Source organism: Pelmatolapia mariae, linkage group LG12 (assembly GCF_036321145.2).
Source record: "Pelmatolapia mariae isolate MD_Pm_ZW linkage group LG12, Pm_UMD_F_2, whole genome shotgun sequence".
In the NCBI taxonomy this organism is placed as follows: Eukaryota; Metazoa; Chordata; class Actinopteri; order Cichliformes; family Cichlidae; genus Pelmatolapia; species Pelmatolapia mariae.
In genome coordinates, this window is record NC_086237.1 from 25,909,275 (window position 1) to 26,197,632 (window position 288,358).

The following is a 288,358-nucleotide window of genomic DNA, read 5'->3' on the forward strand; positions in this document are numbered from 1 at the left end:
GCAATCATGTCGCTCCATTAAAGCCACCTGTGCTGCTTCCTGTTGTTGCATCATATTCTGTTCTTGGGTTTTCTTTGATTGAGAGCATAATGTGTGTACTTACGGCTGTTACCTCAGGTTTGCACAAGATGAGGAAGAATGTCTTGTCATTTTCAAGTCCAAACATTTACCAGAACTTGTTACGGTTTATTTATTTGGGACCAGAAAGGGGCTGATATGCTGCTTTAGCCCAAAGCTGAGAGTAACAGAACCAGGGTCATGACTGGAACAGCAGACCAGTGAGTAGATGGGAGTATGTAATGAAAACATCGCTGAGCTGAATGTCTTTCTTCTTTCAGTAAATGTGGGTCGGTTTGGCACACAACACACAACCTGTGGAGAGACAAACCTCAGTCGGTCCAGACTATTTCCCTCCCCTCTTCTCATTCTAATGTGCTTTCTGGCTACATCAAAGTATGAGGAGATAGTAGTCTTCAGTGGAACCCACAAGTCTTTATTAAAAGGAAATATATTTTTTCATTAAAAATTGTCTGAATGTCACTTTCTGAACGGAATTATTACCGCAGAGCTGTGACTAAAAGGAACAAATGCATGACATGATGAGCAATTTTCATATGAAAGGAAGTAAAATTTGGAAATTATTCTTAATTTTCTTTTAACTTTAAGAAAGTCAAGTTAAAAGTTTTCTTTATTTTTCTTTTTTTTTGTCAGTGGTTCAACATCCCTCCAGTTATGCTCTGCTGTTATCGATTTTCCTACATATAAATGTTTTGTTTTGATGTTTCTTTACTACTATGGTTTTGTACAGCATGTCATGGGGGTTGAACTTATTTCAACCTCTACAAGTTATTTGAATTCTACTGACAGATTATACACCAGTGCTCTCTAGTGGCAGACGGGATACTTAAAAAGCCAATTTTCAGAAGGTACAACACAATGTTTCCAGTGAGCTGGGAGTTTAATCTAATAAGTGATGAACTTCTGCTTTGTTTCATTTTAGAAAGCCTGCACATATACAGAGTGTCCTCTCAGGCTGCTAAAGGACCAAAGGAAATGACTGAAGCTTTTAGAAAGTAATGCACCAATAACCATCCCTGTCAGCAAAAGAACAATGAAGTATCCCGTCTGTGACTTTTTAACTACATAATCTGATCATCCAAGCAGACAGCAGTCCAAAAAAGAAGAAGCCATTTAGTAGCCATGCATTAGTAACAAATAGTGGACACTATTCGAGAGGGGAGAGAAGTCAGTTGAAAGGAGGAAGGGAGGGAAAAAGGTTGGGACAGGTGGGGTTAAAGTCTTCCAGTGAGTGCCTGACATACAGTCAATGAACAGCAAGGAAATGGAGCTGGATATAATAGAAAATAAGGATGGAAAACAAGGAAATGACAATGAGGCCTTTGAATCAGAGGTAAGTAAGGCATAAAACAATCTTAAAAGAACTGGAACTCTTTCGATCATTTCGATTACAAGATGGTTTGAGCTACGTTTGTTTGTTTGTTTTATATTTAATAATTAAAATAACATCTATCTTCTGACTTTTACTGAAGTTGACAATTAACTTTGAGGCTTCTGAGGATGATTAAACCAACTCAAATGTTTTTTTCACTAGAGTGGCATATTTACACCTGCAGCCAACACGTGGAGATTCAACCTTGGCACGGTGATTGCAGTTAACTAAAAAACCTAAATAAAACAAAATAAATATACAGGAATGTCTTCATTTTCAGTCATTAAAATCAACCAAATTTCTCAAAAACAAACACTGAGGTGGCACTGGTGTGTTTGTGTTGGGCAAACAAATGGGAAGTTCACTCTGTTTTGAACTTCTTAAATCTTATAACTGGAAAAATGCCCCATCTAAATAAATTTTTAAAACTAAAACGAAGAAACTAATAATATCGAAATCCTTTTAATCAGTAATAAAAACAAACTAAAATGACCTGACAAATAATACAGAAAGAATGAAAAAATCCGGCATTATAATAACCCCAATGGTCATTGTGCAAAAGGAAAAATAAATCTTTGTCTAGGGTTTGAAGAAGAATGTCATTGTGCAAGCGCTGTGTAAACAATCCCATACAAGCACTTCAGTCACTGCAGTCTCAAAGTGGGCTTTCCTGCCAGTTCTGTGCACCAGTGTGTCACCAGTCAGCTTTCTCTGACTGACTGCCCCCCCCCCCGCCCATCCTTTTCTTGATCTTTTTTTGCCTCACTGACCAAACATCCATGTAAGACAAGTTTGTTGACTGCTTCTGGGTCCTCTCTGCCAAATTTGAACAATTTCTAATATGAATGATCCTCAATACATGTGTGACAGGAACAGCAGCACATATGCACTGATGTGGAAATCTCCTCCGAAGGTATAGACGATGCATCGGCAAAGACGGGACAACACAACAAGAGGTTTTTCCTTTCTCATTTTAACCAAAAACACAGTGTTTCTTCATTTCTTCTGAATCACCAGCTTTTCTTTCGTGTGCCTTTTGATCTAACATTTATGACCTCTCTCCTTACTCCTCTTATCTTTTCTGTGTGTCAACAGCTTGCTGGAAAAGAAAGTGGAGGCACTCCAGGGCTATATGGCAAAGCACAAAGACCAGATTCACCTGATTATCCAGCTAGTTTTAGCTGCTGGTAAATTATCTGTGTTTGTATCTGTTAAAGTGTAACTCAGATCCCTAAGTAGGTTATAGTTGTGCCACATAGGGCTAAAATACAAAGGCATAAAAGGACAATCTATTTCTAATTTTGTACAGAGTTGTAAAGGGCTGTTAAATTTACAAATTAGCCTGACAGGTGAGTGGACCTGCATGTTCTTTGCCTTTAGAGCAGATTGATGTGAGCATGTTTTTGTGAAACAGACTGAAAAAATAAAAGTTTAATTTACTATAAATCGCTTTCATTGTCAGTGGAAAAATCAAGACTTGGTTTATCCCAATGGTATGTGCTCTGGCATGTGCGGTGTGTACTAAAAGGACTTGTCGAGGTCTGTCCAGGCAGACACAAAATGACATTTCGCATCCCACGAATGGTACCGTGACACCTTATTGAGTCAAAGATAACAACACACCAAAAGTTAGGCAATTATTTATTCCATTATCTGAGTCCCTTTGTAGGATATCTGATTTTCAAAACACCTGCCTTGATAACCTTTGACTGTATCAAAGGTTAAAAGTTTAGTTAATGTTTTAGCACTAATGATGACCCCAAACCTGCTTTTCTGCCAGGTGGTGAGTACTGAATATATCTAGTGGTGAGTGCCAACATTCAAAAATTCAGGGTAGGAGTGTATGGAGTACATGTAGATAATATGAGCTTTAATGTAACACGTTTTTTCATCTCAATTAATCTTTAGTAGATAAGAGATTCCAGCTCAAAACACCTTGTCATGAGTCCATAATACAAAAATAACCAGAGGAGAAGGGAATTGAAATGTAAAATGAACTTTTTAGCGTGCCCAGGCTTTAAAGTACATTCCATGGTTTCCAGCCTTTTTCACGTGAACCCCCACAGCCGTGACAGACTGACTCGAAAACCCGTTCTCAACAATTTTCAAGTTCAAATGTCTTCAACTAAACACATGTTAAAATGCATTTTTTTTCCAATTATATTTAGCTCACAGTCTTGCTTCTAGCCTCAGCTAACGTTTACTATTAGCTAACTGCTTGCTAGCTAAAAGTTAAACTGCTCCTATACCTGATTAAAAATTAGTGGGCAGTAACAAAATACAAACACCATGCTATTATACTTTGCAGTACTTTACTTTGCAATTTTTCTGACATCCTTTTACTTTCACTGTCTACATCTTAAAAACAAATATCTTTACTTAATGCTTTGTTCTTCCACTTTTAGAACAGGCTTGCTACTGATTACTTCACACACATTCTTGATATCAAACTGATTTGAATCTAAATGGAGGGACCAATAACATATAAAAGATGATCTTATGGTGTTTCAATCTGTTGTGGTTATTACACTTGATTGAAGTAAATTGATGTAGACCTAAAAGGAAAAAAAAAAACCCATACCATCATGTTAAAAAAATGATTTTTTTTAGAGTGGTGCTGAAAATTTATTATACCCTTGATGCTTCTTTAGCAATTAAGAGGGTAGTTAGCAGGCAGGTGCTGCTAATCAGATGTACTTGATTAACTGATGATCAGCAAGCCTGAGCACCTCTGCAGTTTTTGGCAGTTTGCTGGTCTGTAGCATTCAGGCGTGTGTTAACACAAAGGCACAATCTTCCCAGGAATGGACATCCCCATCAGTTCACCCCAAGGTCAAACCAGACAGTACTCAGAAAAACATTTATTGAAAAAAAAAAAAAAGTAAAGTGTTAAAATTCATGACATTACAATTAGAGGAAAAAACTGAACAAGTGACTTGTTTAGAAGGGCTGCCAGGAGAGAGCTTTTTCCCTCGACAAAGAACACTGCAGCACAGCTTAGGTTTCTAAAGCTGCATCTGAATAAACCAAAAAACCTCTTGAACGCTGTCCTTTGGTAGATGAGACCAAAGTGGAAATGTCTAACCATAATGCACAGCATCACTTCAGGCAAAAACCAAGCACCAGCTTTCAAGCATGGTGGTGGAGTCATGATATGGGCTTGTTCTGACACCACAGAACCGGTGCACCTTGCTAAGGGGCGCTGTTTGTAAACTGAATATATATATTTAAAATACAATTTTAAATATTAAATCTAAATATTATATTTCAATCTAAATGTGAAATCTAAATGTGAAATTTAAATGTTAGGGAAACTAAATATTTAGCTAACATGCAAATTTATTGTATCGTCAACGGAAATACCAAAATAAAAGTGTGCAGGTTGTGTGTCTGCTCTCCCCTGATGGTCACATCTCACCGCCATGAGCCATTTTGTCGGCCATCCAAAGGTTCAGCAGTAGTGCACCCTCAGCAGCTAAATCGCTGGACATCGATGACATACTGTCAGGGGAGAGCAAACACACAACCTGATCACTATCGGCACACCTTAGCGCTGGAGTTTTTAGCAAAGCTTTTATTTTGGTATTTGCGTTGACCCGTACAATAAATTTGCATGTTAGGTAAATATTTAGTTTCCCGTAACATTTAGATTTAACATTTAGATTTAAATATAATACTAAGATTTAACTTTCAACATTTAGTTTTAAATATAATATTTAGATTTAACATTTAAAATTGTATTTTAGATATAAAAAGTTACAAATATTTTAGTAAATGTTGTAAAAAATGACTCGAAAAAACATGTTTTTGTAAGCTTTTGAGATAAACGTGGAAAAATGCTGCTGTTAATTGCAGCATGTTTCAGTTTACAAAAGGTGCCCTATACCTTGCAGCTGAACATAAACTCCTCTGTATACCATACAACCAAATATGAGGTCATCTATCCAACACTTAAAGCTTGGCCCAAATTGTATCAAACAGCAAATATACAGAAGTCTGGCTGAAAAAGAAAAGAATTAATGTGTTGGTGGCAGTGGCCAGACCTATGGCTGGACCTTTAAAAAGCTGTGCATAAATAAATAGCTGTAAGTACTTTTAGCAGCGTCATAACAGGAAATGAAAACGTTTGTCTGTTAGCTTAACACATAAATAGCTGCCTTAAAAGTCCTTCAAAGGATTACATTTATATGCTGAATACATTTCAGAACATGTACTTTTTTACTTTTATTTGAGTAAAGAAGTTTAATCATGAATTCCATTTGTAAACAGTTATCATACTCTGAGTGAAAAAAAAATCTTGCACCACCTTTGATAAAATACATGAATTCATTCTTCTTTACCTATATATTTTAGCTATTTATAGTATAGTTTGCATTTTAATGTTCAGGTAACAATTTAATTTGTTTATTCATGTTACTAGCTAAGCTAATTAGCAAAGCTAGCTAACAGTGAGCTAGCTATTTCAGCTGTTTCTTCTGTGTGTTTTTTTTCCACCACTAATTCTCTATATATTGCTTTTGCGTACTAGATTTTCAACTGCAACTAGACTACTTTTAGTTAACCTCTCAGCTCAGACCTGTTCAGTCGAGGAATCTAGTAAGACTTTGAGTCCTGAATCCTACATATGAACCTTTAAGTAGCGTTTGCCTACTGGAAGATGTGTCATCTGTGCACTCCATTTTCACTTCAACTACACCCCCTCATGTCTCGCTGGTAGATACAAAACAGATAATACAGTAGTCTAAATAAAAACATTTCATTAACATGTCAGTAGTCTGAGGGTCATGCGAGGATGTAACTCACATTGATTCTATATTTGTTTCAGGCTTTGTTGCCATGGTGATAGCGGCATGTGTTGTGAACTTCCATCGGGCTGTGGGGCTGCTGGTCATCTCCTTGGTAACCATTTTTTTCCTGGTCTGGGATTGGATGATGGAACGATATGGTGAGCAAGTGTGGGAGGCTCTTGCTCCTATCAGAGACCTTCTCAGCAGGAACTGGTGTGGGATCAGATGGTGAGAAATGAGACAAATCATATTTCAGCCTTTCTACTCCCATGTGCACCTTCTACGACAAAGGAACTGGGCACCTAGGGGTTGGCCAGGTGGGCTGAGAGAACTGGTCTTTTCACCATAATGACACAGGAAGAAAAAATGTGAGGGACTGTAAAGATAGCATATCAAAAATCCCTCGTTGATGTGAATGATGTGCGAGAGAGTTCAGCATGTGGAGGGTTTCTTAGTTTTCTAAAAAATCACAACATCCTCAGACTGATAAAATTTCTGATTAGTGAGACTGACATGAGTATTCCATTAAACACAATAAAATGATTTGCTGAAATGCACCCTACCTGGGTAACTTTAATTTTCTTTATCTTGTAGATGGTAAGCGATGATTTAAATATATATACTGCTTTATTATTCATAACATCAATGCTTGACCTACAGTACAGCCTTTGGCTAATGTCTACAAACCATATTACATTCTTTTAAAATCCTGTTCTGTCTAGCAGCTTTTGCGATCAGAATTATGATCTGAATGCACTGTCATGTTAAAAACAAAAATTCTCTGCATGCTCCTCTAGTTCAAGGTTTATCTCTTTATGTCTTCATTTCTATTTGTGTCATTTCAGTTATTACATTATATGTGGTATACTTTATGACAATGTCTAAGGCAGGACAAGATGAAAAAAAGGGGGCAGGCGAAATAAAGAAATGTACAACGTATTGCCAACTGCCACTCTTGTAAGAAAAAGAAACATACCACACCAGGTGTGTGAGTGTGAGGGAGAGAAAGACAGTGTGTTTTTGTCACGAAATGTACTTGATAATGAGGGTGAGAAGCTGCAATAATGCCCCCCAGGAGCCAGAGGCAGACAGAGATGGATCCAGGAAAACCGGGCCATTTGCAGCCCCAAGAACGCTGAAGTCCTGGGGCCAAACTTGTTAGCGATATCTGAGCACCTATCTCAGCAAGAGTGGGAAGGAGACCCTAGATGGTGCACCATTGGCCAATGGCTGGGAGTCCCAGGGGTGATGGGTAGCCAATGCCGCTAGAGGCCGGCCAACCCGGGGAAAGTCAAGATCAGGGTACCCCGACCACCACCACCCACCAACCCACCCCCGCTTTTCTTTATTAAACCATGTAACACTGACCTATGAATCTTTCAAGCACCTAAAAAAACCACTTAACTTCAACGTAGATTGTAAATTGCATCTAAACTGTATGCTTTCTTACTAGCAGCTTGTCACAAGAACACATCATTTGTTCTCAATGTCAATATGTGCGGAAGAGTTTAGAAGAGAGATACAACTGTGAGTGTCTACAGCCATCTGTAAAATATGGGTTTGGGCCACATTTCAGCTGGTGGTGTTGAGGATCCTGTCAAAATGACATTATGAAGTCAGAAAAGTATGACCAGATTCTGATTAACCAATCAACACCATCTGGAAAGTATCTGATTGGCAACAGCTTCATTTTTCAGCATGATAATGATCACAAACACACTGCTAATGCAGTAAAAGCATACCTGGATAGAAAAACACACAGTGGAACATAATCAGCTATGGATTAGCCTCCCTAGAGCCTGGACATTAACATTATTGAAGCAGTGTGGGATCATCTTGACAGAGAACAGAACAAAAGGCACCCAACATCCAAAGATTAGCTTTGAACGTCCTTCGGGAGGCCTGGAGAACTATTCCTTAAGAGTACTTAAAAGAAATGACAAGAAAGCCTGCCAAAGAGTTCAGGTTGAAGAATACAGGTGGTCAGACCAAATATTGACCATTAACTCTGGTTTTGATTTATGTACAGTATTTTTATTTATGTTTGCACATTCCAGTAAATCACTGCACCCATTTCCAGATTTCCTAGCAAAACGTAAAGAAATGAGAGTTGGTTCAAGATTTTGCACAATAGTGTATATGTTCTGTTTCTAAGCTGACACAAATTTAGGTATATAACAGTATTATACACATAACGTGGAATACACACTGCATACTATAGTGTTTGTACAGAGTCTCTGTGTTCTTCTCTCTGAATTCCTCCACTTCCCCTCTTTCTTTCTCTTTCAGGATAATATATATGTCAGTGCTCGTAGCCGCGGTGTGCTGGCTTGCTCTGGACACGGCCCAGCGGGGGACTAGACAGCTGGTATCTTTCTTCGGCTTGCTGCTGTTCGTCTTCTTAACACTCCTGTTCTCCAAACACCCCTTCAGGGTAAAAGATGGACACACATGCTTACAAATGCATAAATGCACAAATTCACACACCCATGTTTGCACATAGACAAATGTATTTTTCATGTGTGTTGCAGTGGTCTTGGCAAACGCTGGTTTTTGGGACTGGGCTGCAGTTTATCTTTGGTCTTCTCATTCTCAGGACCACATTTGGTTTAGGTGCATTGCGGTGGCTTGGAAACAAAGCAGAGGTGTACACACACATATATTCAAACACACACACACATCCTTTTTTTAGTGGCTTGTATGGTTGCTTTTGGTAAATTTGCAGATGTAGCAATCGCTGCTGTTCTAAAACAAATGTTCCTGCTGCATATATTTGACATTTAATGTTAAGATGATGGAAAGGCTACATTTAAAATGAAAAAAAAAAAACATCTGTTACAATTTTTTTTTCTGTTGCTGAAAACTGAAAATCTCTATGCAGGTGTTTATGTCCTTCGCAGATACTGGATCAAAGTTTGTGTTTGGTGAAAGTTACACGGACCACTTCTTTGCCTTTAGGGTATGATGATCCAGTGAAAGTGCACATGTGACTAAATGTGTTTAAAGGACAATCTAGTTTTTAATATCAAGGTATAAACATAACTAAATATTTTGCTGATTGTGGACTCTCTGCAGGTGATGCCAATACTTGTATTTTTAAGCTCTGTCATCGCCATGCTCTACCACATTGGCTTCATGGCCTGGCTCATTTGTAAGGTGAGAATGGAGGAGGATACAGCACAGACACAAAAAGACATGCTGTATAAGGAGTCAGATGAATTGTTTGAAAGTATTATTTTAGAAATAAGACATAAAAAATAGGAAATGAAAGACTGTTGACTGTTATAGTAACAGACAGCACGGAATGAGAATGTATAATAATAATAATAATAATAATAATAATAATAATGTTATATTTATCACATTATTATTATTATTATTATTACAGTTTTCCCCTTTTTTTTACATTCCGTCACTGATTTTTCCCCAGATTGGATTCATAATGCAGGTTACCATGGGAACATCTCCAGCAGAATCAATGGCTGCAGCTGGAAATATATTCCTTGGACACGTAAGCAACTGTAACCATTTATAATAGTACACTAATGTCAACTGTATTAATCAACTAATCTCAGTTGACTCCATTTTCTGTCCTCATCATCATCTCTCTCATCAGACCGACTCACCTCTCCTGATTCGTCCATATATCAGTGAGCTAACTCTTTCAGAGATCCATGCTGTGATGACAGGAGGTTTTGCCAGCATCTCTGGTACCATTTTGGGAGCCTACATCTCCTTTGGGGTGAGGAAGAGGATGTGCTGAAAGGATGGGGGTGCGGATTTGAAGAAATGTTGAGGTTTTCAGAGTAAGGCCCATTTGTGAAAGTGTTTAGGCACCCAAACTTGTCCTGTGTGTGCTTGATTAAAATTTTATTCTCGTGAATAAACAAACAAACAAAAAATTAGAAATAAAACAGAAAACTCAAATCAAGACACAATTTCTATCTTCTTATCCTTTTCTATTGACCTGGGCAGCTTAAATTTTGCAACACAGTGGGCGGAGTTTACTCCAACATCAAAAAACATCCAAAGTTATGCTTTCTATCTTTACCAGTTCTCTCTCTCAAAAGAGATTCATCTTCATGGCTGAATAAAGGTCAAATTTATTGTAATTATCAATGCTCAATTTCAAAGAGCAGGATACAAAAAATAGCATGTATAGGAGTAATTTCAAACTTCATTTAAGGCTTGTGACTGAATTTGACAATTTGATAAAAAGAAAATGAAAAATTAATCTGTGCCATTTGTTGCCTTTCCTTTGAGGTTGATGCAACGCACTTGTTGACAGCAACAGTAATGTCTGCTCCAGCTTCCCTGGCCATTGCCAAGATGTTCTGGCCTGAAACTTCAGTTTTAAGGTCGAATCGACCAGTCAAAATGGACAAGGGGTGGGTAAGAGTGATCTCAATAAACACACAGATACCTACACCATATAACATCTATTATCTACTTGATTCAAATGGTTACAATGTTTTTCTGCAGTTCAATCTTTAAATTCACTCTGTTTACATAATTTCGCTGTTGCTTCATCCTGTCACTTCTTTCTGACTTTGTTTATAAAGCCTTAATGTATTGACCAATGGCTTACAGTGCCAATCAAGTTCTACCTTTTTCGTCAGTGAAAGCAAGAATTTGTTGGAGGCGGCATCCCTTGGTGCATCTCGTGCAATCGCACTAGTGGCCAGCGTTTTAGCCAACATCATTGCCTTCATGGCCCTGCTGGCCTTTTTTGATGCTGTCCTCTCCTGGCTGGGAGGGATGTTCGACTGTCCACAGCTCAGCTTCTCAGTGAATATACACAAACACACACACCAACCCTCCAAAATAAACTTTATATAAATATAATAAAACACAGTTTGATGTGACTATTTTTCTATTGTTTCTGCTTCTTTTTGTCCCTTGTTTAGCTCATCTGCTCCTACGTGTTCATGCCTCTCTCCTTCATGATGGGTGTTTCCTTTGAGGACAGTTTCATTGTTGCTGAACTGATGGGCATTAAGACATTCCTTAATGAGTTTGTGGCCTATCAGAAGCTGTCAGAGTTGATAAACCGGAGGAAGGCAGGGGGGCCAGAATATGTGAACAATGTGAAGCAATACATTTCTGTAAGTTTTATTCATGTTCTCACTATTTCTCTTCTAATTTTAGTTCTTTCCCCATCTGGTTTGCTCAGTATGATTATTCACTGTTCACAAAACAGTGAATCAGTCAGCAGTCATCATGGTACCACACAAAGTCAGCTGAACTTCACCAATATCAGTCTATCCAGTTATGAAGGATAAACAACTGTGGATTCATTTCACCTGCTTTGGTGGAAATTAAAGTGACAACAGGTACACTGAAGAGGCAGCTCCAAAAAGGGAACGATTTTGCAGGTAGTGGCCTCGGGCTATTGCTCTCTCCTCATCCTCCCTTTATGGTTTTTGTGTTTTGTTAGTTTCCTTGTGACAGAGGTGACACTGAGGTTACCATTTTTTGGTAGCTAAAGTGACCAAAGTCAGAATTAATTTTGACAGTGTTATGGTCTAAATAGATAGCTTATTTTCTCTAATGGATATCAGTGACAGTTATGTCATGGTCCTGAGTCTGTGATGGAGCATTTTGAGTTGTGGTTTTTCTACTAATTATTTAATATTTTCTGCTTGATTGTTACTGTGTCTATTTGTCTTGGTGCTTTGAGTTTTGTTTTCCAGGTTGGAATTTCTCTGTCTACATTCTCAGGCTTTCTCAATTTTCAGTCTAGGTTTTGTTCATGGTTATAGTTTGTTTGTATTTAATTCCTTCTTTCAGTTCAATTCCCTTTTTCCATCATAGGTTTAGTGCAGCTGTGTCACATTGCTTTGATTTAGTTTAGGTGTGTTTAGTTCCCCAGCTGTGTCTTATTCCCTATTAGCTCTCAGTTTTTGTGTGTGATGAGACAGACTGAGTGAACAAAATGCAAGTTGTTTATTCAGGCTGCTCTACAAAAAGTTCATTCAAAAAAAGCAAGTTTATAAATAAACTGTCAAAAATCCGAAGAGGGTGCAGGCAAGCAAACACACAGAATCATGCAAGGGAGACTGAGGGGAAGACAGCACTATTTATACACGAAAGGGTAGTAAGTAGAGTAACAAGACAGACGTGATGATAATCAAAGGAAATGAGACAGGAGGGGAAAGTAAAACTACGTGCAAAAGACACATAACTACCATTAAAAAAAAAAAAAAAAACAGGAAGTGAGCGCTATAACTAAACAGGGAAATGAAAAAACTGTTTTGTCCTTGTCCTCGAGGACAAAGACGGCATCGCATTGAGAGCAAAAATAATTACACTCCACATTAATTTATGTGGTTTTATTGTGTTTATGATTAAAATTAGAGACTTGTAACTTCTGGTTACAGTAACTACACTGATTAATATTGATCACATCCCTCTTGACAGCCAGCGAACCTCTGTGTGGAGTAATAAAGTCTCATGCTCGCTGCCCATCTCATTGCACAACGCAGCAAATAAGCGGGAGTTCAGCGGCCTGGCATTCACAAAGTTAACCATTTTTACAGTGGTGTTCAAAACATGTTTCAGATGGGCAGGTATGACCTTTGTAGCAAGAGCCTCTCGATGGATGCTCCGTGTCTCCCAGTCACAGCGCCATCAGTGCAGATGCCAACATATCTGTCCCACACGAGTCCATGTGTGTTCATGAATGTGTCCAGCTTTGAAAAATATCTACTGCAGTTGTCCTTTCTTCCAGCAGTTTACAGAACAGTATCAGAGCATTCATCACTTTCCACATGTCTGTCTCCAGCTTTTCTAGCCACTTGGCTAGTATCCACAGATACATCCGTTCTAGCATCCCAGTCTGACGAACACGTTGTTGTTGAACAATCACCTGTGCAGTCACTGGCAAATGCATCTTTAGATATGAGCTGATTGGTGGTAGTGGCCGGTGTATCGGTGGTAGGACGTTTTTGGTTTTGGTTTTTTTCCATGTTATCATTTGTCCATTTCGGTGCTGCACTGAATGCTTGGAGACAACTTCGACAGTCAGGTGTCAGTCAATTGGGCAAGTCACACCTGTGAAGTTTCCTAGTGCAATTTTTTTGCTGAACACCAGAGGGTGGTATATACACATTTATTTACATCAAACTTTATTAGTGCAAATGTAGGCTTTTGGAATTCATGACCCTACAACTTCATGCGTTTTCTTTACTAGATTTATTTGCTCTGTTCCAGGTCCATTCTGAAGCCATTGCAACGTACGCTTTGTGTGGATTTTCCAACTTTGCTTCACTGGGAATGTCGATTGGAGCACTGTGTGAGTGACACCTGTTAAGAAAGCTGAGCAGAAAAAAATAGAAAAACATTAAACTTCATGATGTTGGAAAAATTCTGAACTATATTGTAGCACGCAATTTTTTTGATAGTATCTCCACCACATGAACAGACTGGGGGGTGGAATGGAGGGGGTGTCCTTGATGTTTTTGGTTGGGACAACAAGGAACCCATCTGTCACATTTAAGGCAAGTTACAGTGTGTAGGCTGAATGGGCTTGTAGCTGCCAAATTCCCCTAATTCTCAAACAGACAGAAAATTTTCAAAAGTTTAAACAAACACATTTATAACTATTATTATATAAAGCAATGGGATGAGTCTAATTTGTGTGCTTCTTTTCAGTCAAAGAACAGACCGTGACTATGAAAAAATGATTACTTTAAATTGAGAAAAAACTCCACACTCATCATTTTGATGAAGTGTAGCAAAGAAGTTAGAAAGATGAACAATCATGCATTTCAACGGTCCTGACATTTCCAATGACAAGGCCAAACCTGATAAATGCACTTTTAAAAACATCTTCACAATTTCTTCTCCAGACACAGCTCAGGGATTCTTCAAGTATTAAAGGACTGAAAATAAGCAAAAATTCTTGATTATAGAAGGGTAAGAAGAAAAAACTGTCAATTTTAACTTTTCATGTCATTCTGCCGTTGTGCTCAAATGTAACAGGACAGTCTAATATAATAGTAACTTGTCCTTGTTCTACAAAGGACAAGTCTGAGGTTTGGAAGCCATGGGCATCACCAGAGAATAGATTTTCTGATGCTTTGGTGGTCCTGTCTTCAGCTGTTTGTTTGCGGGTCTTCCAGTCTGTAGTTTGATCAGGTGACTGTCTCGGTGCCTGTAGCACTCCTGAAGCTCCTGGTTTGCTTTCACAATATGTCTGGACTACTTGAAAAGTCAATTTTACTGTATTCATCTGAATCTGACCGCTGAGTTTAGCTCTGTATGTGTCAGAATTCAGAATTGCTTCTTTCTCCTATCAAATCCTCAATAAACACTGGTGAAACTCAGCTGCTGGGGAAATATGTATACCTGTGCATCAATCTGCTACCATTTGCTTCTCAATAACCTCCCACTGCCATCCTTCAGGTAAAAGTTGCCCACCACCTGTAAGGTTGGCTGGGTGATGTTGAGGGGGTTTTCTTTACAAAAGGATCATGTGATTCACCACTGTTGTCTTACCTGAATGTCCTTATCTTTTTATGTTGCATAGCTCACCTGTGTGATCCTTTTCCCAGAATGCTCAGACTATCTGTCTTATGGAAATAGCTGTTTTGTTGCCTATTTCACCCCCACTGAGAGCTCCTTCCCTCACACCTGTCCATGGAACAGCTTTTTAGGGAATAGTCCAATTACGTTTGCACCTTGTATAAAACTGCCTTTAATTCCTCTAATCGTTTTAACCCGCTGAACTACAGCTGAAGGTCTGAATTTCCATTTCGCACTGATTGCTGGTTCAAACATACTGTAGGAGCACAGAGCCAAAGTTATAAACAAAATGTCACTATGAAATTTAAACACCTAACTGTATGGCATAATTGTTCTTTCCCCAGCTGCCATGGCTCCAGACAGACGATCTGATATCTCCAGCTGTGGCCTCAGAGCTCTGATTGCAGGCAGCATCTCTTGTTTCATGACAGCTTGTATCGCAGGTAACATCTGTTCTTCAGCCAGGCTTGATGTTCTCGGTAATAAAGTATTATGTTTGATATATTTCCTCATCAAGTACAAATATCCTTATTGGATCAAACAACCACTTCTACAGAAAGTGTGCATTAAATTTTCAGCAACTGTATATTAACCTTGTATACTGACATTGTTCTTAGTTCAAAAACATTTATTTTAGCTTTTACAACTGCAGAGTTTTAAGCACATTTTTAAATTTTAACATTTAAAAATCAGTTCAAATCCAGCTTTTTAGTAAGTACCTGAGAGTTTGAGGGTTAAATAATACAATTAAGCATTATACTAACACTATATTTACTTACTTGTCATCTAATAATTTATCTTTATCTGTAAAATATTCCTTAATTAAGATTTAGTCATTATTCATTGCTAACTACTCAGGAATCAGTCACCTTAGTGTCGAGTGTTTCTTTATATCCTACATGAAAATAGGCTATAGTTCAATGGGTGAAATATGCCATTACATACGACATAATACTGACAATACACAACAAGAAACATTTATTGATGTTACACTAAAATATACACTTTGCAAAAATGTACATTTTAAAGTACTTTTGATCAATCTTCAACATTTCTGCGTACAATTTAATAAGTACTTTCAATTTATCTTTATCTGCATCTTTATGTGCATTTTTATGCAGTGATCTGGCATAACAGAAATATTTTTAAAATGTAACATTTTGAGCTACATTGAATTGATTCCTAAATCTTTAAATCTTCCAAATGTATCTGTTTGGCATATTTTATAAAACAAATAATAAACCTACATGCATAACATTTAAAACCATAACTCGGATTTTTGTTGTTTTGTTTTAGGTATGTTGTACATCCCTGATTTTGAGTGCCCACATTTGCTGAGTGTAGAGTTCAACAACACCGGCATGACCAACAGCTCACAGCTGCACGCCTGCTGCACAGAACTGTATAACAGGTGTGTGTTTATTACTGTTGCCCAGTTAAAACGATATTACAACTCACTCATCTGACCAAGTGGACATTTTCTCGTGCATGTGTGTGTGTTTTATTTGCAGTGTGACAGTGTACGAGCCATGGAACGTGACAACAGGGGATGGATTCAGTCAGAGCAGCCTGCTCGGCTGCTGCACACTCATGCCGTCTGAACGTTTCAACTGCAGCCTCATGCTGTAAATCACACACTCCAGTGCTACAGAGATGTACTGTTTACAGGTTAAATCCTTTTTAGGGTGTTTTCCTTTTTTTAAGTTAAGTTTTCTTTCACAAAAAAAACTTAAAAATGAAACATGCCAAAAACGTCCTTTTACCCACACTTTTTGCATTGTTTTATAATGATAATTTAAAATATAGTGGCTTTTTTGTCATAAATCCTTTTCTTACTTCTATTACTATATAGTTTGAAAATAATACATTTGCACTTTAATATTTCATTTTTTTTTTACTTTTATTTTGTTTCTACGTTGTAGCAATCATTATGTAAACAATCATTTCAAACTGCTATGATGTGATTGATATTTTCTATGTGTAATGTGTCGTACATGTGTTTTTAAAGCTTGTCAGTTTCTAAATAGTGCAAAAATCTCATGGTACATAAAACTATATCAGAGTAATTTCCAGCACAAAAATGAGAAAAACTTGCAAAACCTGCTTAATTACACGCTTGACAGAGAGGATCTAACCTCTAACAACTTGTTCCCGCCTTGCCTGGAGTGGTGAACTTTTCAGTAATGCCACACTGATTAGCCACTAGATGTCACTGGTGTCTTTTGGTTCCTGTTTAGCAACCTAAATGCTGGATATATCAGGTCATTATGGAGGCACACTGGTTTGACTGGCAGATTGTCCAAGAATCTGGCTCATTACAGCTTTACTGAATTGCTAAAGCACTAAATCCCACTCTGAGAGCCACATGGTCATATTTATTTTCCTAATGCTCTCTTAATAAAACCTATTTTCACAGTGAGAGACTTCCAATGCCTTCCAATTAAACACAAGTAAAGCAACCATCTCAGTACTTACACTCAGTTCCTCAAAACTGTTAAAACCAATATATGCCCATTCAGGTCAGATGCATACAATACATATATGCACCCATTTTCAACAGATTCTCTGTGGCTTCTATAACCAGGACATTGAGAGCAGGAGACTCTTCTGTTCTCAACAGCAACAGGTTCTCATTATTGACAAAGTCCTTTAAAAACACATTTCTTGAACACATAAATGTAGATGCAAAATTTGAAGGAATCAGCGGGAGTTGGCATGTTCCCAAGCAACACTTTGTCCTATTTGAGCAGGAAACATGTCAAAGCCTGTTGTCTGGTCTCAATGTGCACAAAGACTTGTAACTTTGGTTATCCAGGAATGTTTTAAGTCACTGTAACTGGATTTTCATTCATTAACTCTCTGGATCTTTTTTGCTGTAATGTACTTTTTCACTCCGTGCGTTCAAGATTGCCTCTAGCATTTGCATACTGTAAGCATGTTTGCCTATATCTTTGTAATAAAATGCTTTTTATTCATTCATTCACAGTTAGCTGGAAAATCTGTATGTCAAATCTGTTTTTGATCTAGCTGGTAGTCATATCCCAGTAGAGTTTTTACCCTCTCTAGACAGAGAGGGTAAAATGTATGATCAGAAAACAATGTTGGATTTTTTTTAGCAAAGATAAAAAATGTTGAGGAGTATGATCTTGCCAGAAGTCGCATTCGAAGTGAGTGTAATCTGAAAATGTGATTCTGAACTTTACGGTTTTGAGAAAAATGATGGGGGATTTCAGGAAATGTGAAACAGAACAAAGAGGAAGGTATCATGGCTGTACATTTACAACATCTGCATGTGTGAGATGAGCATGCAATCATGGAGATCACAAATGACAGTCTCTTCATTAATTCCAGCACAAGCAAAAGGTCAGATGGCTCCCTTCTCGGTGGGCAGGAGGTGTGTTCACATGTGTGAATTTCACACACCCACAAAGAGGGAACATTGAACTCAGCCATGAGACACTGACACATGGGGCATGTTTAGGCTCCATCTTACCATATGCCCCTCTAAAAAAAAGAAAACATGCATCGCTCATTTTGTCTTCATTTTCAGGGAAATCGGTGTGTTTAAAACAACGAGCCGTTTAGTTTAGACGACTTCTCTGCATCTGTAATATATAACAAAAGGAAACAATTTACATTTTTCCTTGTTAACTAATTATAGGAATAATCTCACCAATTTAATAACATTTTTCTTTGGCGCACCATGACCAGCTATATTTAGCTATGTTTACTGTCACTGGTAAAAGAAATGCATGTTAAAAAAAATATTCTGGTTTTATCCAGGTAGTGAAAAACAGCTTTGTGGCTAATACTGGCACATTAAAAAAATATTATGGCACATTATTTTTTTTTATGAGCTAGTTTAAAGATATTCAAATAGAAGGGAAATTAGTAAATATCTTTGGCTGATCTAAAAGACACACACACACACACACACACACACACACACACACACACACACACACACACACAAACCATCAAATGGAGAGAATAAACTCACCCTACAAGTTTCTTCTCCTTGAATCCTCTGAGATTTAAATCATTTTCATTTTCAAAACACGTTAATCAAACTTATCGTACAACAAAGAAAGAAAGATCTGATCTAAAAATGAGGCTGGTGTATATTTACTGTATATAGCAGACATTCAGCAGCCCTCTTTGTACAGCCAAGTTCTCCCTCTGACTTAATCAATTCTTAAAAATTGTTTTGTATCACTATGCATGGTTTGCTGGAAGGCTGTGTGGAAATTATATCATATATATCCAGTTGTATAGATATATATTTAACAACCTAACTATGGGTTTTTAATCTGACTTACTTACCGAACTTACTTTGTGTTTGAGAGCTTTATCATCAAATCTGTAACAAATTTCACTCTTTAACTTGTATGTTTAGTTGATTTGATTGTGAGGTTTTTCTCAATGTATTTTTTATTATTATTTCTTTTATAAAATGTAATAATTAAAACAGAATCACAGATATATTCTACTCTTAAATCAGGATTGGCATCAAAGCATATCAACTGAACAGGCAACTAACTTTGACCAGGGGGGCAAATTTAGCTTATTATGTCATTAAGAAACATTTTTTAAAAAGTGAAATTCATCTTTTCGTTTATTTGCAGTCACACACTATGTGCAGAGGCACAAAAGGTAAATGTACATTTAAACCAGTGCCATAAAAGTTAGTCCCACATAATCATACACTGGGCCACCTTTACAGACGTGCACAAAATTCAAACATGCACAACTTGCTTTAAATCACATTATGAACAAGTATCCACACACGTGTGGTGTGTTCACAGAGAAACAAAGAGCCATAGTTATGAAAGCTATAAAAGTGCAAACGTATGTGTCATTGACTGCATAGCGTGCAAAGCAGGAGAGACATTTTCTCTAGGTGCAGATTTGGATTGATGATCTCACCACACGCTGGGATGGTTGGGGGTCACTAACTGTAAGTTCAGAACATCCTCAACACGTTTCCATTTATTTAGCAATTTTCATGTGAGACCGTGCATGAATTGATGAATGACCTCCTCTGAGTTTCAAAGAAACTTGAGTACTAACAAGAGTCTCACTTTCAAAGGCCCACAGGATCCAAAGTCCTCCTCAAACATGCTCCAGAACTGCTGCACATTCACGAAGCTACTATTAACTGAATAGTAAACTTGAGCTGTTAATTGTTAAAAATCTTAGATTTTACTTTGGGTTAGGGTTCTTTTAGCACTATGAATCTAGCATTTAAGTTAGCTATTGGAAACCTAATGCTAGCTATCCGTTATCAAGCTAAGGTTAGCTAAAACGTTTCCAAACACAGCACTACTTTTAACTTTGAATATTATAAAAGCCTAAAATTTATGTTTAGATATTTGACTTATTAGTGAACATCTACTTCATGTAAATGTAACCATAGTGAACATAAGGATCCCACAGCTTACCTGTTCTTACTGCTGCATGTCTTATCATTAGCTTTCACTTTTGAATCTTGCCAGGCTCCATTTCTCACTTTGGCAGCTTATAGAAAATATTTTTGTGTCCTTTACTTTGATTTTTTTGTTAAAGTCAGAGCTACAAATTGTTTTCCCCTCTTTGGGATGCTTAGAACTAACTGTCTTTTGCCTCTATGGTGGACATTGATGTCACACAATGCTTTAAGATCAGCTTGGTCACAGAAATCCAACAGCACCATGTTGTTTAAAAACTAGAAACATGTTTTTCTGATTTCAAGTTACTTCAATAGATGACCTCCAATATTTGCCATACTGGTGAAACTGAATTGAAGATAAGGCGACTGTCCTATGATTTAAGGAGCGAGCATAGCCTCCAAAAGCAGAAGAAGAAGAGGAAGAAGAAAAAGAAGAAGAAGATAAATGGGAGAATGTAGAAAAACTATGGGTGTCTAGAAAGCTTTGCAGCCTGGCCCCCAAATGGTTTCACTAAAATGCTTTTGATGCAATGTGCATTTTACAGTGTAACCTTGTGGGAAGTAACAGCTGGTCAATTTCGAAAACCAAAAGAGAAGGGAAAGCAAACTCTACTGAGAACATTTCTGTAAGTACGAGGTACCTCCAATCCAAAAAAAGAAAAGAAAAGATATTTCCTGCAGCAGCAGAGAGGACATTCAAGGATTAATGGAAAGATAAAGATGGATAGATGAAAAGGCCAAGTATTTAGGAGACTAAGGTTGGTAGATATTGGATTGTCATGTAGCACCACTCAAGAAGAAGAGGGAAGTGAAAAGGACCAGAGATGCACTGAATAATGGAGATGAAGCTGCATCAGCCAATACTCTAAAAAAGCATACAAAGGAAGAGGAACAGACTGAGGAAGGCTGCTGGGATGACTGAAGCGCGTGGAGTTGGATTCAGGGTCGGCCGAAAACAGAAAATAAAGTTTGGCATGATTCACAGAGGCACTTAAAAGCAAGATAAGAAAAGAGAGAAATAGTAAAAGCATGGAAAGAGGAGTAGATAGATAGATAGATAGATAGATAGATAGATAGATACTAATCACTGTTCCTGGTGATATGCTCTCAGCCTAATAAACCTTAATTGATGCTTAATTGCTCATTGACACATAATTACACGGATGTGTCTTGGCACAGAGTGAGAAATTAAACAGGAGAATCCCTGACAAACGTGTGCAGACAAACAGTTGATCTGCTGCATTAATTATAGTAGAAAGTGGAGAAGCATGTTTCTCGTTAGAATATTACACACAACAGCAGTAATCGTGTTAGTATGGTCCGAGCATCATTTATATCCAAACAAGCGTAGAGGTGTTTTGGTTTATTTTTTTTGTTATGGGAAATCTCCAGCATCATATCACTTTAAATGGTGGATTATTATTAGCGATACATGTAGATAGTATATGTGCAAGTGCAGTAAGTAGTATCCCACTTTTTTAGTAATTAATAAGGCAAGAAATACATTTTAAAAACTGTTACTTATTTGTATCTTTATTAACACAATGACATCACAGTCCCGCTTTTAGAGAGAGGAGTTACAGGGGACTATTTCTAGACCAGGACTGAAGGTTGGGTCTAATATAGGTGGACAAGCTCAAGGTCACAACAGTCACACTATCAGAATTTTGTCCCAGGGTATTCTGGGTTGTGAAGTACTTACAACAGACAACCTTAAGCTTATTTGACTTTGTCGGAGCAGTGTGGAGCGACCACGAAAGATATCCTCCTAATTCTTTCACAGTGGTCATCTTTTGTCGCACCGGGCTTGCACAAAGAACACAAATGTGTTTGACAGTTCAGGAGTCACTCCTTTATTGACGGAAGCGCAATCCGTCTTTTTGCAAACTTACAAGTTTTTCTGACAAAAAGTAGAGTCTGTGAAACACTATCTCAGCATGGCCCCATGAAATGTTAGTTTTTTCTGTGGATCAGCAAAAACTTTGGAGGGGAACTTTTCCAGCTTTGGTGAGGAGTGAAAATGGTGCCCATTAAACCGTTCACATCGAGCCGGATTCAGCAGCAAACGCTTTTTCCCATTTCCATTTGTTCTCAGAAATGATGTCTGTCTCTCTCTTTCTCTCCCCTTCAACAACACATAGGCTGTTTGAGGCAGGTTCTGGGAAAAACCTCTCTCCGACGAGCGACTGTTTTATGACTAAACTCGTGTTTAGCCGCATGTGCCCTTCATCCCATGTGCTTTCGCTCCTGCTGGGAGAGCTCACACAGACGCACAATTGCACGGAAGCGTGAACACATCAACGCGTGTGCGCTTCTTGACCAATACACGCGCTCATTTTCTGTCAGTCTCTTTCTCGCGCACACACACACACACACACACACACACACACACACTCCCTGTAGGCCAGGCGGGTGGTCTGGCTAGGACAGGGATGGACACATGCTGGGATCAGAGCAGCAGCATGTGATTCACATTTCTCTCTCTCTCGCTCTCTCTTTCTGTCTCTGTCTTCCTTCCAATCTCTTGCTTCCTTCTTTCTCTTATCGCTGGAGCCCCTCTCCCAGCTCTCCCAGCTCTCTGTGCCCCCCGGTGCCTTTGAAAACCTGAGTGTTTCAAATGTATTCTGCACACAAACTCATCAGTGAACTGCTCCAGAACCTATAGGGCCAATTAGATACTTGTGATTGAAATGTGGTGATTTTTGCACTCTCTCACTTTCTCCCCTTCCCCCCCAAAAAATCATGTGTTTTCTGTCTTAATCCTACACTCCCTCCTTTCTCCTGCCTGTTTTTCATGTAGCTAGCTGGGTACCAAACTCCTCATTACTCTAATAACTAATTACTCTAATTTGGAGAGAACGGCATTCTCCTAATGGGCTCAGAGGCCCGAAGAATATCAAGTGCTGTTTAATTCTTTAATTCTATTCAGGCTTTACATTTGTGCCTTCCCTCCAGCAGCTCTTCTGCCCATCTTTCCATCAATTTGGATCCCATTTAGGGTCCCTCCACAAACAGCTAAAGATGGCTCCATGGCGGGGGGAGACAGATGCGAGTTCTAAAAGCATATCAAAGCATTGCATCGAGTCCCTCCATTCGATGCTGCCCGTTGTTCCAGGCATGCAACAAGTGTTTACATGTTGTTGCTGCTACTCGTGCTTCACTGAACGCGTACTTATTTAACCCTATCGTTTGCTGAAATACACAAATCTCCATGGTGACCAGAGCAGCAGAGCACATAGAGGGCTCTTGAGGATGCATTAGGACCTTCTTGCGAGGAAGGGGAGGCATCTTCGCTGTAAGCTAAACGGAGTACTGAGCCTGCTTCAAGGGCCCAAACACGGGTCATTGTCTCTACCTGGAAATCCTAACTATGAGCTGCACTCAGCGCAGTCTGAATGGGCAGGTAATTACTATGCATGTGGAAACTTAGATGGAAAAATTGGAAACAAAAATAATTCCATGAACTAGAACGCTAGTTTGAAAAATTAGAGAATTTTAAATTGGTAACAATATATAAACGAAGACTTCAAATTGCATATATAATAAATAAATGTCAGTAAAATATAAAAATATACCACTCACCAATCAACCAACTAAAGCCAAATACTGTGTAAGTGCTGTCCTGACCGGTTGAGGTCTTGGCAGGCGATTTCTGAGATTTGCAGGATATCTATAAGAACTTCTAAGGACCAGACTCGTCCCAGTTCATCTCACAGATGCTCGATCTATGGAGTTTCAATGAAAAGTGACATTTATAGGTCTCTCTGCAATTCTAATGCATGTCTTTCAGGTGATGTTCAGGTGGGTGTCCGAATATTTTTCACCAGAATATTTCATTGTAACAAAATGATCAATGTTATTCTTCTGTATCTGTTATTGGACTGAATTCTGTGTCTGATTGGTGGAAGTTGAATGCATGAAAACTATGGTGGTTACTTAAGATAAAGAACAAGAGAAAATCAGAACAAGAGGAATTTCAGCTGCGATAACAACAAAGAAAATCAGGACAATCAGTAGTCAGGGCTGCTTGTTGAAAAGAAAAAAAAAGAAAGAATAAATGCGTAATTGCTGCTTTTATTTTTCTATAGGTAGAAATGCATTAAATCAAGCACTTTCTATCGTTTCAGAGGAGTAATCATTTGCAGCCCTGATCATTAACAGCAGTGAAATAACCTGTTTTTTCCGAGACAGTTTCTCTGAAACTATTGTCTATGTATATTTCTGGAAAAACATCTTGTGTTTTTCAGCAACCTTTGAAAAATTATTGAAAAAGACAGAACAGGAAAAACAAACTAAATAAGAAACAACCAAAAAAAGACTTTAAAAACAAGATTAGCTTTAGACAAGATGTAGCACGGCAACAAAAACAAAAAGCAAAGCTCAGAGAATAAGATAAGCTCAATTAAATGAAACAGCCTGAATGATATCAGTAAATTAGAGCCTGCTGAGGTGTGTGTATGTATTAGGATATAAAATCTACACACTGTGATATTTATAGATACATTTTAACTAGTTTTTAAAGGTATTCATTAGAAAATGGCACCAATAACAACATTAGGGAGTAAACTGTTGCATTCCTATATGTTGTTGACTACCATCTGACTGTAAATATAAACCTACAGAATAAATGCATAAGCTAAAGCAAAATTAACTGAAATTAACTGGAAAAAAGATGCTTGTGAAAGTAGAAAGATAAGTTAATCACATGGTCAGAACATGGACTTCTTATACAAGTAAAGCAGGCAGACAATAACCCTCTTTAAAATGATATTTTTAACACTGCCAATTAAATTTTTTTTTTTTTTATTTATTTAGTTCAGTAAACTCAGGAGTACAATGAGGTTTGACCCAACTACTGCTAAAACTAATAATATAATAAGTGGTATAAAAATTATTATATAAACATTTAATAACTTTTATACATGTTTAAATTGAATTAATAATATTATTTTTAAATAGGGGCATTTATTTGCTTAAACAGCCTTTTTTAGTTTGTTGTCTCAAATTAACATTGTGGTGTTCATTTATCTGAGGACTGCTTGTTTTAGGTTTTTAGACACTTTCCTACTCCAAACACTTATTTCAAATCAACTTATTATCATTTGAATCAGGTATGTTGAAGTTAATGCTTTGGTGGGATGTATAAGCTATCTAACCATGCATTAACACAAATCTGTACCAACCTAAGTGAATGGTCACAAGATGTTTCCCTGGAAGAAAGAGTGTGATTGGACTGTTAGGGTCGTTCCCACAGTTAGGACGGGAACTGGAGAAGAGTGAGTGCGACTAAGAGTAGAACGCAGAATCAGGTCTGAGGAGCAGGAGGTCAGGATTCAGTTAAGAGCCATATGTGATTTGTGAGTGTGTGTTTCTGTGTGTCTGAGAGAGATCTAAGGATGCAATGGTACTCCAATAGGCAAATTACTGAAAAGTGATATTAACCTTTGTTTTATGAAGTTCCACACAGAATAATTCAGACACACAGTAACACGAATGCCGGCAACGCACAGAGTAACCAATACATGCATGAGAACAGACACAAACAAACAGTAAGCTCTTATATGAAAATTAACTTGATATTTGTTCAACTAAAGAAAAGATGTTTGAATAAATTGCCTGTTTTCTCTTAAATCTATGAGATGAGTATATGAAGACAACTGTGACATATTAGTACTGTTATAGCACACTGTTGCCATGACAGGGTCTCAAACCGTAAGGTGAAATTTTTTTTTTTCTCTTTAAAATAAAATTCATGGAATAGAATATGAAGTTCATAAAGACTACAGTAAGATGTTGGAAAAATAGAAAGTGTATGCCTGAGGAGGATTATCTTTATAAAAAGGAATTGCTAATATAAAAGTGATTCCTTGACACAGACAGGAAAATATATTTAAACAAAAATAAATAAATAAATAATATAAATGTGGACACCCTGCCTAAAAATGTCCTGAGTTGACACTGAAAGCCAAAAGTATCTCAGTGTGTCTCCAGATCTAAAGCTGGATTTTGTCCTGGGAGTCTACATTTAATAAAAAATCTTGACAAATCAGTCCTGCTTCAAAAACCAAGAGCTAGACAGCTTACTGCAATTTAAATATGCATCTATCTAACAGCGTTAAATTCTCCACAAGCTGATGAAACTGCTAATTAAATGAAGAGAAACAGACAACAGTGTCATCATCTGCTAGATGCATTTACATGAATTCACTCAGATGCTTTCCCTCAATGTCTCCATAAACACATGCAATTCAAACCCATTCTTCTCTTTGCCTTCCTGTTGCTTTGTCACACGCCCTCACTCCCTCTTCATCTACACCAAACACCTCTCCCTCAACCTCTTCTCAGCTTTTTCTACTTCCTCTTTCCATCCTTATTATAGTTCCTTCAAATCCCCCCTCTCCCCATTCTCCTCCACACTGCCTCTGGGCTCATCAAATCGGATTTCAGAGTGAGAGGCATCTGAGTTTTCTTAACAGATGATTGAATTGAATAGATGGAAGCAGGATGGAAGGCTGTAGGAATATAAAAGACTACAAATAAATATGGGGACTACATAGTTACATCTTTTTTGAATAGCCAACTGTAAGTTAGAGTTTTGAAGCCGTTTCACTTTTGTTCCAACTTGAGCAAACTAAGAATGAACACGTCCTCAAAATCTAGAGAAAATCCCTTATCAGCCACCCCCCAAAAATAAATATTTACCTGCGGCCTGTGTTAAAATGCTGAAAAACACAAGCAGAAAATAATACCTAATGACTACTACTAATGGTAAAATAAATGATCCATTAGATGGTAGATTTAAATTTTAGGCAGCACTGCAGTCAATAGAAAAACTAACATGATGATGGGGCAAGACATTTGCAAGAGTGTGATAATGCATGATAATGGGTGAGCAATACATAGCAGCCAGCTGGGTCATTTCCGATCAGCTCCATTAATAAGACTTGAAAATGTCCCCGTCCAAATCCAAGACTTGTCTCTAATGTGTGTGAATGTGCATAAATTAATTACTATTTTTCACTGTTGGAATAATTTTTCCCTGAGCAGCAACATAAACCTGCTGTTCCCTACTTGCAGTAGTTTAGTGCAGATGTATGTGTGAGTGAGTGTAACTTCCACTTGCAGTCTAGCTGAAACACAAACATTATATATCCAACAGCATGCAAGTTTGTTAAAACTTAAGTAGAAACTAGAAGGAATAAACTGAAAGGAATCGGCATTAGTTAAAAGGTTAGTGATTATTTTTTCTTGTGTAAAGTCGTGATGTAGCTATGGCAACTGTTGACTACTAACAGAAGATATTACAATTAAAGACAGACCTCGAACAACAAGGTGCTTCTTAGGATGTCAGAGCGAAACTGACACAGCCATCAGCACCATCCTCCATGATCTCCAAGCGTAGGTAGTCCCTGCTTCTTTCAATCTGTCATTCATCGCTCTTTCGTGGTAACAACTCACCATGAAAGTTGTGACTCACCATAGAAACACATACTAAAAAAATCCCAACAGGGGACGCTGATCATTGGTACCTTACAGGTGCTGAAGCATGAGCCTGCAGTCTGAGACAAACATGTGACAGCAAAGTAGAAGTTTTTAAATCATTTAAATAAAAGGAAACATTTTGAATTAAAACACTGAAAATAACAACGACTGTATGTTCCAGTATGTTACTGTGAGAAAAGGTGGCATTGCACGGAACACTGAGCATAGAGTCGGGGAAATAATTATTTATTACAAAGAAATGAACAGAATTTTTTTTAATGACAGAGACAAAATATCAACAAAAGAGCCAGAAAACAGACATGAGGTTAAAGTTATAAAATGATTTGCATGCCAGTGAGTGAAATAAGTATTTAATCCTAAAGGAAAACAAGAGTGAGTGTTAGGTAGGAAAACCCTTGTTGGCGAGCTCAGCAGTGAGATGTTTCTCATAGTTGGTCACCAGGTTTGCACACATCTCAGGAGGGTTTTAGCCCACTCCTCTTTACAGAAACTCCACTTGCTACTTGGCAACTCAAAGCCTTTGCTCCTTCCACAGATTTTGTACAGGACTGCGATGTTAGTTAGTGTTAGTCACTCATTTGTTACCTTGTGGATATGTTCTGGGTCATTATCATTCAGTGTTCTCGCTGAGAGAAGAAGGCTTTTGTCCAAGATTTTACAGTACATGACCTAAATGTGATGGAGTTGACCTGTACCCTTAACAGAAAACAACCTTTAAATGCAATGTGTTTCCCCCTCTGTGCTTGACTGCCAGGATGGTGTTCTTTGGGTCATACTCAGCATTTCTCTTCCTCCAAACACAGCAGGTCTAGTTGATGCCAAAGAGTTTGATTTTCCACTTTCGCCCAAGCCTTCTCTGAATCATTTAGATCAGGGGTCTCCAATCCCAGTCCACGAGGGCCGGTGTCCCTGCAGGTTTTAGATGTGTTCTTGATCCATCACAGCTGATTTAAAGGGATAAATTACCTTCTCAACATGTCTTGAAGTTCTCCAGAGGCCTGGTAATGAACTAATCATGTGATTCAGGTGTGTTGAGCCAGGGTGAGATCTAAAACCTGCAGGGACACCGGCCCTCGTGGACTGGGATTGGAGACCCCTGATTTAGATGTTCACTGGCAAGCTTAAGATGGGCCTGTACATGTGCCGTCTTGAGCAGGGTGATCTCGCGGGCACTGTAAAAGATCAGTCTATTACAGGGTTTGTTATCATTGGTGTTCTTGTTGACTATGGTGCAACTACTTTCAGATCATTAACAAGCACCTTTCTCATGATCATCCTCTCCCCATAATACAAGATCTTTCATGAAGCTCCAGCATGTGGGCGATTAACGGTCATTTTATTTTTCTTCCATTTCCAAATAATGTTGTCACCTTCTCATTAAGCTTCTTGCTCATGGTCTTGTAACTCATTCCAGTCCTGTGTACGTCTACAATCTTGCCCCTTACATCCTTTGACAGCTTTTTGGTCTTGCCCGTGGTGCAGAGGTTGGAAATGATCCTGTGGAGAGGTGTGCTTTATAATAATGCGTCGAAATTAGGAGTATATGCAATTCATTGGTTCATTGATTTTGGATCAAGTATTTATCACTCAGTGACATGCAAATCAATGGCTTTCAGGATGGCTGTGGCTCAGGTGGTAGAGCAGGTCAGCTACTGATTGGAAGGTTGGTGTTTCGATCCTTGGCTTCTCCAGTCTGCATGCCAAATATCCTTGGGCAAGATACTAACCCCAAGTTGCCCTCCGATGCGTTCATCTGAGTGTGAATGTTGGTTAGTTTGCACTTGAGTTTAGAAGTGCTTGTATGAGTGGGTGTGAATGAGGCATGTGGTATACAGCGCTTTGAGTACTCCGGGAGAGTAGAAAAGCGCTATATAAGAATCAGTCCATTTACCAATGTAAAACTTTAATGCTGTGTGGGGGGTTTTCTGGATCTTTTGTTGATATTCTGTCTCTCTCCAATAAAATGAAACTGCCATAAAAATCAGAGACTGCTTGTTTCATTATCAGTGAGCAAACTTACAAATTCAGCAGGGGAGGATCAAATAATTATTTTCTCCCACTGCTGTCAACAAAGGTGTGAGACTAAATTATTGCACAAATTGAGTTCTTTACTTGACGATGGGCATTAGATAAAATTTTAAGGAATCAGCAAAGTTGAACATAGTAAATGTTTTAGATTTTATTTGAAGGAGATTTACTCCCATAGTTGTTTATGTGTGGGAGGAAGTCTCATGTTTAAAACAACACACAAACTATCAATATATATACCTGTAATTTAGGCATTCTGTCTGTCTGTCTGTCCTGGAAAAAGGGTCCTTCTGCTGCTGAGGTTCCTTCTGTTTCTTTCCTATTTAAAAGTTCTGCTTTATCTACAGCAACGGCCTCATTTTTTAAAATGCATACATCACACAGAAAAAAGCTGCATGTCAGCATGTCAGAGCAACATTCTCATTCCTGTAGAGTTGTGGTGCTGTTCCCCTGAAATTACAGCAATAACTAAGAAATAATAAGAACAAAAAAACACAGTATAATCAACTTTAGAGGTTTTGGCTTTGCAATTTTTGCAACACTTAATAGGTCAACGATTGCAGCTTAATCAGAGTTTTTAATTCACTTTTCCAAATAGGGCTTTCCGAGGAAACATTAAATCAATATGAGGCCAATAAACAACATTACAGAAATAAGCAGGGGGAAAAAATGCGCTGAAAATATGATATTTTTTGTTTGATAACATCAGAATGTATGAATATGAATCAGTCACTCCTTGAATAGATAATAATGGCAAGGTGCAATTTTTTTTCACAATATCCGATCGTTTATAACAATTTTGTTGCAGCTACAGTACAAAGTCTCTATTTTATTATTGAAACTTTTGTATTATAGTTGCAATACAAAAGGCTACTTTTTGGAAAGAAAAAGGAATGCAGCGTTGCCTAAAGCAAGCTTTAAATTGTGTTGCAGTGTGGTCCAAAAACATAATAAGCTGTTGCTAAATTATTCCCTGTCACTGAAAATTGCCCAGAATACACACAGCACCAGTTTTAATAGTCTGAGAGGGGAATGTAATGGCAAGAAAGAAAAAGGAGCAGAAAGAAGAAAAAGAAGAAAGGGAAAGAACGAGCTGGATAAAGAGATGATGGAGGATGAAGAGAATATAAAAGCACAAAATAACACGTCAATAATATAAAGTAAAGGCTGGGTGGTGGGTTGCAGTTGGGATATTTTTCAAGAGGTTCATGCCTGTATGCTAACCACAACAACATCTCCTCACTCTCACTCCCGTGGTTTGTTGTTTTGAAATGAAAATTAATGTAAATTTAAGTAAAATCCCAGCAGCTTTAATATGCCTTGGCAGTGATTCAGAATATTATTAGTTTTAGGCCAGGGTTTGGATAAGGAAGGGTTAGTCATTTATGTCTAAGGCTGATAGATAGCAAAACCAGGCTCACATAAAAAAATTTTAGCAGTTATGTTATCAGCAGCAGAAAACATATTTGTTTCCCTGTAAAGGTTTTAAAATACAGACATGTCTTTGAGTTTTCTTCTTTCCCGTTTGGTTGCATTAACATCAAATGAATGTCATGTTTAAGTTCTTGTGAATCACAACACTGAAAACTACAGTTTCAATCCCAAGTGGGAACTTTGTTTTTTAGCTGTTTTTGGTTTGGTTTGGGTTAAAGCACATGGTTAGTTTAAAAAACAAAACTTTAAAAATATGCATTGACAAGATTAATGCTCCACTGTGTAAAACAGCACTGAATGGTATTCAGTGCTTGACAGTGGACTGCTGAGAGGTTTTAACTAAATTTGTGACAGCTTGAGACTGAGGCATGTCAGTGAGCATCTACACAGGCACATATAAAGGCTACCTTTTTACCTATGGATACTCTTTGGAGGTATATGGTTTTGAAGACTTTGTAATTTGAACTAAAATGTTTGTGTGCTTGTATTACACAGTCTGATTGCATGGGCACGCCACTCAGTTTGGGAGAAGATGTAAGTCATCATTGTATAAATTTAAGGCAGAAATCTTGATTTAAGGGTACAGTTAGTCTCTAGAAAATTAATGTAAGTCAGAGTAATGTGTGTCTGTGTGTGGGGGGGTCTGTGTGTGTTTTGGATTCACACTCACAAAAGGTCATTCGTGTTGAGCTCTAATTCTCTGCCAGCCCTGTCTGAAAACGTCCACAAAATATACAAAAATATCCTCTAAGATGAGAGCTACATTAACCATTTCATGTTTTTTTTCTGTATTTTCTTTCTGTCTGTCTCTATGCAATCTCCATACCATGTAATTCTCCTGTGATGGACTTCATTTCCTCTTATTTCCTTCTCGTCCCAGTGGTTTCCTGATGGTGACCTTTCATTTCGTACTCTGCCTCATGAATTAAAGCCATTAAGTCAGCCAATAAACACACGCGCACACACACATAAAGGCATGCGCAAACAGGTGTTCGTATCTATAAATTAACATCCCGATGACATGCATGACTCCACTGTTTTCACCTGAAATGCAACCAAATCACATCAAGATCAAGTGCAGTAATCTCCTTCATGAATAAACCATAACACTAACTCAGAGGCAGTGCACAAACCCTCAACAGCTGGTTGACAACTGACTGACTCACTGGCGTGAGAGTCACTGATTTCAAAGATCTGTGTTGATCTGAGCAGGACATATGCTTGATACATTGGCTGTCATTTGTCATCATCTGTAGTCTTTTCCAGGATGTGTATTTTCTTAATATTATCTGGGGGTACAGAAAAAGGCTTGATGATGTTCAAGAGGTGTAAGGGAGCCGCAAAAGCACTCTACTCAGCTTGTTAAATTACCTTCCTAATGGCCAGCTTGTCAGACCGACTCGTTTCTGAGGACAAGTGGGGGGAGAGAACAATTCTCTTTCTTGTCACAGCAAAATCATTCATTCAGCTCTTTATATGGTACCCTTGCTTTCTTTTTTTTTAAGTCCTGCTTCTCAAGTACATCCAGCTCTATTTAAATGTTAGTAATGGCTTGGTAGTAAAGGACAGGATGTAGAGAAAGGCCAGCTGTATTGTGGGCCTGTCAATCGTTTGTCTGCACTCTTTCAGACTTGCCTCTTAAGTATGCTCCCCCATTAAGTCTGGTTAACCATCATTTACCTAAGTCATCAGAATGAGGTCAAAGACTGGGTTCGTTGTTTCTGCTTAATTGCGACATCTCCAGATTTAGTACGGTCTTTTCACACCGTTTTATAACTTCGCTGTGAGATATAATGTAGAAATTGTGTGAAATTAATTAATATGTGCTCATCAAATTAACATAAATATTTATGTTGTTTTAATTATTATCTAGTTTAATTGCATGGCTTATTTTAAAACCACTACACACATGCTCGACTTTTTATATTATTATCGGTAACGTCTATTATCTTTTCAAAAACAAATTTTTGTGCATGCGGCAACTTTCACTTAAATACAACCACAACAAATCTTACATCACATTTACAGACATGATATATATTAACAAATAAAGGCTCGAAGCATCACAACATATAAGCTAGATTTGGTTAAATTGGTTAAATTAGCTAAAAAGTAGGTACAAAAGATGTCAGTGCAATCAGAAATTTGCAAAGGTTGTAGCCTACGTCCTGATGGTAGTAACTCATATTCAGCATAGACAGGGTGCTGCTGGAGATGCTTACAAAATCAACTGAATTCATTCTTAATCACTACAAACAAAGACACATACCAGCCCATGAAAAAGAACCAAAAGTGATCTCTAGAAGTGGACAATAGCAAATAACTATTGTGTGTAAAACTGTCCCAGGTTCTGCATGAAATATAGTGATTGTAATACTTTTCACTTAATTTTAATCCCATTACATTTTTCATCAATTTATTTACAACCTCAACACAGACACCATTACTTGCTACTTATTAATTTATCTCGAAAGAAAGAAAAAAACACTCTAAAGATGGACTAAAACTGTGATGGAATAAACAAAAAGTGAACTGTTGAAAATCCAGAGGACAAGATAACAAAGTCCTAAAAAACAGACGAAAACACCACAGGAACATAGACTGAGAGCAAACAAGGCTTAAAAACAGTGTGACGTTACACAGAACACAAACTGAGGCTTTAAATACACACGGGAGGCAATCAGAGAGATAGGAAATATGAGGGTAACAAGACACAAGGAAATTAAACTATAGCAAAAGCACAAGAGACAAACAACTCAAAAAATAAAACAGGAAGTAAATAACTAGACAGAGATGAGACGCTAGCACTCAGCTAAACACAGGAAAACACACTGGATGCTACAGTAAACTACAACACAAAGAATCAGAGAGTCAAACTCTGAGACTGCTTAATAATTATAATACTAAAACAGAAAAGTGAAATAATCAAAACAAAATAATGAAACTATGAATCAACCTATAATCAAAACTACTGCTCAAGAAATAAAAAGAAAAATAAACTTAAAAACTTTAAAGTAATAATAATACTAATGATATGAGAAAAGCCCAGAATTATCCCATTAAAACTTATTAATAATGACATATACTGACAATTATTGTTCCAACCAATTTCTCGTTTATCTTTAGGAAATTTAAAAAAAAAAAAACCAGATGAATTATTTACATAATTTAATTAAAACCTAATCCCCAGAGTTTGTAGTAGTCGATGACACTGCAGCGTTTACTCTAATGCGCTACGATTTCCTCTTCTTTGGAGTTTTTTCTTCCACAGCAAAAACTACAGACTGTATCTAAAAGATGGACATAGATCAGAGACCGTGTCAATGTGAAAGCGTTTAAAATTTGTTTTATAATTACCAGGAGGGGAGTGAATTTAGTCAAACACCATCACGACATGTTTGGACAAAGCATTTTGAAGCTTTGTGATTAGCGTTTTGGTTGTCACCATATTGTTTGTTTTAAAAAAAAATAAAAGTTATGTTTTACAGAAAAAAGGGTTGAGTGCTCAGTTATCAGCCAATGCTAGCAAACTTGGTTAGAAAGCAGCATTCATAAATTGTACAGGTGCAAAACATACACATGCATATCAGCTTATTAGTCCTAATAAAGTAACAGACTAGTAAAACATTTGTAATAAAATAAAAACATTCCTGTTTTATTATGCCAGCTCAAGAGGTACTTACACTGTAAAAAAATAAAATAAAAAAATAACTAAAATAAATGCCAAATGTTTTCTGCTACTTCATTATCTGTTTTTAAAGGAGGTTTCTGTAAATGGTAAAATTTTATGTGTGGTTAAAAATATGAAGAAAATTATTATTAATGCTGAATATAGAAAATTCCTTCATTTCAAAATCATACATGATGCAATATTTTTACAGTGTTTTTTTAATCCTTCAATAATTATCTTTCCATAAAAAGTTAAAGAGTTTAACATTTTTAGCACTATATAAGAAGTGCCTTTACCATATTTGACATCAATTCTAAAAGTTTTTATGCATTAAATAGTGAATTTATAACATTCAGTTACAAATATTTCTACACTGCTGTACTTTGAGCGTGTGGTTTTACAATAAAAAAAATCCTCATTAGAGATGTATGATTTTTTTTTAAAGGTTCATTTTCCTTTCTTTAAATTTCATGTGTGTATTGGAGACAAATTTAGAGTGGCATGGTTTGTGCATGTGCAGAGGAGGGACAGTAGATATGCTGCACAAAAAGATGTTGAAGATGGAGCTGCCAGGCAGGAGGAAAGTAAAGGAGGACATGCAGAGGGTTGGTGTGACAGAGCAGGATGGTAGAGAGAGGGTGGTATGAAGGCAGGTGAGGCAGACAACGAAGAAGCAAAGATGTGCATATGGGATGTATCACTGTAATTATTGTTGGAAAATAAATATCTGACATTCTCTTATTTCACAGATTCAAAATACAATATTTTTTATTGTGTATTACAAATTGTATATACAGCATAAAACACCTTGATATAACTGCTAATGTGAACTTGTGCTGTACAAATAAAGCAGAACTGAATTGAAAAATACAATACATTTCATCACAGCTAAGTGCATATACATAGTACATGGAAAACTTTTATACGTGAACCTAAAGCCCTTGAAAACTTTGATTTGAGCATGAAATGGGTCCTTTCTTGGTTCCTTTTAAAAGCACAATAATCATCTTCTCCATCCACCCAGATGAGGCAAATCAAAGTGGAAAGGTACTTTATTGTTTCCCATGTCCAATTTCCTCATAATTTTCTATTCCTTTAATGATTCACATTCTCGAGTCACAGCAGGCACGCACACACACACACACACACACACACACACACACACACACACACACACACACACACACATAGGTATTTAGAGGTATGTTTTTGCCATAAAGAGAAACCATTTGCTCATTTTGATGGAGGCCTAACAGAGAGGTTGAGCTGTCTAAGTGGATTTTTCATTACTGAATGTAATAGGGCAAAGAAAATTACAGCTGCTACAGCAGGAGGGGCATTAGAATTGTTCATGTACTTTTTACACGGATATTTGTAATGACCGGAAAGGTTCAGTGCAGCTGTACATGAACATTAGAAAATTAACACGGTGCTCTCTCTGTCGCCTGCGTGTGCTCCGTCCCTTCACGACTTGCCCGCTATTTGCAATTTGGAAAGGTACATCCAAACTCGCAGGGGAATGAAAAAGCTTATTTTGTCCCCCTGCTACCGCTCCGGACTGAGACAAAAGTGGAAAACCAACATAATCGAGGAAATAATTTTCAAAATGAAAGGCTAGGGCATTCGAGTACTTTCTCATGCTGCTTCTAAATGTATTTTTTATCATGTGCTACTGAAAAACTTTTAAAAGGTAAAAAGAATATATATATATATATATTTATTTCCCCACAAAACTTTCAACCTGCTTTCAAAAGAACCCCCGACCCATAGTGCATGAGCCATACGTTTTAGAGGAATTAGTCATAAGGTCATAGTAATGGCAAAAATGCTGAAATGCTTGGCTTGTCTCCTCTTTATTTGTTCCCTGACCTCGTACATTGTAGTAATTGACTGTCTGCACTAAAATGCTTCATATACAGCAGTGGGGAAGGAGTACTCAAACCCTTCACTTCAGTAAAATGTTTTCAACAACAACAAAGAAGAGAAAAAAAATTAAATAAATAAATAATATAGCGAGCCACACATTCCTGTCACAACCGCTCCAGATGTCCTGCCTTTCCCTCTGGGTTCATACTTTATCGCTCCAATTTCAAACCATCGCTGAATACAGTTTGGAAGAAGATTACTTTGTGTGTTGTACATTATCACTGCAGTGTTAAGATTCTAAAATTTGATGTTGTACAGTTTAATGAATAATCCATTGGCTGCCAATGATTTTTTACAGCTTATTCTGTAGGATATAAACTGGGTTAGTGTCTGTTTGGAATGTGTTTCCTCCACACAGATGGTCAAGTATGGAGCTATTATGTAGTATCTATAAGGATTTCTGAATTAAGATATGTTTGGTTTTATAGGATATTGAAACAGTTTTGCACTTTTTAAAATTGGTTATGAGACTCCCAACATAAATGATGGTTAGTTATCAAATTTAATTTCACACTTCTACTTTCGGCTGGTCACCACAGTCCATAGCATCCTTCTCTGTCAAACCAACCATCTGCATGTCCTCCTTCACTATATCCACAAATCTTCTCTAAGGTTTCCTCTTTTACTCTTGCCTGGCAGCTCCAGATCTAAGATCTTTTGCCCTGTGTATAGACAGTGTCCGTCCTCTGCACATGCCCAAACCACCTTGCCTCTCTAACTTTGTCTTTAAACCGCTCAATCTGAAGCATCCTGCTAATGACCACACCACTGTGCTGCATCTTACTGCCATCTTTTTGTCAAAAATCTAGTTTCATACAATCTTCCCATTTCAACATTTCATCATAAACCTGACTTTATTTTGCATTCCTCCAACCCAAGATTGAAAAACCCGAAAAAAAAAGGCGTTGGAATTTTTATTATCCCTGCTACTAAACATCATACAAGTTTTGCTAGAATTTAATAATAACCTCAGTTTCTTTTCCACTACATTCAGAGGCTCTTCTCAACTTTTTTCCAGAGCATTATATATATATATATATATATATATATATATATATATATATATATATATATATATATATATATATATATATATATGTATATATATATATATATATATATATATATATATATATATATATATATACACAAACCGGATTCCAATAAAGTTGGGACACTAAACAAATTGTGAATAAAAACTGAATGCAATGATGTGGAGATGGCAAATGTCAACATTTTATTCGGAATAGAACATAAACCACGGAACAAAAGTTGAAACTGAGAAAATTTATCATTTGAAGGGAAAAATATGGTGATTCAAAATGTCATGGTGTCAACAAATCCCAAAAAAGTTGGGACAAGGCCATTTTCACCACTGTGTGGCATCTCCCCTTCTTCTTACAACACTCAACAGACGTCTGGGGACCGAGGAGACCAGTTTCTCAAGTTTAGCAATAGGAATGCTCTCCCATTCGTGTCTAATACAGGCCTCTAACTGTTCAATCGTCTTGGGCCTTCTTTGTCGCACCTTCCTCTTTATGATGCGCCAAATGTTCTCTATAGGTGAAAGATCTGGACTGCAGACTGGCCATTTCAGTACCCGGATCCTTCTCCTACGCAGCCATGATGTTGTGATTGATGCAGAATGTGGTCTGGCATTATCTTGTTGGAAAATGCAGGGTCTTCCCTGAAAGAGATGACGTCTGGATGGGAGCATATGTTGTTCTAGAACCTGAATATATTTTTCTGCATTGATGGTGCCTTTCCAGACATGCAAGCTGCCCATGCCACACGCACTCATGCAACCCCATACCATCAGAGACGCAGGCTTCTGAACTGAGCGTTGATAACAACTTGGGTTGTCCTTGTCCTCTTTGGTCCAGATGACATGGCATCCCACATTTCCAAAAAGAACTTGGAATCGTGACTCGTCTGACCACAGAACAGTCTTCCATTTTGCCACACTCCATTTTACATGATCCCTGGCCCAGTGAAAACGCCTGAGCTTGTGGATCTTGCTTAGAAATGGCTTCTTCTTTGCACTGTAGTTTCAGCTGGCAACGGCGGATGGCACGGTGGATTGTGTTCACTGACAATGGTTTCTGGAAGTATTCCTGAGCCCATTCTGTGATTTCCTTTACAGTAGCATTCCTGTTTGTGGTGCAGTGTCATTTAAGGGCCCGGAGATCACGGGCGTCCAGTACGGGTTTACGCCCTTGACCCTTACGCACAGAGATTGTTCCAGATTCTCGGAATCTTCGGATGATGTTATGCACAGTTGATGATGATAACTGCAAAGTCTTTGCAATTTTTCGCTGGGTAACACCTTTCTTTGGTCCACTATCTTTCTGCGCAACATTGTGGGAATTGGTGATCCTCTACCCATCTTGGCTTCTGAGAGACACTGCCACTCTGAGAAGCTCTTTTTATACCCAATCATGTTGCCAATTAACCTAATTAGAGTTAATTGGTCTTCCAGCTCTTCGTTATGCTCAAATTTACTTTTTCCAGCCTCTTATTGCTACTTGTCCCAACTTTTTTGGGATTTGTTGACACCGTGAAATTTTGAATCAACATATTTTTCCTTTAAAATGATACATTTTCTCGGATTAAACTTTTGATCTGTCACCTACGTTCTATTCTGAATGGAATATTGACATTTGCCATCTCCACATCATTGCATTCAGTTTTTATTCACAATTTGTTTAGTGTCCCAACTTTTTTGGAATCCGGTTTGTATATATATATATATATATATATATATATATATAATAGTTTCATTAGAAAATAAAGTGAGTTTTAATCATTTACTTACAATATAAACAGTAGGGCTGAAGTCCACATGTAACCTTTATTAAATTGGAGTGAAATTTATTTTATTTGTACATACTGATATCTATCATCAAGGTAACTGTGTACAATCTCTCCCTTTGTCTTTAGTAATCTGTGACTCTCTAGGGTCAATGAAGTCAATAAATGAGATGAACCTATTTGCTCTACACCCATATGAAATAAACTGTATTTTTCATTTAGTAAATAAATCAAAACCTTAAAACTTTGTGTTTAAAAGTGAACCTTTTTTTTAATTGATCGTTCTCTTTAGACTCTTATAGCTCTGGGTAATTAACAGCTCCGAGTGAACAACCATTGTGTGCTGATGGAGCTAAATCAGTGACAGCTCTTTAAACTTGATGGTACTCCTAAAGTGCACTCATGGTTTCTGTAGCATGACTGCATACAAACAGGAAATAAATGTACTGTGTACTCCTTGTTACTCACCATACAGCCACCCAATAATATGGGGAGCAGACTGCTGGTTTGCTTTCATACCCAGTGAACAAGCACTCCCCTCTCAGTTCATTTACTCTATCACCCAATAGTTATTCCACTTGTATCTCCCTATGGGTTGCTGCTTTACCCCTTCCTCACCCAGCCCTCCACCAAATTCAGCTTCATTAGCACATAACAGGCTATCAACATGCATAGCAGGGTCCTGATTTAGATGTTCAAGCTGATTAGCTCTTAATGAACCAAGACTGGCTACCTGAATGGAAGTGCACACAGTGGCATAAGACTACAATATACATGCAGGTGCGCTCCCACCACAGAAACACAATTCTAAGCATATAACATACATTTTAATAGCCTGTGTTTTGCTCATTATCACACCTAAGAGAAAATGTAGACAAGGCAGAAGAGACACTGTGTAATTTATGTAGCAAAAATTCTTAAAATGTTTCATCTGAAAGCGAGATCTCTGACTCCTCTAAAGAAGCCCAGGCAGTAATTAGAGATACTTTTAAATACTGTGTGCTTAAACAGTGCATATCCAACAGCTGCGTTTGATACAGACCAAATGAAACACGGTGTATCTGTGAGGCAGTCTGCTTTATAACGTTGTTCAGCTAAACTGGAAAAAACACAACGCTCAGAAAGGAAAGATAAGCATAGCAACAAGGACGTGCACATTTTTATTAGTCACAGAGCGCAAGACAAAAAAAAATGTATATATAAAAACGTTCAAGATACAGTAAATGCAGACAATGCATTAAATTTGTGGTATGTGTGTTCTTAAAAGACAAAAACAGACGAGACTGTAATGAACAGAAATAATCGAAGCTCATGGCCTCTCCTTTATATTTCTTTCCTCTCATTCTTCTCTGAAGGAGTTTATTAAAGACCCGCATTGCCCTTGGCTATTCAATCACTTTTCAGTAAGAAGTAATGGTTGTACTGAATGAATGCAAAGGCTGGCAATTCATTACCACAATCAGACGATGAACACCCCACCCCCAACTTCCCTCCTCTCCTCTCGTATATTTCGCCCTGCTCTTCGGGTAGTTTTCAGCATTAAGCAGAATTCGGGGCCTTGAAAACCGGGATGTCTGACCTGATTTGCACATAACCACCTTTGTTTGTTGAATCTGTTTAGTGTGCTTGTGAGCAATGCAGCGCATTCTAAGCGGAAAACAACAAAATGAATAGATGAATGAAATTCTCCAACGACAAATGGCAGAACGTCACATTCACATGGAGCAGATGGGATGCTGATCATCATTTCACACCTTCTGCTCTCCAAATCTGAAGCAGAAGGGCAGGTTGATCACCAATTAAAATAACTACCTTAGTCTGAAACTAGCGTGATTTTTTTCCTTCCACGCAACGCAACTATTAGTTTCATTACATGAAAAGAAAACTTTCAAGGCCACTGAGTGATGTTACATCTGCCACAGTTTTGTTGGCAATTTTTTATCTCTGCTTAAGGGCAATATACTTTTCCGCTGCCTGCAATTTTCTCATTATCGCCCACTTCCCCTCAACCACTATGTTTATTTTCTCCCGTAGCTCACCCTCTGCTCGAGCTCCTGGAGTATTTTCTCGCTGACGGGGTCCACTTTGGTCACCACTTTGGTCACCACCGCTTTCCTGCCCTCCGGTTGAACAATAACAGTCATAATGCAGCACATGTCCACAAGCTCTTCCTGGCATCTCCTCATCCCCGCATCCAGCTCACCTCTCCGGGACGGGTCACGCTTCAGGGCTCCCTTCTCTGCTACCGAGAAGCCCAGCAGGCCTGTCAAAACTTCATTGGACAGCTCCACGTCCAGGTAACCGGTCCCGTCAGATATTGTAGCAGAAACACTCCAAACGCCATTACTGCTGCTCAGTTTTCCCAAAAGAGTCACAATGAAAGCTTTGACATGGATCTCCATGGTGTGGAGAAGTGGTTTGGACATTAAATTTTCCAGCAAGCACAAGTATGTAAAGGGTGGAGAGGTCAGAGTGACAGGAGGGAGTGTGCTGCCACTCCGAGCATTTTGTTTGGACAATCTTGAAGCTTCTGTTTCATAGCTAGTGCTCTCGGTGTCTCTACTAGACCTATGCTGAACAGGGATCTCATTTGGTTCTCTAGTCTTCCCACTGGTTTCTGCCTCTTCCAAAATGCAGTCCATATCTTCATCCACAAAATCAATCTCGTCATTAGCAGCCAAATCTAATTCACGTGCTGCCTCTGAAGCTGCTGGAGAAAGAAATAGCTCGGGAGTTGTCTTGGTTAATTGCTCAGAAGCTTCTCTAGTGTCCCTTTTCTGTGCGCTGGATCTGGAGTTGATAGACCCAAGTCGTGACCCAGAGCCACTCAAAGTGCATGATTCAAACAGAGCAGCTTGGGGTTTTGTTGCTCTGTTGGGATTTCCTGTTATTCTGCTGTTCTGTGGTGTGTTTCTGTAACTGCTGTCAGATGGTGTGGGGACACTTTCATTTTCCTGGAAAATCACACTGTCCAACTCCTCCAGGGGAAGGTCGTCAAAGTCTTCATCAGGAAAGTCTTCGTCTGCCATGCTGTGATCTTGGATCTGTTGATGAACTGCATCGGGGGGGATTGAGTCAAAGAGGTCAGCTTCCGCGTGTTCGTCATCATTTAGGTAACCCTGGTCTAAACCATTTCTGCTGCTTCGGGTCGAGCCACCTCTGTCAGAGCGGGTGGAGAGTTCACTTCTGAAAGACAACAGCAAATTATGTTGGACTGAGTTAACAGGGCTTTTAAATCATCGGGGTTAATCAGTTAATTGTTCAAAGCATACAAAGAAGACTGGACAAAGAAGTTCACACAGACATAAATTTAAAAAAAACTGTAGCGACAACACTTTGCATCATCCTATCCTTGAATATTCATCATCACAACATTGAAACGATATAACAGATAAAAATGAGACTATTTTATTTGTGTGTGTAAGTCAATGAGGCCAGTGTAAACTAGTGACTGTGCAGTTCATTCCTCCTGGAAATAATTGTACCCTGGACAACTCGCTTAGCATTTTATATCATGACATATGAACTGCCTTTTTTCTCCATCTCAAAATGACCGGTGTACGTTCCACTTTATTCTCAGCAGCTTCTGTCTCTTCAGGAAATTGATGAACTTTAAATAAAACGGAAATTGTTGTGACATTTGAATCTACCCTGTGATTTCTCCTCCTGCTGTAGGTATACTGCCTTCAGTACGTATTTGTTAAGAATGTTGTTCTCGTCACCGGCCGCAGCGACGTAAAGACATTTTATTAGAAAACTTTGTGAAGACGCTGTAAGACGAATGCATTAAAACCATCTTAAAGTGTTTTTTTTTCCTGAAGATAAAAGTGATTAGAAATGCCATGATATATTTCCACGACAGTGCAGAGTGAGGCTTTGCAGCATCGAAATGTCAAGACATCACATTGTTTACCACCCACCTGGACGAAGCGGCTGAGACAAGGCTCCTGATGGACGAGCTTCTCGAAGACTGAGTGGAAGCCTCACGCAGCGTGCTGTAGCCGCTGTCTCGGGCAGGTTCAACCTGAAGCATTTCAACTTCCTCTTGGGCCTCGAGACTGGCTAACAGCTCTGCATCATCAACATCCAGATCGTCCACTTCCTGGTTACCTTAAAACAAAGAAAAAGGAAAAAAACAACAACATATATGTTAGTATAATTTCAAAAAACGGGCAGGTTAGATTAAAGAAAAAAGCAAAGCCATATAAGACAGAATGTCTAAATTTCTAATAAAGTGTATGTAGTGTCACATTGTGCCGATGATGGATGATCTTTGAAGATACACAGATTCTAATACATATACTTTGTTGTTGTGCTGGAGCCTCCTCTCCTTCCTGTTCCTGCTCAGGAAGTCCCAGTGTCCGACACAGCACCCTGCCCTATCACAACAGTATCAAAATAAGCCACTGAATGTGTATGGTGTACTCATACAAGAAAAGAGAAATCAGAAGAAACATATTTATTTTAAATGAGACAAAACGTACAAGAAATCGTTAGAGGTTACCTGGTTATTTCTGTCCACCAGGTCTTCGACCTCACCACCGAGGATTTTGATGTTGGACGGCCCCAAAAGCAAAACACCAAGTCTGCAAACTATCTTTCCTTGCAGCTGCAGCTTTGCACCGGGCCTGCAAGAGTCAGCAACATTTCAGGAAAATGTCTAGTTCTTATTTTTAATTAACAATAACAACAACATTTCATCCATTTCTCGTTGTGCTTGGATACTTGTGTTTCTATAAAACTCGAGGCAATATTGTTAGGAGGAGAAGATTTTTACTTCATTTTAGGCAGACATGTGCCCTTGAATTTTTTCAAATAACTAGCAGTAAAAAGACACGATATTGCAGTAACATGTTTTACAGATCAATCCTTAACCTGAGTGCCGCGCTGAGAGCAGGGATCGGCTGATACTCCATGGCCTCCAGGCTCTGAACTCCATCTGTCACCTGTGCAATCAAAGATGTTTGATCAGAAAACACGTAAATGATAAAAAGATTATGATGACATTTATGCAAATCTATAATAAAAGTGTGTTTCTCTTTTTGTGTGAATTAAACAGATTAAAAGACAGTTGTGTGAATTTTTCAGTTCGTTTTCTGCAGTAATCTGAGACCCTGTGGGCTGTTGTCTGGAGGCTTTCATAAATATGTGAGGGTTTGGGATTTAGACAGAAATATCTGGGCCAAAACTTAACAGCTCTGTAACTGCTCTTTACTTATGAATGTAGACGTATTAAGGCATAAAGGAAAATTTGAAAAACAAAAAAACATAGTAGATGATTTGTGCATTTGTGTAAATTAGTAAATTTAATTTAATTTACGATTTCACTAAATAAGGGAAAAAGACTATCCAAAAATTTTAAAAATAAGCTGAGTTCAACTAGACTGGCCACAACCAGGTTTACTGCCAAACCTGCTGAATCAAGCAATGATTTAAATTAACACAATCTAAAGAAACTCAGAACAGCTGAGAAACAAATCACTGACATCAGTCTGGAAATGATTACAAAACCATTTCTAAAGTTTATCCACAAATGGAGAAAACATGGAACAGTGGTGAACCTTCCCAGAAGTGGACGGTCTGCTAAAATTACTCTAAGAGCTCACCGACAGCTCATCCAGGAGAACACAAAAGACTCCAGAACAACATCTATTTTGGGATGTATGTACATATACATTTGGGGGGGGGGGGTCTGTGGACTGATGAGAGAAAAGTTGAACTTTGTGGAAGGTTTGAGTCTCGTTACATCTGGTGTAAAACTAACACTGCATTTCATAAGAACAACATCATACCAGCAGTCAAACATGGTGGTGGTAGTGTAATGGTCTGGGGCTGTTTTGCTGCTTCAGGATGATTTGCAGTAAATGATTGAACCATGAATTCTGATCTCTACCAGAAAATCCTGAAGGAGAATGTCCTTCCATCAGTTTGATCATAAACACGTGAGCCAATCCTCCTCTGAATGGCTCCAAAAAAAAAAAAAGAAAAAAGAAAGGAGGAGGTTTTGGAGTGTCCGTGGTCAAAGTCTGGACTTATAATAACTCTGGATACTGTAGCATAACTTTAAACAGGTCATTGATACTCAAAAACCCTCCAGTGTGGCTGAATGATAATAATTCTGAAAAGATGAGGGGGCCAAAATTCCTCCACAGTGATGTGAACAACTCACTCAGTTATCACAAACACTTGATTGCAGTTCTTGGTGACAAAGGTGTCACAGCCAGCTATGACATTTAGGGGCAATTATTTTTTCACACACAGTTCTAAAACAGTAATTTATATTTACTAAGTTTATGTTTGTCTATTATTGTTTAAAAATGCAAAATTGTTTGATGATCTGAAACATGCCAGCGTGACAAATATGCAAAAAAAAGAAAAGAAAAAGAAATCGGGAATAATAATAATTTTTCACAGCACTGTAGGTTGTTTAGACTCTAAAACCCATGTAGACTGATTCAGTATGGAAATAACTGTTATTTCTATTTCTTTTAATATGATTATACACGCTGGCTGTCCTGTCCTGGTTAAAGCTAATCTGCTTGATAACCCTGCTTTATGCAGCGATGCCAGCATCATTTATAACTGTCGTTAAGTTTTCCATCCCACGACTCTTTGCTCAAAAATGGTCTGAGAAACAGTTAAAATAATATTAAAAGCCACAGCAACGTTTCTAAGCAACACCTGCACTGTTCTTGAAGAAAAGAAAAAACAACACTGAAAAGTATATTACTTATGGTGGAAATTAGAGTCTGCCTCATATATTCCTGTAATTTACTCTTTCATATGCTCTCACTGATGGTACCGTCCGCTCTGATTCAGTCAGGAAGAGAAGCAGAATTATTCCACTCAACCAAACATACAAAGATAAAGTCTGGTCACAGATAAGTGCTGGACACACTGCGTGCCACTGCAGTCAAGACGAGTCCAGACAATATTTTCTATTAACAACACAGTTTAAAGCTCTGTCTCTACAGGAAGTGCATGAATGTTTTTCTGTTTGTCTGTGAGACGCTGAAAAGCTACTAAGACACAGACAAACGCAGGATGCTGGATGATGCAAAAAGCCAAAGCTTTAAAATGAAATTTTAAGTTTTAAATCTGCAATTTTTGATCTCCCTTTTGTGACCCAAACTTGTGTCTTAGTTAGAAAGAAGACAACTAGCATCATCACATATTCAACGCCTGCTTTTTAAGCTTAACGCTGCTGTTATTTACATAAAGGCATTCATTCAAAAAGGCTTTTACTGTAACTCAATTGAGATTTTTTTTTTATGGCAACTATGATTCACATATGACTCTGACCTGCAGTAGTAGCATACGGGTGGGTTTGGCCTCCCAGGGCCTCTGGGTGGTCTGTGTGACTGCAGACACCTCGTCATTGGCACAATCTGTGCCCCTCCACTTCTGCAGCTGACCATACGCCGGCTGACTGATGTCCAGTAATGAGTCAACCTAAAACAGAGTTGGACCTCTTGTCATGTTTCCATTTCCGTGCACGATGATCAACCGAGCGTTGGTGTCACCAGCAAGGTGAGTTATCTGCATGCACAGCCCAAATTAATCATCACCATTAACTCAAGCGCTATATTTCCTCAAGAGCTTGCTTTGCAATTTTTTTCCCTCTCCGATGCACGCAAAAAAGCCACAAAAGCAAAAATAACAACAATAACAAATGTACACACAATACACACAAAAACTCCAATTTTAGACTACTTTCAAAAATTATGCGTCAGTTAAATAAATGCAGCAGGAACGCCTAAATACTCCCTTCCAATGTGAAAAGCTGAGTGACTTGCCTTTATGTGATTTAGCTTAGGTTTTATGCTGTTGGTACACATATTGTTCTCAGCCTATTGTTTGCTGTTTTTACACGCTTTTTTTAATTTGATTTTTGTTGAAAATATGACCAGAACTGTCCCCAACAACAACAAGAATAAATAAAGAAACTGGATGAACTATGTAACATGAAAGTTTGTACCTGGACGCAGAAGGTGCCACTGAGCTCAGTCTTCTGGGCTTCAGCGAGCCCTTCAGGCAGGACAGGAAAGTCCAGGTCTCTGAGGTCTGTTAACAGCCATTGGTCCAGCGCCTGAAAAACCACATCAAGCAGTGCGATTCATTTTTGGTTCACTTACTGTCATTCAGCAGCAGTTAGACATAGAGTGGACTTTATTATGTTCACTTCCAGTCCCATAATTTATTCTTTTGTTACATGTATATGTATTTTAAATGGCGCACAGTTAAAATAACCCTTTATTTTAAAGGAAGCTTTGGTCTAAAGCTACCTGCAGATACCGGTGACTCAGATCCAGAAAAAAAGTAGAAACTCTACAGAAAAATGATTTAACAGAGTAAGAGAGAAATGTCACAGGGATTTGGATGAATTCAGTGCTTCAGTAGTGTTAGCAATGCCTGCAGATATTTTATTTCTTGTTTATAATATGAACGCGCTCTACAGAGTTGAGATCTCAGGACCACTTGAATGAACCGGCATGCTCCTGAAACCATGAGGTGATTATTTGTGCCTTGAAAAAAAACAAAACAAAACAAAAAAACAAGAAACTTTGTCCTCTTCCAAGCATGTAGTGGAAAAAAACAACAAAAAAAGACAACTTTGGCCAAAAAAGAGCACAGCTGTTCGACAACAATATTTTGGTACACTGTGTCATACAAATGATGCGTCAATACAGGGAAATATTCCCCACATGACGCCACTGCAAGCTGTGACAGCTGACGCCGAGTAGGATGGATTCATGCTGCCATCAGCTTGTTGTAACAGAAACCAGGATTTGTCAGACCAGAATGTGTCCTTTCACTCTTCAGTCACCCACATTTGCTCATTATTACCTACTCTAGCATGAGCTCCTTGTTCTCAGCTAACAGTGACAGAAATGTGTATGGTCTTGGGCTTCCGTTTCTTGATTATAAGCCCCAGGGTTGTTTGAGTTTTGCCTTCTGCTAGCTGCATATTTGTGCAGGATTTTGCAAATATGAGGCTCACATGAATGCAAAAAAGGAAGAGACACAAACTAACTGCTGTGTCACAGATGTTATTCAGCTCAAACTGGGTTATTCTACCAAGAGTGATAAAATGTGCATGAACCACATCAAATCCACATGTTCACATCAAAGTCAGTAACCATCTTTGAGGAAAAAGTGGGGTAACCATCCACCCCCTGACCACCTTCTATCATGTGACCCATACTTAACCCATGTCATAATAAGTGAGCGAACATCTTATAAGACAATAAGTGAAAACAAGACCTCTTAATCTATACTGGCGTTTCTGGAGCTCTGGAGAAATATCCAGAAACAGGTAGGAAAGGAATCCTGAGACTTTTGTTGACAAAAACAAAGCATTTGATTTCTGTCTATCGAGTTGTACACTGAGACAGTCGCACATCCTGCCTACCTGCTGGTTGATTTGCTGCTGTGACAGATGAGCTTCTCCTCCTGCCTCTCCTTGTAGCCACTCCACACAGGCTTCTAGCCAGGCAAAGGGCACCTGGACATGCCAGGAGGACTGCAGCCATGCTTGGGTAGCACGTACCACTGCCTGAATCCCTGGAGTCATCTCTTCTTCTAAGTGTATTTGGCTCTCTTCTGCTTTCCCAGCTGCTTTCTGTCAGAATATACAGACTGCTTTAGCCACATTCTTATTCTGAAGCTGCTTTAGCCAAATTATTTCAATTCAGGTATTCATATCATAGTCGCACTTCTCATTAATTACTCAATAACACATTTAGAGTTTTAATCATTCACATTTTTATTGTCATTCAGTCAATGATTCACTGATGCACTGGCTGAACAAAATTACATGTGCAGAAAAAAAAAACACACAAAATCACAACAAAAGGTTAAAAAGACTGTAGTGTAACTGTCTATTACACAGTAAACACTAAAAAAAAGATTAAATAAATAAAAACTGTATTTGCAAAAATATGTAAGTGTATAGCTGAGGTGTCTGGTGGTGGTCAGGTAAAAAAATGCAACACAGTAGTTATCTGTAGTGCACCGTTTGTTTGTTTGTTTGTTTGTTTGTTTGACTTAATGTAGTTTTAACTTGACTGTATTGTACGTGCAAAATATGAGAAGAGATAAAATTCTACATTGAATTTACAACGATCCCTGAGCTGAGTCCCCAGTGACCCATGACGGATTAATAGTTAAGCTGTGTTTTAACGTGTTAGTTTTTAAATGAAGCCTCTTAGATTAAATTTGGCCTTGCAGTTTATCTTATTTTCTTTTCTAAGTGAGTACTCCAAATAGGCAAAAAATTCATAATAATTCAAGGTAAAGGGTTGAATGTTAACCCTCACTAGATTGCAGGATGAGCTTTTTTTGTACACTAGTCTCTTTGTAAAGCCCTCAAACCACTGGAGCCATTTAGAAAAGACTGTTTTATACCAAGAACATAATATTATTGTATCTGATTGTTTTCTTGGGTTATTTGAACAAGGTAACCACACTGTCCCTGCAGATGATCTTAAGCAGACGTAAACAGATGTTGCAGGACTGAACAGTTTATTAATTTTAAATTGACATCGCCAATCCTTACCTTACAAAATTATGTTTATGTTTTGCAGGTATTTCATGCAGTTGTGCTTTTAAAAGTAAAGTATGAAAAACAACATGAAATTCAGCTTTGAGAATATGCATTTCAAATCAAATCGGGACTGCGAAAATATCAGAAAAATTATATATTTTTCCCAACATTGTCCAGCCCTGCTGTTGAGGAGCGTGAAAGGGATATCGGGTAAGAAAAACTTTACCAAATAGAAGTGTTTATAACCATTTAGCTGGTGTGTATATGTTACCTGAGAAGCACGGGGGCAGACTCGTCCATCAAGTATTGCACAAGTAGATAGAAAGGCGCCAAAGTTGATTAACCCAGCCTAGTTATATAACAAACCTGAACACAAGCATCCAGCGCCAGAGGTCCCTACTCACAACAGAAGGCCTTAAACCAAACACTCGTGTCGGAAAAACGTGACCATTAGCCTTGCAAATCGCATCTTTCTAAACTGGAATAACTAGAAGGGCCACTGTTAGCAGTCGATCGGTGTCCGGAAACAGACTGGTACGTACCGCCTCGGTTCTCGTGATTGGCGTTCGTTGTAGCCAATCGGATTTATCGCCTGCTTGAGTCGCTCTCCGTTCAGCCAATCAGCACACGGTGAGTCGTCTTATCATTTTATTTCCAGGTTCGGTGGAGAAGGAAGAGGCAACGAGCGAGGTGTTGCGCTGCAGGTTTGTGTTTTGAAGATATATTTTTGTGCTTTCTGTGTTGTTGAACTGCACGGCTACTGTAATGAGAACTACGCCTTTAATGTTTATTTGTTCACTGTGTTGCTTGTTTGGTGCAGCCCGCTCTGCTCGGCTGCGTTTGTGCTCAACCGAAATTAAGGCAACATGGCGAAAGTAGCTAGCTGCTAGCGTGCGCGACTTAGTGTACTCTTTGTATTGATCGATTGGTTATGTTTTAGCAACTCGTTCACGTTAGATCCGTGTCGCGTTACGGTTCGCATTTGAAGAGCTAAGTGGTGCAGAGTAGTAGTGAAGTTTTAAATTTCAATGTGAGCGCAAGAACTCGAAGCGTTTCACTGCGGGCTGGTTAGCTCCGCCGGCGGCTAACCGCAGCTTAGGCAACGGTCCCTATGTTAGCTTTAACCGGACCAGCTTACTTTCGATTTGGTCACCAGTTCACTATCTATTGGCTGCTGTTGGTTAATATAGTATATATTACTTATATTTAAAAAAAAACAACACTCGCCTTGTTGTTTTTAGCAATAAGTTATTTTTTTGGGTCTGCCATTATATGTTAGTGTTAACTATTTAACTCCTGATTATAAAGCTGTGGCGGTTTCTCCTATCTTCAGCCAAACAAACCCCGTGTGTGATCACATTACAGCTGATAACATTTAGCAACGGTGTTCATTCTGATAACAGTGGTCTTAGTTGATTATCGGTCACTTCGGATAAAATATAAGAATTTAAACCCATCATTGGTGCTTACCGAACTGTCTTCTCGCGCTCTCTATTTATTTGCCATCATTTCAGTATTTTAAATTAGCCTCTCCCTCTCTTTCAGGTCGCAGGAGTTGTTTGGTTCTTGCTCCGGTAGTTCCGCCTCTCAACACGCCCTTGCTCTCGTAATAAATATCGGTGAGTCTCTGGGATCGGCCAGTTTCTTCCATGTCAGTCCTGCGATCTACTTTACTCAGATGATTTGTCTAATTTCTTCATTTTTTTTTCTTGCTCTTACAATGATAACAAAAAACCTCAGCTCACAGGGGCCAGTTTTCTGCTTCTCCCTCCCAATTGCTACCATCTCTATCCCTGATCGAGGTGTTCGGCTCTTCTATTCTTCTGTTAGAAGACCATGGAGACAGATATTGATCAGCAAGAAGAGGCTTCATTCAGCAACACAGAGACTAATGGTAAAAACCTTATTTTAAAGTTTTGCATGTTGTTTAAATACATCAGATTTTGGACACGGTTGGCAAATCTGTGTATTTGGAGATTAAAGTAATTACTTTTTTATGTTACAGTAAGGGATCTAAATATTCACTGGTCTATGTTTAAAATTGTGTTTGTGTATTCAAAGAAGTCTTTTCTTTCTTAGATGTGCAGAGGGAGATTTGTATATGTTTAGCTTATAATGGGAGAACAGTTTGAAATCACTTTTCTCTTTCGACTGAATATTTAATTTATCTTGTTGAAGCGTGTGTGTGCACGTGCACGCTGGCGCAGCGTTGTCATGCTGTGTTTTTATCTCCTTTTGCCAGGTAAGCGCCCCGCTGAGGATGCAGATGAGCAGAAATCATTCAAGCGCTCCAGGAACTCGGATGAGATGGTTGAGCTTCGCATCCTCCTGCAGAGCAAAGTAAATCAGCTCCCCTTTCATTTCACATTTCATGTTGAACCCTTATGTGATTATTTATATTTTTGTCTCATTCTTGTGGGTAGCCCTTCAGTAAGACTGACAATGTCTCCTACTCAGACCGTTTTGTTTTTTGTTTTTTTACATTTATTTTTTCATGGTTTTCTTTCTGTTCTCCTCATTACATTTATGCCTTTTGAATAATTAATTTCCAGGCTTCATTATATTCATACAGTACTTCTCCTCACATTTAATTGTAATGTCTGTTAATTGCAGCACCATAATTAATATTTACTCTTCTTATCTGTTCTTTGTGTTTTTAGAATGCAGGAGCTGTAATTGGGAAGGGTGGCAAAAACATCAAAGCCCTGCGTACAGACGTGAGTACATCTATTCTATGCAGCCTGAATTTTAATTTTGTTTAGGATTTTAATTTTTTATTCTATAGTTTTTCTATCTCTATCTCCTTCTCTCTTTCCACTGGCCTCTAAAACCTGACTAGCCTCTCTTATGGGACAGCAGTTTTTGTTTTGTAAATTTTTTTTTACAGTAATAGCGATTCAAATATATTTAAATATTTAGCTTTGGTATTTTCTTCCATGTAAACAAGGCAGTGGATAGCTGGAGCAAAGTTTATAAGCCTCCTGTTCATTAGGTCCTCTGACAAACCATTTGGGGTTGTGTTTATCTTTGTTTTTTGTTTTGTTTTTCTTCTCACATAAACATTATGTAATAATCTAAGCTAAACTATCCCTAGGCACAAAGGCCTAATTTCATGTCCATTTGTTTCTTCACAATGATAATTTATTGTCACACTGCTGTTGTGGAAACACTGGTGCTCCTGTTAATTTAAATTTATGAGCACAGTGCTGAGTTTGTAAGGTCACCTGCTGCTCAAGCTAACGTTTTTTTTTTTCCTTCTTTTTTGTGTTTAGACAAACAGGCCAGTTGTTAATTCATTCAGTTTCATTGACTCTTTCTCTAGCCCTCAACAATTTGTTGTCCCCCTCTTTTCTCACTGTCTCTGGTTTATTCCCCAACATTGAACTCTTCATGATAATGATATGCCATTACCCATTTTCCAATGTCACTTTTCCTCCTTTTCTCTCTTTGACAAACCAATCTCTGAGAGAATCAAATTAAAGTAACATTTGAACAGTGTAGAGCCTGTATATTAAAAATGTATTCCTCTTCCCTCTTCCCTCTCCCCTTGTTTATTATTTTACTGTTTACTTTTTTGCCCACTTCCTCCTCTGTTGCCCATGTTCTGGATGGCCCCTCCTGCGCCCGCCCACCTGACACCCTGGTTGGCCCTGCCCATAATCGTGCCCTGTCCTTAAATGGGCGCCTTACTTGATTGACATCTGTGCTCGAATGGCCCTGGCCCCTGCCCATGCCACGCCCAGTACAAAGCCAGTGTGTCAGTCCCAGACAGCAGTGGGCCTGAGCGGTATGTCCCTAAGCTCCTCCCTCTCACTGCCTGACTACAGGTCAAATAAACAAGAAGAGATGAATAGTCATCCTGCCTCTGTCCAGTCACTGTATTTTTAAACTACCTGTTCACACAATATATTAGCCTGAGTCAAAATGCCTAAATACCTTCATGTCCAAATCTGCCTGTTGATCCAGTAAAAGCCATGTGAACAACCTTTTATATGCCATTTTTAAAGTCACGTCAGCATTTAAACTTAGGCTGGTGTTGTCAGGGTTTTTCTGCCACTATCTTTTTAAATCTTTGCTATAATCTGTGCAATATGTCCGTGTGTTTTTTGTGGTTTCTTTTTTGTTTGTTTGTTTTAAATTGATCATCTATCCTCTTTATCTTTCGTGTTTTCACTTCCCTCCCCCTTTCAGAGTGGATATACTGGTGTTATTTTTAATTTTTGTTAGTTTCATGTGCTCACTTGCTTCATCATCCCATTCCTTCCTTGTGAAGCCCTTCTTTTATATTGATAAACTACAGTAGTCCATCCATTCTGAAACGCAAAAGGCAAGCTGAGATTCAAGTGTTGTGTTTTTTTTTTTTTTGTTTTGTTTTGTTTTCCTTTCCTGTCTTCTGCTTTATCTGAACTTGGTTGACTGCTGAAGCCATTGAAAATACAGGATATCTCTGTCCTACTCATTTTTGCATTCTTTGGTTTTATATTTATTGCTTCTCCCATCCCCTTAAAAAGCAACCAAAGCAAACTCGAGTGGTGGCAGACTTCATTTACCATGGTGTAATCTGCTCTTTTACTCTTCAACTGCCAACATTCTGCTCCCATGTAAAAACTGTGCTTAAGTTTTCCTCCTCAGTAACTAGTGTTTATTGTACTGTCACTAGGTGGGTGCAGACACCAACATTTTAACTACAAATTGACTGTCCAAACTATTTATTTATTTTTATTTATTTTTAAAGAAAAAAGGTTGCGTGTAATTTAAAAAAAAAAAAAAAAAAAAGCGATGGGTTTATTTATTTGATTTTCCTCTGCGCTTTTAAACATACTGTTTTGCGAATTTTGGGGTCTTTGTGGTCAAAATGTTTGTGGTTTGCATCCACCAAACTCTGCTTTAAGATTTTAGAGTTCTCTTTGGCACCATTGGTGCTCATTCCTGCCAGTTCCTCCTCAAACCTCCCTTGTCTCCCCTCTTCAGTGGTCACCAAATGCAGTCACTTTTCTTTGGGTCCTTTTAATTTTGTCTCTTTGCTTTCCTTCTCTGGACAAAGACTTTCCTTTTCATTGCATTGTTTGGGTGCCAGCTTTTTGCCAGTTACAGAGGTTACAAAAACAACCTTGACCTAACATGTAAAGTTTAGAAAAAAAAAAAAAAACTGGACGTAAATATTTAATTTAGCTGTGTTAGTCTCATTGAATCATTATTTGGTGTTTGACAGTTTTTTTCTATGGCAAAAAGGGGGATGGTATGAATTCTATAATCTAAAATGTTGTTCCCTTCCTCCTGGGATGCCTTGCCGGCACCCCAACCCCACCCTCTAATTGTTACGCATGGATGAATTCCAAAGCATCCTGAGCATCAGTGCAGACATTGAAACTGTTGGAGAAATCCTGCTGAAGATTATCCCAACATTGGAAGAGGTGAGCACTTTAATACCCCTGTTTCATTTAATTATTTATTTTTCCCCCTCTGAATTTTAAGTTATTGCAAAACTAGTTGCAAATGTGAGTTCCTTTGCAGAGATACTTTGAAAATTTCATATGCTTGTTGTAGGTGTGAGTGTGTTTGCCAGTATGTAGTTTTTAAGGTCAAACTTCACTGGTTTAAAGGCTTTCTGATTGCATGTGTCGGCAGTCTGATGTGGCTATGTATAGCACTGTTTCTATGTGCCTCTATCTACCATTAATTGTTTTTTGTTTTTGTTTTTTAAAGGAATAAATATTAAAAATTTTCCCTCTAAGAGTGTAAGCTACATTTTAGGTTGAGTATGCTCATGTGTTCCCATTGGCAATCAGGAGATGTATAAAATTTGTATTATGGTTTGAATACGTTAAATGTCCCGTGCAGTACCAGCAGTACAATGGGATGGATTTTGACTGTGAGCTCCGTCTGCTGATCCACCAAAGCCTGGCCGGTTCTATCATTGGAGTGAAGGGAGCCAAGATCAAGGAGCTGCGTGAGGTATCTTCAAAAAATGAAGATTTGTTTTTCTTATGTTTGTAAATTTTATATTATTCATAGACTTGATTTAACTGCCATCTTCTGTTCATCTGTCTTTCCCCAATAAATGGACGGCCTTGGGATTTTGTTAAATGAGCATCTGTTTTCTTTGTCCGCTCGTGTGTGTGTGTGTGTCTCCAGAACACAAAGACCAGCATCAAGCTGTTTCAGGAGTGTTGTCCCCAGTCGACAGACCGTGTAGTTCTGGTTGGTGGTAAAACGGAGAGAGTGGTGGAGTGTATCAAGACTATGCTGGAGCTCATATCTGAAGTAAGGTTATCTATTCTGGAGTAGTTTATTTAAGCCCCCCCCCCCTTTTTTTTTTTTTTTTTTTTTTTTTTAAATCTTTGCGGCTATTTATATATTGAAAATTGCTGTTATATGGGAATCTTTTTTTCTTTTTTCTTTTTTTAAGTTGCCTTAGGTTTGGTTGGGAGTTTTAATTCAATATGAAATCCATGATAATTTCACAGAACTTAAACCATATAATAGTAATAATAATAATACTAATAATAACATTGTTGCACATGATCCCTCTGTTTTCTTGTAAATTAATTTGACACTCTGGGCAGGCCTGAATGTTCTGTTTCCCCGTTTCAGGCTCCCATAAAGGGCCGTACACAGCCCTATGACCCCAACTTCTACGACGAAACGTATGAATACGGTGGTTTTACCATGATGTTTGAGGAGAGAGGGGGTGGACGCAGACCAATGGGAGGTTTCCCAATGCGCGGTAGCCGGTCCAGCCATGGAGAGCGCAGCTTTGACCGAATGCCCTCAAGTAGAGGGGGACGGGGACCCATGCCTCCCTCACGTCGAGATTACGATGAAATGAGCCCCCGCCGAGGTCCTCCCCCACCACATCCGAGTAGGGTTGGTAGAGGGAGTAGCCGTGGACGCAACATGCCAATGGGACACCCACACAGAGGGTAAGAGATGAGCACAGATAACATACAGTTTGCTCTCCTGCTTTGCTTTTTCTTGTGCACAAATCAGTCTTGTCCCAAGGCTTGCCCACTTAAGTGAGTTTGTTATAATACGAATACATTGCCCATCTTGTAAGCATTCACTGATTTGCTGAATACTATAGAGCTTAATGACTATATAAACATTTGAGTTCGAAGTTGAGTCCTTTTACTCCTGTTTAGCGCTTCTTGAGTTCGACATGTTAAAAAAACAGCAACTCTATATTCGAGAGCACTTGCTCATTTTCCTCCTACATGTCCATATACAGAGCTTAATCTCTTCAGGTGCCTTCTTTCCATTCAGATGCATTCTGTTTAGGGTCAACTTGGTTCAGTTGTCTTGTGTAAGACGAACTAAGTCCAGTATTCTGTATGTTATTGAGTGGTTATCATTTCATTAAGTGTATGTGCTCATCATTGTCTGGGTGTGTTTGTATCTTTTTTTTGTGCGTTTATTTGTTTTTGCCGACCCCCATCTCCATCTTGCCCACAGAGATGATCGTTACTATGACTCGTACCGCGGCTCAGATGAGAGGTCAAAGTAAGTTTCTGCCCCTAAACCTTTGACTAAACCTCCTAACTAATCTCAACAGGGATACTTTGACATTCTGATTTTCAGTTGGTTTGTATTATCTGCATTTGTCGCATTATAAGTAGATGTTCTGTAATTCACTTCATGTTAACGCCAATGGGATTTTGCCCATCGGTCTGTGTTTGGAGTGATTCGCTACTGCTGAAAGCCTAAATTTACATTCACAAATGAAATGGACAATTTGTCTGGAGTTTATGAAAATTAATTGTTAAGGTATCCCCACATGTTTCCTCTGCTCTACACATTTTTCTGCTCATTTTTGAGAAACTAAAAGATTTACTCTTTTTTCGTATTGCTAACTACTAAATACTACATCCACTACGGTTTGTTTTGTAGTACCCTAACCTAGATTCACATGTTCAGCCCATTTATTTGGAGTGCTTTGTAGGACACTACAGCAACGCTGTATGACAAGCTCTTTCTTGTGTTGGTAACCCATTCATTGTGCTACTCATTAGATGGTTATTTTGTGGTGGTGTGTGAGGGTCATGTGCTGATGTGATGCTTGTCACTTACAGCCCCTGCTAAGGGGTATGCTTTCACATGCCAGCTTTTGATTTAAAAATATTTTTAATATATAGAGATGTATAATTTTGCTTCAGTTTGGACTCTTAAATCCAACCTGAAATTATTCCAATTTAAGAAAATTATGTTGGGTGTCAAACTATGGGCGGGGCTATTAAAAATTCTAAAATGTAAGCTCTGCGATGACAAAACAAGAACAAAGCTATTATGATACCCTGACAGTAGACTTGTTGATGATATCTCTAAGACTTTTTTTCTAGTGTCAAGATAGCTTTGATATTATTAACAAAATGTGGGGAAAGAGTGTAGCAAAAGCACTACATGATATTAAGTTATGCTGAGACTTTTATCACAATATTAACATCTGTGCATGTATGTTCTTAAGAAAAGCAAAAGTACAAAGTACATCCAAATGTGTTTCTTCAGTCTTCTTTATTTTAGCTCAGTTGTGGGGGGGGAATTCAGCAGCCCTTGGCTCTGATCATCATCACCACCACCTGTCACTCCTCTCACCATAACACTGTCAGAGCTGTTCCTGTTACTGTGTGGGAAGATGGCTGAGAGGAAATGTGTTTATACTGTAATCTTGCTCAGCGTGTGTGTGCAGTTTGACCTGGACCAGAAATTTTCTTTGGAATGTTGTCAAGCATTTTTCTAAGCTTTTTCTATTTCTTTCCACCCCAACCCACATCTCCCTCTCTCTGTGTTTCTGCCCACCCCTCCCTTCCATCACCAGTGACAGAAGAGGCAGACCGGATCGCTACAGCGATAGCATGGTTAGTGACCCTTTGCTAAATGCATGCGGCTCTGGTACTAGCATCTCATTGGGTGCCAGCGTCCACAACCTAGCATACTTGTTGGTCCTATCGCCACACAATATGCTGTGATTGTCCCATTATCCTGTCATGACAATAATGGTTTATCAAGTCAGCATGTGATCAACTGGCATAACCAGAGGGATGTGTTTCTAGGTTTTCTTTCTGCACATCTGTCTGATTGAGGTGAATTTCTTAAAATTTGGCCCAAGTTTGTTTGAACTAGAGTATGAACTGGTTCCATTTTGGCAGCAAAAGATCAAAAACAGTTTGAAACAGTTCATTATATATTGTGTAACTGTGTAACCATGAAACTGACCATAAATGCCAAAGAGGATAAAATGGTTAAGTGATAACTTTTTACATACAGAAGGGCAGGGCTGGGCAGGCATGGATGTAAATTGAAATTTGATTGGTTGGCGGAAGTATAAAATAACAAGGTGGTAATTCTAGTTGACATTACGTCGTCACTCGTGCAAATGAATGTGCATACACTCAAATGAGCCATGGATCCAAGCTAGCTTTGGCATGGTGTAAACCATCCCACCAAATGACCGTAATCACCACAGCCGGAGACACCCCATAATAATCAACTATAATTGCCCTCTTACTGTGTACTTTTCACGGCCAGCCTGTTTTTCCTGTAAAGTGAGGGAGGGTGTTGGAAGGGTAGGGAGGTAGGGGGTGGCCGTGGTTGGTTGCTAAGCACTAATAATGCTTTGTTGACAGACTGGAAGGTCTCGCTCCCTCGTTCTCCCTCTCCCTCTCTGAGAGCTGGCAGGATACTGCCTGCCGTTGCTCAGCAACAGCTATTTGAATTGCTTGTTGCCCTGGTGACAGCAGCAGCTGAATAGCAGCTGAAAATGGGGGCTGATGGAGATGCAAGGAGAGATGGGGAGGGGGGATGGAGGGAGAGAAGGAGGAGGAGTCTGTATTATGGATGAAATACTGGGTGGCTTTTAGTTTAGTCTACTCCATGGATGCTGCAGCTTCAGCATCCGTGCATTTTTGCGTACGATCTGTGGGATGTAAAGATGAAAGGATTTCATTGTGCTGTATGTAACCGGTCTGTGTTTCTGTGTGTTTCTTACAGAGTGGCGGAGGATATGGTAAGTGCTAAACATCCTGTATTGTGTGACAAGGATGTGGTTAAAATGCTGTTAACGTCTTAATCAACAGTGCAGGTTGGAGAATTCTTAATAATTTAGTGTGGTGACAATAATTTTCTCATATGTTATAAATATAAATGGGCTAAAAGGATATTGCAGCTAATGAATTTGGGATGTTAATTTAAATCTGTATTGTGAATTTTAAAGAAATTTGTTTGCAATGACATTTGATTTTAAACATGTTTCCAGCAAATGTTAAGGATTAGGTAGAGATTTAAATATGATTTAACACATTTCTTGATTTCTTTGCCATGTGTAACCACTTATGGGTTTAAGTTTAGTATCAACGGGGATCATTTGAACAACTGTTGGCCTGTCTTGGTGGTGATCACTGAGTGTTCTTTTTGTTTCCTCTTCTGCTCAGATAACAGTTCCTCATGGGATAGCTACCAGTCAGGTGAGCCTCTACACTTCATCAGTCAACGTGATTAGAAAAGATTGCTTTTTTTTTTTTTTCCCCCTTTTCTTACCTTTCCTCTTCTTCTTGCCATCAGGTGGTCGTGGCTCCTATAACGACATGGGTGGCCCTGTCATTACCACACAAGTGACGATCCCTAAAGATGTGAGTGAATGACAATATAGAACTGTAAACTTACACCTAGGGAAGATCTGTTTTATTTGTCTACTGTGCCCCATATTATAAAGATTGGAACTGTACATTGCAATCCAAGCATGTTATCTGCACTCTGTCATTATCATTATGACATTTAAGTGGCATTTAATTTTGTGTGTGTGAGAGTTGCTGTTAGGTGTGCAGCAGCTAAAATTTGCCCACAGAATATCCACAGTAGACAAGTCATTTAATGTCTAATTATTGGTTTTATTAAAAAACTAAACACTACCTAAAAATAATTTCAAGCTGTATTTTCATTTTTTTTTTTCCTGAGTAAAGCTTTTCTGTGTTTTGCGTCTCCAATTTGGATTTGTCAACCTACATGCACCTTTAGTCCCAGAACCTAAAGTAATTTACCATTTTGCCCCCCCCCCCCCCCCCCCCCCCCGTTCACCACCCCTCTTTTTTTACTCGGTACAGTTGGCTGGCTCTATCATTGGTAAGGGAGGCCAGCGGATCAAACAGATCCGCCATGAGTCTGGGGCCTCCATCAAGATTGATGAACCTCTGGAAGGTTCTGAGGACCGAATCATTACCATTTCTGGCACCCAGGATCAGATCCAGAATGCCCAATACCTCCTACAGAACAGGCAAGTCCTGACATGGGCTCCGTATATGCCAGTGACTTTTATCCTGTTTTCGATTTAGAAATTCTTGGTCTAGCATGCTAGTGGTAGTTATATCTTCAAGTTGTGTTTATAAGGCTCAGTAACTTGTAATGTTAGTTTTGAACTTTTAGAAAACCTCAGTCAAAACTGTTCAGTGGTCAACTGACCTCTCATGAGTGAGGGTTGCATCATTAAAAGTATAATGCAACCCTCTCAGAAAGTGCATTCTTGTTTACTGAGAAGAGCTGCTCATGTGTGAAAGATTAATTTTCCCTCAATTCGTTGAACCTCACATTAATAGGGGAAAGGTTTGGTTGAGGTTGTTAATATGTTATATTGAAATTACATCCTGTTAGTCCACTTTTCGTTGGGTTTCTGAAATTCTGTTGCCTGCTGTCTTTTCTTCACTAACCCCCTTCCTTTCTTCCCATGCAACGTGCAACTAGTACAAACCTTCCTCTTACATGAAATGGCTGTGACGGAACAGACAAGCTTAACAGTTGTTGTACATATCACGTAACATGTTTATTTTTTTTGTTTTGTTTTTTTTAAGGGTTGATGTGATAGGCATATTTCGTTGACTGTCACATCTGTCCCCTGAAATATGATTGTTAAATTATTATGAAAAAAAAAAAAAGCAGAAAAAAGAAAACAGTCCGTTTGCCATCAGAGCCGTTTCACTGTGAAGCAGGGAGTGGATTGATTCTTCCCCTGGCTGCTGCTGTGTGGAAGACTAGTGATTTTGTTGTTTTTAGTTAGAGCAACCGACAACAAATCACAGTCTGCCAAATAGCACAGGCTCCTCCTCTTCTGTCTCCCTTGGCAACCAGTAGGCACGTATAATACACACTACTTCCTTGTTGATGCTACTGCCCGAATGCTAATACAGCTGTAGACCTGCCGCCCTTTCTCTTGAGTAGGGTAGTGTTGCCATGCTAACTAACCCTTCCTCCCTCTTCCTTTCTCTCCTTCCTCCCTTTCAGTGTGCTGCACCTGTTTAGACACAAGGGCTAACCACACCCTGCTATTTTCCTCGTCTTCCTCATTCTCTTTCAGGCACTTCAGTCACATCTTCATCCTCTCTTTCCTCTGCCTCTCTCCTATTCGCTGTCTCTTTCCACTCCACATTCATGCTCCCACTCATATTTACAATACCATTGGCTTGCAATGTGCAACGTTTTTTTTTTTTTTTTTTTTTTTTTTTTTTTTTTGTTTGTTTTTGTTTGTTTTTTCCCCCGCCCTTGTGTGTGTTGTTTATTTTCTCACTCTTTTTATTTCAGTGTGAAGCAGTACTCTGGTCATTTGCTGTAGACCAAGGAGGCTCAAAGTGAAGAAGAATGAGATTGCCCCTCCTTCCTCAACCTCTCTGCCCTTCCCAGCACATCCCCTTCAGACTATTCTGGATTGTGGGTGTCTTTTGGTTTTTTCTTAATTTTATTTTTGTATTTTTTAATGAAATAAATGTCCAACATTCCTGTGCATAAGAGAAAATGTAGATGTTCTGCATTTTTAAGAGTGTAATCCATTAGTTTATCAGATACACACTTGCTTTTTTCTAACACAGATAACAAATTATCCTTCAGACTTTTCACAGAAATAAACATAACCTTTATTTTTTGGATGGCTTTGTGTTTTTTTGTTTTTTTTTTTTTCTTTTTTAAATGACGCGTGTGTGTTTGTGACTTGGTGGAAATCTGTCTTTTGTGCGTACATGTAAGCACATGTCGGCGTGTGTGGGTTTGGTGTGCTTTCTGTAGTCTATATTGGTTCCTTCGCACCCAGTTGTACTACATTACCACTCTGTGCAACATGCAGAACGTAAGCTTATTCTTTTTATTTTATTTTCGAGAACTGTGGGGGACTTAACCCTTTCAGACTGGATTTTTGGGATGTTTATGTTGGGATTTGTGTGAATATAGCAGTTGTCTGATGAAACAGCTGAAATCTTTGATTTATTCCTCACAAATGGGAAAAATGTAGCTAGAAATTTGTTGGCATTTTATTAGAACGTTGGAAGGAGAAGAGAAAAAAAAAGGATATTGAACCTCATTGTCCCTGCAGTTTCCTGCTCTCCATGTGCCCATGCTGTAGACTCCCCATTTTCAAATTATAAGATGAATAAAGATGATGCCACTTTTTACTAAATCTTTAATGACTGTGTTCTTTGAACTTCTGTTTTTATTTATTTATTTTTTAATTCACATTTCTGGTCTATATCAGTTTCTAAGTGTCTTCAGTTCAATGCTGTTTTATTAATATACTGCCAAACACAACAACAGTTGCTTAAAGGCACTTTATATTGTATGATAAAGACCCAACAATACTGCAGGCATGTGATTGAAGAGTGAGTATGTGAGTACAACCTCAGATGAACAACATGACATATCACACTGTCATTATTTAACAAAACATTCAAATTGTAGACCCTGTGCTTCTGTAGAACCATTTTCTGTACAACTGTCAGTCTGATGATGTTGTGGAGGAATTTTGGCCCGATCTTCCTTACACATCGGGTTCATTTTATTGAGATTTCTGTGTATTCGTTTATACACAGTTCGCTTGGACGGTGCTCCAGAAGTCTTGGATGTGGTTTGTTCAGATAAAACTTTGCAAACTGAAACCACGCTGTCATGTTTTTAGAGAGAAGAGGCTTTCTTCAAACCTGGCAACTGTTCCAAACAAGTCATATTTGTTCAGTCTTTTTCTAATTGTGTTGTCATGAACGTCAACACTGATGGAGGACTGTAATGTCTGAGATGTAGCTCTTGGGGTTTTTTGAGCATTTCACAGGAACTTGTATTCCTGGGAATATGGGTAACTATAATGTTTGGAAATTACCTTTTAACCCTTGTCAGACTGATCTTAGAGAAGCAACGGTTGCTTCTCTAAGATCATTGCAGATGTCTTTCTTCTTTGGCAGTTTGTTAACGCACACCTGAATGCTCCAGACAAATACACTACTGTAACTTGTGCTTTTGTAGAGGCGCTCGCACCTGCTGATGATAAATACATTTGCTCACCATCACCTGGCCACAACTTACCCTCATAATTCATACAGAAGCAGTAAGAGTGTGCTTAGTTTTTCCACACACTGACTACATTTTGGGTTAGTTTCCATTAGATAACACCACAATGTAATATGGCATGTGTTGTTATTTATCTGAGGCTGTATTTACCTAATTTTAACACCCAGCAAGAACCACATTTTTATATTTTTTTCTTTCCTTTTCTTAAAAAGCAAATAGAGAAGTTAAATCTTATTGGCTCACCAGATCGTCCTCATGTGGTGTTATTACAATCATTTACCTCAAATCCCCACCACATTTGAGACATTTTTACACTAGCTTAGACGTCCGTTGTAACGGACGTTGCTTTGCTGTTTCCTCTCTTAGTTTCTTGTGATTGGTTCACTGACCAGCTGAGGCTCTGATTGGTCAATAGCTGGAAACCAGGTAGTGGGAACAGTAGAGCGCGGGTGTCGTGCTTTCGTCGGTGAGTAGCAATAGTTTGCACAGGAATAAGAAAAAGTACTGCTGCCCACTGCGTTTATATTAGAACACAGTTTTTCTTATTTAATGACGATGACTGTATACGCTCAGAAATGTCCTTAATGGTCGTGAAACTCCAGAGACCGCGTGAGTGCTCCGGTAGTTGCACTTTGCACCTACAGGTTTCTCAAATAAACGTGAAATTGGCCTGCATAACAAATAAGACTGTTGCAAAAAGCAAAATAATTAAGCCTTAAAAATGAATGAAACATATAAGTGAGAGGCAAATCATGTTCACTGAGGAGAGGAGTAGAAAATGGGGTTCATTCAGCAGGCAACCGGAGCTGTGCGTCACTGGGAACATTAACGCACAGTCATCAGATACTTGAGAACTACTGGAGGGGTGTAATTGTCTTCTTTTAGGGAAAAGGAATAGGAGTGACGTCGGTCAGACATGCGTCGCTTTTATGTTTGAAGTGCTTACACAGGATGAATACCTGAACCTTCAAAATAAATCCACGTTTCTTTTAAATGTTGGCCCAAAGCACTTCATTGTGGAGAATGTTATTAGACGATTTTTGTTCTTTTTTTTTATAATCTGCATCCATTTTTTGGTCATTATTTTTATTATTTCAAATAATGAGTCTTTAGTTTGTAAAGGACTTACTCAATCCATACATGTTTCATCAACTCTAGTCTTTGCATATATTAAAGATAGATGTGTTTATTCCCACACTTACATTCTTGGACTCTTCTTATTTCCACAGAGGAGTGCATTCAAACTGCTTGTTTTAATTTCTGCTCCTTACAGTCTCCATCATGGAGAAGCCTCTGTTACCACGAGAGTCTGGCCAGTTCATAGCGGAGCAGAGTCGGGATGTGTTTGTCGAGGATGAAGGAGTGCAGAAGGTGGCGGAGATGCTTTACGGTCTCCGACACAGTGACGAGCTGACAGCCAGTGGCTGGAAGAAAGCAAATCCATTGGCCCCAGCACCCACATCTGACCAGGGGAGTGTACTAGTACCCAGGCTATGAAAAGATTCTTCATAGTATACAGTATTGTGCAAAAGTGTTGAGCCATCCTTCATTTCTTTATGTTTTGCTTCCAAGGAGCCAGAGTTTCTTGCAATGTTTTAAAATGGTTTTAAGCAATAGTTCTTCAGTCGTTCTGAAGACCTTTCAGAAGATTTCTTTCCATCATTTTCATCATTTTTTCCACCAGTTTCTGGTTTTCTATCAGTCTTCAGTGCATATCGCTATCTGTCTCTGTCTTTGGCGGTTCATCAGTTTTCCCTCCAGATGTCGACCTCCGTGTGTTCCCTAGTTTTTCCCTTGGTTATACATATAAATATAAGTTAGACCAAGTATTATATCTACTATAGTCAGGGGTGCACCTAAGTGGTCCGCAGGTGCGCATTCACTGTCGCAATAAAAGACGCGCACCAGATAAGAAGTTGCAACGCGCGTTTGCGTACATATAAAAGGCACTGTTTTTGTCCGCTAGAGTGGGATTTTCACGGCATATTCTGCATCACATCTCTGTGTGTTCATCATTTGTTTGAAGCCAGCTCACCTCCTGCAACCACTTTTCCGAGAATGCTTGCTTCTTTTGCGGTTCTGACTCCTGACATTTCGTTGGAGGTGGAGGAACACCAAAGTAATTGCTTAAAGGAGCTTGCTTCTTCGACATTTTTAAGAGTTCTAAACAAACGTCTGTCCTCCTCCAGAAAATCTTATGTATGCAAACGCGCGTTGCAACTTCTTATCTGGTGCACGTCTTTTATTTTGACAGCGAATGCGCACCTGCGGACCACTTATGTGCACCCCTGATGTGCTATGCCGAAGTCTTGAGTCACCCCTCATTTCTTTATATTTTGCTTCCAGAGAGCCATATTTTCTTATAATTTTTGAAGTGCTCTTGAGCAATTCCCTTTTAAGCTGTCTTTGGGCATTGGCTGCTTTTTCACTTCATTTAAGTCCGGTCCTTGTACCTATCCATTTTCAAAGAAATATTTTGGTTTGGGGATCTCATTAAGATGCCTCCTTGATGGGCTCCCAGGGCAGACCCTGGACTTGCTGGTAGGATTACATATCTTGGCTGGCTTGGGAGTGACTCAGTGTCGCCCCTCCAGATGAGCTCAAAGAGTGAGGGAAATGTGAGCTTCTCTGCTCAGACTGCTGCCCCCACGATCTGAACCTGGATAAGCAGTAGAAAATGGAAAGATGGATGTGATTTTTTTTATTTATTTATTTTTTTTTGTGGTTAAGCCAATTAACACTGACCTATGAATAATTCAAGCAGAAAAGGGGTACCTAATATAAGAAATAAACTGTACTGTATCTGGTGCTTTGGTACTACCACCATGATGCTCCCATTTGTTTAATTGAATCTATAACATAAAATTGTATTTTTGCGTCAACAAGATGATTCCCAAAGAGATCTTAGCCAAAACCAGACTGAAAATCAGTGGCAACAGTTGTGAAGAATCTAAATTTGACATTTTTGTTCAAATAATCTTCAATATAGGTCAGAAGAAAGGCACAGCCATGAGTCTGCAACCATCTGTAAAACAAGGTGGAGTCTCTGTCATGGTTTGGGGCTGCGTTTTGGCCACTGATATTGGGGATCTTATCAAAATTTTGCTTCCAGAGAGCCATTTAGAAGTGCACCATCAGATTTTGATCCACGGTGCAATACCATCTGGATAGCATCTGATTAGCAGCAGCTTCATTTTTTAAACACACTGCCAACGCAGTAAAATTGTACCTGGATAGAAAAACATACAGTGGAACACAAACAGTCATGGATTGGCCTCCCCAGAGCCTGGACCTCAACATTATTGAAACCGTGTGGGATCATCTTGACGGAGAATCAAACAAAAGCAGCCAATATCCAAAGATGAGCTTTGAATGTCCTTCAAGAAACCTGGAGAACTATTCCTGAAGACTATTTAAGGAAATTACAAGAAAGCTTGTCTAAGAGAGTTAATAAGAATAAAGGTGGTCAGACCTGACCTTCAAAATTGTTAGACTTATACAAACAGGGTGTCAAACTGTTTTTACATCATGGACTACATAATCAATTTTTTTAACATTGTAAAGAAATTCTGCTGTAGTAGAAACTCATCAGCACCTCACTGGGCTTGTAAAAATAAAGAAATAAAGGACTTAAACTTACACAGAACCATCTGTGAAGTCACAGAAAGCATCCAGTTTTTGCTGTGTAACAAATTGAAAATTATATTGTAAATAGCAAAAAAAGAAACTTTTATTTATATTAATTTGACTAATGTTTAAAACAAAACAATTTTTCTTTTCCGTTTTTGTAGGCCATGGCTTATCAGTAGGAAGACTGGAATGATTCTTTTATTGCTTTTTTGAAATTTCCAAGCCTGACTGGACCCTGTGAAGGCCGTATGTTTAGACCCCTGATGTAGTTTAATTTTGGAGAACTTAGTGGTTATTATTGTGAAATTTAAAAAAGAAAAGAAAAAAGGTTTTAAGGGGGGCTTATTTAATAGTTGCAGCTAATCAGGTGGTGAGATTGTAAATATGTGTTGCTTTACTCTGTTTTATATTACTATAAATATAAAGTATTAAGGTTTTCAACTGTTGTCTGGACACAATGAAGGATTTATGAAATGATTGTATCTACTGACATCCAGAATTAATCAAAAAGACAGTAGTTGCAGTGGTCTTTGATTGTATTTTGTATGGGTACAGGTTTTTAAAATACTGACTAAAACACTAATTTAATACAAATTTTTAAAACCTCAGTGGTGGAAACCCTGTCTCTTTTGGACAGTGTGTTACAGTATATTCACTTTTCTTTCCTTTTTTTGTATACTTTCTTAATAATTTGTGCAATTTACCACTGCAGGCATTGAACTGGGTATTTGTAGTAGACACCGTGAACTTTTCCTTTTGGCCAGAGGAAGAAACCCAGCAGTGTGAGGTGACTTATAAAGGCACCACATACACAGGCTACATGACCCTGTGTGCTGCCATCACCAGAGCCATGGAAGAAGGTAAGAGTACATACCTGTACATCCACTTAGTTACTATATTATACAGACTTATAGAAAATAGCAGTAGTCAACTCACAGCACTTTTTATTTTAAGGTAAAGACTCTTCAGCATTATACATAGAAAGCCAGAAATGTAACAATCCTTGATGAGCATAAACATGAAGGATGGAAATGTCAGATTTATAAATCGTTTGCTGCTGTGACTGTTTGCAGCAAAGTTACAACCATGCTCTTACCTTTACTTCATACATAATTTTAGATTTTTTTACTCCTAGTCTCTGGAGACCAAATGTATATTTTGATTGTCTCTCTATTCTGTGCAGTTTTGTTATTACCCATTATCGTGTTTGTGCCCTTTATTTGAACTACGACTGCTGGGAAATTGCTTGTAGCTCTGCATGTGCCTGTGCATCATTTATAATTAGCATGAATGACTCCGGATATGAATCAATTATGTCTCATATGGAATAGCTCTCAGTGTGTGGTCGCCATGGCCTTTATAATTACAAGAGATTTTCTCAGAAAAGCACAGGTAGTTTGCCTCCAGTGTGAATCTCAGGGTGGGGGGTTGACAACGTGAGATCAGAGCAAATTATGTATTTTGAGTCTATTGTGAGCAATGGCCACTGTGAAGTTATATTCTTATTATTGCACACTGAGGGTAGCTCCTGTTTTAAGATTAATCCACCTAGCACCTTCTCTTGTTCACACTCCACAGGTGTACCTATTACTGATCCAAAGTACTTCTCTCAGATGAACATGGAGGAGTTGGGACGTGTCCTTCGGTCAGACAATGAAACACCCATGCCGATGCTGCGGGAGCGTCACCAGGTTCTGATATTAATACGATATTCAAATAATGATTCAATTGGTCAATATATTGATTTCAGTAATGCTTCAGTTTTGATTTTACTTTGCTTTTTTACTTTCTTTAAATCTAAAAGCTGTCTTTTCACTCAGGGCAGTCTCAGCATTTACAAAATGAAAGGAGTGCTTTTTAAAGCAACAGTGATTTTTTATTTTAGAAATAAACAAGGTTTTACATTCCTCTATTCAACAGACTGAATAAGGATGGCGTGTTTTTATATACAACACGGTACATATATTCATATTTGGCACATTTTTCTGCCTTTCTTTATATGAAACGTCAAATTTTATTTTGATATTAAGCAAGAAAAGTGATTTTATAGTTCAATTAATTATTGAGTCTGTTAGTTTTGTTACATTTATAAACACAAATTTAAATTGTGGCGCTTTCTGCCTGTTACATTTAAAGAAGCCACATGCTGAATCTTTTTAACAAGGTGCTGACAGAAGGCGGCCGTGTGCTGCTGGAACATGGTGGAAGCTTCCGCAGTTTTATCAGCCAAGCCGGAAACGACGCCCAGAAGATGGTGGAGCTCATTGTGGAGAAGATCCCCTCGTACAGGGATGAGGCTACATATGAGGTGAGAGTTTAGCAGGATCATTGTACAAATTAGGAACCTTTTCTAATTGGGAATGTGCACAAAATAGAAGAGACGCCCTCTATTTGCTGCACTTGTTTGGCTTTTCAGAAATGTCTCGTTGGTACAAGAGGAAAGAGTTGGAATGATTAACTTATTTACAGGTTTTTAGATACTAAAACAATCACTTATGGTTGAATAGGTCACAGTGAGCAAGCATAAAACTGTAATTTCCCCAAATATTTGGAAAACGGATCTTTTTTTAGATTATGCACAATGCATAATACATATTAAATGCATATATGAAATATATGTGATCAAATATATGCATTTGGAGAATTTAAAATAAATTGTGATGTGAGAGTTCCACCTCCTGGTCAAATACAGTGCAGCAACACTGATGCTGTCAGTTTATTATACAGTCAGAGGAGAGCATTATACTCTTTGCACAGACATTATTTCTTTAGTTTTATATTTGTGTAAGAACACCTGCCAAATTATAAATATTTATGGCTTAAGGACAAATACGATGTTGATATTTTGTCACCTTCTTGGTTGTGTAAGGGTAAAAGGATCTCATTCTACAAGCGAGCCCAGATTCTTGTGGCAGATTACTGGGGCATCATGGCAGCCAGAGGACAGGGTGACATCATTAACATGGACTGGCTCACCATGTTTGCTGACTACAGGGTTCCTCAGGCGCTTGTCTACTTAGGAGCTTTACGATACTCTGATACACTGATGCAGGCGTTGAAGAATGGTGAGACAGTAGTGTGTCTATGCACTTGTTTCTCTTACTGAAGATAATATTTCAAATCACAAGATATAATTGCTTTCAGGTGAGCGTCTGTCTTCAGGAGACTGGAGAGAAGTAGAGATCCGAGGTTGTTCCATTTGGTGCGTGGAGCTGATCAAAGACCGTCTCCACAAGCTGGTGCAGGAGAGAGATGGACAGCCCTGCAGTGTGAACTCAGTTATCATTGACTTTTACCTGTGGCCTTACGCCAAGCAGCACCACAAAGAGATGGCCCACATTCCCATACACCACACACGCTGTATTTACTATTGATGAGCTGGCTGGCAGCCGTACATACAGGAGGCTGCACTTCTCAGTCTGCCGCTCGCTGGGCTGAAGCCAAGCACATCTCTGTGCCAGGTATACATACAAACAGACTTCTCTTTGGCTGCAGTGGAAACAGCTGTGAAGTGTTAATGCAGCGTGTCTTTCTGAGTGGGCACTGCTGTTCATTTCCGGTCTCAAATATGTTGGTCATATTTTCTCACAAACCTCTCGATGTAGAGAAAATTATCATATTATGCCAATCTGCGTATGCTCTGCAAGTATATAACAGCCTAACAATAAATGATATTCATCAAACTGGAGGAGGATTAGAGTACTTTGGTTTTTGATACTGTCTTTCTTTTTTAAAAGGAGTGTAATCAGTAGAGTGTTTTTTAAATTCAGTGTAGTCAGTATTATGCATTTCATGAGTGCAAATGGATAAGCCCGATGTTAACATGCAGCTCTTTTTACTTCTCTTTTTTTTCCTTGGTAACATAAAGCCTTTGGTCATTTCTCTTTTCAGTGAAATATTATTTAATACAAGTTATATAGAGGCATCTTGCTTTCTGCTCCTCTTTGAAAAGGGAACAGAAAAAAGTGACAGCCTGCACTGAAATGTGATGAAAGATGGAAACCTTTCTCAGATGAGAGATTTCTGCAGTCTGCATAATGAAGGAGTACAGATATTGTGTTAAGCTGAATATTGAGAGGATTAAGCTAAAATTTGAAATAATAATAATAATAATAATAATAAATTATCTAGCAGATGCAGTCTGCCTGACAGGTATACTGATTATTAGGATGATAGCGTGTGGTATTATAGATTTCATGTATTTTCTTCGTGCCAGCTGAGTTTGTTAGATGGGGTGCTCTGCTGCCTGTCCAGTAAGTGATGCAGAGGGTGGTCAGGATTACCCATGACCCATGGCACAGTTTGTGCAGTGATCTCCTCTCCACCACAGCTAGAATAGTGTCCATCTTGCAGCCAATCACAGAGCCTGCCTTCGTGATCAGTTTATCCAGTCTGTTGGTGTCACCAACCCCGATGCTGCTCCTCCAGCAGACCACAGTGAGGTAAGCTGCGCTCAGCACAACAAACTGTAGGAAAAGCTCCAACATTTTGCTGCACACATTGAAGGATCTCAGCTTCCTTAGGAAACGAGTCTGCTCGTTCCCCTCTTGTAAACAGCTTCTGTGCACTCCTCCACTTTATCCAGGACAGACATGGCCTGTTTCACCACACTATACCTTTGAACATGGAAACATTTCTGTTTCAGAATTCTTGTACATCTAAAAGAATACGTACATATCCAGAATGACCAGACAAAAAAATTAAACTATACACTCATACTAACCACTAAGCAAATGCCTGTGTAAATAAAACCGCTCTATACCTTTGTAAAATAGAAACTGATTTTTATTAAAAAAACAACTGAAATCTTTAGAATTTGAGAAGGCTCTTAAGTAAGAGCCGAAACCTCTTCGCAAACTTAAAGAAGTCCGGTTGTCTTAAAAATAGAGTTAAATAACAATTGGTTGGTTGTCTCATATGATCGGTTTCGCTGTATGGCAAATGAAAGTCATGTCTTAAAAAAGACCTAACAAATCTATAAATCAAGTAAATCTCAGACTCCTGATGGCGCTGTCGCCTTCACGGCACCGACTTCCACGAGTACTCTTGAACATCCCCACTTCCGGTTTCATGACGGCGGCGGCAGCGGTTTCCCGGGCAACCGAGGACCGACAACAAACGAGATGTTACAAAGTTTAACAAGAGGGCGACAAGCGATTGCCCGAAAAAAAGTGACTAGGTGTTACGGTGAATTCGTGTTTATTAATTCTTGTTAATATCGAGATAAACAAGTTAAAGAGCTTATTTAAAGACATAAGGACGTCATGAGCGAAGGGTGTGTGCGGGTGGCGGTCCGTATCCGGCCTCTGCTCCCTAAAGAAGTCCTCCACTGCCACAGGGTGTGTGTGCGTGTAGTGCCGGGGACCGGACAGGTGATGGTGGGTGAGGACCGACTCTTCTACTTTGACAACGCGTTTGGACCATCAGTCAGCCAGGATGAGGTGTACGAGTCCTGCGTCCAAAGCCTGGTGGAGCGTTTGGTCGACGGTGAAAATGCAACCGTTTTTTGTTACGGGCAGACTGGATCAGGCAAGACGTACACGCTGGGTAGAAGGAGCCAAGGTAATGTGAAGTTTAACCAAAAAATGTGGTTAAGCTCCAACACAGAGCTTAACCACTCTGTGACTGATGAGTTCAAGGATTGTAGGAAAAAGGGAACTAAGGGGTTCAGGGGGTTGTTTATTTAGTGTGGAAAAACCAACATCTATGGGCTTGAGTCTTTAAACACAGGAGTTTTAGGAGTTTTGTTTGTGCTCTCTAAGGCCCATTAATCATCTGAACTTTCTAACTTCATAACTGTAATTCTCTTTTTCCAAAACCTTCCACAGATGAAGAGGGGGGAATTATTGACCGTGCAGCCCAGGATCTGTTCCTATACCTGGCGGAGAAGAGGAAGGAAAGTAATGTTGCGGATGTCACAGTGAAGGTGTCCTACATGGAGGTCTACAGGGAGGAACTAAGAGACCTGTTGCAGCTGCAGACCACCCACAAAGAGCTTCATATCAGGGAAGATGAGAGGGGAAACACGGGTAATCAACTTTTTCTACCTTTACTTTACATATATTTTAATATTCAGAGTGGAAATAAAAAAGTAGAAACCATACACTTTCAGAGATGACAAACTGCATCCTATATTTTCGACCATCCATCTGAGTATCATCCTATTGATAGACCGTTGTGATGTTATTAACACGTATGTATTTCAGGATAAAAAGTTTGAGAGAGTGCACTGGAGAAATCACAAGTACTGCAAAAGATATTATATACTGTGTAATCATTTACAGTCAGCGGCTCTGTGGTGCACCTACTTGTAATAATATGTAAAATTGTTTTCAGCACATTTAATGAGTGAATGATAAATGATCCAGTGAGATTAGCATTTTGTGTGAATGTCTGCCTAAAGGGGAAGCAACAGTCTTGTTTCATTGACTAAAAAGTCTCTTTCTGTGATTCCAGTGGTGGTGGGAGCCAACGAGGTTGTTATCACCTCAGCAGAGGAGCTGATCAGGAATGTAGAGATGGGAAATACTTTCCGGCACACCAGCACCACAGGAATGAACGAGCGCTCCAGTCGCTCTCATACCATCCTCACCCTTCAGGTCATGTTATCCAGCCACAACAGCAAGAACTCTTCCTTTAAGTCTGTCCGCTCCTCTAAGCTCTGTCTGGTTGACCTGGCAGGCTTGGAACGTGCTGGAAAAACTGGGAACACCGGGACACAACTGAAAGAGTCTGCTCATATCAACACAGGCCTGTTTGCGCTGGGCAACGTTATCCGTGCACTTGCAGAGCAAAGTCGAAATCGGCACACTAACAACTCCTGCAGTGCACACGTACCATACCGTGATGCCAAGATAACTCGACTCCTTCGTGACTCATTAGGAGGCAGCGCCCACACGCTAATGGTGGCATGTGTAAGCCCCTCCCACGACTTTGTAGCTGACACCCTGGGCGTCCTGCAGTTTGCATCCACTGCCCGATACGTTCAGAACCGTCCAGGAGAAACACCTGATCAAACAGAGGTTAAATCATGCCCTACTACAACCTGGCACCCCAGTGATGCTCGACTAGGGGAGCTGGAGTATGAAGTAGAGACACTGAGAGAGCTGTTGAAAGGGAAGGAGAGAGAGGTGGAAACAGAAAGAGCAAAGACTGGTCAGAGATATGAAGAGGGAAGTGACATCAATGCATACTGTCAGACTGGAGTATCTGAACCAGATAGGACAGCAAGCCGAGAGGAAACGTCACAGTACCGTCTGTTGGCAGAGGAAGCTGCTGCTCTGCTTGAGAATATCTCTGGCCCCTCTCCAAGTCCTTCTTTCAGGGAGCGGCTGCAGGATTGGCAAGAGAGACTCAGAGCTGTCAGTCACTCACCTCCAACTCGTATGGAGTGTTCAAAGGAGGAGGGAGACCATTTTGCTCCATTAAACCTCAGAGAAGAGCCAAAAAAATGCCAGGTAACTATAAAAGATTTTAAAAGGGATGTTGCCATTAAGAGATTGCAAAAACTTTGATTACAAGCAATTGATAAAAAGTAACGCAAAAAACCTCCGAGATTTTTATTTGCTTACCTTGAAGCGTAAAAGATGGCTAGTGTATCCAACATGTGGACATGCCTGTCACATTAAACAACAACAAAGGCATGTAAATGAGCTTGGTGTTTTATTTATATATTACTGTACCCTCTTAGATACCTGTTATTCAGAATAGGAGAAGCATATTCAGACTAAAAGCATTCAAACTGCTGATGAACTTGCCGTTAAAGAACTGAAGTCTAGTATGGATTTTTTTTAAAAAACCACAGGCATAGCTAATGTAAACTAAGAATGACTGCATCCCGTTTAGATTTGAGGCTGTAGAAAGAAGTGAAGCCATTGGTATATCATTGGTTATTCCTTTGTTTCCGTTACAAGTTGTCAACATTTCGTCTGGAACATCTTATCCTCTGAGAGCTTTTGATAAGATGATGTGAACAAACGCAGCATGGCTCAAATGAAACTGTTTACACAGACAAAACCCAAGCTGTACAATTTTATAGGCTTGCTATCCTATCCAGTTTCTCTTTTGTATGCTTAGGAAGCTCTCCACATAGACGAGCAACTGTTGGAGCAGAAAGATGCAGAACTGAGACGGGTAAAGGAGGAACTCGAGAAACTCCTTCAAGAGAGGAAAACTCACCTTATGTCGTTAGAGGAAGAAAAGCAGCGATTACGTATACAGGTGAGGAGGAGAACAGTGCAATAAAGAGCTGCTCTGTGATGCAGAAATCAGTATATTTTATTTATGGGAAAAAAAATTAAAAGATGAATTTAAGGCATGTCTGCTGTGTTATCGTTTGTTCTTTAAATGTGCGCCTCTGTGCAAATGTTTAGACAGAACAACTGGTGAACCAGCAGATAATGATTGATCGCCTTCGTGGCGAACTCATGATCTTTCGGGGGACAGCCTCAGGGGCAACAGTGGAAGTGGGGGGGTCTGAGTACTCAGGCAAGAGACCCCACAGTGTCCCTCTGATCACACACAGCTGCATGTGGAGGCCTCCCAGGAAGGTAGGTAGCGGTGGGTAGTGTGTGGGTTAGGTTGGTGTCCATAAGTGAGGGGGTTTTTTTTGTTTTTGTTTTTTTTGTTTGGTCTGTTATAATGTTTTTTTTGTGACTTTTATTATCTGTGCCTGTGCCTTCTAGATTCACTCCAGTCCACCAGCCTATACACTGGAGAGGGTAATGGCAGCTTTTAAGATGCATGGCCAACTCTTGCTGGCTGAAATCGAGGAAAAAGATGACGTGTACTGCCCGCTCTTAAAACAGCAGGCAGAGAGCAAAGATGGCAGACCAGAGATGGAGGAAGAGGATGAGAATGACACATTTATGTGCAGACCGAGATTTAGGTGAGAGCATCGTTCTTTGTTGTGCAAAAATAAGTAGTAAGTTTCAAGTAACTTACACTCCAAATGCTGACTTAACTAATTTAACTACATGTAAACTTTCTCTGTAATTCTGTTACATAAATACAGTGCAATATGCTAAATTTATTGGTCAAATGAAATTTACATGATTGGTATAGAATCCCTAACGATTAATTATTTGAATAAATAAACATTTGATTTTATATATTTAAGCTGCATTTTATTCACAACTATTGCTTCATGTTTATTGAGGCTGAAGAATCTTTTTTAGTGTATTCTGCTAAACAAGCAATCCAAAAAATCTGAGGCATTAAATCATTTATTCATGTCTAAGGCAATTTAAGCTAAATGTGTAGTGCAAGGATGGACTTTGAAGAAGTAAAAAGTTGTTTTCTTCAGATGCTGCTGCATTTATTCCACGCCGCTTTTGCACTTTGCAGAGCAGTTTCGGAAGAAAGGCTGGATAGTGTGTTGTGTGTACTTGAAAATCCAGCGACACGCTGCAATTTTGCTGTCAAGGATGACTGCATATTGTGCTGCTAGGCAGCGACCTGTTCAGACAACAAACCACTCTTCACTTGGTTTGTGCAGCCAAGCAAACGTCTCACAAAGGCAAAAACATCTAATGTCAAGTTTTTCAGTTTCTCTTTTTATTCTTTTAGATTTTTTTTCGATTTCTCTGCAGGTTTGAACCGGCAGCTAAAGCAAGTTTTGCACTTTTTAAAGTAACCCTCTTGGTTTGATCATCGTCCTCTGCATCTGGCACATATAATGAAATAAGGAGTCACCGCGTGATCCTGAATTGGATGAATGAATCTGTTTGCTTCATCAATTGTCAGTGAAGGACATTAAACTGTACGGAAAGTGTTTATTTGAAGAGTGTGAGAGGATTTTAATTGAAGCAAATCTCTATATAATTCTGGGATGTCAAACTCATTTTACATCGAGGGCCACATCCAGACCCACTTTGATCTTAAGTGGGTCTGGATGAGTGAAGCTTTCTGTGTAAAGCTGTTTAATGATATATTTAATACCTGAGATATCTTATATAGCATGTCTCTGTTTTTCTACATGAAAAAATGTATAAAATACAGAAAAGGTTCTGGTAGATCACTATGAGGTGCCATAAGGGACATTATTACTAAAACGCTCTCACACACACTACTGAAATTTTATCTCTCACAAACACTACTGAAACGCTCTCACACACACTACTGAAATTTTATCTCTCACACACACTACTGAAACGCTCTCACACACACTACTGAAATTTTATCTCTCACACACACTACTGAAACGCTCTCACACACACTACTGAAATTTTATCTCTCACAAACACTACTGAAACGCTCTCACAAACACTACTGAAATATTATCTCTCAAACACACTACTGAAATTTTATCTCTCACAAACACTACTGAAACGCTCTCACACACTACTGAAATTTTATCTCTCACAAACACTACTGAAACGCTCTCACACACACTACTGAAATTTTATCTCTCACAAACACTACTGAAACGCTCTCACACACACTACTGAAACGCTCTCACACACACTACTGAAACGCTCTCACACACACTACTGAAACGCTCTCACACACACTACTGAAACGCTCTCACAAACACTACTGAAACGCTCTCACACACACTACTGAAACGCTCTCACAAACACTACTGAAACGCTCTCACACACACTACTGAAACGCTCTCACACACACTACTGAAATTTTATCTCTCAAACACACTACTGAAATGTTATCTCTCACACACACTACTGAAATTTTATCTCTCACACACACACTACTGAAACGCTCTCACATACTCCACTGAAAAACCAAGGCGTTTCAGTTGAACAGGAAGGCGTTTCAGTTGAACAGGAAGGCGTTTCCTGACAAGGAAACTGAAGGAAAAAGTGGTAGATTTCAAACAAACCGCTACACAGATGTCTACTCAGCAACCTGCTAGTAGCCTAAGTGAAGCAGCTGCATTACTTAACAATATATTAGCCTCAGCATAAGTCAAAATTTAGAATAGAAGGAGACGGGCATTATCCTGGTTAATTTTTTTTGTCATATTTGCTTTTTGTCTTTTATAGCAAAGAAAAAAATATCTTAAAATCATTAATAAAACCAGGGAGAGAAGGCTTAGAGTTCCTCCATTTAGCACAATGGGGATATGATATTTACTCAAAAGTATGATGATGTTAATAATGTCTGAGACACCCAATGCTAGATGATCCATATAAAAAATTATATGATGTAATTCAAATGGTGGCACATCATTAATTTTTAGGGAAATCCAATTTTTTAAGTCACACCAAAAGCATTGTGCGATAGGGCATAGAAAAAAAAAAGATGTTCTAGGGTTTCATTTTCATCAGTACAAAAAGAACACTGATCCACCTCAAAGCCAAATCTCTCTTTTAGAAATTCTGCCACAGGATTAATTTACTTTAAAGTGTGTTTCTTTAACTTTAGGTAGAATAGGCCATTTCATAAATTTCGAGTATGCTTTATCCAGTGTATCTGAAATAACTATATTAGAACCATGTCATGTAACCATTCTGTCGTAACTATGAAATATTTTGTCTTTGAAGAAACTACTAATAAATTTATTATTGCATTTTTATCAAACAGCTGACATTGTCCTAGCAATAAATTTGGGAGCACCGATGACAAATTATCGTATATCATAAAGTTTTTAATCAAATGAAGCAGAGGCAGTGGGACTAGTTTACCAAATTTGTTATATTCTCTTTGAGAACAGTTTAGACAATATTTTTCTGAAAAGTCTGTGTAACTTAGAATGACACCGTTATCATCCAACAAATCTGTTATGAATATAATCTTTTTGTTTAAACCAGTCGCTCTTGAAAATTGATTTTTGATTAAGTGTTATTACTCTATTATTCCATAAGGTTGAATTATGGAGAGAAGTTGTGGGTAAATATCATTTTCCAAAAATGCAAAGTCTGTTTGGGAAAGTTCGATATCTTGATTGGGATTTTATTTACCTCAAAATCACATTTCAAAATGAAGTCTAATCCTCCTATTTTATTAAACAAGGATCGTGGGATGTGGAACTAAATAGAGTCTGGCTGTGACAGACAAGATTTTAACCATTTAATTCTAATAACTGTGTTAGCCGTATTAATGTTTTTAGAGGAGATATATAAAGAGTGACAAGGATAAATCAATTTGGAGATGCCTTCAGCTTTAGATAGGATGTTTCTGCCAAAAATACGGTTAGAAATATTAGTGTCTTCTCTGCTAATTAGGTTTTTAGATATTATCAGCCCTATATATTTAACTTTAGATTCAACTCTAACCAAAGCTATTGAGGAGTCAGAGCTTGTATGAATCGGGAGTAGTTCACACTTTTTGATACTGAGAGATAAACCAGAAGCTTTAGAGAAAATTTAGTTTTCTCTACCACGTATTTATCTTTCAAAAAAATAAATGTATCATCTGTGAATTGACTTATTTTGAAGTCTTATTAAAAATTTATCTTCCTTGTATGTTGTTAGAATTCTTGATTAGTGTTAACAGTTGAGTTGCCAATATAAAAAGCTTAGGGGAAACAGGACATACTTGCCGAATTCTGTGTTGCAACTTGAATCCATTCCTGGATTCAAGGAAGCTAATATATTCTTAAGTAATGCGGCTGCTTCACTTAGGCTACTAGCACAACCGTCCCCAACCCCCAGGTCCTGGACCAGTACCGGTCTGTGAGTCGTTTGGTACTGGGTCGCAAGAGTTGAGGCTCGAGTTTGAAATTTATGGTTTTCAGAGTATTTATCGTTTTTTTATTTTTATATCATTTATATTGTTAACTCGGTTTCCCTGGGTCTTTTCCCGTGTGTTATGAATAAATCTTCTTTTTTTTGGTACCGGTACTGGTTTTATTTTATTGTATTTATCCACAACACCTTAAAGGCCGGTCCGTGAAAATATTGTCGGCCATAAATGGTCCGTGGTGCAAAAAAGGTTAGGGACCGCTGTACTAGCAGGTTGCTGAGTAGACATCCTTGTAGTGTTTTGGAATTTACCACTTTTTCCATTAGTTTCCTTGTCAGGAAACAACTTCCTGTTCAGCGGAAATACCTCTGGTTTCAGTGGAGTGTGTGAGTGCATTTCAGTAGTGTGTGTGAGAGTGTTTCAGTAGTGTGTGTGTGAGAGCGTTTCACTAGTGTGTGTGAGAGATAAAATTTCACTAGTGTGTGTGAGAGCGTTTCACTAGTGTGTGTGAGAGATAAAATTTCACTAGTGTGTGTGTGAGCGCGTTTCAGTAATAATGTCCCTTATGGCACCTCATAGATCACTGCCCAGACTGTCCTGATTGATGGTCTGGCCCCCAGACCATATGTTTGACACCTCTGATATATGGTATCATATTGTATGTATTGTAAATATTCATAATTTTCCCTTCTGTGTGTATTATAGGCCTGATTGGTGTTTTGGAAATGTTTCAGGTGTTTGATTTACTAAGTCAAGCTTTGATTCAGAAAACCTCAGTATAAAGTTAATGTCAAACGATGTCCGTGGACTAATATAATGACATTTCTGCAGGCGTTTTTTAAACCAAACATGGACCAATCAGCAGAAAAAATCAGCTCTGAAAGAGAAAAACGCAGAAGCAAATCACACATGTGGTGGAAAACCAGGACTACAGCAGCCTCAGAGAGCCACAGGTACACTTTACATGCACTCTGTTTTGCACTTGTCTGTAGGCTTATCTTTTTTTATAGTGATGGCTTTCTGCCTTAGAACCTTTCTGTGACATTCTCAGCTATTTTTTTCTAGCCATCAAGGAAAACCAGCTCAAGCAAAGATCTACGAGGAAAGCAAGAATAAGAGCAAGCGCTACTGAGAGAAGGATCCGAGATCTGTCAATCAACATGCGCATGAAGGAGGAGCTCATCAAAGAGCTTGAGCAAACTGGTGTGTTTAGATAACGTCATACTTTGCATTCTGCTCTCTGCTAAGTGAGGAACTATTGAAGCCTCTGGATTTATTGGTGTATCGAAGGAGGTATGAAAAGCTTTATAACCAGAATGTCCTGCAGCTTCCAGAAGCATCATAAGAAATTCAAAGATGACAATGACAAGAAGATTGTAATGATTAACTTACTATACACAAGCTTATCCACGACCTGCCTACACTGATCATCTCAGAGTCATGTTTTGAAGTAATGACAGTATATTTCTCTCATGCTCAGGCTGATTCTTGTCTACCCTAGATTAATTTGGCTTTTGAACTGAAAACCTGACAAATTTATTCATGTTATCTATTATTTTAAACAGTACATGCATCTCTAAGTGTGTGCTTTTGTGTGGTAGACAAGGAAACTCAGTCTTTGGAAACACGTGACAGGCAAACTCAGGACGACAGAGAAGCCGGCATTTTTGCAAGACTTTCCCTGCAGAGCCGGGAGTTGCGAGCAGAGATGTATCAGAGCCTGCAGCACATGAGAGCGCAGAGAGCACAGCTTCAGAGCAGCCTGAGAGAGACCAGTGAGAATAACAAAGAAGTCCAACAAAATGAAAATGAGGTTAGCTGTACAGATTATTTTAAACTACAATAAAAAAAAAAGAGATGAACTTATTAAACTTGTTTTTGTGTGAGCATTTTTGCCTTGTTGGTCCAAATACTTGATGGGGCAAAATGAGCAATACCAAGGGAAAATAGTTAATAATTAGAAAAAAAAAATCAACTTTACAAAGAAACAATAGTTTTTTCACAGTTTTACAAACTGGTAAAAACATCCATACGCCTAACTTTTTCTCACTTTCATATTTATCTTTGCTTAACGAAAGTTTAAATATGAGTCAGCTTTTATAATCTTCACATAAAAGCAGTTTGACCTTTATCTTATAAAACCTTAATGTATTTAAACTAATCAGAAAATGGAGGAATAATATAATAATGTGATCACCTGAAAACTGTTTTATCATTAAGAGAAATATCAGATTTGAACAATATATGACATATATGGGGGGGGGGGGGTTGTTTATTGTTTGTTTGTTTTTGTTTGTTTTTACAGGAGCAAAGTGCTGGAGTTTCAACTGTATATAAACTGTATAAGTTAGAGGACACAAATGAACAGGTAAAACATTGTTCTTGTTCCCCTGAAATAGTCATTTGGACAGTGCGTTTAGTTTAGTTTAGTTTAGTTTAGTTTAGTTTAGGAAACTGCAGGTATTAATCTTCTTACAGTGTTTTAGGGTCTACCTTTGTCGTGTCTTCATCAATCTCCTTTTTTGGCCCTTGTGCCCCTTCCTTTCCTCTTTTCCTTCCTTCCTCTCCCTCCCTCACCTTCTCACTGTAGCTGTGTTGCTGCAGTTGGCTGGAGGAGGAAGAGGAGCATGTTCTTCAGAAGAGAGCAGAGCTGAATGAGCTGGAGGAGGAGCTAAAGAGGAGAGAGGAGGTTCTCATTCACAGGGAGGCGTGTGTGCGACAGAAAACCAAATTAGAGACCAAGAAGCTGTGCTCCAGTCAGGTCAGACTGTGTTTGCTATGGTTTAATTTAAATACTATCACAAGTGACTTTGTTAATTACAGTAAAAGATTAGGTGGACACGTATAAATGGTAGAATTAGGAGGTTTATTATCAATTGTTTTTCAGGCTCTGAGTCAGGACCTGCTGCACGTGTCGATGCAGTTGGAGTCGCTGGAGAAGCAGCTACAGAGGAGGAAGGCAGGAGTTACCATGGAGGAACTGGAGAAAGAGAGAGACATGCTTAAAGAGAGAAGAGACGCTCTGGACGCCCAGCTGAATGACAACCAAGTGCTCACTGTGGAGGTCAGAACAAAGGGAGTGTTGTGTGTATGGTGTAGATTTGTCCACGATGTATTTCTGGTACAGGTTTAGGTGAAGTGATGTGTGTGTGTGTCGTCATGTAGGAGACGCATTCCCTTCTCCAGCTGGAAGAAGCTATCGAAGCTCTGGATGCAGCACTTGAGTTTAAAAACCGCTCGATCCAGGACAAACAGAAGAAGTTGTCGGCCACAAACTTTTCTTTGCATCAGTCACAAAACGCTGAACCCGCCCAACTCTGTGATGTCACCAGAAAACTTATGGGCCTGTCGCTGCCTGAGGCGCTGGAGCTGCTTGTGAAATATTTCAACAAGGTAACGTAAAATACTTGCATACATATGTATATATACGGAATATTCTGCTTTACATATAATCCATATACATTCTCCTTTCTAGTATCTTGTTCCGTCTTCAAATCCTCTATTAATTTTCTTCCTTTTCTTTCACATCATCTCAGATTTTGATAAAAACTTGTTAATTTACCTGTAAAAAGTGATTTTACAGTGCTCATACGGAATCTGAAAGCTCTTTTTCTCTTTCTGTTTCAGTCCATCATTTTTATGTTTCACATTATCTCCTTCTCTATCTTCAACCCATCTTCAATCCATCTTTCTCCACCCCCCCCCCCGCAGTTGGACCATTTCTGCTGAGAAATACAGCTGCAGGATTTCCTTTTTTCTAATAAGTTTACTCACCTCTTTTTCACTTCACATGTGGTTCAGTGGTGTACCACTATTGCACCACTACTGCCCACTTCTGCCAAGTGCTTTCTCATAATAGGTTGTGTGATTGTTGCCATTTTCCCTCTGACATTGTTGTGTATTGTAGCGTAGTGTCCCTAAAATATAAAGAGATCAAAAGGAGGCGATTAGGGTGGTTCGGGTGTCTGACTAGGATGCCTCCTGCGTGCCTCCAAGATAAGGTTTTTTTGGGCATGTCCTACTGGGAGGAGGGCAGATCCAGGACATGCTGGAGAAATTACATCTCTCACCTTGCTTGGGAATGCACTGGAGAGAGAAGTTTGGGAGCCTGCTGCTCCTGCAGCCCAGATTTGAAAAAGAAGCATAGGACAGTCAGACAGATGAATGTATGGATGAATGGATAGTCTTGCTTACTTCAGTACTTTGTCATCACTTTATCAGAAAGTTTATCATCCTTTTAGGTTGTTTGTCTTCGAGAGACAGAGCACCATCTACATTTGCACTGTGAAGAGCTGGAACTTCAGGCAGAAGAGCAAAAGATGTTGTTGAGAGAGATGGAGGCTGCCATGCAGCGTCTGGCCTTGGATACAGATCGCAGGCTCACCCAGCAACACAGAGATCACCAGTACAACATCCAGCTGCTGCTGCAGAAACTTAAAGGTGAGGAAATTTGCGGAGCCTGGATTTGAACTTGAATTTGTTTTATGACACTTGGTTTCACAGTATGTCTGCATATGTGTTCAGAGGGTGCTCCAGGAGAGGCAGAACAGGCAACGCAAGACAGACTGCAGCATCTGGAGAAAGAGCTTTACTTTTACAAAAGCAGCAGCCGGCAGCTCAAAAAGAAACTCAGAGTGATCCTCGGCGATTCATTGCAGCCTAATGATCAGCCTTCTTGCCCACAGGAGCACAAACCTATGCAAAAGATGCAGATTTCTTCAAGTTCAAATGAAGCCCAAACTCATCCCGAGGAGGTTCAAACACGGACGCATATTGTAACAACATACAAAAAAATACATGCAGAGAAAATGGACAAAAAGATACACAACAATTTCTGTATGAACAGAAATGAAAACCAAACCAAGTGCCCTTCTTCTTCTTCTGACCGCCAAACCCTCAAAAAGACAAAAATGCCAGAATACACCCAAATGCTCACACCGTCCCTGGGGAGGAGAGTAGGAGATGAGTCTGGGGAAGGTTTGGAGATGACACCAGTCCGTTTGTGTCGCAGGGATCTGAAGCAGATCACTCCAGCTGACCTGCAGCTCTCTGGTTCTACCACTGGGAGGCGACCGTCTGCTGTGGGTACGAGCACTGAGTCAATCCTGGAGGACTCTATAGAAGTCCTCAGAAACAGTGACAGGTGATGTATTTATGTAGATGTCAGGAACAGTTTCTGTAGTAGATACCAGGTGGTAAACAAAGCTGTTTGATGTTGTAAGGCACTCAATACAATGACTTAATGGGGTTTTAGAGTTCAGGCCCGAAGAACTTAAATTTCTTGCAACAATAATTATTTTTGTTTTGCCTTTTTTTCCTGTTTTATTTCACCTTTCTACAACAGCACCATCATAAAAAATAACTGCAAACGGTTGACCTGGAGAAATGATGCAGTAAAATCTCATTACTCTTTGCTCAGTCCTTTTATTTGTCTTCCACTGTGGTTGTAAATTTTTATCCTACAAGTTTTTGTTCCTCCCACATATTTTTGGGGGAGGTTCTAAACCTTTCAAGTTTTCAAATGTCTTAAATCATAAATGTGCCATAAATATGTTGGCGCTTTTCTTGTATTTCTATATATCATCTTATACTTATCATTATCCATATCCACTACATTGATGCAAAGTCAGTCAGCAAGCTGGAACATTCTCGTAAACCGTAGATGGTTTTCATTAATTAATTAAAGCAATTTTGTTCATGGAGCACTATCTTTCATCCTTCATTGTGAATGCTTAAGGTTTAATATGCTCCACTGTTGCAGGATTATAAAGCTTTTTGATGCAAACTTTGTGTGCACTTTATATATGTAGTTTTATGTTGATTGCTGTGTAAATTATTATTTTTTTATATTGGTTTACTCTTTTCACAATCTAATTTATTAAACACACTAAAATGCTCACCTCACTGTAATGTCTTGATTATCTGGGCTTATTCAAACCTAATTTTGGTGTGAGGGTGCTGTGATCTTTCTCTTCTTGTACATTTTATACACTAGTAATTAAAAAAAACTTGCAAATGCTGTCACTATTTTTTAGCATGCAATAAAACCAACATACTTGACAATGAAATGTGTAAATCAAGAGCATTAGAATTAAGGGGCAATTACTTTTGCAGTTAGGTTTGGATAGTTCTTTTCTTAATAAATTAAATCAACCTTTAAATTTACATTTTATATTTACTTGGGTTATCTTTGTCTTATATTTCAATTTGTTTTACGCCAATGCGTATTTCCGTTCGGTTGTCATGGTGATATGATAGTTGTTGTAATATGACGAACACGGCAGGTCGTGATTGGACATCCGACAACTAAGGTGTAACCATGACAACAGGCTAAACTAGCTAGTTATTGTGCGATAATCGCTTAGTATTGTGCGATTGGCCTTAAAAAGCGATTCGGTCGACAAACTGCGCACATGCTGCACACAATAACCGAATATCTGCACATATCGTAAACACTTCTTTTTCTGCACCCGCAGCGCAAAGGATAAGGGTGAATAGGAATCCCAGCCTTTTTCCTTTTTGACACCGCCGGGCTTCTGTACTCTTTTGAGACAATCGCTGGTAGCAAACCAACGATAACCCTCAGCCCCTTTGCGAACAGGTGAAAGTATCCTCAGGCAGTTTTCATGTGAGTAATCCTTCTTTAACACAAGTCAGTGAGCGCATTAAAAAAAGGAGATCAACGTGAGTTCACGCGTGTGCTTTTAACTGACATGGAGCGGCACTTTTGCACTTGTTTAGAAGCTAACAACACCGGCTAAGCCTTAGCTGTTACGCTGCTGCTATGCGATGCTAATCTAGCTGTGTCCACTGACTGTTTGTAACGGAGCTCTTTAAATGGTTTACATTTATCTGTACTACTGTCTGTTGTCATAAGATCACAGTGCTGACTCGGTGTTGGCTGAAATACTGTGGTACTAAAAAAAAACCCAACAACAAACAAACAAACAGGTTGTGAATATGCGCTAACTCGTCATTTTATGACCTGCTCCAAGTTATTCTGAATAAATTGTTGTACATTTATCTGCTTTCATCGTTCAGTTTGCCTTCTCGCGATGGCATCGTCTGCAATGATCACAGTCCCCACCACAGCATCCCGCTTTGCCCTGCTACAGATAGATTCAGATTCGGATTCGGACACCTCCGAGTCGGGGAAGGCTACCACCAAAACTGGACGGGACTCCTCTGGGAAGCCCCGACAAGGAAAAGCAGGTGCAGCCGGAGGGAAAGCTGCTCAGGGCAATGACAAGAAGAAAGACAAGAAGAAGAAGAAGAAAGAGCAGCAGCAGAGTGAGGCAAATGAGGTGAATGAGTGAGATGAACAGCCTGCAGCTCTCTGCCTCTTACATATGTGTTATTTTGCAGTGACATGAAGAAAGATCAGGCTCTTCAGTCGTTTCACTTCTCCTGAAGCGAAACTGCAGAGGGCAGGGAGAGGTAAACAGGTTGTGGTTTGTTTTTGGTGTGCTCGCTACTAAAGAAGTGAAACAAATGCTGTTCTTCAGACGGTAAATACGTAAGTTGTATTTCGTTGAGGTCATTAAAATTTTATATTGTAAAGTGCAATATTACAGAGAAAACCTCAACATTCAGAAAAACCCCTATGAGTTTTAACATCATTTGGTGATGGTTGCGAAACTAGTCTGTGGTTATCAGCGCTGAACTTATCTAAAGCTTTTACATTGCAGAAGCCTACATACCAAGTCCTCATAAACGAGCATGCAGGTATGCTTTCTGCCTTCTTGGTGACACTCATATCTGGCCAGATTTTTAATCAAAGCTGCCAGTGTGATAGCTTTCATCTTTAATAAATCAAATAACATAGGAGTAGACAGCATCCAGTGGAAATTCTTATATGGAATTGATCCAATCCCAGGAAAAAATACTAAATAACAGCAAATTGGCTTCAGCACAGTTAATCAGTTCAAAGTGCAAGTTTTCTGTTTTAGCCTTATATAAGCAGGGAGTTAAATGTGATCTTGATTCAGAATCTGTAATGTGAAGATTTGAAGACTGTGTCCCTGGACTCTGTAAATATTAATATATATATATATATATATATTATATTATTGACCGGTTCATTAAAAAACAGAATGGGGAAATTAAAAATGTTCAGCTCTGAGAATAACAGTGTTGCAGCACAATTAAAAGGAATGTGTCCAGGCCCAACAGGCCCAACACCCACTTAAACACATTAACAAATCCTCCTCCACTCCACAGACACAAACCACAGGCAGCATACATCCTGAGAAAACAGAACGTTTTTTGTTGTTGCTGCGCGCACATAGACAAGTTGATGGTTTCTACAGCTAACAATAGAATTTGTGTTAGTGTCAATAATGATGACATCATGTTGTTTTATCTTTCTTTCTATTAGTTGCGTAATCTGGCCTTCAAAAAGATTCCTCAGAAATCTTCTGCCCCTTCTCCCTGTATGACGCTGTCAGGAATAGCCAGTGAACTTCTCAATCCTACGTCGGTGGACCATGATACACCGTCGGAGGGTTGGCAGCAGTGGAAGCAGAGAGACGAGCAGGTTTAGAAATGACAACTACTCACATTACAGATGAGTGAGATAGTAAAACTTGTATGACTGTCCGTCATAGAGCAGCACAGGCCACACCTGACCTTACACACAACACGAAAAGTCCCTAAAATTCAATGTTCTCCCTTTTCTTTTAGATAACCACAGAACTATATGAGGCAGACTTGGAAAAGGCCTTGATTTTAAGTAAACTGGAGTATGAACAACAGAAGCAGGTACGCTGCAGAAAAACACTAATATTCTCATTTTGAAAGCCACATTTGGGGGCACAGATGTCAGAGCTGTATGTTCACTTTTACGTTAGTCGTACATCCCTCTGACACACCTGTGACATGTTCACTTAAATTATAAGTCAGCATATTACCTTATTCCTTCTTCATGTTGGTGATTAAAGGATCTTGTTTTAAATGACTCTGCTGGAGTTTCTGTGGGTTAAAAACAAAACAGAATTCATTTCTGGTATGCAAAGCAAGAACTTGAGCCAACTGAAGTCAAAGCATCTGCTTTCATTCATCAGAGCAACACAAACACGTCCTCGCCAAAGTCACGGGCAGGAAAAGAAGGTGGAGGCAAGAAGGACAAAAAGAAGAATCAGCAGGCAAAAGACAAAAAGACAGTTTCTCTGCAAGACTTCCAGGCTGAAAGCAGTGCAGGTGAGACCAGCTTACAGATTACTTTAAAGTCTTATATATGGACCTCATATATATGATTTACTACATTGTATATATTGTTATTTTCTTGTAACTACTTATTGCATTGTGTTTTCTCTTTGCAGAAAATTTAAGTAGAAAACAAGAGAAAGAGGTGAGCAGGCTCCACTCTGTGTTTACTTTATATTTTATAGATTGCACAGAAATGTGAATGAACAAGTGAGGGACGAATTAAAGCTAAAATTAATTTTTTAATGTTTTGTTTGTAACTTTAAAAAAATGTGTAAAACATCAACCAAATTACCTTCCAGGACTCCAGAACGGCTAATTTAGCATTGGGAGTCGGGCAGGATGACCGTTTTTTTAATAAGTTGGAAGATGATGTCAGTCGGATAATCCAACGGGAGAAAAGACGCGAGCAGTATACGAACAGCCAGGGACAAGAAGTCAGCACATCAACAGAACATGAACCAGTGAGTGGACACAAGTACCACAAAATACTCACGTAGCTCTCTCATTAACTCGGGTATGAAAGTGAACAAAGTTAGCTTTTCCTTTGAGTTTTGGTTAGTGATTAACTGCCTCAAGGTACATCTGAAAAGCTGTTTGTGAAACTGTATACATGCACCATTACCAAAGTGAAGTTTCTTTTTCTTTACTTGCTGATTTCATTTCATGTTTTTCTTCCTGTTAGGACCCCAGAGCGGAGCAGCTGAAGTATGAGCTGGAGAAGAAAGATCAGGAAATTGATAAGCTGAAAAAAAACATTTCACAGTGGGAGGTCAGCAGCCATAAACAGTTATCTGATCTATTCATCTTTCAGTTTCAGAAGGACAGTGATTTTTTTTTCTTTTCCTGTATGATGAGTCACAAAAAGGAAATTTGATTTTCACAGCTGTAGAAACAGTAAAGTTAACCAGAAAAATCTCTGCCATGTTTAAAGCCAAACAGGTTGGGTTTAGTGTTGGTTTGTCATCATCATTAAGATGCTCTTACTCAACTCACGTAGGCTGTGGGCTGCTATGGCACTGTTAGTTAGTGTGGACTTCTTCTGTAAAAAAAAAAATGTCTACATATTTAATTTTCAACTTCATATTTTTATCACTGAACTCTACTAGAGTAGCTTTGGATGATTCATAATTCAAAAATACTATTTTTCTCATTCTTGCCTTTGTTCAGCCGTTTGACTGTGTGAAACAAGCAGTTTTAGTTCCTCTCCCTGCGAGCCACTTTCCGCTGATTTGCTGCCCTTTAAACAGCACAGAGCCAAAGCTGTGAGTCTGAGATAACCACGTTAGTGAATCCACTCTCAGTAACACCATACAGAGACAAGAGTTGAAAGAAAATGTCAGAACGTGAGCACGTTGATCAGTCTGAAGCCTGAGCTTTTGACTTATTTCACTCGTCGTTGAAACTATATGCATGATTAATATGAGCGTTCACCACTGTAACACTGTGACAGAAAAAAAGGAAAGGTAACCACACCTGCAGTCAACACTTATTGCCTCACTGTTGTGTCCAGTGCTACAAAAAGAATCTTTCTTTTCGTCTCTGCAGGTAAAATACAAAGAGGTGAAAGCAAGAAATGCTCAGCTGCTGAAGATGCTGCAGCAGGGAGAGAGTGAGTTTAATAACACAGTAGATACAGTTTGGTTCAAAAGTATTTGAACAATGACACTTTTTTGTTGTTGTTGTAATTTTTCTTCTGTACAACAAGACAACACTTCTGGATTTTAAATCAAACAATCGAGATGTGAGTGAGGTGCAGACTTCTGCATTAAATGTTTCCAAATTATGAATATATTTATGCACAGTCCTCCATTTTCAGTGGTTCAAAAGTAATGGCAGAATTGACTGACTAGCATTTTCATAGACAGCTAAGGCCTGTTCCCTTCTTATTTCATGACAAATGAAGTAGATGAAAGCTGCTGTTCTAAGTGAACTTGCATTTCTTAACTTTTCCCTCCAACTCCTAATAAGAGATCCAAAGAGAAGTCATTGTAAGTAAGAGTGACCTGCAAACAAAGGTAGGATTGACTCTGAATATATTGTTGTCTGCAATTCCTAAACAACGAATGTAATGTGTTTGTCTGCGATTGAGTCACATCTCAATTGTCTTGATTTAAAACCCACTGTGGGGGTGAATCATTGTCCAAAAAGTGATTGTTTTGACTTTCCTTTCATTTCATTTCCTATTGAAGATATCATGTGTGATGTTTCTGTTCTCTCTCTTATTCAGTGAAAGACAAAGCAGAAATTCTTCTACAGGTAGAGGAGCTACTGCATATTAAAGAAGAGCTGTCTTCACAGGTCTGTAACTGTGTAACCAAGTGTGTGTGTGTGTGTGGGGGGGGGGGGGGTGGATTCTAAATATTTATATTTGTAAATCTGTGTTTTTCATTTTAATTAGGTAACATTATTGCACGCTGCCCTCGAACAAGAGAGATCTAAAGTAAAAGGACTGCAGTCAGAACAACCAAAGCACCAGGTGAGAGTACAAATACTCTTCTGTGTGGTATCTTCATTATAGGAGAGAAGAACTGGTGTTAAAGTGTTGTCTCCATCTTCATTTACGCTGAACTGACTGCATACTAGTTTATGATCATGCATGCAGCTCATTGCTTTCGTGGATTTCTGTAGAAACTGTGGAAACCTAACAGAAAAACTTCAGCCTGTAAGGCAGGTAAAGTCAGAAAGTGTCAGCGTAAGTAAGCCAAAGGACAGAAACATAAAGAGTTTACTCGGCCCAGTCAGGGGAGAGGTGAGCTTAGATTCAGGTCAGAGCATTTGAACACTTTTTTCTTTGTTTTTAAGTTAATATGGTTTCTTTTTTTTCTTTTTCCCCCAGTTGATAAAGACTGTGTTTGCCTCATTTATGTTCTGTTTCTACATCCATCTTTTGACTTGAATTAATAAAAGCACACACACAGACCTCCATAAATAATTGTGTCCTTCCTGCAATTTTCTGTTTCACAGGGAAACAAGAAAGGGAAGAAAGGCTCAGAGGCAGATCTATGAAGGTTTCAGAAGGAAAATGCCTGAAAACAAAATGAAATAAACAAATGAAGAAACCCCTGAAGAATATTCCCACTATTGATCGAAATCAGGGTTCTTTTTTTTTTTTTTTTTAAATCTTAGACTCCTGGTCAGCCTGTAATGCATGCCCTCCCCAAACACACACACACACACTAACAGAAAAAGCTAGATTTGGCACGATATGTTACACAATTAAATAAGATTTACAAGAGGCTTTCTGAAATATCGACAAACGTTCTAAGCTTGTGTTAAAGTAGCTGCTTGGCACATCGTGCTGCCCTCTTCAGGCCTTAGAGTGCCTCTGGATCTCCTGTACTGTTGAAGGCTCTGTGCCTGATCTTTAAAGGTTTTGTTGCCAAAATGAGACGTGTGTAATGCAAAGTTGTTTTGTTTCTTTATTTTCCCACTGTTAAGTAAATAAATTACTTTTTCAGTGAAAATGTGGTTTTACTTTTTGTGTGTGAAAGCATCGAAGAGCCTGGGAGAAATTAAAACAAACAAAAAAAAAGTGTAAAAGTGCCTCAAACAAGCCAAAAAAAATTGCATTTGAGTCATTAGATGTTAACATAAGCCAGATGAAAATAAGATACTTTAAAACTTCTTGGGTCAAATCTCAAAAGGAATTTAAAAATTTTTAGACTATTGCCATCAACTACCACTTATCACCTGTGCGTCACCTTTGGAGGCTGTTAAAATTATAATGATTCATTATTGTTCCTGGAATGAGAGTTTAAAAGTGAACTGAGAGCATCTAGGATTTGAACTGCTGTCTGATTTTTATGGTGCACTATATCTTTAAGTTAAGTCCGGTTACATAACTGGCTTATTATTAAGTATTTTTATTTAATTTTTGTCAGTCGAGGTGCACTCAAAAACTGTTATAACCGGCAGCAGGGGCATCAGATCTGTGCATAGCAGCAGCTAGGTGTGGGCTTTGCGTGTCCACCTCAGTGACCGGTGTGGCCTCAGCTGGCACACATCCGCACAACTTATTGCCGAGTCATTGGGACAGACACGCAGTCCGCGTCGGGACCGTGCGCTCCTGCTCTGCACCGTGTTTAAAGCCCCGCGGGCCGGACAAGTGATGTCGGCAGCAGTGAAAGACGAAACTACAACATCGCGACACCGCCGCAGGGCTGAAAGGATCCACGTTACCGTCACAAGTGTCACGGAGAGCAGAGACTTCATCGTTAGAGGAGACTGCACCGTCAGACAGGTCAGGGATGCACGATCAGCCAGCTGGCCTCAGAGCCTTGTAATAATAGTAATAACAGGCTGACAACGTCACTGAGACTTTTATTTGCATGCCATAATAGACTGAAATTAATGTTTTTGTTAATTTACGTGGCTAAAGAACTAAGGGGGCGGATCACTAAAGGTACTAATGTGGTATAGAAATTGGAATTGGACTCATGTGCAGCCCAGAGTGCTAATACAGATTTATTATGTGAAAAGTGACTCTGCACGTGGGAAGATTGTTTTGAATGGAATAACTGTGTGAAAAGAGGCAAAAAATTGTTTTAAAGTATTTAGCACGAAGTTGAGGACTAGCTAAAGAGTGGCCCTGAATCCAGTAACAAAATATAATTCAAAGGCCACTTCATTAGTTACATCTGGACGCCCTTTAAGTTCGTGGTATAGATTCAACAAGGTGCTGGAAGCAGTTATAAGCATCTTCACATGGCATGAGAGCATCACACAGTTGTTGTTGTTGTACATCACAGGGGGTGGCTGTAGCTCATTAGCTAGAGCACGCCATCTACTAATCAGAAGGTCGGTTCAGTCCCTTTATATCTGCGTGCTAAATATCCTGGAGATACTAACCCCAAGTTGGTTTCTGATGCATTTATCAGAGTGTAAATGTATGTGTGTGTGTATGTTTGATAGAAACCAATTAAGTACAGTGCTGCTGGATGAATGAGGTGTGTTTTACATAGGAACCAGTCCATTTATCATTTACATCCATGTTTGACATCCCAAAGGTGCTCCACTAGATTGAGGTCTGGTGACTGTGGAAGTCATTTGAGTACAGTGAACTCATTGTCATGTTCAGGACACCAGTGTGAGAGGATTTGAGTTTTGTGGCATGGCTCCTTATTGTGCTGTAAACAGCCATCAGAAGATGGATAAAGGGTCACCTTCGGTCACAGTGACCACCAACTGTACTCAGGTAGGCTGTGGTGTTTACGTGAAGCTCAGTTGTACTAAGGAACCCAAAGTGTGCCAGTGAAATATCCCCCAAACCATTACTACACCACCACTAGCGAAACCTCTGATACAAGACAGGATGAATCAATAATTTCCTGTTTTTTACCCCAAATTCTGACTGTGTACCATTTGAATTTCACAGCAGAAACTGAGACTCTTCAGACCAGGCAATGTTTTTCCAATCTCATACTGTCCAGAATGGGAAACTAAAAGTATGATTCAGCAAGAATCATACTTTTAGTTTCCCTTTCTTAACTGACAGGACTGGAACCTGCTGTGGTCTCCTGCTGCTGTAGCCCATCTTCTTCAAAGTGTGACATGTTGTGTGTTCAGAGACGCTCTTCTGCATGCCTTGGTTGTAAAGAGTGGTTATTTGAGTTGTTGCGTTCCTTTCAGCTTGAAGAAGTCTTGCCATGCTCCTTTGACGTCTGACATCAAAAAGACATTGTCACCCAGATAATGACCACTCCTTGGGTATTTTCTCTTTTTCAGATCATTCTCTGTAAACCCTAGAGACAATTATGTGCTAAAATCATAGGAAATCAGCAGTTTGTAAAGTGCTCAGATCACCATGTCTTTCTCAATCACCATCGCCAGAGTCTACCTTCTACCTTTCTTTCCTATTCTGATGCTCTCAACATCAGCAGCATGTTTGAACTTCAGCTGGTCATTTTGATCATGTTTTCTACTCTAAATGTTTGTGACTGGCTGATTAGATATTTGTGTTTAACTAGCAGCTGAATAGTTGTACCTAATGAAGTGGCCACTGATTGTATGTTATTATATGTATATGGGTTCATTCAGTGGGTTTACTGTTGTCACACCATTCAAAATCATATATTGGATTGTAGTTACTGGTTTGTTAATGTGTATATCAGTTAAATCTTTCCGCCGGAGATGATTATATTACACGTACGCTTTATTTATAGTCAAACCCGTAATGTACCATGTATGGAATGCCAGGACTGCCAAAATGAATTAATTAAATACACCATTAAATAATTAATTAAATGTGTCAATAATTAATTGTGTCAATAATTAATTAAATGTGTCAATAATCAATTAAATACATATTTATGACATATTTAATTAATTAATTATTGACACATTTAATTAATTATTTAATGGTGTATTTAATTAATTCATTTTGGCAGTCCTGGCATTCCATAACTATGTAGATTCCTATTTTAAAATCTTCAAAATAATAATTCACTGTTTCCTAAAATAAATGGTGTGATGTGCAGAGTACAGTATTTGCTTCCAAAATATAGTAAATTTAAGTAGAAAACAGCATAACATGAATCACTTAAAGTAGAAGTACACTGGAACTGTACTTAAGTAAAGTCTTGAATAGTCATACTCTGCTACATTGAATTACTGGTTCTTTCACTGCCCTCATCTAATGGTTTTGGTGGAGAGACCCCAGGATGGAAGTTATATTGGCTGGTGCCACCCGAGGCCCCTGTCTGGATATGCCCCTGGTGTCTTTGCTGCTGATTTTTGAGCTGGTACAATGGGGGTTGTGTGTTTCTGTGTGTGCAGTTTAAATGGGGTCTGTCAGAGCACCTGGGAACCTCAGCAGAGGAGCTGGTCCTGATCCACTCCAGTCAAGTCCTCAAAGACTCTGAACCCTTGAGTCACCTTAAAGGACAGAATGGGTCGGTACGCCTCAGCATGATCCAAAGGTATGGACAACCTGCTCTGTTTATGGCATGGGTTCATGCCGTCGCTAGTAATAAGCCAACATTTGGTATTAATAAAGATAAAGAAAATAAAGATATAGGTCCAGATTTACTAAAAGGGGCAAAATTGTATGTGAGTCCAATCACCCAAATAGTGCTCATAGGCGTGGTGAGTATATTGGGAATTTACAAAAAATTGTGCTGTTTTCTAAACACAGTGTAGTCAGTTCATTTCAGTATCAAGAAAAAAAATAAGACAGGTCTTACTTTCTTTTTTAAATTACATGTCACATATGTCAGTAAATCAGTGTGTGCGCTTGTTTTAAATATTGTTCCTCCTGTGTTTTGCGCCTTACTTATGCAACAGGGTCAGCTGCAAACAACTTTTGTGACCTCTTAAGAAAAAATTGCAGACAAATCTGGCACTAATAAAATGCAACTGCTGATTCATTAGCTGTAGTTATATTTATTATTTGTTTTTAAATCATAGTAAATATTAAAAACACTGCCTTACATTGGATACCACATGTACCACATTGGGACTACACAGCATTTTTATTCTTTGCTGTTTATTGTACATATTCAGAGAATATTCCACATTTTTATTGGCTGTAGTTGTAGTGCAACAATACAGAACTTTCACTTTTCTGTTTGGCTTTTATAAAATGTCTGTGCAGAGTGCAGGGAATATATAAAAATATATATATTATAAATATATAAAAATATATAGCCTCATGAAAAACTACAATAAAACCCAATAAAATAAAATATTAAAATAGAGCAAATAAAATATTAAATTTGTCAGAATTTAATGAGTGTCTTCCCAAAGCAAATCAAATAAATCTATGAAAAAGCCGGGGAAACTACTTATTACTTTGGAAGCCTGTGGAAGGTGAGATTCTAGAGTACAGGGAGAACATTACATATAAGTCACATTTTAGGTCGTATATATAAAGCTCTGGTAGTGTCTCCCACTTTGTCCCACATCAACGTACATTTTGCTCCACATTTAATTTGATAGAATCTGATCACCCCACCATCACATGAAGTATTAAACAAAATATTATGTCTGCAAAGATTCTCAGTCAGAGATCTGCACACTCCGTCTGCTCTTTAAAATTAAAATTGTAGAAGTAATTTTAAGTAATAAGTAACTTCTGCCTTCAGGTTCCTTTGATATACAATCTATTTATACCAAACTTATGTTAAAAAAAACAACTGGGTATCTGTCTTAGGCCTCAGCATTCATCTGCTCCACCTCCCACTGACCCAGACCTCGACCCTGAACCGGATAACATCACACCTTCCCCTACTTCTCCTCTCTGCCTGGGTAAGATGTGCAGAACACGGGAACTCTTCTCGCCTTTAACTATTTTCATAAGTCTAGTTTGTGGTTCTCATTTCTCCAGACTTCTCTGTTTGAGCTTCAGCTGCTGCTCTGTACTCAGCTCCTCAGTGAACTTATAATCTGTCATTCTGTTGATTCCACCTTGTTTCTGTAGTAGAAGGTCTGGACAGCCTTGTCCTTGAAGACAGCGGGACTAGCTTCTTCCCGGAGCTCCAGCGCCAGATGGAGAACAGATTGCTGGCTGACCCAGAAATGATGCACCGTCTCCTGGGCAGCCCCTTTGTGCAGAGCACCCTCTCCACCTCTAGCCCTCAATTTATCAGACAGCTCATTCTGTCTAATCCTCAAATTCAGCAGCTCCTGCAAACAAACCCAGAAGTGGAAGATATGCTTAACGACAAAGATGTCATAACACAGGTGGGTATAGTGGGTGTCAGAGCATTGTAACATCTGTACTAACATTAGACTAGACACTTGCAAAAATGTTGTTATTTTAACCTTTCTAATTTCACTGCAGTATGAATACAGTTGCTTCCTCCTTGCCTGATTTCTCCCTCCGATATTTTGAGTATGTTTTTGCACTTATCTCTCTCTCTTTCCAGTTGCTGGAGCTCATCAAGAACCCTGACATGATAGAAGAAATGATGAAAAATGAGGACAAAGCTTTAGAAAATTTGCAGTCAGAGCAGGAAAATCCTGAAGTCATTACTGGCAATTCTGACCCAGAAGCAAAATTACAGGTGTAATGATGATGAAAATGATGATTATTATTAGGTCAGGTTAAACTTATCTTGTATGCTTAACCTGTTTTCTTTTTAATATCTGCTTTGCCTTTTACCAGAAGGTAGAAGCATCTGCATCAGTGACTACGTCACCCAGAAATCACCACATACTGGAGGGTGAATCCAATCAGACGTTCTCTGGTCACTCGACAGATCCTCTCCGTGAACTGACTGCCACATCCAGAGCTGGTTCAAACTCTCAAAGCAGCATCACAGCAGGCATGAGCTTTATGCTTGAGGCATTCTTAGGTTATATGTTTTTTAATGTGTTAAATATTTTAAAGATATTATTGAACTGCTTTTTAAAATATTCTATTAATGGCTTCCTGCTTCAGGCATGCAGTCACTGCTGGAAGAGATCACTGCCAGTCCAGGTCTACTGGAGAGCCTGCTGTCTGGGCCATACGTCAGCAGTCTTTTAAACTGCCTTAGCCAGAACCCTGACCTGGCTGCACAGGTGATGCATGGACACTTTAATTCTTAAATGTGCAGTATTTTCACTAGGTAACTGCAGGACAGCATTTCCTTCTCCCTAAACAGCAGAGATGTCTTATATAGTCCATCCTGCTTTCATTTTTATATTGTTGCAGATGCTTCTGAGCCACCCTTTGTTGGCTGGAAATCCTCAGCTGCAGCAGCAAATGAGAAAGGAGATCCCCGTCTTTCTGCAGCAGGTCTGCTTATTCCTCTCACTGTTAACCTGCTGTCTTTCAGCTGGATTAGATGTCTGCAATACATTAGGAACACTAATAATTTTCTTGTTCCTGGACAGATGCCATGGTTTTTTATAAAATCCATGTAGATATAATCATCTTTAGCAATGCAGGAAAATGATTCTACTCTGACTCCGTTGCTCAGTGGGTATGATTAATAACTTTGCCATTATCAATAATGTGCAGATGCAGGCTCCAGAGCTGCTCTCGGCCATGTTGAACCCCAGAGCCATGGAGGCTCTGTTGCAGATCCAACAGGGCTTGCATACTCTGGCTGCAGAGGCTCCAGCTCTCATACCTGCGTGAGTAAAAACAACCTAAGGAGATCTATTGTGGTGGAAGAACTGTGTTTCAAAGACAGAGAAACCTTATTGCCAGTCTTGCCCGTCATGCAGGAATGCTCTTGGAAACACTGGAACAGGTATCGGTGCCGCTTCTGAGCATCCATCTGACTCCATTCCGAACAGTCAATCAGGAAGCGGTCAACAGGCTGCTTCAGCGACAGAGCAGCAGCAGCAGCAGTTTGTACAGCAGATGCTACAGGCCCTGGCTAACACTAATAACGAGGTACTACCTTATAAACCTTTTGTCTATCTCCAACGTTGAGCCTCAATTTAAAATATAAGTAGTAAATAGCATTTTGACAGTAAATGAGAATTTCCCTTAGGCAGGCAAATGATACATGCCTTTGATATTTAGTGATTCAGTATTTTTTAAAAACTATGCAGTATAAAGAGTGACTGACTGTTTGATATCAGCTTGCATTAACAGCTGCTGGTATGAATGTGGATAAATTAGAGTACCACACTACATCTTATGGAGCCAAATGATGTCTAATTTGTTCAGTGGTTTAAAGTAAACTATTATACATTTTAACCTCCAGCTGGGTCCAGCTGGGCCTCAGTGACTCAAATTCTAGTTAATCGTTAAAGTTTCAGAGTCAGTGCTTCTGCTTGTGGATCCAACATTTGTTTAGTGGGTTACAGCCCCGGTAGAGTCGCTGATTTCTGGTGGGAAGGAAGGTGGCATTAGTCTTTCCCTTTCTTAGATACTGACACTTTTTTCCTGCAGAACCACTAAACTCGGCTGAGTGCTCCCAGCCTTCAGCTCTGGTGGTTATTGCCACAGAGCTTTTTGCTGCTTACTCCAGTGGGTGAAGGAGTGTGGTTCTGACAAACTTATTGACTTATTTCTCTTTTTTGCTTTAGATTTTATTGCAGTGCTCCTTTTTTATCCCCCCGCAGCAGCGACTTGGCCATCTCTTTGAGTTCAATTATTCATAAAAAACTTTTTTTCATGCCGCCTCCTCTCCTTTTCCTCCCCAAAACATTTATTTTTGTTTTCCACATCGCCTGGAATTTCTTCTGATTCATATCCAGAAGTTTTTGCACCTGAAGGGAGACTCATACCCAAATACCCAGATACAAAACTGGGTGTCTGGGTTAACAAAATCACTAAATCTGGGAAGGTTTATTAATTTTTTCCCATTTGTTTAAAAGGATTCACAATTAAATCGCTAATTATGATCTCATTTTGAATTCTTTCACACATTATTTTAATAAGTAAGACTTTAAATAACTCTCATGTCATGTTGTGTCAGGTCCATCACACAGAGAGCGAGTTCAAGGAGGAGCTGGAGCAGCTGAGCTCAATGGGCTTCAGAGACAGGAAGGCGAACCTTCAGGCCCTCATCAGGACAGGAGGAGACCTCACCACTGCTATACAACACCTGCTCAGTCTCTGACACACATTCATCCGTGCACATATACACAAATACAGACATCGACAATAAACATAAGCACCTACACAACAGAACGTTATGATAAGAAATGATTCACCCGTACTGATTAAAAAGTGCTCTGCAAAAGATAAAAACATAAGAGAATAAAAAGCCATACTTACTTGATGCACTTTCAAAAACTAACTTATACCACACACATAATGTTAAACTCTGTTTGTTGTCCTACACTTACACTTTAAACTTCACTCAAACAAATAAAAGGTCTGATGATGGTGAGCGCTGTATGCATTTATGATATTGAGGTATACAGGTACATGTAAAACTAACTGAGAAGTGAGACAACAGTAGGAGGATTTTTACATCCTTATTGTCCTTGAAGTGTGAGTGTTTGGGTTAATATTAGAAACAAGAGAATACAATGCCTTTCACTGTCTTATATGCACCAGTCGTGGTCTGTGTAGACTCAAAATTCCCCAAAAGTTGAGACACAATGTAAAATATAAATAACACCAGAATACAATCATTTGCAAATCTATTAAACCCATATATTAATTTTAAAAAATGAAAAAAAAAATAAGTTCATTTTATATTTGATGGTATCATCCTTCCCAAAAAAGTTGGGTCAGGGCCGTGTTTACCACTGTGTAACATCCCCCTCTTCTTTAATCAGTCTGTAAAAATCTGGGAGAGGAATGTTGTGTTTCTTTGTTGTATTTTTCACAATCCTCCAAATGTTTCCAGTTGGTGAAACATCTGAATGGCAGGCCAGTTCAGTACCCAGACTCTTCTACTGAGTCATGCTGTTGTAATAGATACAGTCTGCATTAGCACTGTGTTGCTGAAATAGAAAAGCTGTCATCTGGATGGAGCATACGCGTCTCTAGAACCTGTACATACCTTTCAGTGTTGATGGTGAATTTTTAGATTTGCAAACTTCCAATTCTTACGCACTGATGCACTCTAGTATCATCAGTCATTACTGAACTGAACGGCAATAACAAGCCAGATAGTTTTAGACAGTTTTGAGTGTCCGTATTTTCCAGAATTTAAAAATAAAATTTTTGTGACCACAGAAAAAATTTCCACGTTGTCCATTTTAAACGAGTTTTGAGAAAATGGCATGGATCTGGATCACTGTTTACATGCAGCTTCTTTGTTGCATGTAACCTGCACGGTGAACTGTGTTCACAGACAATAATTACTGGAAGTGTTCCTGATCACATGCAGGGATTTCCAAGACAGAATCATGTCTGTTTTTAATGCAGTCCAGATTTTTTAGAATTTTTTTTTGATAATATGACAAAATATTCAAAGTCTTCACATTTTTGCATTGTGGGAAAGTATCAGAATTATTCCACAAATTGTAAACTCACTTTTTTGGTGAATCACAGGCCACTTTTACTTCTGACAAACTCTGCCTCTCGAAGATGCTCTTTTTATACTCCATCACGTTACTGACCTGTTGCAGATTAAAAAAAAATCAGATGTAAAATGGGCATTCAATGTTTTGTTTTTCTTTACTAAAATGTACTTTTCTGGTCTTCCGTTGCCCCGTCCCAACTCTTTTAAGATGTGTTGCTGCCATCAAATTCAAAATGAGCTCATATTTTTCCAGAAATAGTGTGGGTTTATGAGATTTGCATATTATTACATTCTGTTGTTATCTACATTTTACACAACAGCCCAACTTTTTTGGAACCATAGACTGTAGACATAAAACAATGCAAGTTTGCAGAAATATTCATATTATATTGTTATTATTATCAGAATCAGAATACTTTATACTTTATTGATCCCTAGGGGAAGTTATTTAATCTCTCTGCTGCCACACTTTAAAGCTCAGGCCTCTTCAATGTTGCCACCTGGACAGAGTCTAATGAAAGCTTTTAGCACCCTGAGACAGTCAGATGTCCTGGATGCACGCAGAAAATTCGCACTCTCATTCTCAGCCAACAGACTGAGCCAGGAGTGCAATATGTTACGTGATGTTCCCACTCTGTCTAGCTGCTACTGCGGCTTCTGCACCACAGGCTTTAAAAACCCTAAATAATTACAAAGTTTGTCTTCGAACGTAGACTCAGTTTCAAAAGACATTCAAAGAAAGAAGATGACTTCATGCAAAGTCCAAACCTGCTTGGAGGTCAGTGTTTATCTTGAGGTTAGACGGGTACAGAAAGTGAGGTTTGCACAGCCAAGAGAAAAACACATCAGCCATGAAATGCCTGATGTGATGCTCTCCCTTAAGCTTGAGCTCTATGCTGCAGTATTTTTGCACCATAAGGAGCAGGCTCATTTATCTCCTTGTGGATTTCATGAGCAAACAACAGACTGAGCAACATCCTTTAGATGACTCGTGGCTCTGTTGTAAACAGAACTATTAAATGCTGTTATTTACTTTGAATTCAATTCTGTTGTTTCTCATTTATGTAAATACATGCTATTTGTTGCTGAATTTATGAGGACGAATTTATGTAAACGATGCATTTCCTCCACGCACCTGTGTTCAAATATAATGTTCTGCAGTTGTTCTGCAGTAGGGTCAAACAGCAGCATTAGTTTAGCAGGATTTTCTGTGTTTACAAATTGTTCTTTTTGGGTAATAATGCATTAAGAATAAGTATGATTAAGTATTTAATCCACAAAATTGCAGAAATTACACTCCTCAAAGCTTTTCTTTCTAATATCTAAACTTGCACTACCCCACTAGAAACACTAGGTGGCATTTAGAGTCTTTTAGTATATCTTGTATGAAAATCAATTTGAATCTGAGATGTAGCAAAGTAGGTTGAAGTTAACTCATTGTTATTCTCATGTTATCGCCTACAGTGTTAAAATGTAAGCCAGAAATCCACATCTGCATGCTCACCTCTGCAAGATATACAAACTGGGGCAAATGTGTTATTCCACTTACTGAAACTGTACAGACCCGAGCACTGAACAACATTAAAAGATGTTCTTAAACTCAGAGCGTTCCTCTGCTTTCCATTCCTGCCTTTTGGGGGCTTACAGCTACCTGACACACGGGACACGCACTCTGTCATCAGATGGATGCGCTCTGCTTGACAACCTGCATGTGTTTGTCTGTTGCCGCCAGACTGGGGGGGGGGGTGGTTTAATCTCCAGCAAAGTGTGTGTGCGGCTGAATGTGTGAGATACGAGAGTAGCCGGGAGGGGGGGTTTCTGGATTAGAAGCTCCAAAAATATTCGGGTTGAGGTTTGTAGATGAGTCACAACACTAAAACAGCTCCACAAGACCGAGCGCAGGTGTGAGAGAGTGTGTCTGAGTGTTTGGTCTGAACCTCACAGAGTGGAGCAGTGAAGTGTTCAGGTTAAATCTCTTTAATGATTCGACTTTGTCGGTGTGAAGATTTCAATCTCAGAAGAAACTTGTTATCCTGAAAATGATAAAGAAACATTCTTAGCAGAGAAGACACTGTGCAGAATTTTCCAGGGCTCTAAAACAAAGATGTAGATCAGCTTTTATTAGGAATAACATTTATTTTCCTGTAAAGCTGAAACCAATTATAAGCTAAATTAATTTAGTTAGACATCATTTCTCTGTTCTAGTTTTGTAGGGTTTTATTTCTTGAGCTTATGTGACCTGACTATCTTTGGGTTTGTTGTGGACAATCATCAGGACAAATAAAGAGCTTCCATGTGTTTATTCCAACTATTAAAAAGATCAGCATCACATCATTTATGATCAAACACTCAAAAAGTCCAGAAGTCCAGGGTATGTGGAGAAGTAACAAAAAATGTCCAGATTGAAAAAGAAGGCAAAATTAGTAATGAAATACATGTTTGTTTGATTTTTTAGTTAAAGGATTAAACTAAAGGAGATTCGTCACATGTTGTCACTATGAAAAGAAGAGAAACACAGAAAAACCTAGAAGCTGGTCAAAAAACAATTAGCACCATCTTCCACTCCACACAAATCTATCTGGCCTTAATTAAGCACTCTGGTCTTAGCAGTACAGAAGGGCGGTACCTAAGGCAGGACACATCCCCACAGGCAGAAATCACAGCAGGCTGTAAAAACTTTTTATCTTCACCATGCAAATGTGATTAATGTAGACCTAAAACCGACCATCTCTTTAACTTCTAATCCCTTATTTGTGGCATATTCTTAAAAGATACCATCCTTAAATATGCACAAACTGGTTCAGTTTCAAAGCTTACACACATACACACAATGCATTTATTAGAATGGTACCTAAATATTTAAATGTTTTAAATGTTTGCAGCCAGCTAGAACTCTCGAGAATCACACATACTGTGTATTCCACTCTTTACTAAATAACTAATGAGCTCGTCAAGCCTGCCACACTCTGTGGCTTTACATCAACACTGAATCAGTGATTTATTTCTCATCCTCACTACAAACGAGACATTGATTAGGTATTCAAAAGGGACTAGAACAACAGTAAAGGCCACACACTCTGTGTTGTTCTACTTAGGCAAACTGCTGCTATGAGCTAGTTGCTAAAATGTCACATGACAGTGTGACTACACTGATGTTCATCATCTTAGTCTGTCATGTTGACATGTTAATCATTTCTACCACAGCTTTGTAGATATTTCATTTTCAAGTATCTAAAAATATTAATTTTGTCCTGATAAAGGCATTAATCATACTTTTTATTACTCCCGAGGCCTTTAAATCTATTACAAAATTTACAGAGATGTTATATTTCTGTAAAATTATATAGATTTAAGTTTATAGTTCTCAAAAATGGGCTCCATGTTGTATTTAACTTATTCACCTTACATGCTAAAGATGCCCACAGGGACCCCAGAAGGAGACAACACACAAGCCTCGTGGAGTCACAACTTTCCAGTCTTTGTCCAATCCTGGGTAACTAGGAGGGGAACATCAGGAAGTGCATCTGTGACAATATAATAATCGAACATGCGGATTCATCTACTGTGCAACTGTTTTCAAGATATTCAAGGGAAAGAGGGAAAAAAAACAAACATCTGATGTCCACTGTCAAGCTCGTGTGCCAATCCATCGAGTAGATGCTGGATGTTTTCAAATAAGTGGAAACTGTGACTTCCTGGTTGCTGTGGAGAGCCACACAGGGAATCACCAAAGTCATTCAAATGTAATCCTGCAGGATCCTGAATATTTGCTGGAAAATCAATGTTAGAGCTGCTAAGGATCACAGATGTCCACCTCTTGGGGGTGATATATATATATATGCATATATATATATAGTTATGAGCACCATGAAATCTGATGGCAGCTGCTGAGTTATTTCACTTTATTATTTCAACTACCATAAAGCATGGTTAAAACACGGCAATGGCTCCCATGTGGTCTGTTGTGGTGGTGTGGTTGATTAAGTGCCTTTCAACCTCCACAGCCATATCATCGATGCCCCTCTGGATGTCCAGTGTCAACACATTCTCCTCATCAGACGGAGTCTCTAAAGTATCAAACTGGGAACGCAGCATGTCGGCTTTCATATAGTGACCCCTCCGGGCCACCATCCTCTGGTAAATGAATTCATAGTCACCACGAAGGAAAAGAAAAAAGACATCAGGAGAAGCTGCAGGGAAGATTTCTTGGTCTGTCTCCGAAGGGGAAGTGAGGGCTTTGGAGCCATGGAGGAGGATCCGTCTGTACTGGTGCTTCAGTGCAGAGCACACCAGGAGAGCATCAGAGCCTGAACTCCTCTCTCTGTGACGGGAAGACATGCACATATGTACAAAGTTGCTGAGGGCAGGAATGAATAACTACTGAAGTTCAGACTGAAAAAAATAAGCTTAAAGTAAACTTTAGTCACAAACAACTAAAGAGAAAAAGATTGACGCAAGGACGAGCGGATGGAGAAAAATAAGTGCATGTGAGTGTGGAAGAGTTAAGCAGAAGGACTCTTTGATGTTGCCGCTGACGTTTTTAGAAAAAGATGACACACTTTTTACTTCTCCCTCACCTCTTTTCCTCACTTAATCTGTCTTTACTCCCCAAACTGTTTTTCCTGGCTCTCTGGTTTTCATCTCAATTTTCACGACCATCGTTGACATTTTTCTCTCGACAATTTCATGCCTGCACATTCTCACCTCGCTCCTCTGCTCTTCAGCTCCACCTCTAAACCCATCATCTTCTCCTTTATGTCATAAAAAATACCTCATGTTTTCATGAAACATGAGTGTGTGTGTGTGTGTGTGTGCAGTTGTACTACCTAGGTTTAGCATGAAGCTTAGAGCAGATATTAGGGTAAATTGCCACAAAACACTGGTGGCCATCAGTTTTACCCCCTCAGTCACAAGATTTTTAGAAAACTTGACCTCTGACCTTGACTGTGAGGTCGACATCAAAATCCTGCCGCCTCGCCCTCCCATTTATAACCTTTGATGTGATGACAACACCCCCCACATCAACCTTTAAAAGGCTGATGGGTTAAAAAAAAGCCAATGTTGTGTCCTTTGAAATGATAGAACTTGTATGTATTTGTAGAGATTGGTTAGCGCTCACCTCTGAATTACTTCATGTAGTTTGAGAAGCCACGGCAATCTGTCCTGCAGAGACAAAGAAATGCAAACACTAAACACAAAAACTGATTTTTGTTGTGCACAGCTTAGTTTAAGATTGTGTATTTAACTCCTTTAAATAGTTTTCCAATATGGAAATGGTATGCTACTTTAGAAAAAATAAAAAATAAATATATATAATAATATATATATATATATATATATATATATATATATATATATATATATATATAGTTATTTATTTATTTATATGGCTAAAAGAAAAGTCACCACATGGATTTAACTACACAAACAACTAAGAGCCTTCCACTGGGTAATTACTGTGGTGATTAACGTGTTTCGGCTGGCAACAAATGATTTAACACAAACTAACGACGTGAGCAGCTCCTCATTTGTTAAAGAAACATTTTGAAAGACGTCATGGGAAAGAAGGGTCAAATTATTGACTTGTATCAAGCAAATTGTAAAAAACTGCAGTACTCGTGGCCTTAAGAAAACCACATATCAGCGACGCTAATCGGGGAAAAAGAGCTCTGATATTCCTGGAAGCAATACAAAAAGGTCATGTGGTCTGAGGAGTCCAGATCTACTCTGTAATGAGTGGAAAGAAAACGGTAAAGGGTAAGAAGAGAAGAGGATGAAGTGCTGCAGTCATTAACCCCAGTCCCTACCACACGAGCCTGTTATGAAGTGGGGTTGCTACAGCTGGTCAGGTCTAAGGTTCAGCAACATTATGTGGCCAAAAATGAGGTCAGCTGACTACCTGAACCTACTTAACGATCAGGTTTTTCCATCAATTAATATTTTCATCCCTATTGGCAGGGGCATATTCCAAGATGACAATGCCAGGATTCATCGGGCTCAAATTATGAAAGTGACTAGGGAAGCGTCAGACATCTTTTTAACTCTGTGACTGGACACCACAGGGTCCACCTCTAAAGCCCACTGAGAATCTTTGAATTATGCTGGAAAAGACTTGAAATCTTGTCTGTTTCCTTCAAGACATTTGATGACCTTCCCTGTACTCTCATTTACAAGTTATAACACTTTGGTATCCGTCAATAAAGATGTGATATAATGACTATTACAATAACTTCTGGGTAACAGCTTTCAGCAGATTAAACCCAGAGAAGGTACTTCCCTCACTTTTGATAATCAAACATATGATTCAACCTATGCAAGCTCCTCAGAAACACAGAGGCTGCACAGACCTGACTGCAGTGAGCGTAATGTGGTAGAAACTGTTTACAGTGGGTCTAATCAGAGTAACGACCCACATTTACAACTCGCACGGTTAAAAAAATAAAAAAACCCCAAAACAATCAGGGATCAAACGGAGATCAGGCCGACAGACGTGGCAACACAAACGCATCTTTGATTACGCTGCAATTAGAAACAGAATTAGTCCAACTTTGGCTGCATGTTCAGCTCTAGTTGAACTAGAGCCACGTTTCTGTGAGGAATCTCACTCCCTTGCATGAAGGTTTCTGAGCGTGCTCATGTCCTGTTTGGTCACGCCAACCTCAACCTGCCAAGTCTAATAGTAGCATGAAAGACACATTTTGCCACAGCCTGACAGTAATCCTGTATTTACATTTCTGCTCCACTCCTCACATATCATTTATTCTCAAACTGCCAACTGTTGACAATTTTTAAAATATGCCAAAGCGTTGGACGGAGCACGTCCCTAGGTAATTCTCCTCGCTGTTCAAAGCAGACCTCTGAGTGGGAGGTTATCATCTGCCACCAAACACCGCTACCGGTGAACTGCTGCCAAATGCTGGCGGGGGCTCCTCTGCCTGTAAGCCTGTATACTCGACGTTGGCAGGAAGCCAGACAATTGTTTGGAGGGCTCCCTTTATTTAAAAAGTCAGCATGGACGGGGAGGAGATGAGCCCTGAACAAACAGATAATAAATGGCTGAACTGAATTTCAGGACTGACGGTTGTTATGAAAAGTTCAGCATTGCTCCCTGCTGCTTTCACTGTCTGCACGACTGAAGCTCCCTCCGGCTACTTGTTGAGTTTCTGCAAGTCCACCAGAGTTATTTAGTCCTGACAGAAGAGAGACTGAATGCCATAAATGATTGACATGTAAGTGAAGCAGACAGAATGCACACACACACACAAACACACACACACCTGGGCTGACCTGATCTGTAAGCGCTTCACCGTGAGACATCTTCTCGATGTTCTCCCGTGGGTGGAAGTCATCCCCTTCGTACAGGGGCCAACCCAGCTGATGGGCAAACACACATGGACAGAAGAGTATTAGACACACAAGGAACCAAGAGGGAGGTGTGTGTGTGTGTGTGTGTGTGTGTAGGGAGGTTGTTGGTTAGAGTTGAGGCTACTTACCTTTTCAGATAGGAAGATCCCAAAGGTGCTTCTACATTTAAAATAAATAAATAAAGAGTATCAAGGACAAAACTGGTGGAGCAACATTTGAGAAATGTTACAATAAAACAACTGTCAGCATCCTTTAATATCATAAAAATATGATATTGTTATTAACTAATTTTGAAAATATTTACTTTTTTTTAACTGGGTTAAAAACCAGACTTTACATGGACCTCTTTCAGCTGTGAGAATTTTCTACTTATTTTTGTGCTGTTTTCACTGCCTTAAGACATTGGTTTTATGTCTTTACTTTGTGTGTTAACTACATTGAGTTTACAAGTAATAAAATGTGTAATATAAGTAAAATTGCCATTGTCTGTCAATATAATCTCTATTAGACAGGAGATAAATATATACTGATGGTTATAACAGTACAGAAATAACTCATTTATTTTTGTTTCACAAAGCATTATGCATGATTTTTTCCTTGTGTTAATCAATAAGCATGAAAATGTTTTTCATATGTGATATGCCGCCTTGTGAATATGTCTCCAATACATATGAACATATTGTATACATACTTTCCACAACCCGAGACTCCCATTATGATGTAGATCATCCTGGCTGTTCTTCATGGACTTTAAAGCAGGTTTTTCCTGAAAAGGATTAAACAAGAAAAAGGAAATAAATATATATGACTGTAAGAGTTTAGATCTTTAAAGTTTAAATCAATACTAATAAATTACTGTAAAAATACTTCATTAGAAGTGAAAAGCACCCACTGAACATTTTACTTAAGTCAAAGTAATTAACGACAATCATGAAAACTAACTGGCCATTTTATTAGGCACATGTGTTCAACTGCGTGTTTACACAAATATCTAACTAGCCGATAATACGGCAGCAACTAAGTACATCAGATGTGTTCAACCTCCTGAAGTTCAAACAGAGCATCACAATGGGAGATGAAGGTGATTTGAATGATTTTGAATGTGGAATGCTAGTTGGTATCACGTGGGCTGGTCTGAGTTTTTCAGAAACTGCTGATCTGCTGGGATTTTCTCACACAGGCATCTCAAAGGTTTACAGAGACTGGTCTAAAAAAGAGAAAATATCTCATGAGCATCAGTTCTTTGGGATGGTACACAGTCAAAAATCTGAAGGTAAACAACATGAAATTCTTGATCCATCCTGTCTTGTATCAGAGCTTTAGCTAGAGATGGAGTGGAAATGGTGTGGGGGATATTTCACTGGCACACTTTGGGCCCCTTAGTACCAACTGAGCTTCAAGTAAACACCACAGCCTACCAGAGAACTGTTGGTGACCACATCCATCCCTTTATAACCACAGTTTAACCATCTTCTGATGGCTGTTTTCAGCAGGATAAGGAGCCATACCACAAAGCTCACAACAAGTCCTGCCTTGCATCAGCAGTACAGGCTGTTGCTAGTGGTGTAATGGTGTGGGGAATGGTTTTTTGGCACACTTTGGGCCCTTTAAAACTGAACTGACCATCATTTAAGCCCTTTATAACGACAGTGTTGCTATCATCTGATGGCTGCTTCCAGTAGGATGTCAAGCCATGTCACAAAGCTCAAATCATCTCACACTGGTTTCCTAAACATGACAATAAGTTCACAGTGGCCAGATCTGAATCCAGTAGAGCATCTTTGGGATCTGCACCTGATGCTATCACGTCAATGTGGAGCAAAAACATCTGAGGAATGTTTCCAGCACTTTATTAAATTCATGCCAGGAAGAATTAAGGTAGTTTTGAAGGTAAAAGGTGGTCCAACGTGATACCTCATAAAGTGGCCGATGAGTGTATGCATAAATGTTTTCTACAGCTAATGATGGTTTCTTTAAGGACTAATCTGCTGGGTTGTTTTTTTTTTGCTCTGTCCAGTTAACTGTAGTGATGTGTCGGTCACGAACGAAATGGCTCTTAGAGCCGGATCTTTGACGTGAACGACCCAAGCCGGCTCCTTATCGCGGCTTTTTTTCCCCCTTTCTCCCACCCTCTCTCTCGCACTTTTTTTCTGCTTCACTCCGCATGCGAGCCTTGTGCTTTGCGCTGGGAAGAGGGGGGAGGGTCGGTAGTTACACTCGCAGGAGCACAGGAACAGAGCGGGAGGGAGAGACAGAGAAAGAGAGCCAGGGACAACAACGTCACATTAGAAAGGTAGAGTAATCATCCACAACTATTTTCAGTTGCGGATGATAAAGGATTCAGAAAGTTTATTCATGCAGGCCCATATGACAGAGAATATGCATGTTCTTTTTGTTTTCATATTTTAATTTATATTTAATTGTGTTGTGGTTTGCAGTGTTTTGTGTTGTTTCACTTTAAATATGTTTAAAAGGAAAAAGCTGAAATTTTAAATAGTTAAAAGTTGAACTGTGAATAGTTGGTTTTTGTATTATATGATTTATTTATTACATTTTATGTGGAGTGAATAAATAAAAGTATATTTACGGTGGCCCCTAGAGACAAAGCACGTACAAACCCCAAAGCACGTAAAAATTCCAAAACACGTAAAAACTCCATAGCACGTACAAACTCCGAAGCACTTACAAACTCCAAAACACATAAAAACTCAGAAGCACGTAAAAACTCCAAAACACGTACAAAACACAACAGAAGTGCTCCAGGATGCTAGGCGCAATGTTGAGCTTTTGTTACCTAGTGGCTACACAAGCCAGCAAGTACCAACGACCGGATTTGGTGTGTGGTAGTAACAGGTAAATGAACATTTTTTTTTAAATTATTTGAATATATATGAGTGCTTGTGTATAAATACACAAACCATACACATATGCTTTGAATTGTGTAATTTAAGTGATCTAGGTAGCTCTGTTTTGGAAGTTCAGTTAACGCTAGAAATGTGTTTTGGAATTTGTACGTGCTTTTTGGAGTTTGTACGTGCTTTGTCTCTAGGGGCCACCGCATATATTTATATATAAACATATATAAATAAAACCACTTTTTTTTAACATTAGTAATTCCTTTTGAGCATAATTTTATATTATTGTTAATAATAAATTAATTAAAGCAACAAAACAACCTGAAGAGCCTGTTCGGAGCCGAAAGAGCCGGCTCTTTTTAGTGAGCCGAGCCGAAAGAGCCAGTTCTCTAAAAAGAGTCGGAAATCCCATCACTAGAACTGGACGTTTAAACTGTAACCGATGCCGCCGTTATGATGAACGGGTGAAGCTTCCGTAGCTATAAAAAGCGCTCATGCCTTAAACGCGGAAGTCCAGCTGAAGTGCAACCTCCCACTAAAACATAATTAACAAGTTCTAACATATAAACCTTTTAGGACGTTTAAAGCTGCTGTAACGAACGTTCGTTAAAGAAAAAACAGCCTCAGTTTTACGTCATTTAAAAAAAATCAAGCCTTCCTGAAAAGCTGAAACAAACAGTAACAAAAATGTGAGACCTGCCTGCTGAACGTGACTCCGGCGCATGAAAGAGGCCATAACATCCCATGAACTCGCACGATTTGGACCATGGCCTCTGGTTGTTTTGCTAAGGGACGTGATGACGCACAAAGCACGTCGCTTACGTTAACAATTAAAGGGACCGCGGTGTTGCGTTACAACGAAATAGTCTCTGACGTCATTACCGATGGAATTAATTATTTAATCTCAGTTTGAGGAACACAATGAGGAAATATCAGTAACAATACATATATATTATATGAGTTTTATTATTTATGGCTAACGCAAACATTTAAATACATATGGAAGGTAAAGATGCCGTTTTTGCAGCATCAGCAGCCTCTGAAATAATAACACTTGTTATAACTGTTAACTAGTTATAATCAAAGGGTATCCACAGGGCAGGGCAATCTACACTCGCCAGGTCTCCCGTGTCATTTGGACGTGATTGCAATGAGGAGCAATGAGAAGGGTTACAAGACACTTGTGAAGTGGGGTTGAGCCAGAGGGAGAGAGAGAGAGGGGGAGGAGGAGGAGTAGAGGGAAAACCATCCTCCGTCCTGTAGATCCATCAGTGGGCAGGCTGGAGACGGATGAAAGCTCTCCTCCCATCCTTCTCTGCTGCATCCATCCGCTCTCTTATCCATCCATCTATCCATCCACCACCCCATCCACCCATTCATCTCCAAGGGCGTCTCAAGGGGTGACAAGACCCGACTGAACGGCAATGTATACGCGGACGCGTGCGTGTGCGTGAGTCATCCGTGTGCGTGAGCCTCTGTGCGCGTCTGGTCTTGTCTGTGGAACCTCCGACATGAGGGGCTGAAACAGAACCGACAGAAGGATGAAAATGCTCCGGTTTCGCAGCCCCAGCCTCCGCTCCTTGGACCAGGAGATCCTCTGTACGATCCGGTTACTGGACGACTCCGAGATCTCCTGCAGCATTCAGGTAGATTAAAGCCTCGCGCGTCTCATCTACCAGTCCATCTCGTAGTCTTTGATAATTGCGAATGTCACGTGGACGCAGTGGATCAATTTTACGCAGGCATGGAGAATTAAAACTAGAGGGCTGCAACAACCTCACGCTTATTATTATTATGACTCGTCGTTTAATAAGAGCTTGCTCCTTAATTTCCCTTCTGCTGTAAATTACTGGAGAGGTTGCTGCCTTGCTCAGATGATTCAGGCAGTGGAGAGAAAACAGCAAGCCCAGTAGCAATCCATGCATTTGCGTTGTGGTCACCGTGGCTAGATGTGACTGCCATAGAGTGAAGTCTCATGAACTTTGATTTATAGAAGATGAAACGATGGAGCGCCATGGGCGTGGTGGTGATGGTAATAGTAGTGAAAACATGGACGGAAACTGTTTGAGTTATTGATTGCAATTGTGAGAGGCTGTGGCTGGCTGAGTGGGAGAGAGACGGAAACACTGATGTGCTTTACTTGTGTGGTCTCATTTCTGTTTGCCACAGAGATGATAATACATACCCTCTACCCCCGACCAGCAGCAAGTGTCTTTATCAGACAGTGAAGACAGTCACTGTAAAGCACTGAGTTCGTGATGCAGGTATTTATGCTGAGCTATCTCCATTGTGGAGAAACCGAGTCTGTAACTATCACTTTCAATTGCTTTTGGCAGTTTGACCTAACATGAGCTGCTGAAAAGATCTGCAACTTACTTTCAGTTTTTTATTTCTGTTAAAATAAATGTACCCACATATATACCCAGAAAAACAATAATTTTCATTACTTTAAAAATGGGCTTGTGAATAATATTAACAGGAAAAGATGAACTCTGTGCTTTAATATCTTTAATGTCACATAAAGGTGTGGCATAAGTCTTTCCAAAAGCATCCTTTGCTCTGCTATGTGTCATGTGTTTGTTAGAAGTCCTCTTATTTGAAAGAAGAAGAAGAAGACATTTTTTGCTGCTCTCCTAGTGTAGTTGGTCCCACGTTTGTCCAAAAAGCAAAATATCGTTGGTTCGATTCTGAAAAGAGACACAAATCCCACCGGTGTGTGTCAGGAAGGGCTTGTGGTGTAAAAAAATAAAATAAAATCTGCCATACTGTCCAGTATGTGGTGATACTGTGTCTGATCCTAAATAAATATATATGTTAGTGCAGAAAAGGGGGAAAACACTACTTACCTTGAGACTGAATTGAGATCAGGAGAAACAGACTAGACAAAGAGAAGAAGTCACCCTCGTCTTGTTTTGTAGCAGACACATACAGCTTTAATAAATGCTGTTTCTCTTCATCTCCATTAGTTTTGTTACCTTCTCTGAACTTTTGCTGGATTGCAGTCCAGGTCATCCAGTGTTGTGATCATTTAGCCATGCTGATAGCCAGCAACAGTAACAGTGGGTATCTTTTTTTTTTTTTTAATTTGAAATGAAAATTTCAACTTTAAATGAAGACATTAGCTCAGGCAGACTGATAACTGAAGCACAAAACAAAAACAACAACAAAACTGAAATCCTGTCAAATCCAAATCAAGGTGCTTTGTAAAACCCGATCCTTGGATCCAGTCAATGAATCCTTTAACTATCCTCACCTGAGATCTAACGCTGGGACGTTTTAAGGCTGCTTGAACAAAGGAAAGTATAGATTCCTCCTGTTTTCACAAACAAACTAAATCCTGTGAGGCTCCACAGGCCCTCCAGCCCTGAGCTGCAGCTGCTGCCAGAGAGATAAACATAAAATCCCGTCAGTCTTCCAGTTTATGATGCATTATTACACATAAAAATATATGAAATGCTGAACAGCAAATAAGTGCCAGTCACAATATGACTGGATTCTATTGTATTGTGTTATAGTCTTTTCAGTTACATCTTCAGCACTGCACCAAATCCTCCACACAGCTGAAGCACCTTGTTGACAAGCCTGTGAGTTGTACGGGGCTGAGGGCGAAGTGAGTGCTCAGAGCTCAGAGCGCCACCTCTTCTCGCCCTAAACCGCCTTCGGAGCGAGTTGTCCGCTGGCCTGCTGTTTAACCCGAAAGACTGAGAGCACTTGCTGCATGTCAGACTAGCTGTCTCACTGGTTTCCTGCATGTACTCAATCAATGATTTACAAAACATCTTCAGGTCCAGTGGAAGAGAAGGAGGAGAGCAGAGAGAGGAGAGACGAGATTGGCTCTGTTTTCTTTGTGTTTAGTGCTCATAATGCATGTACAGTTGCGTGCTTGCGTCTCTGAGAGCACAAGAGTGTGTTAAACTGTGTACATGAGTATTAAAGCTTTTACTTTTTTTTTTTCCAGGAGATGTGAAAGCGTGTGTGTGCTTTTATCTGTGTGTGAGAGTATTTATGAACGATAAGGAAATGGACGTTTATATTTCTAGCTGACTGCATTTTCCAGGGCTTTCTTTAATGGCTTTGTGTTCCGGTGCTGAGCTGCTCCTTCCTACATATTTCATGACATTTCCTGTGCTCCTCATGCTACACTTCTGCTCCTCAACAACAGCGCGTCTCCTCTTACCGCTGCTAGGAGACCTCCATCTCTTACTCTATCTGCTCTTTTTTTCCTCTTTGCATTTCTTATTTTGTCAGCTTTTCCCAATTGTCCTGCATATGTAGGTCATAATAAAATGACAAACGCATCATGAAAATAGGAAAGTTGAAAGAAATGTGCGTTTGAATAGTTCCTAAAATGTACTTCTGAGCACAAACCACGACTGAATGGAGTGTGTAATGTCAGTCTGGGATGCCCTTGATTCCTTTAACTTTTCTCTAAGGCATCAGTTCAGTTGACTCTGGATTAAAGACACTGGTGCATTAGCTGCTCCCTTTGGGGACACAGTGTTTGGCACTGCATGGATAATCCTGAAGACTTTAAAAAGTCTTGAAACACCCCACCCAGTATAATTACTTGTAAGGCAATATCCAGCGCAGTGCAAAAAACAAAGGGATGTTCAAGTGACTTGAACAATTCAAGTAACTTTGCAGTCGCTTTGCACTTTGCTAGGTACACCTATCCTATACCTTGTTGATGCCAGATGAGAATGATGAGGCAACTTTGAGCCGACAGGAAGGCAAAAGTAATTTAAATAACCACTTGTATGCAGAAGACCATTTCTGAACGCACAACATCTCAAACCTTGAAGCAGGTGGGCTAAAGCTGCAGAAGACCACACTGGATGCCGCTCCTGTCAGATAGAATAAGAAAATTGAGGCAGGCTCACCAAAATTGGACAACAGAAGATTGGAAAAAGGTTGCATGATTGGATGAGTCTCAAATTATGCAGTGACATTTGGATGGTAGAGTCAGAATTTACCATAAACAGCATCCTGCTTTGTATCAAAGGTTCAGGTTGTTGTCGATGTATTGGTGTGGGGGATATTATCATCAATTAAGCATAATTTAAATGGTACTGCCTACCTGAGTGTTACTGCTACTTCATGATCACAGTGTAGCCACTCTCTGATTCTCATCATGGATGTGCAGCTGAAAAACAACTGCTGCTGCTGTTAGTTGCTGCCTTCTGCTAATTAAGACAGGTCTGAAGGCAAAAGGAGGTCCAACACACTAAAAGCAAAGTGCGACTAATAGAGTGACCGGTGAGTGTAGGTAGTAAACATGAATGATATAAAACAGGCTTAATATAAAGGACATGATAAGGGATGATAAGTTTATTTTCTTTACAGTGAAAGTTATGAATAAATGGTCTTAAATTTAACTTCTTGCACTCTGGAGGTCTCCTTACACGTGGTGCATTTACTGTCAGCTTAACATATAACAAATATACGTTTTCTTCATTTCTGCTACATCACGTTTGGTGGAGTTGCACTTGAGAATCCCAAAAAAGAGGCTCGATGACTAAGATAAATAAGAGGCGATACTGACTGATTTTTATAAGGCTGTTGTTTGAATTTTTAATCCAGTAGAAGAAGAAAGTGTCAATATTTGCTAGAAGTTTTCCAATCTCATTCTTCCCCGTTGATACAGATAACACTTGCATTGTATTTCTCTTGTTGGAAAGCTTGTAGGAGCCAATTAGGACTCAGTTCTATAAATAAGAACCAATTTTTATCCAGTCAAGAGAATGAAGCGCTACCAAACACTGAGGCAATTTGAAGCTGGAGTTGCTCATGATTGTGTATGGTGCTGTTTATTACTGAAGTATGTTGGAGGTTAATTGGCAGTATAAAGAGAAAGCAAACTGACTGCTTAAGAAAGCTGGTGTCAGACTATAGTTCGTCAGACACGGCTGATCAGTGTGTCATCCAGGTGCACCATCTTGTTTGTGGCTTATTTAGTCTCTACAGAGCCCAAGGATTTTCACTTTGGCCTCGCAGTTGTGAAGCTGTTGCTGGTTACTGACTGATTTGGGAGATGGTTTTTCAGGTCAACAATAAAAATAGTCTGAACGATTAATTTATTTGAAAAAATGCGGCAACAGAATAAAGCGTTTGTTTTTCCGTCACATCTTTGTGTCCGTTAATGAAAATATCAGACTTTAACTCCAAGAGCTTGTGCTGAGCTTAAATTGATTAAATCAGATTTATGTAGGGAAAATGTGTTTGTTGCTGCTGTTGTGCTGACCTTTACCTGACTATAGATCACCTTGATGCTTTTTTGTCATTGTTATTAATTGATAAAAATATGGGGTTAGGTATGAATTCATCATTTATATTTTGGCTGCTCTCTTTAGGGGTCACCACAGCAGATCACCTGCCTCCTGTTATCCCTTGCACACTCTACTGTCAGAGCCTTTCCTCTCTAACTTTGTCTCAAAACACTCCATCTGAGCTGTCCTTCTGGTGCACTCATTTCTAATCTTGTCCCTCGTGGTCACTCTCAGTAAAAATCTGAACATCTTTTGCTCTGCCTCCTCATTTTTGTTTTTTTCGTTAGTGCTATTGTCTCCACATCATACATCACAGCAGATCTCACAACCATCTTGCGATCCTTCCCTTTCACTTGTGCTACTATCCTTCTGTCACAAATCACCCCTGACACTTTCTACTCACTCCACCTTGCCTGCACTCTCTTCTTCACCTCTCCCTGTCCATTGCTTTGAATTGTTCTTTTATTTTAAATGTATATTTATTTGTTGCCCTGGTTTCTAAATGCTGAATGCCAGAAACTGTTTGAGAAATCATCCGTTAAATGTAAACATTAGTGGATATGGTAAGGTGACTTTTATTTTTATTTTTGCATTTCACAAACAGCAAAGAGCACATGATTAAAAATTAAACTGGGTTTCAACTGTCTTGACATAATCAGGGCCGGACAGAACCTGAAAGTATACCAACCTATTAAAACAACAGTTTAATCTAAAGTTCTAGTCATTTACAAACATGTGAAAAAGAAAGTTTTCACTGGACTCTGTGCAGTCCAGTGGGAAAAAAAGTTCACAATTTTTATGTCCATTGGAATTAGAAAGGTTCGTAGCAGCCAGGTATACTTATGCAAGTGTAAACATCTCTATGGAGCACAATTTTTGACAATTTGCTGGTCTGGATCATTCAGTTTGGTGTTAAGACCATGCCATGATCTCCCCAGAAATTTCACCCCAACGTCTGACCTTACAATGTTCAGAGAAATAAAAAAAAACAAACAAACCCAAGAGCTACATTTTAGAGTTCACAGGCCTCAGCATGATAAATGTTAAAGTTCATGATGCACAATTAAAAATGGACTGAAAAGGCGTGACTTTTTTAAGAGCCACAGAGCCACATTTGGAGAACATCAAACACAACAAATCAAGTATAAACACCTCATACCGAGCGCAACGGGACAACATTTTAGGCTTATTTTGTGCCACAGGACTGGGCACCTTGCAGGCTCTGAGTCGACCATGACCTTCTATGTATACCAAGTCCATTTGTTTGGCAGCTGGAGCTTGGCAGAAACTGGGTCATACAACAGGGCAATGATCCCGAGCACAGCAGCAAATCTACAACAGAAAGTCTGAAAAAGAAACGAATCAAAGTGTTGCAATGGCCCGGTCAAAGTGCAGACATCAAGCTGATTGAGTGGTGGGATGTTAAGAAAGCTGTGCATAAATGAAAGCCCTCAAAGCTCAATGAACTGCAGCAAAGTTGTAACGAAAAGTGGGCCAAAAATCCTCCACAGCAATGTGAGAGACTGATAAAGACACTGAGACACACCTTTGCTGCCAAAGGTGTTTCTGCAGGCTGTTGAATCAGGGGGAAACACTTAGTTTTTCACAGGACTGCAGAGAGGTCTGTGAAAACTTTTGTGTATGACTATTATATGATTACGAGGAACACAGGACACATAACATCACTGTCATTTTTTCCAATTTTCTTCACTGTAGCGCACAAATTTGTTAAAAAGGCTCATTTACAGCCTAAAACGAATCATGTGTACTGTGTGGCATTCAAAGAAACCTGAAATGTAACTGTTGGGAGAACCTGCAACAGCAAATATGAAGTTGGAAAGACAAATTAAAGGGGACAAAAGCTTTTTAAAACCATGTTTAGAATAGAATAGAATTCAACTTTATTGTCATTGCACATGTCACAAGTACAAAAACGAAATGCAGTTTGCATCCATCCAGAAAGTGCTTTAGCCATAATATAGATATATTACAAAATATATATTAGCAATAATATAGATATATAGATATATTACAGAAACGGGCCTGTTATAGGTATGAGGGTACAAAATATGGGTCTATTATGGGTATGTTACAATGTACACGGTATGAAGGTATGTTATAAATATGCTATAACTATAAGTATGTACAGGCTGTAGTGAGTGTACAAGCTATGTACAGGCTATGAACAGCATATAAATATGAAAACTATAGGCAAGGCAAGTTTATTTATATAGCACAATTCAACAGCTTTACAGAGACATTAAAAAACAAAAACAAATAAAAAGCATGATTTAAAATGGGAAAAAAAGGAACAGTAGATAAAATCAGTAGTTAAAATGTAAGTTTTGAAATTTAAGCTTAAAAGTAAAACAGTGCGGAAATATAAAACTATACAGTTTTGCCTCGTAGTCTTTAAACCTTTCAACTTTTTGTTTGCTTTTTCATCAGATTTGATAAAATCTTAATTTGGTGATTAAATGCATCTAATTTTAATGACCAGATTGATAATAAGTTCCCAGATAAGTGGCCATTTAGAAGACATTTTAAGATTGCTGCCTAGTGAGGAGACTTGCTTCTGAGAAAGACTTTTTTATAATACATATAAATCTGACTCAGCAATATTAAGAGGTATAGGACGAGCGCTTCTGTTCTAGTTATAGTAATATGGAGTGGGATGTGGTTGTGTGTGTATCAGGAAGGAGGATTGGATTTCTCTCTCTTAGCCTATGGTCTACGACTGAGAGAATATTGTCATACAGGACAGTGACAGCCTCCAGAAGAGTGTAATCATGTTTAGGAGAACAGATTGACAGCAGTGTATAAGGCAGGCAGAGAGCAAGTGGGGATATGTGGCTGTGCTTTGCATGTGCCTGCAGCCTACAGCCTGGAGGTTGGAGGTGAATGAGTCCAACCTGCTGCTCTCATGTTCAGTGGCAATGTTAAGTCCAACCAGCCGCAGGAGAGACGTCAAGATCAATACACGGTGGCGTCCTCGGATTTCCTCCCTTCTGTCCTTCTCCTCTTTCTCTCTATCATCTCCCCCGGCATCTTAACTTTCCGCTCCTCCAACTCCCGCTCCCTCTTTCACCCCACTTATCCTCTGCTCCATTTTCAGCTTCGCATTTACCGCTCCGACCACCTTTTCTCACTTTCTATTTTTGCCTGCCTCTCATCAATATCTTCTTTCTGTCTCCTCGCCCCCCCATCTCCTCCCCTCTCTTCTTTCTCTCCGTCCCTCTCCTCTGTGACACATCATGTATAATTAAGGGAGATCACTGTGCTTCATGAGGCCAACATCAGTCAGCTGTTAACGCTACACTATGCGGGTGTGTGGAAACGTGCGTGTGTGTGTGTGCATTTGGAGGGACCATGAAAGATTTAAAAGTTGCCACCGAACCAAAGTTCTGCAATTATGGACATTAATTTGCTACAGATAGGAGAAAGACTGATATGGCAGTGCAAAAGCATGATTACAGGGAACTTTTGGAAGATTGTAATAAATCCGTTGTTTCTATTATAGTATAGGTCATCAATACATCCCCAACACAGTCTATTTAAAGGAGCATATCAGCTATGGCATTGTTTTTCACTGCGTTTCCGTTCCAGCTGGTCAAGGAGAGGTGTCTGTAGACATCTGTCTGTATGTGTTCAAATAAAGCTGAGGCAGTGCTCTTGTTTTGGCTAATAGGCATTCTTTGGAGGAGCTTATAAATAGCATCAGTTTTCTATTCTTATCCTTCTTGCCGGTGCCTCTTTGATGCTTTTCCGAAGATGAGTGAAGAGAAATAATCTGGGTTTTTTTTTTCAGCTGAAAGACAGCAGTAAGAGATGAGACAGCAGGAGATAGAGAGGGAGGGACACATCAAAAGAACGGGGAGGATGGGAAACAAAAATGAGATGATAAACAAGAAAAAATATAGGATGACATGGTTGGGTGGAAACATGAGCCGTGAAAATGGCATCGAAAAATCAACAGGGTGTTGGAAGGAACGGGAAAGGAAATGAGGTGGCGTGGCTGTGGAAAAAAAAAGATTAAGATTAAGAAGATTAAAACATGAAACAGACTTGAAATGAGACTGACAGAGCGAGCGGATTTTGGAAAAGGAAGACGGGGCAGAGAAAAGAGCGAAGGGTAAACCAGAACACGCGGCGGTATAAAAACAGAAAAGAATTCACAAAAGGTGGAAAAATGGGGATTTTAAAATGGAGAAAGAGACAAAAAATAAGTAGGAGTGGAAAAAGTAGGTCACACAAAGCAGGCTGATGTTCAGTGTTGTGGTCTCGTTGACTGTCACCACACTGGGAGTGAAAACCACTGCAAACATAGACACTTAAACATTTTAATGCAACAGTTGTTTTTATTACCACACATGAACTCCAGACAATGTTGGTCATTAGACTTTCTCACAGCAGGCGATAGTCCCCTTCAGATGTGCTCTCACTACTGGAAATACTCTGTGGTTTCAATGATGGTTAATGAATAATGTGTGCTGGAGGCAAGACACATGACATGACTTGCACTCCTCTCACATGAGCTCAATCGCCCGTTACACAGAGTTTGTACAAAAGAGATGGCAGGTTAATGACCATTCACGGTCAGACGTTTGCACTCCTACATACAGATCCAGTGGTGAATGTGTAGAGGAGTTAGAATTTTGACACAGAGACAAAATTTCCAATATCTAATCCGAGACATCATTCTGTGGTTCTTCCTATATAATGGTATGAAAAAGATACAGCGCTGTGACCGTTTTGATGATGCTCTGCAGTCCCAAAGCCTTTAAATGGCTGTGTAACTGTTTCCAGACTGATAGATGTGCATGACTTTGTTTCTCATCTGTTTTGAGTTTTTGAGTAGTAGATTGTGGCATAATGTGTTGCTATTTGAGATCTTTTAGCCTACTTCCCTTTCGCAGATGGTTTCTACTGGCTGTAGTTAATAGATGACCGTAGCTCAACAGGCAGAGCAGGTCATTCACTAATTTGAAGTGGTTGCTCCAGTCTGTATCCCAAAGTATCCTTGGGCAAGATGCCGAATTCCAAGTTGCTCTCTGATGCATATGTTGGTGTATGAATGTGTGTTAAAGTTAGACAGAAAGCTCTTAGGTGTAGAAAACAAAGTGCTGGTGTGAATGTGTGAATGAAGCATGATGTATAAAGCACTTTGAGTGCTCCAGTAGAGCAAAGAAAAAAACAACAACCCCTAAATGCTACATAAGAACCCGTCCATGTAACTCTTATTTAAGTGATTTCTTAATTCAGCAGGTCTGTCAGTCATCAGGCCTGGGTGTGGCTCATGAAATTGAGCTCCGGTTTCCAAAAAATGTGATTAATCACGGTTAATTTGGGATTTAACGATAGGGAGTAATTAGTTTGTAGCACAGAGAGTTATCTTTCTTTTTCTTCATCTTTTTAAAAATATATCTATGTATATGAGATATGCAATACAAAAAGCATGCATAAGGAAAAGGACTGTGTTCTTATCTTCAGCTGCGAGCACATCTGGTTTATTGAAGCTCTGTCTTAATAGATTCCCCCCTCCCTTTTATGAACATCTGGCAGATGTGGTTAAAGATGTTGACCATACTCTCAAACTGAGAGTTAGCGTTTAGATTGATGGGTTTCTCCTGTCTCAGTGTCTGTTGCCAATATTATCCTTTCAAAGCAAGTTCACAGAAAGAACTTTCAAGTAGATACATTCAATTTATTTGATTTCATGAAGATAATCATTTTATTATTAATGCTTCTTTCAGTGAGGCTGTGTACATAAACCCAACAACCGACATTTGTGCTTGTGTTTTCATGGTTTGTTGGTAACAGAATGAGCCCAGATGCACTTCCCTTTGCTTTCTGGCACATTTCTCTGAATATGCAAAGGCTGACAGAAGCAGACGACAGACTTCTGCATTTCCGAAACATCTTAAAAAGCATCGTTTCAACTGTTTCTGAATTTAGAAAAGGCCTATAAATAGAAAAAAGAAAAACACAGATATAGAGAACAAAACGGTCTGTGTGTTTTTTGTGACGGCATCAATGGCCTCATCGTGTGAATGTGCAAACATGGTGTATCAACTCTTTTCCCTGGAGGAAATGCACACCCTTACGTATTGTACCATGAACAGAGGAGGATACATATGATGGACTAATTTGTGCTTCAAACATGCAAATGAGCAAGCAGCCTGTTTACAATAACTCACAGGTTTTCACACGCGGCTCTTCTTTTCTGTTCTCGTGGACTTCTCGATCGTTTGGCACAAATTTAAACATTCTGCGGTGCAGAGATAAGACAGCTGCTTTGGTGCTTCCTTTGTATTCATACCAGCAGTGTTGCATCTGCAGTCATGCCATTATCGTCACACCTCTTTTCTCCCGCAATCTGATGACAATCCATTACACAAGGAGCTGCTCTTGCTCCATATAGTGATCATTTTTTTTTATTTCTATCACAAAGCGTGACAGACCGCGCCCCCAGCAGTGAGCTCGAGGTGTGCATCTAACATGTTTAAGATCACGTAGGGTAATTTGTGCATGCTTTTTAGCTCATGTACATTGTGTTCATGGGAATCTCTGGAGCACGGCACCGTAGGTGATCATAGGGTAATTATGTTTCCCTACTGTCACACTGAGACAAGGTCACAGTCATCATGAGCGCTGCTCCAAATTGTACAAGTGTAAATATATTTAAAAATAATGATTTTGAGAGGAGGCACATTAACATTATATCGCAGGAAAACTGCATCGTTGTCCAAGCCCGTCCAATAACGTCGCTGCGCTACCTCAGCTGAATTCTGCTGATACACTGTGACTACAAGATGCGCTAATTCATGCAGTTTTGTAATGAAAAACTTAAACACCCTTGTCGCTGCAGTGTGAGCTCAGTTTAATTATTTAGTTCACAGTAGTTTAATGCTTCTTTTGCAATCATAGTAACCCTGTGTGGATTACAAAAACAATCCAAAATAGATCAAAACCTGTGAGCCCAAAATTACTGTGACATCCATTCCCATGATGAGTATCTGTAAACGTCTGACTATGACTGAACAATGAGCTTAAAGGAAAAAAAGTCTTTTGTCCTGCCTGGTCTGTAGCTCCAGGCAAGAGTCCATCACTGTTGTGGGTCACTGGTTGAAGAGGTGAAATCAGCACCCTCTCTAATGCAGCATTTGAGATCAATACTGAAGCTGTGTGAGTTTCATTCTGACACACGGCATGCTGCCTTTTCTCTTTACACTGCATCTTTCAGTGCCGCCTTTCAGTAAAAAAAGCAAAACAAAGACAGCCTAGGTCTCCTAATCAGAGATTTACGGGTAAATGGTGTGATGATAGGAGGCTAGAGAGATAATGTTGCTGAGGTCAGACCAAAGATTTCTCTACTTATAAAGTGGATGTTGCATAACCCAGCTCCCAGACAGGAAGTGTTTGATCCTCTGCTGCTTTCTTCCAATTATAGAAACTGCATTTCCCCAGTGGATAACTTATGCATTTTCACGCTGTCTATGTAGCTTACTTCAAAAATCTGTTTTAGACTCTGCCGACTATCTCCGTCTATCTTCTGGCGGTCTACAATCAAAATGGTCAAAGTAGCCATGAAGAGTAAAAATCGAATAGATCTCTGCAAATCAAATTAGTCATTTGGTGGAAAGGTAATGATGTATGGAGTACCATGAAATAGTCTTTGAGTGTTAACATTGTGTAGCTTCAATTAAAAACTGCGATAAATCAATGCTGAACATGCCATATATTCAGTTCAGTCACACAGTGGGGAAGGGACGAAAAAGGCAAAGTGTCGTGTTGCAAAATAACGAGGAGAGTTTAAACTCTGTTTTTATCTCCTAGTTGCGTGTGTTCCTTTCCCCACATCCCATGTCCCACACATTGATTTGTCTCTGCAGTATCCTCGTCAAGCCTCTGGATTGATCCATTCATTAGCTCGGGGGGGTGGTAAACAGAAACTGGCTTTAGAAATATTGGCACTGTGAATAATAGGACACATGCACAAAAGCCTACTCGCACACACATCCTAATTGGCAAATAAATTGGCAAATTGGTCCACTTGCGACTTAAATTTCAATTTCCCTGAAGAGCAGCAGCAATGACAACAAAGAGAGAAAAGCCACAAATTAGTGTATCATTTGTTTGAATGGCAGTTACTAGGCTTTTAAACTGGTTGGTGTGGAGGTAAAGAGGGCAAACCATTATTTTTCAATCCCCCACCACCCACCCAGAGGATGCAGATAGGAGTGAGAGTAGATTTCTTCACGGGGGCATCACAGGAATTTAACACTGATCTTCTCACAGTGTTTCAACTCAGCCAATTAGGTATGCCGTGTCATGAAGCAATTGCGTCTCAGTTGATAAGGAGGAGTCATAATTGAGCTGGCATGCATGTTAATTAAACAACAAGCGCTGTTTAACTAGGCCAATGTACCCAGGGTCCTAGTGCAGAACTCGTAGTGGTCACAAAGTCATAATCAGAACAAATAAGATATCTGTGATGAACTTCAGCTACACTACATACTGTACAGTCACAGTATCATCGGGGGGTGGGGGAGTACCTTAATCACCATTGTCAGTACATACTGGTAATGTGACTTGCCACACATGCTTACCTCAAAAACTGACATGATGACGCTCCTTAAAGGGAGTTGGTCTCAGGTTTTTTTTCTGGCACGTTGTACTTGAAACCCCCCACAAAGTTCACAAAATGTTCAAAAAGTTGTTTAAACGCTGCTTAAAGAGTCAGTCCCTAGACTGCTAGAGATCCTCATCACATGCTGCTATGACAATGCAAAGAACCTTATCCAGCGTAATTACACAGAGAGGAAGTGAGGTATAGACTTCTAAAAGTCAAGTCAATAAAAAGCTGGACTAAACTTGCATTACTGAAGCCCTGATTAAAGGGTAGAATAGGCTATTTCTTCTGAGGAGAATCAGAATCTCGTCCGCCCCCATGTCTGAAATCCAATTTGTTCTGTGCATCTGTGAAAATGGTATCTCCCCGTCCTTACCTTTCAGAGTAATTTTAACAATTTAGGGACAGATGGCGATACAACCTAAAAGTGTAACTCAGGCTACAGCTGTGGCCACACAGAGGCTTAAAAGTGAGACAATTACTGGAGTGAAAGACCACCAAGGACTGTTTCTGGTGATTTCTCAAGGACAGAGTCCACCAAGGCTGTTGGTGAGTCGCGTCTACACAGGAAGCAACTATCATCACATCCCTTAACACATCCCAGCCTGATTCTTCTCAGCTTCACTACAGCACTAGACACTTTAACACCCACTCGCACAATGTACTCTTTCAGATTTTCAATTTAAAAATTCCCAGATTGTTTATTTTATTTTAATTTACTTAATGTACATAATTCACTTACTGCATATAATGTGGTCTTTTGGTGATTTGCATCCACACAGGAAGCAACTATCATCAATAATAGTCAATGATGTTCAATCGATGATAGGCAAACTAACAGCTGGCAACACAAAGTGGGTGATCCTGAATTAACATTTTCTTAGCTTTGAGGTGAGGGAATGCAAGTGAATGATACCATTAATTGGCATATGACAGGTTGACAGGTACATTAGAAGGTTCTCTAGGCAACCGGAACCTGGAATATTGCAGAATGATGCATGATGACGTCAGCAACGTGATGACCAGAGACCACAATTAATATATGACAATAAAAATGCAGATGATTGCGACATGACAGGGTGGTAAACACATCAAAAGGTTACCTAGACTGATTCTGACAAGAAAATTTGCATCACTTTGCCACTGATGGCTGATCAGACGTTCCAGGCTCTGGTTGTCATCCTGCCCTCTCATTGGTACTTTCTTCAATTGCTTTGAGGATGAGTAAAGTTTGAGTCTGGACCCACGCATTTTATGCCGCCATTGGTTTTTCGCCTCTTGTCACAAAAAGTCAAGGATGGGAGAGTGTCATTGGCTTTTTTTAGTTGTTGGTCTCCACATTGCTGCTACTTGTTCCTTGTGTAGACACTTAAAATGTTCATGCTGACTAGGCAAAAAAATTCAAACATTCAAAAACTACAGTACTCAAATACCCTTGTTTGAATTAAAATAGAAGATTTGGGGGAAAACCCTGAAAACTACGCGTTTCCACACAACTTTTCAGTTGGGCATTAATTCATGTGTTCCAAGTTCATTTCCCAAAATGTAATTAGCTTTGTAAATGAATAATAGACAGACAAAATAAAAACATCTGTGTCTTAATGGTTTGGGGTTTTTTTTGTTTTGTTTATTATGCCAGAATCTGTACTGGACTGGCTATAAGGAGGTTAACCATGGTAGTGGATGGACACACACACTCGAGCACACGTCAAAGTGCACTTTGCTTGTGCAAAACTGACTTCGCTCCACACCGAGGTTCTATTTGCAGAGTGTGTATGCATCTCTGTCTTTGAGCGGGGCTGAGAGAAGAGCACTTTGCCATCATTAGGTGAGATCATGTAGAGACAGGATGACTGGGTTAATCTTTAATGCCCAGCCTTTGGATATATAAAATATGTATTCAGGCCTTGTTGGACATGACATAGACTCTTTATATCTCTCTTCCTCTCTGCTTCACCAGTCAGTCTCTTTTTTATTCACTTGTTCTTTTAGCTTTATGTTAGCTGCTCTCAGCCTCTCAGTATGTTTGGCCCTGTTTCACTCTGTCTGGTTTGTTTCTCTTTATTCTCGCTTGGCGTCAGTCCAACACTCTTTGCTCCACGAGCGTCTGCCCGAGAACGAGACGGAGAAAAGGTGTCGTTTGATGATCTGGCTGGAAGCAGCTCACAGCGTGGCTGTTTTTATTCCGTTTCGTCTATTTTTCCCCTCCCTCCATGGATCTCTGTCTGTTTGCTCTTCAGATTTAACATCTTAGTAACACTGTTGTCAGGGATCAGCCAAAAAAATCCTAAAGAGATGTAGACAGATACACATCAAAACGCATGGATGCTGATGGAGAAGTGCAGCTTAAAGAGACAGAGAGTGATTTTTTTCTAGGTTATTTACATACAACCCACAGGCAGGTGAACATGGACACACTGACAATCACAGCTGGGACACATTTGACTAACGTTACTGGTGATATACTAGTAAACCTGGACCATCCAGTATGGACATGCAGCGAACAGGATTACTGACAGCCAATTGATGCTGTGGTGATATAACACAGGCCACAGGGGAAATTTACCTAAGACTGTTAATACAGTTTTGGCATCTTGTATTCAACCAAACACCCCTGCAAAATCCTCCACGTTACATATTTTATATATTAAAAAAAAAGGTTTAATTAAACTGGACAGGTTTCACCAAGGAAGAGGTGAACATATTTAATGATGGTGTGAAAATAGTTGCATAGTGGTGTCAGCAGCTCCACTTATCTTTACGAGGATTTACAGTGAGTTATGGCTCATCGTTGACCTGTCACAACTTTATTGTCTGAGTGCTGTTGTAGTGTTGTTACTGGCCTACAACAGGTCTCTTTATTGACTCAAAAATCTATAAAACAAAAATCTGCTGTATGCTCAGCACTAATCCACTTAGAATCAGACACAGTTAGCAACTAGCTGGCAAACAAAATTGAGCATTTTGTATCTCAGGACCTGGATTTATTCAAAGGATATCAGATGTCCAGAACCACAATCCAATTTCCTTGCTGGTCGTGTCACAGATTGATCAAAATTTAAACTTGAGAGGTGGTGATGTGACCGTGATGACCGCAGCCCTGTCAGATGGATTCGAAAACCCTGATAATTTTACAGGTCAACAGATGTTCCTCTTTATGTCACTTTGCACCGCATTTTTATTCAGTGCCCACGTTCCACATCTTGAAACAGAATTCCACATTTTGACTGGTTTTGCAGTAATTATCAGAGACTTTATAGAAATTATCTCGTAAGAACATAGGACCAAAACTTGAGTTCCTTTTAAACTTGTTATATTTACTTCACATATATTAGGCGTATACATGCTAAATGACATTATGATAACATGCACAATTTATTCTTTTTTTTTTAGTCAGATAATCTGAAAATTTCAGATTACCTCTGAGCATTGTTAACATGTGTTTGTTTGTTGTGATCTTGTCACCCTAGTTTACACCCTAGCTTACCATCCAACACTGCTGTTTCATTCACCCATCCAATAGCTATAGCAATTACTTCATTCATTATTGTGTTTAAGTCTTTCTTTTTTAATCTTACCTTTAACAGTTTAACTATACTTTACAATTTCACCTGGTTCATTAGCAGTTTCTCTGCTAATCACATGTTTAGTAAAATAATTTAAAAGTTTTATTTATCATTTCAGGTAACAAAGCTATTTATCCACTATATTTAGTTTGTAATTTCAACTCATAAATAATACTATTAGCTAAGAAGCATGGACTTTAAGAAGTTAAAATACATCCTGTGCTTTTAGCAAACTGTTTTAGCCATAGCATTAGCTAATAATTATGTTTGTAGTTGTGTACTTGGTTTTAGTGTCATTTGTGTATTTTACTCATGTATGCATTAACTGTTACCTTTGAGGTAACAGTTAACTCCTCTGCTTGAAGCTGTTTAGGACCACTGAACAGGTTGAATATTAATAGGTTGAGCTAATCTTTACATGTATCCTCTGGCTAATGCAAAAGTACACTGACCTAAATAAAACTACTTCAGAGGCAGCTCATGTTTCAAACCACCTGCAGATACCTGTGTAGGTATCAGACATTAACACAGTCCTCTTAATGTTAAGACACGGACGATTTATGTTTTTGAACCTCTTTTTCTTAAATAGCAGTACTTTGGTACTTCCAGCACTGATAAACAATCTAGCTGATTTTCCTTTACTGTTGGTTGCACTGACCTGAAATTTTTGGCTGTTACAACAGTGTGTCTTTGTGAAATGACTAAGGCTGTGTTTAATGTTTGCTTTGCTTTATTTGGTGCGTAACAAATACAGCCACGGTGTCCTGGACACATATAACTGTTCCCGTTTTAATGATTTTTGAGTGGCTGCTGTGACATTTACAGCAAACATCTTATTTTCAGAGGCTGTTCTGTCAACACCTTGAGTCTAGTAGTACATATAACAGTGTGTTTGCTGAGTTGTTTACTGAGACATGCAGCATGACTCACTAAGAAATGTATTTAAAAGGTTGTCTTGGCAAAACATTACAGTATTTACAGAATTCAACATATGAACAGGAATTAATATTTGTGTAAAACTGAGGATAAGTGAATGCAACGTCAGCAAATGAACTGATTTCACAGTTTGTGGCATGCTGCGGTGATGATAATGATGCTTTGATATACTTAAAATAAAGGCTGTAGATGCTGTGTAACTTCTAGGCATATAGTATTAGTACAAAATATTTGCATGGGCTTTGTGCCTCGAAATAAATTAATTTTTAATTGAGAAATGTTCGGGGTTTTTTGTCTGCATACAAGCAGAAAACACATGTAATATTAAAAAAAAAAGACACACAATTGTCTTTAAGATTTACATTAGATCAGGAGGATTAAAGGCACAACCTTAGATTTCAGTAAAAAAAAAAAAGATATTTATTTGTAACTAGAGATGGCACGATACCACTTTTTTATGTCCAGTACCGATGCCATAAATTTGGATATCTGCCGATACTGATATGAATCCGATATAGTGTATTTTTTAATCAATAAAACTGTTTTTTTAATATCTTGCTACATTTTGTATAAGTTCATACTCAAGTTTAAAAAACACTAAAGCTATTCTGTTATACCTGTATGCAAAAACTATTTCATAGTTCAGCAATACTGATCAATCTAATAAACTTAAACCTACACCATCCTCCCTATTCTGGTATTTTAAAGAGTACTTAGTAAAAATATTAAGCAACCTAACTAATAGGTCCCAGCAAAAAAAAAAAAAAGGGAACCACCCCCCACCCTCTGCTTCGTGATGCTTAATCAACGTAATCAACTTTAATTTAATGCACGTGTAAAAGAAATTGCACAGAAATCAATTATTTTTCCACAATAATTAAATAGATTCAACATCTTTTTTCAACAGAATTGCTGACTGCGCAGATGGTACCTTCCCAAAGGAAAAAGTACTATAGCTTACTAGGGTATATTAGACTTAATAGTTACTATATACAGTAATGGACTTCTATACATTTTACATCAGATTAAAACTTTAGGTGTAAGATTCAAATAATTATTTATTAAAAGCTAGACATTTTAAATGAGAATAAGAAAGAAAAGTATTTCTTTGTACCCCCTTTTCCCTGTTAATGCCCTACCTGGCCCCCTGGCTAAACTTTGCTAGATCCGCCCCTGCACAGTTACCAGCCGTCAGCTACGTAGAAAAGGATCCTGATGTAGAAAGTAATATTAAATAAATTCTAACAACAGCTTATCAAGCTTAAACGTGCTGCTGTTGTTTTCCTCGTTCTGGCGCAAAGTGGAACAAAAACAAACAAGAGAGACTGGACTTGCGACCCAAAAATCCGATCAGCCGATCATTGAGCGGTTTAATGGATCGGATTACATTTTTTATTTCTCTCCGATATCTGATCCAGTAATTTTTACAGTATCGGACCAATACCGATACGTAATATCGGATCGGTCCATCTCTATTTGTAATGTTAGTGCACAAAGCAATTAGAAAGTCCAAGCAGCTACATTACTGCACATAAACTCAGCTGATGGAGCAACCAGATGGAAAATGGTCCATGCTACTTTATTTTTTGCAGACTTTGCACTGTAGCTCCAACAATGTGGGAAAAAGAATAGTAAGGAAAATCCGAGCAGGAAAAATTAGCTAAATAGTGCAAAAAAGAAAGCTCTGCTTTCTTAAAGATTAGAATGCAGTCAAATATATGGCACATCTGAGGCTCAGGGCCTTTAGTCTGACAAACAATCAGCCGTGCAAATGTGCTGAAAATGTGCTTCTGTTAAAGCCATTTAACAAAGTCAGCCGATGTCAGCCACTACACTGCATTTCACTTGCAAATCTCTGAAAATAGAAATAAAGAGCAAAGCTAACGACCTTACCTTGGCTGCTGATGAGGTGCTGTTCATACTGACCACTGCTGATGAAGCAGCCACTGGACAGAAAAGAGCACCATAAGGATATAGGATGATCTTATAACCTTTGAAACAGATCATTCTCAATCCAGATGAACTTGTGATTTATTTTTTATCATCCTTTATTTATCCAGATAAAAGCCTCATCGAGATTAAAAACTATTTTTCAAGCGAGACCTGGTCAAGCCAGAGGGAGTGGGACTTTGTTAGTGCAGCTGAATACATTTTAGAAGTAACTGACACACAGTCATGCTTTTAAACGTGTGAGTGTGCTGCTTACTCAGTGCACAAAATGTAGCCGTCCTTAGCACATCTATCTGTGCAATCACGTGAAATATGTTAATGCATTTTTGCTTTTGTGCAATTTTTTGCTATATTCAATAAGACTGTATAATATGTCCCTCAACTAAGAGTCTAATTCATCTAGAATTAAATGGAATTTCAACGTTTTTCACCTGAAATTCCAGCATAATTAAATTCACCTGGTAATAAAAATAATTCTAGGTAGTGGATAACTACTAGGAATTTTAAAGGAAGTGAGACACAAATTAGACTGTAAGTTATTTTAGGAAGTGCTATAAAAATCCAAATTCCCAACTAAAGTTTCCCGATTAGGCGACGTGCTGACAGGCAGTTTTGTTGATGAGATTTGGCCAGCTGTGGGTCTGACTGTATGTGATGACGCTGATGCTTCCCGGGTGATGAGTAAATTCCAGTCTCAAGGGCAAAGACATGATATCTGAGTGAATCAATCAGTTCTGCTAAACTGAGCACAGAATCCACCTCCTTCAGCAGGTTATAGAGCAGTTATAGGACACACACACACACACACACACACACACACACACACACACACACACACACACACACACACACACACACACACACACACACACACACACACACGCACACACACACACTCAGAGTTGGGATCTTTGATGCACATAATATTAGCTTTAGTCAAGAGGTTAAATGTAAAAATTAAATGTGTACTGGTTTTGATATATATTTCCTTAAATGAGCTAAAAAGCATAATTTTTTTAAAACTGCTCATCCAACTGTCCCAGCTGACATTTGGTGTCAGGTGTGGTGTAATCTAGACGGTTCGCCTGCACATACATGGGGCAAGTACAATATAAAAACAACAAAAACACTGTCTATAAAATAGACAGACAAAAAGCAAATCTTTAGACTTTAGATATATCCAAAGGTATAGAGTATGCTAAGACGTAGGCAGGTCAGTATACTCAGCAGGAAAATCATACTGAGCATCTGAATGAGTAGATATTGACTAAGCAGCTGGCATTAAATGCAGGGTGCTTATTGATTACACAGTGTTAGGTCCTGCACTGTATTTATTGGCACATTAGGAGGCCGTGTCCAGAACACCATCATAACAGATATGTCAGCAGCAAGGGACCAAAAGGGTGCTGACGTATTTCTTTCCATTAACATGTTTCACCGTGATGAAATTATGAGAGCATCAGAGGAGTATTACCCATGAGGGTTCATTGTGGGCACGATGCAGTCATGCAGCATCTATCAGACTGAGCTCAGAGGTTTATGGTTTTTTTCAGCATAACTCAAAAGACGGGTCACGTGTCCTAAACCGATGCGCTTTATTTCTTTGCAGAGAGACACCAGAGGCCAGTTCCTGTTGGACCATGTGTGCAATCACTACAACCTGCTTGAGAAAGACTACTTTGGTATTCGATATGTAGATCCCGAGAAACAAAGGGTAACTATGATACACACACACACACCTGTCCGTACACACTGCACGCGCATAAGCATGGTATCTGTTATCATTTTCATTACCAATTGAGACACTAATTTGTACAAAGGATCAGAAAAAGCCTGTCATTTATTCCCAGAGCCTAGATCTTTTGTTTGCCCAAGTCAAGCCAAACTGAGGTGGGGACATTAACTAGGTGGATTTATCAAACCAAACATGCATTTTTCTTGCAAAACCTAAAATACAAGTTGGAAACACTAATGGTAAAGCATAAAGGTGTTACCAGAGTTTTCTTCTTTACCAGAGGAGTGATCACAGGACCTACACAGCCGGTCAGAGCAACGCTTATATTTAGAGAAATGTATGTTTATGAAAAGTGCTTTCAAACCGCATTTTTCACTTTTTACTGAAGACTTCAGTCTATAAGTATGTGGTTAGTTTTCCAACAGCCACATCTTAGTAAAGTGGGGATTTATGCTTCTGCTGAAAGTCTGCTTCATAACCACAAAGCCCTCTGAAACACTATGCCTACCCTACCCCTACTGTTCAGCACCACTGATTGCTCATGTGCATTTCTGGCTACTTTTTTGTAATAGTTTTTGAATCTATCAGTGAGAGAATAACATTTATCATCTCAGTATTAAGGATAACAAACCTAGGATCAATATAACGACTCACAAATGTCAGGAGATCCCTGGACGGAGAGTGCTATCGTAACTGACGTAGGAGAATGTGAAAGGAAGTGGAAAAACCAGAACCTGGGGGCACAAGCACAAGCATAAATGCCGGCATCGACGTCTGCCACGTCGTAAGGTTTAAAAATATACCAGCAGCATTACCATGGACGCATCTTTTTCTCTGTAATCTTTGAGGAGTCTCCTTCCTCTAAATCTGGCTGCTCTTTTACCCCGGCTAACAAATTCTTCTCCTCAATTTAGAAATTCCACTTATACACAGCACTCAGCTCATTACAGCAGAATCACACCTACTAACAGGAAACAGTGGCAGTGAGTCAGCACAGGCAAAGTATGAATGTTGAATATCAGTCTGGAAGCAGCTGATACATTACATTACAAGTTCAAGTGCCAAATAATAACAAGATCAGTCTCCATATTTCAAACAGCCCACACAGAGAACAGACCAGACGCTTGATCGTAGCAGAAGCTCAGCTAGACTGTTTTTTTTTTTCTTAATGCAAAGCAAGGAAGGAAAAATAAGGGAAAATGTGTTTTAAGACAAACTGAACACGCAGTGTCATGCAGTCCAGAAACTGTAACGTTATACTTTGCACTGTATGCTTTTGACAGTAGATCAAAGAAGATGGATCAAAAAGGTCAAATTTGGTTCTATTCAGGAATATAAGATCATCATGTCTCCCTAAATCCCTAAATCAGTCTCTTTAAGTAATAATGTATGACAGTTAAAAATACCAGAGATCTACCAATGTTGATTTTCTAAGATAATTTTTGAAGTAGCTCTCAATCCAGTCCTGTAGTTTCTTTAGTATAAATTTGATTATTTTAGGGTAACATTTTTGATCTTTCTCTCTTTTTCAGCACTGGCTGGAGCCCAATAAACCCGTAGTGAGGCAGATGAAGTGTGAGTGCCCTTTCTGTTTCCTTTTCTGTTTCAGCATGTGTGTATACAGATGCAAAGCATCATGCATGTGTCTGTGTATTGAGTGTGTGAGTGTGTTTTCTTATGCCGTGCATTTGCCTCCAGAGGCTCACTCTGGTGTGAGGGGACTCTAACAGGGTCATAACATCGTACACGCAACTTTGTTAAAGTGATGGGATAGGAGTACAAAAAAATCTGTTTATGTAATTAATTGAAAACAGATACATTTTATTTGTTTATGTAATAATAATAATAATAATAATAATAATAATAATAAACCATTTAGATCATGTAGGTTTAAGAGTTTTATCACCCACCCACTTGTGACAGAGTCAGGCAATGTTGGACATGAGTTTTTCCTCTGAAGTCCCGCAGGGAGACCAATAGAGACACAATGAAGACAGACAAAGTGACAAGAGAACTGTTTCTCAGAAACACAAAACACTGCCAGAGGGACAAGTGGCCTAAAAAGGAAAAAAGTCACACGTTGCAAAGACGTTGCAGTGGAAGACAAGCTTATGAGAGTACAAAAACAAGTAAACAGCCTGCCTGCCTTATGTGCGTGCCTCAAAACTTCATAACAATCATCACAAACAGGAAAGATATTAATATTTTTACTTTCCATTTCCAGAAAAGGATGCAGATTTTATCTGATTATTTGTCTGTTTTGTTGTCCCATTTTTGACTATTCTGTTTGGTTAACAAGTCCTTAGGATAATGTGATGTAAGACAAAATTCATTTTCTGGATGTATCCTTGTAAGGTTTACCGAAATGAAATATGCAGTGACACAGGTACACGTATACAACACCTCATTAATACAAATATCTAATGAACCAGTCACATAGCAGCATTTAGGCATGTAGGTGTGCTCAAGACAACTTGCTGAAGTTAAAATCGAGCTCTAGCCTATTACACATAGAGACATTGAACCATCAACACTCACATTCACACCTATGGGCAATTTAGAATCACCAATTAACCAAACCCCACTAGCAGCAGTTCTCTGGGCAAAAATTCTTTGTTAATGTCAGATGCGACTAATTTGAGGTGATAGGAAGGGAACTCAAATAACCGCTCAGTGAAACAATCTAAGCAGAAGAGCATCTCTGAGCACACAACATGTTTATCTTAGAAGCACATGGGCTACAGCAGCAGAAGATGCCTTTCCTTGACCCTTCCTATCTACTGGAAACAGGACGCTGAAGCTAAACTAAACTAAAATGACAAACTCAAAGAGAACAGAGGTTGTACCTGGTGTGGTCTGCTGCTGCTCTAGCACTGAATACTACTTCTGTCAGCTAAGATTAGGAAACTGGGGCTACAATTTGAACGAGCTCACCAAAATTGGGCAGTAGAAGATTGAAAAAATGTTGCCTGATCTGAAGGGTTTTAATTTCTGCTGCAGCACTGACATGGTAGGGTAGAATCTGTAATAATAATATATTTCATCATTGTGAGTTTTAAATCCAGTAGTGGAACATGGGTGAAAATTAATAAAATTGCATGAAAAATTAAGCGAGTTTTGAAAACAGAAGAGGATCCATCACAGTACCCAATAAAGTGCACGGGTGTGTTTCACCCTCAAAGAGAAAACAGATTCATTTAAGGAAACGAGAAGCGATGGAGACACAAACACACCAGATTTTTTTTTTTTTTTTTACCAGGAAACTGCAGCTCTAGTTGTGTCTGGACTTCAGTTTAGCTCAATGTTTATTGTTGTTTATACTTGTTCCATTTGATTAGGTTTCATGGCCAACCTTTCTATTTGGCTTTAGGGAAAGGTCAAGTTTTCACATTTCAAGGTCACCAGAGTGGCATTTAATGTGTCCCTGGAGGCCACTTAATTTTACTTTTACGTTGTAATAAGAGTTTACACAAACAGCCCGAGGGGTTGTTTTCAAGCTGAGCACAGCCTCCTTTCCCCTCTTGATGTTTGCCTCTGATAGATTTTGTCTCTGTTATGGCAGTATAACTATAATAACCTTGAGAATGTGACACATATAATCATGCAATCTAAGTACCCTAAAAGAAGACACAATACAAAGGTAAATAAGAGAGTGGTACTTGTTTTCATCTTTGCTTTCCTTCGTTTCCACTTACTCGTTCACATCTTTACATTTCTATCTAGTGTTGAAAGATTGCAGCGGCTTTCCTCCCTCTCTCCCACCCTCCTTTTCTTTCCGTGTCTCAGTCTGAAGTTCACTAACCCTTTTAATGACTGTCCTGTTCTTTCTGTCCTGTTATAAATTAATAAAAGAGCTATTAGCGAAGTATTCTGCTCCATCGGAACATGTGTGAGATGACAGAAGGGGGAGGCTGAGGATATCAGTGAAAACTGGAAGAGAGAGAGCGGGAACAAGGGGGGAAAAGTACTAAAAGGAGACAGTGATAGATAACGTAACTAAAGAAAGAAGAAAAATAGAGCGAAAAGAGGAGATTGGAGAGACGGTTTGAGATGAGAGAAGCTGACAGAGTGAAAGAAAGAAAACGAGATTAGAGGGGAGTTGTTGAATAGATCTGAGTTGCACTGACACATCAGTTCCCTGTGGCAGGATTTACTCCCAAATTAGGTTTCAATGTGTGCGTGCACTTGTGTTTTATTTCGTCTTTGTGCATCCCAGCTTACGTGCGTTGGCAAACGTCACATTTACACGGCCATGTCTTTCGCGCACAATTCACTTTCTCTAAAATGTTTTCCAAAAAAACCTCTTCGTCCCTTAAGCTTGAGAAATAATTATAAGCAGCTCAAGTTCTTTGGGAGCGGGTGGGAGGATTGGCTCTTTCATATTGCTCAGCATGTATTATGTAGATGTGTGCTGTTTTTCATAGCTGGATAACACCGCAGAGGATCCTGCCATTAAAGGGAGAGTGGTGAGGGCACTCTGGATGATTTCTATCCCATGTGAAATGATACTTTCTTCCTCCTTGATGTTGACTTCAGAATGCCTATCAGATACTTTTGCATCTTTGTTTTAAGCATCTCCTTTGCCTCATCCTCTTTGAAATCTCTCCATGTGCACTCAAAATAACTCACATGAGTAAACTTCGCCTGTGAGAACAGCAAAGACAAAACAATTCCTTCATTGTTCTAAGATTTGTAGCTTTCTACCTCAAAATAATGAAGCACAGGTGATTCAGCTGTCATGTTGGATTTATTAATCATGGTTTAAATGTCTTTCTGTAAACCATCCCTGCTGTTTTATAGCTGTTAATTATATAATAACTTAATTTTTTTTCATCTGCTGACTTTTTAGTCTATAATCACCCAAAGAAGGTTAAAGTTTCCATTTCATTTTTTTTCATTCCCTTTTCACCAAGTTTCATTAATAGCCTTCAACAGTTTGTCACTAGCAAAGGCCTGAACCCAGAGGCACATTTATGGATATGAACTTAAAAAACCCCAAACTTTCAAATATTAGCTTTCAACATTCATGTGTCAGAGAAGGCAAATTCGAGGCTACAGACCCTCTATAATGGATACGGACCCCGTGGTGTCTGTAACCATAATATTAGATTTTCTGAAATAGTTCACAGGCTACAATTTTTTCCACTCTCAAAACTGGCAAAGAGTATCCTCAGAGCAAGCAACTGTAGAAAACCACAAAATTGGATTGATTGTGTCCATCAGAAAATTCAAATCAGTTGCAAAGCTGCCAAACAGGAAGTGACATCAAATCTCCGCAACGCTTTGATCTACACTTTGAACCAAACATGGAGTCAAAATTTTATATCGAGCAAACAAAATTCTGGCATTTGATCACTAGATCCTCAGACCAAAGCTACCAGTTAACTGTTTTTCTGTTAATTAAAGTAAGCGCCAAAGTCACCAAATGGGAGTTGAGATGGGTAAAGGGTCCTTTAAGATGTTTTATTTCTTTAATAACCAAAATAAAATAAATTCAAACTTTTTAAAAAATCTTATCTGTGCTATTTTCACTTCAGGAAGTATAAATTATTTATAATGCATTATATACAATTACTGTATATAATTAAATCTGTTGCTGTGTATGATGGTTTCCTCTCAGTGTTTCGGTGTTTTGGTGTTTGTATATCTTGTAAATGTTCTAACTTCACAGGGTAAACATTGAATATTATTTTTATATGTGAGTGCATGAATATGTTTATAAGCAGATGAGCTGTGTGAGACCTCAGGAGGGAGTTGAAGTTATCGCTGTCATTTGATCCAAACCCTTCTGCCTGTTATTGAGTATATGTGTGTGTGTCTGTGACCGCTTATGTAACCTTGTGTATGTATGTTACAGTGCATATTTAAATACTATTCAAAGCACAAATCCTCTCCTAGAGATATGAAATGCTTTAGGACTCAGATCAAAGGAGAAGAAACAGACCCCAGTTCAAGTGAAGCACATGCCCGTGTGTGTGTGTGTGTGTGTGTAATTACTGTAATTATGAGGTGACTAATCAGTATTGGAGACATGCTGTGGTTTCTGTTTTTGTCCCCAGCTTCTTCTTCTACATAATCCTCATGGCTCCTCTGTCCTCTCTTCCCCTCATTTATCTTTTCTCTTCTTTCCTCTTCTTATCTGTTTCTTAAAATCTTCTACTTTCCTTCTGATTCCCTTTATCATATCTGTCAAGCTTATCTCTTCTTTTTTTCTGCAAGTTCTAACAGCCTTTTAACTTTCCTTACAGTTTCTGGTCTCTCTTAGTTTTTTCATCTCAACATCGTGTCTTTCTTGTCTCCAGCAGCTCAGCAGCCGTACACGATGTGCTTCCGGGTCAAGTTTTACCCGCATGAGCCAATGAAAATCAAGGAAGAGCTCACCAGGTAAACAAACACTGGCAATGGCGTATGAGTGACAGAGAAAGAAGGCAGGCTGAGAGAAAATGTAAAGTATTTCAGAGGATTTTCATGGACAAATATCCCTAGAGTTTACAGAGAGGAGTTGAAAGAATACGAAAATATCCAGTGAGTGGAAGTCAATATGAAACAAAGGCTCTGAAAAATGTCTTTGCCATGCAGAATTAAGGAAAGTCCAACCTGGTACTAGCAAGCTATACCTAATAAAAATATGTTAGTGACAGATGAAGACATTTGGCTAATTTTGTCTGACTGATTTGTCTAAAAACAGACTAATATATGACTTCTAAAACTATTTCAGAATGCGTTATTAAATGTTCTCAAGTGATTGATTACTTAAAGTTTTAACTTTATGTGTCATTGCTACAAATAGTTACTTAAAGTTTTAGTGCTTGCCATTCAGTTGGGAACAACATAACCATGAAATTACATTGTGTGAAGTTACGGTAGAAAGTTGGCCATTGACTGAACACAGTCCAAACACACCGGTGTTATACACTGAACCAGAGGTAAAGGCTCTCGAAACTGTAGATGAGCCCATGAAGATACTATATAAGTAAACAAACTAAATAAAAGATTTGGAGAGGGTCTGCTCCACCACCAGCGCCACCTCTGCCAAAACAGACCCAAACACACAAAGCTTCTCTCAGGTGCGGTGATAATTAGAGACACTCACCCCGCAGGGACTTGTGTTCTCTGCTCTACGTCTTACCAACTCTGCTTCTCTTTATCAGTCCTAATTTTCTCTTCCATTCCTCCATCCATTCACTTCCATCCTTTTTCCTCTCTGCCTTCGCTTGTTTTTTTTGTCTTTCCGCCCCCAGTGTCTCCTCCCTTCCTGCTGTCGATCGTTCTTCTTCCTCACTGTCATCTCCCCCTCCACCCTCAGGTGTCTCTTCACACCTTTCAAGTCATGTTTCCACGTCTTTCTGTCCTATATTTTTTTTCTTGAGATATTTCTGAAACCTATCCCTCTTTTCTTGCCTAATTTCAACTTAGCTGAATTCTGCTTCAGTTTTTCTCCAGATGTATTATTTATTAGCTCTTCCTCCCTCTGAAAGAACTGCGTGTCCATTTCTGTTCATTCACGTGTCCTAAAGAAACAAACAACCTCTTCTTAGAGTCCTAAGGAAAAACATCACACTGACACACTACTTATGAGTTTGAAGTGGAAGATGAAGTTGAGATGAGTCGGAAAAGTTCAGAAGGAAATGCAGTCAGTAATGAAATCCTGTCGAGTTCTCAATATGGAGTTATGTCTGGGAGCAATTTTTTTCCCATCATCAAAATCCCCAAACTTTTAATGGTAAAATGTGCGTGCTCAAGTTTGCAAGATGTAATTTTAACTCTTATATATGAAGCACTATTGAAGATAGATGAAAAAGTTAACCCACTGTTCTATAGATCTGTAATTATTGATTATGGTATTAGGTGTTTGGTACCTCACATTACAGATATTAATTGCTAGTAGGTGTAATTTTTAGCATGGCAGAAAAGTGTATAGGGACATGAGGGTGGTGGGTGAGTGTTCACAACTAAATTCTTCTTCTTCCTTTTTTTTTATTAATTAAATATGCAGTTCAAAGTTCACCAAATGCTGACTGTGTGTCTCTGTTCATTTTTATACACAGATATTTCACAGTGCTGGAATTAAAAGGCAAAGTCAGCTTTTAATCCTTATCTAAGGATTTTACAGAGTCAGGCTGACTATAATGAAGGCCCTCTTCATTACTTATCTAGCCAATATAACACACATGAGTAATTTTAATGTTATTTGTGTAAACAAAATACACTCACATGAAGAAGTTTGACATGTTTTGTCAGTTATTTATACTATACTGACATTATTCATTCATACTTGCAAACTGAAGTATATAAAGGTGCTCTTTTTGAAGAATTTAAATTTATCTCAGACATTTATCTTCATGCAGAATAACCACATCATATCTGTGTTTAAGAGGGCACCAAATCTTAATCTGGCTTTTTCTATGGTTAAGTCATTTAAGAAACCTGAAAAGCAAATCTGTGTATGCAGACATTCTCACTAAATGTCCTAAAATAAGAGGAAGCACAAAGAAAGAAAAATGAGCGAGGTTATCTAAATGTAGATCATGGTGTTTATTTATAGAGTCAGCTGCACTCTGACTCTATAAATAAAACTATTTAGCTACAGCAGCAGGGTTTTCGCTCCATTCAATCTTTTATGCTTTGCCTTTCCTGCATCTTTCCCTCAATAAAAAACAAGTTTGATGAGTCAGTTGACTCAGTGGTGACGTCCCAACTGGAAACTCATCTGTTCCCCACTTTTTTTTGTCTTCACGCTAACATGAGACAAGTCTGCATGTCAGTAGCACTGAAGGTGTTTCCATAGTAACTAAAGTACCACATTCTGCTGGTGAAGATGTATGTTGCCATAGCTATACTTTCCTTAACTACCATGGCAACAGTTTCAGATTGTTATTTTCTCATTGGATGCTGAATTTTCATCCAAACTATTTGGAAATAGAAATTGTGAAAGCGGAGTATTGGTTCCCCTTCATAATGTGAGCAGTGGCTTTATATAGTGTATTGTAATTAAGCGTCTTTTATTTATTTGACTTATTTTAAATAAAAATCTGTATTTATGCTATAAGAATTTCTTTCTGTAACTTTATGCGTACATGTGCATCCAGGTATCTCCTGTACCTTCAGTTGAAGAGAGACATCTATCATGGTCGTCTACTGTGTCCTTTTGCTGAAGCTGCATATCTGGGAGCCTGCATCATACAGGGTGAGGCCTTACTAATAGTGAATGTATTAGAGATGTAGCCAATATTTCACAATTACATCCTTGGTGACATGTTGGAGTTTTAAATGAAAAGCACACATATAAATTTACACAATTTAATTTGTAAATTATAAAGGCTGCAATTACTGAAATGACTGAGCTGCTTGGGTTGTGGCTGTAATAAGAATAAGAATAAGCATAACATTTTCTATCCTTTTCCAGAATGCACATTTGCAAAGTGCTTCATAATTTGAGTAGAATGAACACATCAAATTAACTTAAGAAACTGTAATTACAAATTTGAGTTATGGTGTCTGAGCTGTTGATTCTTGACAATGAAATGTGTAGTCTGTAGCCTCAAATCAGAAGTAATCAGCTGAAGTCCAAGAAGCACAAGCTGTAAAATAACTACTAACAAATCACTGTTTGTGCCTGCAAATGCATTTATTTCCTTATTTAATCCATATTTTATTTAAATATGAAATTCAATTAAATTAAATTAAATGAAAATTTGAATATAGTCCCAAATCACAACAACACTAAAATAATACCAAGAAAACAGAGAAAACCTCAACGATGATATGACCCAATATAAGCAAGGGCTTTGGCAACAGTGGGAAGGAAAAAGTCCCTTTTAGCAGGAGTAAACCTCAGTGAGAGGAGGCCATCTGACATTATCCATGGGGGTGAGGTGGGGGAGATACTGTTTATTGATTGTAAATATCCAACTACCCACCAACACCACACTATCTAATGCTAGTTTGTCTGTCTGATGTTTTTATCATCAGTGCTTTTTAATGTAATTTATAGAAAATCACTGACAAACACAATTTTAACATGTAAAATCAGATATATCAACTGTAGTACATATTTGCAGGTCTATCATTTTCTTCATTAAGCTTGAATAAACAAGCTCATTGCAAAGAACAAAAGTTTGGGAAATTTAAAAATTAAGCCAACTAAAAGTAAAATACCTCTTTTAGGTTACTGAAATAACTTTATAAGTCAAAGTGCTGTTTTAAGTTTGTTTAATTCAAGATTTTTTTTACATCTTACCGATTTATAAATACTTATAATACTTGTATATCTTATTCAAGCACTTAAAAAGTTCAGCTAACTGTCATTACTATGTATAGTTACTCAGTCTGTTAATCTAGTGTTACAGAATTACAGTTTTTTAGCATCCTCTTGCACTGTGTTGGGTAAAATTCAACACTCATTTAACTTAATGTGCTTAACTGTGTATTTGAACCAAACAATGATCTTACCTAATTATATCAAATGTAACTTAACTTTCATCCAACCTCTGTGTAACCACAGTCTAACCCCTGTTTGACTAAGTTTGTCCTCATTAACCGGCTGCATTTCACAGCATCACACTGTCATTATAATCCTACATTTTTTTTTAAAGTAGATGTATGTGGACTACTGGGAAAAGGAATAAAAGAGATTTTTTTCTGCAGTCAATTAAACGTAACCGTTTAATGCTGAATCACAGCGCAGAGCCACTTGCTTTAATATGGATTAAGAAAAGAATTAGCTGGGCTGTATCATATAAATGAACCCTTGTGGCTCATACACAAATCCTTGAACTGTGCTAACACCCTCTGATTGGCTCATATCCCCAGAGAAGAGAGTGTGACTGGTTCACTTATCTCAAAGCAGAGCATGTCTGCAGTGTATCATTGGCTGCTCTGATTAACTACGACAGGTCTCTGTCCTACTTTGTCAGGGTGTTGATTATAGAGCTGGGGAATAGTTTGAGGATTATTGTTTAATTAAACTCCAGGCAAGTTTTTGATTAAACCTTTATAAAGATACTTAATTAAGATATCATTAACAAAATAAATTAGTGGATTCAATGAGCACAACAATAATCTGTGTTATTTGAGTCAATTGCTCATAAGTATCTTATTCTGTGGAAATAAAAAAAAAATAAGGAAAAGATCTGTCTTTGGGCCTTTGTCTTAGATTGAGCAACCAGGAAATTTGCTGATGATACAAAACTGTTTAATATTACAGCAGGCATTTTGTACTTGGTGCTATATGAGCTTTCTATCTTTCTGTGGGGGAAAACTGGAAGTTTTTTTTTTAACCCTAACCGTCTTCTCTGCACACTCCTGTCTTTTAATATGGTCGTAGACGTTAGTCCAGCCACCCGCTGCACTCATGGTGTCACAGCTATTCTAACACTTTAAACACAAATACAAAACAACTCAGTGTGACCATGCCTAATAATTCAGACTGAAGTCTATAACTGTGCTGACCCAGCCATTTTCAATCCTACAATAAAAATATATAAGCAGTTGCATGTAAATGGAATAAGTACTATAAAATTAAAGTTACAAATTATAAGCTTGCTTAATATGCAAAGTTCAAGTTGTGTAAAGCTTATTTGCAAAATAAAAAATTTCTTTCTTTATTTAATTTTGCTTTACAATGCAGTTTTTATGTTAACCTGAGCAACAAGACTACTAACTGTAGCTACATACTATATATGCAGTCAAAGGGTGTTAAATTAGTTCTTTATATAAGTTATCAAACACTGTATACTCATTTCCTAATGTATTTGACCTATTTTCAGATAATTTGTTTTACTGAAATCACCCGTTCTCTTTATAGCTGAGCTTGGGGACTATGACCCAGAGGAGCACCCATCAGACTACATCAGAGACTTCAAGCTGTTCCCTAAACAATCCCTCAAACTGGAGAGGAAGATTATGGAAATTCACAAGAATGAGCTCAGGTGAAAGACTTTTGTCTTTTTTTTATCATGTGGTTTTGCTGTTTGCTGCTTTTAGGGGTATTGTTATCACCTCGCCAGGCGGACAGGCAGTGTGTACAGCCAAGTTTGTGAATGTGATAACTTGATGATAAGGCAATGTAGGATTTTTGAATTAATTGAGCTTTGGTGCAGCTACTTTTTGAAGATCTTGAGAACACGATAACAAGGTGATGAAGGAGTTGCACATTTATACCATAGGTGCATCTACTAGGAGGCTGAGGGATAGCACTAGCGCCCCCCCAGCACTTTTTTATTGTTGTACCCTTTGATGTTGGTGACAGGTGCTGTGCTCACTCCTGTGATCTGTGTTTTATAACAGGCTGCTGAGACAACTGTCTACACAGCAGACAATAAAATGCTGCCTTTCTTTCTGGTTAGACACAGAATTGTGTGATACCCAGAGATTTAAGCTTCATTGCACTGGAGAAGGTATTCTCAGTCGAGATTTGTTTGAAAGTAAATAAAAACATCCATTAGCTTAGAGGAATGAGCATGAATTATTTATTTCATGCTCCGTTTAGACACCTTGCGTGTTACTACTACAGAATTTAAATTTTGATGAAAATCACTCATCCCTGATAAATTTGATCATCTTGTGTTCTATTGCATATGAACAAAAGCTAGGCATTCTGGGTACCACAACTGTATCTTTGAACCCTTATTCGCCTCTTTTCAACCATGTGATTACCTTTCCTGAAGGGAAAATAGTTCTACAATAAAGGATAGTTTGAGTAAAAAGTCATTAAAAAAGCATGTACTCAGTAGATTGACTATGTACTCTACAGGTACAGAATAAGTTTCTACATTACATTACATGCAGTACTGTATACATAAATCCCCTCTCTTGGGTTGTTTGTGTGTCGCTGCAGCAGATTAATAATGTTGTGACCGTCACACTTAACAGTGATTATAAAACATCAAAGACAAATCCTTCATTTCCCACAGCACAGAGGCAGATGATGCCAAGTGCCCTCTGTCTGGCCCGATGGGTACGACTGACAGGATTAACAGCATGTTGATCAGTACTGAGCTGTAGAAAGACTTCAGGTGATTTTTGAATGGGAAGCACTCTGTCTGCAAGCTACATTTCCACAGGCATTCTGTAATGGGTTTTATGCTTTCCTTTATCTGCACAGACAGATCCAATATATGTGTGTGCAATTTTAAAGTTGATTTATATGTCTGGAGTCTTGAAGTGAACCAGTGTACCACACTCATTTTCCTAATTTGCAGCACTTAGACTAATGAGCAAGTAAAGCATTTATGCCCCGCCCCCAACAACCCCTTTGCCTGGTTTGTTATGACTGTTTCCTTTTATAATAATAAGAGATAATTGTACTCACTTTAATTGGTGAAAAATTCTGTAATACTTTTATTTAAACTGATATTGTCTAAATACTGTAGACTTAGTACGACAAGCAACCTTGTCCTTGTAACAGAAACTAGCCTAGCAGTGGATGGTTAGTGCTGTTCTTTACTGCTGGAGAAAAAATAGCAATCCGTAGAATAAAAAGTCAACGCAAATTTGTTCACAACCAAACTCACTAGATATTGACCTTTAAATCTCAAAACTCTAATAAGATAATTGCATCTATTGATTTTCTATCTGGTTGTATCCGACATTTAAGTGAAATCCAATTGAAAGTAATCCAACATAGGAACACCTTAATAACATATTCTTCAGTCTGTCAGTGTATAAAGTTGGGTCTCTCCTTTCCTCTCTTTTCTTTCAGGGGCCAGTGTGCTGCACTAGCAGAGCTGAACATGCTCCAAAGGGCTCACAGTCTTGAAACATATGGAGTCGACCCTCACCCATGCAAGGTAACGTAACTGGAGAATATATACAGTACACAGTAGCTTTACACATAATGGGTTACACACTGATTTTCACACAGATGGCTTCATGTGGGTGTTATACTTTCCATGCACACAAGCATGTGTGTATCCACTTGTGTTCGTGTGATTTCGTCATCATAGGGTGTTGCAAGTTCCATAGACTGTATATAAAAGATGGATGTAGCCACCGTGACATATGTTGATTAGTGAGCTCCCATTCTAAAGCTTTGAGGTGAGTATTTTTGCCATCTGAAAAGCTAGTGCTGGATCTGACTGTGAAACCACACACTCATTGACTAATGATTTCAGATGTACAGCTCAACAACCAGTGTGTATAGTTTTTCCATTTTAATAATGACCATAAGTTTTTAGAAAAGAAAGTAATATTTTATTAAGTACAACCTTAAACTAAGGGTTGAGCTCATAAAGTCACCAGAAAAGGGTTTGCTGAGCTGACAGAGCAAGAGAGCCAAGGGCTGTTTTCCCAAAGACTTGTATACACCCAGAAGTGTTTTTGCACCAATATGAGGCGCCCCCTGCTGGCCATTAAAAAGTATGCACGTTTTAAGGCAATTATGCATTGGATGAACTTTTCAGATGCAAAAGCTACATTCATCTTTTATGCACACAGTCTATGGTTGGGCCTGTGCAATTTGTTGTGACCTTATAGACAGATGGTACATACTGTATCTTATGGACAATCGCACCAGCTGTGCAGCTGGCAAAATTAACCAGCCCAGGAAACTTATTAAGTAAGTGTCCAGATGAAAATATGGAGGTTTTACAAGAAAATAATATTTTGCCGACAGCTGTCACCAATTAATAGCTCTCCACACTGGTAACCCACTGCTACTACTACTACACGAAAACACCATTGCACACACATGTTGCACCGACGCAAGCTAGCAATTCCGTAAACGTCTCTATTGCTCCCAAAAGAAACAGTGCCATCCAGTGGCATGTCGCATAATAGCACCTTTCTACCTGGCCTCACATACTTGCTCCAAGGAAATAATTTAAGGCCAAGAGCTTATGTGCAATTTACGCTATCACATTCAAGCCAGCTAGTTAATGTTCCCTCCTGGAAAACTAAATAAACTAGGTCCATAAAGAAGCCACTGTTCTGAGGAAACAGTGACTTCACTGACTGATCAGAGACCACCATGGTTAGTCAGTGTCATTGATTTGTCTTTCAGCTTTAAATTGTTAAAACTAGACTGTACTATCAGATATGTTACACTTGCTATTCTGCTTCATTCTCCTGTTACTTGTTTCTTTGTTTCCTGTGCTATCCCAATAGATTGAACAGACTGCATCTGATAAAGAAAAACAATATTTTACAACTTGCTCATGGCTCGCTCTCATCCTTTCTGTTCATCTTCTGCCAAGCTGAAGTGTGAAATAGGGACATCCTCTTGTGAACAGACAAATCAAAGGATACAAAGCAGATTAACAAGATATTTAAATTCTGTCTAGTGGGAAGGATCCCCTTTATCTGTTCCACTCTTGTCTGGCAGGCTTTTTTTAAATTAGTTTGCTGGAAATAGCTGTTACTGCGAGTACTGTACTATCATGCACATGCAGATCTATGGAGATAAAGCAAGTAAGCACTAAGATGTGGGAAGCACACAGGGGAAAGGGAGGGATTTACACAGATATATAGAGATGAATACAAATTTAGAGATTTACTGATGATTAATGATGTGGAAGTTATTATTTTGATTTTGCCTCACTACATCAGATTTAGTCCATCAGTCTGTATTTTAACTGCCTTGTTCTTGATTAATTAAAAAGTTTAATGACAAACATGGGATTTTGTGCATCCACCAATGAGGTCATAGATAGTCCACTTGCCTCACATGCTGCGATATGTGTTTTTTTCAGGACTTCACAGGCTCTACTGCCTTTCTTGGGTTCACAGCCACAGGTTTTGTGGTCTTCCAGGGAAACAAGAGGATTCACCTCCTCAAATGGTAAAAACATCAACCTGTAAAAAGCTTCTTTTGGCTGCTCCCTTAATCACAGGTTGTCAGCACAGCAGAAGGCTCCACATATTTGATTTGTTAGATTCTTACACCAGACGCCCTTCCCTTCACAGCATTTAACAGATTACTGTCTCCAGTCTCGAACTGGGAGTCTTTTGTGTGCTGGGAAAAAAGCAAACCACTACACTGTGTAGCCACAATTGTCAATCATTAAACATAAATATTAAATGTCTAATCACTAACAAAGCTAACTGCACAAAACTCTGTATTTATGATTTATTGCTGAAGTATTGCTAAACTTATAATTTTTAGTAGAAGCAAATTAAAATAATCATCTCTACCTTTTCCTTACAGGCAGAACCGTTTGTTTATTTAAACATGACATCTATAAGATTATCTTGCTACAAAGTGTTAAAATACACTTAAAACCAATCCATACATTTCCTATAGCCATGCTTTCCTTAAGCAGCAGTTGTAATACCTCCATATTCATAGTTTTAAACAAAAGTTCATAAGAATGAGGAGAAGAATTTAGTTTATCTATCAAAAGTAATAAGAATTGATAGAGTGCTATTTTAAACTATGCAACATTGGTAATTAAACTGATAAAAACACACAATATTTTTTGAAGTGAGCAGCCATATGTGTGTAAAAAAGAATATGAACGCAGCCCAACAAATGACAGTGCAATGAACTTGCACTTTAATTTGCAAAGTCATTGCGTTTAAAATAATTGCAGCTTTATAGGAACTCTGCTATCATTTGCCAATGAATGGCATCAAGTTGGCAATTACCTGCAATCTGTTTGTGATACTACAGCAAATAACTGTGATAAATGGCAATAGATGGCGATTTAATGGCAAAATGACATAGGCGCCTAGCAACCTTGGTTTTATATAGGAATATATAAAGAATACAACCAGCTGACAACCAGTTGAGTCAAGTCCTCTGTTGCTAAGCAAGTTCTGCTCATCAGCGCAGACTTACGCAGATTGATTGCAATGTGTTGCCAATCTGTTCGGCTGCAGTTATTTGCAAATCCCACCAAACTTTCTGAGAGAGAATGTAATCAGTTCAGACTGTGATGCTCTTTGTTGGTCTTAAGGAGGTTGCCTACCCAAAGGTACTAATTTAAGTTGCTCTACTTGTACCTGGTTAACAGTTATAGGCTAACCATAGTACAAATATACATTTGCTCCTTTAATCAAAGTTTCCTTTAACCCATTTCTTTTAACTGGCATTTTTTCTCTATGACATCAGCAACTGGAACTTGTGTTGCTTGGGTGGCTTCTTGTGAAGACGTCTTTACAATGACACAATCAATGACAGCAGTACTTTAAATGTACTTAAAGCTTTAAGTTTAGCATTTAGCCTATATTTAACTCTCATCTGCAGATATTTCAAAGTCTTAACTCTGTGTTTGTTTGCAGGGCTGACGTTAGCAAGTTGAAGTTTGAAGGAAAAACCTTTTACGTCATTGGCATTCAGAAAGAGGTGAGCGAGGTGTCTCTAAAAGGTTAAAAATGATGACTCAAGTGAGATGTGTAGCTTCCTCTATGTCCTGATGATGAATTGTGCATTTTTGCACCAAAGTCATCAACATCCTGCTGACTTGTTAGATATAAACCTCTAACATGTGTTCATTACTTATTACAAAGGCAAACGTTGCACAGTCAGACTGCAGAATTTGAAATCAGTTGTGTGTTAGTGACTGTTTGCCATCCCTGAGCAAAACGGATGTCCTTCATTCTCTTTCCTCCTTCTTTCCTCCCTTCTCCCTCCCCTTTCCCCTATCCTCATCTGTGTAATGGTTTTGTCAGATAAATGTGCTAAGTGACTGTACTGTTTGTTATCCTGTCCACCATCACACACACTGTATATGTGTGTCGCTGTTTCAGATCTCCTTAACAGGCAGGATTCACTGTAACAGGATGGTGGGTGTGTTACAACCTCCTAATTCACATTATGTGCTGACTGTGGCCCAAATATTAGACTCCTTCACTGCACCGCATCCCTAACAAAGATAAACTACAGTATATGACACGGTGTCTCCAAACTGAAACAGAACGCAAGTACTAATTTTCAAACAGCGGATGTCTTGCATTTGGGACACATGCTTCATCTGGTTGCTTGATGTTTATCAACCAACAGAGCTGTGGTAGATTCTGAGCAGCAGTTTCAGTGCCTCATCTATCTGCATAGTTTATTTTTTCAGGATTTACAACCGATGTGCTCTTTACCTTCAGTCTGCCTGAAGTGGCTCAAAAACACCTGAAATTCCTTGCAGCTAAAGCCATTTTGCTCTTAAATCTACCAATCAGCCAATCGATGAGTGTCAAAGCTGTTGTCCTCATTACAGAAACTCAGTTCCGCTCTTTCATCGCTGCTTAACTTGTCAGTCTGTCTGCCTTGTCTGTCTGTTCGGCTCCTCGTGAAAGGCTGAAGATGCACTATTATCTCTGTGTTTCTGTCTCTTCTCTCTGTGTGTAAACATAGTCATCTCTGGTGAGTAAATACAAGTAAAAACAGTAGCGCAAATCGTTGTTGCATTTAAATCCTCAATTTGACACCTTTACCCGCAGCCCTGCCCTCACCTCACTTTATGATTGGAGGAACCTTTTATCCATGTTTTATTTCTTTTTTCATGATATTGTCGTTAAGTGTCGTTTGTCCGCTGTGGGTCATATAAACGTTCTCTCTGCTCTCATTTCATATGATCACAGTTGTTCTGTGGCTTCCGTCTCCGTCTTGTTCACCATGTAATCAAATTCAGCCTCTGACTTCCAGTGAACTATAGATTAACATGCAATGTTACGCTGCTTAATCTATAACTCTATCCATGTCTCATCCATCTCATTCAATTTTTTCATAACCGTTTCATCCTTTTGATTGTGTGGGTGTGTGTGTACTTTATTTATGTGAGGATTTGTGTGTCGATGCTTGTTTCCTGAATTTTCCACCATGTGGCAGGTCACTCCTCACTCTTCCCTCTCCTCTGATTACCCAAACCCACCTGTCCCACTTTCAGCTGATTGCAGGTTATATAGATGAAACACTTTTCTGAGATCAAAGTCACAAATTCTTGGTCAGTTTCTTTTTGGCTGACTCAACAGTTAACTCCTAACACACAAGCATGGCTTACCCTGTGCATGGACCTCAGTTTCATAACCAGCTGTGATATGTAAAGAACAGAAAAGACTTACTTCAGTTTTCAAGGTTAGCTCAACTACTGTACCTCAAATCCCATTTGATTCAATTTGTTTGGATGAGCAGCTCTAGAAAAACCTTTTTTCCCCAAACAAGTGTGTTTTTGAACAACCCATCTGCCACTCGATCAGGTGTCACAACGCACCGGTGAACGCACAGCAACAACCACATAGGCTCTGCTGATGCAGGACGCTGCCCTGCTGTGCGTTCATGCATGTCTGAAAAGCATGTTGCAGAGAAGTGGTTGCAGCTGTAAAAAGCTGTATTTGAACCATGATCGTGATCTTTTAATAAACCTAATTGGTCCTTTACTGTAGGCACACAGACTAAATAGCATCGTCTTTATTGTAGTTAAATAAATTTCTGACATCTGAGTTGATTTTTTCGTTTTAAAATGTACAATTTCGGTCTCTTCCTACCCTCAGTGGATGATTTTTTTCAAATTAATTCTTTTTTTTTTTTTTTTTCCAAAAATCCAAGTCAGTGCTTTTGCACGTCAGCCAAAGTGGGACCAAAGACAGATTAACACGCAGTCCTGGCGCCTTCACACAGCTGTGAACACACACATGGCAACTGAAGCACATGTGTGTAAATCACACCTGCATACTTAATATAACTGATATGTGACAGTTTGGGGGCTGCGCAATATAGCTGATGAAGTGGGCACAGACTGGACCCTTTCACTGCTGTCAACTTAACAGTGAGGTGTTTTTTATTTTTATGTATTTTTTTAACAGACACTTATAGCGGTATAATATCATATTCTGTTACAGTATCTCATTCTCATGTTATTGATTTCATTGTTTCGTCTCTGCCTCTATCCTCTTTGCTGAACAGTATTGATCTGGCGTCCCACGTTCCCAGACTTGCAGAGCCAGAGACTAGATATTTATGGGAATAAATCCCTCCTCTTAGTCCATAAAAACCCGTGTTCTGCAAGGTAGAAGCCTTTTAATGCTGAGCACTGTGACCGAATGACTTTATCTTGCCAAGCTTACAGCTTAGGGTCTGTGGGTCAGCATTTTGCACAGCTCCCTCACATTACGTTCAGCTCTTTTCTTGTCCTTATTCACAGTTTTTTCTTTTCCAGTAAGCTCATTTCTCATCCTCACTGTCACTCTTTGTGTCTTTGTCCTTTTCTGTGTAGAAGAAGCTGGTGTTGACATTTCACACCTCGACCCCTGCAGCGTGTAAGCACTTATGGAAGTGCGGGGTGGAGAACCAGGCCTTTTACAAGTACGTCTGCACACACACAAACACACACACAAATTCATTTTTATTTTTATTGAGTTTTTCCTGTAAATGCTGAGACTGTGCAGGATCAGCTTACACCAAAACCCCGCTTCCAGTAGAAAAGTTTTTTTTTCTTTTGAGCTCTTATATCGAGCCAAAATTTTGCTTCACTTCAAAACCGACTTTTAATTTTAGCACATTATCAGCCGTTCTCCTTAATTTACTCCCAGTGCTGCAAGGACATGTCGTCGTCCTTCACTGGGGAGCAGCTGATTGCTCCAAGGCCATCGATCTCATCTGCAAAGACTATTGACCCCACTGGCATGGAGGGAAGGGAAACAAGGTTCATGACAAGACAAGATGCTAACATCTATGTTCATTAATGTAATCGAGAATCAAATATAGCGGGCAAGCACAACAGATCTGCTCCTTTTTGTCAATCACAGTTCAGTGAGAATATGAGGAGAGCAGACTGATGAATATAAAACAACTGAGATGAAAAAAAAAAAAAGAGGATGTCACCTCTGCAATGTAGAATTTGCACAAAATAACAACCCAGGATCTTCAAGAGATCCTGAACCGTTCATCTTTTCCTATCAGCTTATTCATCATTCCACAACCAATATGGCTATTCTTCATTTAAGGTTGTTCCTGAGCTTGATATTAGCAGTTGGATCTTTTGCTCATGTCTGAGAAGATGAGCTGTGTGAAAAGAAAAGGAAGAGGCACCAAACAGCAAAGTGCGTGTGGGCGTGGAGGGGGATAAGAAGGCTCAGCGGCTCTGAACAGCTGGTCTCATTTGATGGAGAGAGGTCAGGCTGGAGGAGATGAGATTTTCCAAAGGTTTGACGCAAGAACTGGAGGCTGCTTTGTGACGGATTTCTCTACGGTGGCCTTCCTCCTCCACACTGTCAGTCAATCTGAAGGTCTCCCGCTCTCTCTTAACTGCAGGCATTCTTCACTTTTCACATGCTTTTCTCTCTGCCTTGCTTTATTTTATCAAGAAGCACCATACATGCAGACAATCTTACAAAAGGAAGACATCGTAATGAATTTGTAAAATAGCCCTTGCCCATGCAACCCTGAATATTGACTTCCTAATGACAGCAGCTCATGTGTCTGTAAAAGGCGGACTGAGAGGGAGTGGATGTCAGCTCGGATGTCAGACAAGTATCAGAGCTGCTAAATCAAATCAGAGTGAATTGAGTTTGTGAACGGCAGCCAAGCAGAGCTTTTCCAGCATATGGTGTCTCTTGCACGAAGGACAGCAGACATGTGTGTGTCTGTGCTCTGGCTCCTTCTCTGCTGCACTGGAGTCTAGTTTCACATGATAAATTATATAGAATGAAACATGAAGGTTTGACCTCCAGCCATAAGCTTTTAAAAAGACACACCGTGGGGTAAGCTTGCTGAGAGGCTACTCTGTGTTCTGCGAGTAAAACATTAGTGAAACATTATTGTGATGAGAGTTTGAGCCTTCAAAAATCTCTTATTCTGCTAGTACATGTGTTAGTCAGGGTTCAGTATGCAAGGCTACTGTACGTAATGTGTCTCTTTTTGTTTCTTCCTTTCTTTGTCTGACAGGTGTGCAAAGTCAAGTCAGATAAAAACAGTTTCCAGCAGTAATATCTTCTTCAAAGGCAGCAGGTTCAGATACAGGTGAGGTGTATTATATGATTAAAGAAATCATAAGGAATATGTGCAAAGAGAATTGGGAACAACAGAGACAAAGTGTGTGTGTGTGTGTGTGTGGGGGGGGTATGGTAAAATTCAAGCACTGAAATGTGAAGATTTAATGTTGTGTAAAAGTGCACAGAGTGTTTCAGTCCTGCACATTGTCACCTTACTCTTTACTAACAGCAGCATCATCTTACCCCATGCATTTGTTGCCAAAGTGACAAAAATGGATGGAAAATTAGATCATCAAGACACCAAATAACCAAGATGGGGATTCTCGTCATTGCACATCAGCACCTACATCCCGGTTTCTATGATTTACTGACTCTAATATCACCGGAAAGCTTCTATATACTCTGTTATTGAAGCTAAGTGAGCCCTGATTCTCCTCTCAGACAAAGCTCTTTACCAGGCTTACACTTCAGCCTGCCCCATTTCATCAGCTCGCTGAAGCATTTTGGCTTAAGGGCTCAGTGATGAGTAATAGCATATGGTGGAATTTGTTCTGAAAAATGGGAATTGGTCATTTGTGCAAATGCAAAACAGGACTGAGATTTGTATCCCATAAATGAAGGCAGTTTATGCAAAGCGGAGCAGATCGGGTCTTTACATAATGTGTGTTGATCCAGCTGATTCCAATATTTCCACCAGTGCTGATGCCACTGTCTCTTGAGATATGAAGTGCGTATGTTTTATATCACCCCCTAATTTATGACTTAAACATCAATCTAAACAACAATAGATTAATGGGTAAGATGATGAAGCCTGCTGGCTTTAAACAGTGCAGTTACAGTCTGACTAATGAAGCTGCCGACTGATGGCAGGAAACTGTCTGCTCAACAGGAACAACACTGAATGTAAGCCGAGTAGCATCAAATCTGATTTTCTCCTTTTCTTTTATGACATGAAGCAATCAGTGTAACTCAGACATACTGTCCATGAAATTATAGTAGCACATTAAAAAACAAAAAATGCTCATGGGAAACTCTGCATTCATATGAAAAACTGCATAGACCCTTACTGCATCAATAGAAATTAAGAGTATAAGTAGCAGCCAAGTGCTGCTATTCAAATGCACTTCATTAACTGAATGATTACTTGAAGTAAAACTCATTCGAGACATTCTCAGGAGCGGACATCCCAGAAAATTCACCCCAAGGTCAGATCGTGCAGTGCTCAGAGAAACCCAGACTCTATAGAACTCAGTTAGCATGTTAAATGCTAAAGTTCGCGACAGTACATTTAGATAACAACTGAACAAGTGTGGCTAGGTGAGATGGATTCTTAGGAGAAAGCCTCTTCTTTCTAACAAGGCAGCACAGCTTAGGTGTGCAAAATTATATCTGTCCAAAAAATAAGACTTTTGGAACAATGTGCTTTGGACAGATGAAAGTCAAAGTGGACAGAATTTTAGCACAAACTGTGAAGCATGGTAGTATAGGGTTGATTTGGGCTTAATTTGTAGCCACAGGACCTCTACATTTGCAGCCGTTGAGCCGACCATAAACTCCTTTGCACACTAAAGATTTCTAGATTCAAATGTGAGGCTGTCTATCAAACAACTTGGATCAATATGACAATGATCCCAAGCAACAAAACTACAACAGACTATCTGAAAAAGGAATGATTCGAGGCGTTGCAATGGTCCAGTCAAAAGGTGGTTCTATAAGCTACTGCTTATTTTTTCAGACGATAGCATAGAGTAAACTTATTCATATTACTGTCACAAAGGGCCTCGGGAGGTTTGTATAGTTCTACAAATATGCATGTAAATGAAAAGCAGTACATTTTTTACAGACCTGCCTGTAGGGAGACTAATGAGCTGCCATCGTAACATTTTATTTTCAATTAAGGTATTTTTATAAACATAAACCAACCTTTAACTTATGTGTTTTTCTGTGTTAGTGGCAGAGTAGCCAAGGAAGTGATAGAAGCCAGCTCCAAAATTCAGAGAGAGCCACCAGAAGTGCGCAGGTAAGGACATCTGAGAAATTACCTGAAGTCACACTATTTCATATAAAACATAAAATAATGACAATTTCATCTATTGTTCTGCAGATATGAATACCAGAGTGCACATGGTGGTGTTATGTAAGGGTGTTAAAAAAATGTACGACATTCATGTTTTTCAGAGCTCAGTTTGGTCAGAGTCGAAGTTTTAACTCTCTGAGCCATAAAAATCTCATCATGAACATGGAACCTTTGGTACCTGCACTGCCCTCCACCAACGAATACGAAGAGACGGCCGTGGACAGCGGTAGGAGGATACTGCTTACTACAGACCCAAATACACACAACAGACATGCACTCATGCCCCCTCCAAGAGACATTTATGAAGTCACATGGGATCTTCCTTGTGTAGGAAGAAGTCCATGCACAAAACTCAGAGAGAGAGAGCTTTAATTGAGCAGCTGATGCTCCCATCTCGCCATCAATCCTGTCTCCCTGGTGACCAATTGCGACATACTAAAAATACCCTCTCATGATCCCCCCTAAGGATCCCACTATAATTCTGACTGTCTGTTTTTCCATGTGTCTGCACCTTTGTGTGTTTTTGCAGACTAAGATTCCATTTTTCCTACTCAGACATAAAAGGCTGATGGGGTGCTGATGTCACCTCTGCACATACAGAGAAGTTTTTAAATGAAAACTGATACCATAGATGCATCTACAAATAATCTCAGTAACCTCCACCTCAAGGTCAGAGGTCAAGTTTTCTTAAAATCTTATGAATGCGATAACTTGAGAAGAAAGTCACCTAGGATTTTCAAATTGATAAAATAGGTGCATCGGCTAAATATCTCGGATGAGTTTGAATCGCGGTGACCTTGACCTAAAGGTCAAAGATCAGAGTTCAAGTTTTTGAAAATCTCCTTTGATCTCAATCTCATTTCTCACAGCATTTTCTTTGTGTACTTCACACATTACAATAACCTGTGAATTCACTCGCTGGGTGTCCTCATTTTAGGATTGACGGCGTTTTAGTAGGTAAATGTGAATGGCTTGGACATGAATTGAGCTGCGGTTTGGGGAACGCCTCGAAGGGGACTGGTGGCGGCTCCTGGGCCTGGCAGATCCCCATGTACTAAATAGAATTGAAGAAGTTAAAGAATGGAAAAGGGGAGGGAAGGTGGGTCACGTAAACGAGAACAAACAGCTTGTAGAACTGGGGGAACATATATAGATAAGAACCGGAAGGAGCGTGTTTGGAGGTGTGGTACCGCTAATGAAATTTAGATACTTTATCTCCAGTATCTAAATTGAATGAATCATGAGCTACTACATCAGTTATGGTATTCTGATTTTTTTTTTCTAGCAACATGCAGGAGGTATGTTTTCAAACCACGAATAGTGCCTGAGTCCTGTCTTCACTTAGCTGCTGTTGATTAGAGGATTAAAACTCTTGGTCAAAACACTGTTATGGATGAAGAACGATTTGATGCTCATTTTACCCTCAGTTAAAATTATATCCATCCAGCCAGGCATCAGAGCTTCTCCTCTCCTATTACTTCAGTCAGTATTTTTCACCTCTCCTGTCCTCACCTTTAATCCACCTGAACCACGTTCGTTAGGTCCTCACACGTGTACAGTGCAGTCATGCTGTTGCACCATCACTGTCTACAAATTATTTATAGACTTCATCGCTCTCTCTCATGCCTTTTTTGACAGATTTTAAGGTCACCCCGTCATTTTATCCGCCTCTATTCTTCTTTGTTGCTTCTCTCTGTTTTTCACTCATCTCCCCTCATCCCATTTACAGGAAAATCAATTCTTTCTTGGCTCGGGGTCAAAGATCTGCAGTAGAAACCATCTCGGCTGTCTCAGTTGGTTTGGGAGGGGCAGTAGGCAGTCATCAAATAAAGGGCCTTGTACAGGATACAGGCTGAGTAAATAACATAAGATTAAATTTCAAAATGCCTTGTTTCCTTCTGCACTTCCTGCCTTTCCCTCTGGTAATAAGATATTAAGTGATATAGTTGTAAATTATTTTACAACATTAGAGGTTTAACAGTAAATATAATAAACTGAAGAGTTTAGAAGAAAAAAGACATTTTAAAAAGAGATGAAGACATTGATTGTTCAAATTAGGATTTTTAAATATTCATGTATTGTCAGACTCACAATATGCACGAGAAATGTAGAAAGAGAATTTGAGAGAGGACTTCTTAACACAGGCGTCTTAATGTGAAGCAGCTACGCACATCAGCCCGTGCTGTAGTCCTCCTCCCTCGTGAGCACATGTTTCCAACATTGCATATGGGAGTTTATAGAAGCTTTTTTTCCTCACTGACAAAAAAAAAGATGTTGAGTAGAGCTAAGTTAAAATGTCAATTTATTATTAAAAATGAATTACATTCAAATTTCAACTTGACCATTTAAAACCTGAACCATGAAATAATCATTAGAAATAACAAACAATATTGAAAATGGAGTGTTCATTGAACTAAACAAATAAAAAGAAAATGTAAATAAAAATCTGCATGTGAGTTTTCAATGGTATCATATTTGCTGCATCTGGCTTTTTTTTTTCTTCAATTTATTGCTTAAAACATTTGTTTTACCATTTATTTAGATTTTTGTGCTAATGTTGTGGAGCTATAAAAAACTCATCAAAATTAATTAAATTCAATTCCATTAAATTTTATTTAAAAACCACCAAATCACAACAACAATTGCCTCATGGTGCTTTATGTTGTAAGGTCAAGACTCTACAATAATACAAAGAAAACACGTGACTTAACAGGAAGCCAGTATAGGAAATATGCTCTGTCTTGCACTTGGCATTAAGGAGTTAATAAGTAACAATTTTGAGATGATAACCTGAAATGTGACTGATCGATGGCAGAAAAAAAAAGGAGAAAGAAAACAAGCTTCCATGGGAGTCAGATGAGAGTTATGTGATTTGAGAGTTTAATTACGTAGCATGCTTTCACCCAACAGATGTGATTGGACGACACATCACTGTTTCATGTGCTGATTCTGCTAAGGTGGCTGACGCAAGGACTTTAAGATAAAGTGTCCTCAAGATGGTTTAGGGTCACAGTCTATATTCAGAGCACTAATCTCAGCCTTTACAGGGGAAACAGGAAGCTGACCCAAGGTCATAGCTGACCTTGTTCTGTTTGTACAGTTTGCTCCCTTCTTATCTACCACAATCCAAACACATACACTCTGGCTGTGTTTTCTCTAGGAACATCATTAATGGATGTTTTATAGCCATCAGGCTTCATATTTCCACCTCACAATCCAGGCGTCATCCATGTTTTTGCAGCAGTTAATGCAGCGTGTGATCCTGTGGGTGATCCAACAAAATCCTTCATTTTCAGTCTCACAGCGAGGCGTGTATTGTAGTGAATAAAGTTGGATTGTACCCAGTTTGCTGTAGAATTGGAATTAGGTTTATCTTACTGGTGGAAAGACTCAGATAAAGAGAGGGTTGCAGAGAGGAAAAGAAAATGATCCCCCATCCTGTCCTGAGTCAGGCCTGTCCCCCTGTAATCAGTTAGATTAGCTGCCCCTTTGCCACCAGGACCACCTGGTTATATTTAGAAATTGCAGCTTTGGGCCTGATCCTCCTCTAATGCCCCCTCCACTCTTTGTTACCATCGCTGACATTCACAGGAGGGCCCACCATGTCTGTGCATGAGCGAGAGAGAGAGAGAATGTCTCTGGTGCACTGGTGTGTCTCTCACCATCTCTATAAGTGTTTGTGTATAGGCGTGCGTGCGTTGGAGCTCAGCTGGCAGCCCAGTCAGTCAGGGTGTGAGGGTCTTTGTGCAGACAGCTGGTCCGGCTTTTGTCATCAAACTGAATGATGGAGCTTCTAGGGCACAGAAACAGCAGTGATGTTGGAGGCAGCCTCATGCAGGGTAGTTTGGAACTGGGCGACCGTCCCGGTGTCGACAACACCCAGAATTACGGGAGCAAAATAGGGGGACTCGAACTCGACATGACACCAGAGAGGCTGCGGGAAGAAGGGATGAAGCAGAGAGAGGTTGGAGCTCTTGAAGTATTCCACCCAGGAGAGGCTGAAGATGAGCAAGACTCATCGATAGTAGTGGCTGAGGCCTTGAGGTGCCAGGTGAAGATAACAACCAGGCGAAGCCTCCACCTACGTATAGCCAATCACACAAGACGGGATGTCTATGTGCGACTGGTAGGCAATGGGGGTCGCATCGCTGGATTCAGTACTGGACCTCAGAGAAATATACTGGAAGAGAGTAAGCCGAGTGGAAAAGGTCACTGTGTGAAGTTTCTTTTAGCTCCTAATAAACGTATCCTTTGACATTTTTTCCCACAGTCTAACCAGGAGGTAAACGCCTTTTAAATATGTGAACCCGGTTAGCTCAGCAGTTAGTTGCCAGGTCTGTTGTGACAACCGCCTGATGCAAACTGTGAATGTAAGCTGCCAAACATGGGACTCTCAAGAGGCTGCTTTAATAGAAGTGTGCATGTGTGCATAGTTTAAGTATTACTCATGTTATGGGGACTTGATTTTGTCCCCATAACATTAAACATCTGGGTACCCAGAAGCAAATCATGAAATAGGGTTAGAATTAGGTCAGGTTGAAGTTAGGGTTATTGTTGAGGATCTAGTGGTACGATTAAATCTTCAGCTGCTCTTCACACCACTAGAAATACTAAATGTGGCTCGTGTGGAAAGTGTGCTGGATGGAGCGCGTGGGAGGCAGCATATATGACACCCACTCGTTAGCTGTAAATTTACAGATCATTACCTGCTCTCTTCTCACATCTGCGCAATGTGATATCACAGGGACTCTGTGCATCCTGAGGACCTGACTGGTTACAGACTGGACATTTGCATCTGACATTTACTTCTCCTGGATCATATCTGCTAAAGTTTAGCAGCCTGCTCTGCATATTTACAACCTTAAATGAAATGATGATTAAGTAGATGGGTCAAGAAAGGGTTGAATAAGGCACTTTAAATATTAGTAGATTTGGGAATATGTTTAAATGAATTAAATGATTAAGTTAAATTAGTAAATAGTGAAGGATTAACAAAAGCTCTGATAAAAGCACAAGTACTGATTTTTTTTATGATAATGCTTAATAGTTTTAGTTTTACTCCGCCTATCTTTATCCCACTGGCTAAAATATCCTTGGAGCTTCATCAGTGATCCTATGAACAATTGAGATGCAGATGAAAAAGGTAAAAGAAATTCCCTCATTTACAGACACAGTGAGAAAGGATTATTGCTAACCTGTTATATTTCAGCATTTTCGATGCCAAAAGATGTATTCTCATCATGAAAGACTGCAATCAGTTATGCACTCATGTGCATTTAGCTGACTTGACAAAGTTATATCACTTTCACAAATCGGCTATGATTTTGGTTGAAAAATAGATTTTATAATTTGACTGATGAAGCTGTAATCCTTCAAACAGCTCAAAAAATGAGCTTAAAAGTTTAAAAAAAGAGCTGAGCACACAGTTAATGGAGTTGATAGCTGATTTATTTCTGAACAATCATAGAGACAAATTTACTTTTGAAGTGTTTGAGTGCTGAAGATGAGGTTACATGACAAAGATGAATCGGTCTGTCGGCACTTGCATAACAGGGGAAACCACTGCTCTGAGTACTAGTGTGTGTGTGTGTGTGTTTGCATAGGCACAGAGGAATCTAACACCTTGAGGTGTGAATCACCTCATCTATGGAGAGGCTTGCATGTGAGCTAACAGGACAGACTGGATCATAAATGGGAAATAGCAGCAGCTGCAGCTGCAGCAGCAGCGATGTGTTTAGTTAAGTCAGACAGAACTCAGGATTTCTTCTTTTTAAATTTACAAAATCACTTTTTACTCCTAATCTCAGGTTTAGCTGGTCATGATGTGAACTCGACAGTCCCTGCTGCATAGATTTCTAATACGTTACAGTGCAAACAGGATACAGGTACCATTTTAATGTTGGTCAGCTTTCCAATCAGTGCGTCATAAAATCAAACATCCAACTGTAATGGACACACTGCCACACTTATGAAGGATAGATTTAATAATAAGCGATGCACCTGAGGCAGTCATGTGTTGCCGTGTGGCTGGCAAGATTAGGATCCAATATGCAGGACTTGGAAGCAACACTGAACTCAAAATACAGCTTTACTGCTGGACTCACAGGGATCAAACTTACAAAAGAACCTAAGCTGAGCAGATACCAGGAATTTACTAACTAGAAAACTATACTGGAGACACACACGGGATGCAAAAAAGAGTAAGGGATGATGCAACAAAGAAAAATGACGAGGGAGGGGAAGTAAACGCAACACAAGTCACAGAAAGCAACAACTATCACAATAAAATAGGAAGGCATGACTGAAAGAGAACGGAGGGTTAGCTTGACATAGAGTGGGACTCTGTTCTGATTCAAAATTTTATATATAATTTTGTATGTACCGTGTACCAAGCAGTTCTGCCTTGGTTGCTTTTGAGCCCTTTCTTTTTGTCCTCCCTACATCAGATGTCTGTGGCTCAGAAGGCAGAGTCTTCCATTCGCAGGGTTGGTGGTCTAGTCTAGTAGTCTCGTCTGAGTGTTGAAGTATCCTTGGGCAAGATATTGAACCCCGAGATGCCTTTGATGCATTCATTGGATTGTGAATGTTATTGTAAAAGTTCTCAGGCATCAAAAGAAAAGCACTCGTGTAAATGTGCGAACAAGTCTTGTTGTGAGAAAGTGCTTTGTGTCCTCGAACAGAGTAGGGAAGCGATATGTCAGTACCAGTCCATTTACCATTTCAACAGATTTGAGAGCTGATTATTAAGCAGTGTTACTAGAAGAATTCAGGAAGATTTCAAATGGAAGAAAATAAGAGAAGTGCACGGCTGGTGTTGTGATGGGTAACGACAACACATTTGTGGAAAGGGGATAATCAAAATTCAAGTCCAGTGCAGAATTTCAGTAAAGGCACAAACTGCAATAATTACAACTGAGTGTTGATTTCTTTTACTGCAAGCATCATCATCATCATCATCGTCATCGGCATCACTGTGTTGTTTTTCTTCTGCTGCAGCTTCCATGTTTTTATTCCTCCCCCCTTTTTTCCCTCCCTGAGTTCACACACTTGTTGGCTTTTTGCCTGCTGTGTTTCCATGGTAGCAGTCACCACTCACTCTTCAGCACTCCTTTGCCCTTTCTTTCTTTTTTTATTTATTTTTTTAGCAATTTATAATTGAATCGGGAGCATGGTAACTCATTAGTCACTCTGACACTGAGTTTCTGTATCTGATATTATTCCACTTTCAATCAATGGATCATAAAAACATTGCAGATGTAATGTTTGTCATGTATTCTCATCAGGTTTTAACCCTTTCTCAGCCTGTGAGGCTACATGTTTTCGGCTGTGTTTGTAATGAACATGAGTCTGTGTTCCTGTCTTGCTATCTTTGTGAGGACTGAAATCTGCATTCTACTATACTTGTAAGAACCGACAGTCACTTGTGAGGACACACTCGCCGGTCCTCACAAGTTTGAAGGCCTTTTTGAGGCTCAAAATGTGGTTTTAGTGTCAGGGTTACAATTAGGTTATGGTTAGGTTTAGGGTAAGGGTTAGGCATTCATTTTAATGGTTAGGGTTAGGGTAAGGGGCTAGGGAAACCATTATGTCAATGAAGGTCCTCACTAAGATAGCTGAACGGGCTTGTGTGTGTGTGTGTGTGTGTGTGTGTGTGTGTGTGTGTGCGTGTGTGGGTGTGTAACCTTGTTTACATATCTTTATGGAGACCAAAAATTTGAAGTTTACTATGCTTGTGGGGACCAACAGTAGAGTCTTGACCTTACAACATAAAGTGCCACAAGACAGCAAGATGGATTATGGATTACAGGTGTAGACTGAGTCATATGTCACTGAACATTTACCTCCCAGCTCCTACTTAATCCACAGCAAGAAGACAGCTAGGCTTATTTTTAACACTCACTTACACACACACACTTCACATATTTCCATTCATCAACAAATGTGTGTGTATTTAGGCATTAATCTCTCGCACCTCATCAATCTGAAAGAGCAATGTGTAACTGCACACCACAGCATTATTTTGCTAGCTGAAATTTGTACACACCAACAGAATCATGAGGTCTTCATCGCTGCTTCAACTGTTGCTCACATTCACAGAGGTGTTGTCAGCTGCTCATATCACTGCTCCAAACGCAGTGACTTATATCTATGCTATGCACTTGCAGCGTAGCACTATTATGGTTTCACCAAATTGTGTGTTGATGCCACAGTTGGGTATTTATTTATTACTCGGTTGCTGTTTTTCCAAGTCCGAAGCTTTATCCTTACGTGAGCTAATAACGCCATCTTGTGGTCAATGTTGTCAACTGCAACACACACAAAAAAAGGCAAAACTAAGAGGTCTCCATTCCCAGCTGCATACAAAGTAATATTGATTTTTGCAGGCCGATTACATCCTGCACAGATTGCTAATACTAAGAAAAAGTCAAGCAAGTGGTGATAAAGGCAGAGTTCTCAATATATGTTTAGACTAAAACTATTATATTCTTTATTCAAATAATCTGCTTTTAACTTTATCTGCTCTTCTATGGACATAATCCATGAAATCCAGTTTGCATGTTTTTAACTGCATTCAGAAGATCTTTTAGATAATAGTTAGATAATGATCTTCTTACTTTTTAAAAATTAGAACACATAGTTTTGTATCCACTGATTTTAAATAGAAGAACGGAGCGCTATAATCAGTCAACCTGACTAAGATAAACAACGCTGACTACATTGTGTGTCCTCTGATTTGATATTATTTATTTGCATTCTGTAAAACATTGTGCGGGATCTGGTCATCTGTGTGAACAAGGTCTATATTCCTAATTTGATATAGATTCTAAATAAGCCAGGGGGGTAAAACATCCAGCTTTGCAAAGTGTGAAAATGTTCATATTTACATTAAAGAGAGATCGCATTGGAGAGCAAAATAATCTTTTGTCTTTTAGTTGCAAACTCTAAATGTGCTTTTTGTAGCTCTGCTGTGAACTGTGCAAGACACATTGCTGAAAATGCACTTTTTAAAAAAGTATCGAAGTCTGCTCATCATCTGTTCTGTAAATAAAAGGTGAAATAAGTATGAATATTTATTAAAAACAAAGATATTCTGACTTCTGTTTCCCCCCTCACCAGGTGTTGCTGCTGTGAAGGACTCGGTCCCCCTGTCTCCCCTCAAATCTTCAGCTGGGTCTGCAGATGCAGAGCAGCAAAGTACTGAAGCAGGAAACTCTGCTTCGGGCAATGACTTGCAGCCTCGTGTTTCCATGGAAACCTCAAGTCTCCGACCTCAAACGCCCAAAGCTGAACATGAATTGGAGGAAGACGATGAGGCCAGCGGCCCACTGACCATTTCTGAGCTTACTTACAGGTCAATAAGTCTTTATAATAAACTGTCAAAAAGCAGCTTTTTTATTATAAAAGCCTCAACAGCTGCTTTCTGCTGAATGATCATTTTCTGGCTCATGTGTTCGGTGTAAACAGTAAAGATTGTTGTGTTTTTGATGGGTACAGTTGCCTGTTTTTGGAAAGAAAACTCCAACTTAAACCCATTTTCTCTAGCAAAGCACAAATGTTAGAGTTTTTAACATTTTAGGAGCAAAAGGTTTCTCTCAGGCATAAGTGAGATTCAGCAGACACTGAATCTGAACATTAGTAACATTCATTGGGTGAACAGGTGAACATTCATTAGGTCCTGGTGCAGCTCTTCTCACATGGTTAACTGATAAAACTTAAATTGTCATTTTTGTGGTGCACATGTTTATAGGCTCAGGTTTGCTTATTCTCTCTCTTCTCCAGTCCCTGTGCCAGCATGCTTCCCACCCCAGTGGAAGATAGCCAGGGAGGAGTCGACTTGCTCTTCTCCTCTCCAGTTCAAAGCCCCGCCAGGTTGCTGAGGGAGCTCCATGCTGATCCCGACATCCAGGCCCAGCTGGAGGCCGAGAGGGAGCGAGACAGGGCCTACGAGCGCAGCCGCCTGGCTGCGAGAAGTCGAATGAGTGGAGTCCTGACCAGCAGTCTGCGCCTACTGTCATCCAATGACAGAGTCAATGCTTGCGTGTTGAGCGTGGCCCGCTTTGTCGCTGTGGTAATGGGGGTCCTGCTCGTCACCGTGCCCACACTGCTGCTGCTGCTGGAGTCAGATATTGATGTGTCCTTCCTCCATGAGATCCGGCAGACACCGGAGTTTGAGCAGTTTCACTACGAGTATTACTGCCCGCTCCGACGTTGGATCCTGTGTAAGATCAGCATGGCCATGGAGAACCTGTGGTCAGACTAAGATGGGAAAAGACATCCAAAAAAAGAGCAGAGAGAAGAGTCACTGTGAGGAAAACAAATACGTCCAAGTGTATGTCTTAACATGTGATTTAATCTTATATTTAATCTAGTATTCAGCCAAAACACCAGTCTGCCAAAGAGATGAAATGAGACTTTCTAGTTTATGCAACACTACGTTGGCTCACAAAATTCTTGTTGGATGTTTAATTTAAAAAAATCAATTACATTTCTGTCAGGATCCCTAAAATGAGGCAAAACACTGGAACAAGAGCATTTGTTTCACCTCTTTGGCTGCGTAATTTGCTGCTTGGAAGAGAGAAATACGATTTTAATAGTAGCATTTAGTCACTTGTTAAGATAAACACTTCAGATAGTGATGAAGTGAAAAGAGAGGACAGTAGATGCTCAAGGAGGAACTTGTGGAAAGGGATGTAATGGACATAGAAAAAGTCACAAAAAGAAGAAATTTGAATGGCTGTTCACTCCTGATGCTGATAAGTTGATGCGGAGACTCTCCACGAACCTTTCTGATTGGTTCCTGTCCTTGGAGCAGAGCACCCGATTGGTCACAGAGCCTGTCAGTCATGACGGAGTGGGTGGACGCAGAAAGCTATGATTGATTAGTCACTGAACAACAACATCCACAGTCAGAGGTACATTATATAAATATATACATATATATTTAAAAAAAAAAAAAAAAGAGAGAGATATTGATAATAATGGCAATTTAAAAAACTTGTTTTTAACATTTTGTACATTTTTATGTGATCAGATCTTTCAGGAATTTTTCAGTCAGAGGATCTACTTTGAGCTTATTTTCAAATTAATAGTTTACAAAAGATTACAAAAAAAAGCGAATTTACTGAGATTTATCAGGGTGTGAGTGTTGAGAAATTTAAACTATTTTTTAGGACTACCACCAACAGTTGTTGGCTTGGTAGCACCCTGGCTTTTTCCTACAGAGGCTATAGCACAAATCTTTTACACTGATCACTGATTACAACTGTTTCAGATTACGTGATGTCATTTTGGAAAGATGAGGAAGGCCGGAGAGAAACTCTCAGCTTGTTTTCTTTGATAAAATGTGTTTCGATGAAAGTGTAAATGTCATCTGAACTAAATGTTAGCTCATTAGTTTACGGTCGCTCATGCATCTTTAAACACTGTGGACAGAGTCTGCGGTAAAAATATGAAAAAAGGAAGAAAAGGTTACATGGAAGTTTATGAGGGAAAATGATCGTGGAATTAAGGTTCATTTTTGATTAGTCAGCAATATGCTACTTCACAGGGAGCTGTGCATAAGTTTCAGGAGAAACTAAAGATGGGTTGATGTGGCTGACTCAAGAGTGTGCTCCAACGACACTGTGACTAGATGATACACAGTGGGACAAGTGATGCGTTTAATGGCCTGAAACCGCTCATGAAGGTAATGTATTGGCGCGGTTGCAGTTGCAGTTATTAATCTTGCAGAATAAGATCACCAGTTAGGTCACAAACACAGTCATTGGAGTACATTTCTAAAAGGTTCTGTGGTTGCATCATGTTGAGTATTTATCTTTGGATGTGACCAAAGACAGACGTATCATGTTGCAGTGTATCATGGGATTCTGGTTTGAGGAGATTTAAGGTTCTGTTCATGGATATATGCTTCTGATTTGGCTGAAGTATTTACCCCAATCAGTCACCAAATAAACTAAAACCACTTTCCTAGCACGTGCACAGGTCCTGGCAAAATCCTCTGAGAGTGAGCATTAACGATCCTCTGTTTCCTGGGAATGCTTGATCAGATTGGGACCTAAGGATATTGGATGACAGGTCAGCACTGCTTTATTTGCTTTACTTGATAGATATCAAAGTATACACAGGAAAACTGATCTGGACCAGAGAGTGTAGGATTTTGGAAATTATTCACATTTGTCTGCCATGAAAGTATAAAAGGTGAGGTCAAATATAAAGCAAGTCAAGGTTTCTGTGTGTGTGCTGTCTGTATAGATGATCTCAAAAGTGTCACTAAGTAAAAGTTTACTTTTTGGACCTTACAGCCATTAACTTGTTGGTTGAACCTATGACGATGGCTGTCTGTTACAACATAGTGACTCTGAATGAAAGTGATGCTAAATGGCTTCAGATCAAATGAAAACAGATGTAGTTGTGTCCGAAATGTAGTTTGATTTGGATCAACTTCTCAGGAAAGGGCATTTATGCAGTTTATGTTAAAAAATTAAAAAGTCATTAATTAAAAAAAAATGCATATACACACCATGTAATTTATCCATAACCTTTATCTCATATGTCTTGCTATTTAGAATAACCAAGCACTGTAGGTGAAGTTAGACATTAATATGTTGGCTGACTGTCTGTGTTGTTGTAGCATAATTTCACATAACTAATGTATGCATCCATGTCAGTTTCATTAAAATACTACACAAAACTCCTTCTCTGAGAGCCTGTACGTGCAGTTTGGCCTTCATAGATAAACTTCAATGCTCTTTGCACTACTATCACAACTGGGAATGGCAACACAGTATAATTTCTAGCCAGTCTCGAGGGTCTATTACAAAATCATCACTTAAAGTTGATTTTTCCACTCCTCGTACTCTTTGTAAGTGAGCTGCTACAGAGGCTTCTGCAGTGCACAGCCCTCACATTCTCTTCTATCTATTCTGCCTCATGTTATCAGCTGTGTTGTCGTGTAACTGTGGACTTTATGCATTAAGAAGCTTTATGCATATATAGCAGATATGCAGTAACAACAGGAACAAGTTTATTTGAGGACAAAGCATTTATTTTCCTACTACAGCACATGCACTGAGTTTCAAAGGTGAAACTGAGCAAAGGGCCAAATGACTCTGATGACGATGTTTGCATCTAACGCTGCAGATTCTGAGATTTTTTTTTTTTTAAATGGCTTCACTCGAGTGAACAAAGCTGATCTGTATGCACTGATCATCTCTGTCTTCATAGCGTGTATGCACAGGCATCAAAGTGCTCAAGAGATTCACCACAGATTAAAAGACTCTTCACGGCTCTAAAGATGCAGGCCTTGGTTCTTTATTTCTGTGCTCCACCTTCCTGCAGTTAAACCAGGGAATCTATCTTTTTTGGTTCCTTTTGCTGACCTCTCAGTGCAAGTTGCATGCCCTTCATCTGTAAATACTATGTTTATAGCTGTGGCAAAAGAAAAAAACAGTCTGGTCAAAGATTTCCTTTCTTTCTTTCCTCTGTGTGTCTTGTCTGTGTAAAGCAATCCACTGTAGATTACAGGCTTGGCTGTCTCAACCATCTTAGATAAATGCATGTTCTCTGTGTTTTTACCAAGAGGAGAAACTGATGATCTTTTTGAAACCAAAAACCACTTTGCAGTGATCTTTGGACTTCATTTTAGTCACTCACTTCCCAACATAGGCTACAGGTGGTTGCTAACTGTGTTAACTTTTTCTGAGTATAAGACGTTGGCTCCTTGGAAGAAGTAATATTCTCATTCCATGAAGAGCAGCTCCTCTAGTTAGCTACATTGTACTTTTGCTGTGTGCTTGTACATCATTAAAGCCAGACTTCATTGCTAACAGAGCATGCTAGCATATTAGCCACTGATGCCATGCAAGGCTAGATTTCATTCACTTTCACTTCACAGAACTGAATTTAATCTCACTTATCAAAGTATTAATTCCAATTTGCTCAGATCTTTAGTTTGTAACTAGAAAATTAGAATCAACCACTGACTCATTGCAAACAACAGAAAGGCCTTTGGGGTCTATTTGATACTGTAGCACTATGTTAGTCTGTAGCTCATTTATACATTAACAGCCTTTAAGAAAAGGGGAATTGAACCACTTTGAGATTCAGCTCTTTTTTTTTAGCTACAGAACTTGGGTTTCTGCTATTGGCAAACAGCATACAGGATGGACTGAGAGAACAACGTTTGTTGCCTAATTATAAAGAAAACTGTGATAAAGAAAAAAATAGTAAAGTAAAAAAATATCACATACCATTTGATGTCACGTCTGAGTGCAAATTCAGAAGATACCGGCATGAGTCAAGTATTTACAAACCTTAAATTTAACAGCCTTTCTACATATCTGGAAAGTTAACAGCAAAATCGCTTAACTAACACTTGGAAATCAGATTGTTTAAAACTACTATACACAACCGAATACACTAGTACATGTTTTAATTCATTTATTTAAGATTTTAAATATTTGAACTCAGGTCTACTATATGCAAAACTACTGGACATCACATGGTAGAGCAAAATAAACTGTATATTATTTCAGTGTTGTGTGGGCATGTACAGTAGTAGCAGAATCTCTTGCATGGTCCCTGTATTGTTTTGATTGTTATTGTTAAATCTGATTGTTTTGTTGTTTTATCAGTTAGTCAAATCATTTTGTTGTTTCTTTTTTGTCATTTTGTCACTTTTAATAATAAACTCTGGGAGATTTGATTTAGGAAGAGTCAGAAAAAAGGGGAAAACCATCCCTCGAGTAACGACCCCCCCTCTCTACTGGGACAACCAAGCCTTATGAACTTTGTGAAGTGAACATTTTGAATGTTTGTATGTTATAACAAAAAACATGGTTTGTTTTATATGTTAATACTGCCACAATAAAGCTCCCTGATGAATATACATTGAAATGTTGTTATTACTGTGTGAGTTATTCCTGCTAATATCCTAATAAATCATGTTCCCATTTTGTCAGAGATTTGCCTCCCTCCTGTGGTAAAAAGGAGTTGCTGCAGCTTGTGTTGAGATCTCTATGGTGATATTTGTGTGAGCAACACAAGACTTCCATGGGTGTGTTCAGAGCTTTACTGCAGCCTGAGCTTCATGTGTTTTAGATGCTACATTTGTTTTTTATGGCTGGAACTATCAAAATACAAGCCGGGAAAGAGTTCTGGGTAAGAGTGATTATTCTCTTAAACTGGTTCAAACTAAAGCTGTTGTTTTTGTGGCATAAATAGCCAAACCATGTAATTCTTAGAGTGGATGTTGGAGAGCAACACTTGTTTCTTGTTTCTTCTATCTTCATCTAAAGTTCTCCAGGCTTTTTGAGTTTTTTTGTTTTGGTTTGGGTTTTTTGACATTGGTCGCTTTTTCAGTGAACCAAGGTTGTGTGATAATGCAGTCTGATAGTATAATTTGCACCACCAAGGTATTTCCCAACAAGCTATTAGCCGAAAACCTGGCATATTTTTGATTGATGCACGGTGTCTCTGCCAAAAAAACAAAAAACAAAACAAAACAGAGGAAACTGGACAAGCAGAGGACAAAAGAAGAAACTGCAGGCTAAAAAAACTAGCTGCAGTAAATGAACAGTATCTGAAAGTTGTGTCTGTAAGAAATAGGAAAAAGCAAAAGATCTGAGAGATGTATCTGTTCCTTAGTTGATCCAGCTGCTGTTCACCAAAGCCTGATTGGAAACAGTCTCAGTGAAAGGTTGGATGATGTGAAGACTCCAGCAACACTTATTAGGGAACAACTTTATTAGGTGACCAATGCGCTTCGGCTTGTGGCCTTCATCAGGGTCATTGCAAAATATACCAAACAGTTTGTGTTTAAATAAAAAAGAGGAAACAGAAAAACTCCAAGTGGACCAATCACACATTCACAAATAAGTGGAGGGTTGGTTATCAAGAAGCCATTTGTAAAAAGAATAAATGGACAAAAGGCTGAGGTATGCCAAATTACACTAGAGCTGGACTGAAAATCAGTGGAACAGGTCATATGGAGAAACAAATCTAAATTTGGGGTAGCGCAATGCTGTAGTTAGCACTTTCACCTCAGAGCAAGAATATCCTGGGTTTGAATCCTCCAGCCTTTCTTTGTGAAGTCTGCGTATCGTCTCCAGGTGCTCCGGCCTGCCCCTGGCTGTTAGATTAAATCATGATTCCACACTGACCACAGGTATAAATGTGGATTTTATCTCTCTCTTGATAGATTGGAAACCTGTCCAGGGTGTATCCTTCCTCTGCCCCATGAAAGCTGGCATAGACTCCCACCCAGCTGCTACCCTCAACTAGATAGGTAGAAGGAAATGGATGAAATCCAGATTTGACATTCATGGTTGAAACTGTTGTCAGTATGTATGACAGAGGTCAGAAAAGATGCACAACAGTGAGTATCTACAGCCATCAGTAAAACATGGTGGAGGCTATTTAATGGTTTAGGAGTGCATTTCAAGCAGTTGTATTAACGATGTCTTCTTAACTGATGAAACTATGAATGCAGAAAGTGCCATCAGATTTTGATATACTTTGTAAAACTTTCTGAAAAGCATTTGATTGGAAACAACTTCATTCTTCAACATGACCCCCATTGAACATGATCTCCCATTGTCCTAGCAAAATATAAAGACATGAGGGGTGACTTTTTCAGTGTATTGTATGTCGATGTGTTCAATATGTTCTGCATAGTGCGTGCATTAAACATTTGTTTTGCTTCTAATAAACAGGACTGTTCTGCCATTAATGTAAATAACTTGATCGTTTACAGAGAACATATTAAGGTGTACACAGGAAGGCCAAATACTAAAGCATGCAATAATGGATGAAACTGGAGAAGAGACGTCTTTTCAAATGCCAGATCTAAATACTACAACAAAAGGTGCTGTGTCTGAACTCCTGGAGGATGTTGGGAATTGTAGGCAGAGTATCAACCAGGAGCTGAGCCTTCATCTTCTCAGTGACTCTCTCTTCAGCGAGCAGCAGAAGCTCAGGCATGTGTTGGACTGGGCTAACAGATATCTCTGCAGTGGTTCAGTGATTTGCCATGAACTCTGCAGAGCTGACAGTTTGATAGCTGATATGAAAAACAAAGGAGCCAAGAAAATCTCATCCAAACATTCATCTGGACTTAAATATCATCATCCAGTTTCCTTTGATGCTGGTGCTCGTGAGGTATATGGAGGAGGATCAAGTATGAAAACAACTTGTCAATCCAGATCTTTAAATGATCTAACCAGCTCCTGTAGATATAAGTTTTCATATGACCTCCACAGTCCTGTCTCCTTTTCCCCAGGGACACAGGAGGAAAATTGGCCTGATACTGAAACTGAAAATATAAAAAGTACAGAGCAACAACATGCCAGTAATAAACACATTTCTAGCCAAGACTACCGCAGAACAAACAGATTTCACATGTCTAATCAAAGGGACCACACATTCACATCTGATGCTGCAACACACTTGATCAAAGAGTCCACATCATCTGGGAGGAATGTGATTTGTAAAAAGAGCACAGCGTACAGTGAAGTGAATATCTTAAAACCGCTACATGAAAGCAGCAATTTCAGTGGCATGACTTCTAAAAGAGCTGGAGCTAAAAGAGAGGTGTCAGAAAGTCGAAAGGTACTGAGAAAAGAGGCTAAGCGGATGGAAGAAAATGAGAAGGAGAAAGTAAAAGATGACAGGATTGAAGGAAATTATAAAAAAGAACAGGAATCCAGCTCAGATCACACACATAGTCAAATAAGCTTCGCTGAGCCAGAGATGATACCTAAGCAGACGGCAAAAACACCTAATTCCCATTTTATCCATCCCTTGAAATTGTCATTACATTTGAGTGTGTATGAGCAGTACCAGCTATGTGTGGCTCAGCTAAATCACCGCAGAATAAGCCACCATTTCAAGCCTGACTCACCTGTGAAAGAGGGGACGACATCTGGAGAAATGGGCGATTATGTTAAAGCTCCAGCTTGTCCGGGGTCTTGCTTTGAACTGAACTCTCACATCACAAATCCTGAGATTAAAAAACAGGTTAACAACACAGAAAGCAAAGGAGCCACCGCAGCAAAAAGCGCAGAGGAGAGGAGCTCACATGGCACCAATAAAACTCCTAGCGAATATAGAAATGCTAAATCTTGCAGCAATTTGACTGTGAAGCAAACACCTGCAGATACTACAGCTTTTATGAAGGAAGCTGCAGAAGAGAGAGCCTCGAATGATGAGAACAAGCCAGGTGATGTGTACTGTGTGGAGAAGGATGCTGCTCTTGTTTCTAACCCAGGTATGGAAATTGTTATACATGTTGTATGCAATCAATCGACGTGTGTTGATGGTCCTGGGGTGTTTGGACCCTGAGTTTAGAGTTTATGGACCTTGTATTTTGCTATTAAACATTCTCCATTTGGCCTTTAGTTTGTTTATTATTTTCCTTTTCATCTTCTTTTATTTTCTCAGTATTTTGAGTGTTTAGTTCTTTGTTCCAGTTACAGCTTGAATTTTAATGAATCATTTCTGTAGTGTTTTCCTCTGTTTTCCATCTGTCTTTCCTGCATGTCAAGTTTACTACTGAGTTTTCTTGTTTTATTTATCCTTACTAACTTAGTGTTTTACTTTGGTAGTTAATTTCCATTCATATGTAGTCCTCTTGTCATGATGTTTGCAACTGAGTCTTGTTACTCAGTCCCTATAACCCTTTAAAAGTCAAGATATAGTTGGAAAATTTGGATTTTCCAGTGAATCCACATCAAAATTACAGAATTTAAAAAGAATATTAAAAAATTGTATTAGTTCAATATTTCAAGCTATAATCAATTAGATTATAAACGAACTAGATTATTACACAACAATTTAAAAAAGTAAAATGTGGGTTTAACAGAATAACAATAAATGATGATGAAAAATCTAATAAATAACAGTCCGGTTAGCACAGTGGTGTGGTGGCAAGAATGTCCTGGGTTTGAATCCACCAGCCAACTGGAGCATTTCTGTGTGGAGTCTCTCCTGGTATGCTCTCTCGTTGTTCTCTGGCTTTCGCCCACGGCCCAAATATGTGCAGGTTAGGCTAATTACTGACTCTAAACTGGCCCTAGATATGAACGTGAGTGTGAATGACTGTCTCTGGCAACCTCTCCAGAGTGTACCCCATCATCTCTCACCCTATGACAGCTGGAAAGGGCTCCAGTCAAACCAAGACCATCCAAATCCATCCATCTGTAGAAGAAGACAGATGGATGGGTGTTTCTTAAAAATTCTAGTTTTAATTTATTCAAAAGATTAAAAATGTGGCATTGCTAATTATTACTATCAAGGTGTAAAGATGCTTTCACTTTGTCACAAAATGAACCCTTAGGTTATGAGATAAACAGGACAGAAAAAAAGATGATCAAATTTTAAATTTGGACATTAATGTTTGGCTTTTCATTTCTTTTTTGTTTCTTCTCAAAAACTAAATTTCCTCACTTCTATCCTTGGAAGAAAAAATCAGCCTGTCATGGAGTTATTTATGACTCATAAGTGCTCTACAGCAAGGTGCCAAGGGGTTTTACAAATAAATACAGTAATTCAAGGAATGCTGAGATGAAAAGGTTTAAGCAGTTTGCTAATATGTCTTTCCCTCCTCTTGTGTCTGTGGTCAGGTTTGCTTCAAAACAGGATTAGACATCATCCAGACAGTACAGATCATCAGAGGATTCTCAAAGATCCGAAAAATAGAGCTGGAGATAGAGCTCGCTGGATCCTCACTGATAATTCACTGGGAGAAAGATTTCCAAGGTTAGCTTATTTAGTGTTTGGAGAGTTGTTCATAACCTTTGAAAAAGTTTATACTAGAAAAACTCGTTAAGTTTCCCCAGACGTCTACTCTCTCCTGATGTACACTTTTCTCTTCTTATCTAAGGGTATATGAACTAAATTTTAATTTTAATAGCCAAATAATTTTGTCTAGTGTGTGATGATGACAAGTTGAACTTCACCCTTTGTCTCCTGCAGACATCAACAAGCAATCAAGTACACAAAGAAACTGAATCTGATCCCGCAACCTGTACAGACACACACTCTTCATCATGATGACTCTGGACTTACATCATGTGAGTGTAAGCTTGACATCAAAATTACAGACAAAACTGCAAAAAGATGATAAAGTGCTATAAAAAACAGAAGCTCAAAGGAAAGCTCAGTCACCAACATCTCACATGACAAATTTGCTCCATCTGTTGAAACTTATGTATAATTCATTTCACTCTTTATCAGACATTCTGGTTAACAAGCCAATATAATGTTTACTTATGCGTTTCACTTTTTAACCAAGTAAATGCTCAGAATTAGCGCTGTTTTTACATCAGAATATAATGTGTAACTTTCGTTCGCACTTACAGACTCTTCCACGGATGTCAGTATGGACAATACCTTTGAATACCAGGTAGGAAATCTTTACTACATGCACACATAGTTTTAACCTTTTTTTAAACAGTTTCTGATTAAAACCCAAGTCTATCTGGTGTTTTCATGTAAAAATCTTAACATCGCTCGTAACATTTCACAGTGTCTTGTTAAAATAATCCCTCTACTTTCTGTTTTGCATGTTATGGTGTCGTTACACCTGCTAGTCAGCAGGCGTCCCTGTAAGAGACTGCTGGTTGTGTTTGCCTGATGAGGTGTGGCTGTCCATCCTGTCTCTGCTGCCTCATAGGGATTTATCCAGAGTGGTGCAGGTCTGCCACCGCCTGCATGCACTGGCATCTGATCACTCACTGTGTGAGTGAACCTGTAGTTTTGTAAACACTTCAGCTAGATTTAAGTATCATTCTGCTAAAATTCAGATCAAACACAGGACAGATGTCAGAGGGATTTTCTAAACTTTTCCAAGTAGCAGCACATGGTACGTTCTCATGATGTAAGAGCTTCCAGCTGGTGTGTGCTCTAATGTTACCTAAACAAACATACACATGATTACACTGACCTGCACAGTCATGCATAGAAACTACAGTTCAGAGTTTTGAATTAACAAAAAAGCTGCATACATTAAACAAAAGTTTATGTTTTACTCCTATTTCAAGGGAAAAATCTAAGGCTTGAAAACTCGGCTTTAACTGACCAGTGGTTGCTGTGTGTGGGCAGACGTTGTCCTCGAAGTTTGTTTCTGTATAGCTGCAGTGGCCTCTCTGTCTGCTCTGGTGGGCTGCAGATGTTTTTCTCACTGTGTAGGAATTCGCTTAAGGTAAAAAAAAAAAAAAAAAAATCCAATAACAAGAAAAGTAATACAAAAATATGATTCAAAAGGGTAAATAACTAAATGATAATCATGCAGAGGTGGCATTAAGGATCGGAAGTTCTGCTGAAAGGCTGTGAAAATAACTTAGAGTTATGTCTGACTGTTATGTAAAAAAATCACATTCATTATCTATTTTTTGTGCTGACACTTTTTTATTGAACCCAAACTCTGAATGCATCTTCCATCACTGGTCACAAGTCTCATAGATGTAAAGTGGGTAAAATGTGATATTTTGCGGCTTGCATCAGTATTTTGTGACAGCAGTGCAAGTATCGTGAATATAAAGTCATGCAATCATTTCAGGAACTCAGGGTCACAAGTTGTATTGGTCCTGTTCTCCATGGTGATCAGATGTTGTCAGTGATTAGTCAGTGCTGTGATCACGTGACTAGTGTGGATGTAAGCTGGAGTGGAGCAACAGACACAGGAGTGAAAGCTCTGACGGATTGCAGAAAAGGGTCAGTAAACACACACATATGTTTGTTTTCACGGCTTACTGAGTAATCATGACCTAATTATAACCATAACCTAAATACAACATTTTAGCATGCCTTCAAATTCATGAAATCCGGCATTTAGTCCCCACATTGACTGTTGGTCCCCATGAATACAGTGAGAGGCCAATTTATGGTCCTCATGAAGACATTTAAACAAGTACGCACACAGGAGGATGTTACAGTGACCCTAACAACTCCCACTAACTGCCTTGACCTAACCTCTAAACCTCTAAAAAAGTAAAAACCTTCACTCTAAAAAAGTCATCATTTTAAATGATGAAGTGATGATTTTTGTCCTGACCACAGGTTGTGTATAATTGACTTCTTGCCATTTTTATCATAGTGAAGTAAAAAAAATGTTTTACATGTTGAATTGTTTACTGTGCTCAGAGTAAGGAAGGCCATGTTGTATGGTGAAAATATTATATCGTCATATTTGTGGGTCTGTCCATCCATGCATCCATCCACAACCGGTAGATGTTCGCACTTCCATGAGTTTGGTTTTGCCTGAGTTTTATTACTGTTAAGTTTTCCCTTCCCACTGATGCCAAGTGTTTGTTGAAATCAGTCCATCCAGTTTCTTAACCTCTGTTATAATACCAGATAAAGAATCTGACATGGGCGGATAACTTAGTTTCTTCTTCTATAGACTAAAATCTGTTGTCCTGAATGGCTGTCATGTCACTGATGACCCTCTGAAAGAACTTGTCATGAAACACAAAGACAGGTCAGAATCCTTCCCTATTAACACATTTACTGCTAATGGTGGTATAACTCATGCTACACTGTAGGCTTAGGTGGGGGTTAGAAAGTGTCCCATAATGCACATGCATGTTTGTCTCTGGATAAACTGTCTTTGTAAATATCGTGCATGAAGGGTTTTTTGGGGGGATGTCTTCAAGTGGTTGTCAGATGAGTTTTAGTTTAGTCAAGTTGAAATATGAATTACACTTCAGACGTGAAATACAGTCTCTCTGTCAGACAGAGAATTTCAGGGTGTTGTTGAATTTGCACTTTTTTTTTCTTCTATTGAGATATTGCAGGGATTAAATGTCTTTGCACTGACAGAAAGGGGATTTTCATCGGTCCAGCCCACTTAAGATCACAGTGGGCTGTTGTGGCCACTGGCATAAAACCTTGAAACCTCTGACTTAACTGATTTAATAACTGGAGGAGTTGTGAAAATTGCATCAAAGAGAAAAACTATAATGTTATTCTGATAATGGCTTGTAGTGGCTGACACCTCACATCCTCAAGTCTAAGCCTCGAAAGACGCTGCTCTTATGTTTCAGATAATCCTTAGTTAATCCTCGCAATCCTTATTTTAAGCTTAGTTTGAATTCCTGGACACTGAATGTTTTTATTATTTGAAATAAATACTGCTTCGTCTCGTGAAGAATGAGATGTGATTATCTGAAGGACATTAAATAACCACCACATAAAGATTGTCATGTTGTTGTTTTTGGTGTTTACAACATTGTCTTTTAGCCTGTGCAGGTTGGAGGTGTTTGGCTGTCAGTTCCTTACTTCATCCTGGCTACAGACAGTATATGAGGTGCTAAATTTTGATATAACAGTTAAAAACACATACTATTAATATAAAATTAAAAAAACAAACTATGATGCTCTGCAGAGCTTCATTTACTAAACATGCTTTAGCGTGTGAAAAAGTAACTCCTTGTACATTTCTGCATGTCTTCATACATCCAGATGTGCCCCGGCCTTCAGCATCTAAACATCGGACGAGTGCCAAAAATCACCGTAAACAGCCTCACTGGGTTGACAGCACGGCTCAAAAGCCTCATTTCACTGAATCTCACAGGACTACAGGTGGATAGTTTTCTGTGACTCAATTTGAATCTGCACATTGAATGTTTATGGAGTTGCAGCTCTGTCTTTAATAGTGCTCTAAATGTAGTCCCTGCCGCTAACAGGTCACTCATGCCATAGTTGATACTTTGCTCCAGAACTGCGTTGAACTTCAGAGTCTGTCCTTCAGTTCCTGTCCTGGAGTCACTGACCTGACACTGCATAGCATCAGCAAATATTCACCTTGTATCAGGTATCCACACATATGCAAAGGGAAGCAAAGTGCACATAATTAATAAGAACCAACCGTTGCCAGCTGTGTTCTTATCAATAAAAACCGGCCTTAAAGTGAATCACAACATTTCAGGAGAGTGGGTTTGTTTTTCCAGTTAAAAGCAAAAAAAAAAAAAAAAAAAAAAAATCCAGAGGAACTGTATAAAAAAATATGTTTTACTTTAGAAAATAAAAAGTAAAATTCATATTTTCATACTTGACATATTAACAACTAACATCTATGATATCCATGTGGGTTTTTGTTTGTGTGAGTTAGAGCTGTTGATGTGAGTGGCTGTAAAGCAGTAACAGATGCAGGTGTTCAGTCTTTGGCTCTGGGCTGCACAAGACTTCAGCAGCTGGATCTCAGCTCCACCAGCACCGGAAACAGAGGGTACAAAGCACGTCACACCACATGTGATCAATGTGCTAGTGTCAGTGTTAGTGACGAACAAGTGAACCCTCACCTGAATGGATTCTGTCTGCTCCAACCAAAAACTTGACAGCTAAAGCAGTGTTGATGTTGCTGCTACATACATAATGGGTGTGTGTGTGTGTGTGTGTGTGTGTGTGTGTGTGTGTGTGTGTGTGTGTTGTGCATGCATGATGTGACCCAGGGTTTCTCTGCTAGCAAATTACTGCAACAGACATCTTCATACCATCAAACTCAGTTTCTGCCACATCACCGTAAAGAAAATACTGAAGCTTTGCCAACATTGCAAGAGGTAAAAACACACATTCAAAGATGTTTCTTTATTCTCTGCACAAAATGCAGAGTCAGTGTGTACTGCCATTAATTCCACTGAGCAGAATGAACACAAGGATGTATCAATACATTGTTTCAGAAGGTTGCAGTAGCTGCTCTTCACACGCTTTCAAACTCAATTTCTATTAATTTCTCTACATATTTAAATGTCAAAGGTTTTCCACTGTTGCAGTTCTAAATGTAGCACACATGAACACATTAGGTTCACCCCCCATGACCTTTTACAGGATAAAATTATAATTAGCTCATATATAAATGATGTTTATCAATGATGGGCAGTACGTGTAGAATTATGGTGTGTGTAGAATAAGGCTGTAACACAATCAAATGTGTAAAAAAAGTACTTTCTGGATGGACTGTAGTAGCATCTGGTGAAGCTGTGCCACATGAAAAGGAGAATCGGGGATGTAGCGGGGAGACTGGGACAACTTAAATAGTGAACCTTTTATAAAATATCCTAATAATATGTGCAGAAGGATATCAGCTGAGCCATCAAATATTGAGGACAGGCTCTGAGGTCAGCTGATGTCACAGGACTGTGGGCTGCATTTAATTAATGGGTCTGCCTGAGTTGACACTATGCTCATTATATTGTATCTGTCTCCTAAATTCAATTGAACAATCTTTTAGAAGTTCATACAAGTGTAAAACCATATATGAGTGCCACACTAAACAAATTACATGCTGAGACATGATTATCCAGTGTGAAACTCTGTGATGTTTTCGTAACATATGACAGTTACGAAAGTTGCGAAAAAAGACTCTCCTTCCATTATATCATGAGCACACTGTAACTGACCATGAAAATAAAGCATGTCAGCACTGCAGTAATTAATACAATGATGATCTGTTTGGTGGAAATTATTAGAAAATAGGAAAGTCAGCTGCTAGTGATCTAATAAGTGAGTGACATGGCAGAATAAAGGAGCAATCTATACCCAAATCAAAAGTCTTTCTGTAGTTACAAAATATGAAAAATGCATGCTGGCACCAATGATCTGGTTCCATGTTTGTCTCCTTTTAGGCTGAAGGTGCTTCATCTCTATGGCTGTGCACATCTACCCACTGAACACGAGATCAAACAAGTGAACAGCACCGTTAATGTTTCTCCTTTGTCTTCACCCTGACAGTTATATCTCCACGACATATTTATTGAACATATCAAAGAGGGAAATGTTGATTTAGCCAAGTATGTAGCATTATTAGTTTTAATTTTTCTATGCTATTACATGAGCAACAGGCTAAATGAGGTCTACCATGGTCTGGGGGGACTATTTTCAAGGACGACTAAAAAGCATTTAATATATGTGCTTGACTGCAAAGATTGTTATCAGATGTGCAAAAGTCTGAAGGGTGTATCGTCTAAGCATTAAATATTTTCTGTCATTATATAACTTTGCAGGAATTTTTTAAAAGGCTGCTCGTTTTTCTACTTTTCACTCAGGTTAATGTTGTTAGGAAAAACCCATCTCATCGTATTTTACAACTTAAAATTAAAAAAAAAACTGCAGTTGTTTGTATGTGCCGCTGACTTTGTAGTGGTGTAGTGGGTTACTGCTACTTAGAGCAAAACTGTGAGCTTATTTTTTTCATCTGAATCGAGTCAAATAAACTAAAAATAAACTAAAAACAGAAGCTAAGAATACTAAGATTTAACAAACTGTTTATAAAACAGGAAATGGGTTTAATAATATGTCTGATTGCATTTTACATTAAAATGTAAAGATTACACTCTGGCTACAAAGGCATGATATTGTACATGGAATTGGCAAAAATACGAAAAGATGCAGGAGTACTTTTAAATTTCTATAATTTGCATTCCTGTGTAGCATTGCTGGTATCATCATAGCAGGACTAGCAGTGTGTTTTGCACTAGTCTGACTCCAGGTTTAAAGAGCCTTCCAATAAAAGCTCTACTGAGTACTAATAATTAAAGATAGGAAACATAATTCATATGCTGTGAATGGCTAACTATGTTACAAAGTCAAACGAGGAACCACATCAGCAGTGGCACTTTAATGAGACAATGCCGAGGGTTTACTTTTAACTCGTTTGAGGGCAAAACACAAAAAAGTGCTGTTTTTTATGCAGTTGCTGGTTTTGCAGATTTTGGCCACACTGTTAGGATTCTTCTACTTGCTTGATGCTGTTTGGTTTAACAGCATTTGCAACACCACATTTGATGGTCCTAAAATAGTTTATTATCAGTATTGCATGCCTATAAAAAAGAAAGAGAGATGGGAGGGGGAGGATATAAAAGAAACGTATCAGAAGGACTGAGTCTATTCCTGGAGCTGCACTCCATCTCCTACCAACAATGGGGTTTAACCTCACGGCTGGCTATCAACTATCAAAAGGAAATCCAGCTCTGAATTTAATTTCACTTTACCTAACAGCTAAAGTCCAGTAGGCTCTGCCTGTTTTTCTAGTACTTTTTTTCCTCGCTCTTTTTATTATCTGCAAATACTCGCTTTCAAACCTAAAAGCCACATTGCTGCAAAAATTAAAAACAAAACTATGGCAGCAGCAAAGAAAAAGAGTGAGGAGGAACAAAAGCGCCTGAGCGCTCTCTTTCATGCCTACGATGTGGATAATTCCGGGCGGATTGAAAAAAATGAATTCAACACCATTTGCCAAGAACTCCACGTCTCGTCCCAGGAAGCAGAAGGCATTTTCAATCGCCTGGACGTCGACAAGGATGGCACGGTGACCTTAGAGGAGTTCCTTTGTGGCTTCAAAGAACAGCACCAGGAGGAAGAAGATGATGCTGAAGAAGACACAGACTCCTCAGCTGGGGATAAAAAAGAGCAGGTCCTATCCAGGTGAGAGGTGAAAAGTCCTGGGTGCTCTGAGTGTAATAAACAGCAACTTGTCATAGCAAAATGTGTAAAATATGTTTTTGTCAGTGGATCCTAATGTTTTTCACACAAGGAAACCATCCTTAGATAACAAGAGTAGGTTGGACTGTGTTACCATGGCACAGCAGGAAAATCAGGCAAATGTGCCAGTGTGCCAAAAAGTGATGACAATGATGAACAAATAAAGTAATTTTGATGCATAAACAGCATTTCAATCACAAGGTAGAAGCTGCAATTACTTTTTAGCAAGCTGAAAACTACATGTGACGTTTCTTTAACCTGTTGTAAATGATTACTTTATAAGACAAGGACCTCAGGCTCATTATGATACCTGTTAGTGTAACATTAGAGTATTTTAGTATGTTTTTGTTAATTTTTGTGTATTTTCCCATATAAACTGCAGTGGAAATGAGAAATTGCTGCAGTGAGAATACTTACAAAGACTAGAGAGAACATATTTCTTCCATGTTGGTTCATTAGTGTTCATTAGTTCCATGTTAAATTCAGAATTTAATTTAAAATCCTTCCCATCTCATGCAAAATCTTAAAATATTAGGACCCATCTCATCTTAAAGACCTCATAGTACCGTATCAACCAGGTAGAGCACTTCGCTCTCAGACTGCTGGTTTACGTGTGGATCCTTGGATATTTCAAAGTAGAAGCAGGGAGGCAGGGTCTTCAGCTTTCAGGCCCCTCTTCTGTGGAACCAGCTCCCAGTTTGGATTCGGGAGACAGACACCCTCTCTGCTTTTAAGATTCGGCTTAAAACATTCCTTTTTGATAAAGCATATAGTTATGGTTAGATCAGGTGACCCTGCATAGTTATATTGCAGTAGGCTTAGGCTGTTGGGAGCTTCCCATGATGCACTGAGTGTTTCTTGCTCACTCACTTTTTTCACTCTCTACATGTTTAGTTGTTACTAATCACTGCCTCTCTTCCACAGAGTGTTTTTTGTCCTGTCTTCCTCCCCTGACCCAGGCAGATAGCCGCCCCTCCCTGAGCCTGGTTCTGCAGGAGGTCTCTTCCTATTAAACAGGAGTTTTTCCTTGCCACTGCCATCAAGTGTGTGCTTATAGGTGATCATGAGCAAACACTTGATGTTGAGGTTTTCTCTGTTTTCTCCATGTTATTGTAGGGTCCTTATTTCACAATATAAAGTACCTTGAGGCAACTGTTTTGGTGATTTGAAACCATATAAATAAAACTGATTTGAATTTGAAAGGTCCTCAGTATGATATAAATGTAAAGTCAAATCCAACAGTTAATATTATTGTGTTGAAACTGATAAATAAATTAATATTTATGTATACATGTTTTTAAAATCTTCACCTTTATTTAATGTTATTAATAGTCAAATAATAATTTATGCCTGGAAAATAAAAAAGGTTTTCCAAAAATGGAAATTTAGACTACGTGTGTGTCAGGCTGTTCTTCGTCTCAGTTACAGAAACTTCAGTTTATTCAGCTAGAACGATAATAGCCTTTCGCCACAGAGCCACTTTCATTTGGCCTGAAGCCCAGAGCTCTATTGTTAGGAAGAGAGAGGGGAGTGATCACACTGGCAGGTAGCGATGGCAGGCGCGTTACCTGAGGCAGTGAGACACAGCAGCTTTTTCCGTCCAGCTGGCCATTGGCTACAACAATCTGTAACATCACGCGTGAAGGCTACACGGGAGCAAATGCTTTTATTTTAATGATAGTTTGGATTGTTTAAAATGGATTTCTTTGATCAAAACTTTTGTAAACGCACACCAGCTGTGGTAATGTTTGGATAGGAGCGGATTAACTCTGGAAGTTTGGAGTTTGGACTACTTTTGTTTTTTCCTGGTGTCCGGAAAGTAAAACGCTGGCGTTCCTGTAAGGTTCCAGGGTTTCATCGTCTCGGTGGTGATTGTAATTTACCGAAACACCTTCTTTTTTTTCTTTTTTCTTTTTTATCCCAGCCAGCCACAGCCCCCTATCAAGGGAATGAGCGCAGAGGAACAGGACCGGCTGCGGTCCCTCTTTCACGCCTACGATGTGGACAACTCCGGGCGGATCGAGCGAAACGAGTTTCTCACAATTTGCGCAGAGCTACAGGTGTCAACAGCCGAGGCTGACCGAATATTTGACCAGCTGGATGTCGACAAGGACGGCACTGTCACCCTGCAAGAGTTCATCAGCGGATTTCACGACCGCTACGAGGCGGACATGGAGTCAGAAGGAGGCGACCCGTCCGCTGCTTGGGAAGACTTTGAGAGCAGACTGAACGAGCAGGCCAAGTTCATCCCCAGGTGAGAGTGCACAGCTGTTCTCTGGCCGGTAAGGGCGGTGGGTACAGACGGGCGGATGTGTTTAAAATATGGAAATGTTCAGGAGATATGAGTGTGTTCAACAGTGAGCGCAGTGTGCATAAAGGTGATAGTGATAATTAATCTTCACAGAGAAAATAGCACCTCTAAAGTAAAGCACACATCTAATTTAAAACGGTGAACTCTGGGAAAGATCCAGTAGAGCACATTTCAAAGTTTGCTGCTACAAAACGACGAATCCATATCCATCCATGACTAAAATCATTATTAATATGAAAATGAGAGTGCGCCTGTGTGAAACACTCTGGATGTTCAAGTTTTGTTTTGTTTTTTTGGTTTTTCCAGAATGCATGTCAGCTAAAGAGAGGCACTGATGGTGACCCCCCCCCCCCCCCCCCCCTCACACACACAGGTGTATGGGAAGGTGCAAGCTGTGCAAATCACTCATGTTCTAACATAAAAGCAGACAAGGGGAACAAACTCCAAAGCATGTTTAACAATTGTGCCATTAATCCATAAATCAAAGTACTTCCAAACAGAAATTCAAACTTAAAATGCTCTGTTATGATTGTTTAATTTATCTTCAGTTATAGTTTGTAGATACAGAAAATAGAAATACATAAAAGGCAGTTACAAGATGTTTTGTTGCATTTTTAAAGTTCCTCTTGTAAATTTAATCCCTTTTTCCTTTGTGTCACTTGTGGCGTCAAGCAGGGTCAGCTGAAATTACAGTTAGTTTGTCCACAATGAAGTGTTATATTTTAAAACATGTATGCCGATCGGTATGTATCGATCGGTTCAATCAGTTCAGTCTCATTCTTGGTCCAGGTGAAGAAATCTTGGGTATACTTATACACTTCCTTTCTTGCTCTATAGTACCTTTAGCCTGGTGTTCAATTGGATCACTCATCAGGACACTCAGCTGGAATTTAATATTTAGAGGAACTGGAACAAACATTTTCTGACCATCAGGCAAACAGAATAAGGTTACACTAAAAAAATAATACTGCTTTAAAAAGTTCGCTTTGAGGTTTTCCTTTAAATAAACACTTATAAATTCATCCATTCCTTTTTGGGTAGGTACAAAGACCTGCTGAAGCTGTTCTCACTTTCAGTGATGGTAAAATCTCTATTCAAAGTGAGTTTGTTTCACCTTATTTAAGATAATAAAAAGGAAAGCAGATTAAAAAAACATAAACCAACTTTGCTAATACTTATCTCACTGTGTGTAAAGAAATAACCACAAGAATCGCAGACATGAAATAACACAACCAGTATAAATATGAATGGAAGCTCTAAGGACGTTCCTGTTTACACTATAGCACATCTATATCCAGTTTATATGAATGATCACGTGTGTACAGGGATGTTCGTGTAGACAGAAATCTCTTTTTTTATTTAACTAAAGCTAAAGAACACTAAAATGAAAACATCTGAAGCAGTTACATAATCACGTGTAGCATTAGTTCAGATAAGCCATGAAGCCAAGCTTCAATCCTGCAAGATAACAGCTGATCTCAGTGTAACATCATCACCGACATCATGGCTGAACTCAAATAGCAAATTTCATATTGTGATTTTATTTTGCTAAATGCTGTTTCTGACTTGATCAGTGTGGTTTGTGTTGTCACTGTTGTTGGCACCAGTAAGACGATGTTGGGTCCTTGCTGCTGCTGTTCTCACCTTTTGGCTTTTAATGTGTCCAGATGGAAGCACAGACAGATCCCAGAACAGATCCATGTGAATGTGAATAATACAGCACAGTGTAGTCGGTGTCATGACAATAGATACGCCACTAATGTACTGGAGTGCGATAGGAAGGTGTTCATCCTGCATTTCCGTGCTTCACCTTCCATAACTGTAGTAATCACCTTCATTTTAACACCTAATGTGATGTTTTTAAATTGTTTTAAAAGTCTGTGCTCTTTGTTGAAGGAGAGGTGACATGAAAAATAAGTAATTAAAAAGCAGAGGAGGTTTTTTTTCTTTCTTGACCTGTGGTGTTATTTATTCCTTAACTAAGGTTCCAGGGTGTTCTCTGCCCCTCTGACAGCTGTGATAGGCTCCATGCACTGGATACATGGGCAATAAAATGGATGGATGGATAATTTCTCAAAACTTAGACCTCCCAGTGAATATTTTTATATGCAAACTCAGCATTTTCCACAGAGAAATACATCAGTGTCATTGAAAATAACACTGTGGTGCGCTGTATCTGCTATGGTTTTTCATGTAGTTCTTAGATCTTCCTGGTAAGTATATTAAATTTCTTATTATGTCATCACTTTGAGTTTTCTTTACTGATTATTAAGGTTTCATGATGCCCACCAAAATCAACTTTCATAAAATATAAGCATGCATTAAGTATAACTCAGGGATGCAGTTCATCAACTGCTGTGAGGCTGTTTAGTCGGATGAAGTGTGCAGTTTCTGACTTTTGATTGAACCAGTTTTAAAAACATGACATCTCTTCAGCCTTCATTGCTACTTATTTGACCAGATAATTTAAATACAGCACTGTGCAAAGTCATTCCTCTTTTCTTCATATTTTGTTAGGAAAATGGGAAATGATTGGTTGAAATGTGAAACCATACATGGAAATATAGTGTATAAGGCAAAAACAGAGTTGGTAACATTCTTATGAGTTGATATTTCATTTATTCTTTAACACCGTCTCATTCTCTAAGTAATGTTCAGCAATAGTTCCAGGCTTCTTGAAGGACATATGAAGCTCTTCTTTGGATGTTGGCTGCCTTTTGTTCGATGAGCCCACACTGCTTCAATAATATTGAGATTCGGGCTCTGAGGAGGCTGGTCCATGACTGACTGTGTTCCACTGTGTTTTTTCTATCTGAATATCCTGTTACTGCTTTGGAAGTGTGTTTGGGAGCACTGTCATGCTGAAACATGAAGCCACTTCGCCATGCTTTCCAAATAAAGCAAGATCCCCCAAACATGACGGGGCCTTCTCTGTGTTTTACAGATGACTGTAGACTCTGACTGTTGTACTTCGTGCACACTGACTATGATTGAAACCAAACATTTAAAATTTGGATTCATCAGACACGGTGCAACTGATTAAGTCCAGTTCAGCTTTTTCTCTCCGTTTCTCTTTATGTTTTGCATTTTTGTAGATTCAGCTAAGAAAATGAGAATAAATGATGTGTTTTTGTAACAAGCTGGTAGTAACAAAGTGCCTAAAGATACAGTTTAAAACTGATTATTTTCCTAAGTGGTTTGTTATGTGTATGTGGCTCATCCTGTGAGTTAGGTGCATGTTTTTATGCTTGAATTATTCATAAATCAGTATTAAGTGATAAAAACAGTTCTCTGAAAATGGTCACATCCGATGACTGGGCTCGATAATGCTTACTCACTTTACACGCACTGTAGACCTATCCATGTGTGTGTGCCCACTGGCCTTACATGGGACCTTTCCTCATGCTGTTGTGTTGCGGCATCAGGACATTGATTGTCACGGTGGTGCCGTCGGATAAATGCACTCTTTCATCTTCAAGCATTCATAGTCACTGTTACATCAGTCAGCTGAGAGAGGATAGTTTGGAAAAACCAGCACACGCTTCACTTCAGACAGATGTCTGTTTTCAGGAGCTGAAAAGATATTTTGTGTGAGAACAAGAAGAAAAGTCAAGAGCAAAAAATCAATTTGTTATGCTTGAGACTGATCTAATGAGTTATGAATGAGTTATGAATTGTTCAGTCTCTCAGCTGATGGAGACCGAACCTGGGAAGATGGTTTGACCTATAAAAGGCTTTCACTGTTCGGTTTTCAAGAATTTTCTTCTAGGGGGGTCAAATGTCTCTACTCTGTATTTGTTGACATGATCAACTGTTTACAAAAATTCCATTTGAAAACAAATTTCATATATAAAAACAAGCTTTTACAGGGTTTAATTTGGGTCTCTTCATTTTATTTCATACTTTAGGCTTTTGCGTTTCTGAGTTTTCAGCAGCTGTAGATCATGTGACCCACCTAACAACTGCTCCTGTTTGTATCTTACCTTCGCAGGTCTGACGTTAGTTTGTTTGCGTGCATTTCTATCATGACCCGTTTGTGTATGGCAATGTATGACTGTATGTACATGAAGCAGTCTATGTATGCACAGGATTACAGCCAGTCCACCCTATCAGAAAGCAAACAAACACTCTACCGCTTTATGACCCACTTTTACCATCAGTGTAGGATGTGAAAATGCAGAACACTTTATCACCGTATTACCATAATCACTCTGAAACGACATTCAGTGGCTATATTGCATAATGAAGTAGCAGATCTTCGGGTTTAACACACACCAGGAAAGCTATTTTGTTTTCAGGGTAAATAAGCGAGGATTTGCGTCACTGGGAAGCAAAGTGACATACATGAAAAGAAGCATTCATTAAAAATCAGTCTTTAAAATTAGAAGAGTTATTCCAACGTTAGATATTACTTAAACTGACACACAAATCGTTTTGTTTTCTACTTGTTAAATAATCTTTAAAGGCTCAACAAAAATGTAGATTTGCTAAATATCTCAATTATGTTAACTGCTGTTAGAGTGTAGCGGTAGATAGAACAAACTTTATAGCAAACTTTCTACCGAGCTGATGAAATACTTTCTTCAGCCACTCAGAATAAAGTAGAACAGTTTGTCTACCTGTCAGAGGAGTGTTGACCTAAGTCATTCTCAATATTGTTTATTTAGTGTTTATTTTGTTTAATATTAGTGTAATTAAAGCTGTACTACACCCTGACTCATTTTTTACACTCCATTTTTCATATCGTAACATCAGTCTGGTTAGCAGATCAAATGAAAATCAGAACTCCAAATGCACAATTGCGAGGAAAACATAAGGATTTTTATCATTTGAAACATTTTCCCACAGTTAAAGACTTTTAACCCTGTTATTGTAATCCAGTGTTACCTACAAGAAATAATCTGTTGTCTGCCATTTATCTAATTAATAATAGAGAGGTACATTTTTTGTGTGTCCACACCGCCATTGTTATTAAGAATATAAAACAAATACTCAAAAAATATTCAATAAATAATTAAACCTCTTGTGAATTTGTTGGATAATGTCTGTTTTTAGAGCATATTCAGCTGAGTCCGAACAAAGACAGAATTGTTTGTTATTTTATCTGTGTGTACTCTACAGTGGATTTTAAATAAACATTCAAGACGTGAGTGAAGTGCATTTTCAGCTTTAAATATAACCCTATCATATTTGACGCATGAGTTTCTGAGACCTCGTTCTCATCAACATCATCAGCACTTGCCATAATTTCAAAATGTTATGGACAAAAGTCCTTTTTTTGTCTAAAATTAACACTGTTGTTAACATAAAGTTGCCAAACACACCCAATGAATGAAATGCCATACAAAAAATATATAATTCATATATCATAAAAATATATCATACACAACATGATATAGCAAAAAAATGTTTGTGGATTTTGTTATAAGTTTGTTATAAGTTCCAAAAAATCAGAATTTTCTGGCTATTTTTTTGATTGGTTGGGTCTTACAGGGTGAAGGGGATTAAAAAAAAAACTTTCATGAACTGTTTAGGAATTATAGACATTTTTTACACCACAACCCAGCCCAGACGGAAATCCGTTGAAGTCAGTGACTGAGGTCTAAAACCCATGGACATCACCAAATGCTGTGTTTCGTCCCTATAGATGCTCCGCCAGGTTTTTACTGCAGACACCTTAAGCTGCTGCTTGTTTCTGGGTCTCTCTGCCTTTATTGTCTTATTTCATAACTGAAAGCGCCTCTACTAGGTTGTGATCAAGTGACTGACTTGGCCATTGAAGATTATGTTATTTCTTTGGCTTGAGAAACTCTTGGGTTGCTTTTGCAGTCTGCTTTGGGTCATTATCCATTTGCACTGTGAATTTACACTGTGCCTGATCAGTATTAGCAGAGAGTACAGCCCTGTATACTTCACAACTCATCCTGCTACTTCTATCAGGAGTCACATCATCAGTAAACACTTGTGACCCAGTTCCAGTCACAGCCATGCAAACATTTCTCTTCCCATCATTTCGATACAAATTAACCTTAGTTTCATCTGTCTTAACCATCAAAATAACTCTGTCATCATGCACAGTGGTCTACAGGCCTTTTGGTGTTGCTGAGCTGGTCATTGCATTCATTCTTTAAAAAAAATAATAAATTGCTGATTTGATTTAGCCACTTTAAAGATTTTTGGGTTTAATTTGGTTTTTCAGCCTGATGGTGGCCTTCCCTCACTTGCACTGACATTTACTTATACTGAGCATCCCTGTGAAAAACTAACAAATTGTATTTCAACACTTGGAATTAAGATCTTTAGATCTTTTATCTGCTTTATTGGTCATGAAATAGGGCACAGACCTTACTTGGCCATGAAAATTGTCAGTCAATTGTCCATTGCTTCTGAAGCTCTGAAAATGGGAGACTGTGTATAAAAATGTTTGCATTGTCTGAACAGTTACTGCCATCCTTTTGCAAAACCATTGAATTAAAGCAGGAAGGCTTCACTTCAATCGCATCTTGATTTTTTTTTATTTAAAATAGACAAAACTACAAAAATATTAATGAATCAAACCGAAATCCTCAATTTCTGTTAGCAAAAATTTGTTTGCAGAGAGCTAATTTATCTCCTGATTTTTCTCCAGGCGTGAGCAAGCAGCAACACTGTATCAGAACATCAGTCTGACTGAGCCCAGACTGATTCCTCAGTTTGAGAAAGTCATCCTCAACTTCACCAAAGAGATCAAACAGCAGAACTCAGAAATGGAGAACTTGGCACTTGCCATCAAACGGTGAGCATCATGCACACACGCGTATATGGTCAGTTATGACCTGTGAATGATTAGCAGATGACCTGCTCTACATACTGAACTACAGCCGCCCTAATGAGCATGTGGCAAAGATGTAGACAGGACGAGTATGAACCACAGGAGAGAGACTTGAGCAACCAGATCATAACTAAGAGGTATAACAACCAGTGCATCAATGTAGACTGAACCTCTTAGTTTGACCTGTTGATGTCAGACATGACATCATCAGTACTTTAAAAATCAGGAAACGCTGGTTGGGCCTTTCCCTACACCTGAGGCTGAGAACAATCGATGTAAGTATGCACAAAGGAGTTAATTCTGCAGCCTAAAAAATATAAAGCAACCTGTGACTGAGTATTTGCTTTAATCTGCTGAATGTTTGATTTTGATGGCAACATAAAGCTTACACAAGCAAACCCAGGGTAGTAGGTGCAGCAATATTACTTTGACAATAGCAAATCATAGCAAATAAACATAGGTAGAGAATAATGTGCTTAATGTGGAAAAAGTCAATACTTCTGAGACAAGTGGAGAGTATTCCAACTGCTCATCCACGTTGTCACAGTGGCCGTTATCACAAAGTGGAAGAATAAAAGAACTACAGCAACTTGTTCCTAAATTGGCAAAACATTTAATATTATGAGCGGGATTACTGAGTTATGAGGGACATAAGTCTCTAACGCGCAGCTGACTCAGTAATTACCGCGTTATAAACCTCCTCTGGCATTTAACATCAGCACAAACACTGTTCTCAGGGAGCTTCGTGTCATGGGTTTCCAAGGCCACGAGCTGAATGCAAGCACAATGTCAGGTATTGGATGGATCGGTGCAAAGCATGCCAATGCTTATAGGAGCAGTGGAAGTGAAAGTCAAGCTCACTTCCTGTGAAGTGATGAATCACGTTTCCCTGTCTGGCAGTCTGACGGACAAGTTTGAGTCTGGCCAGTGCCAGGAGAACCCGAGTTGTGCGCCAGCTGTGAAGTTTGGTGGAGTAGGGATAACAGGAAAGAAGAGTGTGAGTCAGGCCCTCTCGTCTAACATCAGTATCTGGCCTCAAAACGTTCTTATGTATGATTGGACAAAAGTGGCATAACTGTTTGATACTGATAGTCAAACCTGTTTTCTAAGAAATTACAAATGTTTTTGTGTCAATCCAAATGTCAGGCGAACAATAAATACTGTCACAAATCAGAAAGTTAAGTTAGTGTCAGCTGCCTGGATCACATGGATAGAAGTTTCTGGTGTCTAGTGAGGTGATCTTATTACTGTGTTACAGAGCGCAGGACCAAGCATCAATGCAGCTCAGCGAAATGGAGGAAGAAATGGACCAACGCATTCAAGCTACCGAGAGAAAAACACGTGAGCAGGTGGGACCAATACCGAGCCCACACGACCCTCCACTGCAGACCCATGACTTTGTGTTTTTACACTGTTTGCTTTTTCCGGCTAGTTGCTATGATGCGTTTCTTTCCCTGGAGTTTGTGTAGGCAAAGTGATAAGCAGGGCGCGTTTGTTCAGCTCTTCCCTCATGTCAAACAAACATACGCAGCCGTGTAGCAGCTTACTGATCCCAATTCAGACACGCCTGCTGATCTCACAACTCTGTGGATATAAAACAGCAGATAGCTCGAGGTGCTGGGGCATGTTTTATCCTCTATTCTAAAATGATAAGGCTGTATGTGTTGGTGGTGATAAGGATGGTGGTGTGTGGATGAAGATGATAATCTATAAAGAGCCAGGTCAGCTACATCAACATGTGGCTGACCTGAACTTTGAATTGTTTAACCTGCTTTTTATTGACTGATGAAGTTAAACCTCTATGAATTCTTTCTGTTTGTCAAACGTATCCACATCCACAGCTAGAGTAGGCAAATTTGTTACTACATCAGCTTTTTAATGCCTAAATTTAGGTCTGTTTATGTCTTAATATATTGTCTATGAATTAAAAGCCCCTGGATTTGGAGCCTCATGAAAGCTGCAGATATTTCCCAAAATCCAGCAGAACACATAATCAGTGTTTTGTGGAAAATGATAAGCTGTGATAACAGCATTTAGCTTTCCATAACATGAAATAAAATGCAATAAAAGGAAGAAAAGCTGACAAAGACTGGCAGAAACATAAAGCATCACTTGTTATATCAGGAAACAAACCATTTTATTGATTTAAACACGTTGATTTTATCTGTGGTTCTGAAGTTTCTTTAAAAGCTGTGAATATAAACTCTGTTTTATCACTGTGCCTAAAGTTATGTAACTGTTCTCCACTGACTCAGCTAACTCGGACTCTACTGTTTGTTTTGTCTAAGTAAAGCACACAAAATTAGAGGGCGGTCACCTGTATCCTCTCACACCATGATATACACACTGTCATATCCTGGCACCTGTAACGGAGGAATTTATTTTTGGATATGGTACATTAAAAAAAGTTTTTGATTCCTCAGACCCTTCATGAAGGGGTTTAAAATCCACCTTAAAATGGCTTTATCCAGAGTAAGAAGCAAAAAAGCAATCACACACATACACAAACACACAAATCATACAGAAAACTGCCTTTCTGATGCAACTGATTGATATATTTTCTGTTTGGGGGGGTTTGTATTTGTGCTTTTGCAGGAGAAGAAGCGAGCAGAGGCTTCGCTGAGTGAATTACGAAGAAGTTATGAAACTGATGTGTGTGAGCTGCAGTGTAAGATCCAGAGGATGCAGATGGTACATTTTTCACTTGTCTGACTGAGTTCTGGTTTAACACAATACAACATAATTGCTCTAGTGGTGGTCTTAAACATATTTATATGAAACTGACACGATGAGGATTTTACACTTGAAACAAATTTATATCCAAAATGCTGACTTTAACTCATTTTAATTATATTAGTACATTATTAGTACATATATTAGTACAATGTAAAATGTTAACTTTAATGGAATCGGGTTTAAATTTGATTGGTATACCATTCAATTTATACCACATTTTTCTTAATGATTAATTAATTGAGTTAATAAACCTTTGATTTTATATATTTCATGTTTATTTAGGATGAAGAATAATTTTCTGGGTCCATTTTAGAACTTAACATCTTTGAAAGCAGGAAGCAGCTTCACAGAGTCCATTAAATATCAGCTGGTCCTCTTTAACTGAAACTTCAAAGTAAATATTTGGATCAGAAAAATCTACTATTGCTTCTCAATCTGACTGAGGTCCTTCTTATTGAAGATTTCAAGTCAGCTGTTTACAAGGGAAGTGATTTCATACAATCTTGAAGAGCAGATCAAGCATGCAGAGAAGCAAGTTATTGTGTTGGCTTAATGAAGACATCTGTGTATGTCTCCAAGCATCTGCATCAGGTCTGAGAACATGCATGGGAAAAAGCATCCTGAAAGTCATCAGGTTAAAACGTTTAAATAGTACAAATTTAGCCGTTTTATGAAACTTTTTTTCCCCCACTCCTCTGAAACTGATTTGCAAGAGCTGTTTATTGAGACCGAGGCTTTTTTGAACCAATTAGAATCGACATTTCTGGATGCATGTAAAAGTAAAAGTAGCCCACAAGAGTGAGTAGGTCGAATAATCTTTATCCTAAACATTTCAACTTTACCAGATAGAGGAGAAGTACAAGAACATCACAGTGAAAGACGAGAGCCCAGCCTTGAAGAAGAAGATCAATGAGCTAACACTGGTGAGAGTGAATGTATTTGAACTCATTTATACAGTCATTATGCTTCCTGCTTACAACACACAGCTGTAATCTTCTGTTTTGCTGCTTGTCTGTCCATCTGCAGGAGAACCAGCGGTTAAAGCAGGAGCTGCTGAAGTCTCAGACCAAAGTCGCCTGCCTGCAGAGTGAGATGGACTCGCTGAAGACCGAGCTAACCGATCAAAGCATCAACTCCGAGCGGTAAATCGGTTTGGTTGCTTTCGTTAAATAATTTAAACCCTCAGTTCAGATTTTGACGTGTGGTCCATGGAGTTAAAGTTGAGCACCACATCTAATTAGCCACGTTATTTATTCTTTTTACTTTTTTACATTGATGATTAAAAAAGAAACAAAAAAAAGAAAAAAAGATTTTTACTTCACATCATTTAGCTCTCTCTAAACACATACAGTTTCACTGCACACTATGAAAGTCTAAACCTCCATTAATGATGAAAAGAAGTTGCAGAACAGGTTTGTATTTCCACCTTCTTCTTTCCTTGTTTAAAGATTAATGAGAACGTGAGAAAAATAAATATTTACACTCATAAAACCACTGAATACACTCCATACAAGCTAAACGTACTGACTCTAGAAGAATCCACTATACCTTATCACACGACCCCACCCCTGAGCCGAGTAACAGAGACAGACGACGGAGGCACAACCTCTCTTGGTTGTCTGTCTGTGTGTTTGCTCCTGGGAATTTTATTGTGTTGTCACAGCTGAAACAGGATATCCTGGAGTGCCTTCACACGTACAATAACATCTTTGGGAGCGTTACCTAGTAACAGACGCAACAGAGACAAAGGGAGGAGAAAACCCCGCCTGCTTCTGACTCATTGGGTTGACACTTTTGTTCCTCCATCTCTGAGGAGTCTCGAAGGTCTTTCAGTAACTTTGCACAACTGTGACAGATGTGGAAAAAAGGAGAAGACTGTATAAAAATATCAGCCATTATTTAATGGGGAATCTATGATGATTTTATTCAAAATATACAATAGATTCAAGATTGATGTTTTAACAGTTCTTACATATCACAATAAGAAAAACTTCCCAATAAAGCATTTAGCAGGGGAAAAAGAAAAAGCAGAACAGAGGAGGGATCCCTCTTCCACAGCATAAAAAACAACAATTATAACAGCAGATGTTTATATTTTACATTACCTACCTTCAGACAGCAGACTGTAAATAAAAGAAAACCATAGTGCTGAAGCCAGTTTTCTGTATCAGGCTGTAAGCAATTTTTGTTTACTATTGGAATCACTTCACTTCTGAAGCAGCCTCCAGTGGCCACTAGAGATACTGCAGGTTTTGGTACCCGTGTTGGTTATATTTTGCAGGAGCTGCTGTTTGACTGGAGATCTTAAATTTATGCCGCAAAGTGTTGCATCTTTAATTTACTTCGGTTGCTTCCCCTTCTGGTTTAACAGTATAAGAATTAGTCAAAATTAAGACTTTGTAGAATTTATCATTTAAAAGTAATCAGTAAATTTAAGGAGTTTGTGTTGTTTAAGCTTTGTGTAGAAACTGAGGCCCTAAACAGTAATGAACATCGTGTAAAAAACAAAAAACATACATAAATATGTAACACTTTAGATCTTGTTTTTTTAATTGATAGATAAATATATGATTGTGTTCAGATTTAGTAACAATTGGCTCCACAATGTAGTGGTTTACACATTCACCTTAAAAGAAGGAAGAAGGGTATCTGGTGTAAAGCTAACTAACTGTGTTTCTGTCTGTCTCTCGTTTTCCTGCAGAGACGAGGAGCTCATGAAACACTTCTCTGATGAACGAGACATCCTGGAGAATCAGATTGAGATTCTACAGTAAGCCAGATAATAACACACACACACACACACACTTGCTGAAACTGATTTTACAAGGTTGCCTACCTTTAAAATGTCTTTTTTTTCTCTCTCTCTCCCTCTGTGTGTGTGTGTGCGTGTGCGTGCGTGCGTGTGCGTGTGCGTGTGCAGGACAGCCAACAGGAAGCTCCACGACAGCAATGACGGCCTGAGAGCAGCTCTGGAGAGAATAACGAGGGTAAAGCTGAACACTTAATAAAGTTACTTCATTCACAAAATAAATAAAGACATTTTAAGTGTCTTCAGTTAGCACGTTTTAGTATATTAGTTTGATTTGATCCACTCATTTGATTGGACTGCAGCCTATTTTTAAAAAGTAATTAGTGTTTAAATAAATTTATCCTAAAAGCTCATAGGTGCAAAATGTTATTTCATTAATTTAACTTATCAGTAATTTGAAAAAAAAAAAATTTTTCGGGGAATTATTTCATCATTTAGTCTCTAAGGGGTCATTAAAAACTATGCACTGCCTTACAACATAACATCATTCACATCTAACATTATAACAATACATTTTATAATTTATTTTTGTTTCTTGTGTGTGGCAGTCTAATGGAGGATCACCAGGAGAATTTAAGGAAAGAAGCAGAAGTAAAAGCATCTGCTACACATCACCATATGCATTATTAGACAGGTACGGTCTACAAACAACACAGATGACAAAGAAGAGCATCTGTGCATTAAATTTACATGTATTAATCATCTGTATATTCTCTGCACTGGCATACTAGAGCTGGTCTTACACCAAAAATGGAATTATTTTGTTTTTCTAAAAGACAAATATATATATTTAAACAGTTTCATTTTTATTTTTCAAATAAATGTTGAAGTTAATGTAGAGTTTTGTTGGCTCCGACAGTGGTTATCGGTGCATTCAGATGTTTTTGGAACTGACAGGGTTTCTTTTCCCAGAACATGTGACTTTTTATTTGTCTAGTAGATTTTGCTGCGAGTTATTTATTTAAGCCGCTGTGAGAAGCTGAACCATGAGATTCTGCAGTTATCTGGCATAAAGGTTTTGTTTTTGTACCATAAAGCAGCAAATACAGGCCCAGTTTTGCACTAATAAGAACTTTTTGCATCTTAAAAAGAGACAACAAAAGTCTTTTCTTTTGACCAGTGAATACAATGTATGTGAGGATTAGTTTTACCTCTCTGAAATGTTAATTAAAAAAAGATTCAGGTATGTAATTATTACAGTTTTAGCTTGTGGTGATGCCTTTGGGCACTTGTACAGGCATTTAGGCAGAAGAAATATGAAAACAACATATTTATGTTGTTATGTATATTAAGTACAAGATCATGTACTTTATACAAAAACTACACATGTGCATAACATTTTAAAATATCGTTTATAGGTTTTATATATAACTTAAAAATTGATCTATCATATGTTTTTAGTACTTTACTTTATTACTATTCATTAAAAACAATGTAGACTGTGTAAATGTTATTACAAAACCCAAAATAAGTCCAGGACATTAAAAAAAACCCTCACATCTAGCTTTGCAGGTATTCCATCAAAAATCCTACAGGAAAACCAACAAAACTACTTCATGTGTGAAATGATCTACTACCTGAAGCACACACAGGAGGAGATTTTGTGTTTTTTATTGCCTTTCTCGTCCTCAGGTACTGCCAGCGCATGGACGAGTACCCTCTGTTCAGCCGCCGGCCCAGCGGTGACACCCTTGCCTTGGCCATGTGTGACCCTGGCCTGAGGCGCAGGCACAGCAGCGAGTGTGAGGAGGACAGCCTGCCCGAGATCTACGTGGACAGCGGCCTGTCGACGCTCAGAGGCTCACATGGAGGCTATGACTCAGAGCATGAGGTCAAAGGTCAAGAAGAAGAGGACGAGAATCACAGTCCGGAGAAGAAAAAGGAGGACGACGATAACAACGACAGTGTAATCGGAGAACTCTCTGACACTGAGGTAAGACCGTAATCATGTCCAGCTTATATCTACACATTTGTTTTAGAAAGTCTAAGACTTAATAACATAATAACTAACAGACACAACAGATGTAATAACTTGAAGAAGAAAGGAAGTGGGCTTATTCAAGTCTGTGGAGACGTTTCACCTCCAATCTAAGAGGTTTCTTCAGGTATAAAGCAAAAGATGGAGAGTCCCAGGTATTTAACCCTTAGTGGGGGTGGTCCCCTTTGGAGGTGGTTCTTGGTCTGCTATTGATCGCGTGCATCATCACATGAGCCATGCTGTGAAAAAAGGCGTTACTATCTCCGGGGGTTAAGGGTGAAGCCACTGTGAGACCTCGCCCCACCCTATCATGTGACCTATTGAGGTCGCCTACAGCAACAGTGGAAAAAACTTGAATGGGTGTTGAAGTGCCTGGAAACCTTTCCCAACCTTTGTTGCACACACAGTGTTCATGGTGATGGCCTCTTTTGCTCCTCCTTTAAACCATCTGTCTTCCTCCAAAGAGCTTCCTTTTACATTTTAGTGTAGAGCTACACCTGAGTCTGTTCCTGTTGAGGTGCCTCTTCAGTGTTGTGTCATGCATTTGTGGAGTGGCTGTTTGGTTTCTCCTGCGCAGATCTCCAAGTACTCCTGCATTTTGATATTTAGCTTGTGTTTGGGAGTTTTGATCTTGGGATGGACCAGTTTTTGCACCGTCATGCTTGAATAAATTTCTCTGACAAACCTGTTTGAAAAGGGATGACCAAGTTGTTCCATAGTGCTGTTACCTATGATACCTATGCATACACCATTTTAATTCCCTCTTTTTCAAGCTCTTGAGACCACCATGACCTGGAGGACTGAGAACCTACATAGACGATAATAATTAATGATTAAATACAAACTGGTGTTTAAACACATAGAGAGTGAAAATAGCTAACTCCAGGGAAAAAAAGCGTATTCTTGCCTTGAATGCTTAACTATCTGCTACTTTGTGTCTACATCACAGCCAGCAGAGACACAGGATGGGGAATCAGCATTCGGATCAGACAGCAGCTCAGTTTTGGACTGGAAGCCATCTGAACCACCAGCTCCAACAACGAGAAAGGCCCTCAGTGCCATCAATGTTCAGGTGAGAGAGAAAATTATGAGAGGAGTCATAAAAGAGGGAACGTTCTTTTATTTTGTAAGAAAGGTCAGAAAAAAGGGATTATTGGGGTTATTGTTGAAATTTAAGTTACAGTCAGATTTCTGGAAAAGTTTTTGTAATTATTTAGAGACCTTACCAGACTTTGTGACCCTTCGTCTCTTTCTAACATTTTGACATTGTAGAAAAAAAAATGTATGAGGAAGGTACATTTCGCTCTGTAGTAGCTATGGCTGTGGACTTATTATGTGTGAGTCATCGCTAGTAAGAGTTGAGGAAAATGCAAAATGATCATTGCTGATGATAAAGTGAATTTGACTTGAAGCAAATGTACAGAAAAGTTTCCTGGAGAGCACTATCTTCCTGTCACCGCTACAGAAGGAGGACAAGGACAGCACTGACCTGGGCTACATGACGTCCGAGAAGGCTTACAGGATCGTGTTAGCTGGGGACGCTGCTGTGGGGAAATCCAGCTTCCTGCTTCGCCTCTGCAAGAATGAATTCAAAATGAACTCTAGTGCAACTCTGGGTGAGCTGGACACAAACTAAAAGCAAGCATTTTAATGTCTTGTTGTCTTCTCTGCAAGAAGCCTTGAAAATAAAAGCTTGGAGGAAGTTTCAGCTGACTGGTTAATGCTTAATTTTTGTACACTGTGAAGTAAGATAATTAAAATAGTATAAATTAGTTATTCTGATCAGCTTAAACACTTTCACTTGCTTCCTTCTTGACTGGATCTTCTTTGTGTTTTCAGGAGTGGATTTCCAGATGAAAACACTAATCGTGGACGGAGAGCCCGTGATGCTTCAACTCTGGGATACGGCGGGGCAGGAGAGGTATGTGTTGGTGTGGATAGTACGTGTTGCTATTTCTTGACAATAAATAGCACTTCATTAGTGGAGTACATGAGGTTTGTAACTGTCTGGTTTGAGCCATCTCCTGTGCTATTTTCAGGTTTCGCAGTATTGCGAAGTCTTACTTCCGCCGGGCAGATGGTGTTTTGTTGCTGTACGACGTCACCTGCGAGAAGAGCTTCCTCAATATTAGAGAGTGGGTGGATATGATTGAGGTAAAGCAATACCCTCCACAGCTATACGGTTACCACCTGACACACTTTGAAATGAGATGTCCAGGCATCAGAAACATGTATGATATAGTCATATGGTTAAGTGTGTCCACTGTGACGCTGGCAGCATTTGTGTTATCAAAAGACATCTTTATTTAAAGGTCACACTGATGGTTCTGCTTGTTTTTCTTCATTTACATGCAGCCAATATGTAAGTGTTGGATAAGCATGCACTCAATATGATCTGGTGTTCTGTGTGTGTGTGTTTTGTATATTCGGTCACAGTGGTTTCCTCATATAATGCACTGAACAGAAGTTTGTGCTCAGTGTAAAACACAACTTCAGCACACCTTCAGTAACCTTCATACTGATGTATAAGACACAAGAGGTTTCAATATTATTATTATTATTGTTCATTCTTTTGTTTTTTCTTGGCAGGATGTGTCCCATGAGGACATTCCCATCATGCTTGTGGGTAATAAGTCTGATCTTAGACAAGATGGAATTGGCTGCGTTCCTGCCAGCTACGGGGAGAAACTTGCCATGGTAATTACAAATAAAAAAACCTTTATTACCATTTACATTTACAGTTACCTGTTACACCTCCAACTTTGAGAGAAATCATATAAACTGTAACCTGTAATTTGAGGAATGAATGGCAGTAAATAAAAATATTAAAACATTAAATGTTTTCTGTCTTTGACCAACAGACATACAACACTCTGTTCTGTGAAACTAGCGCCAAAGATGGATCCAACATCCTGGAGGCCGTGCTGCACCTGGCCAGGTGAGAGTCACACACCTGATTATTCCAAAACAAAAAAAAGCTGTGGGACTTCATGAATTAGACATAAAGAAGCTAACAGTCTGATATTTTGTCATTAGTTTAGAGGATGGATGTTGTATATACAGCTTATATCGCATCACTAACTAAGCATTGCCAGTGTTGATCAGTAACACATTAAGAACAACAAGTTTAAACGTCCACCGAGGGATACGTCATTGTATGATAACAATAAATACTGCTTGATCTTTCGTTTTACAAGTGAAACGCTTGCTTAATCGTTAATAATTTTCTGCATTCTGGCATTTAAAAGTAAAACCAAAGAGTCCTCAAAAAGATGTCGAGGCTATGTCCACAACTTTTATTTTGGAACTATTTTTCAACAATGACTAGATGTAAAAAAAAAAGAAAAAAGTTTGCTGGGAATCTTGTGTTTTCATTTCTCATGAACATGTTTTAGCCTTTATGACAGTTACTGGAACTATTGTGAAATTAGCTGCTTGATGAGAAAACATTATTGACAAGAAAAAACTATAAATGTAAAAAATGTCTAATTTTCTTTTTCTTTTTTCTTCCACATTCCCATTCTTTCACCTGTTTACCCGTCTTACCTGTGTGTTTTTTTCCACCCCACAGACAGGTAACAAAGTTCGCCAACTATGAGGAAAAAAGCAGTCGTCAGTCGCTGCCGATTTTAGACGCTCCCAGGAATCAGCCAAAATTCTCCTGCTGCACCTGATCAAACTCGTCAGAGGCGAATCTCCACACTGGACTTAATGTGGACTGTGCACATGCGAAAGACATGAAAAGCAGAGCAGGAACAAATTATCAATGTGAATAACCGCAGCTGGATTAAGAGGGTGAAGTAAAGAAGTGGAGAGACGGGACATTACAAACGTTTATTTTAAATAAATCTTTTAACCGCTGACTTTGTCGCTGGATCTTGGCTTAAACCTCTCGCCATGTCAAAGATTTTTTCATTATGTTATAACAAATTTGCCTTTTTCTGTTTGGTGTAATTTACACTGTTTGACTAATTGCACGGTAAAGCAGGTGAAACAGGAGAAGCGAAAGCGAAAGGTAGCTGTGAGAGTAAAGTAGACTTTTAATGTGAGGTTTAAATCTGAGGCCAGGTGAGTGAGTATGGTTGTGATATTTTTATGTTGTTAAATATTTGCACATCGCAGAAAATAGAAAGTTAGTTTGGTTTATGTTCATGACAAGAAAGTACAGATCTTGATATACAGTGTTGCAAAGAAGTATGTTCCCCCTTCCTGATATTTGTCACACTTCAGTTTTTATATGATGATTTCCTTTATTAAGGGGGTAAAGCTGTTAAAATCTACCTGATAAAGTAATTCCTCTTAAAGTCACTGTTAGAGTCACCGTTAGCACTCTTAGCAGCAAAAATGGACAGTCAGTCTTTCACATCCCTGTGGAGGAATTTTAATTCACTCTTGTTTGCAGATTGGCTTTAATTCAGGCACATTGGAGGGGTTTTGAGCATGAATGGCTTGTTTAAGGTCTCAATCTGATTTAAGTCCAGACTTTGATTTGTTTTTAATCATTCAGTGGTGGACTGGCTGGTGTTTTTTAGGTCATTGTCCTGCTGCATAACCCAAATATGCTTGAGCTTCAGGGCATGCTGTGTTAGTTGTATGCAGATGTGACGGGACTCAAACCTCCAAAATGTTAAACTTTTGGTTACTTTTAGACAAGCTTTTGTGTACTTTATGGTCAGCAGTTGTTTTCTCTTTGGGACTCTGCCATCGATGTCAGTTTTGCTCAGTTTCTTTTTCTTTGTTGCATGTGAACACTGACCTTAACTGAGACAAGTGAGGCCTGCATTTCTTGCTCTGGGTTCTTTTGTGACCTCCTGGATGAGTCGTTGATGTGCTTTTGAGTAATTTTTGCAGGCCGGCCAGTCCTGGGAAGGATCATCACTGTTCCAAGTTTCCTCCATTCGTGTATAATGGCTCTCACTGTGGATCACTGGAGTCCCCAAGCCTTAGAAATGACTTCATAAGCCTTTCCAGACTGATCGATATCAATGACTTTGTCTCTCAGCCATTTCTTTTGATCATAGCACGATGTGTTGGGTTTTGAAATCTTTTAGCCTTCTCCACTTTGTCAGACAGCTTCTGTGGTTAATCACAGAAACTGTTAACTCACGATTTAACAAGGGGAGCCAATTACTTTTCCACACTGGACCAAGTAGATTTTGATAGCTTTTTACCTTTAAGAAAAGACAAAAACATTTAAAAACCTCATTTTGTATTTAATCTGGTTATGTTTGTCTAATATTAAAATTTATTTGATGATCTGAAACATTTGAATGTGACAAATATGCCAAAAACTAAGACATATAAAATTAAGTGGGTGAATACTTTTTCATGGCACTGTAGCTTTGCTCACCACTGCAACAATCATGTAATTACATTTGCGCTCGGTTATTTTTCCTCTATGTACAGATTTGAAATGTTTCATGTTATTTATGTGTATGGTCATATCAGAATTTACCGCCATCACGTAGACACTAAGAATCATGGGAGAGCCTTAAGTGACAAAGGCTCGTTCTCTGTTCATCACGACAAACCCTGGTGCACTATCGCAACCTACCATGTTTATTATTATGATGCCACAGCAGTGTTACTTTTTCGTCTTTTCATTGAGGATAACTTTGTGTTATAGAATTTATTATCTTAGGAAATGACCCGATAGTTAAGGTAAACCTTTAAATAACTAATTTATTACACAATGAGTAGGTAAGCATGAAATACAGGTGGCAGAAAACAGAGTATGGCTTTAACTGTATAAAGTTGTAATCCTGGTGATTTGTTCCAACTCATTTTATGGATCTCTTTTATTAATATTAGAGAAAGAAACATTTACATTATCTAACTGCTGAATAACTGTAACGGTGTCTGTAAGCTCGGAAATAAAATCATTGGTTGGAGCTGGAGAGGCAGTTTTTCTTCTTCAGTTATTTCGCTGTAATGGTGCAGTTTGGTTTGGATTTTTTGGTTCCGGGGGGGTACAAAAATATGCAAAAGAATAAATATTACACATGTGAAGCACAGTTTCATTGTTATCTCTTGTTGCATATCATCTCTTGAAAGCGAGCTTTAGAAGTGTTCAGCTCTGTTTCAGAGAAAGTAGTTTGAATATTTAACTCAGTCCAAGACATGCCATTACTAAGTAGATAATCAATTAAAAAGACTACAACAACAGACACACAGTGAAGAGGTCCAGTTTCATGACTCCAAGGAGAGGAGGAGACCTAAAGTTTCAGATGGGCAGGTCTGTCAGTCAACATGGCCACACCGCTCTAACTATAACTAAATTATCCAGTTTAGAATAGAATAGAATAGAATTCAACTTTATTGTCATTGCACATGTCACAAGTACAGGCAACGAAATGCAGTTTGCATCCATCCAGAAAGTGCTTTAGCCATAATATAGATATATTACAAAATGTATATTAGCAATAATATAGATATATAGATATATTACAGAAATGGGTCTGTTATAGGTATGAGGGTACAAAATATGGGTCTATTATGGGTATGTTACAATGTACACGGTATGAAGGTAGGTTATGAATATGCTATAACTATAAGTATGTACAGGCTGTAGTGAGTGTACAAGCTATGTACACTCACTACACTAGTTTGAGGAAAAATAACTCCACTCAGAGTTATGAAGAAACATTCCATGGAGACCTGGTTGTAAATGGGTTTTTTAATACTGTAAAGTTGCATATTTTAACATAACAGTCCGTGGCACTTTATACTTTAACCTAAAGACCCTACAATGATCAAGAGAAACCCTTTGAGCGTGCATTTGGTGACAGTGAGAAGGAAAAACTCCCTTTCAACAGGAAGAAACCAACAATAACAGAGATAAACCAAACATGAAACAGTCCACTGTGTAAGCAAGAAGTACAACATTAAACTCTACAAACTCTGAAGAGAAATACAACAAGTTACAAATAGGTAACAACAAATTATCACATCAAATTTAAGGTATTACTGCTACACTAAAAGTATCAGAACAATATCAGACAAAAGAGTCTGGTGATATTTGATTTGACTGTCCATCTGTCTGTCTCTTCCTCGCTGATACTCATGCAATCTGCAGCCCCATTAACAGCACAATGGAGGAGACAAATCAATAAATCAGATATTTTCTCCTTGGTTGCTGCTCAAAAAAGAAAAAGACCCTCCTGTTTAGCCATACTCCCCGAGCGTCTGGAAGTGTCTGTGAGCATGGCTGTTTGAATAACTGCAACATATGTCGAGGATTTCGCTCTGTGTGTGTGTTTAGAGCTGGCACGGGTCCCTGTCTCCACCTCCCATCTGTGTACATTGTCATGTGCTTGATGAGGCGAGACCATTCATTTGTCAAACAACATGTGGGGTGGCTGAGGTGGGGACGGGGTGTGTGGGGAGAAGCAGCTGAGAGCAGTGTGCGAGTGTGTGTGAGTGTTCACTGGTAGCAGGGGGATAATTAGAAAAAGGAGAACGTGTAGCCGAAAGGTTAATGACAGTAATGAATATATTACCATAAAGGAGACAGAGCAGGTTCTCCTTTTCTCCTCTCCATCAGCAGGTTCAGAAAAGTGACAACAGCAGACTGAACCACGGCAAAAATCATGGATGATTTCAAACTGATGGTTCACTAAGGAAGAACGATAAAACGGGAAAACTTCAGCGTCTCCTTAAAAAGTTTCAAAAGATAAATAACTCAAGATTAAACAGATTTTTAATCAATGGGACACATTTTTCAGAAATTGCTAGTTCATGAACACTACACACTCTCTCACACACACACAACAACAACACACAGAAAATGTTCCTTGAGCGTCCTCTGATCGAGGCAGGGACTGTCACCATCTGGAAAGGTCAAAGGTCATGCAATGGAACCAGTGGTCACTCTTATGACATCTGGGAAGGCAGACAGTCTGTACAAATCCACACCCATGTCAGATACGCACAAGTGCTTACACAGTCTAGTGCAGCCAGCGGGTTTGTGTGTATTTGTGTGTGAAGATACTGTGTTAGCGTTAAAATAAAGGCACATATGTGGAAGATCATTAACTGGAACTATTGGGTTTACTATATTTATTGCATTTATTTTTTTAATCATATGTTTCTCTCTGCACAATGATAACTACATGTTTTTCTCTGTAAATGCAGGCTGCCAGTCAACAACACTGTGCTGTACCAGATCTGCAGGCAAGAGGGCAGCAGCCTACTATGATACAAGCTTAGCTCAATGCATTGTGTAATATGTTGTAATACACTGTAGAATTACAAGAATTTATATAGCCCATTATTTGGGTGAAAGATTAATTTTTTTAACTGTTCTTTTTTGCAAATTAAGCTCTTAATTCGTGAATTATTTCAAAACTGTGCAGCTTTTTGGTATTTTTATGCTGTTTACCGAGAAGGAAACTGAAGTCAATATGTCTAAGGCTTGGAATCAGTGCTGCAGTCCAGTTTTCTAAAAGAACGCTTTAACTCACTTATGCATAAATGTGATATATATTTATATATATAGTAACTGCTGTAAGGGTCCAATAAATCCAGCAAACACTTATCCTAAGTGACAGGCCACGCATCTGTGTGCTGAATGCACAACCGCTATGATTTTCATAAAGCAGTAAATGAAGGGAAGGGAAACAGTTTTGTTTGTGGATAATGTGGATCGGGTCTAATAACTGAGGAGATGCTGCACTTGTGCTTCTCTTGGTGAGCGTTCAGCTCTGTAGAAGGACGAGCAGGGATTAGTAGATTTTATAATGTGTGTTAATCAGATTAACTTGATTAGGTTAATCTGAGAATGTTTGTGTGTGACTGTATATCAGTGTGTATGACAACTTGGCTGCACTGTGGCAGGATTAAAGCTGGTGCATTGCTCAGCTGCAGACAGCATTTTAAAATGTCTTTGCTGATAGAGTCACACTAAATGACCGGCTAACGGTGGGGATGCCAGACTGTATTCTTCAGTGTCTGAACAGCTTTTTTGTTGATGTCTTGTCAATGAGCTGTCATTGCAGTCAACGACCACAGACTCCCTCTGTTATAAACCGAATCCTCCTCAGGGACCAGAACAGATCTGTACTTCTGTCTGAGGCGGCAATCCTGCAATTTTAAAAACTGCTAAAACTCAGATTCCACACGGTGTCCGTGAGCCAAAGAGTAAAACACAGATCGTGTTCATTTTACTTCCATCACCAGTATCCCCTGACAGTCCACTGACGTCTCTATGTGAGCTCAACACAAAGCAGGCACCCACTGACATAATGACCTACACAACAATACAGAGATCTCATTTAACTATATGGGCATATTGACCAACCTCGTCACACATGAGAGAAACCAATATCGACATGCTGCTCTCACAGCAGTGTTATCTTAGTTTAGACCAGCTGCCATATGGTTTAGTCAGCTGAACACAGCTTTATGTACATATCACCTCTTGTGGATTGATGCAGCTGAAATGAGCATTAAAGCTGCACTGACTGAAAAGGCAAAATCAAATTTACAACAATAAAACTGCTAAAAGTTCAAATGGCAAAGGAAAACCCAAAGATCTGAGATCTAACCAAAGTACTAATTTACTAATAAATTTAACAGCCAACTTAACCCTGTAAAACCATGAAAAAAGGCCATAAAAATTTTATTGACACTTCTGATAAATAAAACAATAAACCAAATAAATATAAATAAATATGAGTTTCAGTTTGGATTATTTTTGCTATATTCTGTATTTTTGTGCAATTTATTGCTTAAAAATGTATTGTGCAATTCATTTTTCAGAAAAAAAAAATCACACTTTTGACGTAGAGGTCTCAAAAACCTACAAAAACCCATCCCACATCATATATGATACACTTGGCATTATGGAGTTATTAAAGCCAGACTTTAAAATGTGTGCATTAAGATCCTGTAGCCACTGCAGACTGGAGCTGAATATTAAAATCAGTCCTGCAGGCAGCCAGAGGAATAAAACACTGTAGTTTGTTAGGGCTTATGGATCGCTACCCCCAGCTGCTGTGCACAGAGCAAGTTGTCAAAGCCCAAAAACATCATGTATGACAAGTCTAGAGATTATAAAACCGAGCACATGTTTCTAAGATGATAAATTAAAAGTTTTTGCTACTTGGCAAATAAATTAATAAATAAAAGTGCACAGACAACTCTCTCTCTCTCTTTCTCTCTGAGCTTTCCCCCCAAGATTTTAAAACTTCTGTTTTGCCTGCAGGCTGTCTACCAATCAGAAGGTCAGGAGTTCGATCCCTGGCTCCTCCAGTCTGCATGTTGAAGTATCCCTGGGCAAGACAGTGAACCCCAAGTTGCCCCCAATGCATTCGCTGGAGTGTAAGTGTGTGAATGTTTATTTAAACGTCTTAGGCAAAGGACACAGCTCGTGTTTGGATGCATGAATGAATGAATGAGCGTGTAGTAAGAAAGTGCTCTGAGTGAAAAGAGCTTCTTTAGCAGTGGTGCATATTTTTTCTTTAGTAGGTTTTGTCATACAAGTGTTGGACTGCAATCATTGTTTTATCATTTTTCTAAAGGCAAACACAAGTATAGGATTACACTATTTCCAAATCACATTCAAGAGTTAAAATATAAAAATGTATACAACTTTCTATATTTTTCTTAGTGCTAACAAATAAAATGAAAAGGCTCACACAAACACAGAAAGACACACACATAATAAAACAGATACACACACACACACCACAGCACACTTATCAAGTGATTAACTGTCAAACTGCACAGCCAGAGTTCAGCAAAGGTCAGGATTGATTTACATAGACAGATGGAGAACCCTAGTGTGTCAGTGTGTGTGTCAGTCTGTGCACGCCGCCTGCCATCAATAAGTGTATTGAGCTCCACCACACACACACACGAATGCTCTAAAACACACACACATGTGCACACTCCCCTGTGGCGCTGCTCTGTGCAACTCCTTCATGTTACCATGGAGATGATGAGCTTGCTGTACATCATCATAATGGGGTCGTGGCACAGTTAAAGGTCAAAGGTCGTGGGTGGCATGGTGTGTTTGTGTATAAGGTATCAGTGTGATTGTCCCGGTGGTTAAATCTTGCAATGTGAGAACTTTTCATGGGAAGTCAGCCTAAAATTAAAAAAACGTTTGGAGCCATTTACATGTGGGAGACACAAGTGGAGGTTGTACTTACATAACTTAATGCATGAAACTGAGTTAAAAAGACAGCTAGTAGAAAGCATTGCCTAAGCATTTACACTGTGTGGCTTAAATTCCCTACATTTTTAACCCAGTCTGGAGTAAAATAAACTATCTTGTAAGATTCGGATAAATTTAAAGCTACATGTTAACCTAACTAAAACAAAGTGATACGCATTATATATATATGTGATGTATACAAATTTAGTATTTTAAGTATATATAATTAGAGCAACCTTTACGAGAACAGTTGGTATAGTTTGCCACACAACTAGGTCCATTTAGGTCCAAGTAACATAGATTTTTTTCCATCAGACAGTGGGTGAGAGTTAGGGTCTGTGCTGATGTCTGCATGCCTGACAATTTTTTATGACCGTACAGACTCATCCGTGAAGACTTTATATTACAATGCACCTACTATGCATGCACAGCAAGCATGGGGCTTCAAGCAGACTTCAAAGAAGTATAACAAAAACGACTACTGGGCTGTCAAGCCTCCTGCTGTCTGGATCTAAATAAGACCTTACAACTCCAATAAGCCTGGCTTAGAAGTTAAAGGTGGAATATTTCAAAAGCTTTATTAAAAGAAAAAAGTTTAATTTCTCCACCCTTTTTTAAAAGCAAAATAATTTTTATAATGCATGACTCCATGCGTGACTCTGCTGCATCTGCCAGAGAAACTATAAGAAACTGTTTAGCTGGAGACCTAAACTTCAAGGCTATGGTATCAGCAGGTGTCTGTGCCCAGAGGGTAAAGCTGGATTCTCTAAAAGTCTCCAAAAGTCTCAAGTTCACAACCAGTGGGTGACGTCACAGTGGCAACATCCGTCATTTTCACGCAGGGTGGCCCAAGAAGAAGCTATTTTTCTGCTTGTTTTTAGCCTGCACAAGGCTAAAAATAAATGTTAGCCTGCATTTAATCATTCCCTCCAGTCGTTGCTTGCCAAGAGCTTCAGCAGTTGTTGCATGTACCGTTTCTTGTATTGACACCTTCCACACTGAATCGGCAATAAAGTTCACATTAAAAGGCAGAGAAGGTGTGGTTGGTTGTATGTGGTTATAGAAGGTGAAGGTGAAGTTGCAGGACCTTCGCTTAAAAGATTGTTGTTTGAATCCTATGCAGTACACATATTTTTACATTCAGTGTATAGTAGAAAATGATTGTGGTTGGAGTTAAAATCCTGTGTTTATCACATTTTTGAAAGCTCCACTGGTTGCTTGGCTTATGACTTCAGTCAGGGGGCTGTATTCAAAAATATTTGATCCAGGCAGAAAATCGATTTTATATTTAAATAAAGTCAAAGTCATGAAGTGACACAATCACATTTTGTTACTTCTTCACAAATCATCACGAGACCGAGCTGGCAGTAGTCGGTGTTTCTCTTCTTCAACATGAGCATCCGTTGCCTCTGCAGTAAATAAAGTGACGCTGACGTGATTCTCGTGTGTTTGTGTGTTTGTGGGTGTGTGTTTGTGCGGTGCTGAGCAAGAGAGAATAGAAAGGAAGAGAGAGAAAGAGAGATAAATGCTGCTGTCGTGCTGTGCGGTGCGCCCCGTCACTTTGATAAATCTCACAGTGAGCTGACGACACCTGCTGACAGCACACTCAAACCTGATTGGCTGGAAAGGCTCCAGGTCAGGAGGATGCTAATGGATATGATGTGGACAACAAATCGCACGCAGCAATGCAGACGCACACAAGGACACACATGAAGAAATAGGTCACGCACGCCCACATAAAGAATATCCGGCACACAAATGCAGTACGAGCACACAATCAGCCCTTGTCTGGCTTTGTGTACATCATTATCGGGGCAATTATAGCTAATGATACAGTTGCCGCTCTGGCTTACCTGATAATTAATTAACTCATTCATTATTATATTACAATATGCAGCTATTTTAAAGAAAATCACTCCTGCTAGGCCATTACAGCCTACAGTGAATCCAGGAAAAGTGTTAACATGAGCAACTGTATACAGAACACAGAGTAGGGCCACTTGATACACATGTCAAGCATGTAACATGAGCACTCTATAACAAAAGAGCCACTCTGCTCTCTGTTTTGATTTGTGCTTTCATCACATAGGTCAGAAAGCCTCATGCTCTTCCACTTGACTCCCTGTATCTGAACTCTGCATATTTCTTTTTCAAAATGATTTGATTTCTTTCTGATTATGATTTCAGCGCTCGCTGCTGAGAGAGAAACGCAGACACACACACACACAAAAAGAAAAACAGGGTGAACAGGGAGAGTCCAGCATGAGTGAAACATCAGTGAGAGGAGCTGGAGAAAGTCGTGGTGTGTGGGGGCGAGGGCGGGATGATGAAACGCAGTAGCAGTCTGACCTTTGAAGAGCCGGTGGAAAATGTAGGGACAACTTCAAAAAGAGCACCATGAAATATACAACACACCACCGCCTCTGTCGCCGGAAAACCTCGTACCTCCAGGTGTGCTGTTTTCCAGCTGGTTGTTTTCGGGCCTGGGCTCGCCTTTGATATTTACCTTCACAGGTCAGATAAGCAGCGCTACCTCAGAAGGCCCTGTGAAACACGAGCTGCTGAGATACAGACTTGGGTTTTTTTTGTTTGTTTCTGTCACTGTATTCGGCCAACTTTGGCTCTGAGATGGCAGGAGTTGTTTTTTTTCTGTCTGTTGACAGTGAATCAGATGCAGCTTTGTCTCCATCCCTCTTTAAATCATCTCTCCTTCCATCTCTGTCCACGCTTCACATCTTTCACTTGCCCTATGTGCCTTTCCCTCACTCGTGCTGTTCCCCCGTCCTCTGCTATGCATGTGTGTGTGTGTGTGTCCTTTCTCTTGATCTGCCCATCTATCCGTCTGTCTCTTTCTATCTTGCTTGCTTTCTTTCTATGTGTGTGTGTGTGTCTGGTTGATGCAGATGAGACAGTGATACACGATTTGCTGCGAGTCTTTCTGTCAGAGGACATCAGATCATCAGCAGCACATACACACACACACTGTCACACACACTTGCAGGCAAGCACACATACATACACATGTGGTGTCTGAGGAGATAAGGGAGTCTTTGAAGGTGGAAATTAGTTTTGGCGCCTGGCTGCTCCTGTCTTGCAGGTCATGTGACTAAATCCTCCAGTTACACCAACATAAACTGATAAGACAGCTACTCCAAGTGTGTATTTGTATGTGTGAGTGTGTGTGACTGTGCACATTTACCTGAATGCATGAACCTATGTGTGTGTGTGTGTGTTAGTGTATGTTTATAGATTCCATTTATCCAGTGTGCATCTCTTGTGGCAGGCCGAGGTAATTGGTGGCAGATAAACAGCGCTTAACACACACACACACACAGAGAGACACACAGATATACACATGCACAGTAATCAGAGGGGATTTACAATGTGTAGTTTGGAGCCTAATTGCTCTTCAGGTCCCAGTGAGAGTGCTGCCAAAGCCATTAGCCACTGCTGTTCTCAGAGTATTCAGTGTGTTGTCACTTGAATGTCTGTGTGTGTGTTTGGTCTCTAGAAAATGATCGTGCACACCACTTCAATGTATTTATGCATGCAAGCAAGTGTGTGTGTGTGTGTGTGTGTGTGTGTGTGTGTGTGTGTGTGTGTGCTTGTTCTTCTGTGTGTAGATCCTTATTTGCTTCTCATTGGTGCGCGCGTGCCCGTAGCTTTAGTGTTTTTCTCAGGGACTTGGCTCCCTTCCAAGCCCGAAGAGCTAATTGGAATTAGAATAACATTCCTCAAAGGCCGCTCGTTTAGTGCCAGAGCTGAGTGCTAACGACAGAGTAGTGGGTGAGAGAAAGGCGGGAGTGAGCGCCCTAACGATCTGCGCTAACAATGTTTTATTCTGATTTTTAATGAGGGGTAATCACTCAGCTGGATAAGAAGAGCAGCAAAAAAAAAAAAAAAAAGGAGGGAGATGGAGGGGGTGGAGAGGAGAGAGGAAGAGAGGTGATGAGGAAACAGTAATTATCTCCTTTCCGAGCTCTGAATCACAGCCCGTCTTGCTGTCTCTCCCAGGGAAATTAGAGATTCACACTAACTGCCTTTATTCAGAGTCAGTGCTACCCGACAGCACCGTGATAACACACACACACACATAAACATAAAAAAGGCCTTTCAGAACAACAAAACTGCAGCCGTCACCTGGTTCTGATGTCATTTAAATGGTTTGCACACTGCTGGATGTTTCCCTAATCAGTGAAAACTGACTACATAGGAATATTTCTACAAACAAACTCACAGAGATGGATGTTTAAATTGGAGTTTTGTGGATTAAAGGTGGGCCAGTCTGTTGATTTCAAAGAGAACCCCAACAATTTCAACTTGTAGCCTCAATATTGTATAAATGTGCCCTCCTATTAACTCCACTGCTTTTGTCTGTAGTATTTAGTCAGAAGGAAGAAACTAAGGCTACGTCCACACGTACACGGGTATTTTTTGAAAACGGAGATTTTCCGTTTTCGTTTTTTTTTTTTAATCCCGTCCACACGTAAACGCAAAAACGAAGGAAAACGCTGCTAGGAACATGCCAGAGCAACAGGTGGCGATATATTCCTAACCGTGTAGAAATGTTGGCCAATCAGAAGTCTAGAAGCCTGGGTGGGAAAGAGTAAATAAAGATGGCGCATAGAAGCAGAACTCAGTCCTATGTGTGGAGGGACAGTAACTGTGTTGTATATGTAAGCATGTAAACACTGCAGAGAATAAAGTTAACAGTAAAAGTATTTCGTCTAAGTCCGCCATTTCACCGAAACAATAACGTGGCGCACAGTGTGACGTCAAAAAAGGCGCACACCTTTGACACTGCTCTCAGTTTTCCTCGTCCACACGTAAATGCAAAAACTGAGTTTTTGAAAATCTCCGTTTTCAGTGACTGAAAACGCCGTTTACGTGTGGACGAAAGGTGCAAACGCATAGAAAAATCTGCTAATCACAATAGCTTCTGCTTGCATCGAGCCAATGTGTGGTTACACGTTCTCAGGAAGTGTACGACAGGTTTCGGCATTTTGATATCAGGCTCATCTTCTAGTCATGACTCCTTCTGTGTCAAACAGTTTTCTAATATAGACTGTTTTTGATATATATATTTTTTAACATTCACGATTGTAGCTAATGGCTGTGAGATGGAAAAGCAGCACTGGTATCACACTCATCATACAACTTTACTTCCTGAGGAAATCTTTAAATCTTCCAGAAGGGTCACAGGATTAATGGATGCCATCTTTGTTCGGCTTGTGGCAATTTTCTTTTAGCATATGATGGCGTGCCCCTAAACTCGCTTCACTAAAGACTAGAGAGGAGCATGGAGCTGCTGTAGCACTTGTGTTAAGTGCAGCGTCCTTATCCACTTGGCTCATACTCAGACATCCAGATTGTTTGATTTGGTTGATTTTATACAGAATGATCGGCAGGGCCGGGTATGGAGCGAGAAGGATGAGTAATAAATTGCTATCCTACAACACTCAGCGTCAGAGAAAAACAGCCTATATGTATTAACACTCGACAGATCACTGATGTAACAAAGATGGAGCATCCAAATGCTTTCATAAATATTTAAGCATTAGATGTTTGCTTTTTTGTTTGCTTTTTTTTGCTCAAATTTGCTTTTCCTCTCATCAAGCCTTTTCTTTAGGCAGTTCTACCAAACAGATAAACAACTTAAAATGAGCTCTTGTAAACACACAAAGCTTGCCCCCAGGCTGTTTTCATAACAAAACATTCATCCAGATGTTTAGTGACATATACCCTTCGGCATATAACATATAAAGTGAGCATTAATGGGAAGTTGATGCCATATATTAAAATCTTACCGACAGAAGACAACATTTAAAGACTCCATCCCCATTAAATCAACTAAATGTCACCGCGTGTGGTCGTGAATTCAAATTGAAATCACACAATACCTTGTTCCCAATCCGCCTAGGCCTTTAAATTGGTTTATATAAGCTTTACACTGGTGATAATGTTCCTTTCTTCAGAAATCAGTTAACAAAACCTTTAGAAGAAAAAGACCCCTGTTCACCCCCAAAGGCACTGAAATAAAAGGCCCGTAACATTAAAAGCTTAGAGGAAGAAATAGCTTGATGTAGACTTTTTCTGGGTCATTTATAATTAATAAAATACACATACTGTACAAAAGGGATCCAGTTTCTTTTTTTATATATATATTTTTGTGTATTTCCCACAACATGAACAATAAAGTCACCTGTTAGTTAACTGATTTGTCATGTTGCACAGAGTGAATATTAAATTGCACTGTGTTTCCCCTGACGTCTCACAGTCATGGCACTTAGTTAATATGTATCATAGTTTAACAGAAATTTTTCCAATCTGGCCAATAAGATTGAATCAGACAAGCTAGTGAGCAGCTTTTGCATTCGAAATCCCACCAGGAAGCCATCAAGACTAGCAGTTAACCCCCCCTCTCTTATCAATATATTGTAAACTTGCGAGATTTTTCACCCTGAGCATTAATCAATACAAACCACAGAGGGGGTTGGTGAGAGGGCAAAAGCGGAGCGAGGGAAAGGACTTGAAAGAAATCAGATTTGCAAAAGAATCAGGGATGCACTTACATGGAAATGATGGCCGAGAGAGAGATGATGCCAGAGAGAGAGAGATGGAGTGATATGGCATACAGCAGTAGTGGAGTGTGAAACAGATGCTGCTCGGTGGAGAGTAAGAGGCCAATGGAGCTTGTAGCTTAGAAAGGGCAGAGGCTGAATCAATTCAAGCACGCAAACACACACAACGATCTGCACTACATCTGCGTGTGTGTGTGTGTTTGTGCAAAGTGGGATTGTGGGGGTGAAGGAGAGTGAAAAATGGATGAAGAAAGGAGGGGTGGGTGTGAGGAGGGTACAGTGAGTGATAGCAGCAGGGGAGAGATAGAGGTGGAGATGGATCAGCAGAGAGATAGAGGCTGATTATCACTGAGCACTGACAGAGTAAAGGTCCCGTGGGTGTGTTACTAATACGCATACATCTACACACGCTCGCGCGCACCAACACACACACCCACACCAGGTCTTCAAGTAAACACATGAACTTACGCACTCAGCCACAAAGTGATGGAGATGAAGCAGCCAGTGTGTAATACAGTTAAACCCCCATTTCCACAGGCATCATTACTAAATGCCTGTACCCCCTCCTCTCAGCTCCTCCTCTTTCCTCCTGTTTTCCCCCTCCCTCCGACAGCCTTTCAGCTCCCCCACCCCAAATCATAATCAACTCTCAGTGTTCCTCTGTCTTCAGCATCCTACCTCTTTTCTCCTTCTTTACACTCACTCCTCCTCCTTCTCCCCTTTCTCCCCCACTCCTCTTCTGCTTACTTTATCATAGCTCCTCTCTGCGTGAGGGGATTCTCTGGCCCCTCGGAGCAGAAAATGGAGGCTAGTCGAGGGAGACAGCAAGAGATAAAGAAAAGCAAATATGTTGCACTGACACACATGTAGACACAGAGACATACATGCCTCAGAAATGCTCCTGTTCAGTAGTACAAACATCCAGTTTCAGCCATATTCAGTTCAAATCAGTTTTATGTATATAGTGCAAAATCACAATAAAGGTCACCTCAAAACGCTTTACAGTTAAGATCTTAAATGAATACAGAGAAAACCCCAACAATCCGGCAAACCCCTGTGTGTAAGCACTCGGCGACAGTGGGAAGAAAACTAGTCCCTTTTAACAGGAAGAAACAAGCTCAAGGAGGGCAGCCATCTGTGAGGTCACATATTAGGAAAGAGACAGGAATACAGGTGAGAGACTCTCTTCTGTGACTCAGCTGAGAGGAGATGAAGGCAAGCAGGCAGCTCAGGGCTACAGTCACGTATGTCACAATCCACCCGTCCGTCAAGTAGCTGACACAGATAGCTTTAACTAATCAGTTTTGATGAACATTATACGTTCTGCTTCTCTGTCATTTTTGGCCATTTTAACAAACTAATATGGATGTAGCCACCAATACGTGACTTGTTGGCTAGTGAAGTCTAATTATGAGGGCTCGAGCTGACCTTTGTTGCATTAGCCATTATAGTATTTTCAAACCAGGTGTGATGAGGAGGGGTGGATCTGATCTGGTAAAACCTGGGACAGTGCATTTGTATGCCCTGGATAATCCTATTCTAACCACATTTTACCAGTTTAACTTAATTTTGTATTCAATTAGGGCTAAAACTAGCAACTGAGCCCACATTGGTTTTACTGGTGTCACAGAACAAAGGAGCTGAGGACTATTTTCAACCTCGAAGATTTTCTGAAACCACAGGAGTTGCCCTCTGCTGGCTATTAATGTTAAATTCTGGTTTTAGACACTTCCATCTTTGCTTCACCCTTCTCTCATCTTTAATACAGTGGTCCCTCGCTATATCGCGGTTCACCTTTCACGGCCTCGCTATTTCACTGACTTTTTTTGTGCAATTTTGCATGTTTTTTGTTTGTTTGTTTTTTACAGCGTATTGTGTTCTGCATCCTGATTGGCTGTAGACCATTGTCAGTCAATCTCGTGCTGTGTCTCCTGTACAGTAATGCCTCCAGCATTTCAAATTTACTTAAATCTTCGATCGCTAGCACTGTGACTCTGAAGTGCCAAACTGTATGTTTGTAAGTTTTCTCCCCAATGTCGACGAAACGTTTTGCACCGTCAAAGGCACCTGGTTTCATTCTATAATACTGGACTTATTTTTCTTTGAAGGTTTGAACTTTGAGAGTGTTTAAACAAGAGAGAAAAGTGTGAAAATGTTCATGCCTGTCTGAGAAAAGTGTGTAAAGTGTGTAGTGAGGGGATTTAGAGCCTTAAAACATCTATAATAATTGTAAAAAAAAAAAAAATAATAATAATAACGTTGGCTACTTCAAGGATTTCACCTATCGCGGGTTATTTTTATAACGTAACTCCGGCGATAAACGAGGGACCACTGTACACGTTATTTGATAGTGCCTCTAGTGGCCACCTGAAGAACTGCAGTTTCTGGCACTTCCTGTTGGCTTCATTTTTCAGTGTGTTATGTTGTGAAACTGACCCTAACTACCCTTATCGTTAAAGGGATATCTGGCAATTACTTGGATAAAATTTCCAACTTATCCAAATGGAAGATAAATGTACACCTCCCCTTAGCTGGTCTGTCTTTTTCTGTGTTGATGAAAACCTTTGAAGTGGTGCTCAAACTTTAGGTCTTCTTTTGGGACCTCAGATTTCATGGCAGCATGTACTTTACACTGTGGTGGAAAGCTTACGTCACAACATTTAAAATTACAATTGTGTGGGTAAATGTTTTTCTTAAATAGCTGACAGATTGGACATTTGAGTGTTTGGTGTTCCATGTTTGATTCTGCACAGTACATAAACTACAATAATAGCCAAATAATGTCATTTTCAAATAAATAAGGGCTTGCGGTGAGACCACAGTGAGAAGGATCCAAGTGTGCTTCATTTAACATGATACAGCAGCATCAGAGGTGACCTGTAGAATTAACAATGTCGAAAGATAAAGGAAAAAAACGTAAAGCAATCAGAATCCAGTGTTTAATCTCCATTATGATTAGAATTTTGATAAAGTAAAGTCTAACGGGAATGGAGAACATTACAACGCCCTTTTGTTCTGGATTTGACTGTGAGCATGAAACACCGAGTTTGTCAGAGTGCGAAGAATAACACCTTTAGAATCAGTGAAACAAATGGATGCTGTTTCACAGTCTGACAAAAAGGACGGGATGGGGGCGACAAACAGAGTTCTATCAGAAGAGGAGGATTATGGAAATCAGGTTGTGATCTCTGGTGCGGTAATCCTCGCCGCAGCAAGCAATCCCATAAAAAGTGTTAGTGAGATTAACCAGCAGATTAGCCACGTAGCCACACACATGTTTAACTGATTAAAACCCTTGAAAATCCAGACTCTGGGGAAGACCCATTCCATTTAGGATCTGTATTCAGAGTTTTCTCAAGCATAATTAAAGAAAATTTTCTGAGTTGCCCCCTGAGTGTGTGAGCAGTGGCAGAGCCAGGCTCAAAAGAATGAAGATAGAGGATTAGTGTGACCCAGACAGCGATAAAAGAATTTTAATTTCCTTTGTATCCTGATGATTGATGAGAAATTCTTTTTCCCTTCCACTCTGTTGCTGACTGAAAACATAACATTTTGAATTAAAAATGAAATAAAGAAGATCGAGAAATAAACTACGAGGGGGTTTATGCACGTATGTTTAGTTGCTTGTGGTTAGCAATAGCTGAAATGAGTCACGCTAAAGGTAATCGATGTCTCTGATCGGCAGACTCCAGTTTATAGCTATTGACTGGGTGGTCAATACATGATGAGCTTTCAGCCTGCTGGGAAAAACAACCCCGGAGCCGTGTGTTTGAAAGCAGCTCGCCAATTTTCTGATCAATTCCCCAAAACTGGGTGAGTCAGGGGCTGAATGTCGAAAGTTGTTCCACTCATAGGAAAACAAGCTCAGTTAGACTCATAAATTAGAAATATTGAAGAAGCTTGTGCTGGTATATGCTGCAAGTTAAACACACACACGCACACAAAATAAACAGCAGATACGGTCAGTGTACTAGGATCAAAGAGCCAGTACATCAGAAGAAGTCTTGCACATATAGAAATGACCCTAAAATAAGACTGAAAGAAGAAGAAAATAAATGCAAGTGCAGTTTTTTCCCTAGTAAACTTTACTGAATATGACTTTTTATGTAGTGCTGTATTTTAAATGGGTCTGTACAGTGCATTATTGTGCAAAGGCCAAGTGAGGTCAATAAAGTGACCTCCCATTACCACCCAGGTAGGCCACGCAAGACATCTGGATGAGCTTACTGTAGTTCTTCTGTGGATTTAGGCTGTCTTAGTGACTTCCGCCTCATCTAATCCCACATTTACTCAGTGATGCAGAGATCAGGGCTCCATCTGTTGCAGGACTCCTTGTTGTTGTTGTTGCTGAGGAAAGATCTCTGCGTATCTGGGATAAGTCAGACACTTTCCCGACGCTCCTGGATAATGGGCAACAAGTTAAACACCTACGCTGCCTAAAAGTTGAAGTACAGTATTGTGTTACTTCCCACCTTACCAGAATCGCAGATAGAGTGATTATTGTGATGCAGACAACTGTATCCTATAAGTGAATTCAGTGTTTAACCCAACAATGAGTGAGAAAATAGCAGATGTGCAAAGAGTGACATCTTCACCCAAATCCTTGTGAATACTATCATCTGTGCCAGTGGCTGAGGTTTCTTAGATACCTTAGCACTATTCACTTACATGGCACTCTAATCATTACCATATTTTCATAAACAATTTATTTTACAAGACTAATCCAAGTTACATTTCTCTGATTATGCAAATGTCCAAGGTTAGGAAAACTCTGTGGCTTATTTAATCCTAAAACCTCAACTGAGTCAAATATGAAAAACACATTCACATATAATGAATAACTACAATTACACACTCCTTCAACAAATTGCCACCCACAAACTCAATAAATGAAATTTGTGTGGCAGGAGTAGAGATCAGGCTGGAAAGGTGGAGGTATGATCTGGAGAGAAGAGGAATGAAAGGTAGACAGGTGTAATAGTGAAAATGGAACGAGCAGAGGTTGTGAAGGTGGATAAGTTTAAATCCAAAGCAACGGACAGTGCATATGAGAGGTGATAAAGAGAGTGTAGGCAGGGTGGTGTGGGTGGAGATGAGAGTCAGGGGTGTTTTTTGACAGATGGAGTGAAAGGGAAGGTTTATAAGATAGTAGTGAGACCTGCTGCGAGGTATGATTTGGAGACGGTGACACTAACAAAAAGAAAGGGAGGCAGAATTGAAGATGCTCAGATTTTCTTCAGGAGTGACCAGAATGGAAAAGATTGGAGCTGCTAGAAAGACAAGGATGAGATGGTTCGGACATGTGCAGACAAGGGGTAGTGGATATATACGGCAAAGGATACTGAATATGGAGTTGCCATGCAGGAGAAAAAAGAGGAAGATCACAGAGGAGGTTCATAAATGTAGTGAAGGAGGACATGGAGGTGTTTGGAATCAGGTTAGATGGAGGCAGAAGATCTGCTGTGGCAACCTCTAAAAGAAGAAGAAGAAGATGCATTTATATCAGTTTGCATGAATCAATACAGAAGTAAATCTAGTTCTGAATGTACTTTAGCTCCCATTGTTAGGAAAAGACAAAATGACTTTTCAGAGAAAACAGTTTCACAGGACAGCTCTACACAGGATAATCGGCCTCTGAGAAACTCTTTCTGCTTGCAACCCTTTGGGAAGGATTTGTAAGTAATGAGATAATGTTTAATACCATTTCACTGTAAGGAAAGCATCCTCTATGAGCTCTTTACAGACAAAAAGAGGACAAAAAGTATCTGCATTAATGAGCAGATTGACCTTCTTTAAATACATCCTAATTTAACTGTATCACTGAAGTAGATATGAGCCAGGTAAGTACACTGTAATGTTCTTTGGTGTTCTTCTCCTAACAATTAAGCTCCTAATTAAGACTTTATTGTAGATGACATTTCAGCAGCTGCAGTTCCTCTGGGTGGGGCCCAGGCTGATGTTTAGCTGCTGGTGCAGACTGCTGTGGTGTGCTTCTTTTTTTTTTTAATTTTTTCAATAACTCTGACTGACAGTCAGCTTCAGGTGAGGATGCATATTAAAGATGGAAAAGCCTCACTCACATTCACACACACATACACACACAGATGCAAGTACACACCTTTATCTCTGTCCTATTGAATAACTCTCTGATGCTTTCCATATTCCATGCGAGGGATTATTACAGCTTACCCACAATCCCCAGCAGCTGATTATCCTGTGTGTTGACAGGACAGAGTTGTGCTATCGGCCCTGCGCAGCAGTCAGCTGTGTGTGTCTGTGTGGTTGAGAAAAACATACCGTGTTTGATGTGTGTGTGAACATGAAAAGGAAAAGGAAAGATGTATTCTCTGCATTTATGTGTACGAGTGTAGCAGAGAAGGAAGAAGGAAATGATTTTATTCTCACATGTCTGTGTTAATGTGAGTAAAATGGAATGAAAATTAATGTGTGTGTGTGTGTGTGTGTGTGTGTGTGTGTGTGTGTGTGTGTGTGTGTGTGTGTGTGTGTGTGTGTGTGTGTGTGTGTGTGTGTGTGTGTGTGTGTGTGTGTAGTAGTCCTCAAACAGGCAGGTGTTTGTGGTTGATACCTGCAGCTCCAGCAGTGCTGATCACCCCAGCATGGTACCTCACCTTGGGAGGGAGGCAACTCTAAGCTTATTAACGCGCACACGCATGCACATGCACATAAACACACACAAAAACACACACACACACACACACATTGGGGGGGGGGGGGATTATAATAATAATGATGATGATAATAGTAGGAAATAGAAAAGTAAAAGGGAAAAATCTAATAAGCTTGGGGGAGAGCAAGAAGAAGAAACCATCGTATGTTTCCAAAGGAGAAGGAGACGTGTGGAAAACAAGTAGAGAAAGATGAAGGAAGGCGCACCAAGCAGGACCAAGCGGAACTGAAAGAGAAGAGGAACCACAAAAGGCAAAAGCATCTTAGCTTTGAAAGAAGATAGAACAGAGGGAGGTGGGAAATAAAAATGAGAGTGAGGGCAGGAGTAGAGAAAGGAGGAGAAAGAAAAGTAGAAGGAGGAGGCCTGAAGACACAGCATAACAGGATGTAATAGTTTTAGGGGCCCCGGTTTTATTCATGCTGGCAGCACCCTCTCTCTCATTATCCCCTGCTCAGATTTGTGTGAATATAGGCGTTTTGTAGCTTGTCTTTCTTCAGACTCTCTAATGTGTTTCCTCTACGAGGAAAATGTAAACAGCATTAGAATAGAGTAACATAAAGCACACAAGTGATCCCGGAGTGACCATTAATAGTTGGAGTGCTTGTGTGACAACATTATAGCTCGTGCTATTATCATATTTCACATCGAGGTGTCATTTTTCAACTTGAAGGGTTAATTCGACCTAAAAATCAATGTTTCCCCCAACCTGAAGGATACTTATTCACTAGATTGTTTGTGTGTGTGTGTGTGTGTGTGTGTGTGTGTGTGTGTGTGTGTGTGTGTGTGTGTGTGTGTGTGTGTGTGTAAAACTATGCAGCAGGTAGACAAAGTTTCACAAATTATGACCTGATTATTTAAAACTTTACTTTAATGTACTTATACCAAACTACACCCACTAGCTAAAGAAAGCCTGCAGCCTGTTAACATTACAATTGTGCTGAAAGGGACAGCATTAATGTTTACATCCTGTCCTGCTGTCACAAGTACAAGTACTCCTTCTCACACACTTTCTTCTTCTGAATCAATGAGTCACATACCTCCATGTGTATTTTAATCTCAAACTGTTCCTTTAGAGCAGCATCAATCAGTATTTTTAAGTCATGTGAAAAGAAAAGTGTTCACAGAAAAAGTAAAAAAACAAAAAAAGCAAGTTCCTGTCAAGGCATTTGATTAATTGGTCATCAGCAGGCATCAGCACCTCTCTAAAAGCAGAGGTTTGGGCAGGTTGCTGGTCTGGCGCAGTAATGTGTCAGTGTATACAATTACCAAAGAGGAAAGACATCAGCAATGATCTTAACTAAGACGTTATTGCTGTCTGCCAATTTAGGAAGGGTTATAAGGTCATGTCCAAACACTTTGAAGTTCTACAGTCAAAAAATTATTCACAAGTAGAAATCCTTCAGGCATCTTCCTGAAAGTGGACATGTCAGAGAAACTGCAAAAAACATAAACGCTACATCTCAGACACTACAGGCCTCAGTTAGCATGTTCAATTTTTCATGACAGCACAGTTAGATAAAGACTGGACAAGCCTGGCCTGGGTTGCCAGGAGAAAACATTTTCTCTCTAGTGAGGATGTTTCGCTATAATGCACAGCATCACATTTGGAGGAAACCAAACACAGCATATCAGCACAAACAGCTCCCACCAGCTGTCAAGCACACTGGTGAAGGAGTGATGATTTAAACTTGCTTTGTAGCCACAGCACCTAGACACCACGCAGTCATTCAGATGACATTCAACTGTATTCCAGTAGAAGTAAATGTGTAACTTTTGTATAGGCGACTCCATCTGTCTGACACCTAAAGCTTCCCAAAGCTGGGCCATGCAAGAGGAGAACGACAAGCAAAACAGGAACAGAAAGACTGAAAAAGAAAAGAATCAAGGTGTTGCAGAGACGAGACCTCAACCCGATTTAAATGCTGTGGTGGGAACTTTAAGAGCGCTGTACACAAACAAATGCCCACAAACCTCAATGAACTGAATCAGCGCTGTAAAGAAGAGTGAGCTGAAATTCTTTCACAATGACAAGAGACTGATAAAGTCATACAGAAATGATTATTGGGGTGTACTTAGTTGTTCACAGGAACTGCATAGTAGTGTCCAGTGAGAACTTTCTTTTTCGCATTGACTATGCATGCCTGAATAATATAAATATTAATCACAATGATGGAACTGACTGTGTGAAGTATTTTAAGAGCTTTTTTGGTCGTTCTGATCTTCCAGTCCAAAACTTTACTGTTTAACGTTGAGTTTCTCTGATCTTAACTGAGATTTTGTCCACAGTCAACTGTTTTTAGCCACTCCAAAAATCTGCGATAAAGACAATAACCCACTGTGCACCACCTCGTAACATCAAATGGCCCGTGGCGTTAACAACCAGTAGGTACAGATATGGTATCACATTTATCAGTTAAAGATTCAGGAGGTGTAGAAACCAGAAAAGATAAAAGAAGAGTGAACATTAAATATTACTAAAAAGGTGGCTAGAAACAAAACTACAAAAGAAAACAAAGCTGTCCTTGTGTCTCTGTGTCATCCGGACAAACATGTTTGCTATAACATTTAAAGCTGTAATATCTGAGTTAAACTTGTGTCACTTCCCCGAGAGATGGAAGACGCTGATTGTCGGCCTTAAAACACAATAAAGTCTGAATTATGCTGAATCCATGCATTATAGTTTGTGATAAGGTTGAACCCTGCACATGCATGCGTCAGTCACGGTAACGGAACTTTTTCATTCATCAGTAGGTCATTTCTTTCTGTCTCAGGCATGCTGAAGGAAGAAATATCTTGTACCATACATACGCACTTCATCGTATGGGGTTTTTGTATTTGTCTGTATGAACGCTGTAGGAACCCAAATCCAATCTCTACTTGTGTTTAAATCCTTCAACAGAAAGAGCACAGCCTGAAATATCTTATATCCCAAACCGGTCCTCATGAATGTAGAGATTCGTTTCTACATACTCACACCCGTACTGTACACATAAGCTGAGCAGCAGGAAGAGAGCACCTTTTTTGTGTGGCGTTGAGATAAATAGGATTAGGGATTTGGGAGATTTAGGAGGAATAATCCGTCTGTGTATCGGAGAGAGGCAGCAGCGGTGATGATCAAAAGAGAACACTGTGATTCGGAGCTCAGACATCTCCGGATGGACTGAAAACTTGGAGTGACATTTTCTCCATTTTTTTCCTCCAAGGATCAGCTCTCATTTTGTAATTGCTACATAATCACCTCGTACTGTACGACAGAGTGCTTGTGTTTATGCAAGTGCCAGGGACGGATGGAGAATTATATATTCACAGTAATTAATCAGATTTACAGTTTACATCGGGGGAAACAGCGAGCTAGTCTGTTTGTTGTTGGTGTTAGTATTAAGCAGGGGATTGGACTTAGTTATTTAACACACAGATGATTTGAACAGCTGCTTTGTTCAGCTGTTATCTATATGTCCACATCAGTACAATACAGACAAAAAATGTTTTAAAAAAACAACAACTTTTTTTTTTTTTTCCTGCGGACGGATTGTTAAGTGGGCCACCCAACAGCTCCATTCTTTTTTTTTTTTTTTTTTTTTTTTTTTTTTTTATGCTACTCTTAGCCATGAGATTTACCCTCAAAGCAATGCACAGAAAGCAGGAAAAGACTTCATAGATGGAGGTCAGGTGTTTCTTCTAGTCAAAATGAGTGGTAACACAGGAAGAGGTTAAACTTTAGTGAAATTCAGCAACTTGTTAGCAAGACAAAGGCAGTCAACTGAAGCAACAGGAGAGAAGGACGCTGTTACGTACAGATGTGGTCAGAAGTTTACATACACTCATCATGGGTCGTTAATGTCACGGTGATTTGTCGATTTTAATGATTTCTTTGAACTGTTCCTAATTGTACAACATGCATCAGAATTTTTTTTTTTTTTCAAAGAGAGCTGGACGTAAAAGTAGGTGGTTATATTTTGTCAAACATCCCAGTATGCAGTTGGACGTCCACCAGATGTTTTTGGTAGCCATCAACAAAATTGGTTGGTTTCCTGGCATGGACCCAGCTTTTAAGTCTGCACCCTCTCAGTTCATGGTGATTTAAAACTCTGAAAACCTTCTATGCCCTTTTGCTTTTAATCATTCAGTGTAGTCTAATACCAAAACATTTCGCTCACTGCTCTTCTTCTGTTTATTTGCTGATGTTGTGCTTTTTCCATTTAGCACCTATGTTTACATTTAAGACATTCCATGAGGTTATTCTCCAACTGTCAACACCAGCAGACCCAAACCCAATCCAGTCAGTAATTATGGTCAAAACATACTTATTAGGTGTCTTCCTGCTCAAACAACGTTCAACCCCAACTGGGACAGACTGTGTCATGCCTCCCTTTAGCAATAACCAACTGTAATATACCAGAGTGCTGTCATTAGTGAGTGAAACAGTTACACAACTGCGTTGCCTTAACGGCAGATCTCACCATTCAGATGTTGTACTAGTGTTGCAATCTTGGCAAAGGTAAGGCCCTGAGGAAGTATTTTGGACAAAGCAAGCACCACTACATCTCCCAAGTTATTCAGCTGACTTTTCTTGGTGACCCTCTCAAAGCTGCAGTCATCCCAGTTGCTTGTGAAACTTTTCCTGCCACACTTTTCCAGTTAATGTTCAATTTAAATGCTTTGATAAAGTTAATCTGTGAACAGCCAGCTTTCTGTGGTGTACCCTCCTTGTGAAGAGTATCGATAATCATCATCTAAGCAACCGTCAAATCAGCAGTGTTCCCCATGATTGTGGTTGCATTTATTGAACTTAGTGTTCTGGATGTACTCAAACTTGAAATGATCTATTCTGATCATTTGAGGTGCTGGTTTTATGATTTTTATGATCTGTAAAAAGCCATAGTCTTCAAAGTTAAAACAAAAAAAGGCTTGCAATATGCCATGTTCAGTAAAGAGTTTTTAAATTATGAAAAAACTATGTTCTCACAATATCTTTTTTTTGTTAGATGCACTGGCATGCTAGCTTCACTTAGGACTGTACAGGTTGGACCTTTCAGCTTATAAAGTAACAGAGGTGACTTTTGATCATCAAACGTCTCACCAATTTAACGAGATCATAAGATTTTATCTCGTGTGAGCAGTTATGTGGGAAGCAGCGCTCTCTGAATCTTCACTGGATGTTTTTCATGTGACTCCCAAAATAATTATCCATGATCAGATGCAGTAGGCCAAGTCACAGCTATTCATTTCATGCAAGTTTATAGTGGTAAGATGGCCAATAGGAGCAAACAGGATGCAGCTTTTAGCTAAGAAAAGCAAGGTGTTGTATGAGAGTTACATAATGACACTCTCTCGTTACACCAACAGCTACAGTGTATTTTATTTTCATGATTCATCCACAAAAGCCAATAATTCCCTACATCTTCCTCCTTTAAAAACTTGAGTGTTGTTCTATCAAAGCGCAAAGTTAAAAGACACAAGTTTTAAAAAAGAAACATTTATTGTCTAGACATTTCAATCATTTTAGACCCACTAGCATTAAGATCACTTAGTATTTCTCCCGATTAGACGTTTCTGCTTCATGTAAAAGACGTACAAAAAGTTTGTTTCTAAAGCAAATCTGGTAAGAAAAAAAGAACATATGTACATTTATACAAACAGAAACAGATTTAAGAACAAGCTAAGCACAAGGTCGTGAAATTAATGAGCTGAAGCTAACCGACTCCTTCCTGAAGCTGAAGCGTGACTGCACCTTCTCTACCCTCGTCCTTAAGACGACGGTGAAAAATTACGATTTAATCTTTTCTTTAAAAAGTGACATCACATGTTTCATTTCAAAGCTAAACTTTGAGCTAGTGTCCAATTTCAGAAATACAAGGTAAAGCAAGTATATAGCAAAAAAAAAAACGTAATTTATTTAGTGAGTATAATCAGGAGAAGTTTTGTTTTGTTTGTTTGTTTGTACCCATCTTGGTCACTTATGATTTCCCAAATACAAGAACATTAAATTACATGTTAAGCCTTAATTTGTTCGCATCCAGGAAATATAATCATCGATTCATACAATAAAACATGACGTGTTTCAAAGAGTGGTAAAGGCAGGGTGGGGGTGACTTACAGCGGTAAAGACATGGTGATTCTGTGACATCATTTCAGATCCATTGAGCAAAGCCCTTTCCGACATGCATTTCTTTCCTTTAATCACAGTGCTTCATGTCTGAATGCATGAAGCAGCCTGTCACACTAGAATGGACCCGGAAATACTGAAGTGTCACTTTTAACACAGAACAAAGTCTATTTGTCATGCCACTGTATTAACGGATGCACAAAAACTACTGCTGTGTTTCTATTTTCTAATCCACTATAGTTTTAATTGCAAGATTAAAACATTTGTCAATGAAGAATTTTTGCTATAATGGATCCAGGACAACAGAGTCCGTTTGTGACAGCCGGTACAGCACATACATACAGATTCCCCCCCCCCCCCCCCCCCCCAACACGCACACACGCACACACACACACACACACACACACCCCTTTCAGTGACTGACAGGGAGTTTTAAACATCCAAATGTAACCACACTAGAGTTAACACTGCCAGTGCAATAAATCTTTTGCACGTATTGCAAAAATCAAATCGGACATCTGCATATATCACGTCTGAATGAATTCATGTTTACTTTACCACTGCCCACACCCCTAGAAGTCAAAGAACATAAACTCCAAATAATTTTTTAAAAGTCATTATACTCACTTCACTACCCCAAAGTAGTCAACCTGGGAGAAACAAAGAGGGACCTACAGCACTTTACCAGTATGATGAAGCCAGTAATGCTGTGTATCTAATGTTTGAAAGGAACTTAACTGTGGGGTTACTCTAAGGAAACACCCACCAACATGCACTGATGGCATAGATTACTGCTATATTGTTATTATTGCCATGTCCCTGCCCCTTGCTTTTGTTAGAATAAAGCTCCATCTAAATATTTCTGTCAATATTGTGGAGATTTTACATTTGTGTAGGACAACTTTAGTGTGAAAATATATGAAAACTATGTAATAATAGAGAAGGAATAATAGAATTTGACAATTAGTTAATCAACTTTTTTGAAAACACCAGGTTTTCACTCTTGCTTTCACCTTTTTCTCTTTTAAAATTAGGATCACAAAGAGGTTTTTCAGAATAACCCAAGTTAAGCATTCTGTAACATATTACCATGTCCTGTTCTTGAAGCTTATCTGGATTGTTATGCTAATTTTTCTTCATATAGCTGAGTGCTTTACTTTTTCCATTTGAAACTGGTATGGATCTTTAAAAAAACCCTATCATGTTACATGAGGATCAAATAAACTCATGACAGATGTTAGTGGCAGCATAATCATAGCCTTCAGGGTGTTTTAAAAATGTACCATTTGGACATTTTAAGTAGTTAAGTACAGCGTGTAGGTGGAAAGCTACAACTACAGTGCAGTTAGTGAGGATAGGACTTAAGGTAAAGACAGAGAATGTACTTTTCAGACAGAGTAGGCGTATCAGAACAGCAAGCTGAGGTTTTAAGGTCAAACAGCCATAGCTAAGAGGAACGAAAGGCTGTGAGCGTCGTCTGAACCAAAATACAAATCAACATATTCCGCATTGACTGTTCGAAAATGTCCCTCCATTCTGTTGTTCCTCTTTTTCTACCATCTTTCCAACATGATGCCAATTCTTGTCCATTCTTCCTTTTCCATTTGTCTTTTTTTTTTTTTTTTTTTTTTACACAGTCACCCCGCAGGCCTGAGAGGTTGTCCAAATGTAGTTGCGCTGACATTTAGTGTGTTTCAATATCTGATGTTCAGCAGTGTTGTCTAAAGAGCTCGTTTCAGAGTCCCCTTTGGTCCTTCTCTGATTCGTGTAAATGATCCCAGGTTAGCCCCCAGCAGTAAGCAGATATCTGAATATTTCCTGTGCTTCCATTATCATCCACTTGCTCCAGTTTATTCCCAGCTGAGTTGGAGTCATGTACACAGGCACAACAGATCACTGCATATACAATATGGGTCTGCTTTTTGTGTTTCTCTGAAGGTTTCTAACAGAATAAAGAATGTGCCATCAAGGTCCACCTTATCTGTGATCCAAGGGAAAATTTCTAGAAACACAGAGCATATTGGAAAAAGAAGAAATGTCGCAGCTTTCTTTCCATATATTTAGTAGATGACCTCATAAACAGTGGCCTTCTTGTCCCCTGAACCAGTAACAATGTACTTGTCATCCACAGATATGTCACAGCTTAGTACCGAGGACGATTCTTTAGACTGAGGAAAAAAGAGATAGGGGAAAAAAAAGTCAATAATGAAAAGTTTTAAAAGAAAACTAGAAAATAAATTCATGTGTGTTTGTATGGAACACAGTGCTTAAAAGATTTAAAGTTGTGCTTTTAAAACTTGCTGAATAGTACTGAAAGTAATATGGGAGCGACTGTGAGACTGCGAGGCTTTTACCTCAGTACTCATATTCGAAGTATAAGCACGTTTTTCTTTATAATTCTCTTTAAACAACCTCCTTTGTTGGACAGCACTGACTGTTTCATAGCATTGACTCAGTTATTGTATGGATGCAAAACAGTGCTGGTGGATTTTGCAGTGTGGTTTATTAAAGCCAAAGCAGCAACTTTCGAGGAGCCCATTTTGTGTTATTTATGTAAATATATAATACAATGAATGTACTGATCAATTGCCACCAACCTGGAATATGCTCGCCCCATAAGGTGTCCTCCATGCATTCAGTAAGTTGTCCTTTCCTGTGCTCACAAACCATTTGCCTAGTAGAAGAGTAAATACAAGCATGCACAATATAAAAAATGAAAGCACTGTAGAATGGAACATACAACGTATAGACATAACTTCAGTGAAAGCACTAGGTTGGGGGTCTCTTCACCTAACAATGGATTCCAAGCCCACGTCTTTTTCCACCTCTATTTTGCAGCTCATTTAATATGCAAGTTGCTTACCACAGTAGGCAAACTGCAGGGAGAGCACACAGCTCTCATGTAGATGAAGCTGGTATTTATCCGGTTTGGTTACATGAAGGACCTCAACGTTGCTACTCTCCATTCCAACAGCGAGCCATTCTCCTGTCGGACAGTAGCCGAGCGAGAAGATCTGAACACAAGAGAAAATAAATATTAATAAGTCCTGTCAGGATTACAAATTTAACCAACTGATACACACAGATTTTGTTTTAGTGGGGATGCTACTTTAAAATAAAAACTGAAACTTGTGGATTTTTTTTTTTAAGTAAATGACTGAAATAATGTTCAAATGCCTGTATGATTGTGCACCTGTGATGTAAAGTCATGCTGCTGCAGCTGCCGTCCCTCCCTCAGATCCCAGGAGCGGACAGTGTTATCCAAGCCTCCGGTCCACAGCTTGGTGCCATCATTGGAGATGTCGATACAGCTGGCTCCATCTGTGTGGCCCTGGAACTGCCTGCGGGATACACACATACATTCTCAATTAAATAAAGACAGACATTTTGGAACAAGGCACCAACCATGAGCTGTGCAGGGCAGTTGGTATGCATCACATGTTACCATATGGAGAGTGCTTACAGCATTTCTCATCAGAAGCCACTTTTGTAGTACTAACACTAGATTGTCTGCCTCTTGGTGCTACAATCATAAAGGTTAAATCAGTCAGGGGCTGAGACTGCAAATTAAAGGTCAAATCTGTTGCTTAGAGGAGATTAGAAAAGCTAAGCAGTGATTGTAGATGTCCTTAACATTTAGCAGAGGCATATATTTATTTGCAGCAATCTTCTGAAGAGTGACAGAAGTAAAAGCATACAGTTATCTCTTACCTAACGAGTGTCTGGTTGTGCAAGTCCCAGACTGCGATGTTTCCATCACTGCAGCAAGAAAAGCAAACTTTGGAGTCCGGGCTAATTGCCAGAGCGTAGCATGCTGGTGCTGATGATGTTAACTCTGCTTTAATCCTGGGAGTAGGCGTGGCCAAATCCCAGATTGACAACGTGCTTGCCTCGCCTCCCACAATAAGCGTCCGACCATCAGGGAGAAGACGGCAAGACCGGATGTAGTTGTCTCGGTTCTAATTTGGTAGGCACAAAAAAAGTTAATATTTAGTACAATATACAACATTTTATTGTGTTGTATATTCGCCACATACATTCAGTATTCACTATTCTGCAATCCAGAGCACAAATTGTAGTCTGATCAGTTCTGACAGACAAGTGTTCCTCAAACTGATACTCTGAACTATATATTATGAGGCCATTACTGTAGTCCTATCCCGGAAGGAGTATAGTAAGTAAAGCTAATTTTTCATGGGGATTCGACAAATTTGGCGTGTCCAAACAGTCCAATACTTTTTGTTATATGGACTGATCACCATCAAAACACTGCCAAGTGGTCAACCCAAGTCTGGTCAGGTAAAAGGGAAGCTGTTGTCACCACACGAATAACACAGACAGGCAGAATAACAACAAATTAGTGTTGTAGAACAGTTTTCTGTTATGTCTCCGCTATGCATGTTGATGGCAGCTGGCCAGTCTCCCCTCACAGCCTCTATATTTGGCTCATGTTAATTTCCCTTTTATTTCTGCAAAATAAACTCATTGTTATATGTGGTCTCCTCTTTTGAGCTAGTCCAAAACCCTATTGTGGCAGGAAATATTTTCCACTTCTGCACCTCAACAGGCCTTGCAGCAAAAGTACATTAACTTTTGGGTGGTGCAGTTTTGCTGTCTTAACTGGTAGGCCTGGGAAGACTTGTTTTGTTAGAATTCATTTGCTGCTACAACTCGCCTTGCCCTTGTGGCGGCTGATTCCTTTGCAAATTATCCCCTAGATTCTAACTTAAGCTATGTATATATAGAAAAATTCTCCTGTGTTTGTAAACTGCTATCCACTTTATGCAAACCATGAGCCAGCTCATAACAATACACCTCACTCACCAGACAGTCTAGCTGGGACACAGGACTCTTGTTTCCTGGGTGACTAATGTCCCACACCTTGACACAGCCCTTTCCTCCTGTGTACACATGTCGGGTGGGGTTACTGATGGTAACGGCACACACCACCTCTCCGTGGTTCAGTGTGTTGATCTGACGGGCATGGCGAGGGATCCCAGGCCCCACCAAAGCATCTGGAGGAAATGGAACTGGCTGCATCTGTCCGTCGGCCGCGACATGAAATGAATAAGCACTGATGACAGAGAGGAAAAAAGATCAAGAAAAAGAAATCGTCATCATTGTCACCATCATCATGGTAATTATAAGACTAATTATTTTTACAACTATACTTACGGTTTGCCACCAGGGATTCCTGTCAGACTAGGAGGCATTCCAGGAACTCGCATGTGAGGATGAGGATCAAAACCAACCTTTTGGACAGAGAACAGACATTTTATAAGCCCAGGACTAACAAATACCCATGAGAATTGGCAGAATACACACAGGTCAATACTAACCTGTGAAAAAGAGCATAAATACTCATGAGCGCAAAGCTAACACATACTCTCAAGCACGCACTAAACTGCTTATTCTAAATGACAACTACAAGAGACAGCAAACACACACAGGCAGATCTGTAGGTATTTGTGACTGCCTCCCATCCCATCCTCATCCAACAAACAAACACACACACACACACACAGAGCTGCTAAGTACACAACCTGAGTTGCTATCAAGTGTTGCTCAGACACTGCTATGTGACTACTAAAGCTATTTAAACAGTGTAATGAACACTATGCAAATACGGCAAAGAGTAATGTGGTGAATGTACTGCACATAGGTATGCCATCTGTATAAATACTATCCAAAAGAAAACAGGGACATGAAGCTTTGCAACTATTCACAATTTAATAGTAGTTTTGTGTTGTTGTTTTGGTTCTTGTTTTAAAGTATTCACATTGATTAATGTCACTTTCTTTAAAATAAAATAAAAATTCCATTCTTTGAGTATTTAAATGCCCTTTTAAGTTACAATGCATGACACGGGAAACTACAACATAATGACTATTTCTTTAGAGGGGTGTAAGTTCAATGAATGTGGTAGAGATGAAAATCTGCCTGGAGCAGGTTACAGAGTTTTATGGCTGAGAGGTGACAACAACTGCTGCCCAGCTGCTTCAGGTATAATAGCAAAGAGAAAGGCACAGTTGAAAAGTTTCATGTGAAGGGAGCAGAACTCAAAAATGCACTCTGTTCTTTTCACACACATTCACTGGCATGAAAATTCATAAAACTAAAGAATCCAGAAGTGCAAACCTGACACCAGGCTAACATAACTCTAGCATATGAGTTTCTGCCAAAGTTCTATCTTGGCATGCAATCCATAGACATACACAGATTTAAAATGTCACCTCATTTTATCACGTTAGTCTTGTTCTTAAACTCACCATTGGTGACCGCCCGTATGCGGCCACTGCAGCTGCCGCTGCAGCACTCATCTGAGGTGACATGTTGTGCAGTCCAGCAGCATAGGCTGCAGCTCCAGCTGCACCAGCTAGCTCCCCATTCATTCCTGCTGTGTGGGGCAACATGCCAAATGCACCTGGATATGGACCTGGTACAGCCAGGGGAGTTCGCAAACCTGCAGCTGGAAACAACCACAAGAGGATTAATTAGTTAATGTCTAAGAATGCAAGTCTACGTTTTTTCACCATGCACTTATCAGACATTACTGCCAACGCTTGACCAGGCTATCATGTAAAAGCAACTTAAGCCTAGGTAAACTGAGATTTCTAACCAGATATCTTGCAGTCACACTTCATATTAAGCTGTCTCTGGGATAAGGTTTTAAATATCTTCCATGAAACTGACTGAACGAGCAGACTTCTGCCTGAAGCAAGCAAACTCTTAGTATTGAGGTCATTTTATTTTCCTCTAACAGAAAACTACATCATTTTATAACTATTTATTAAGTAGTAAGTTTAAATGACTTACTAGGTGGATGTGGTATTTCCATTGAGGGGGGTTTTGAAAGATTTGGTCGGATTCCAGGTGTGGAGCTGGGCCCGGGGGTGGAGTCACCTCTAGGCGTGGGTGTGCTTGACTTCAGCCCAGGTGTACCTGCCTTATCTCGCTGCCAAACACCAAGGGATAATTATAAAATATACAATAAATAAATCAATCACTCCATTTACTGGGTTTATTTATATAAAACAAATAAGTTTTTCCTTTCCATTCCTACCATTGCCATCTCTTTAGACTTTAGGGAGGAGGAGCTGGCTGATGATGCAGTAGAGGCTGGACTACAGGGGTCTTTCTTGAGAAGACGCGCTTTATCCAAACCATTTTCTCTAGGAGAAGGAAGAGGTGTGCCACGAGGGGAGGCTGGATCCTGGTGGAGTAACAAGAATTCTGTTAACTATTTGGGAGTTCAGCTTAATACAATCTGACAGTCTCCTTGAAACAAGAAGACCACAGACACCTGAATATGATGCACATCTTAAAAATGGACCATTGATGTAATGTAATTTAAGCATGTACCAGACTCAGCACAAAAACTAACATTTATAAAATATATTCAAATGTACTGACCTCATTTGAGACATCCACCACCAAATTGTCATCACTTTTCTCTGCATCACTATCCTAGGGAAGAGGATCAGTTAGATAATCAAATTAGTCCATTGACTGGCTGTATAATTAATAAAATATCTTCAAATGAATGAAGACACATTCCTTTTCCTTTGTCACGTTACATTAAAGACAGGTACCAGAGAGATTCCTTACATAGTGACTTGAGTCCTTGTCATCCACCTTTCGCTTTTTGGTGTCATTTGAGAAGTCAGGTCCGTTGCGTCGCTTATCTGAATTCCTAAGACTTTCTGGCAGCAATGAGTTACTCTGCGAATGAAAGCAACGAGGAGGATGAGAAGGGCAGAACACTGCCGTTCATAAAAATATGAAAAAGAAAAAGAACAATTTGGAGGATAAAGACAAATTTTGCCATTTACAGTTCTGATTTCACTCAGTTGTGTATGCATCCTGCATGAGCTCACTAAAGTGTCTGATCCGTCTACCACTAATTACAAGAGCTATTCAGCTATGTAGAGCAGGTTAGAAAAACATACTCCTACTTGCAAATAGGTTAACAGTTCACAGAAGCACGAATTAAGCAGCGCTAACACTTAAACAGCAACCTCTTTTCTCACTTGACCAAAGCCCGTCACAGCCACACACAAACACATGCCTCTGAAGTTGATGATTACATTAAGTGGCTCTCAAAATCTATCAGTGCTCCCTCTCCTGGCTCTGACAAGCTGCACTGGCTGTACTGAGAGTGTGTGTGTGTTTGTGTGCACAGTGTGTAATTGACTGTGAAAGCCTGTGTGTACGAACAAGTGTGTAACAGACTGTGAGTGTGTATTGCTTGCATAACACTCCTGTGTCCCTGCGTCCCAAGACTACACACACACACAGAGCTGCCTCCCCCTGGCCTCCTGACCAATGGATCCTATTGTTAATGGATTAAAGCTTCATGTTGAGTCCATTATAGTCTCAACCTGTCAATGAAATGTGCATCCAACATACACAAACACATGCGCATGCACACATCAAGCAAGGGAGTGAGTGCTTGGGCTTTGAGGGGGGAAAGGGTAAATGAAGGAGGAATAGCGGGGTGGGGGGGTGAGATTAGAGGACAGAAGATGGAGGGAGGGTGTGAGAGTGTGGAGGAAAAGAAAGGGTGACAAGAGACGAGGGAGGGAAAAGAGGCGTTTGGGGGGGGGAGGGAAATCTGTATTCTGCCAAAGGCCCCTTCCTTCATACCCCCCCCAAACCTCCTTTCCTCCCCTCCCCTCTTTATTGAAAGGTTTTAGTGAGCTGAGCACAGAAGCACTGACCCGCAAAACGTAAGCAATTTCCCCCCTCCCTCTCTCCCTGTTCGCTTTTAGCATGGTGCCTCTCTCTCTTCCATCTCTGAAATACACACATACACACACGATGTCACATGACTGCTGGTCCCTCACCCCCCACTCTTCCCCAAGCCCTCCCCCTCTCAGTGGTGATGATATTAAACACAATGAGAGTCTTTAAGCGCGGGATCAGGGGCGGTGGGAGGGGGAGAAGGGGGTAATCTGCTCACTGAGGTGTTAAATAGGCACAACAATGCAGGCTAGGGTTGAGAAGTGTGTGTGTGTGTGTGTGTGTGTGTGTGTGTGTGTGTGTGTGTGTGTGTGTGTGTGTGTGTGTGTGTGTGTGTGTGTGCGCGTGTGTGTGTGCGTGTGTGCGTGTGTGTGTGTGTGACCATGCTAAAAAGCTCATTTGGAGGAGAAAGGAAACCTAACAGTTCAGAGCAGATCTAGGGCAGAACTAAACAGGCAGGCCAAAGCCCTACCCATAGAAATCCCACCACCCCTGCAGACACACACACACAGAGACACAGACACACACACACACACAAGCTAAGAGTCAAAATGCACAACTTAAAAAGGTAAAAGTTACCTGGGTGTGAAACAGCACTAAAAACTACAAGGTGATTTTATTCATAATGACATGGTGTCATAAATTTTATTGATCCCTGAGGGGGAGTTACATAATAAAAGCAATTTCAATATAAGGGGGGGCAGCAACAGGTAACATCTACTGGCATTATGAAATTCTGTCCTACAGCATTTGGATAGATTTGACATCAACCTTTAGCTACTGCATTTTCAATTAAACCCTACAACTTCTGAGAACTGTATGAGTGGCCAAACATAACCTTTTATATAAGTGCATTAGTGAAAACCCAAGCAATTAGCATACCTCTTGAAATTATATAAATTAAATATGTATAATTAATGTGTGTGTAAATTTGCATTTGACTGTGTTTAGGAGCAGTTTACTTACTCACAGCTATCTATTAACTAGAAGAACAAAGCAAATTTCCCGTAAACCTAAACTATCCCTCAAACAAAAGTAAGACAATAGAGTTGCTCACCAGAGCAGTAAACATTGCTGTAGAAAGAGGAAGTACTTACTGTGCTGGGCTCTCGCTCTGTTGTCATTGGAAAAGCGTGTGTGTGGTTGAGGTCACGAGGGGTTTACCAGAGCAGAAAAAAAACAAACAGATAAGGGAAGAAGAATGAGTTCAAAATGTCTTTACAAGTAAGAATCTGATGTTCAGAGTAAATTGACTCAGAGTCTGAGAATGGTATGATAAGCAGGTAAAAAAAAAAAAAAAAAAAAACTTCATTGCAACACAACTCATACATAAACAACCCCTTTCTATCAGAAATGTTTCTGTGCTGGAAGGTGCGTCTCCTTACCTCTCAGGTGTTCAGGTCCTGCAGGGTGAGAGTCTTGTCCGGACATGTGAGGTTTTTTCTCACCACTCTCTTTTCCTGCCAGATGAGGAGGACAAGCTCCGAGTGCTCCTGACAGAGCCAGAAGACTAGCTGAACCACCCAGCTGAGAAGGATGGAGGCCAGCAGGGTGAGGAGTGAGGGGCACAGGAGCACCACCATGGTTATGGGACAAGTGCTGCTGCTTTAAGAAAGAGAGGGGAAGGGGAAAAAACAGAAGGAGAAAGAGGTGGTTACTTGGGAAAAACATTTTTTAAAAAGTGACCTGCTACAAAGAAGCACCAGTCCATTTTTATTTAGTCTGTGGTATACACAGCTGGACCTGTAACAGTCACAAAGATGAATAAAAAGCCGTTTAAAAGAACCACACCTATGTAGGTATGGCCTAATTCAGCAGTTGTGATGTAGTACAGTACATTACAATCCTGGCTAAAACCAAAAACAAACAAACTAAAAAACAGAGAAGTTGAGTTCAACGAGGAGTCTCAAATTTCATAATACAACTACCATAAATGTTTAAAGCATCAGTATCTGACACCAAAAACCCAACATAAAAGCGAGCCAAAAACAGCTAAAACTTAACAATGCTCTGTAACCTAATCAAAAGAGACTTCTGTCCCTATTAAAGTCTTCAACAGATGGGACAGTTTCTCCACTGTCTGGGGTTTACACCACCTCAACAAGCTGCTGCGCTCTACAAGGTGGTGAACACAGCCTCTCCCCCCTACACACATCCTCCTCCCTCTAAGGTCAAACACTGAACAATACTGACAGCTGGGATCACAGCCCAAACCCTGAGGATGTGGAGGGGGTAGGAGGGAGGAATGACGAGAGCCCCAGCTGCTGCTTGCACTGTCAGATCTTGTGAGGGAGTGAGGCGACTGAGCAGAGAGGGGAGGAGAGAAGGAGAGAAGAGGGTCAGAGAGACAGAGAGAGAGGGAGAGCCAGTTTGGCTGGCAGCCCTGCTCTCTCTTTCACACCAAATCAGGCGCTCGTCTGAGCGTGAAATGCCTTTGTGTTCCAAAACATCATTATTGCCTCCTCAGACAGTAGCTGCGGGAATCCAAGCTCACTGATTCGCCGCAGGGAGGGGAGGAGGAAGGAGGGAGAGAAGAAGAGAAGGTGGGGCACAGGAGGCGACTCGGCGGGGGTGGAAGCAGTGCTGAAGGTCAAACCGACTTTTATCTCACCTAATTGACGCACCTACCCCACCCCCATCTCACTTTGGAGCCCCCGCCTCCTTTTACCTCTCCATCTATCCTTTGCTCCCTGCATCCTCCCCCAAAGAATGGAGGTAAAACAACAAAACAGTCTTTTAGCATCAACCCCCATGCCTGCCTGCGCGCACACACTCAATTTCCAGAGTTAGCTCGCCTGCCAAACAATCAAACATAAACACACCCACACGTCACACTTGATCACACTTAACATGCATACGCATAGTCTAGATAAACAAGGCAGGCACACACATCCTCACTCAACCATCCTACCTCTGCCTGTTGTTTTCTGGGGATAACAGAAAAGCATGCTCTGCTACACACAAATGCACACACAAACAGATGCAAAGCACACACACACGCACGCATACGGATACACAAACAGGACCCCTGATGGGAGTAAATGGAGGGGAAGTATTGGTAGAGGCAAGGGGAGCCTGGTTTGTCATGGGATGTTAGAGTGAGCTGGTGTGTCTGCATTTGTGTGTGTGTGTGTGTGAAGGTAGGGGCAACATGCTTCATTACGCTCATTTAACTCACAAACGGGGTGAATGACAGGCTGGCGTGGGAGACGAGAGGAGATGGGAAAGGGGGGGGGGGGGGGGGTAAGGGCAACGCTGTGACCCCCCCTTTTACAAACACAAAAAATCCTGCAATTAAGACTCAAACAGCAACTGCCAAATCCACCTCTCACACCAATCAGACACTAACAGAGACCCCCATCAGTTCACGCCAACTAACAAGCCCACCCCACATCACACCAAGCCCTCTCCAGACCCCTCCTCTTTCCCACATTCCCCTTGAACCAAAACCCATAGCCTCTCCTCCAACCCTATGGCTCCTATAAGTCCGAGTAATAATGGTTCTCTAATCCCACCCAAAGAGTCATCACCACCAACAGCTAGACTCGCTCCATCTCTGTTTTGCGTTGAGCATTACTGTCAAACCTCAAGGAAAAAACTACTTTTTACTCTTAGTGTGCCAAATAATTTTCTACTTAAGTATGAATAGCTGGTCATGCCCCATCAGTCTTCCAAGTCTGACAACATCTTTTCAATAAACACCTTTCATAATTCCTGAAGCATATCCTCTTTGTCAACTTACTCATTATGAAAGAGTCCAGTTCTATCAATCAAAATCAAAACCATAGTCTCAAAAGAGAAAACATATTTGCACAAGGGTTTTTCTTTCTTTTATTTCCCATAAAAATCACTCATATGCCCTACATCTAATTCTACAGTCTAAGTCCAGTGTTGGCTTATATCCTTGAGTTAAGTCTGGTGACAAAGGAATAAGGAATCTCATTTAAAAAACACAGTCTCAGGCATATTCCTAAAACTTTATATAGATATCTGTTATGATTTGGTAGCAGTTCTCAGGGTTTTAACTGAAATGAGAAGAGAGAAAAAAAAAGACAGACAGGTGACCGAAATAAGGACTTTTACCTTGTGTTTGACTTTGACCCATTTGTGTTTGAGTAAACAGTAAGATGTGTATTTACAATGCATTTTTACTATGTAAACAGTACAAATTGTTTCTTCAAATAGAACACAGACCTTTGATGACACAACAAGACTGTGGAAAATGTGGCTTCTATGTTAAACATTAAGTGGTGCATATGCAATGTATTAGGTAATTTGCTATACTAATGTCCATGTCCTTATTATGGTTGCCCCCTAGGCAGCTACTAACACTATTCATACTTACTATGTTAACTGCACACAAAGAACAACAAGAACAAACAAAGAAGATTACTGTGGTAGCCAACAACAACCTGAGAACTGAAATAATTTTATTACCAGAGCAAAATCAAACTGTGTTCGAAACTTGTTTGTGTAGAGAAAGAAATATTTCCTATGGAGTAAACACACACACTGCGATAGTTAATGCAAAGAGAAATTAAAGGAATACACACTGTAGGTGGAAGACCGGGCAGTCCACGTACCCCGATGACAGCATTGAGCTCTGCCATGGTCACCTGTTTGGCTCGCTCCACAGCCTGAACCACCTGCTGCTGATGCTGTAAAACAAAGATGCACAAACGTTTGCCAAAGCCTGAGAGTAATGGCAGATTTACCAGTAAAATTAGAGTGTATAAATGGGATACAAAGCACAGTCTGTAGCTCTAAGTCACGCATACTTACCTCCTGTGAGAGGAAGGGAATGACTTGCGCACAGATGGTGTTTAGTCTCTTGGCAATCTCAGTCTGATGAAGTAAGAGACACACACAGATAGAAAGAGACTTAATTGTTGATAACATAATTACATTCATTTAGAAAAGACATCTGTTCAGTAACACCAATAAAGCAATAAACATGCGCACACACACACACACACACACACACACACACACACACACACACACGAAAGTGCTGCCACCACAGCAAGCAAGCAAAATACCCCTCCCCCCAAAAAAACACCCCTACCAGACAATGATACCAATGACACTCATCGACTTCTCTCCACACAGAAATCCAGTGTGTGCCATTTTCAGCACACACAGTGTAATGAGATTTTCCTCTCTAATTATAATTGTGGGCTCAGCTCAGGTTTCTCTCTTACCCGTTTTATTTCTTTTGCTCCCTCTCTGTCTGTCCTCTGTGTTCTTGTCCCTCTTCCCATCAGCACTTCAACATAATCTCATCAACTACTAACTTGGTTTGCTCTCCCTCGGTATCCATGCCAACACATCCGCCTGCCCCTTAAACCCCCGGAGGTGGTTACAATTGGCTGAAACCAGATACCCCCGTGGTGGCATCAAATCAGATAAGGGGACTCATATTACATATCATCCAATCAAATTGATACGAGGACGACCAGAGTGAAGTGGGAATTGGGGACCATGAAAGGTAGTAATGGCTCAGACGACACACACATAAATATATAGATACATAGAAACATGCATCATATCACCCTGTATTATTGTTGGGTGAATACTCAGGAAAAATGCGATGGTTGTCGTCACTAAAACAACAAATGGTTTTATGGAAACTTTTCAAAACTCGGCCAAAATTAAGTCATCAAGCTAGAAAGAAATGTAATATCCCACAGCACAATGCAACCACCTGTGTGGGTTTAACTAACCCAAAAATGACTTCCCTTGCTATGCAACTGATATATGTCCTGTTAACCCACTTTACAGTAATAGCAAACAAGTAACTGTTCAAGAATTCATTGCCCTAATCTCCCATCTACATATAATTAATTTAACCTGACAGTCTGCTATTGTTTACAAATTAGAAATTTGAAGAAATGGCCATAAAGTCAGGAGGATTAAAGCTATTACAGATCATCCAGAGAGTGATGGTAAAGCTAACATAGGCAAAACCTTTTTTAAGCTGTCACTGAGCAAAAATTCAACACTAATCTATGAGTAAAGTGTAATCAAAATGGTCCGAGAGGAAACCTGACTTCTGCATGTTCTCTTGGCTGTTTTAAAACTGTGAAAAATGCAGAGAGGAAGACTTTGGGAAAGCGCCGATATTTTTAAGAATAAAGGAGCTCCTGTTGGCTGTTCTACAAATGCAGATGTACATGAATGTCCCTTCAGATGGAAACCCTGATTGAGTCATGGGAAATCCCACTGGGAAACTTGCTCTTCAATCACTGGCATGAACTGGCCGCACAAAAAGGAAGATGGTCTTGTCAAACAAAGAGTCTAAAAGGGAGACAGCCAATAAACACATTAAAACATGGTGTATGTTTCTTTTACAAGTTGGAGGATAGCTCATTAGGTAAAGGGGAGTGTTAGTAACGTTGCACATCTAGCTAATGGCATGGTAAGTTCCCAGACATCAGCAACTGTTTGAAGGAGACATCAATATACAATATGTTATAGAGTTTTATTACCCGATGAAGGTACATCACAGCGCGACCGTTTTGGAAGCATGAATGTCTGTTAAAACTTCATCTCAGTCCTTCCACTAGTCACTGAGATATTTCAGCTTGGGCCAAAGTCCAAAGGCTGACAGGCGCTGCCATCTCTAAAACTTTAAAACCATGGCGTTGCTGCTGTAAATTATTTAATGATTTTAATGGGTCTGACAGCTCCTGAAAAACTGAAGTGGAGACGTCCTCTTTAGCTGGAGCATACTTGCGCTCAATTAGATGTCTCTGTCACACACACACCTGTCAGCTCGCCAAACAGCCACAGTTCAGCCAATTATGTACTTGGATGAGCTAAATCAAGTGCTACCGTTTTCACAATGAGTCTTGAACTACACACATAACTGCTTCAAAAATAATAGTACTTTATAAATATATTCATAATTTTTATAAATATAACTGAAAGTAACACAACATACATCTTGACAAGTCAACAAATGATACTCCCCAGACAAATTTAAATAAGGTGGTTGAAGAAATACTCCACGTAAAAGTAAGCAAAGTCAGAACAAATAGACGTAAGTATATATGGAACAGCTTCCCTCTGAGAAAACTAAACACTGAACAACTGACTCTTTATCCAGAATCAAAAGACATGTTAAGCCTTCAGAGTACGCATACCTCCGTGTCATAACTACATGAGCTCAGCAGCCTTGCCACAGTTTTAACATTGCTGTCTGTGTATGTGCACCTGATGGCTACAGCACACTTTCGACAAATAAGAAAGGGGGATCTTAAAAACCTGTATTCTGTCCAGTTTTAAAGTTTCAGACTTTCCTGTACTGCCAAAGTGTGCCAAAAATAACCAAGTCATTCCATACCAAGAAATCTTGAAATGAAAAGCTATTTCTGGCATACTATATCTGTATATCCATTCTCAGAATTCTGAGTTGTAAGCCTATAATTAGCTTTGTATACAGGGTCAATCATTAGGCTGCCTGAGAATAGTGTGACCAGATACTAGGGCAACCCAGCAAACCTAAGTCGAGAGACAAAGTCAAATGCTCAAATTTCCCAGGCTGCTGCCAAGACTTACAAGTTCATGGTGTTGGCTTCAAAAGTCTCACCTCTCACTCACTTTGAACAGGGTGACGTTATAGTTTATCTAACTGAATTATATTTGCTTGTGGGGAAAAGCTGCAAAAAGTTTTTAGGCAGCAGCTCAGGTGCTAACCAATCAAATTATGTTATGCAAATGTCCTGAGAGAGCAGAATGAAGATGGAGTACTTTGTCATTCATCTGAACTTTAGCAATAATCTCCAGAAAACAAACTAGACTTCTATCAGTGGAGGGACAAAGACGTTTGTGATTTTTGGCTATATTTATGATGAAAATGATCAAGTTAGAAGCAACAAAACATATTTCTTTTTCCTCTATTTGGCGCCCAGCCTTTGTATAGGTGGTACAGAGGAAGGGAAATAAAGTATTGTTGTGTGCACTAAAGGAAAAAGCAATGTGACCGTGATATTACTAAATGTCAAAACTGAAAGCTGAATATCCACCCAATAATCAAATATTAGTGTCCAGCTCGACCAGTTCTCTCGCATATACTTACATTTAGACCCAACCAGCTACGCTAAGCTCATAACTGCTAATCAAAGCTTTCTTTGCTTGCTTTGTGATTTTACACAATATGATCTGTTGTTACTCTACTATGCCTTTCCCTCAACATTGAGACATGTCTAATGTCAAGCATAAAAAAGTAACAAAATCCACAAAAACTCACAGCCCATGCATCCAAATCCTTAAATTAACATTTCTATATAGTGAATGAATCGCACAATGACTCATAACTGAGACAGTGGGTGAACAGAAGTTGAGGATGCAGAGAAAAGATGCAAGCATACACAGAAAATGTGCGAACAGAGAAGCGGCTTCCCATTACACATATAATTGGAGCATTATGCACCCCCCACACACGGTACATCCTCAGCAGGAGGTGAGTTGTTAGTCTATATCCTCCATACCCCCACCCACCCACCCACCCACAGAAGCTTGTTGCTCTGACAACTGCAGTCCCAAGCTAATGACCTCCCCTGGAGCTTTAGTGAGTGTAACTGTGTGTTTATGTGTGTGTGTGGACAATAGGAAGAGATGCATCTCCCTTACAATGAAAGAGCAGTAGTTTCACATGGACATAAAATGAAAGAGGAGCCAAAGAAGGGGGAATTTGGGGGGGGGGGGGGGGGGGGGTGTAGCAAAAAGGAAGAAGAGATCCCATAACTGTTATTGGAGAGCAGAGGAAGGCAGAAAGAAAAGAAGAGGACTTGGGGTATAAAAAGGGAGAATAACACAAGAGGAGAAGGAAGGGGAAGGAGTGTGAGAGAGGCGGAGAAGTATCCCCACTCTTCACTGAAGCATCCAGCCAATCCACCTCCAATTTCCTCTGGTCTGACTGGTCGATAGCTGTGGTAATTACTGGTAAACGCTCTGAGCCCTGCACCACTCCTGTGGGGAAATGTGTGTTTGTGTGTAGCGAGAGGGTGAGTTTTTCCCCTGCTCATCATCCATATGTCTACACACTTAAAAGGGAGAAAATTTTTAACTTTCACTGTCTGTGTACAAATGTATATGCATCAACAAGTTCTGTGCTTGTGTTCACTCTACCGTCTGTGAACTGAAACTGTCACTATCCTCGCATTTTTGCATACATTACTTAGGGCTATGCAAAAGTGCCCTTGCCTTTCTGCATGTGCATGTACACTGATTGGGTAATTGCCCTTGTTATTGTGCGCTTCATGTTTGAGTCTGCCTCGTTACTGTGTTAACCTCCCAGCTTCAAAAAAGGGAGAGCTCCACTGTATCTCCTCCGTCTGCCTCACCGTGATCGATTCCTCTGCCCTCACCAGCCCTGCCCCTCTAATGTAATAAAGCAGGCCGCTCCCCTAGACAGCACCAATCAATCTACAGAGCCATTCATCCTGCCTCTGGGCTCAGCCGGCCGGCCCTAACTGGGGAAATGGAGACAGAGCCCCATCGATCACAAATAAACACACATCCACACACACATATACAAGCATACAGTAAAAGAGAGACACACACACAAATGCACTCGTGCACGCACAAGGACACGTCAACAGGCCCACACTCCACATACATCAAAATCCATCCATGAGAGGAAGGGAGATAAACAAGAGGACCGACAGAGTAGACGAGCAGCCATACCTGTTTGTGCATTTCAATGTTGAGGCCATACGACATCTCATAGTACTGGGGGAGGGGAGGGAGGCAAAGAGTGAGACGGTTAGAGGGGTGAAACAAATCCTAAACCCCTGAAAGAAAAAGCCTGAATAACTTAAACAATAATTAGCTACACTGTAGATGTCTTTGAGGATATTTGCAGATCTTTTTAAATGAAGTGTTCCACAAAGAGGTCAAACTACTTTGAAAGTCAAAACATGCAAGTCAAATGCTTTTTAACTTGAACATGAGGCAATGCAACATGCTCGCAAACAATCTGAACTGAACAGCATTCGTGTCCATGTTATGTTTGTTTCTGTGCTAGATTAGAAGCTTTTGACACACAGCCACATTGCTTTGTGTAAAAGAGGTAAAACTTCAGTGATTAAAGGTGAAAAGTAAGCTCTCGTGTATATTTTTTTTTCTGAAACAGTAAAACACATTTTAAATCAACATGAAAAGTTGTAACAGCACAGCATCTTTACACAGTAAAAGCAGGTGACACTTGCATGTTGCTCTTCCTCTTCCCTTCATTTAGTATTAACAATACATATATTTTGTATTACGAGTCTTCAGATAGGAATTTGTATTCTGCTTGATAAGATACGGACAACTTTCTCCTCTAGGAAACTTTAGAACTCAGGCATGTGATGTGTGACCCTGCAGGGCAAATGAATTGAGTATAGAGAGCTCACCATGACGTAGTGCCTCTGCATCTCTGTTTTTTCACTGGCCAGCTTCTCACACTCCAGCTTGAGACTTTAAAAAAAACAACAAGAAAAACAATACACCATTTACTTTGAGTGGGACTCAAAATTTCAAGTTGAACTAATCAGTTTTCATTCTTTCTCTCACCCCTCTTGCTTGATGATTTAAACACCCTCTAAAACAGACCATGGAGATGCTTTCAAAAGAATTGGTGCAAAAATGGAAAACATGATGACTGTTCCCATCAAATAATGGGTATACGTTTATGACAATCCTCTTCTTTGAATATGTAAATCAGAAACATTCTGTCTGCAGGTCTAGCTTTCACCTGTTGTGAATGACCCACCCTGACAACATCTAGAGCAAAGTGAAAAAAACAAAAAGAAAAAAAGAAACACTCTGCTCACATGCAGTGCTTAAGCAAGCCTTTTCCCTACACAGGGGAAAATAAGGCGTGATTTATGAAACCCTAAGCCCACACGCCACCCCTCTGGCTCTCACCCATCAAGAAGATGTAGACCTACCGCAGTGCAAGCGCTAACACTGATGCCTGCTTGCATATGTGTGCACTTTTGTATGTGTACGTGAACCTAATCCAGGTTTATGGGTTAGTCTGAAGCCAGGGTTGAGGTTTTGTTCATTATGGTTATGAGGATGACTGTGGTTAGGGTGAAGTTTAGTGTTGGGAGGGCAGATGACAATAGAGGAAAATGTGAATTGAGTGTTTGCGTTATCCACCTGTGGTACTGTGCCTGAAGAAACTGAAACTCCTCCTTGATGCGGTCCAGTGACTCTGGGATGGTGAACTTGAAGGGCTGGCCTGGGGCCTGGTGGGGCGTCTGGCGCGTGCGCGCGCGCACACACACACGCAGATTACCAACATCACACTGGCACATTACTTACACATTATTGACTACATTATGAATCTGATACTTTTCAGCACAAATACAATATCAACAACTTCTAAATATTAGTCGTTATTAAAAAAAAAAAAAAAACACACAAAAAGCTAAAACGCAGTATAATCAATCCCACTGTAGAGCCCAATTAGTTAGAAGACTGAGCTTAATATAAACACTTAGGCAGCCCGGAGGGGCGGGTCATATAACGAGGTAATGTTACCCGGTTGAGCCCGGTGAAGTGAGCGTCTGTTAATGCACAAAGAGCGTCTTACCGGGTGTCGCCCCTGGGGAAACATTGTTATCTCCGGGAGGATGAAACCGTTTCCTTCTTAAAACCCCGTCAAAGTGGGATCAAATGGGGATGAAAAGTAAGGTTGTGGGAAGCTCCCAATCACGGAGAGGAATCCATCCGCCGTTGTTATTAGGACCCCCGGTCGTTAATTCCAAAAAAAAAAGCACCGCTTGCCCGCTTCGTCTGGGTTCACCGACCGTTTAACGTGAATTTCCGCTTCTCCCTGTCTCTCGGTCGTCTGTCCTCCGCTCCACAGGCAGCGCGACCGTAAATCAACCGGAAAAACACGGGAAACGGCTCATTAGTTGAAAGCAGCTGAAGGGGGAGGGAAGAGAAGGGCAGGAGAGCCAGGTGAGAAATGAAGAAAAAAAATAGGGCTGGAGCCACCTTCGCCACTCCGGCGTTTGTTTTGTGTGCGAACTGATGTATTCCGAGTACGGAGAGCCGACCAAACAAACAAACAAGATAAAATCAACCCCGTAGATCCTCAACAGACAGCCGCAAACTGCCGGCGCTCAGTCAGAGCATCAGAAACAAATCCACACAAGTTAATTGCAGAGAAGAGTTCCCACTTGACTCGCCGCGGTCACTGGCTGGCGGTTGAACGGTCAACAAATACAGAAATATTTACTTCCTCGATCAGTGTGGAAGCAAGTCTTGCCTCCAAAATAGATTTCTCGTTTTTAAGACAAAAAATAAAAAACGAGGAAATATGTTGTTAATTTTGATAACAACAACTCCCACAGCGGCGGGAACTGTTCACGGTCCTGCTCTGCTTTACCTCAATGGCAACTTTCTCACGCGGTTTCACGCTCACCCAGCTAACCGAAACTATAGGCCAGCCCACAAAACGCCTCCGAACCAATCAAAGTCTTCGCTCCACGTGGGGATAATGATGTAGGTTATGAAACTGGCCAATGGTCTCTCTGCAAAGTTCCTCGATTCTGTTGACCTCGTTGAGCTACGCAGATTATAACCAATCAGCGCGTCGCAAGGAGCTGCCACTTCGGAAGCGCGCAGGGCGGGCAGTGCGGTGGGGAAAAAGGCAAGTCTCAGCTGTCAATCAAAGTAACGTGGGTTCACCAGGAGCAGAGCTGTAAATGTGCGCGTCCACACATACACACACACGCACACATTAACATGCACACGCAGGCACACACACAAACAGAAAAACACAAATATTGTTTTTCTTAGCTGCCGTGAACCTTCCCAGCAAGTGTCATGACAAATAACCCCAAACCTCTCTCTTCCTCTGCTTTCTCTCCCCCTCTATGTAATAATTTTCAGCGTGGGAATTGATTTAGTAGGACTTGAACGCGCTTTATGTTCTGCTTCTCCTAAAAAAAATCTAATTATGCTGCTCATCTGTTGCAGTTTATTGCTATTTTCATACAATCAGTCTACAGAGATAGCTCAGTTTGCCTCATCACGTTTCCTTCGCTGGCCAAGAACAAATCCAAAACTCCTTACTTGTACTGTGATGTCTTTATATCTCTTCAAAAACGTAGCTCGGCATTGTGCAAATGCGATTTTGACCCAAAGAAAGCAGAAAAATGCCAGGGGGATTCCTGATTCGTTGTAATAAAGCTCACAGAATGGTATTTTATTATACCAGCAGTCAAAGCCAGACTGAAGCAGCTGTAAATAAAGACACACTAACAAGTGAGCAGCACACACAAAGAAAAAAAGCAGATAACAAGTCAGAGTAGCTGCTAAAATCATGAATACAAAACTATAAATGATAAAGAGGCTTTTATTGAAAATGTGTGAAGAGATATGACTTGCCACCTTCATCAAAAACAAAGACCATATCTCTTGCATATAAAAGTTTCAGCAATGTTTTTAAAATAAAGATGTCACCATTTATTGCTCTCCTAACCAACAAGCACAAGTTTTAGCTCCATTCCCAATAAAGGCTATTGCTTAAGTTACACTCATTTTTGAGTGTTTTTGTGCCAGCTACCTGATGAAATACTGCATGGCTGAAGTCACCACGTTGTGACTGGCAAGGTGTGTTTGAAGCTGAGTCATAAAGGAGGCTCGCGGGATCTTCTCTACTCCTCTTATCCCATTTACGCACTGCTCACTTCACATTGGATGGCCCCTCAGAGACACACTGGCCCGTGATTGGCTTGGAGACCTCAACCCCCTGACCCACGTGACCTCTGACCTCTATGGCAGCTGATCCAGTCCATATGAGAGACTCCTGACTGTGACCAACAGTGACCTTTTTTTGCAGGTCTCACACATGCACAGACACGCAGGTGCTGTGGAGTGGGTGGTACGGTTACAAAGGCTTGCATGGCAGCTACACATTTGTGTGGGTGCTTAAACGCATTTTGTGTTTTATAAGTGTTGGTTCACATTCGTGTTAACCTTTGCTGCCTGTGACCCACACCCTCACCCCACCCCTGGCCCCTCTAAAATGAACAACCAGGATTTCCTTGAAGTGCAACTCAGCCACACTGTTTGGAATTCACAGGCAAATTTTGTGCTGCATCAACCTAATGGTTGGACCTTTTCATTTAGGCTGTTTATATTAATTTATTCATTTTGGCTGTATGCGACTGGCTTCTGGAGCTACAGTTAATCACAGTTACTGCCTATGAATATATGGTAAATTTCCACTAAAGAAAATTATCCTGAGTGTGTGTAATTTCTGAAATTTACAGCATGTTTTTAGAATCTTGGCTACTTATCTGTTTGCTGCATAATGTTTTGTTTTTTATTGTTTTCCCTTCTTAAACCTCTCTACGGTGCACTGAATTATGCACATTGCTACACTTTTATGGCCCCAGTTCCCCCATCTTCTCTTCTGTTCTTCTCAAATGCTTCAAGGCTTAATGTCATCATTTTTTTTGCCATTAGTGCAGATTCAGTTGTTCAGAATCAAGTGCAGTGTTGGCCTTATTGAGTATACCTGAAACATAATCTAAAATTTAGATCAATAACTTGTCCATACTGTGTGATAAGTTCCTACGAAAAAGAGGTACAATCTCAGTTCTGCAAAGTTGTGATGTGGTGAAAAATGTAAAAAAAAATAAATAAATAAATAATAATAATCTCATAAACACATACTTTATTTACACATCAAATCTTTTTTTTTTTTTAAAAAGTATTGAATTGAATTCGGTGGCAGCAACATGTCTCAAAAGTTGGAGTACTGCCACATTTACACCTGTGTAGTATCCCCTCCTCTTTACCACTCTGTAAGTGTCTGGGAACTGTGGAGACCAGCGGCTGCACCCCTTTAGAGCAATGTCATCCCATTTCCTGGGTCTTCTTTATCATATTTTCCATTTCATGATCTGCCAATTTCTTTTAGTTGTTGGAAGGAGTGGGCCGCAAGCAATCCAGTTCAGCATCTGGACTCTTCTACTACAAAGTCATGCTGTTGTAAAATAGATGGAACATGCAGTTTAGCATTGTCTTGCTGAGGTATGCAAGGTCTTCCAAGAAAAAGATGTCATCCTTTAGGATACGTTGTCTAAAGCCTCTGTATACCTTTCAGCATTGATGCCTTTCCAGATGTGGAAGCTGCCAGTTCCATTCCCTATTATATCGCCATAGCATCAGAGACTTTTGAACTGCAGACTTTTGAACTGAGTGCTGCAAACCAGATGGTCCCTGTCCTCTTTAACCCAGAGGATGCAGCGTCCATGTTTTCCCAAAAGAATTTCAAATTTCGATTCATCTGATCACAAAACAGTTTTCCATTCTCCACTGTCCATTTTAAATGAGCTTTGGCCCAGAGAAGACAGCAGCAGCATTTCAGGATCATGTTCACATATGACTTCTTCAGTGATTTGCATGACAGAATCATCCCTGTTTTTAACGCAATGTTGCCCAAGGGCCCAAAGATCAAGAGCATCCCAACTTTTGTGAAGCATGTTGCTGCCATCAAATTATATTTGAGCTATTATTTTTCATGAAATAGTAAAAATTTAAATATTTGATGTTTTTCATGTTCTTTTGTGGATAAAAAATATGGTTCAGTGCAAATCACTGCATTCTATTTTGATCTACCCTTTACAGAGAATCCCAACCTTTTCAAAACTGGGGTTGTAATCATTAACATTTTTTAGTGCTCTATTAGTTCTACAAACACAGCAAAACAAGAAGAAGCACAAGGCAATATGCTCCTTTTTTCCTTACCTTAACTTACCTCAATGCAAAGATCCTAACAGCCCATCAAATAATAGTTAAGAGGTCACACATCAGTCAAAACTAAACCTTTTTAATACACAACACAACATCTATAGTTAAACTATACATTATATTAATAAAGATCCATGTTTTCTGTTGGTGTCTTTTCTGCACTATAGTGTTTTATTTAACACTATATTTTGAATATGCTAATCATCCAGTATCCCCAAATAAACAGGATGATTAGCATTTTATTATTACTTTATGAGAGATTTGCATTTGAGGTTATAGATACAAGACACCACAAAGTGTTGAGTAATGATGAAAGTGATGAATGAGACAAATTGCTTCTACCTAATGTTAACCACAGGTTACTGGGGAAAAAAGTAAAAATACAGAAAAACACGTCCTGTATAATAGAACGCCCTGCATTTTATGTCAATATGAAATTTAAATGTGAATTAAAATGTGTTTTAGAATAGATGGAATAGAATAGTCCTTTATTGCTGTTGTACATGTAGAATTATAATTTTAGACTTGTAATAATAAACTGTTGTTTTTGAGTCACCAATGCAGCATTTTTTTTCTTAAATTTAAATTATATGGCATCAACTCACAAGAACAGTTTCCTCAAGGTACTCTAATGTAGAAACCTCCATATCGTGCACTTGGCGAAAGTAGGAAGGAAGAACTGCCTTTTAACAGGAAGATGCAACCAGAGAGGGGCGGCTATGTGCTGTGATTGGTTACGGGGTGAAGGAAAATATAAGAAAAATAGAAAGCATAGGGAGATAAGGACACATCACAAACTATGTTAGAAGTAAAACACGGAAAGTGAAAAGAGTAGTGTGGAGAAGAAATGCTCAGTGCAGCAGGGGAAGTCCCCCAGCACCCTACTTGGCTCAATTCGACTCAAATCTACTCTACCCGGTTTCCATCATTTTCCATTACAACTAAGTATCACCTCAATGTGGGTGGGGTCATTATAGAAAGACTGCCAGAAAGTATGTTCACATTATTTGTATACAACACAAACACAGCACAACGAAGCGATGATATACCTGCTGCTCGGTCTATGGCTTTCTGTCAGACTCAGGGTAAAAGAAGAGCACCGAAAAAGAGTGAAGTCGGCGAGACAAAACACTCCAGACCACGGTGTTGGTTTGTGTGTTGCCATTTCCCTCAGTTTCAAAAATCACAGGCTTTATTCTTGTGAAGGAGTTGCTCTCATGACTCATCCAGTGACATCACTTCCTGGCCAATCAATGACATGCAGTCTGTTAACGTCACATTTTTGGTTCAACTCACCTTGCTTGGAAACCCATACGTAATAAAACCCGTTATTACGGGTAGAGTCGAGCTGACCCAAGTATGTACTATTGAAAAAGAGGCATAATAGATAAGTCAGTTGATCTAGCTCTAACTATAAGCTTTACCAAAAATGGTTTAACCTTAACCCCAAAAGTAGATAGGAGGTCTTCTTATGTATATATATTAAATTTATAGTTCTGTTTTAAATCTGCGCCATAACAGCCCCCAGCTATTGTGATTGGCTGCTGTGTGTACCCGCTGTGCGTGTTCAGCTACTTTTTCACTTCAGTTTTTGAATTTATCAGTGCGATGATAACAGTCATCACCTCAATATAAGTACTCAAAGACGTCAGCAAATCTCTAGACTGGGACTGCAGAATCAGATTAAGGGAAGGAAGGCACAAATTAGTGGAAAAACTTAAGGGATACATATGATAAAAATGCAAAACACACAAACTCTTTGCCTTTACTCGTCATTTTGTATTCTATTTGTATTCTATTCATTTTGTATTCTATTCTATTTGTATTCTATCTTGATCTAAGTACATTAATCAAAGAATCTCTAATTCACTCATGAGCGTTGATAAAAATCTAAAGGTCATCAGTGGATCAGTAGCGGATGTTTGAAAGTCTGTATCCCGTGCAGTGAACATAAAAAAGAGGTATCCATACTTGGTAAATCTAGACCTCTATAAATATATTTAAGCAGATCTTCTAAAGCAGGGGTATCAAAATTAAGGTCCAGGGCCAGAATTGGCCTGGCAACAAATAAACAGATAAACAATTAAATGACACAAAAGTTCACGTTTTTCAACTATCTGCTATAGAAATGTCTCTTCTGTTTGTTTGGTTTTTGTTACAGTGATTTCACTGGTACAGCCCACTTGGGCTGAATGTGGTTCTCAATGTAAAAAGAGTTTGACATCCCTGGTATGAAGCGTTCATTTCTACTGCCACATGCCTCAGACATCCTCAGGAAGATTCAAGGGAGCAGGTCCAATGCCCTCAATGATACTTTGTGTTCCACTCCAGTGATTAGACGGCAACAGCGATTAGACGGCGACAGTGAAGATGGCGCATGAGCTCACTGGCCTCATGCTTTCCCTAACAAATGCCCTTCCCTTCATTCACTCCTAAAGTCTCTCCCTCTCTGTGTTCCTGTCATTTGTTTAGAGTGGGCAAGCACACAATTAGCCTCTGCTTTCGATGGGGTACAAGAACCTGCCATACAGGCCTCATTTGGTTTGCAAATGCCCAATTTCTTTCTGATTTTAGTAGCTAAAACAAATGCTTGAGCTTTGTTTATAAAAGAGGAGGGAGAGAGAGTGGGGTAGAGCGAGAGAGTGAGAGGAGCGAGGAGGCAGAAGTGGCTATTTTAACTGTGACCCGGTCATCTTGCCTGTAGAGGAGAGAAGAGGCTCTCCCAGATAATGACTGAACAAGCAGCTTTGTGTGGGATGACAAATGGAGTGATCCCACTCTCATCCCACTTACCACAAGAAGAGCTTTGGCGCAGTGTGTGTGTCTTTGTGTGCGATCTTATATGCAAACATATGTGTTTTGTTGGGCTGTGTGTCATTTGAATGTGTGCATATGCGTACATCGGGTTAGTTTGGTTAGTGTCTTTGTGTGTGTGTGTGTGTGTGTGTGTGTGTGTGTGTGTGTGTGTGTGTGTGTGTGTGTGTGTGTGTGTGTGTGTGTGTGTGTGTGTGTGTCAGGAGAGGGTGTTAAAGAGTGTATTCATGGTCAGGAGGTGGTGTGTGTCAACAGCAGATGATTTGCGTGAGGGTTCTGGCCAAGCTGTCCTACGGAGGCCTTTTGTTTTGTTTTGACTCTTCTGTTTTTAATAGACAACCAAGGGCATAATTTGAATACCACCGACCCCGCCTGTGTGCCACTTTCTCTGTATTCTGGCTGTGGAAGTTCTAGGCACCGGTCAGCTCCTTCTCTGGAAAAACGCAACTCCCTTTGTGCCAAATCCAGTCATCCTGTGCACACTTCGGGATGAGGTTCTGCATAAAGAAGAGCAAAGGATATAATACTGTAAAACAGGTAGGAGGCCAAAGTCTTTGGGCAGATGTCTGAATCTGTTCACTGGTTCAATATTTGTCAGGATCAACTGAAAGATCAAAACCATCTCTAATCTGTAGAGTCAACATAAACTGCTGCCAGTGAAGAGCCATGACGCTAACATACAGAAATGTATTTGCTTTGCTTGCTTCACTGTACCCTTTCAAAACTTCACTCTTGATGCCTTTTCAGTTAACACAACCCTTGTTTTGTCATTTTCCATTATTCTTCAAGAGCAAATATAAAATCTTTTACATATTTATCAGATTCCACCTTCCCAATCAAAAACATGCTTTTTTTATTGTGACTCTGGAAGTCTGTTTTGGCATCCGCCTAGATCACTTGTATCACCCTCTTGCTCAAGTTAAATCTCAGTCTAAGGAGTGCCCATAAACAAACAAGATTTTGAGATGTAGCAACTAGTTTGGAAGCCAGTTGTGATCCAATATGCAACTTACGCAAGTGTGATGTGGAAAGCTGAAACCACAGGTACACATACACTGACAATGGACGTTTGAGCGAGAGGTATCTTGTATCTACAAAGCTACAGTTTGTGAATTGATTTCATTAGTTTTAATTAATCATTTCAATCATTTTCACTAGTACATGCCCATGCTGCTGTATTATTTGGTGTGTTTAAGGTGTTGGCAAGCTGACGTGTTTAACCACACTGGGAAAAGTAAAAAAAAAAAAAAAAAAAAATCAGGAGTGGTAGATGGTTTTTTAAATAAACAGAAGAAAAGTATGCAATTCACTGTGTTTACAGTGCTTAACGAATTTATTACACCATCACCCAATACACCCAATGTAAGGTTTATGCAGCATCTTACCTAAATTAACAGTACTGGTAATTACCCAAATCATTATTTGTGTTTCTGTAATATTAATCCACAAGTATGTACAAGCTCTTTAATCAAAATCACAGGTTTAATACTAAAATGTGATTATTGCTGTTATCCATGAATGTTCAAATGTAATATTTTACAAAAAGGCAGAAAAAAACAGCAACGCACGTTATTACAGCTTAAATTAATATGCCAAATTACAGTTATTTACTTGGATCCTGATCAGAAAAATTGTTATGGTAGACTAATTTCCAGTGTGTTGCCTCAAATTTGTGTATAAAAATGTGAATTCAGTTTCTTATTTCAGAATCAGAATACTTTGTTAGTCCCAGAGGAAATTATGTGATCACAGTTGCTCCGAGACAGTGAGAACAATAATAAACAAGTTAATGTACTAAAATTAAATAATACAATATATTACAAAATTCCATATAGCTTAATAATACAAATAGTTTTATTATAAAAGTATCCTGATATGTTACACAAAATTATAATATTAATAAAGTTGTATAATAAATAGCAATATTTAATAATAATTTTTAGTTTTAAATAAGTTTTTGAGAGCTTAATAAAATATTTGTGTTTTCTTGTTTTTATGACAGGTGGTTTAATAAATTTGTTTAGCACTAATATATATATACAGGTCCAGGTCAACATATAACTTCATTCATCAGACACTGTCCACCCCTGTAAAGTGTAAAGGGAAAAAAATTGGTATCCTGAATTTGTATTGGTATTTATTTATTTTTCAGTGGCCATGTACAAAAATTAGTCTCCTAAGCGACTCACTGAACCAGATTTAGCTATTTGCTAATTTCCATCTGCAGTCTCTGGGTGGGTCAAACTGTAATAAAAATACACAAAAACACATCATCAAGGAACAAATGATACTAATATACAACCTACTCACAGTTCCCACATGATAACCCAAAGCTCAGCTCAGGTGGTAGATCAGGTCACCTACTAAATGGAAGGTTTGTGGGTTGATCCCGTCTACTCAAGTTGCTCTCTGATGCAGCCACTGGAGTATGAATGTGTGTGAATCATACTGAAATATCAAAGACACCTAAATGGCCCTCTTAAATCTTCATATTTAAAAGAAACAAAAGAACTACAAACTCTCAGTTTTTGACAGATTCTCAAAATCCACCTTTTGATATCACACGAGACAGACTAGAAATGTATTCCAGATTTCAAGCATTCAGGAAGCTAATAGTTTTAAAAGAAAAGGCAGGTTGGGAGAAAGCAGAGCATCTCAAAGCTCTGGAATAAATATATTCTTAGCAGCTGAATAAAGCTTTTCAGAAGTGGGAGTGCAACATTATTTTTAAAAAACTGTTAACAATATAGTTAATGTAAGAAAAAATATAATTCCCTTCAAGTACATTCTGTTTCTTTCATGAGTAAATTGTGAATTTGTCCAAAGGTAATATTGTGTGTTTCTTGTCATTTTGAAACTTTTAAAACTAAGTTTAGGTTTGCCTTAATGTTTAACTTCACCAATGTTGCTTATTGTGATCATTTCATTTAGGAAAAGAGGATTTAGTACAACAACAAGTTGTTTATATCCCTGCTGTTATTTCCACAGTTTTTCCATTTTCTGTAAATAGTCTGTTGTTTGGGGTTTTTTAAAGCACAAATCATTTTAGATTCTAAATCATTTTAAATGCACTTTTTCTACATTTAAAAAAAACATCCTACTCAGTTGCACATTTCTTTCAATGTGAGTATGCTGTTTTTAATAACCGTACAGTATTTTTTTTTCTTTTTTTCTTATGTTTGCCCTGTACAGTTTGATATTCTCTACTTTTGTGTGAATCTGCATGTTCCATCTTCCTGTCACTTTGCTGCTGGAACACCTGCATTTTCCCAATGAGGGACAATAAAGGACAATTCTATTCTATTCTATTAACTTCACCAATGTTGATTATATTGTGACCATTTCATTTAGGAATAGAGAATTTCAGTGATGGTATATTGAGGTGCTTTGTGGTTGAAAAACACGTATAAAATATTTTTTTTAATGGATGGAAATATCAAAAATTAATATATTCAGTATTTGTTAAATTAGATCATACTGCCTGGAAATGAAATTTATATGATGCTTTTATAAGGTGTTATTGGTGTCTAACTGCTGAAATGGGTTATTTTAGCCTGTTGCTTGGTTGCTAGACAACATAATTATGTCATAATATCTGATAACAACCTTCAGGCGCCTCAGATATACCTGAGAACCAAATCTGGTTTCTCAACTTCTGATTGTGTAGGATTAGTTTGCCGACAAGGAAACACAAAGACAGACGGATAGAGCTTCCTTATGTTATAGTGAGATATTTTGATATGCAACAGATTTCTTTCTTTCTTTCTTTCTTTCTTTTTTTTTTTGAAAAAAGACTGGCTCTTAAGTGCTTCAGTCATGTCCATCTCAGAGGACAGCCTCAAGCAGGACCAGATCACACTGGAGAGGTTTTGTTTTTCATCAAGCTTGGAAAAAATTGCAGTATCTCTCCAGGAGACTTAGATACAGCAATAGGGAAATGTGGGTAGCTCTGATTAGGCTCCTGACCTGATTGACAAAGACCTGGATAAGCATTAAATACTGGATTGATGGATGTCTTGTGCTAATACTTCACCGCGAGCATCACCTCATCCTTCCTTGCCATTTACACTTGATACATGGCACAGAGTGAACTGTTGTGTGCGCACTGAAATCTGAGTAGCAGTGAACACACTACTGCAGTCTTGTCTTATTTTACTGCTATGCCTACAGGAATGAGCATCTTCAACTGAACCTCCACCCATGCCTTTGGTAAATCACTCATTTGCAGTTTCCCATCTTCTCCAGTCGCTCTGGTGTCGTGCTGTCATTCAGAGAGTGATTCTCTTTTCACAGACTTTTGTTTTTTAATGCTGGATCAGCGCTATCAGTTTATTCGTGTTAACACTGTGTATACATTCTTACAGACACATGGCTGAAATCAGAGAAGGGGAAAGTCCTATGTAAATATGGAATGCAAATATGTAAATTGTATTGAAAGCAGCCTGAGTGTGGTTCTGTTTATTCAGACTATACGTTCGTGTTTCATCTTTATATAGGTCAGAATCCCTGGCTGCAATGTTTTCATTGTATTTTACTGATGTATAGAGTAAGCACTTTTTCTTTATATATCATCTATGCACTTAACCAACAAAATAGACTGTAAAATTGGACTAATTCATTAACAGTTTATGTGTTCAGATCATAAAAATCTGATTAATTGATTAACATGTAATCTGAAATGACATTTTATGTACAGTGACTAAAGCAGCATGAAGCGTGCACAGACAAGATCATAATTTCTTTAAATTTAAATCACGTTAAAGTGAAATAATCAATTATACATGGCTGATCTACTTTTCAAAAGTCTTTATGAATCATGTGGAGATTTTTTTTTTTTTATTCCAGGTTGAATGTAAGACTTCCCATTTCACTATTCAGGAGTCCTTTTTACTTAAAGGGCGTCACAGATTCAGACTGAACCTGTGAAACAGGTTTTTGGCATTTCTTGAAGTTGCAGTATTGTGTTCATTCCCAGTACGCTGAGATCGTGTATAATTTATGACGGCGCATTAAACAGCCAAGCACCAGGCTGCCTATCATGTAAACAGATCAGGATTTTACAGCCCTCTTGCCGGCTGTTTAAACAGACGAAAGGAAAAGGAGGGAAATTAAAATCCAAATGGAAAACATGTGTGGCAGCGCACGTGCGTGTGTGTGTGTGTGTGTGTGGAGGGTTCACAGCGAGATAATGTGGAAGTGACGCAGCGTGAGGCAAAAATCCACATGTTAAAAATTTTCAAACACACACATATACTCACACATGGACACACACACGCATTAACCAAAGTGCCACAAAACCTCCAGTTTTATCAAGTGCAGCTGTGAGCAGAGTCATATCAAAGGCAGCATGTGGAGCAGGGCTGTGGTGCTGCAGAGAAGATCAGGTCCAGATGGGTTTAGTCTGTCAGACAGATCTGCTCACCTCTGCCATCATATCCGACTTTGTTACGTTACTGTATATATTGCTCCAGCCGCCAGACTGATCGTTTCTCCTCTGCTCTGGCCCTTTGTTTTATTTTATGGCTTTCCTGTTTTAGCGAACCCAAATAGGCACCACAGGGGTGACATGCAACAAAAGAGATGAACCGGTTCAGGCTCGTAGCGTGCGTGTGGGTTGTGTAACTTGGCTTCGAGCCACCAGGACGTCCGTCTGTGTTTCTGATCACAAAGATAGCCAACCAAACCAGAACTGCATATTGTCAGTGGGGAGAATAAAGAGTCTCTAACTGTGCGGATCGTGTGGATGTGTTTTTTTAAGAGGTTACTTTGTGTGTCCTAACATGTGTAGTTGCAGTCAAAGGCATGATCTACAGCAGATGGGTTAGTAAAAGACACACACATCCACACATGCAAGTTCAAAGAGTGGGTAAGACTTATGCCATATATATGCCACAGACTGGAAAAAAAAAACAGCTAATCATACTCAATGCTGAAAATGAATTCTAAAGAAGACATCATATAATATATTATACAGCAATTAGCACAGACCACATCTGGTCACAGTGGTAGGAGATTATACTACTGTCAGAATAACTAACACTGTCGTGGACAAACGTGTGTGCTTTAGCAACAAAGCTGTAATTAAGGATGCTGTGAACTTTCTTGTATGTTTCTTGTATGTGATCATCACACTGGTTTTATCATCCAGCTACATTTTCCCTCATTCCTTCCCGTGTGGTATAAAACAGCACACGTGGCTGCAAGAGGTTGCGTGCTGACATATTGTATATGACGACACTTTGAGTTATCATCCTCAAGTTAGTCTCCGTACACAATGCCTTACCTCTCCCTGGAAGTCTCCTTTGAAACAGCTGCACTTGGATCGCATTCAGTGTGTCACAAAGGTGACCCTTCAATTTAAATTTCATCGCAGAAGAAGGAAGAAAGCCGGCCTACTCGGGGAATATGGCAACCGTGGCATAATTGTCTACACCTCATCAAGTTAGACAGAGATGTGAGACAAATGCATGCAGCTCTGTAAATACTGAAATAAGCATGCTTAAAGTCACACTCTTGACCTGATACCCTGCCAGTGGGCTTCAACAGTGTGGACTTCTCCACTGAAAACTGTTATTTGACTCACAGCCTGCTCTCCTAATCAGTGATACTCCTTGATGTGAAGGTTGGATCAGTTTGGATGAGAACATGATGTTTGCTCCATGATAAAATCACACACATCCATACGTTTATTATCAGAGCTAAACTTCAAGGTTGCATCAGTAGCTGCACTGGAAACCATCCAGACGTACACAAGAACTTTGAAGAGAAAAATTCACATCGGGCGTCTTTTGTGCATGCAACATTTTCACCACACAACCTTCAGTTTAAGCCATAAACTTTGTCATGCATATTTACAAAATTTACTGTTTGCATGGGGGGGTTTTGGTTCAGAAAACATCTGAATTTTGTAGAATTCATTTTCACTTGCATTTTGTCTTATTGTGCACCAGAATGATGGCTTTTGTCGTGCTGCAATACAGAATAAAGAAAGGCTGAGAGAAAATTCTCCAGAAACCAGCTAAACAAGTAAAAAAGAAAAGGAAAGAAAAGCACAGTATGGCTTATTTTCTTGCTTTTATTATTCACTGGGCTAAATAGACCAAAGTCAGGAGAAACCTGGAATGAAGCTGATCAAGAGAAGAGACAACTGCTCTTTGTATTCCAAGTTCTACATTTTTCCATATACATATCAGTAAAATCTACTTACATCCTCTTCACCTAACATGCCCTATTGCTGCGGGAGGTTTTGTTTTGTTTTTCTTGCTCATCATGTGGGATAACTATTCGTCCTCTGTAGCTCAGAAATAAGTCAGTCGAGGCTTACAAATCCCCCAAGGAATAGCCCATAATTAAAACTTGTATTAAATACTGACAATAAAGTGCTCCACCATGTTGTGTAAGAGCTCGAGGACATGAGCTCAAAATCCAAGGCTCCCACTTTTGTCTTGAAGTCCTATCTGACTGCTTTGTAGGGTTTTTGCACGTCCATGTTCACATAATGGTATTCCGCATAGCATCTCATGATTTTACAGCAAGCTAGAAATGTTCAAAGTCTAACGCTGAGAGTCAAACTTTATACCACTAGGGTATTTTGATCTGTCTTTTTGATCTGCGCGTTTGATCTGGCTATTCTTTTTGAAGCACTCTCCTTTTAGTTTTCCTCTTCACTTTAACAAGGATAAAACAGAAAGCAGAATTGTAGATGCCAAGTCGCTCAGGCACCAAAAAAAAATTTCTTTTTTGTTGAGCGTGGAATGAAAGACGAAGTTGATCTACTTCTGCAGCCTCTAAACTGGAGACAATATTGCCAGTTTATATGCATTCTTTTTGTTGTTATTGTTATTGTAGGGTGTGTGGGTGTGCATGTTGCCCTGCAAGTACACTCGAACATACTGTATTGAATTTATAATCTCTGTGGCTGCTCAGAGCTTCCACCACATTTGTTTGTTTTTGTTCACGCACGGCCGCGTATCTGTAGGTGTGGGTCAGGAAGTAGGTGCCAAGGAGTGGATTCAAGGTCAACAGGTGTGTGTTTTCTTACCAAGCACTATCAAACAATTATGCGTGCATGTGTGCGCTATTCATGGCTGGCCCTTTGTGTGAAAAAGGAACAAAGATGCCTCTCTTGATACACCAACACCCAGTTTGTTTAACAGCCATGCAAACAGGCTTTTGGGAAATACCCACCATGAGTGATAATCAAAGGCTTGTTATGGTCATGGGAATGCAAATAACAGTGTGTGTGTGTGTGTGCGTTTGCATGTGTATCACTGTGCTTTATGTGTATGGCAAAGTCATGTGCAGTTTTAGAACACACACATTTCACAAGATAGCTTGACGTTAAAATCTCCTTGTTTAAATAATTTGCACAAAATTTGTGTGACAATGATCTCATTGTAGAAAGAGATGCAAATAGAAGAGTGTTTGTGTGTGTGTGTGCGTTTGTGCATGTGTGTGTGTGTGTGTGCACACTCTCCTTGGCTGTCATGAGCACGCTCTTCTCAGCTGTTGCACTAATCCAAGAGACAGGCTTAGACACTGAGACTCTTGCGACCCTTTAAGTAAGCACTAATACCGTTAAACCACAACTGAGCTCTTACACACACTCTGAGAGAGCAGATAAAGATAGATGCCATGTGTGAGCTCTACCCCCCCCCCCCCCCACACACACACACACACACACACACGCGCACACACACACAGTAACATAAAAAAACACATATATTGCTTACTGTATGAACCTCTAATCATCCACTTCCATTTATAGCCATGCCTCTGAATTGTTCAGTGGCGATTTTGAAAATTTGAACAATCAGGTGGGCCAAAAAGAACAAAGATGGGGTTTTAGATCTCGATCGTCTAGCCTGCTTTTGTGACCCTGGGCAGGATAAGGATTACATCAGAGCCACTGGATCTAGATTTTTACACAACAAAATGATTATAAAGCACTAAATATACATTACAAAATATTATGACATGGTCAGACGGAGAAAAACCACAGTTAAAGTATCAATAATTGAACTGACATGTGGTAACATTAATGTTAGATGATTATAGTGAACGCAATACAATCCACCAACTCTAAATACAGTTATAGTCTAGTATTGATAGAATCACATGTTATCTCTCCAAAAACCACAAGGAGCTTAATTTATTATAGCTTTACTGTAAAAAAAAATAAAAAAGACAAAATGTAAACTGTAAGTACAGGTGAGTGTTTATTTCATAAGAATGGTGTGAGCCAGTAAAAGAGATTAAAAGTGGGAGGGCCGGCAAAAATAAAGATACAGAGATCCAGCGATAGAGGAACGGAGAGTCTGACAGAGGAAAGGAGAGGTTAAGAAGCTTTAAGTAACTGAGTTATTCAACACTAATGTTAAAGAGGCTTATGATTCCAGCATCACTCCCAGCTACACACACACACAACCACAAACACTGTCTGTCATCATCTGACTGTTCCCTTGTAGGCCTGACCGTGTGTGTGTGTGTGTGTGTTACAGCCCAGCTTTTGCATAATAGGATCACTGTGAATCCGTCTGAACTAAGAACTGGCCCCTGGATTTAGATTCATGAGTCTATCTGGCAAGGGAAGGCACAAACGCACACACAATGGCAATCATAAACTTGTGTATTTACATATAAAACTACAGATTTTCAAAATCATACTATTTTCATATCTAATGACAAGCTACTGATGCTTAACTGTGTACACACACGTGTGCCACTCATGTCAGAAACAAAGATAATGTTAATCTGTTTGTTGGTATTTAGTTTCAGTTGGATAATGTTAATTGCATGATAGACAAGAAATAAGAGATACAGAACCATGAATACTGCAGATATACACTAGTACATTTCAGTCCATCACGCTGACAGGCGGTGTGTGTGTGTGTGTGTGTGTGTGTGTGTGTGTGTGTGTGTGTGTGTGTGTGTGTGTAAAGGGTATATATCATAATATTGTTCTGTGGATGATATTGCCATTAAATAAAAGTAATACAATGCTTTTATAAGCAGCAAATGCTAAAATTGACCATTTTAGGTCATTAAATTGTAATAATATCTGATACTGAAAAGAATCTTCAGGGGCCTAAGAAGGTTTGATTGCTGAACTCATGATTACGTAGAGGCAGTTGGCGGGAAACAGACAGAGATTTGGCCTGTTACAATAAAATGACCATTAGCCTACAAACTCCCTCGTCACCTGAGCACTTTATGTTGTTTTTCCAGCAGTAGTCAAAAAAAATATGGGTAAAAAAATACAAGAAATCAACAGCAGAAATACAACTGCCATAACAACACCAAAGGACATGGTCCATTACTAAAAAAAATATAAAACTGTTGTTCTGATGAACGCACATTATTCCCGTGGCATTCCAGGGCTTATAGGATGAGGTCATGCTTAGCGGTAAAGCAGCAGTCTCAGCTATCCATTTAGTCTCAGTGGCAGCTGTTTGACCTTTTATGAACCTTGCTAACAACTTTACAGCCTTACAGATCAATGCAAAATCTATTAGAAGAGATTAGCATTAAGGCAGAGCATAATGGCTAGCCCAGTATCTACTGGGATCTCAGGTGTAAATACAGACTAGTGCTAATGCTGCTATTGGCACTGGACCAGCCACAGCCAGTGATGAAAGCCATTATAAAACTACGGTAGCTTCAAAAAGGTCAGAACTTGCTGGCCAATTAGAAGAGTCTAATAAGGCCACATTACCAAATCAGAGTGAGAGGAGGTGAGAGGAGTGAAACGGACTGGAAAGTAAACATGACATGTGGGTCGAAGGTGACACGCAAAGGGAAACACTTACAGTACAGCGCAAAAGTCTTGTTTAATCCCTGATTTCCGTGTCTTTCGCTCACAAAAAGAGAGAATTAGAGATTTATTAAAACATGCGCAAACATACACGAAACAGAGTATGCAATGGATTTGTACACTTCAAACAAGTTTGAAAGTCTTGAACCACACAACCTGAATTCTCTCAGACAAGCTTTCTTGTAACTTCTTAAAGTAGTCTTCAGGAATAGTTGTTCAGGTTCCCTTTTGCCTTTTATTCCATTTTTTGTGAAGATGATCGCACACTGCTTTAACAATGTTGAGGTTCGGGCTCTGGGGAGGCCAATCCATGACTGAGTTTTCCTATTCGGGGATTCTTTTGCTGCCGTGTCAAGTGTGTTTGGGAGCATTGTCATGCTGAAAAATGAACTTAATGCCAATCAGACCTTTTCCAGATGTTGCTTTCCAGATTAAAATCTGAATTCATCCCTTCATCAGACCTGTTTCCGTTAATTTTCACTTCATTTACTGTGTAATTTTGCATACCTCAGTCTTTTCTCCCTGTTTTCTTTCCATAAGAATGGCTTCTCGACAGGCCCCTTTCAATTGAGACTATTTCTGATGAGGATTCGGTGAATAGTAGGGGGACGAGCTGAAGATGTATCTCTCAGGTCCTGTGTCAGCTCTTCCTTGGATATTTTCTTTCCTATTGCCTAATGACATCCCTTTCAGATACTGTCAGCTCCTCTAGATAGTTTGTTAAGCCTGACGCTTTTTCTTTCGTCCTCCACTTGTCAATGTCCTCCAAAATTTTAAGGACACACTGCACAAAAATGCCAAGATATGCAAAGTTTTCAGTTAATAGTTGTTTGGGAATCACCTTATTAGTGCAAATGTACTATTTTATGCCTGTCACGCTGCATTATCTTGGGCATTTTTCTTGAACTAAAGAAATGGGAATGAATAATGTGCTTCTGTGACAGGCTGGTGGTAAGAAAGTGCCTAAAGGTACAATTTAAAATTGATTCTTTGCTATGTTGTTTGTTATGTGTAGCCCCAAATCTGGTTCATCCCTTTTTATGCTTGAATGATTCATAGGTCAGTGTTAAGTTGCTTCCTCTGAAAATGTTCAAGTAGAAGGAATGAACTGAAAATGAGTGAAAAAGCAGCAAATGACTGAAAAAAAAACCCATACCATACCATATGAAACACCATCAGAAAACTACTCAAGCTCACTTTTTACACAAAAAATAAAGAAATGAGGGGTGGCTCAATACTGTTGCACAGTACTGTATGCATGTAAGAAAGTAAAAATAATTTTGATCTATGACTCTAGTCCTTCCTGCTTAAATGGGATATTGACCTATTATGCAGTAAAGCTTAAAAGCAGGAGCTGAATTAGCAGTATGCCTTTAATGTGGATGAACAGGAGATAGACCGGAGGGATGAGATGAGAGGAGGAAAGAAGATGAAGGAGAGACTTCAGCAGCTGTGTGGTTTTGAATGGAAAACCGCAGCCCTGCCTTTTTTTAACCAGTTAACTGACAGCACTTTTATATTTACAGTAAACACCGCAGGGACATCTTGAAAAGGAAAAGAAGGTTTTCTTACAAGTTTGCACAACCCAAACACACCCTGGGAGGAATTGGCAAATTAATCAGAGTCCATCACATGAGGCCTCATAAACAACTCTTGGTGCCATTAAATTTCAGCCTGGATACGCTAATAGGAATGGCAATGTAGGTCCAATAAAAAAAGAGGGGGAAAACAGAAGAACAGAAAAGAAAATTATGACGATATAAGGGTGGGTTACTATTCTCAGAAGAAAAAAAAATCAACAACTCAGAATTACCAAGATCAAAGATAAAAGTAAATTTACTTTTTTAAAAAAAAGACAATTCTTTGAGACTGAGAAAAAAAATCACTAAATAAGAATTATTGTTGAGGTTATGAGGTCACAAATTTATGACTAACTGTAATCGCACAGCAATAAATAAATGGAGGTTACTTTGATAAGGAGAAAAGACACACGCACAGATAAAGTGCTGGTCTTATGGCTTCTTACTTGGTAAAGAACCCTTTGTGAAAGTCAGCGTATGTTTTTCTACTTTATAATTCAATATTTTAACTTTATATTTGGCCACAGCATCAGTTTCTAATTAAAAGCCCCCAAACTGTATGTTTATAGTTCTGCTTGACCATACCCGCTCTAACCTTCTATTCTTCCACTTTCTTTGACTTCACATTTAGCTACGAATGCCATCCGGTCTTTAAGTCTGACGTTATTAGCCATATCTGGGCCCAAACTCCGCTGCAGGTCCCAAAGTCAAACGATCACTGTGGCGTCACTGAGAGTTGAAAAACTGTTTAAATTCTTTCATCTGTAATAAAATGATCAGTGTGGCTGCTCTACCAGGTGTAACAATTAAATTTAACATCCAGGCATCCATGAAAATGGAATTTATTACATTTAACGGAGTTAGAAGTTAGCAGGGAGTTAGCTCGCTAGTTTCAATCTAAATATAATATACCATGTTCTGACTGAGGGATTTCTGAAACAAATTAAGACGTACAGCTCTGCTATCACTTCCAACATAAATGAAGACAGGAAAGTAAACAGCAGCGGCTAAAAGGTTTGTAGGGTTACTGAAGTTTGGCTAGTATATAACGATGTGCTACGTGATCGCTAGCGAAACAGCTATGTTAGCATAATATAAACAGTGAAGCTGGAGGATGAACGCTAACTTTTTTCCACTCGATAAAAGTTAACGTGAGGATTCTCGATGGTCAGGGACAAATGCAATTGCATAGCAGGATGCTGTAAACAGATCAAACTTCAGTCAAGAGAACAACTGAGATAATCCATCCACAATACGAGGTTAGTCATTAATATACTGCTGCATGGGCTGGGCTGTAGTTACATGTAAGGTTTTAAAAACTAAGCTTTAAAATGAATAGCGGTAATAAAAACCGAGAGAGGCCGACAGTGATCACTGACTGTTTTTAGGGGCTTTGTGAGATTAAATAGAACAAGAGACAAAGCATTAAAACATGTTAAAAACACAACAGCCTTTTTAAACGCAGGGTAGTTTGGGCCCGGAAGCAGGATTCATCACGTCATCACTTAAGGACCGGATTGCAGCACCCTGAGGAGCTCCATCACGTCTCTGACTTGCTTTTACTGGGACAGTCAGGTACAAATAGTGTTTGCCCACTTCATTCATGTTAGTTATGGGTATGAAATTAAAATACTATCACAACATGTCATAATACCAGATAAACATATGAAATATTAGCGCACCATCAGCATATAGAAAACAACCTAGTTTGAAGAGTTGCATGAAGATATTTATTTGTCAGAAGAATTAGTCCTCAACAAATCCATCTAGAGTCATACACATCACTCATATGGAATTTCCGTAAAACGTATGAATTTTCCTCACGTGCACATACATTGTGTTAGATGGACCCATCCAGTCACGGTGTGTGCAAGAGTGAACCAGTGTTGTCTGCCGCTGTAGGTGCTCCACGTGGAAATCCTTTCTCTCAGAGTGGACTGTTCAGCAACACGAGCAAGATGAAAGAGCACTTCAAAGTTTGTGCACGAGTCGACGAGACATGAGTAGCAACATGTTGTGTGTGATGTCTGGACTACTTTGTTGTTGGTTTTTTAACACCACGCGATTGAAATATTATCACACATTCAGAGAGAAAGTGCAAGTGCAAAACTACAAGTGCAAACCCTAAATGCAGGCTTAAAATCAGTCCAAAGTGTCACTCATGTAGTTATCTATATATTTTGTTTACATGAGCACAAAAACATTATTTTAATTAATATTGACCCTTAACACATGTGTGATATTGACGTTGTATTTGCTGAGAAAGGACATGGTAAGAAAACAGAAATAAAGTGAACTGCATCAGGCAGCTCAGGATTGCAGCTCTCTTCTGTCAGGTATTAGGCCATGTTGCAGTAAATAGGTTAGGATGAGTGAGATCAGTAAGTATCCGAGCAAATAAAAGGTGTACTACTGTATGCAACTTCATCTTTTTAACAAATACTTATCTGTCTTTTTTCTTCTGGATAGGCAGGCTGGACCGCATGCCCCTCAAAATGTCTGTGCATGGCTATGAGGAGATGGCTCTAGTGTACCAGATAGCTGCAAAGACATTCCTGGCTATACCAACTGTCCTTACTAACCTGTCTCTGTGACCTTAACTTTAACTAGTGCCATCTGTGGTGTGATTAAGTTCATTCAACCCTGCAAAAATATGCTGAATGCCGGCTGGCTACATATCACTCCTGTACTCTCTTCAACCGTATTTCCATCTTCCACCTCTGTCCCTCTCAATAATGACTAAAAACGCACCAAAAAGGCAACTGAGCAAGTCTTCCACAAAGCACAGGTTTTTTGTGTCTCCACATGTCAAAGTGTTCTTGGCCAAGGCATTTTTGTGCCTGATGGTGAGGCCATCAACCTGCATGGTGCTGTCACTGCCATTAGAGTGTCAGTTTGAGTATGTGAACAAGTGAATAGGTGTGGGGCAAAGCATATACAGCCACTTACCATTTTTTGGCTGAACTGTTGTGCCAAGATTCAAGACCCTCTCAGGGTACATTTGTCGTGTAGCTCCATCATCAGGTAGTTGGTGTTTTCACTTTGTGCATGTTGGCTTGACTAACAAGCACTTAGTTTGCACAGCCTGTGCTGAGCTTCTATAGCATGGCTGTAGGCCATTAGTCTTGTTATTATTGCAAAGCTGAAATCTTGATTTTAAAAAAAGAACATGGAAAAAAATTTAATGAAACAACATTTCATGTCAAATCCAGATGACCTGTCATTAAACTGAGCCTCAGTCCTGAAACCTACTAGGCTGCTTAAAGTTATTCACATTTTTTAAGGTAAACATCAAAGATGTGCTGAATGCTAGCTACAAGTTATTTTGGTCATGTGTGACACATAGCAGTAAAGCAAAGTTGGAATGGTAACTAATGCAGCAAATCACCAATGAATCATTTGATTCCATGCTAACCGGCATACACAATGCATGTGCTAAGACTAATCTAGCTAATGAATTATCAACAGGAGCTACAGTGTAAATTTGCCTTCATTTAACGAGCCGTCAGTCACAGCAAACCCATCAGCAGATACCGTCAAAACTGGAGCAGGTGGGCTAGTAAAAAGTGAAGGGGGCGTGTTTGAGTCCAGTGGGTGTGTGGGCAGGAGTGTGACCCAGCGACTCCACCGAAAGTCACTACTGCGCAGAGTCTGGGTCCAAAATTGCAACATGGCAGCTCCCACAAACAGGAAATTTTGGCTTCATTTTTGCACACTGGGAGGAAATGCGGCCAGGTCGTCCATGTCTTCTACAGTCATTGATTTTTTTTTGTTTTTAAATTTATGTAATGTACATGTGTGCAAGCAAAGGTGGCTTCGCTTAAATGTGTTGGAGCTGATGTTTACGAGTGATTTGACCCTCGGAAGATATCATCATACGTTAAAAAAAGAAAGATTGGTGCATAATGTGGCAGTTTTAGCTAGATTTAAAGTTCAAAGTATTTATTTACTGAAGTCAGAGGTAAGGTAAGGAAGGAAGTCAGTGTCTTTAGTTGGTGGAGAGCACATTGACTTGCTTTTGAACTGCCAGTATTATTAATTATTATAAAATTGTCATTATAAGACTACCACGCAAAGAAATACAAGAATTCCCCCTTTGGACGACAGCTGTGAAGTCTGTGACACAGCCCGGTTACTCATCTTTAGACAAGGAATAACAAAAATGTCTGGGGTCCAAGGGGGCTGGCAGCAATGCACTCAGTGAAAGGGATTGTGACAGAGAGTGATTTGTTCATGGAAATAACTGCATGCTTCCAAAGTCTTGGCACGTTTTTATTACCTAACTGTAACATCTATTCTTTCCAGTGCAGTTTATAAAAAGATTAAAACAATATTGAGCAAAATTGGGTTCAGCTTATTGGTGCAGACCGCCACAAAAGTTCTAGTGTCTCATGCAGCCCCTTGGGAAAATTAGAATAGAATAGAATAGAATAATCCTTTAATTGTCCCACAAGGGGAAATTTGGTTGTAACAGCAGCCAGAAAGACACATATACAACAAACAGTACACAGGACACAGAACAGAAACATACACAATTTTTCTTACATATTTACATTAAGGACAATGGTTACTATAAACAGAGTACTGTACAGTTATTAAATTAAATATAAATAACTACAGATAAGAGGCAAACCAGGTTGTAGTGCGAATTGGTTGATTAAATTATTGCAGTTACAGCGCTGATGTAAACATCTATGATGGTTGGGAGCAGTTCTGGTTGTACAGTCTGACAGCTGCAGGGAGGAAGGACCTGTGGAAACGCTCCTTCATGCATCTAGGATGCAGCAGTCTGTCACTGAAGGAGCTCTGCAGTTCAGCAACATTTACATGCATGGGGTGGGAGACTCTGTCCATCAGAGATGTTATTTTGGCCAGAGTCCTTCTGTCTCCCACCACCTGCACTGGGACCAGGGTGCATCCCAGAACAGAGCTGGCCTGAGTTTATCCAGCCTCTTCCTCTCAGCTGCCGATAAACTGCTGCTCCAACATACCACACTGTAAAAAATGACAGATGCCACCACAGAGTCATAGAAGGTCTTTAAAAGCGCTCCTTGTACTCCAAATGACCTCAGCTGCCTCAGCAGGTAGAGTCTGCTCTGACCCTTCCTGTAAAGAGCATCAGTGTTGTGGCTCCAGTCTAGTTTATTATTCAGGTGAACACCCAGGTACCTATAAGAGTCCACTATCTCAATGTCCACTCCCTGGATGTTCACCGGTGTCAGTGTGGTGGGTCTGCGTCTCCGGAAATCCACCACCAACTCCTTGGTTTTCCCGGCGTTGATCAGCAGGTGGTTGTGCTGACACCAGTCTACAAAGTCCAGAGTCCACTGTCTGTACTCTGAGTCGTCCTCACCTGTGATGAGGCCGACTGTGGCAGAGTCGTCAGAGAACTTCTGTAGGTGGCAGCGTGGGGAGTTGATGGAGAAGTCTGCAGTGTAGAGGGTGAAGAGGAACAGTGCCAGCACAGTTCCCTGTGGGGCCCCCGTACTGCAGACCAGTGTATCAGAGACACAGCCCTGTGACCTCACATACTGTGGACGTTCTGTGAGGTAGTCCAGTATCCACTGGGACGTGTGGTGGTCCACTCCCGATAGCTCCAGCTTGTCTCTCAGAAGTCGTGGCTGGATGGTGTTAAAAGCACTGGAGAAATCAAAGAACATGATCCTCACAGTGCTTCCAGGCTTCTCCAGGTGAGTCAGAGCTCGGTGCAGGAGGTAGATGATGACGTCCTCCACCCCAATGCCAGGCTGGTAAGCAAACTGTAGTGGATCCAATGAAGACCTCACCAGGGGGCGCAGATGGTTTAGAACCAACCTCTCGAGGGTCTTCATCAGATGTGATGTCAGGGCTACCGGCCTGTAGCTGCTGAGGTCCTTGGGATGGGAGGTCTTTGGTACCGGTACCACACAGGATGTCTTCCACAGCTGTGGTACTTTCCCCAGTGACAGGCTCAGGTTGAACAGATATCCTAGGATGCCACACAGTTTATCTGCGCAGCACCTCAGGAGCCTGGAGCTGATGCCATCTGGACCTGCAGTCTTCCGCACCTTGATCTTGCGCACTTGAAGTGCTGAGATAGAAAGAGTGGATTTGCCTAATTAATTGCCTACCCCTGAACTAGAGCAACATTTCAAAGGAGACTATACTATTAAATCTATTAAACAACTCCCCTATGCTTCATAAAGTAGTGCCCTGACCTGAGAGCTATCGTGTTGTCATATGAAAGCAACATGGAGCCACACTGACGGAGGATTCGTGGAAGTAGAGAAAGACAATTATGAAAGCATGACATTGATTATTCACGCTGTGTTATCAGTATCACATTACAAAAACACAAAGTGTTTTGGTATGTCTGCTGTTACTGATCGGATCCTGATGACTTGGTTGTTTTTTTTAACTCTGTGCCCCTATTTTCAAGGTCATGGGTGTTGAAAAGCATCAGATGCTATAAAAAACAAACACAGTCATTGTTTTCAATGGCTGCAGGCAAAGTCAAGCTTTTAAGTGGTGTGTAAAAGCAGTTTGATTTGGTTCCCAGATTCAGCTCATAACCAAAAAAAAAGAACAGCTTTTATCACTGAGGATCAGTGCAAGGAACTGATGACCACGTCTAGTCTGCAGGCAGTGCTGAAAAGTGTCAGGGTACTAAACTGAAAATACTGCTTCTTGTTGGCTGGAATGGAAGATTAATGAAAAGGAAACAGCAGCAAGTGTGTGAATACATTTAAATTAAGGAAACAAAATAATGGAGCATCAGCAAAAAGGAACCTTTAGGAGGACTTTGATGTGGATGGTAGAAAAGAGTAAGTTACCAGTGGAGACCAATGACCAGCAGCCAAACCATAATTGTTCCCTAGCCTCACTTGTTTATGACCAAAACCAAAACAATAATGGTCTCCTTACATCAGTGGTCACATCATCCAACACCATGATCTAACCCAGCCGCGTCATCTTTGTGCCTAAATGTAACCCAATGTTAAACATAGCTGTATGATATTATGACACTAGACACTGACAAATGATGTCTTTTTCCTGGTAAAGATGTCAGTTCATACAATCAGCAGATAATGTCATCTTCTACCTGTGTGGATGTAACATTTTACTAACCATTTAGCATCTTCAGCTTCATGAAGTGAGACAGAGGTGGGAAGTAGAATTTCCAGGTATCTGTACTTTACTAGATTACTACTAGTATTGCAGTACGGACTGCTCAGTCAGATTTGATCAAATGGAAATTTAAAGCTTACATGTAAGTCCTCGTGTTTCTTAATGAGACATTGGGTCTGTACTTGGGACATACGTTTTTTTCATATTGTGAAACATGCTGCAAAACAAACTGAGGTAGAGTAGCTGTGCTATTTAAATGTTGCATGAAAATAATCTGCAGGTTAGTGCAGGATAAGCAGGTTAGTTTGCTGCACGGTGATGGATTTAAAGTGTGTGTGACTGGTGCACAGTGGTTGTGGTTTCATGGTCAGGGTAAAGTACGTTAAGTATAGCAGGGATCAATTAGAAGTTAAGCTGAAGCTTAGATTCATTGACTGAATTCCATCTTCATACCAACTCTTTATACCGTCTAGGGTGGGCAACTCCAGGCCTCGAGTGCCAGTGTCCTGCAGGTTTTAGATCTCACCCTGGGTCAACACACCTGAATCAGATGATTCTCCTCTGGAGAACTTCAAGACATGTTGAGGAGATCATTTAACAATTTGAATCAGCTGTGTTGGATCAAGGACACATCTAAAACCTGCAGGACACCGGCACTCGAGGCCTGGAGTTGCCTATCCCTAGTCTAGAAAAAAGACAGCATAAACAGTGTACTGTCAGTGTAGTGGATCAAAATGCTGTTAAATTCAGTTGTGTACATCAGAAAAAAGCAGTAAGCCTCAGAGCAGCAGGTCAGCTGATCACAGCCTGAACACTAACAAAATCTACTGCACGGCTCAATAGAAATTATTTATGCACATACACACAGATTATGATTAAATTCCCCACACTGAGCCATTACAATTGATTTTCGGGAAATCCCTGCTATATCCCACTTTAACATCTTCCCTACTCATTTTCCTGTTTAGAGGAAAGGTCACTTTCTATAATCTAGGCATCAGAAAATAGAGCTATTTTTTATTTTTTATTTTCCTTCTTTTTTTCTGCTCATGTTCTACTTACCTGATTCAAACTGAGTACCTATATTAGAATTAAAATTCAAACTAAAGTTTGTATTCCTATCTATGAATATTATTTTATTATTACATTAATATAGCACAAGGTTCAGTTAGCTTTGCTTGATGCCATATATATATATATATATATATATATATATATATATATGCATATATATATATATATATAGATAGACCATAGACACACACAATAGTAATAATGCACCTTTATACACCATTCAAAATACCTGCATCTGTGCAAAAGTTTTAACATTTTAAGTTAAAGTTTAAATGAATATTACAAATTTGTGTATTTTACTCTAATGCTTTACACACATACCAGCATGTTCCACTAATGGCATCAAGGACATTTGACATGACCATATATATATGCATATATATATATGGTCATGTCAAATGTCATTCAAATGTAAGAAAAATCTTGGCACCCTGGCTTTTACGAGTGATAGTTAAGGTCTTGGACAATAGTAATGGTTCTCTCTTGGTCAGAGTGACTGTAGGCAAATGATGACAGCAAAACAAGGGCCAAAAAAAGTCTAATTAAATGCAATCCAACAGGAGTCGAGTTGTAACTAATAGTTTCCTTCATATTACCTCCTGCAGCTTGTGTGTGTGTGTGTGTGTGTGTGTGTGTGTGTGTGTGTGTGTGTGTGTGTGTGTGTGTGTGTGAGAGAGAGAGAGAGAGAGGGGGGGGGGAGAGAGAGAGACTGCTGCACTTGCATTCGTTAAAAGGGGATTTTCCAGGTTGAAAACAAAGCAGCGCGGTGGCAGAGAAAACATCTGACGCACTAAGTGGGGTCCTGTGTGTGTGTGTGTGTGTGTGTGTGTGTGTGTGTGTGTGTGTGTGTGTGTGTGTGCTAAACGCTCCTGGGCGACTAAGGAAATAATGAAAGGCAGAGCGACTACATTCTCATGCAGATTGTGAGGCAGCATGACAATGTGCTAATGACTTTCTTGGCCTAAAAGTAAATATATAAACTTTATCCCCTGAACATTCACTGCACACTAGAAAAATAAGAAGCAACTCTTGTTTTGTAAAACTCTTGATGAAATTTTGAGAAACCCTCAATTCAGAGCCCACAAACTCATCGCTAAAAGCACTTTAGAGGGGTTGTATGGTCGAGTGGTTTGCAATGATGCATGTGACACCAGCGGTGCCGAGTTTAAACCCCACATCAGTGAAATTGCTTTTCCACAACCGAAGGAGTTCCGAGAAGAAAGTTGTTTCTCAGACAACTGAACGCCTGAGAAACAACACTGACAAATTGTGAGCTCGAAATTATAAGGCTCGGGATGTTTCTGTGGAGTATTCAGAACCAACGTTTTAACAACCCAGCTAGAAAAGCTTTTATCAAGTAAGATCTGTCTTTAAAACTCAACCAGACCGACCTGCATCCTAATCGTACTTTTACAGCAATGCAAGTCATGCACACACTATAAAACAGGCACACAAGTGTTTTCTCTGTCAGTGTTTTTTCTAACACTCTTGAAAAATCATGGTTACAAAAGATCAGTGTTACTTCAGTGGTTAGATTAGTGCTTTGTTAAGACTAGGGAAAACAGTTTTCCCATAATAAGTCCTTTTTTTGTTTTTTACTCCTCTAATATTTGCAGACAAAAACAGCAAAAGTGATGATGACTGTCGGTGATATTGATGATGAGCTCTACATACAGACGATCTTTCAAACTGAAAATAAAAGTCAGCATCTATGGATATGTTTTTAAAAAAAAGACCGATATCTTTATAAATATGGTTAGTAACCTGAAAATTTTGTATAAATCCAAATGACCAAGAGTCAAACAATGAATGAACATTGTCAGTGATACAGTATCTATGTAATGGAAAAGCTAAAATTCTGAGATCCAGAGAAATCTTTATACTAGAAATGAGAGAAATTGACTTGCAGATCAAGCAAAGTTTGGCACCTTGGAAATCTAGCAATTAAAGCTCAATTTTTACAAGCTTATTTATCAATGCTGTAATTTACAAAGCTTAATGTGGCAGACCTGTGAAGCACTAGTGGCCTATACCAACAGCAAATACACTAACTGGGTAGTTGACAGCTTTTTATATCCTGCTGCTGATGAGCCATACTTTGCTCATAACATGCCAGGGGTGTTTCTCATACTTATCATAGTCAGATAAGCCATATAACCATATGTACATCATAATCTGTCATTAAAACTATCACGCAAAAGCATCCATAAACCCTATACTTGCATTAAAGCTCTATAACCCTATAAATCCCAAAATAGAACCTAAATCGCCCAATTAACTCACCCCCCACCCACCAAATGTTATCCTTTACCTGTCCCAGAACCTTTAACTAGTGTTCAGACCCCCGAGGACACATTTGCCTGAACACAGGTGAGTGTTTATTACGTCATAAATTCACTAAAATCATCAATCATATTAAAAATATTTGCACAAATGCTTTTACCCACACTATTCCTAACCAAATGATAATCAATTGCATTTGTGGCTAACACATGCAATTGATGTGTTAGCAATTGATGCTCTTTATCTCACAGCATCTGCCCAACGTCCACTGAATAGCTCGTTAAGTATTGAAGGGTTCTCATATCCATGTTTCTTAAAGCATAAAAGCGTTCGTTGCTACCTAAAACAAAATGCAAATTCCTCTTAGCAAGTAATGAAACAGTTCTTTGTTACATCCTATTCAAGCCCCCCCCGTTTGAAAGTAAGTTTCCTCCTAAAGCAGACCTTTATGTGGAAACCGTCCTATTTCTAATTTCAGGAATGCTTCCATGGGTCAGTTGAGACAGTAGGAACAAACAACCAGTATAATCATCCAACTGGAGGAATTGTCGGAGATGTTATTTTGACTTTGAAACCAAACCTTTTAATGAAAAAAAATTGTAATAGGATATAATATTTTCTTGTTATAACATTGTGTTTTTCATCTCCTGTGCGTAAATATTTGATCATGATTTGTTTTTATTATTAAGTGAACCCATCTGTATCTGAAGCAAAGCTGCAAATCAGGGAGCTTATTCCCACTGAGAGACACTCATGTGTGTAAAGCCAATGTCTCACACATCGAATTTGTGTGTTCATGCAGATGTGTGTGTGTGTGTGTGTGTGTGTGTGTGTGTCTGTGTCTGTGTCTGTGTGTATATATATTTCCTGATTGTGGGTGGGCCCATTAGCCCACAACCTCTCATAGCTTATGGGTCAGTGGTTTAGGAAAAAATGTTCCGAACCACAACCACACACACGCATCGACACTAACCACAACACACATAACCACACCATCGTGCCAAACTATATACACACATGCGCACACACATGAAAAAACACCCTCGATAGTGTGACACACATCATAACAAACATTGCTCACATAAACCAAACACCCTGACACGGGGAACATGTGTGTGTGTGTGTGTGTGTGTGTGTGTGTGTGTGTGTGTGTGTGTGTGTGTGTGTGTGTGTGTGTGTGTGTGTGTGCGCGCGTCTGGCTTTACTGAAGTTTTATGATGAAACATGAAGACTGAACCTAATGCAAACCATATGACAGAACCAGTGTTTGATCTCCACATGCAGCCCTCTGAGACACAGAGGGGCTTACGGTGTGTGTGTGGTCACATGTTCACTTTACACATGTGATGAGTTAATGGCCTCAAACACACACACACACACACACACACACACACAGGCGCAAAAAGAAAGAGTGTGTGTAATTGAGAGGGAGAGAGCAATGCAAGTGAAAACATTTGTTTTAGCAAAGTACTGTGCAACTACCAATCCAGTGACATTTGCCTTCAGCTGAACTGATCACACAGAAACAAGGACTGACTCAACGGACTGCTCTGTTGCTGGTGCACATTTTAGCCCTTTTTTAAAAACTGGGTTTTTTTGTAAACTGAACTCAATCTTAAAAGAGTGCACATGAAATGTTTCATTATTTCACCGTGAAAGTTTTGCATTGTAGCCTTAGTTATAACACTCGCATTTATTTTTGTTCATGTGAACTTTTTGCTGAGTTACAGTTAAAGTAGTTCCATGGATGGTATAAAAGATGGACGTAGCTACACCAACTAGTTTCTGAAGCCCCATTTTGAAGCCTCGAGATGAGCATTTGGGCCATCGCCATCTTTTTGCAAAAAATATGGATGTGACGACCGGGAAGCTACCTGTCCATCCATACTGTCCATGAGTAGTTCTTACAAGCTACATTTTGAGGCGACTGTGCGCAAACGCCTTTCAGTTAAAAACTGCTGCTGTCACTGATTATGATGATTGTAACACTGTGCTCGAGGGAACATCAGAAGAGACGCATGACTGCCTTTGTGTGTCCTGAAAAAGAAAGAAGAAGAAAAAAGAAAGTGTATTTGAAGATGGTTTGACTGCGTAAATGTTTGTTTTGTGAACTGTTTAACCACCCTTGAACCCTGACTTCAGCCTTTTCTCTTTCTGTTTCTTTGTGAGTGCTGCTGGTCAAATGTCTCATCTCTTTGTTTAGCTTGTCTTTTCCTGACGTTACTGCTTCAGGGATTACCATACCTGTATGCACTCACTTACTTATTATTTGACTGTGCAAACCCATTTAAACAGCTGACGCGGATAAGATCTCTCACTCACACTTGCTGCTGTTTACTATTTTCATAGCTGCTGAACTGCAGCCGTATACATAAAAAGGCTGAACGGTATTCTCGGAAAGCTTTGATCAGATTGGATCATGAACTCAAGTCATTCTGTCAGGGCTTTGTTAGCCTGCGGACAAAATCACAACACAAAAGCTAGCCTCTGTGGGCAACAGTCATTGTTTGGCTTCCTGTGTAACCACGATATCTGGATAAGTGGTGACTGATTCCATGCACCAGGCATTGTTTACAAATATGAACTTAAGAAGCTAATAAATAAAATAAAAATGCAAAATATTTGTCGCACCCTAACTGCAGGTGGTAATTCAGCTAATCCAGTTCCTTTTTTGGTCTCCACATGGAGTGTTTACCTACATACAGAAAAATCTGCTTAACTTGGATTGGCCAATAGATTATGGACAGCACACTAATACAAACAGAAACCATTGTCCATTCCTAACAGAAATTCATGTTCTTGTGTTGGTCTATCAATATTAGCCTGTGTCATGGTGCAGAGGGAGTTGAGAATCAGTGAAGTTTTCAATTTACCTGTCAGTCTATGTTTCTTTCCTCACCTAAAGCTTGGGTCAAAGGTTTCATGCTCACACTCATCATGGGCATGAATGTCATGGTAATTATGGGAACTGTTCTTCTTCCAAGGTGGAATTATTGTAGAGCATTATTTTAAAAAATAAGACTTGGATGCACAATATTGGATTTATTTTGAATTTTCTCTAATGCCCACAGTCTCAAATATATACACCTTCACTAATATTTGGTGAAATGTCCCTTAACAAACTGCAAACTCAACCGGTCAATTTTGGTAGACATCAACAAGTCACTGATATAAGTCTGGCTGGATATTTGAGTTCATTTAAATTGGTTGGTTTTCCTGGCACACACCCGGTTTTCAAGCATAATCCTCAAATTTTCAGTAGGGTTGAGGTCGTGACGTTGGGAAGGCTATTCCAGGAGCTTAATGTTAGCCTGCTCTATCCACTCCAAAACTATTTGTAATGCATGTTGGGCTCATTGTCCTGTTGGAACACCCAACTGTGTCCAGGTTTCAACCATTTAGCTGTTGATTTGAGGTGAAGTTGAAGAATTTGGAGGTAGTCCTCCTTCTTCATTCTTCCACATAACAGCATGATGCTATGACCGCCATGCACAGTGACACTAGTGTTCCAGTTCAGTTCAGTT

The 288,358-nt window shown here is 39.4% G+C and overlaps 12 protein-coding genes across 23 annotated transcripts; 9 read left to right on the forward strand and 3 right to left on the reverse strand.

The window, feature by feature from the left end:
• Positions 1-1,342: 1,342 nt before the first annotated feature.
• LOC134638295 (solute carrier family 28 member 3-like) lies at positions 1,343-16,392 on the forward strand. The gene is made up of 17 exons (XM_063488810.1): positions 1,343-1,411; positions 2,321-2,406; positions 2,546-2,637; positions 6,276-6,465; positions 8,527-8,671; positions 8,769-8,882; positions 9,119-9,196; positions 9,313-9,393; positions 9,668-9,748; positions 9,854-9,979; positions 10,501-10,625; positions 10,857-11,025; positions 11,145-11,342; positions 13,450-13,531; positions 15,108-15,206; positions 16,060-16,174; positions 16,275-16,392. Exons 1-17 carry the CDS (start codon positions 1,343-1,345, stop codon positions 16,390-16,392), a joined length of 1,968 nt encoding a protein of 655 aa, XP_063344880.1.
• Positions 16,393-40,726: 24,334 nt separating this feature from the next.
• rmi1 (RMI1, RecQ mediated genome instability 1, homolog (S. cerevisiae)) lies at positions 40,727-50,711 on the reverse strand. Of its 3 annotated transcripts, none has more exons than XM_063489678.1 (9): positions 50,652-50,711; positions 48,976-49,185; positions 47,542-47,652; positions 46,866-47,015; positions 44,439-44,509; positions 44,068-44,191; positions 43,867-43,942; positions 43,484-43,673; positions 40,727-42,749 (listed from the first exon to the last, which is right to left on the reverse strand). In XM_063489678.1, the coding sequence occupies exons 2-9, from the start codon at positions 49,135-49,137 to the stop codon at positions 41,582-41,584; spliced, it is 2,052 nt and encodes a 683-aa protein (XP_063345748.1). In that variant the 5' UTR covers positions 49,138-49,185; positions 50,652-50,711; the 3' UTR covers positions 40,727-41,581. The 3 variants fall into 3 exon arrangements, with proteins under 3 accessions (XP_063345748.1, XP_063345747.1, XP_063345746.1); XM_063489677.1 differs by lacking the exon at positions 50,652-50,711 and adding an exon at positions 50,476-50,626; XM_063489676.1 differs by lacking the exon at positions 50,652-50,711 and adding an exon at positions 50,381-50,626.
• A 50-nt stretch (positions 50,712-50,761) lies between these two features.
• On the forward strand, positions 50,762-63,542 carry hnrnpk (heterogeneous nuclear ribonucleoprotein K). The gene is made up of 17 exons (XM_063488879.1): positions 50,762-50,813; positions 51,655-51,728; positions 51,850-52,003; positions 52,352-52,449; positions 52,770-52,826; positions 53,853-53,896; positions 55,451-55,523; positions 55,951-56,064; positions 56,245-56,373; positions 56,704-57,032; positions 57,562-57,609; positions 58,922-58,961; positions 60,094-60,109; positions 60,534-60,566; positions 60,664-60,731; positions 61,203-61,372; positions 62,671-63,542. Exons 3-17 carry the CDS (start codon positions 51,946-51,948, stop codon positions 62,699-62,701), a joined length of 1,308 nt encoding a protein of 435 aa, XP_063344949.1. The 5' UTR covers positions 50,762-50,813; positions 51,655-51,728; positions 51,850-51,945; the 3' UTR covers positions 62,702-63,542.
• A 1,448-nt stretch (positions 63,543-64,990) lies between these two features.
• On the forward strand, positions 64,991-71,727 carry qng1 (Q-nucleotide N-glycosylase 1). The gene is made up of 7 exons (XM_063490023.1): positions 64,991-65,025; positions 65,690-65,892; positions 68,759-68,906; positions 69,625-69,737; positions 70,211-70,354; positions 70,916-71,111; positions 71,191-71,727. Exons 1-7 carry the CDS (start codon positions 64,992-64,994, stop codon positions 71,418-71,420), a joined length of 1,068 nt encoding a protein of 355 aa, XP_063346093.1. The 5' UTR covers position 64,991; the 3' UTR covers positions 71,421-71,727.
• A 1,408-nt stretch (positions 71,728-73,135) lies between these two features.
• Positions 73,136-86,587, forward strand: LOC134639430 (kinesin-like protein KIF27). The gene is made up of 15 exons (XM_063490608.1): positions 73,136-73,608; positions 73,875-74,075; positions 74,503-75,503; positions 76,123-76,266; positions 76,419-76,595; positions 76,731-76,933; positions 81,523-81,644; positions 81,757-81,894; positions 82,293-82,504; positions 82,997-83,059; positions 83,282-83,452; positions 83,579-83,755; positions 83,857-84,084; positions 84,933-85,131; positions 85,216-86,587. Exons 1-15 carry the CDS (start codon positions 73,311-73,313, stop codon positions 85,836-85,838), a joined length of 3,957 nt encoding a protein of 1,318 aa, XP_063346678.1. The 5' UTR covers positions 73,136-73,310; the 3' UTR covers positions 85,839-86,587.
• Positions 86,588-87,176: 589 nt separating this feature from the next.
• gkap1 (G kinase anchoring protein 1) lies at positions 87,177-93,074 on the forward strand. Its single transcript, XM_063490603.1, has 12 exons — positions 87,177-87,319; positions 87,733-87,995; positions 89,069-89,227; positions 89,374-89,451; positions 89,754-89,889; positions 90,012-90,040; positions 90,198-90,359; positions 90,581-90,667; positions 91,444-91,507; positions 92,126-92,196; positions 92,297-92,374; positions 92,863-93,074. The coding sequence occupies exons 2-12, from the start codon at positions 87,747-87,749 to the stop codon at positions 92,902-92,904; spliced, it is 1,155 nt and encodes a 384-aa protein (XP_063346673.1). The 5' UTR covers positions 87,177-87,319; positions 87,733-87,746; the 3' UTR covers positions 92,905-93,074.
• Positions 93,075-93,818: 744 nt separating this feature from the next.
• On the forward strand, positions 93,819-104,329 carry LOC134638754 (ubiquilin-1). The gene is made up of 11 exons (XM_063489620.1): positions 93,819-94,138; positions 96,673-96,815; positions 98,048-98,142; positions 98,315-98,577; positions 98,763-98,900; positions 99,002-99,161; positions 99,278-99,399; positions 99,533-99,616; positions 99,842-99,957; positions 100,051-100,222; positions 101,256-104,329. Exons 1-11 carry the CDS (start codon positions 94,007-94,009, stop codon positions 101,397-101,399), a joined length of 1,569 nt encoding a protein of 522 aa, XP_063345690.1. The 5' UTR covers positions 93,819-94,006; the 3' UTR covers positions 101,400-104,329.
• Positions 104,330-105,051: 722 nt separating this feature from the next.
• LOC134639471 (probable gluconokinase) lies at positions 105,052-113,861 on the reverse strand. Of its 7 annotated transcripts, XM_063490672.1 has the most exons (7): positions 113,675-113,861; positions 111,149-111,330; positions 110,815-110,889; positions 110,252-110,282; positions 110,046-110,132; positions 107,878-107,921; positions 105,052-107,079 (listed from the first exon to the last, which is right to left on the reverse strand). In XM_063490672.1, the coding sequence occupies exons 3-7, from the start codon at positions 110,850-110,852 to the stop codon at positions 106,689-106,691; spliced, it is 591 nt and encodes a 196-aa protein (XP_063346742.1). In that variant the 5' UTR covers positions 110,853-110,889; positions 111,149-111,330; positions 113,675-113,861; the 3' UTR covers positions 105,052-106,688. The 7 variants fall into 7 exon arrangements, with proteins under 7 accessions (XP_063346742.1, XP_063346741.1, XP_063346738.1 ...); XM_063490671.1 differs by lacking the exon at positions 111,149-111,330; XM_063490668.1 differs by lacking the exon at positions 111,149-111,330 and having other exon boundaries at positions 113,679-113,859.
• Positions 113,862-113,977: 116 nt separating this feature from the next.
• Positions 113,978-174,887, forward strand: frmd3 (FERM domain containing 3). Of its 2 annotated transcripts, none has more exons than XM_063490666.1 (15): positions 113,978-114,624; positions 135,938-136,042; positions 137,596-137,638; positions 142,366-142,447; positions 145,153-145,250; positions 147,870-147,993; positions 149,766-149,853; positions 151,753-151,841; positions 153,284-153,347; positions 156,208-156,296; positions 157,878-157,952; positions 159,876-159,944; positions 160,103-160,227; positions 169,119-169,353; positions 169,782-174,887. In XM_063490666.1, the coding sequence occupies exons 1-15, from the start codon at positions 114,520-114,522 to the stop codon at positions 170,260-170,262; spliced, it is 1,872 nt and encodes a 623-aa protein (XP_063346736.1). In that variant the 5' UTR covers positions 113,978-114,519; the 3' UTR covers positions 170,263-174,887. The 2 variants fall into 2 exon arrangements, with proteins under 2 accessions (XP_063346736.1, XP_063346737.1); XM_063490667.1 differs by having other exon boundaries at positions 113,980-114,624; positions 142,369-142,447.
• A 6,280-nt stretch (positions 174,888-181,167) lies between these two features.
• LOC134638296 (F-box/LRR-repeat protein 2-like) lies at positions 181,168-185,726 on the forward strand. Its single transcript, XM_063488811.1, has 9 exons — positions 181,168-181,200; positions 181,558-181,712; positions 182,401-182,478; positions 183,240-183,306; positions 183,462-183,581; positions 183,686-183,813; positions 184,111-184,227; positions 184,451-184,558; positions 185,624-185,726. Exons 1-9 carry the CDS (start codon positions 181,168-181,170, stop codon positions 185,724-185,726), a joined length of 909 nt encoding a protein of 302 aa, XP_063344881.1.
• Positions 185,727-187,116: 1,390 nt separating this feature from the next.
• On the forward strand, positions 187,117-207,977 carry rasef (RAS and EF-hand domain containing). The gene is made up of 18 exons (XM_063490318.1): positions 187,117-187,421; positions 189,403-189,732; positions 196,418-196,564; positions 197,859-197,949; positions 199,196-199,291; positions 200,182-200,259; positions 200,363-200,478; positions 202,038-202,106; positions 202,257-202,323; positions 202,694-202,779; positions 203,778-204,078; positions 205,073-205,195; positions 205,589-205,739; positions 205,963-206,044; positions 206,163-206,277; positions 206,713-206,820; positions 206,985-207,061; positions 207,695-207,977. Exons 1-18 carry the CDS (start codon positions 187,117-187,119, stop codon positions 207,795-207,797), a joined length of 2,445 nt encoding a protein of 814 aa, XP_063346388.1. The 3' UTR covers positions 207,798-207,977.
• A 27,045-nt stretch (positions 207,978-235,022) lies between these two features.
• On the reverse strand, positions 235,023-255,777 carry LOC134638215 (transducin-like enhancer protein 1). 3 transcript variants are annotated; one of them, XM_063488721.1, is made up of 20 exons: positions 254,986-255,777; positions 254,550-254,650; positions 253,799-253,862; positions 253,089-253,133; positions 248,181-248,243; positions 247,982-248,056; positions 244,784-245,003; positions 244,496-244,512; positions 242,265-242,378; positions 242,070-242,123; positions 241,720-241,869; positions 241,473-241,611; positions 240,926-241,125; positions 239,832-239,908; positions 239,481-239,730; positions 238,368-238,615; positions 237,850-237,997; positions 237,520-237,670; positions 237,254-237,330; positions 235,023-236,824 (listed from the first exon to the last, which is right to left on the reverse strand). In XM_063488721.1, the coding sequence occupies exons 1-20, from the start codon at positions 255,007-255,009 to the stop codon at positions 236,717-236,719; spliced, it is 2,325 nt and encodes a 774-aa protein (XP_063344791.1). In that variant the 5' UTR covers positions 255,010-255,777; the 3' UTR covers positions 235,023-236,716. The 3 variants fall into 3 exon arrangements, with proteins under 3 accessions (XP_063344791.1, XP_063344790.1, XP_063344789.1); XM_063488720.1 differs by having other exon boundaries at positions 244,784-245,000; positions 247,952-248,056; XM_063488719.1 differs by having other exon boundaries at positions 247,952-248,056.
• Positions 255,778-288,358: the final 32,581 nt, after the last annotated feature.

Excerpts from the sequence above, each read along its gene's own strand:
- frmd3 (XM_063490666.1), top strand. The coding sequence starts at position 114,520 with ATGAAAATGCTCCGGTTTCGCAGCCCCAGCCTCCGCTCCTTGGACCAG. Across the intron at positions 137,639-142,365 it reads CGTAGTGAGGCAGATGAAGT|CAGCTCAGCAGCCGTACACG; the intron begins GTGAGTGCCCTT and ends TCTTGTCTCCAG. Across the intron at positions 151,842-153,283 it reads AGGATTCACCTCCTCAAATG|GGCTGACGTTAGCAAGTTGA; the intron begins GTAAAAACATCA and ends GTTTGTTTGCAG.
- rmi1 (XM_063489678.1), bottom strand. The coding sequence starts at position 49,137 with ATGACTCCAGGGATTCAGGCAGTGGTACGTGCTACCCAAGCATGGCTG. Across the intron at positions 43,943-44,067 it reads TGGTGGACAGAAATAACCAG|GGCAGGGTGCTGTGTCGGAC; the intron begins GTAACCTCTAAC and ends CTGTTGTGATAG. Across the intron at positions 43,674-43,866 it reads GGCTCCAGCACAACAACAAA|GTAACCAGGAAGTGGACGAT; the intron begins GTATATGTATTA and ends CTTTGTTTTAAG.
- LOC134638295 (XM_063488810.1), top strand. The coding sequence starts at position 1,343 with ATGGAGCTGGATATAATAGAAAATAAGGATGGAAAACAAGGAAATGAC. Across the intron at positions 1,412-2,320 it reads ATGAGGCCTTTGAATCAGAG|GAACAGCAGCACATATGCAC; the intron begins GTAAGTAAGGCA and ends CATGTGTGACAG. Across the intron at positions 9,749-9,853 it reads GAAATATATTCCTTGGACAC|ACCGACTCACCTCTCCTGAT; the intron begins GTAAGCAACTGT and ends CTCTCTCATCAG.
- rasef (XM_063490318.1), top strand. The coding sequence starts at position 187,117 with ATGGCAGCAGCAAAGAAAAAGAGTGAGGAGGAACAAAAGCGCCTGAGC. Across the intron at positions 187,422-189,402 it reads AAAGAGCAGGTCCTATCCAG|CCAGCCACAGCCCCCTATCA; the intron begins GTGAGAGGTGAA and ends TTTTTATCCCAG. Across the intron at positions 200,479-202,037 it reads CAAAGCATCAACTCCGAGCG|AGACGAGGAGCTCATGAAAC; the intron begins GTAAATCGGTTT and ends GTTTTCCTGCAG.
- gkap1 (XM_063490603.1), top strand. The coding sequence starts at position 87,747 with ATGGCATCGTCTGCAATGATCACAGTCCCCACCACAGCATCCCGCTTT. Across the intron at positions 87,996-89,068 it reads AGCAGAGTGAGGCAAATGAG|TTGCGTAATCTGGCCTTCAA; the intron begins GTGAATGAGTGA and ends TCTTTCTATTAG. Across the intron at positions 92,197-92,296 it reads AAGAAGAGCTGTCTTCACAG|GTAACATTATTGCACGCTGC; the intron begins GTCTGTAACTGT and ends CATTTTAATTAG.
- LOC134638296 (XM_063488811.1), top strand. The coding sequence starts at position 181,168 with ATGTTTTTCTCACTGTGTAGGAATTCGCTTAAG. Across the intron at positions 183,307-183,461 it reads GGCTACAGACAGTATATGAG|ATGTGCCCCGGCCTTCAGCA; the intron begins GTGCTAAATTTT and ends TCATACATCCAG. Across the intron at positions 183,582-183,685 it reads TGAATCTCACAGGACTACAG|GTCACTCATGCCATAGTTGA; the intron begins GTGGATAGTTTT and ends TGCCGCTAACAG.
- LOC134638754 (XM_063489620.1), top strand. The coding sequence starts at position 94,007 with ATGTCGGCAGCAGTGAAAGACGAAACTACAACATCGCGACACCGCCGC. Across the intron at positions 98,578-98,762 it reads ACAAAGATGTCATAACACAG|TTGCTGGAGCTCATCAAGAA; the intron begins GTGGGTATAGTG and ends CTCTCTTTCCAG. Across the intron at positions 99,162-99,277 it reads TCAAAGCAGCATCACAGCAG|GCATGCAGTCACTGCTGGAA; the intron begins GCATGAGCTTTA and ends TTCCTGCTTCAG.
- qng1 (XM_063490023.1), top strand. The coding sequence starts at position 64,992 with ATGTCCTTAATGGTCGTGAAACTCCAGAGACCGC. Across the intron at positions 68,907-69,624 it reads CACCAGAGCCATGGAAGAAG|GTGTACCTATTACTGATCCA; the intron begins GTAAGAGTACAT and ends CACACTCCACAG. Across the intron at positions 69,738-70,210 it reads TGCTGCGGGAGCGTCACCAG|GTGCTGACAGAAGGCGGCCG; the intron begins GTTCTGATATTA and ends CTTTTTAACAAG.
- LOC134638215 (XM_063488719.1), bottom strand. The coding sequence starts at position 255,009 with ATGTTTCCCCAGGGGCGACACCCG. Across the intron at positions 254,651-254,985 it reads TTCCCCAGGGGCGACACCCG|ACGCCCCACCAGGCCCCAGG; the intron begins GTAAGACGCTCT and ends CGCACGCGCCAG. Across the intron at positions 237,671-237,849 it reads AGCATGACTTTACATCACAG|ATCTTCTCGCTCGGCTACTG; the intron begins GTGCACAATCAT and ends TCTTGTGTTCAG.
- LOC134639471 (XM_063490671.1), bottom strand. The coding sequence starts at position 110,852 with ATGATCTACATCATAATGGGAGTCTCGGGTTGTGGAAA. Across the intron at positions 110,283-110,814 it reads GGAGTCTCGGGTTGTGGAAA|AAGCACCTTTGGGATCTTCC; the intron begins GTATGTATACAA and ends TTTTAAATGTAG. Across the intron at positions 110,133-110,251 it reads GGATCTTCCTATCTGAAAAG|CTGGGTTGGCCCCTGTACGA; the intron begins GTAAGTAGCCTC and ends TTTGCCCATCAG.
- hnrnpk (XM_063488879.1), top strand. The coding sequence starts at position 51,946 with ATGGAGACAGATATTGATCAGCAAGAAGAGGCTTCATTCAGCAACACA. Across the intron at positions 60,567-60,663 it reads ATGGGATAGCTACCAGTCAG|GTGGTCGTGGCTCCTATAAC; the intron begins GTGAGCCTCTAC and ends TCTTGCCATCAG. Across the intron at positions 61,373-62,670 it reads CAATACCTCCTACAGAACAG|TGTGAAGCAGTACTCTGGTC; the intron begins GCAAGTCCTGAC and ends TTTTTATTTCAG.
- LOC134639430 (XM_063490608.1), top strand. The coding sequence starts at position 73,311 with ATGAGCGAAGGGTGTGTGCGGGTGGCGGTCCGTATCCGGCCTCTGCTC. Across the intron at positions 76,934-81,522 it reads ATGTGCAGACCGAGATTTAG|GCGTTTTTTAAACCAAACAT; the intron begins GTGAGAGCATCG and ends ACATTTCTGCAG. Across the intron at positions 83,060-83,281 it reads TAGAGGACACAAATGAACAG|CTGTGTTGCTGCAGTTGGCT; the intron begins GTAAAACATTGT and ends TTCTCACTGTAG.